Genomic DNA, 288,358 nt, shown 5'->3' with positions numbered 1-288,358 from the left:
ATCCTCTAGTACAATTATAAACCTGTGGGGACATCTGTTGTGGTGTATGAACAAAAAGGGGAGGAATGATGAAGGGATTTGGGACTCAAAGAGGGACTGTCCCTTCTAAAGAACAACCCTGTAGATATATATATATATATATATATATATATATACACATACTTTCATTATTTTATAAAATATAATGATGTGAGTGTAGTTTTGGTTAAAAGAAACTCTTTGTAGGTAGCATTTATGATAAAGCTATATGTATGATAGGTCATTGTGACTGGGCTCCTAGGGCTCTGTTTATACAACACATGCCAAAAAACTTTACTATAAAAAAACACTTTATTCTGTTTTTAACTAGATTTCCAAAAGCTGTCATCTGCTAAAAAGGAGCTATTCTTGCATCTGTAAATGCTATTTTTCTTGCTGGTTTCCCGCTAAACTGCATAGAAGAAAGAAAGACAAACAAGAGGAAACAATGTCTTTTTAAAAATGTAACTTTAGCAAACCTTTCTCGAACTCAAGTGTAATCAGGTTATATTTATGGATAGTCTGGTTACATAGTAAAATATGAAATCCAAGCTCTTAAATACATTTTACTCAGTCATAGAGTTTAAAAAGTATAATGTATGCAAAATAAATATATAGAGTGCATATGACAAAGTGGAATGAATCTAAGCTGATTAAAAAACTATTTTTTATTGTCTCCTGTGAGTGTGGGCCACTATTTAAAGTGGAGACAACTGAATGGGCAAAAAGGTTAAAAACATAGTGCAGAGGTGGAAGACTGGGAATATTTATTAATCCATATATGCATTGCCATTTTAAAGGTGGAGCTATTCAGCATACACAGTTAATTATTACACAGAGGGCAAATAAGACATATATTGTATAGATGTTCATTTAGATACCTGTCTAAATAACTGATTTATAGAAAAGTGCATCACATAAAAATGTGGATTTACAGGAGCAAAAGGTAAAAAAGATCCTCCTCAAAGAATTTTACCATCTATAATTTGTCCAGGAATAACCTTAACCTTGCATTAAAAAAACCCAAACTTTATCATCTGACTCTCGAGAAGATGTATTTACAATTATTAAGGAAAGTTACATATGTTCAGATGTAATATAATTAGCATTAACAAAGGATATATGTCACTCTTTTGGTGTTTGTTTTGGAATCAGTATTTATCACAACATTCTTCTGAATACATATTGGGCCACCCACATACACAGTAAATCTGTATTAGTATATGTGTGTATGTAGACGCCATGAGCTTGCAGATCATCTAGTGCTTCTACTTACTACCTATCCAGATACAGGTCTTTCTGAGCAGTGATGTGGACATGGTAACAAATTAGCATGTTGGTGCTGAACCCACGGCTTACCTCCTTCATCCTCATATATAAACTAGTCCATGCAGAGAGGCAGTCCTTGGTCTTTGAGGTCACACTCACGTCCATCAGTATGCTGTCTGCTCCAGATCCATACACCTCAATGGTCCAAGGTGTCCTTCTCCAAAGGAGACTCAAGCACTGATAGAAAACACACACCGCCACCACCATGAACACACAGGTCGGACTGGGGCAATAGCGACGCCTCCAACCCATGTCCACTTATCTACCTTTATCAGGCAGCAAGATGATGATCAGATGAACCTGCAAACTTGCAAGAATTTCCATCGATGCATTTCCAGCAGACTCCAGATGTGTACGTGTGATAAAAACAACCAAAAGATCGTCATATTAATGCCCGGAACCTGAAATTCCTTAAAATAAAGGGGTGCTTGCTAAAAAAGTTGTCGCTCTTCTGCAGTGGTCCGTGGGGGACTCAAGGTTCTTCTAAGCGATTTATTTCTGTATTCTGCACAGAATACCCATTCCTTGCACTGAAATCCTTCATCAGCCCACAAAGATCTTCTTAAAAATCCACCATGCCTTTCAGTAGCTGCAGTATATCCACAGGCAGAGAAGCTAGAAGTTTACTTTGCTTCTGCAGTTCAAATGAAAAGTTTGAGTTTACTTCCAAAGTCCTCTCCCTTTTTTGCTGGGACGCTTTCCTCTCACTCCCCTGATGGGTTGGTGATGTGTGCACTCTGCACAGCACTGCCTGCCTCCACAGTAACACAAATAACACATAGACACACCATCTGAAATCACTTGGACCACAGACACTGGGAAAGAGAGATTTGCTTTCTTTTTGGGTGGGGTTGTGCTTGGACAGGAACTATAATAATGCACTTTTTCATTCCATCAACCAGTGAAGAAAGCAGTTGCTAACTAGTTGCAAACGTTCAAGCTACAATTAAACTACTTGTGGCTCTGGTGATGAATGAAAAGCAGATGTCTGCACAGGGAAAATGAGTACATGCTGATTTCAAAACAAGTTTCAATGTCATATGGCGTTTATATTACTCCAAATGTGCTACATATAAACTGACAGGTCATTAGCTGCTGAAATTTCTTTTAAGAAAGTGGCCCCTGCAAGGCCACACTTTTAGCAAAGCAATCTACACAGTGCTCATGGATACCCGTCTACTTGTAGCAGCAGTAACATAACATAATGTGACCAGATGGCTCTTTTAACCAGGGTATGTGTATGTTATGTACATGTATGTATGGCTTGCATGATTTCTAATCATAATTAGGAGTTGGATTACTTTGTGGGAATGTACTCAATTGGTGGGCCAATGTCTCACAACAAAGAACCTCCAATCCAATGCTTAAGCAACTGCATAAGACCTACTGTTTTATGTTTCGCAGCCCTGTCAAACATTAACAGCAATTGAAATATATATTATATTTATATATACCAGTCTCTATACACACACATGTTTTAGTTTCTTTGTATATTAAACCAATTACTCATAGTAAATACCCTTTATCCAATATTTTGCCTAAAAAACATTGCTGCTTTGGGGTTCGGGTCCAGTGCTATCATTTATTTCCTGGATCAGCGCTATATTCAGTGATTTGGGCTGTTATAGTACAAGTTGTTAGGGAGATTAGCCAAAGGGTTTATGTGTGGGTGAACTGCTTTTATATTAGTTAATTAAATCCTCTGGCCCTGTGTTCTGTGAAATAAAACACACTTGTTTTTATTAAAGCATGTGCTTCATCTAGCAAAGCTGGTAAATAAGATAAAACATTAGAAATAATAGTATGCTATTTGACCAAGAATTAGAAAATAACAAAGATTAAAAGTATTAGACTTTTTTTTACTTTAATGACAGATAATCAAAATGTTGTATAAACCTTAGTACGCTAAAAACTATATAGTACGCTCTACTGTTATTAAAGAGGAACTTCCACAGGTTTCTATTTGTGATATAGCTGTGTGTGTAGTGTTAGGTGATGCTTACCTACCTCCAGGACAGGCCATACACACAGCAACATACTAACATACATACACAGCAACACACACACACAGTTACACTTAGACACACATTATACAAAGACAGACTTATGCACAACCTAAAAAGCATAAAAGGCCCAGATTCCCAGGTTGCTGCTAGAATAATAGTACAAACAACAACACAAGAATTTAGCGCATATCCAGCAAATTCCATTAAAAAACCCTAGCAAAAATATTGGGGATTCCATCACACTATATGGACATATATTGATCCCTCTTTTATGCATTATTATTCTTTTTATTTGCTGTGTGTATTTACAAGTTCTGACCAAACCTAAGGGTTGAGCAGACCCTTTTGCCACACAAGGGCCTCATTGACGGTGTCCAGAGAGGGCTTTAAATTCTATGAGGATCTCTGAGTTAAAATGCAAATCAGTACCGCTTATTCAGCTCCTTGGTAAGCAATACGCCCATGAAATATTAGATAGGACTCGCCAGACTTGGGGTACTTTGATGTAGTGGTGGGCTAAGCGATATACGGCTACATAGTGTGATGAAATATTTATGCCCTATATAGGTTTCTTTTTTAATGGTATTCACTGGGTACGCGCTTAACATTGACATGATATCACAGACTGAGGGAGCTCGGCCCTCCAACAGTATGCATAGCCTGCGGTGGGAAAAGGGTTGGGTGGGCCTGTGCTGGCATGGGGCTCACCGTGAACAGGGGGACCCCAGAAGTACGGAGGCTTCTGTTACCCCCGTGCTTGTACTTTGTTTGCTTGTCAACTCTGTAAAAGTGAGGTACTATTTACCTCGGCTAACCTGAGATCTAGCACATATTGCATGTAGTGTATTTATACGTAAATCCCTACGGCTATGTCACTATTATATGCTTAACCATACAATTATAATTATTTTTACCTAAAAATAAAACATTAATTTAAGGGCATTTCCAAAAAACATAATTTCTGACAAAAGATATCATTTCTTAGTATTTTTCCCAGTAATGTAGCCCATTTTGCAGAAAAAGTAAACTACTGTAAATACATCTGGAAACAACATTATGTTCTTGAAGAAAGTTGAATTGCAGATCTCCAATTCAATTGACTAGTGTAAGCTTGGTAGAGAGACAGAAATAGAAGAATATTTGGTTTTAGTGCATACTTTATGTTTTTATAGCCAGCTGGAGATTTTAGGAAATTACATCATACTGGCTGCATTAGTTTTATTCCAAAATATACTAAACACAGTTAACTACAAAAATATGAGCTGTAAAAAAACATTCTTCCTTTTAGTGACGCACTATGGAGATACTGTATATACATGCAATCTCCCAAATATTACATTTTATACATACATAAAATAAACAAATACACTGGGGTTTATCATTAAACATGACAATGTATCTGTATTAGGAAGACACATTGGGGTGGATTCATAAAGAAAAGTAATCCAGTGGTAGGCTGGATTGCCGTGAATGGTGGTTCCTGGTGAATTAACTGTCCCAGCACAAGACTTCCATTATAAATGGATGGATGCCTCCCGTTCTCTATGGAGCCTCAATAAAGTGATTTAAAAAAAAATTAAAAATAAATATATATATATATATATCCAGTGGTAGGCTAAACCGAGGAAATCCACTGGAACTGCCATTAACGCTAACCGTGCCAGATGTCTTGTGCAGACTTTATGATTGGATGCCTCCAGTTCACCAATTATTAAAAAAAAAAAAAAAATTAAGAAAAATAAAAGTTTAAAAAAGTGTGCCAATAGGTTGTCAGCTGATCTATAGTTCATCTAGATAGGCTGGCTGGCACACTGAAAAAACACATCTGTCCCTGATATCTGGAAAGTGACCTCAGTTTAACTACCTTGCAAACTCCGTGTATACTGCCTTACATCCTAAACAATAGCATAATAAAGAAAATGTTACACTTGGTTTACGCTACCAAATTTTAACAAAACATCAGAAGCTTCTTATCATGTATTCATACAGAAGAAAAACAAATCAATGTATGGTATATAAAGATTCCACAGTACAACAATATTAATAGTACTAAAGTACCAGGTGGGAAGTTCAGCATTATATACACTCATGGGTAGCTCTATATTTTTATGGGCTCCAACACTACCAATAAAAAGCAAGAATTCAGCTCATAACCAGCGAATACAATCCAAAAAGCTATCTAAGGTATAAATATTGGGGATTACGTCACGCTACATGGCCATATACTGCATTGCTTAGCCTGCCCCCACATCAAAGTACCCCAGGTCTGGCGAGTCCTATGGCTAGATTGCTTAACCCTAAGATTTGGTCTGAACCTGCAAATTTGCATAGCGAATAAAAAAGAATAATAATGCATAAAACAAGGATTCAATATATGGCCATATAGTACGATGGAATCCCCAATATCTATTTTTGAATAGTATTCGCTTGGTATGGGCTGAATTATTGCTTTATATTGTGTATGTATTGTAATTACTATTTTATTTGTAGAATGGCAATTACCGATAAATACCGAGAAAAACAAAAATGCTGTAATGTAGCCAATAAGGACTAATAAAAATGGACCAAAATTAACTCTTCTTCAGGATTTCTTCTAACATGTTTTAAAGTATGGTGGGAAAAATGAGAAAACCACAAAAACCTGCTAGAGTTAAAGGTACCAATTTTGATAGCAATCTATTAAGCCCCCTACATGATGCACACAATATAAAACCAATTTTTGAAATGATCCAGGCATTAAGAAAAGGACATTGTGCTATTTACACAGTGAAATTAAGTAGAGTTAATACATCATATACCTCTAACCCAATGGTAGAAACAGTACATTCTTACCTAGGGATTTCCTTGTCATTTCACAGTAGCAAACTGTGGAAGGAAGATACTGCTGCCTATCCAGGTAGGGCTCTCCCTTACCCTCAGTAAAATAACAAAGAGCGACTCCAAATAGACTCATCAAGAAAAAAAACTGTGCTACCAGGAAATGACAAAGAATAAGACATTTTCTGGCAAAAATGTACTGTTTTCATTTAATTTCAGCAAAGCGGGAATGTGGTAGAGCTTGGCAGGACAGTGAATTAGAGTGGCTTTCTAGGCCTACAAACTGATTTCATGAAATACTTAACCCCCAGCTGTAGAGCTAGCCCTATATTCAGGAAAGCACTCACTGTGTCAGTATAGACGTTCAAAGTTGCCATGAATTATATCTTCCCATGCTAACAGAGCCTTTCAAACTGCCGGAAGTTTCAGAAAGTTAAGAGAGGATCTTCCCACTATGAGAATCTAGTGAGAGTCTCTTTCCAAAATGCAGATGGTGTGCAAAACCCTTCTTATGCAAATCATATGCATTATTCTGGCCTCTTGGAGCACTTCTGCATCAGGGCCGAGCCTCGGTACATACCACTAGGACAACCTCTCCTCATTCCTCCAATTAGGGTAGTGGTAGTCCTTGTGGCGCATGTGAGGGTGAGTCCCGAAAACAAAATTGAAAATTCTGGACTTTAAGCTTCGTTTGTGTTTGTTTCGCTGGGGCCCTTTCTGGTTTTCAGAGATTCATACAAATTAACAAAATTAAAATTTGTACAAATCTGAATGCATAGTCCTGTATTGTGTATAGTGAAAGCAATGGGATTTCTCCAAAGTCTTCCCAGTACTTAAACTATGGATTATGTGGGGTCAGGTCATTTATTCTACAGACATTTTCAGCAGACTAGATTCTTCTGATTTCCATAGACCTTATGTCTTTACGTATGGGCATCCCATCCCAAAGAACCTGCATTTGATGTAACCATCATTTAGGACCTCACTTGCCAGGAAAACCACTTGAACAACAGACTAAAGTCTCATATTTAATTTAATAATGTGTGCCCCAATTTGCATCACACCGGTCTTCACACAGTCTAACCGGAATTGCGTTAAAAGCACACACACATCTTTGGATACTGTGCTATTCCTTTAAGAAAAAAAGATTAATTATAAAAAGTATGTAAAAGCCCTAAAAAATACAAGGAAAACCTCCCTATGTGGTGATTATAAACGTATTATATTGCACATAGTATAAAGCCAGACATGCTTGTCCCTAGCTGTGTTGTATCTTAGTTTTTGATAAAAAATGCATTCATATTCCTGTCTAGGGAAAAGCTTTGCTTATTCATTTTAATCTATGCTAGTATTTAGCTGCTGGAAATCGCCATTTAACAGTGCAGAGATAAGGTAAGCCACACAGCCAAATGCACACTAAAGGGAAAAATAAAGGCAAATGGTCATGTTGACACAATATCATCATAGGGTAACAATATTCTGCTCCTGTGTAACGTTCTGAGACACACAGAGTTTATATATAAATATATATTTATATAACAACCATAGGTCTCATAACGGCTTAGCTCATACTTCCTTTTGATACTCTTCACACCACAAGTTCACTGAGAAACATGGCCTCACCATAACATCAGTGGAATCTGCTTGGTTTTCCGCCACCTTTGGGAGTAGTTTTACATAAAATGTGATTAAAAACTAGACTTGTGCATTCATCTTCGGGCAAACATGTAAACGAGCACGAAGAGGCCGTTTTTTTGTTCGTGTCGAAGACGCGCTGAAGAGAATACAGTGCCGGCAAAACGTAGGAGAAGACGAAGACTCACAACCACGAAGAATCGTCTTCGTTTTTGCTGCGCAGCCGCCAAAATTTCAAACAGGAGTGAGCTGATCCTCATCCCTCCAATCAGCTCACTCTTGTGACGTCACGCTAAGGGTCTCGTCCAATGCCTGTGCTGCTGTTTTTTGAATTTCTGAAACCGCCTTTATAAGACCAGAGCTTGCCTGAGAGATCCATTCATTTTTCGCTGTGACTGCTTTGGCAACACTGCTGTGCTGCATCCGAGCGTTACAGAGAGAGATTGTTCTGTTCTGTGTGAGACTGGTAAGCCTCAGCCTGCCATTTCTCACAGTGTACTTCATCCTCACTTCAGTTCTACTGAATTAATATTTAATAATAATAATTTGATTCATTTAATATTTTTTTTATTTAATTTGTCATCAACTCTTTAGTGCTGTTGAGTTGACAGTGCACTCAGTGCCTCACTGGCACTGGGGTGCCCTTGCCCTGGGCTGGCACTGCTTACTGCCTGTCCTGCTTAAATAAATTAAATAATAGAATTTATAAAAAATGTAATAGAATATATTATTAATAATTGAATACATATAAAATTATATATATATTTGTCAGTTATATATACCATAGTTAATATAGTATTAGTAATAGTATACTAGTGTAGAGTGTACTGTAGACTAGTGTCTAATCTAAAATCAGTAATATTAATAATTAATAATTGAATACATTATAAAATTATATATATATTTGTCAGTTATAGTTAGTAATAGTATACTAGTGTAGAGTGTACTGTAGACATTCAAGACATCTACTAGTGTCTAATCTAAAATCATTAATATCAATAATTCTAGAATTCTTATCTTAATAGTTAATTAAATTAGCTATAAATAAAAGTAATAATATTAATTAATTACTACTAGCTTATAGTTCAGCTAATCTTATTAGTACTGGTGCTGCAGCTCTATAGTTTGTGCTTTGTTTTAGCAACAGCAAGAGACCAAGTCAATTTTTCTTAATTAATAATATTTCATTTTATTTCATTTGTTTTGCTCACCTCAGTCCATCAGTGAAGTGAACTTGTTGGGCTAGTAAGTGCAGCCGCATAAGTGCTGTGTGTTTCAGCAAGCAGTGAAGCTAACTGTTTTGCTGTGACATTTTATTTTATTTCTAATTTCTTTTCAAGAAAAATTGACTGTGTGACGACAACAACTGTACTAAGCAAAGCTTCAAGCTACTAGCTGTAGTACTAAAATAATTCTAATCTTTAATCTTCTTAATCTATAATATATTATATAATATAATATAAATTCTAATTCATAATCTATAATATATATAAGTAATTCTATCTATAATCCAAAATATAAGTAATTCTAATCTATTAATAATATAATATTATATATAACTTAACCTCACTTTAGCTTAGTGGGCTTGAGAGCGTCTGCCTAGAGATAGACTAGAATACTAATATAGCTTTAGGTTTAGCATAGTAGTAGGATAGGCTCTTAGGCCCGTGTTTTTTTATCCCCTTTTTTTTTTTTTACGTTTTTTTGAACACTACACTACACACACAAAATTTGAAATGGATCCTCCTTTTGGGACTAAGGAGGGACAAGCTCCATCTACCACCACCACCACCACCACCAGCACCACCACCAGTTCTAAGATGCAGCCTTTGTGTCAGTCTAGTCAGCCAGGTAGGCCAAGCTCTCGCTTATCATTTGGGGAAGCAGTGCTTGAAGGATCATCAAGTAAAGGAAAGGCACCAAAAGCAGGCAGTAGTAGTGCGGCTAGGCCCACAAGCTCTATGGTTTTTTACGGAAAGCCTAAAGCACCAGAAGCACGTTCAAAGTTAAAGGGTAGCACAACTAGTACTTCTACTAGCCCAGTGAGTAAAAAGAAGTGCCTTTTGCCCCAAGCAGCATCTTCCCCATCCACGAGCAGCATGCAAGGTACCAAGCAGAGCCAAATTAGCAGCAAGACTCAGAGGGGTCCCAAACCAAAGCGATCTCATTCCTTTGTAGGGAAAACCACCACCACCACCACCTCTACCGCCTCTACCACCACTAGTGCTGCGCCTACTATTCCCACCGGTACCCGCCACGCCATGTCCTCCTAGTACCTCTAGCAAGCCACCAAGTCCTTACAATATTTTTGTGAAGACAGTTAGAGAGAGGGCTACACATAGTGGAACTCCACCTAGCGAGGTAGCAGAGGAGCCTGAGACTGAGAGGCCAAGTGCAGAGTCTGTTCTTCCTGCTCGCACTACTACTAGTCACGAGTCTCACGACGATATCAGTCTTAGCTCCAGCCTAGCAGGAATTCCATTCGATCTGGCTAATGAAGAACTAGACTATGAGCCAGAGGAAGTAGAGGAGATGAGTGGTCAGGAATCAGATTACTCAGGAAACAGTGTCCAAATGACTAGTGCACAATTTTCCCCTGAGCCTCCACCTTCTCCGCAACGATCATCACCATCACCACCACCAGCAGCAGCAAAACCTAGCAAATCTAAAGTTAAAGCAATTAGCAGTCCCACTATGGCCAGTACTGTTACCACCAGTCCCACCACCACTAGTTCTGCCTCTGTTCATCCACCCCGAGCAGTAGGAGCAGCACCCAAGGCACACTCCAAGGCTATGCGCGCCCCAATTTGGGAGCACTTTGAAAATGTTGAAGGGCGCTATGGAAAGTGCAAACATTGTGGGAAGCTAATAAGCAGAGGGAAAGTGTCTGGCCATTTTACCAGTGCTAGCATGAAGCATCACCTCAGCACTCAACACAACGCTGTGCTATTGGGGAAAGATGGAGGCTAGGGCCTAGTGTCTGAGCTCTGTAAGTCCACTCCCAAACGCCTAGGACTGACAGTCTTTGGCAACACCTGCTACCTCCGCCGGTGTAGCCAGCTTACGCTAGGGCTTAGTGTCTGAGCTCTGGAAGTCCGCTGCCAAACGTCTAGGACTGACAGTTGTTAGGATGCTTTGCCCTGGGGTGAAACAGGTGAGTGGGTCGCCAATTGCCCACTCATTCGCCTTTTCCATTTTTCAATGCTGCTGGTGGTGGTGGTGCCAGCGTCTCTTCTTTGCCAGTTCGCTTCCTGGCTAGAGTCATGCCCAAAATGTCCCTAATGGTAAGGGTAGTTTCTCCCCCCTGGCTGCGTCTGTTTGCGGTGTGGCAACGCCTGCTACCTCCGCCGGAGTAGCCAGCTTACACTAGGGCCTAGTGTCTGAGCTCTGGAAGTCCGCTGCCAAACGTCTAGGACTGACAGTTGTTTGGATGTTTTGCCCTGGGGTGAAACAGGTGAGTGGGTCGCCAATTGCCCACTCATTCGCCTTTTCCATTTCCTTTTCCATTTCCATTTCATTTTTTTTTCGTCTGATACACAACCTACCAAACATAACACACACAATAACACATATAACACAGTGACATAACACATAACACACATAACACAGTGACATAACACATAACACACACGTACAATTCACAAATCACAAGGACCTTTCCTCCTGTTATTTGCCCTGGCCTTCACTTCTACACTTACTAGCATTAATGCTATAACTCACACTTTTTTTGGACATAGGTATAGCTGGGTAGGGTAGCACTACAACATTAAATATAATAAAGTAAATAATAATAAATATAACTTTAAAATAAAATTCAATAAACCCATTAAAATGTAAATTATTATTTAGACATAATACATCTTTAACCAAAACAGTGCACCGCTAATAATCTTAAAAATAACCGTACATTACCCCTAAGCTATTTTTTAGTTCTTGTCCAACATTTTTCCATTCGCATACCTGCCAACACACCCAACATTTTTGTGGACAGTCCTGCTTTTTTCCAGTCCTGTCCAGTAAAAGTTGGGCTGTTGCAAAGTATGCCATTATAAATAGGTAGCAAATGTTAGGCATGTATTACAAGTGGTCAAAAATCAATTTAAAAATGTAAAATAATCCCTATTCTTTTATTAAACCTCTATGGATGTGTGACTGTGTATGATAAAAACAAAGGAGGCCAAGTTCCTTGGAGCATTTGTCTAGGTCATTTTGTGTACAGTACACTTCGGTACGTGTGTGCAACTCTATTGGTCGTTTTGGCAAGGGGCTCGCCTGCCATCAACGAATGAGGTGCATTCTGCAGTTCTGCAATTCATTTGTTGATGCCAGACCAGCCCCCTTCCGGCGACCAATAGAGTCGCACACACGTACCTTCACGGCGTGAACGCATCTGCTGCTGCTGCTCCTCTGATGTGTTCTTAACTTCGTATTAACCCCTGCTACGCAGCCGGGAGGAAACGAAGATGAAACTAAGAATGGCCACGAATACTCGCCCGAAAAGAAGACAGGAAGGGGCGAATATTCGCGTTATACTAAGGTTTGTTTCCCTCCAAAGACGAGCACGAAGACGAACACAAAGAGCCCCCTGGGGCCCAAGTCTATTAAAAACTATGTTGCGGGTTCTCTAGAAGCACTAGCTTTTAACCCCTCTAAGGACAATGGGCGGTCCCTAAACCCATTGAAAACAATGCATTTTGAGCCCATACATGTACGGGCTGTCATTAAGGGGTTAAAATAAAAAAAAAATGCTTGAAAATTCTAGAATTCAAATAAAATGTTTTTTGACAGAGGCGTGCTGGTTATACAGAAGATTGTAAGCCGGTCCGAGGGGGGTCCTTATTACCTTTGGCTCCAGTAAGTCCAAACCATTAGACCATGCACTACGCGTTATGTTCTGTCCCGTTGTGCAGCGTTGCGCTGTTTTTACCCTAAGCCACTAGGCCAGCCGTACACAATGCAAGTCCTCGAGGGCTGCAAATAGGCCACAATGTTTGGTGTTTCTGACGTGGTTAGTGGAATGCCACCTGAATTCACTACTTGTTTTCAGGCATGGATACAGGGAATTCCTGGTCTGTTTCATGCGCTCAAGGACTGGATTAGCCCTGCCCCCTACTAGTTCAAGATGCTAAATACAGCCTTGTCATAAATTAGAATTTTGGTGGGGGTGCTGTCTGACTGTGAATATTCTATACGGGAAGTTTCACTGGATAAGCAGGACATCATTAACAGTCATATACAATGGCAATTTGAATATAAAACGTCACCAACGTGACTGGCTACAACAGAGCCATCCAGGCCTGCAGACAAATAGCCAGAACCATGGGACTTTTCTCAGAAGCTCTAGTGTCTTACCATGAACACACTACTCAATAACTATGCCTTACTCTGAATTGCACAATAAATGTCATACTCTGATGTTTTGTAGCAAGACAGTATTTCTATATACATTGGAGCATGGAGTTTATTTTTTTAAGTATAACTACTATGTAACTACCTGCAAAAAAAAAAATACACATCTGGTATAAAATTGATTACATCAATAACATACTACACCATACTTTTGTGTAGTAACATACAAATGCTAAATATGTAAATTTTATTCCTTAGATAGCAGAAGACTAAATCATGTATCCGTTTAAGCAATGGACACCAGCCCAACAGCCTAAGTACATGGCTTGTTTTCTCCAGCCAGCTGAATTTCTTGTTTCATAAGGAAACCGTTCATATAGACTTAAACTTACAAATTACTGCAAATGTATACATTGCAGTAAGTTTTCATTTTATTTACAGTCTTACATACTAGCCTGGAATATCTGGAACATTATGGTCTCAACACAGAATGTACAATTAAAATGAAGAAAAAAAAAAAAAGCCTTAATGGTCAATACAGTCAATTTATGCAAAAAACACTGAATATGTACAAATACTGCGATCGAACTGGACAAGCGTTGCAATATACAATGCAACCAGCAGAATGGAAGTTGAATAGGTGTTGGCAAGCCTTTCCTCCATGGCAAAATATTGAGTTCAAGTTTGTAAAAAGATAACATTTTGAAGGAGACAAAGCCTATTTATGTCTACTGCCTCTTCTTTTCATGGCAGCGGTGCATTGTGGGCAATACCATTTGCCTTTTGGTGCTTCTGACAATCCAACACATCCATAATGGAACCATTCAATAGGACACTGCAGAGGGGAACATAAATTAAGGAATTAAAAACATATAATAACCTAATTAGACATATGTAATAACAGGACAAGCAACGCAATTGGTTGAGAAAGTGACCCCTAATATTACTCTTACTGTAAAGGGCAGATGTTATAGCTAGACTAGAACAAGCGTAGGGTCATTGCAGCAAAGCCTTGGCTGACTACACAGCTTCCAGAACGCAGCACTCAAACGCCATACTCTGACTAGCAAACATTCAAAGGCAAATTGCAATGACGTTATATTAAAATATAGCACATTTATGTCCAGCAATGCAAAAAACATGTACAGTAAATAACTTTGTGCCTTCATTTTATAATGCAGTCAATGAACGTTATATATATATATATATAACACCGACTCTGTCTGGCATTGTTTTATTTACTAAACTTAAGTACTTACATCTTGGTTATCACATCCTACCATTTCTCCATACGATACCTAAAGTGAAAGAAATGTTCAGTAAATCATGGTATGTTTAACAAATGTTCATTGAAAACAATGTTAATCTCTAAATTGTAATGTCAAACTGCTTTGGCAATAGCTCACTATACAATAAGTCATAGATGAAACAGAAGTTAAACCAACCAGCATGGGAGAAAAAAGCTGGATGGGATATAAAATAAAGACATTTTGTGGCCTGAGATACACAAACACACAATACCGCACAAATTCTGTAATTTTACAGAGTGTGCTTTCTTTCCACAAAACCCTGCTACAACTCTGTTAAAGAGCCAAATATGAACCTAATCTTTTACTAAATGCGATTACTATAAAACTGTTCTGCTTTATAGATGGGTCTTACAAAATATAGTAAAATATTTTATTTCCAATTGCATTAAGAGTGCCAGCTATGTTCCTATTCCAGTCACTCCTGGGAGCACTGTTTATTAATCATGATCAGCACTGCCAAGGACACATACATGCAGGGTGGAGGCAGAGAAGAAAAATCCCTTTAAATACTGACCTGATTGCAAATGCAATAGCGAGGTTCATTTGGATCATAAGTCCAATCCACTTGACTATTAGAATCAGACTCTGGAACACCTGCAGTTTGCTGATGAGACAGTTCATGCGCTAAAGCAGATGACGATGAGCAGGACGATAAAGACGACGATGAAGACGACGAGGAAGATTGCTGGCTTGTAGATTTGTTGTTGTTCCTAAAAACGCATGTAATTTCCTTTAGCTCTCTGCCATGAATAAACTTAATAAATGTATATTAATCTATACCTATGCCTTTATATTTAGGTGCTTATTTACCAAAAAGCACCTTTAGGCCCCACATCAATATAAACATTTCTAAAGGACACAAAAATCATCTAGGTGACCGATGTCTAGAAATTAACCCCTTAAGGACCAGGCTGTGTTTTACCTTTTGTACCATTGGGACCGAGGCTGTTTTAACACTTTTGCGGTGTTCGTGTTTAGATGTAATTTTCTCTTCACTCATTTAGTGAACCCACACAAATTATATGTTGTTTTTTTCAGGACAAGAAGGGCTTTCTTCAGATACCATTGTTTTAATCATATTATCTAATTTCTCATAAAAAAAAAATATGATGAAAAATGTAAAAAAACCCCACATTTTCTGACTTTTACCCCAAAAATCTTTTACTCATCCAAAAAAGCTAATGAAAAAACCTACTAAATATATTCTACTATTTGTCCTGAGTTTAGAAATACCCAATGTTTTTATATTTTTTTGCTTTTTTCTGCACGTTATGGAGCATGGAGTACAGGTAGCGTTTTGCTATTTCAAAACCATTTTTTCCAAATCTGGTAATTCTTCCCCCCCATGTGCCATTTCGGGTATCTTTGAAGCCGGCCAATGCAATTTACCCCATCAAATCATATATTTTTGAAAACTAGACACCCCAAGGTATTTCAAATGCTAGTATTTTAACCCTTTCCATGCATGAGATTCTACCACCAGCCTTTGCCACACTTTGTGTTAGTATTTATTTTTTTTTTTACACAAATTGTACTTTGGGCATACATTTATAGCTCCAGGTATACGTCACTATCAAACAACACCCTAATATGTGTTCAGGAACATCTCCCGAGTTCAGTCATACCCCACATGTATGGGTTTGTCTGGTGTTTGAGGTTAAAATGCCACATTTTGGAAGTGCGCTTTTTTTTCCCCATTTCGGTCAGTCTGTGCCTATGCCCTATCTTTGAGCCCGGCCACTCCAATTTACCCCATCAAACCATTCATTTTTTTTTTAAATTAGACACCCCTTGGGTATTTGAAATGCTTTTATTTAAATTTTTCCACGTCAGGATTTTTGGAAAGATACAGCGCTAATTTTATTATTTTATTTATTTTACTCTTTTTGGACTTTATTTTTTTTTTTTTTACATTTTGCTGGAACTGGATAGTTCCTCTAAAGCATAATGATTTTTAAATGTTACCATGTTTTTTTTTTAAGCTTTTTCTTTTTTTTAATTTTTTTATATATATTTTTTTTAATATTTTACTAATCACATAGTGATTAGAAAGCTGGGCTCCATTGACTTGTATGGTTGAATGCAGTACCTGTATTCAACCTGCAAGTGGAGCCAGAGTTCTCTAGAGGGTCTGGAGACCGTCTAGCGAACTTTTTCAACTTTATTATTTTTTTCCCGGGCCGCCGCCATCTTGCGGATGGTGAAGACTGCGTGCAGCTGCGGCTGTGACCGCTCTCCGGAGCGGTCACAGTCCATCAAGAGGTAAGTGTTTGGTGTCGCTGGATGCCTCCTGATCGAGGCATTCCAGCGACACCATTGAAGTTTAGGAGGTGATCATTGATCGCCTCCTAAACGCTTTTAAAACGGGCGTCCGCCGCCATACAATGTATGGCGGCTGTTGACGCCCCGGGGAGGGGCCAGACATGGCCCATCATGCCGATCTCGGTGTTGCTGAATGCCTCGACATCGAGGCATTACAGCAACACCGTTTAAGCTTAGAAAGTGATCGTTGATCACTTTCTAAGCTTGTTTAAGTCTGATGACGTGTCAGGCACGTCATAGGTCGTTAAGTGACCATTTGCATGACGTGCCTGACCCGGCAATGGACGTTAAGGGGTTAAAGCAGGGAGGGGGGGCAATAAACAAACTAATAAAATAGTAATGAAATAAGATGCAATGTATTCCTAAACAGAACAATTACCTTGTTTGGTTTTCCTTCATGCTGTATTAACCCCTTCAGGACCGGCGTCCTCGTACTGCGTCTTCCCTTGAAGACCGCAGTTTTATTTAAATATTTTAATTCCGTGCTTGTGATTCCCTTCAAAGCGATCATGTGAACGGAATTGAGAGGGAGTGGCTGCTACAGATTGCTGGGGACACATCATCGATGGACGTACCTGGTACGTCCGGGTCTGGCGGTCACGTATGACCAGGAATTACCAGGTACGTCTTGGTCCTGAAGGGGTTAAGGCCAAGCCTAACAACAAAATGTACCAGCAGAAGAATAACATACTATACATTCGATCATGATACATTCAATGACAAAAAAAACCCAACAAAAACAAAAAACTAATCTTTGTTGTAACAGATCAATGGGACAAAAGCATAGAATTTTTTCAGATATTAAATAACTTTCAGTGTACTTTTAAATAAACACGGCTGAATAATTAAATCACATGCAGCTTTAACTTACTTGCTTTTTCGGCCACTTCTTGAGTCTGTGGTCGCTGATGATGTTAAGGTCTGAGTTAATGTAGAAGCCAAGGCTGAAGACGAGTAGGTGGATGAATCTCTAGGCAAGAAATCTCTCCCAAGTTGAAAATCATTGTTTTTAAATGCTTCATAGCTTGCTTTCAGGCTTGATGTCCTTCTCCCTTCTTTCATCTATGCAAAATTTTAATAAAACGATGTACATCAGAATAACCAGTCACTACATAGTACATAAAAATTAGCCCACTGACTTCTAGTACCTATTTTGACATTTAAGTGTTAAAATGGTATTATATATAGAACACAAAAAAATGGTGAAATCATACCTGTGCTGTTGCTTGCACTGCTTGTGCTGCAGCCATTGTGATAGCTCCTGCCCCGGCTCCAGCGCCAGATGAGAGCGTACTCAAATTATATGTTGTCAGCGGCTGAGTGGCATTCACACTGTAGACATTGTTGGTGGATGATGAAGACAAGTTATTTCTACATCCTATAAAAAGAAAATTCATATAAAAAAGGGTTGAAAACTATAGAACCTATGTTGGGATAAAGTAAATAGCAGTTGAAATACTAACCAGCAAGTGACTGTTTAGTCACTAGCGATTCTAAAATCGCACATGAAACTACACCACAACATTAAATATACCAGAAGCATTTTCCTTAGTGGCATCTGATGTAAGGGTTGACAATAAGGCTTCAGATTTGAATTTCTTTTCTGCTGTATGGTCTGTGGTAGAATGATGAGATGATGGGTTGTGCTTCCTTTCTACAAAAACATTAAGATGTTCGTTTTATACTGCAAGCATGGAAACCAATAAAAATAACGACAGGTAGTAAAACCAGCTACACTTACTTTCTCCTGAAGAATGAGAATGTGCATGGTGGTTATTGACAGGCTGAGATGGTGTATCTAACTCCAATGACCCTGCAATAAAAAATTAAAATTGCTGTAGTGGAATAATGCTTTCACTGTATCTTACCTTAAAGGCCAAAATAAAAAACATATTACATTTACAGTTAATTTCAAAGTACAATAGAGTGGAGAAATACTGGAGCACAACTTTGGCTGGGGAGGCATAAAAAGGATTTGCCCTATACGATAACACATCATTAAAGAAAAAATAAAATAAATAATCACACACACACACACAAACACCTGGTTTATTAAAACACAATATTGTGCTTACGTCTCTCCAATATTTCTGTAATCCCAGCATTGTCTGCCTCCAGTTCCATCTTAAACTTTGCCAATTCTTGGTCCAGTTTCCTCAGGTGGCGATCAACCTACAGAAAAATAAATGGCAGATTTTCTTTGAAACTAAGTGGCCTTAAAGACTCAAATTGAAAAGATGATAGAAGGCTAAAGTCATACAGTGTAACAAATCTTTATAATAACGCCACTTGTAGAATCAAATTACAATGCAGTGGAAGAAGAATTGGGATCTATCCACTAAGAACCAGAGTAATGTAAATGGCTACATGTAACCATTTCCACAGGAATTATGCTATTTGAATAGGCTTGAATAATGATTTATACCATACACCAAAATAACTTACCAAATCGTAAATTTGATTTGCTAGCTGAACTTTTTCATCCGCATCTTCCAAAGCTTTAAAGTAATCCTACGATTAACAAGTAATGATGAATTGGTTGCATTTTAATTATCGTTAGAAAAAATGCTTTTGACACATTGCCTCCAAACCGGATCCTTAAAGTCTCTAAAAAAAAATTACAAGGTGTCACTTTGCAAGGGGAACCATATCATGCAATCACTGTGCTTGCAAACTGACCAGCAAATGCATGAGTGAAAGGTTATATTTAGTAACAACATTTTCAGCAGCAAACTGTCTTTAGATTTCCATGAAATAAAGTTTTGGTTACTGTAAATAAAATATAATCAAGCCATTCCACTGATAAATCGCACGCCTCTTGCAAATCAGAGCAGCCCTTCATTGGTGTAACCCATATTAGGTGTATCCCTGGAAAATGACCCTATGCATAACGGGACCACCTCACCACCCTAAAAGGGGCAGCATTTCAAAATAGTTGAAGTACAAGTCCTGAGCAAGTGCTTATGTGCCCTTGGTAGACAAGAAAGATATTGAATTTTCAAATATAAAGCACAGAGCATTGTGTGGACCGAATTCTATTACTGGAACCCACTCACACGTTTTCTCCATGACTTACTTTTTTTATCGAGGACATTTGTTCCTCCCTCCATTCCGGTTTATTTTTCTTCGCATTCACAAAGAACTCCCCCACCCTTTGCTCCAACTGGTCCATGGCATCTACATTAAATGAAAGATCAATACAGAGCAGTGACCTACTCAAGCAACAATGGGTGTATAACCTGCAGCATACCGCGATAAAACTATTCCTATTAATTCTAAGTAAAATGTTTTTTTTCACACAAAAATAATTTGCGTGAGTGCACTAAACGTGAAACAGGGGAATAAAGGTTGAAGAAAGACAAACATTACTCTTGTCTGATAGTGTAACACGTATACTGACTCACTTTGAATGTTTTTTTTGTTTTACTATAAATTTTAATTATTGTTAATTTATATGTCTTCACTTCTATATCATTCCATATAGAAATTCTAAAGCCTGCATAATACTTTAGAATATCTAAACATGTACTGCAGATAATTAAAAGAGCGGTAACCAAAACTCAACATAAATTAGAGGAAAATACACACAAACAGAAGGAAAAGTTTCATAAAGATTCCCATCACTTTAATGCCATCCTAGTAATGAATTGAGCCGCCGATTGTTGATGTGGGTAACGCACTGCCCCCTGACGGCAAGGCCGGGTATAACACAAATGGCATCTGCGCCCTGCTACCTTATCTGTCACCCCATTTCTTTTGCTTAGAGTAGTGGTAGTAGAGAGACCAGAGGCCTCGGTCAACACAAATCTTGCCAGCCGTCATTAGTTTTATATATTTTTTTAATTAAAGAATAGGAAAGAATGGAGCTCACGTACTCTGCACCTGCAAATCCATTTCCCGCATTTCCGTGAACCTGTCGCGGAGATCCATGGGAAGCTGCTCGATCACTGTGGAGAAACAGGAGGGAGGGAGAGAGAGGGGAGGTTATTAGGCGGTGCCATTTTCCGTAGCACCTCGGACCCCTTCACCCCGTGTTCCCAGCGGCTCTCTGCACGGTTACCGTGCCTGCCTGCTCACTTACTCTCTAGGTAATCCTCAAGATACAACATCTTTGCTCCGCAAGTCGCCAGAGACTAGAATGCAGGGTCTTAGCTCTCGGAGACAATATGGCGCCGAAGCCGCAGTAACAAAACCCTGACAGAACGCTGCGGATGGCGCTGATTGGCCGCCTCATTCAGCGACATCACAATGTGGATGCTATTGCTTTGCAGCGCACTGTGGGAAATGTAGTTCCTAAATGCCGCCCTGAAATGCTCGGTCATTGGCTTATCGTTGTGTGTAAATTGTAATGGTGAACAATACACATGGATTAGTACTAACACTCTACTGAGGTTATAGGGTGCCATCCAGTGGTGTGAAAACTGGAAGAGAAGAAAGTTTTTCTTTTCTAAATAAAAATTGCATTTTAGGCTAATTAGTTGAATATTTTTTTTCTATTTATGGGTTTATTAATGTGCAAATTGCAATTATTTAAAACCTATGGATCTGGAGCTCTAGTAGAGGGGATTGGGTTTTGCAGTCATAGGATCCAGAAATAAAGCAGTCAAAAGCATATATCTAATATGACATGCCCATTTACTATGCCATTTTGTCTTAAATAGAAAGGGATGAGTCAATGAATGAGGTTTTGTTACCCTGGTGGTGTCCTATGGAATTGCAAGTAAAACATAACGCTATTATGCCTGAGAACTTCTTGGCTCCCGGCTGACATCATCAGTGGACTGGGCTGACAATGTCATTGGCGGGACCAACGGCGTTGTGGGTGGGGCCAGCCACCAACCCCTTTACATTTGTATGTGGGTAGGAGCAGCAAATAGCCATATGCGGGGAGTGCAGCATGCCTAAGCACCGCTCGAGATTTCAAGCCGTGGCCTGGAGACCAGCTATTTGGGGGATCCTCTGATCTTTCCTAACCAGCCCACGGAGCTATGAAATTGTTACTTCAATCTAAGCTCCCACATAGTCAACATGTGATATAATAAAGTTGTGCTCCAGGATGCGATGTCATATTATGGAGTTATCCTTCAGTACATCGAGAGTGGTAAGGTAGGTTGGATGCATCGACCCACCCTTGTCTCTAGCTCTGCCCCACCCTGTCTTGAGCTCCACCCACCCTGCCCCTAGCCACACCCGGTTTTGGACACCTAGAATATTGGGGATAATTCCATGGAAAACACCATAATTATTTAGGTTCAGTTTAGGGTTTGGTGTGTAGACCACTATGCCACTCCTTACATTTATTACCAATTTAATTTTATTTAAAAACATAATCTTGATTCAGATTGACATAATCAAATAAATAAATAAATAAATTTTACTTGCACAGATAAGAAATGGAATATGCAACAAAATATCTATTGCATGCGGTACAAGATGTACAATATGTTTCATGCTGAAGAATGACATCAAAGGGACACTCCAGCCATTATATCCACTTTAATTCATATGATAGCTGCGTAGTCCCCTTAAATTTTCCTGAGAACAGGGTATATATCAGGGGCGTCCAACATGCGGAACCTCGAGGTGCGGCCCGCGTGAGATCGCCAGCCAGGATCACAAGAGCCCTGCTGCTTACTTGTGGGAGGGTCTTTTCTCTGCTCCAGTCCTGCCTCCTCGTGGGGAGAACGAGGGAGGCCGCGCCCCCTGCTGAAGTCTGTGAGCGGCATCGAGAGCTGTAGAGCAGGTAAGGGGGCGGGGGAGGTTGTGTGAATGAGTATGTCTGATTGAGGGAATGATTCTGTGAATGAATGAATTTGTGTGTGTGTGATAGCATGGATGTGTAAGTGCTGGAACCTAGGCATGATGGGACTGTGATTGCTGTTAGCAATCACACTCCTATCATGCCAAGTCAGCCAGTACATGCTGAAACCTGGCTAGTTGCCCCCTTGTGTATTGATGCTGCCAGCAGTAAGGGGTCTGCACTTACAGCCACCCTGTACCAGCATATACTGGCTGATTTGGGATGATAGGCGTGTGATTGCTAACAGCTAACAGCAATCTGCTAACAGCAATCACAGTCCCATCATGCCTAGGTTCCAGCATTCACTGGTTGCCTGGGTATAAAAAGAGTGTGTTTGCTGTTAGCAATCACACTCCTATCATGCCAAGTCAGCCAGTACATGCTAAAACCTGGCTAGTTGGCCCCCTTGTGTACTGATGCTGCCAGCAGTAAGGGGTCTGCACTTACAGCCACCCTGTACCAGCATATACTGGCTGACTTGGGATGATAGGAGTGTGATTGCTAACAGCTAACAGCAATCACACTCCTATCATGCCATGTCATATTGTTGATTTTTTTTGTCCAATTGTGGTGTGTTACTTTTAATAAAAGTGTGGTTACACACTAAAATTGGACAAAAAATACAATGCCCAGCCAACCAGTACATGCTGGAATCTGGGTATGCCTGAGATTGCTGTTAACAATCATAATATATAATTTTTTTGTACAATTTTGGTGTGTAACTTACTTTTATTAAAAGTGTGGGATTTTTTTTATTATATTTAAAGGTGAGGGGGGGGTCACTTTCAGTTTCGGCTAAGTGAACCCTGAATTTTTGGTTTTGGTCCAGAATTTTCATTTTAGTGCATCCCTAAAATAAATAGAACTATTTTATTTTTACTTATCCAGAATCCTGAATTTGTAGGCCCAGAAATCCCAGAAATCAGTGAGAGGAAAAGTAAAGGTTTTGTGTCATTTACTTTATTTTAATCTGCATATTTTATTTTATTTTTTATTTTTTTTTTAAATATTAATTTTTATTTGGATTTTAACAACAAGTAGGAAATACATATATATATGTAATAGACAAAACAAAGATAATTTTGCAATTGAATAAACAGAACAAGACAAAAACATAAACAAAGACAGACACAAAAAAATCGATCATAAAATGTATAAGATATATGTATTACATTTTCTGAGATGAAATAAGGAGGGAGGAAGCCCCAAAATCACTCTTATTCAAGCTTCTAAAATATTTAGTAATTTTTCCCATTTTTTTATTTTTATAAGGTTAAATCCATTTAATTTAGTTATACCCAATTCCATTTTACAGTGATAGATTGTAGTTGATTTAATCTCTTCCCAATTAGGCAGATTTAGTGAACAATTTAAAAGAGTATCTTCAGAAGGCTTAACTTATGTTTTTCAACTTTTATTATGTAAACATGTAATTGTGTAAAAGCATTTTTTTTTTCAAAATTCTAATATCATATGAGCTAGTCTGCATTTGGAATCCCCATCTAAGTGGATGACTTTGTCATTCCTTTTCCTGTTTCAGCCAATAAGAAATCGGGGGATTGTAGGATGTCAGAACAAGCCCTTACCTATTAGATTTGGACAAGTGAAATTGTGTCTTGTATTGTCATCATCTGCATATTTTATTAAAGGCCATATTTTCTCTCAGTGAAAAATGAGTGCGGCCCGCGCACGTATACAATTCTGATGAAGTGGCCCACTGCAGAAAAAACTTGGACACCCCTGGTATATATATTTATTACACATTAAATTTGTGCTGTAATAGTTTTTCAAATGATAAGCATAGATTTTTGAAGGGACGATCCAGCCATCATATGTAGTTTAACACGTATCTTTTTTCCTATCCATGGGGTATTCCCCAATAATCATTTGCCCCTTTCCCTATCCCCCAACTATTTTCCATACGGGAGATGGGTTTGGCTGAATACATCTTCATGCACATGATATACTTACCGCTACTGCAAGTATAAGTCTATTCAGAACCCGGTGTGCATGTGGAGAAAGGGCTTCCGCTGATTTAAATGGGAGCCACTTTCCTGCCATTGATTGGCTGCTTCAACGTGTCGATCAGTGCTACATTTTTTTTCATATTAAAATATTCATTAAGAACCTTGATATGCATTCTTCTTTACTGGGGTTTAATGAAACTCATACACTATTTAGAAACTACTTTACATTTCATGAGCACTTTCCAAGGTGGGGCGATTAGACCAGTTTTGTGATAGTCTGTGCGTTCCGGAAAAGTTTTACAAGGTTTTGCAATATGTGCACACTCAAAATGTATCTAATTTACAAAACTGCATCTACTTTTGCTGTATTAATCCTCAAAGAGATTCCCAGAAGCCAGTTTTTGTGCCCTGCAGATATTTTCCACTGATATTAGTTTCCAAGCTGCTAGCGACATATTAATCAGTAAACAAGGAATGCAATTGCTTTTTTTTCTCTCTCCAAGAGAATAGATGTCTAGTACAAATAAACAATCTGGGCCTGGTAAATAATTCCATTTGTCGCCTGGATTAGAATACTTTGTATTCTGTTAGATTTTACCAAAGAGGAATATAGAGGAAATAGATCCTATTTTCCTTTTAAGACTCAAGCATATGTGTGTAATGTATATATTTTCATATTTGGATCTTTACAATATTTATGTATCATATGTAGCCCCTCAGTACTGGTTAAGGTTATTAGAAATGTCTGATTAAAGTCATCAAGTAGTAGATCCTTAGTAGATCAGGAAGTGGTGGATTCTTAGACCATTCAAAAGCTGTCTAATGTTGGTGTGACTTATCATCTTGCCCCTCTAAATTTTAAAGTGAAAATGTCATTGTATCAGAAATATATCTATTAAAATGTATAGTTAATAAAAATTGAGTTTATTATTTTACTTGTGTTGTAGAACATTTGCACACGGGGTAAACAAGGTGATTTCATATAGGAGCCAAGAGACCACCTACTTATTGGCTTATAATTGTACTGGTTATGGGTATCAGCAGGATTTTAACTAAGGGGGTGCAAAACAAAAAAAAACCCTCACTTTTATCTCCTAATCTATTTTAACAAAGTATCTCCCTTATATAATTTTATTCTTATATCGTAATATCTAAATGTCTTTAATGACCTTAAGTTGCCCTAAAATAAATTACTATTAGGACTTCTTAGTATATCCTAAGTTTTTTTTTATCTGCAATTAGTAGGCACAAAATTGTGTATTTTTTTTTTAAAGAAAAATTATATCATTAATAATTATATATAGATAATAATGGAGAGAGCGAGAGAGAGTGTTTGTGCTAGTTCACTAAACATGAAAACGGGAAATTAGGGTTATCACAAAAAAGTTCTTGTCACTAGGGTATGAAATAGCCTTGTCATAAATGGGTTCAACTTCCCACTTCCCTTTCTTATATCAATTTGTCCTTCAGCCTCATGGGGGAAAACTCTAGAGGAGCAAGTGCACCAATGTGGCCGAATGCACATTAATTTCTTCCTGATCCCGGCATTTGCCCTCTTACAGCCATAACTCCTTTCCCTTAAAAATGTCCTTTCTCTTTTTCATCTCTCTTTCCCGTCTCGCAGATTTCCTGAAACACCACAAGCCCTCTGCTAGCCACCATCTTGACACAAGACTGAAGCTTGGGCCAGGTTCTACCAGACTCCCAACACAAGTATATTACTTATTTAAGGAGAGTGGAGTGCAATTTCATGAAAAAAACACATTTGCCCTTTGCAGGTAATCCACGAGATGCAACATCAGAGTGTTTGGAACTGTACTAAAGATTCACATTAAGAACGACTCAGGGGAACCTGCCTAGCACAAGCATTTATCTTCCACAAAAACATAGCCAGTTACAAAGTCTTCAGCAACCACAGTTATGAAATCCAAATGAGTATCTCACAAAGGGAACTGAATACGTACCCATTTCCTTCTTTCGTTTTCTTTTTTGTACTATGAATCAATAACTATTAATCTACATTACTATTTAAGAGACAGCATCCCTTTTTTATTTTGGCTGTTAAAGGAATACAATCATCGGAAAATCAAAGTATTGTACATCATAAACTAGAATGTTCAAGAGTTATAAAAGAAAGCTTATCGTGCACCAAAAAAAAGGAATCAGCCCGCATCCATCTAATACCTACGGAAAATTCTTAAATGACTGTGTGACAACAACTATTCCCAGTGACTATATTGGAGATTTAGTCACGCCATATAGTCTTGTACAGTTCACTACATCATTGTACCCCAATACAGCGTCCTCCAAAAGTTTTATCTAGGAGTAACACATTGCCAAATACCACGATAATAATATTCCTGGTAATATTAAATGCAGACGTTTGAATAAGACTTGAATGTCTTCTTAAGACATTCTAAATATTTCTAAATATCCATATTTATAGAAAACATTAAAATGTAAATATTTGTATGAAATCATCTCTACTTATCTACAAAATATCACAATATATTTTAATAAATGCTCACATTTAAAAAAGGTCAATAATACATATTAATTGATGATGATCTTGTCTTTTTGAACATTAGTATACAGTTGAAGATTGCATTAGAACAACTCTGTACTTTAAAATCATTAACAAAACCAAGAGCAGTCATTTTAAACAAACTGATTAAAAAACAGCACACCCATCTGTTCTCAGTACTTCCTGCATCCGTCTGTTTCTTTGATAACGCTTATTTGGTGCGTCTGTGCCTAATAAGGTTGTGACACTTTTCCTTAGGAATTTGCGTGAATTTCCTTTGTTTCCCATGTCATCTAATATAAGGTTGATAAATTATTTGTTCAAAATAACGACTCTTGGGATTTACTGTATTTTCTCTAGAGGACGTGATTTATCTTTCTGGATTGTGGACTACATGCACTCCAATTGCTGCTAGACATTTGACTAGAAGGGAGATGGCTGTAATCACAGTTTTAAAGGGACACTCCAGCTATCATATGCACTTTAACGTATTTCATAGCTGCATGGACCCTTCATGTTTTGGTGCAAAGGCATGGGGAGAAATCTGAAAAAAAAATCCCCATGTGCATTTGTCCCTTTGTCCACCCCCAGCTATTACCACGCCGGAGATGTGTTTATCTGAACATATCTTTGCAGTAAACTGCCCCTTTAACTACACACGAGAACAGACTGAAAAGGCAGCAAGGTTAATGTACCTACTACATAGTATTTGTCTGGGACATGGGGGAGTCTATCTGCTCTAGGCATTTCGTTCAAATGCAACAGTGCTCTGTGCGAGCATTGTTACATTGTGTCTGTCAACGAGGAGCCAGTTAGTTGTCAGTATGCCGCCTATCCTCTGAAAAAACGTCTATACAGATGGTCTGGGAATCCAACAGGCAACTGGTTTCCCGGTCAAATACGCCAGTTATTGACTGAACACTGCTTCACCATTTAGCTAATAAAATCTTCGCTCGGGTTTGCCACATATAAAATCTGTATATTAATGATAAGCTGCTGTGCATATTTCATTTAAGTTTTCTTTATATTAGACATATTTCACCAGATTTATACTTATCCTATGGCATTTGTTGTTTAGCTTGTTGAGGTCAGCAGAGAATTAAGGGAGCTGTTATCCTGCTGCATCCACAGAGCTAATGGGAGGCAACATGTGGTTTACATTTTAATATTGACTTTTACAAAGCAGCATTAGACTAGCATAAAAACTTTAATTTAAATATTAGTGTAAAAGATAAAAATAATAAAATAAAGAAAATAATGTTTTTTCAAGTTTTTTGTAATAAACATTTTTATATATATATATATATATATATATATATATATATATATATATATATATATATATATATATAACAGGAAATATATAAATGCATATGTTATGCTTCAGACAGACATAAAAACACAAAATGTACAGTTCATCTGCAACACCCATTATATTTTTAACCAAATATTTGATGACTCTCAAAAGCTGGTGACTTGAATTTCCTGAAGTCATTTAACATGTATTCCAAGGAAATGAATTTCACTGTCTGCAGAAAAATTATTATATTGTAACAATTGTCACAGGATGAGGACATACAGGAAAGACAATTCTATCAAGTGGATCTCAGGAATTATAAATAGAAAATATTCAATTTGAAATTCAAATAAACAGACTCACTATCATGTGTAGATATTCCAAGACAAGACTGAGTATAAACAATGGTGGTATTAAGGAGCAGCCCTTAATAGAAAAAAATAATAAAAAGAATATATTAATTGTGCCAGTGATCATGTCATTTAATTATGTGTCTTGGTGTGGCATCCAGTATGTGGATCGCACAACCAGTCAATTCAAATTATGGAACATTGTATTAGTGGAGGATATGAGGATAAGATTGTCACTTCCCCTATAGGTAGTCTTTTTTTTTTTGCGGTATAGGAAAAATCTGCAGACATTTGAGGGGAAGTATATTGGATTTTTAATTTGTCTACACATATTCCACATGGACATAACTCACGGTTTGATGTATCTTGTTTTATAGGATGATGCTTTTTCTTATATTTTGGGTCAATATACAGTATGTTTTTGAGGTTTCATTATTTTTCAATACATTGTGCTCTTACATTTGCTTGTGTATTCTTTTTGTTTTTTGTTACTTTTTCCATCTTTCTTTTTTTTTAATGCATTTATTTCATTTTTGTGTTTACTTCAGTAATACTCATGATATTATGTTTAGTGAGGTGGATACTATTAACATTATTATAGCTCTAGTGTTGTTTATGTTATTTTTTTCCCTATGAAGTCTTATTAAAATTATGCTCATTTGTTCCATGATATCTTTATTTACTATTGCTACAAATGTAGGTAAAACATTTCCGCTATCTGGAGCAGATATTCAGGGTATGTTTTGTTTCTTTACCTTTTTGGGTGTATGGACACTACGTTTTACTTCTCCATCCATGCACAGCTGTAGCTTAATTAGTTGATCTTGTTGTTAGTTGGTGTTTTAAGCCTTTATTATTCACTTGTATAGCTTGGTGGTGGACTGAATATCATCAGTATATTCCAGTCAGCTGGCACATTCTTTAGTGTGTTGTTCAGTAATGGAGGAAAAAAGAACCATTGGTTGGAACGAGCCAAAAACATTTTACAGAGCTGAATGTAAAATATTTTTTTATGCATGAATTAATATTTTTTTTGTGCAAACCTTAAAAGTAAACATCATAACATTTTCTATAAAAGCTACCTTTCATTCTGGCCTAATAGACCTTGATTTGGAGTGAGTGCAAAGTCTCAAGCCTTTGCTATTGTTTGTATTTTACAAAGAAGGCAATAATGATTAATCAGGTTCACCAACTGCCTACAGATGTAGAGAGTACTGGAAGTACATAACACATTCACAAAAGAGAAATTCAATTCTTTTGATTAGTATTTTACAACGTAATACAAGGAAAAAGCACAGAGATGGACTAGACATTTAAGGAAAGTGTGATCGATTCATCGATTCATGAAATACACAGTCTAATGTGAACCAGGGGTCTGTAGTGGAGAGGTACCTTCTGAATGTCCCACCTAATACACCAGTTGTTAGGGCCTCCAGCACTTTTTCTGGATCAGAATATAAAAACAATTGTTATGGCTAATTGTAACAGATCTCAGTACCCAGCATGGGTATATCCGCTTTACAGTTTCCTCTGCTACCCTGACAACTGAACCTCTCACTTATTATCGGCCACACTACCGGCTTCCCCTCAAGAAACATCAGCCGACACTAGATGCTTGAGGGTAAAATCATGAACTCAAGGACACCTTGTGCCCTCCTCCCCAGAAACAGACAACTTCAAAAGACCAGAGCCCATAGTCTGAGGGGAGGAGGCTGGCCTTCAGGTCTCTCCAGGAGCCCAGGGCATGGAAGCTTCTTGGACATGAGGGCAGCCAGCACTCATTTTTCTATGTTCCTATGTTTGTTTATGTTATGTCTGTTTAGCAGAATCCTATTCTATAGAATATTTCTCATACTATTTATAGTAATTTAGTTTTTACAGCAATGTCATTAGATAAGGTTTCAGTATCTTAAATTAGATGAAAATCTTGCCACCAGGAACATGTACAATACTGTTTGTTAGGTCAAGTTCTGCTGGACCCTATATTTGCTGAATCGGGTGAGCACCAAGATGGGAGATTTTACAGATAGAGTACTTTAACAGGCTGCCAGGAAATGGCTGTGCCCATCCGGAACACATCACCAAAACCACTAGCGAGATAGAACAACCAGCGAAATCTAAAGCAGAGGTCAGAGTCAGGCCAAACTCAGAGGCCGGGTCTAGTCATCAGCCAAGGTCAAACCAGATCTGTAGAGAGGTACCAAGGGTGCAAACAGCAACAAAATCCAAAATACAGCAGAGGTCAGGACAGGTAGCGGTCAAGCAAGCTCAAACAAGCTCAAACACTAGCTGAGATCAACATTACCAAAAAAACACCAAAACAACAAATATAGCAAACAAGCTCCGCGATTGGTTGCCATAGGGTTGAAATCAGAGGTTTAAATAATCAAATTTGGAGCCAAATAAGTGTCTGTGATGCCATACAAGAACCACCAACATGGGTGGTGCCCATAGAAGGTACAAAAAAACATGGCAGTCACACGATACGTCACTTCCGGTTACGTCACACGATACGTCACTTCCTGTCTCAGCCGTGTAGTCCATTGCAAATTGTCGCACCTTGCAGTGGGCGGGACATTGGGAGGATGTGCAGCATGGGAACAGGTAGCAGGTTAGTGTATAAAAAGTTCAAGGTATGAAAAAATGCTGTAAAGTAACAATGCTTTAAAAAAGAGACATGGTAATAGTTTATTTTAATAATTTAACAAAATGTGAAGGGAGTGAACAGCAGAAAAAAATAAATCAGATCAATACTTGGTATGACCACCTTTTGTCTTCAAAACAGCAGCGATTCTTCTAGGTACACCTACCTTGCCTTTTTAAGGAATTTGGCAGGTAGATTGTTCCAAACAGAATTAATTGGAATTAACCACAGTTCTTCTGTTTTTCAGCCTCAGTTGCTTCTCTCTCTTCATGTGACCCCAGACTCGATGATGTTGAGATCAGTGCTCTGTGAGGGCCTTACTGTCACCTCCAGGAGTCCTTGTTCATATTTACACTTAAGATATTTATTCAAGACTTTGGTTGTATGTTTAGGGTTATTGTCAGTATTGAGAAGAGCATTAATTCTGACCTCATCACCATTTGCAGAAATGCAGCCCTAAAACATGCAACGAACCTCCACCATGCTTTACTGCTGCCTGCAAACACTCATTCTTGTATCACTCTTCAGCCCTTCAGCGAACAAACTGCCTTCTGCTACAACCAGATGTTTACAATTTTGACTCATCGGTCCAGAGCATTTCTCTGCACCCCAGTTCCTGATTTTTTGTGAACAGTTGAGTCGCTTGGCCTTGTTTTCACATCAGAGGTATGGCGTTTTGTCTGCAAGTCTTCCACAAAGACTGCTTCTGACCAGACTTCTACAGGCAGTAGAAGGGTGTACCAGGGACCCGCTGTTCTGCCCGTGCTGAGCTGAAGGCACCACTGGACATCCTCCAATTGTAAAGGGAATTAAGCATGATGTGTCTTTCATCTACTGCTCTTTCCTTGACCAACCACTGCGTCTACGGTCCTCAACATTGTCCGTTTCCAGGGCCAGACTGGGAATCCATGCCTGGAAGTAATTAAATACAAGCCTCATATTTCGTGTCATTTTTGGGCACACTGCACATACAATATGTTTTTGGTTTTTTTATAAGGACAACCCATGCATTCTAAAAGTATATTTGAAAAACACATTATTCATAAATAAGATACATATGAGAACACATTCCTAATATCACTATGGCCCAAGGCATCATGTAATGGGTTAGGACCATGAATAATGTGAAAATATATTTTAAACATGAAACTAATAGTTTTCAAATTCATTTAAATAAGTTACTGAAAACAAAGTTCTGTAAATTACAGAAATTACTTTGGCAGTAGATAATAAATAGCACGCATAAATGTGTAGCTCTCCTTAAGATGTTAAGAGCATGTATGTTCATATATGTGTAAGGTGTTAGAGTTTGTCTATGTACGTACAGTATGTATGTATGGCTACAGTGCCCCCCCCACCACATTCATTATCCCCAACCACCAAACTTTCCATCCCCCACTATTATCATCCCATATTGCATCACAATCATGCCCCTCCATCTTTATGCCCCTATCATACCCTCTCTTCATCTTCATATCCACCCAGCATTATTTCCCCATCATCTTCATACCCTTTCCTTTACCACACCCCCTTCATACTCATACAAACATATTTCTTTCCTTACCTCTCTGTCCTCGGTCTCTGAGTCTAGCGGTCTCCAGTGAGGTCTTGCTGTATCTGCCATGACGTCATAGTCGATGCAGGATTAACTGGCATACGTGCGGCGAGAGGAGATCTGTGCTTTAATTGGTACAGATTTCTGTTTTGCAGCGGAAATTGCATTGGCCGCTGCGGCCATACATATAACTGGATAGCAGGCCTCAAGACCAATCACGGGGGAGGTGGCCTACGAGGAAATTTCCGGTAGGCCAGTCTGGCCCTGCCCGTTTCTTTGTGCTTCCTTAAAAGAGCTTGGATAGAACATCTGGAAACCTCTGTCTGCCTTGGAATTTCTGCCTAGGAAAGACCTTGCCGATGCAGTATAACTATCCTGTGTCTTGTTGCTGTGCTCAGTCTTGGCATGGTGTATGACTTTTGATTTGGTTATGACCCTGTTTTACTTCTCCTACACAACTGTTTCTGTTTTAATTAATGACTGTATTTCAACCTACATATTAAATTGATGATCATTAGCATCTGTTTGGAGCTTAACTAGATTGGAAGCTTGCAAGAGCAGGGCCCTCTTCTCCTTTTGCACCTGTTTGTTATTGTTTTAAAATGTAAATTATTCCATTGATTGTAAGAGAGCTACGGAATCCGCTGGCACTATATAAATAAATATAATAGCGTAATTGTTTCATTATACACTAAATTATATCCCCTGAAAAATCCCTGACTCTGTGCAAGTGTACCTAGAAGAAGTGATGCTGTTTTGGAGGCAAAGGGTGGTCAAACCAAATATTGATTTGATTTAGATTCTTCTTCTGCTCTCTCACTTTGCATTTTGTTAAATGCTTAAAAAAAAAATATGAACACGTCAATATTTTAAAGCATTCTTAATTTACAGCATTTTTTCCATACATGCCTAAAACTTTTGGACAGTACTGTAAAACATTATAAAGGTTATAATTTTATGAAATGTAACCTCTTCAGGTCTTCAAAATATCTTGGCTGCACTTTAAGTTTGGCTTAACATTGAATAAGATCAATTGAGAGCGGTTAATGTCCATCTGTTTAACATCACATTTAAATGTTGGTAACAATTTAAACGTATTTTCATTTTTTTGCAGCTTACCAAACTTTCTTGATTATTTGGATTTCCAAAATAACCATTTGGTAAGTTTGGTAATAATTATCTTGTTGGTGCTCCTTTAATAAAATTAAAATGACTTTACAAAGTTTACAAGTTGAAAACAGACTGAATTAGAAGTCTTTTCTGGGAAAGCTTTCTGCAATGTTGTCAAGCACGCATTTGAAAATAGTACAAGCGGGGAATGGTTGCGTTCACTTAGTGGAATGGATCCTGGGGTGAGTTATTCCTAGCTGTGTGGTAAAGTTATCAAATGTCTTCTAAGATCCAACAATGAAGCTGAGCACTGTATTGCGCATGCGCACAGAAGTTCCTTCGCCTGCTTGCTGGGTCTTGGCAGGGTGCAGAGCAGCTGAGCTCTCTGCTACACACAGGGGGATCTGCAACAGGAAGAGCAGAGCTGGGACCCTCCGCTACACATACTGGAAATGAAATGTGCCTGTTAACACTCGCAGAATCACAGAGCAGTATCTGGCAATGTCCAAACCGATCTCCTTCTTGAGCTATGACTACAACATAAAGTAAGTGGAGTTGTCATGAAAGTTTAGATGCTTTGGGGGAAGAGAGCTTGGATAGAAAGCGATCACAGGTACATGGAGAATCAGACTGTTATCTGACTGAGAGGTTAGCTGTGCAGTACCTGACATTAAGGTGGTAATAAGGTGCTAATTTGTGTTGGAGTTTACAATGTTTCCATGTTAATATTGTGCTGGGGATCCTGCTGCTGCCTGCATTTCAGATGTTTGGGGAAAGTGTGTGTTACAGAGGACACTGTGTCTGTGCTTCCCTTCTGACACACAGCTGCGCAGACACAAATGGCTCCAGGTCATAGCCCCCAGGCTGGAGAATTCAGCATTCCAGCACTGTGTACAAGCCATCCATTCCCACATTCCTACCCAGGGGCTGAGTATCCCTCCATGCCATCAGAAGAGACAGCACACAGGGTAATGTGACAGCACCAGACTCCCTTCTTCTCTGGCAGGCACCAAGGTAAAAGACAAACCCTGTCTGCTAGCATCTATGCTGCTTTTCACTTATCTACTTAAAGTACTTTACTATACATCATTCACAGAATGCTTATGCTGTAGCTAGGTTTGCGTGGACACCTACAGAGGTTAGATCTTGTTGGTTTGCATTGGTATAATTTATAAATAATGCCTCCACAGCTATAAAGAATAAAATATGTGCCAGATTGCTGTATTTGCACTTTTAGTGGTTTGTTTAACAGTCTTAATGGAAACTTTTAATGCGTTATTTTGTTACACTTGCTCAGTTTTAAATTGTGGCAATGTTGTTGTTGTTCATATAGAAATGCTGCTAATGCTAGTGTATGTTAAACTTTTCCTCTATTAATCAAATGATTTATTTTCTAGAGAAATTCCGTGGTAATTTAGACTATTGAGGGGAACACATGGCTCATCTTGTTAATTGTGTGATGGATAATTTCTTGGAAAATGGGGAATAAGCATTGCATCCCAGAGTGAATCTCTCACAGTGCCAGGGTACAAAGAAAGAGTATTCTGTAAGGAACTGAGAGTGCTTCATAATGAATCATTACATTTACCTTAAAGTTCAATCCCTTGGTCTCTTGATTTTTCACTCTCAGTCTCTAAGACAAGAAAAAGTTTAACAAGTTCTTGTGCTAACTTATCTTACAGATACTGACACTGTCATGTTATGTCTTTATCGTGTCAAAAGTGATACATAAGGTTATGTATCAATAGAAAAAGATTACAGTGTGGTATGATCCTAATTCTAAAAGTTCTTTATAAGGCGTGAAATGCTTACTTTGTTTGTGAGCATTCTTTATGTTCTTTGTGGCTTAGTTAATCAGACATTTAAATAATTCAAGCACTTAGAATCTGAATCCTGTTTGTGTGGTATTTAGTGATACTATTGTATATATCTCTTTAATTTATTATGTTTGTTACAATACATAATACTTGGTACAAAACTCTTCAATATCTTTAATATATGATTCACATAGTGATATAATTTGTGCAGCTGCTAATTAGTACAAATTGTGTCATTAATAATAGAAAGTAGTTATTCTTGGGGAAGTTGACCCTTTCTACCTGTTAAACAGAACATTTAATTGTGTCTGTTTACTTGTGCCACATAGTAGAGGATTTGGGGCATTGTTGCCTTATACATTTAAAGCAATTTCAGTGTTTGCAATAAATATATTTACTAAGACTTGATGAACTAGTAAAGTAAGCACATTGTGGAGGTGGGAAAACAATGGTGTTTATATGTGATCCAGTTTCCACATTTAATATGATACTCCCACTTTAGAGATTAAATAATGAAGTGGTGGGAATTTGGTTTAACTTTGTTTTGGTCCTATTTGTTTGAATAACTGCACCTGCTTTTCATGTTCTACAATAATAGTTATAGCCACCGGTAAAAGGGCTCTGCTTTTATCAGAGCTACATGCAAGCTGATCTCTTCCCTCTCCTATTCCTTTTGAAGTGCTCTGAGACTGCTGTAGTCCCAAAAGAGGATGAAGCGGTGAAAGGATGGGCCATTCTTCTGCGAGATTGCACAATGGCCAGAGAGGACTCAGTGAAGTGCCTACGATGCCTGCTCTACGCCCTCAATTTGCTGTTCTGGGTGAGTTGAGAGGGCCAGACCATTCCCGTCTGTAAAGCAGGTGGCAATGTTTCGACTCAGGTTACAGCTGGCCAAGAAAAAGAGAGTATCAAACGGCACAGCTAAGCATTAATTCATTAAACAGGATTACTAGGTATTTTCCAAAGATCTAAGGGCTATATTCTCTTTGATCAATGTACACTGCTGCCGCATGTGCCAGTTCTTGTGCCAGCTTCTTCTCTTCTTTAGTTCCAGGGCACTTATTTTATCACCCTTTCTGTTTGATTAAAGAAGCAATATGTTCCCTTTCATCATACTCCTAAATTAATGCAGTCATATGCTTTATGGAGGACTGACTGATAACCCTCATGTTACAAGAGGTCTATTCAATAAACTGGGAGTTCATGCTAAAAATGAGAGAGGCAGAGAGAGGCAGCAATCACTGACAAGGTCAATGTTTAAAGGCAATTCCATTGGCATCATGCACGTAATTGGCTGTCAAGCAATCACATGCATTGAAGTGCCTCCTATTGTCTGTTACTGGTCTCCCTGGGACTTTGGGCAACCAGCAGCAATGGTCCTGCCACAGAATCCGGTTCCAATTCTACATTCTGAAGTAAAATATTTTAAAATATGAAAGGTGTTTTCAAGATACTACTCATGAAATTTTGTAATGTAAGAATGGCTGATTTGTATTATTCTATTGATTTTCCTTTCTCTGCTTTCTCATGTTCCTTATCTTTACCCACCAATATCTCATGATCTTGGCACTTTTCTTTTATAGAAGTGAATTTAAAAAATTGTTTTATGTGGGTTTCAATTTAGCTTCAGGTCTTATGTAAAAAAATCTTGACATAAATGCTAAAATTAGAGATTTTTTTATATCTGCTAAACCTAGTGAATCGATTTATATAACATTTGGCAGGTTTGTGAGATCTAGTAATTTAAATCTAACATTTCAATTATACTGTAAAATACCTACAACTGCAGAAATAACTGGAGATCATCATCTCACAGTTACTATAGCAGCACTATCGCTCATTCAAAATTGGTCAGGATTTATGGTTCCATGTACTGTTAACACCAAAGTATAATATTTAGGCAGAAGGTAATCATTGTTGCTGTAGCCTAATGGATATAATGATAATTTAAAAACTGTAATGTCTGTACTAGAGGGAAAATTGGTTGAACGAAACTTCACCTTACTAATAAGGGTACACACAGAGAAAAAAAAATCACATCCACAAAAGACCAGTTCTGAGTCAAGCTTTACAGCTTTAATGCAAAGGCTTAAGCCCTGTCTTAATATCATTGCCATGATTTATTTATATACAGACTAAAATCGATGTAGCACTTTACATATGAGATATAATGGTATACAAACTAGATTGGACAGACATATGTAAACCAGTAACAAAGGACCTGCTTACTTGTTTAGCGTCCCAAGGCTTGTGTATATTTTGGGGAACTTTTCAAGTTTCCCCAATAAGGCTCCAGGAATCAGGTGATTTTCAGACCTATGAGGCTGCTGTAACATTTTTAGGTAGAGGTGGTGATGTTGGGGCAGGTTCTGTCCAGTCCCTACTGGGGATAAGCCCTACTAAGGGCCAGACTTAAAATTTAAACCGAGCCTCCTAAATTAAGACCAGAGGCAGGTAAATGACGGATGTGTATCTGCTTTCCTAACATAAATAATGCTGCCCCTTACACTCGCACAGCATGCGGCAGCTTGTAGCCTACCCATGACTGCACATTGAAGGGACGTATCTGCCATCAAAGAAGCGGTAAACGTAAGTGATTTACATTTGCCAGGTTTGCCAGATGCCCAGTCTGCGTGTAGCTCTACTGTTATATGCACTTAGCTCCACCTCCTCATCTCAGGCAAGCCCGTCCCATGAGGAGTAGGATAGGGAGAGCTTTGCTGAACTAGTGTAATCCCTAGCTATGTCTTTATTAACATAATCTTAGCCGATGATGATGAATGGTCTTGGGGGGGGGGGTGAAATATTTAATTTAAGGAGTAAGGTGATATGTTTTGTTTATTACCTGTCATGTGATCACAATGACATTATTTTTTCTTTTTTTTTTTTTTGCTTTGTGAAAAGATCTGATTTATTTTTTTGGACAATAAGACAATATAAAAAAAGGTTAATGTCACATAAGAAAACAGCTTGACTATTGTATTTTTTTTATGATAGTCCAGTCATGTCGATCACTTATTTTATATTGACTATAGGGAGGAATAATAATATAAAGTTGGGTATTTCATGCTACATTCTCAACTCACTTGCTATAACTATAGCCTAACAAATCATGCTTTAAGGAAACAGCTGCATGATTAATAAGAAACCCTTGTATCCACACCTCGTGTTTTTTATAAGTGACATATAATTATTACCTAGGATGCCATTGAGAATATTGTAAAAACATTTTTTCTACAACATGTCTGACTACCAAAATATAATTTGATTAAATCTAGCTAGTGACCAATGAAGAAAAAATCAGAGACAAAAATTCAACACCTTGAAAAATCTGATAATATTGCATACTTGTTGTAATCTTATAAATGATCTGCCATGCATGAGAAATGGCCTTTTTTATTTTACAGCTCCTTTTCATGACAAAGGCTTAAGAAACAATTGTCATTGCATGGAGCATGAACATCCATAAATATTTTTCTGAAGCTATCTGCTATATGGAACAGGCTTATACATGCCTCACCATCTAAGGCTATGTTTAAAGATACATAGGATTATGGAAAAAGTCAAATGATAGATGATTTTCAGCAGGGAACACGATTTCAAGGTGGGAATCGAATCTGTATGGCAGATGAGAATACAATATGACCACAATAGTTACTTGAGATCAAGGTGGTTGTCTACAGAAACTGTGTACCCAAAATGAGGTGTGTTTTTTTATAAACTATTTTGTTTAAGGCTTCTATATAAAAAAGCAATTTGTATTTAAAGGACTCAAGAAAAAAGCGCAGGGATAGAAGTGCAAGCATTTTTCATATAACATTGTTTTCTTGGAGCAAATACATAAAATTTGGGATAACCTGCTAGAAACCAAAATTTAGCAACTATCTCTTTGTATAACTAATACAGTAAATTGTATAACTAAAACAGAAAATGTTGATAGGAATGTAATTTTTTTTATCCAATTTTTAACAATAAAATATGTTAAATTAACTCTAATCAATATATGACATGTCCTACACCTCTTCTGACCATCTGTGTGTTAAATGGTGGATCACTATTTTGTAGTTTATTGTCAAAAGCATGGTATAACACTTTTAGAGTCAGTGTAGTATGATTTGTGGTTGTCTTGGTTAAGGTCTGCTTTGCGTCAAAATTAACAGGAATCAGTCTAGTTTTCACTATTTACACAAGGTTCTTACAGAGCTTAGGGGAACAGCATAGACAATATTGTGTAATCCTAATTTATTGAAGATAGTTTCAACGTGATCTTATAATTCCAGTCAAAACCATAAAAACACTGATAATGTGAACTTTAGTTTTCATTGTGACTTTTAAGTAAATATCATTTATCTGGAGACATACGCAGTAACTTGCCTGCTAAAATATTTTTCATTGGTTGAGAACCATGGGTATGTTTAAACATGTACATACATTGACTTGGTTACCCATGGGACAATAGCATTTTACTTATTGAAACGAGTATACACAGGTTTAACGTAAATGAAAATCGTGGTGATGTAACTGAAAAGAATGAGAAAATAATGAACACAGTAACATTTAGCTTAACCTGGACTTTAGTTGCGGAATACACTCTTTCTTTATTTGTCCGTCTTCGTGCAGCTTGCAGCCAGGGCCAGCCTATGGTATTGTCTTGCACTTGCTCCCTAACATGGGAGGTAACAGAAACCACCTGGGTATTCTATATGATGGAACCAGCCTTTGCCCACATTATCCTTTATTTCCCTCAATCTGTTCTCTGTTTTTTTTAACAACTCTCTCATCCCTTTTCCTGGTGAGGTGCTGGTGGGAGAAATATATTGTGTTCACTAATAGTGAAGTGATAAAGAGACTTGTTCTAATGATGGATTGGCTGGTGGTGTGATGCATTTTCTCTGTACTATTTTTAGTGGAGCTTTATATTTTTCCTCTTCCACAATCACCTGCTACAATTTACTGTGAATATACTGTCAACTGATTTTTATTTTTGTTAGAATAAGAACGCTTATGGGCAGGCCCAGACCGGTCATGGAGACACTGTGCTTATGCTGCCCAATGATCATTATAGCTGCTCATGCGTACAGTACAGTCCTGTATAGTGTGCTGCTGCCAGATGTAAAAGCATGGCTGTGAACTGTAAAAGTCTAGATGGATAGAATATGTATATTTACCTTTTTATGGGTATTTACCTTTGTATTTAGGTGCCATCGCAGTAGCTCTACTGGCCATAGGCTTGTGCAGGCCTACAGGCAGTTGTTGCTTCTAGTACCCCAAGGTACCAGGACATTGATTGAGTATGAGGTCTGAGAATCTTCCATCTTAAGGAGAAAGCAGTGAGCAGCTCCAGAGTCTCCGTCCCCAGAATCTCTGTTCGCGGCCTTGTTAGGACCTCAGCGACTTCTTCACTGATAGTTGTCAACCTGAAAGCTCAGAGTGAAAGCAATCATATGAAAATTACTTTTTTGACTAAGGTGAAATCCTTGTTTATTTAAATTGAGGTGTAGATCCTCATTTCCCTTAAATTCAGAAGGAATGAATCTTAGCTTGGTGCTGTAATGTTCATCAAATCCTTATGTAAGCTTCACAACAATATACCTGCTAGCATTCTGCCCTGGAACATAGGTATTGATTGCCCTTGGGTTCTACTTCTGTCTGCCATGTGCCATAAAATGAACCTACATTTTATGTTAGAGGAATGAACAAGAGATAGAAGGACAATTCCCATAAGAGACAGGTCTGTAATCTTACAGCTGCTGACTGTTGTATGGCTGTTGCTAGGACAGTACATGATATTTATACTCCTTCTGTTTGTTCTAGCTGATGTCGATATGTGTTTTGGGAGTTTCTGCGTTGATGAGAGACTACATAAATAATGTGCTTACACTGACTGCAGAAACAAGGTAAGCAACTCCTATTAAAAGGAAACATCAAAACAGTAAAATTAGAATGCATTTCAACACTCCAGGGTCTTTTGTGCATTTGTGTACATTCTGCATATTGAATGGCTTAAACGTAGGCTATTTCTACTGAAAGAATTACATGGTTAGTGTACCGTGGTTTTTAATGTTAGTGCGAAATTCCTGCATGCTGGTCCATTCTTTTGATCTTACCCTTTCAACCATACAGTGGTAAAATTGTTTTCTGTTTATTTTTCCTACATCTGTAATATCTGGACTAATAGGGTGTATCTAATTGTAGTTTCTGAAACATACTTCTAATCTCGGGTTACTCTGTTACTTGCTTTGGGAAATAACAAATGGGTTTATATAATTACGGTCAATACGTTTCTGAGAGTTGTTTGAGAGAGACAGACTGGGGACTGAGGTAGACAGAAGAGATCATATTTGCCCATTTATAGGGCTAGTTTTATACCACAGTTCTGAGTTAGAAGGTAATTGTGATTTTCGCATTATATTATATGATGGCTGGGAACCAGTTAATTTTGGTCATCTACCAATTTACTGCTTTCGGGGCTTTTATAATAAGGGCGTGTTCAGTACTTGCGCTCTTAGCCTAAATCCAATAATCAATGATCAGTTATCCAACCAATCCAGAAGATAAAATATCGTAATCGTCCATAATTGATTAAAAAGTACTTTAAAAGTACATTAAAAGCTTGGTGAGTCTCATTAAGTATTCACCGGATTCTTTATAGAAGCAGACAATCTAAATTAAAGGCTAAAAAAATGTGATGTATTATATGTGAAGAAGAGACTTCTGAGGTCCTGGAAATGTATCTGTTTCTATATTGGTCTAATCAAAAGTATCAACTTTAACAAAAGACTCTGGTTAAAAAGACATGACATTTCATTCATGTACTCAAGGTGTTGACATTTCAGAGGAATGATTAATCCACATAGAGAATAGTACCAAAAATGTTGTCTTTGAACCAGTTTTTCCAAAACACCAAACTCAGAAACTAATCAGGCATTATTAGGCTTGTTGATCATGCATTTTATACTTTTTACGTTATATTATTAGTATCACTATCTGACGCCACTGCAATTTTAGGGTGGAAGAGGCCATTGTAATGACTTATTTCCCTGTGTTCCATCCGGTGATGATTGCTGTCTGTTGTTTTCTGATCATCGTGGGAATGATTGGCTACTGTGGAGCTGTAAAAAGCAACCTGCTTCTTCTGGCATGGGTAGGTTGATGCTTCTCAGTGCTCATGTTTACCCGGAGATGTTATCCAAAGCATGTTTTTCAGACTTTTTCTTTTTTTTGAGAAGGTTAAGGATTATATCTGTCAATAAACTGCAAGCACAAATTATTTTATTACAAATGTGTGAATATTTCAATATGGCATATATTTGCAAAATAAAATCTATATTGGAACTGGATAATTACAAGCATTTTAAAATCTCCCTTCATATTCAATACACTGTATAAAATATTTGTATATACTGATGTAGCTTGGGATAGCTGTAGTAGTCCAGTACTGCAATATAAAAGTATATATCTATTGGACTAACGTTCCACTTGATCAACCTCCAGTTATCAAGTCAAAAGCAATACTAGCCAATAAAAAGGTATTTTTTTTATATTTTATACTTTTGTACTTTGTTAGTACATACACATGTACCCATGTACCCATAATCACAATTCTACTATTGTTCAGAAAAGTTATCTACAGATGTGATAAGTAACAATAAAAGTCTAATTTTACACAGTCTTTCTCCTGGATTGTTTATTGTTTTTTGGGATCTGTTGTCTGGCATTACACAGTTAACTAATGTCAGCCTCTAGGGCAGAGATTAGGCAGATGTGTTAAAATTCCTTCTCTGGGTTTCCGTGACCTCTGACCAGACTTATCCTGAAATTAATTTATTGCGTGTAGAAAAAGACGTTTCTATCTTGTTTTATCCTGAAACTGTGCTTCTTCTCCATAGCATTAGTGAGAGTTCTGCTTTCTGTTCTACTGCAACTATACAGCACTTAGATTTAATATCATCAGATACTTGATCATCTCACTAGCTTCTGGGTAGTTTCCCAAATTCAGCCAAGAAACCCCTGTTTCCATGCTTTGTTTCTTAGACTAAAATACATATTAAGAAAATGAGGTATTCATTGTTAAACTGATTTGCATATGCGTACCCAGAATCCCGTGCACTATAAGATTTTTGAGGGAAAAGTCGGCTTCCCTGGAGGATGATGAATGCTTACTTATTACTAATATAAATGTAATATATGTTTAAAGAATACCTTTTTAAATAATTTATGAAAGTATTATGTATATTATTTTTTAACTTTGTCCCTTCAAAAAGAGGTTAGGTGCAACTACATATCTTGACCTTTTGTTTTCACTGCCTTTTTTTAGTCAGTGAACCTTATTGTAATTATTGAGTTTTTATCTCAGAAACTAAACATTCCTCAATACACAGTGTTCATTTTCCATCATTTCAACCACCAGTGACTTACACTTATCCCATTCATCTATTTTACATCTGGTCTTAAGTTAGATCATCATTTAACATTGTATTTATTGTAATTTTGATGTGAAAATTAGATTCTGTAGTTCTATTAAAGTAGAAGAGAAACAAAGTCTTAAAAACAGAAACATTAACATTGACTATACATACAATTAACAAAAACATATGTACTTTAAGACGTACCGGTACTAGCTTCTTCATCGAATTTAGTTAAAAACTCTTTGGCAGGCCTACAAGGTGCCCCACAAGATTATACCTATCTGTTGTGCCTTACTGTTTTACTTCATAAAATCAAGAGGCTATCCATCCTAGCCTATTGTTATATGCATTGGTCAGCCATAGAGTAACCAGAAACCGTAATAAAAAACACAACAAAGTAAACGTTTGCTCATCAATAGTGTAAGACATCACTTCTCAGTGTTACTTATATTGCTTATCTTTGCCAGACTAAAGTTAAAGTACTTTTTGTTTATGAATACTCATTAGTCATGGCAAAGTATATGCCACTGCTTGCTTTGTAGATTATAGCATCAAATTAAGCTATTTCATTTTTTCTTCTTGACGTCCCTTTCATTATGTTTTCAGATATATTTCTTTGCAGTTATTAATTTACTTAATAATAATATCTATTACACGCAAACTTGTCTCGGTTTCTATATTCTTCTCCTTCTAAAATTTCTTCCATGATAAGAAGCCTGCCTCGGATTAACAATCCAGAGAAAGCAGCCAGGAATGAGAAATTAATCTGTTCAACCTATATTGTTAAATTACCCTCCATTTGAATAATTAATATTATATTATATGTATGTTATGTATACATAATTAATTACTATTCATTCATGCAAGAAAAACAGTTGTTAGATAAGTATGATGATAACGTGTTTATAAAATACCAGGGCTGATTTTATTTCCCGGACAAGTCCTGATATGTATTTGTCTTGTATGAGTTTCAGTTTGTATCAAGGGGATCTGGACTCACTTTTTTGCCAGCATGCCAGCTAGCTGATCTTACAATATATCATGCAGGCAGTTTAATCCCATCCACAATCAGTTTCTACTGCCATGGTAGCAAGCAGCGATATTACGCTGTCTGCTCCATGGGCCGTTCACTGCCTAAATGAGTTCAATGCAAAATTGGAGAATGTGATTGTGGCTCTACACAAAGCTCTGATTAGTTCTCATGTAGAATATGCTGTTTAAATTTGTGATCAGCAATTTATAAGAAATGCGTTATTGTATTGGAAAATGCACAATTCAAAACTGCAGAACTAAGGGTAATCATGGTTTTTACTAAATTTGGTTTATTTACTAAGGGAAAAGTCCATTAAAAGCTCTCAGTGGGGGAAATCACCAGTAGATAACCATAGCCAGGGTTCCATCCTAAACAAAAGATGATGTGCTTCAGAGTAACAGTTGTAAAGCTTTGGAGGAAGTTATCACAAGTTCTCTTGAGGGTTTTAGCAATACACTGGATTGCTTTTTGACAAGAAAGGATATTCAGTGGTACACATAGTGAAAAAGGTTCTTTTTGAATCGGTGCTATTAGGGATATATTTCAACCTTACCAACTTGGTAACTAGGTAAGCGGCCAGCACTGCATGAGCACTTGGTTTGTTAGCAGGAAAGAGTGATGAAAAGATTGCCAAAATAAACATTTGTAACACCATCATTGTGAAGTTATCACAACTCAATCCTAAATCAGAGAAGTTATGTCAGGGTAATTCTAAATCTCGCCCTGACAGAGCATAGTGAATCATGACCCATGTATTTTATACTTATCTTTTGTAGCCTAGACACAGTCTGTTTGTGTGAGGAGAGAGAGACAGCAAGTCAATAAATGCATCATCTCATATATAATTCAGTGTCTGGCGTGTCAGTACAAAGTAATTACAGTCACCATGCATACTCACTCTCAAATACATTCAGAGTATTTATAGACATTGTAAAATGATAGGGATACAATGTAGTGAAAAGGGATTTAGGAACAAGAATAAGACAACAGATGCTTTATGTCAACAATTGGCACTTTTTTTTTGTCTCTCGAACGTCAAGAAATTATATGCCCCCAAGAAAGTGTAATTTTTAAAACAAAGAATACAAGCTGGACATGCAGTATAACAAATCTTGAAATATTCATGTAACGTTCTGTTGCCAGAGATTAAAATAGGAAAAGGCAAACATCATTTAAATATTAATTGCTGTCTTGTTGGGTATCTGTACGCTTGCCATTTGTTTCTGGATATAATTCACACTGTGCTCCAGAATTGCTGTCCTATTGAAATATTTTTATTGTAAATCCAACATCAAGTTTTTGTGTGCAAATAGCACAGCCTTGAAACACTATATTCCAGGTTTAAATTGCAAAGTGTAGAATTATATGAAGTTTATTGTTTTCACTTTAAAGATGCAGTTTAATAGCAATGTAGGGTTCATAGAGTATAAACAACTTTAGCAGCATCAAACAACAAAGGGAAGAGGCCTTTAGAAGTGTGTGTGTGATATAGTACATGGCTATAAATTCCCTCCGTCAAACCTAGTTTCACCCCTGGAACTGTTTATCTTTTTACTATTTTTGGTATGCTTACTGTTGCTTTTATGTACTATGTTGTATGACAATGCATGCTTGATTGCTGGTGCTGTGATGTCACCACTGATGTGTATGTGACTGATGTCACAGTACTGTACATACAGATGTATGATTTTTGTTTAATGTTTTACTGTTTTCATTATTGACCAGGCGAGGGCTGGCACCTTTTGGTCGGGGGGGGGGGGGGTACAGCAAAGTGGCCCCCTGTCCTCCAATGAGACTATAAATTCTATAATAAACACGCAATTATATATCAGCTTACCTCTGGTGTCAAACATGCATTCATCAAGTAGCAACTGCTGGCCTTGTACCAGGGCTGCCCCCTCAGTCTGGACCTTTTTTTAAGAAGGGAAAAAGGGAAAACTAAACAAAACGGCACCAAACACAATTTGCCCATCGCAACATTAGAGTTGTGTCCAAGCTCCTGGCAATGAATGGTGCCAAAGATGATCATTGTGTGTAAGTTGTAAATCCAGTCTTTGGTTATTAAATAGTGTTTCCAGCAAGCAATGTTCAATTACTAAAACAAGTTCATTTATGTGCCAATTACCAATCTGATTTATAACAGTATTTCTAATTGCTGTAGATGTTTTTGGCCGAGCAATACATTTTTTCATGCCAAATTTATTATTGCTTTTAATTTTTTTTTTTGATACAGCTCAAACAAAAGTAAGTGTGTGCGTTGAAAATAAAAGTTTAGATATTTCAGGAAGTTGAGCTAATAGGAGTTACGTCTACTGTGGGCTTTTAGACACCAAGAGCTATAAAGTTCAGAGGAGAATAAACTACTTTTAAGATGCTTGGCAAGAAGCCCCAACAATTTCCTTGTAGCTGAATTCTCTCTTGAGACCTGCAACACAATAGCATTCTATCTGAGATCTGATTTCAGATCTATATCAGTGAGAATTATGGGGGAATATATGTGAAAATATGTGTACGAAGAGGTAATTAATTTCATCATATGGTCTAGCATACACTGCAACATTGTTAATTTACTAGAAATTGATTATTATATGGGTTAACGTTTTTCCAGTGTAGATATGACCATTTCTTCCAACAGTTCATATGGCTAAATAGGGATACTTTACCAGGAAAATGAAATATTGGTAGCCTCTTATGAAATTGAGTAGGGTATTAGAAGATGAATAATGAGTTTTATTTACCTTATTCTATAGACATTATTGGGATTGTAAGGGTTACAGAATTTATATATATATAATCACTTTACATGTAAAATGTGATCAAATTCTTGTAGGAAATCTAGTTCCATTATAAGATTGGGTAATTACATTTATTTGCCCTTTTCGCCCATAATAATTATGGCAGTGTTACATAGATTACATATGATCTTTGTATACTAAATACTTTGCTATGTATTTGACTTTATTGTCTTGATAAATTACAATATCACCCTGAAATGCCACATAATTCTTACACAAGGGAAATAGAAAACCCAAGAGGTTTTCATCTTTGTCTTCCCTTACAAAAAAAATACTGCAGTTTTACTGAAGTAATACTGCAGTTTTTTGGACATGAAAAAACTGCAATACTGCACTTTTACTGCAGTATTACTGCACATTTACTGCAATGAAGCTGCAGTACATTGAAGTACAACTGTAGGTTTGCAATATAAAAAAAAAAGTGCAGTATATGTGCAGTAATCCCGGAATAAAACTGCAGTACAGTGAAGTACAAATGCAGTAAAACTGCAGTAAATGTGCAGTAATACTGCAGTAAAAGTGCAGTATTGCAGTTTTTTCATGTCCAAAAAACTGCAGTATTACTTCAGAAAAACTGCACTAATTTTTTGTAAGGGTTATTTGTGAGGAACAGCTGCAGCAGGAGGATCCGCAATGTGGATTCACCGTTCATCATTTGCTGAGCATATCTAATATTACAAGAGTTTCCATGAGGGTATTCCTCATTGATATCATCGTGGCTACTGGGGAACTCATGCAATGAGTATCCTGTGAGACAGTCCAGTGCAATCTGTATTGGATATATGGGGACCATGTATATAAAAGTCATGAATTGTTCTTTACAAATTTCTTTACATCATCCCATGTCATTTCTTTGGGCCCATGAGAATCCTTCTAAACAAAGTCCATGATTTATCTCAAATGGGTCCTAGAAGATCAGAACCAGTTTAAAAAAAAAAAAAAAAATTCATTGTATCTTCAGGTACACCCTAAACAATTTTGCAGGCTTTTCAGTGTGTTGTAATCCCTCTGCTATTATTTCCATGTGATCTAATGAAATGAAACCTGTCTCCCTGGGAAATAGAATCTATACAATCTGGAAATGAAAGCAACCGTAACACCTGCCTCCATCAAAAGTAATTATCCCAGACTTCTATTCAGATTGAATAGAAAAGAAAAAAACACTAGTCCATTCTAAAATACGCACTGATCAAATAGGATGGTGCCTGTTGCATGAACTAAAATAATAAAGATTAATATCATAATCCACAAAATTGGATTATGTTATATAATAGGAGCTGCACAGTGGATATCAAATGTATACAAGTCTATTGTTTTATAGCTTCTTCTGCGCACAAAGAACTTCACAAAGGACAATTTAAAAAAAAAACAACCTAACTTTGTTTCCATGGTGCTTTCCTATGGTTAAATAGAGCACTGGGTGCATGCATTTCAGGGTTAATGGGGCTGGCAGGCATTACCGATTAATATGCCATTGTCACTTCTGACCTTTCACCAATATCTTGTAAGCAGCCAATTCAGGTCTTCATGAAAATTATTCTGTTTATTCACTAAGAGCATATACAGGTTTCTATATCTACTATTCATAAATGTTACGGTTGTTGCCAGTCTTTTATTGGGCAGTTGTAAACAAAGTGCCATAATATAATTGTATTTGAATAAAAAGTGTACTCACCAGCCAAGATTGACCCCCTTTTTTTGGTGGGGGGGGTTCCTATTGGACACATTGCTTCTATATAGATGACATATTGTGAACTCTAAAAAGGGACAACAGTAAAGCAAAGAAATGTGGGCTAATAACAGGGACCCTCTCTTCTTTTGAGACACGTATGCATACAAAACATTGATGCTGTAATGTAAAAAACTACCTTGATGTATATACATTTGTTGTTTCAGGTCCTATTTACATATGGTGGTGATATAATGCTTTGCTAAATTAATAGGGTGTGTTGTATCCCACAAGGACATCTGGTTGATGTGAATGATAACAGAGCCATTCCCACTACTGTCACAGGGTATAGAAACAGTATTACCTTGGTTGTTCTACACACTTTTGAGTAGCATAGAGGTATCTGCTAAATACAGCTAGTCTGATTGTTAGAGACACACAGGCAGTGCTTCCAATTGAATTTGTTGAGATTGTCTAATGGGAGTTTTTGTATCTTTAAGAAGAGTGTATTGAAAGGTAGAGACATATCAGAATACCTCGGCTTTCTGCTAGTTATTGATTTGGTTCATTGCTGTATAGAAAGTCAAATCAAGGGCATGTTTCACTGCCTCTGCAATAATATACTGTTTTTCTAATTGAAACTTCAGACATCCCTCAATTGAAGGATCTATCTATCTATCTAATTACCATCATCCAATAATATGTCTGTTTCTCTAATGTAACATAGTTATACTGCCTCCCCCTCCTTTCCTAACTTGTCTAATATCTGTTTTGTTATTTTATTTCACAATCTTCAGAGTGTCTTTCACACATTGCATTCTCCAAATGGTTTCTGAGGTGGAAGGTGACTAATTAAAAAGATTTCAATATGTTCCTCGTAGTTTTCCATAATGTTGCTAATTTTATGAGCAGTCGCATACTGTGTGCGCCTCTGTCTGATTATGAAATATCTGGCTTAATTACGCAAAATAAAGAACAAACTAATGGTACTGTGATGGAAACCTGCAAATATACACATATTAAATAAGCTTGAGGCTTTAGTACTTTATTTTGGCCAACGCACACAATCTTACCTGCCATGTCCAAGCACCCCTTGAGAAGCAAGACAAGTAACAGCATTATTTAGTTAACATGGAATGACTGGCCTTCCAGACCAAGTTAATATAAAAAAATATAAAAAGGTGAAGGCTTTAAATGCACACAATTTACCTGTGATAGTGAGTTCAGTCCAGGGCCGAACTGAGGAGAAAATACAGTCCTGGCACTTTAAGGCCAGTGTCTGATAAGTGATGTATATGCGGCCACGGACTGGCATATCAATGTGTTGCAGCACATTATACCACTGATCTGCGAATATTCACGCGTTCCTGTCTTCTCTTCAGGCAAATATTCGTGGACATTCTTCGTGCTCGTTTGATCTTCGTTTCCCTCCCGGTTGCCTAGCAGGGGTTAATACGGGGTTAACAGATCGGAGCAGCAGCAGCTGCCGTGAAGGTACGTGTGTGCAACTCTATTGGTCGTTTAGGCAGGGGGCTGGTCTGGCATCAACGAGTGAATTGCAGAATGCACCTCATTCGTTGATGGCAGGCGAGCCCCCTGCCGAAACGACCAATAGAGTTGCACACACGTACCGAGGTGTACTGTACACAAAATGACCTAGACAAATGCTCCAAGGAACTTGGCCTCCTTTTTATCATACACAGTCACACATCCATAGATGTTTAATAAAAGAATAGGGATTATTTTACATTTTTAAATTGATTTTGGACCACTTGTAATACATGCCTAACATTTGCTACCTATTTACAATGGCATACTTTGCAACAACCCAACTTTTACTGGACAGGACTGGAAAAAAGCAGGACTGTCCACAAAAATGTTGGGTGTGCGGATGGAAAAATGAACTAAAAAATAGCTTAGGTGAATGTACGGTTATGTTTAAGATTAGTAGCAGTGCACTGGTTTGGTTAAAGATGTATTATGTCTAAATAATAATTTAATTTTAATTTGAATGGGTTTTTTAAAAAAAAAATAGGGGTTTATTTAAATGTATTTTAAAGTTAGATTTATTATTTAGTACTTTATTATATTTATTTAATGTTTATACTAGTGCTACCTACCGAGCTATAACTACCTACGTGTATTTGCATACCTAGTTTAGCTAAATTAGATGGGACAGGACTGTCCCTGAAAAAGTTGGGTCTGTTGGCAGGTATGTGGATGGAAAAATGTTATAGGATGAAGTGTGAGTTATAGCGTTAATGCTAGTGAGTGTAGAAGTGAAGGCCAGGACAAATAACAAGAGGAAAGGTCCTTGGGATTTGTGCATTGTACGTGTTATGTGTGTTATGTATTATGTCACTGTGTTATGTGTGTTATTGTGTGTGTTATGTTTGGTTGGTTGTGTATCAGAAGGAAAATAATGAAATGGAAATGGAAAAGGAAATGGAAAAGGCAAATGAGTGGGCAATTGGCAACCCAATTGGCTCACCTGTTTCACCCCAGAGCAAAGCATCCAAACACTGTCAGTCTTAGACGTTTGGCAGCAGACTTCCAGAGCTCAGACACAAGGCCCTAGCATAAGCTGGCCACTCCGGCGGAGGTAGCAGGCGTTGCCACACCGCAGAGAGAGGCAGCCAGGGGGGAGAAACTACCCTTACCATTAGGGACATTTTGGGCATGACTCTAGCCACGAAGCGAACTGGCAGAGAAGAGATGCTGGCACCACCACCACCAGCATTGAAAAATGGGAAAGGCGAATGAGTGGGCAATTGGCGACCCACTCACCTGTTTCACCCCAGGGCAAAGCACCCAAACACTGTCAGTCTTAGACGTTTGGCAGCAGACTTCCAGAGCTCAGACACTAGGCCCTAGCGTAAGCTGGCCACTCCGGCGGAGGTAGCAGGCGTTGCCACACCACAGACAGAGGCAGCCAGGGGGGAGAAACTGCCCTTACCATTAGAGACATTTGAGGCATGACACTAGCCAGGAAGTGAACTGGCAGAGAAGAGACGCTGGCACCACCACCAGCAGCAGAATTGGGAAAGGCGAATGAGTGGGCAATTGACGACCCGCTCACCTGTTTCACCCCAGGGCAAAGCATCCGAACACTGTCAGTCCTTGGCATTTGGGAGTGGACTTACAAAACTCAGACACTAGGCCCTAGCGTAAATTGGCTACACCGGCGAAGGTAGCAGGCATTGCCACACCGCAGAAAGTACAAACAGGGGGAGAAACTACCCTTTCCATTAGGGACATTTGAGGCATGATTTCAGCCAGGAAGCGAACTGGCAAAAGATGCTGGCACCACCACCAGCAACAGCGTTGGAAACGAAAAAAGGTGAATGAGTGGGCAATTGATGACCCGCTCACCTGTTTCACCCCAGGGCAAAGCATGAAAGTCTGTCAGTCCATGGCGTTTGGGAGCGGACTTCCAGAACTCAGATACTAGGCCCTAGCGTAAATTGGCTACACCGGCGGAGGTAGCAGACGTTGCCACACCACAAACATGTGCAACCAGGGGGAGAAACTACCTTAAACATTAGAGAGAAAAAAAATAAACTTTCCAAGCTAAGAGCTGGGTAACCCAACTTGGGCAGATTGAATTTAAGAAAGGCAATCTGCTCCATCAGATGAGGTGCCATGCGTGAGCGCTGTGGACTCAGTATGTTTCCAGTCATAGAAAACACGCGCTCACTTTGAACAGTTGTTGGCGGACATGATAGAAGCTGCTGCGCAACCCATGAGAGTGCAGGCCACACACTCTTCTTTTCATCCCAGTAGCTAAGAGGATCAACATTAGGCGTAGAAGGAACTTCACAGAGGTAAAGTTTGACCATTTCAGCAGCACTACCCTCCTTTCTGCTGCTAGCTCTGTCAGATGGTCCAACTATACTCCCAAGTGCCTCTTCCCAAAACGCAGCTGCTCCACTGACTGCTGCTGATGTTGCTGCTAGGAGTAGCAGACCACATCATCTCTTCCTCCTCCTGCACCTCTCCCTCCTCGGACAGCATTCCCATTTTACGCTGCCAGTCACGCACCTTGTTGACCAATTTCTCCCAGTAGCTACTGAGAACATTGAATTTAAAAGCTAGCTTTCCCTTAATTCTTGGATCGCAAAGGCACGCTAGCATCATTTCGGGACTCTCTTCCATGCGTTTGCGAAGGTGTACTTTTAGCAGATCCTTCAGCTTCCTGACTATGGCTGCTACGTCAGGATGTAGAGTGCCACCTTGAACTGCCTCACGGTTTTCAAGGAACACATCCATCTTGCTGCCTAGATGGGAGAACACTGGGATTACCTGGGCCAGACTGGCAGTGTTTGATCTTAAATTTTCTGTGGCATCCCTGAATGGTTTAAGGACTGCAACTAGCTGGGCGATCACTGTCCAATCCTCCCTATTCAATGGAGATGTAATCCCAATATTGTGCTGTGAGGCAAGTTTATGGATTGCCCTCTGCTGCTCCAAAATCCTCTCCAGCATGTCTAACATGGAGTTTCACCGTGTACTGACATCCTGACGTAGGCAGTGTACGGGAAGACCTGACCTCTCTTGCTCTTCCCTCAAAAGTTGGTTAGCCTTAACACTATGGTGAAAGTGCCCAGCGATCTTTCTGCAGCAGGACAGAACTACTGCTACCACATTAGTTCCTTCTGACATTGCTGCCTTCACTACAAGATGGATGATGTGGGCTGCACAGAGTACACCAAAAATATGACCATCTCACAGCGCTTTCACCATATTGGCACCTCCGTCAGTTACCACAAAACCAACTTCAACATTGGTGCCTGCCTCTGCTCCCACCCAAAGGCTAAACATTTTCCTCATTGCATGCAGAATATTTTGGGAAGTGTGCTTTTCATCCATCACTTCTGCATGGAGAAGGAAAGATCGGTAGCCTGCTGCAGCAGCTTCCTTAGACACACCGGGCTGCCACCAGTGTGCTGTCAAGGAAAGAAAGGCATGCTGGCCGCTAGGTGCACTCCACAAATCTGTAGTGAAATGAACACACTGACCAGCAGCCTTGGAAAGCTCCTCTTTCACTGCTGCAACACAGGACCGATACAATGAGGGGACAATGTTCCTGCTGAAAGTGGAACGTGACGGAACTGTATATTGTGGAGCCACAGCCGCCATCAATTGTTTGAAAGGGTCCCCTTCGATCATAGAGAAGGATGCCCCTCCAACAGCAATGAACTGACCAATCAGTCACGTTACTTTATTGGCCTGCTGTTTGGGCATTGACCTTTTGGATTGGAATGCCACAAATTGTTCCAGGGTGGGCTGGACATGCAGTGCTCCAACCTGCCTTGGTCTCTGGCTGCCAGCACTAGCTGCTGCTGCTGCTGCTGCTATTAGCTCAGAAGAAGCAGCTGTTGGGGTTTTTCCACGGCCTCCAGCTATGCTGCCTGCACTAAGTTTTACTTCTGCATCTTTCCCCAATAGCACAGCGTTGTGTTGAGTGCTGAGGTGATGCTTCATGCTAGCACTGGTAAAATGGCCAGACACTTTCCCTCTGCTTATTAGCTTCCCACAATGTTTGCACTTTCCATAGTGCCCTTCTTCAACATTTTCAAAGTGCTCCCAAATTGGGGCGCGCATAGCCTTGGAGTGTGCCTTGGGTGCTGCTCCTACTGCTCGGGGTGGATGAACAGAGGCAGAACTAGTGGTGGTGGGACTGGTGGTAAAAGTACTGGCCATAGTGGGACTGCTAATTGCTTTAGCTTTAGATTTGCTAGGTTTTGCTGCTGCTGGTGGTGGTGATGGTGATGATCGTAGCGGAGAAGGTGGAGGCTCAGGGGAAAATTGTGCACTAGTCATTTGGACACTGCTCCCTCAGGAATCTGATTCCTGACCACCCATCTCCTCTACTTCCTCTGGCTCATAGTCTAGTTCTTCATTAGCCAGATCGAATGGAATTCCTGCTAGGCTGGAGCTAAGACTGATATTGTCGTGAGACTCGTGACTAGTAGTAGTGCGAGCAGGAAGAACAGACTCTGCACTTGGCCTCTCAGTCTCAGGCTCCTCTGCTACCTCGCTAGGTGGAGTTCCACTATGTGTAGCCCTCTCTCTAACTGTCTTTACAAAAATTTTGTAAGGACTTGGTGGCTTGCTAGAGGTACTAGGAGGACATGGCGTGGCGGTACCGGTGGGAATAGTAGGCGCAGCACTAGTGGTGGTAGAGACGGTAGAGGTGGTGGTGGTGGTGGTGGTTTTCCCTACAAAGGAATGAGATTGCTTTGGTTTGGGACCCCTCTGAGTCTTGCTGATAATTTGGCTCTGCTTGGTACCTGGCATGCTGCTCGTGGATGGGGAAGATGCTGCTTGGGGCAAAAGGCACTTCTTTTTACTCACTGGGCTAGTAGAAGTACTAGTTGTGCTACCCTTTAACTTTGAACGTGCTTCTGGTGCTTTAGGCTTTCTGTAAAAAAACATAGAGCTCGTGGGCCTAGCCGCACTACTACTGCCTGCTTTTGGTGCCTTTCCTTTACTTGATGATCCTTCAAGCAATGCTTCCCCAAATGATAAGCGAGAGCTTGGCCTACTTGGCCGACTAGACTGACGCAAAGGCTGCATCTTAGAACTGGTGGTGGTGCTGGTTGTGGTGGTGGTGGTGGTAGATGGAGCTTGTCCCTCCTTAGTCCCAAAAGGAGGATCCATTTCAAATTTTGTAGTGTAGTGTTTAAAAAAACTTAAAAAAAAAAAGAAAAAGGGGGGGATAAAAAAAGACTTTGAATTTACACGGGCCTAAGAGCCTATCCTACTACTATGCTAAACCTAAAGCTATATTAGTATTCTAGTCTAACTCTAGGCAGATGCTCTCAAGCCCACTAAGCTAAAGTGAGGTTAAGTTATATATAATATTATATTATTAATAGATTAGAATTACTTATATTAGGGATTATAGATAGACTATAGTTTATGAATTAGAAAGAATTACTTATATATATATTATAGATTATGAATTAGAATTTATATTATATTATATAATAAATTATAGATTAAGAAGATTAAAGATTAGAATTATTTTAGTACTATAGCTATTAGTTGAAGCTTTGCTTAGTACAGTAGTTGTCGTCTCACAGTCAATTTTTCTTGAAAAGAAATTAGAAATAAAATAAAATGTCACAGCAAAACAGTTAGCTTCACTGCTTGCTGAAACACACAGCACTTATGCGGCTGCACTCACTAGCCCAACAAGTTCACTTCACTGATGGACTGAGGTGAGCAAAACAAATGAAATAAAATGAAAGATTATTAATTAAGAAAAATTGACTTGGTCTCTTGCTGTTGCTAAAACAAAGCACAAACTATAGAGCTGCAGCACCAGTACTAATAAGATTAGCTGAACTATACGCTAGTAGTAATTAATTAATATTATTACTTTTATTTATAGCTAATTTAATTAACTATTAATTAATATCAATAATTCTTATCTTAATGATTTTAGATTAGACACTAGTAGATGTCTTGAATGTCTACAGTACACTCTACACTAGTATACTATTACTAACTATAGTATATATAACTGACAAATATATATATAATTTTATAATGTATTCAATTATTAATTATTAATATTACTGATTTTAGATTAGACACTAGTAGATGTCTTGAATGTCTACAGTACACTCTACACTAGTATACTATAGTATATAATATATATATGACTGACATATATATATATAATATTATAATGTACTATTAAATTATTATTTATTCTATTAAACAGCACTATACACTACAGTTGATGACAAATTAAATAAAAAAATTATTAAATTAATCAAATTATTATTATTAAATATTAATTCAGTAGAACTGAAGTGAGGATGAAGTACACTGTGAGAAATGGCAGGCTGAGGCTTACCAGTCTCACACAGAACAGAACAATCTCTCTCTGTAACGCTCGGATGCAGCACAGCAGTGTTGCCAAAGCAGTCACAGTGAAAAATGAATGGATCTCTCAGGCAAGCTCTGGTCTTATAAAGGCGCCTTCAGAATTCAAAAAACAGCAGCACAGGCATTAGACGAGACCCTTAGCGTGACGTCACAAGAGTGAGCTGATTGGACAGACGAGGATCAGCTCACTCCTGTTTGAAATTTTGGCGGCTGCGCGGCAAAAACGAAGATTCTTCGTGGTTGTGAGTCTTCGTCTTCTCCTACGTTTTGCCGGCACTGTATTCTCTTCGGCGTGTCTTCGGAATGAACAAAAAAACGGCCTCTTCGTACTCGTTTTCATGTTCGCCCGAAGACGAATGCGCAAGTCTAGTAGTTAGTAGCCTGCACCATCTGTTATAATGAGAGGTGATTTCATTGATGATTATGGCTGTGATGGGTCAAACAATCTGTGGGAGTTTTTCCTTATTTAAGATTTGTGACAAAAGTAGTCATTGTACTGGCCTTGTGCACAGTGTGGCTGTCTTTCGGTTGTTCCAAGTTGAAAACCAGTTCCTGAGTAGTTTAAGACATGTGTCTATTTACACTACAAGCCAAACTCTAATAATATATATATTATAAAATGGGGGAAATTCAGTCTTTCTCCAAGGGGCTACATGTGCCCGTGCCTGCTTACCCAGGCCCCAGGCTTTGTTCTCATTAACCATACTGGAACTGAGTATAGACTCCACATTATGTAATTGAACATGCTCAGCTGTGCTGTGTTTGGCCCAAACATAGTATACTGAATAGATTAATTCCAAAATTAAGAAATACCTTTGCTATCAATATACCAGCAGAAAAACGTCAGCAATTTTTTTTCTTTTACACCTTAGGTTGTAGAACTTGCAACAAGTCACCAGGGGCTGATTAGAATTAGCAATCTAAACCTTAATTGGCATTAATGGTGGTTAAAAATGCATGGTTTTGTGATTACATTTTTGCGTTTGTAGAATAGAGACTGCAGCCACTATAAGAGCCACACAGAAATCAATTTGGAAACCACTTCACATAAATGATTCCATCGATGCGTAGAGTCTTACATGTATACATTTACACATACATTCTAGATGATCAAAAACTAGATTAAGAAATCTTTGGACAATCTAAACTAATCTAATACAAAATAGAAAGGTAGAACGAACATCTAGCACATGTGCAGATAAATGTAAACACAATATAACACGGACAATTTAACCCTTACGGTTGAACCAGTATTTGTCCCGATGATATTATTAAATAAAAGAGTTTGAATAGATCTCTGGAAAACAGAAAATGTGTACGTTTTCAATTAAAATAACCACCTCAAGGGTATTTAATTGAACTGCTTGCTTTCATCTGAAATATCGGGTACAGGATATAAATTTAAATAATTTGAAAATAGATTATTAAATAAAAATAATAACACGTGACAGTTTTCAATGCGTATGGTTTTCCCTTGGATGCGGTAGCTCCTCTATATATAAATAGTGATTTTTTTTGTGAGATATCTAACTGAATTTTGTTCTCTGTGGACAGGTATAATGACTAGTGTTAATCTGAATGCAAGACTCTTAAAGCTCCATCTTATTTGAAAGAGCCATACATACCGGTAGTTAGGATTTGGAGGCTGACTGTCAAAATGGGGATACAAATCATTAAAATTGTTAGGCTTATAAAGCACCAATTCCCTGTGTTTTTATGCCAGTACACATAGATAAAGGAATCTTTAGTAAATTGGATCCAAGTTTGTATCAGTTTATATAAGGTGAGCATCATTTTTAGTGTTTCTGGCTTTTTCAAGAGCACAAATTGAGCTTTTTCCTTAGAAAATTGTGATTTTCAGAGTAAATGTCTGCTACACTAAAAGCTTCTATTTATATTTTTTTTCTGTTCAATATGTAGAGTTTTCAGCTGAAAGCTACATGTCAATGTACTTTTTAGTGCATTTTATGAATTATTGCATAATATAAAATGTGCTCAGAGTATGAAACAGTTTACACAATAGTTTTCAAAACAAGGTTGAAAAGACTGAAATTGAATTTCAAATATTCCATATTCTGGCAGATTTTAAATATTTTTAAAGTATATGGTTTTTTACTATTTACTAAAAAAACAAGTGGAGTTGCTACAGAATCTGCTGGTGCTATATATGGGTTTTGTCGGGTGAGGGGTGCGGAGCGTGGCGCAGGCACCACTATACAGAGTCCAGGAGCGTAGCACAAAGAGGGGCAAATCCAGGAGAATAGTCGAGGTCACGGTCCAAAGGTCAAGGCAGGCAGCAGACAGCATAAACGGAATACGAAAGCCAAAAAGGTCAGGATACCAAGGACACGAGTACTAGAGGTCGGGATAAGCAAGCACTTGAAGCTTAACAAAGAAGCACTGGTGTAGAGGTTTGGGGAGTTTATATAGGGGCAGGTAATCAGGCTCCCACCCCCTATCACCTGTACTCCCACCTCCCAAAGTGCCTGTCTCCCTCCCCCTTGCTACACCTGAGTGTAGGGAGACAGAGCTGGGTCTATCTCCTCCCCCTCCCTCTGGTGGCTGTGGGAGAGGGAGGTTGCATAAACGGGGTTAAGCCCCGCCCCCATCCTCTCCGGGTGCGCGGCTCGTGCTCTGCACTTCGTGCCCGCAGACCGGGAGTCCGGGAGCGCGGCCTGCCACGAGGCCGTGCCGCGCCGTGATCGGGAGGTCCGCGGGCAGGATTAGACCTCCTGCCCGACGTCTCCCGAGACGCCGGACCCGATACTCTGCGTGGCGCACGGTCCGGGGACCGTGCGGCCACGTCGCGAGGAGGTCTGCCGGTGGGGATCGCGCTCCGAGGCGGCGGCCCCCGCAGCGAGGTAGGTGCTCCCGGCCGGGCCTGACATACCCCCCCTCGTACACGCGACCCCCGGGCGCGACGGGGAACAGGACGACCAGGATGGGAGCGATGGAAGGATCGGATCTTAGCAGGGGCGTGAACGTTGGCCAGGGGTTCCCATGACCGTTCCTCCGGGCCGTATCCCTTCCACAGAACCAGGTACTCAAAACGACCCCTGCGGATGCGGGAGTCAAGGATGCTCTCCACCTCGTATTCTTGGTCGTCGTCCACCAGAACCGGAGGAGGAGGAATGCTGCTTCCCCCAGCGTCCAGAGGAGGGACCCATCTCTTCACCAAGGAGACGTGGAACGTTGGGTGAATACCCCAGGAGTCAGGGAGCTTGAGCTTGACGGCAGCCGGACCGATCAAATCGGTGATGAGAAAGGGTCCTAGATAGGTGGGACCCAACTTCTTGGAGGGTGTCCGAGTGGGTATGTATTTGGAGGAGAGCCACACCTTGTCGCCCACTTGAAGAGGGGCATGCGGCCGATGGTGTTTGTCAAATTGTTTCTTGTGGTGTTCTTGGGCTTTCTGCAGTGCAGCTCTGAGGACTGGGACGGTTTGTTGTAGTAGCTGGATACGGTCCCGGGCCGGAGGGACCCCCTCGGTGGATGGAAGGTCGAAGAGGAAGGACGGGTTGTACCCGTAAACCGCTTGAAAGGGAGACATCCCTATGGACCGTTGTAGGTGGTTGTTGTATGAGAACTCCGCCAATGGTAGCAAGGCGAGCCAATCGTCTTGAAGGTGCGAGACGTAGCAGCGCAAGTATTGTTCCAGTATTTGGTTCACCCGTTCCGTTTGGCCATTGGTACGGGGGTGATATGCGGAGGACAAACAGCGATGGACTCCCAAACCCTTACAGAACGCTTTCCAGAATCGGGACGTGAACTGGGTCCCCCGGTCTGACAATACTGTGTGGGGAGTCCCATGTAGTCTGTATATGGCCTGCAAAAACAGGTCGGCCGTCTTGGCCGCCGTGGGTAATGCAGTGGTGGGGACGAAATGTGCCATCTTTGTGAGACGATCGACCACCACCATGACTGTGTTGTGGCCTTGTGAGGGTGGTAGGTCCACGATGAAATCCACGGTGATGTCTGTCCATGGTCGCTCGGGGATGGTGAGGGGTTGCAGGAGGCCTGCTGTTTTGGTGGTGGGTTTCTTGGATCGGGCGCACACTGAACATGAGTGGACGTACTGCTCGATGTCTTTTGACATAGTCGGCCACCAAAAGTATCGTCGGGCGAGGTCTCGGGTCTGACGGTGTCCTCCATGACCGGAGGAGGGAAGGTCATGGACTGCGCGGAGAACTGCGTGTCTCGCGAGGAGGGGTACATACACCAACCCGTCTTTCAGGAACAGGCCCTGAGAGGCCTTGCAAGACACTGTCTCTGGTTCGGAGTGGAGGGTTCGGCTGTGTCGACGGATGTCGTCCATGAGGGACGTCTGTATGCCCAAGAAGTGGGCTGACTGTAGGATCCCGTCTTGTGACGAGACTGGTTCCTCCACCGGGTCGTACAGTCTGGATAGGGCGTCGGCCTTGGTGTTCTTTGTCCCGGGTCTGTAGGTGATATGGAGTTGAAAGCGAGTGAAAAACAGCGCCCATCGGGCTTGCCGAGGGCAGAGTCTCTTGGCTGTACGAGGATATTCCAAGTTGCGATGGTCGGTGAACACGGTGATGGGGTATTGTGCTCCCTCCAACAGGTGCCGCCACTCCTCCAAGGCCATCTTGATGGCGAGGAGTTCCCGGTCCCCCACGTTGTAGTTGCTCTCAGCCGGGGAGAGTCGTTTGGAGAAATATGAGACCGGATGGAGAAGGTCTTGGGCTCCGTGGCGCTGTGAGAGAACGGCCCCCACAGCGGACTCCGAGGCATCCACTTCCAACCAGTAGGCCTTCAGAGGATTTGGGAGCACGAGGATGGGGGCTGTGGTGAACTGCTGTTTCAGCATGTCAAACGCCTTTTGCGCGGGTAGTGTCCACCGAAACTTGGTATGTTTCTTGGTGAGACTGGTGATGGGGAGGACCAGGCGAGAGAACCCCTTGATAAACCGCCTGTAGAAGTTGGCGAAACCGATGAATCTTTGGACGGCCTTGACCGAGTTCGGGACAGGCCATTGCTGGATCGCCATCACCTTCCTGGGGTCCATCTCTATCTTCCCCGGGGTGATTATGAACCCCAGGAACTCCACCCTGGTGGTTTCGAAGGTGCACTTGGAGAGCTTGGCATAGAGGTGGTTCTGGTGGAGCCGAGTCAGCACCAGTGCCATGTGCTTTCGGTGTTCTGCGAGTGAGGATGAGTAGACGAGGATGTCGTCCAAATAGACCACAACACATGAGTCCAGCACGTCCCTGAACAAGTCGTTGAGGAACCGCTGAAAGGTGGCTGGTGAATTACAGAGACCAAACGGCATGACCCGGTACTCGTAATGTCCGTATCTGGTACGAAAAGCTGTCTTCCATTCGTCCCCCTTCCGGATGCGAACCAGGTTATAGGCGCCCAGTAGATCAAGCTTGGAGTACACTTGCGCCTCCCGTAGGCGGTCCATGAGTTCGGGAATCAGAGGCAGGGGATACTTGTTTTTGATGGTGATGTGGTTCAATTCCCTGTAATCGACACAAGGTCGGAGTCCTCCATCTTTTTTCCCTATGAAGAAGATCCCGGCACCGGCCGGGGAAGTGGAAGGTCGGATGAAGCCTCTCCTCAGGTTGTCCTCGATGTACTCCTTGAGGATCTTGAGTTCGGGTTCCGAGAGGGGAAAGATACGACCGAACGGTATGGGAGCCCCCGGGAGGAGATCGATAGGACAGTCGTACGGTCTGTGTGGAGGAAGACGTTCAGCTTCCTTAGGGTAAAAAACAGAGGCAAAACCACGGTATGGGGCGGGTAGCATAGAAGCCCCAGCTGAAGGAGTCGACGGAGGCTCGATAAGGGAGAGCGCAGCCCTCGCGATACAATGTTGCACACAAAAGGTCGAACAAAACGTGACTTTTCCTGACGACCACTTTATTGTTGGATCGTGTTTACAGAGCCAGGGAAGACCCAGGATGAGGGGGTACATGGGAGTGTGGACAAGGTTGAGGACCACCGTCTCGTGATGTGACGTTCCGACGGTAAGGCGGAGAGGGATAGTCTCGGAGGTCACCGGCCCTGATGATATCGGTCTCCCGTCCACCAGCCGGACTTCGAGAGGTGGGTCCCTGAGACGTGTGGGGGTGTGAAGGCGATGGGCTAGGTCAGTGTCCAGAAAGCTTTCGCTGGCCCCGGAATCCAGGATGGCGCGTAGGGGTACGGACTTATCGCCCCACTGCAATAACACAGGAACGGAGAGGTGAGAGGCAGCCCCGTTGAGACATAAAGAGGTACGTAAAGACGTGGCCTTACCTCGAGGCGGTGCTAGGGGGCATACACGAACCAAGTGCCCCGGCTTCCCGCAATACATGCAGAGGTTCTCGTTCCTCCGTTTGGTTCTTTCGGCTGTCGACAGGGGTCCTCTTGCCACCCCGATTTGCATGGGTTCCACAGCATCATTGGAGGAAGGACTCGGAGTCGCAGTTGGAGGACGGTTGGGGAAGCCTGGACGAGAGAGAGGAGGAGGACCCTGCTCTATGCGACGTTCCCGGAGACGGCGGTCCAATAGGGTGACTGCGTGAATCAGGGCATCCAGGGTGGCCGGGGGATCCACCCGGGCTAATTCATCCTTGAGGGACTCCGCCAACCCGAGGCGGAACTGGTGGAGCAGAGCAGGTTCGTTCCACCGGGTCTCTGTGGCCAGGCTCCGGAACTCCGAAACGTAGTCCTCCACCGGCTTGCGACCTTGCCGGAGGTTGTGGAGGAGGTTCTCAGCAGTCCCCCTTCTGTGGGGGTCTGCATATAAACCGTCCATGGCCTGGCGGAACAGTACCCAGGTCTCCAATGCAGGGTGTTGCGTGAGCAATAGGTGATGGGCCCAGATCATGGGGCCATTGGACAGGAGGGAGATAGCCGAACGCACCTTGACATAGTCCGTAGCATAAGTGCGAGGCTTTAAGGCAAACAACAGTTCACACGAGGACACGAACGCCTGATACTTGGTGCGGTCTCCGTCGAAGACAGCAGGCAACCGAACCGGGGGTTCAGGGAAGACTCCTGCCCCTTCCGCTAATGGTTCCCCCACGGGTCCAGGGAGAACCCCTTCAGGGGGTGGTTGGGGTATGGCCCCTTGGACGACTTGGAGCTGTTGGCGGAGCAGGAGTTGATTCTCCTGTAGGTCCATCATGTTTTGGGCCATAGCTGCCATCTGTTGGGTCAAGGCGTGGAGCGCATCAGCAGCGCCTGCAGGCTCCATAATGGCTTCTTTGTTTTGTCAGGTGAGGGGTGCGGAGCGTGGCGCAGGCACCACTATACAGAGTCCAGGAGCGTAGCACAAAGAGGGGCAAATCCAGGAGAATAGTCGAGGTCACGGTCCAAAGGTCAAGGCAGGCAGCAGACAGCATAAACGGAATACGAAAGCCAAAAAGGTCAGGATACCAAGGACACGAGTACTAGAGGTCGGGATAAGCAAGCACTTGAAGCTTAACAAAGAAGCACTGGTGTAGAGGTTTGGGGAGTTTATATAGGGGCAGGTAATCAGGCTCCCACCCCCTATCACCTGTACTCCCACCTCCCAAAGTGCCTGTCTCCCTCCCCCTTGCTACACCTGAGTGTAGGGAGACAGAGCTGGGTCTATCTCCTCCCCCTCCCTCTGGTGGCTGTGGGAGAGGGAGGTTGCATAAACGGGGTTAAGCCCCGCCCCCCTCCTCTCCGGGTGCGCGGCTCGTGCTCTGCACTTCGTGCCCGCAGACCGGGAGTCCGGGAGCGCGGCCTGCCACGAGGCCGTGCCGCGCCGTGATCGGGAGGTCCTTAGACAGGATTAGGATTAGAATTCTCTTCACATACACCTCTAATGCATAATGATTGGTATGCTTCCATTTAGCACATGGGTTTGAAAAAGCACATTGACATTTAAATAATCTCTCTTACTTTCACTGAATTCAGCCCGAATATATAATAAATACATGGGAACGGAAATGAATCTTAAATCTCTAAAAAAACCGAACAGAGTTTATAAAAGCATTAGTACAAACATGTTATGAGTGTGTGCCTATCTGTCTATACCTAGATTGTAAGTTCCTGCGGGAACAGGGCCCTTCATTTCTCTTGTATCTGTATGTCAATTGCTGTATCGTACTTGTTGTTATCTGTATCATTTTCTTTGTACAGCTGCAGAATCTGTCGGCGCTTTATAAATAAAGTATAATAGTAATATTAATAGGTGTATGAAAGGAAGAATATTGTTTTTCTTCCTAACAAACCCAGGTAAAGTTTAATGTAGGAATGAAAGGTCAGCAGGTGTTGTTGGGTCAGCACCTTGTTTGGGGTTCTGAAGTTTTTCCTATCATTACGGAATGCTGTTTTTATGTTCATGTTTTATGTTGCTTTTACTGGATAAGAGAATTCTGTGATTCTGTCTGCACTTCACTGCCCTTCCTTCACACATGAGTTATGTAGTGCTCATGTAGTAATACCATTTTCTTTTCTCGATTGTTTTTTTTTTCTTACTGGACTTACTAGTCAGCTCTGGGTAAACTTAACCCTCTGGAAAAATATTTACTGGATATAAAGGGATATTTTTTTCTCTGTAAAAACATATTGTTCTTGAGGAAAAAAACTATTTACTATTATGTTTTTCGAGTTCCATTTGTTTCCATAGCCTCTCCTAGAAAGCAGAACTACGTGTGCACCTCTCATGGCATTCATGATGCATCAAAACATGCTTTGTGAACATTCAGAATGCACAATCATAGCTTGTTGTGAAACTGCAACTCCTATGTTACTCAGCCAACATCACATTTGGCCAGGTGTTCTTTTGTATTGTGTAAATACCCAAAAGGAATTTCTATGTAAATCTGTCCGAAGTGATGATGGAGGAGCAATTCCCCCAGGCTACAAAAAATTCTATTCATATTGCGTCTAATTGGTAACTCCATTTGGGCCTTGTTCTTACTGATATTAGTCTTACATCTGAGCTAAAAATTGTCCCCTTGTCACTTTGATAGCACATGTATATATTTAATAAATTTAAATTTGTTATTCTGTCCTAACTTCCTATGTTTCTGTTTCAAATGTATGTCCATAATAATAAATAAAAAATATAATAATATTAGGCAGTTTTCAGTCTTCAGTACTGCACAAAAAAAGCAACAGAACCTTGAAGTATGGCAGTAGGTGTCACTTGTGTATTTTCCATCCTTAAGCATCGTTGTCTCAGTCGCCTATAACACACATCTGAGTATTAACACAGCAGCCGAAGCAACCTTTATCTCAAGTTATGCACCGTGCATTTATTCATGAAAAATGAAAAGAAGCCTGAAAGCTTGATCTTAGAGAAGAATGCATTTTTCTCTTAACATTGGACATAACATTTTTGAATTAATTCAAGATGAATTATATATAAGCCAACAAAACGTAGAATGGCTGAGTGACCGGAGGCAGCAGTGATTACTTTTCCTTAGCGGTTGACTTCTCCCTATTGTAGATCCCTAAATGTGCACAAACTGCAAATCCTCTAGTGCCTAGACTGGATGCATTCACATACAAGCGCTCATTCATATTATATATATATATATATATATATATATATATATATATATATATATATATATGTGTGTGTTCTAAACACAAAATTCAGTTTTAAATGATGATTTTATGCATAAAAGAAAACAACAATGCAACCCTACCTGATCCTATGTGGTAAAGTAATTGACCCCGTAGTTACTAAACTAACCAAATAACGAAATTTCATTGATAATTGGGTTCCATTTCAGTGATCTCACCCAGACATGATTACTGCCAGTCCTATTGAATTGAAACATCAATTATACAGAACCTGTCTTGCAACATTAAGTAGGCTAACGATTATGCCACGATCTAAACAAATTCAAACCAAGAAACCAAGTCATTGACATCTATCAGTCTGGAAAGGGTTACAAAGCCGTTTGGAACAGTGGTGAACCTTCCCAGGAATGGCCAGCTTACCAAAATTCCTTTCAAGAGCGGATTGACGACTCATCCAGAAGGTCACAAAATAAGCCAGTCTAATATGTAAAGAGCTGCAGGCCTTGTTTGCCTCAGATAAGGTCAGTGTCTACAATTTAACAGTAAGAAAGAGACTGTACAAAAATGGTATCCATGGTGCAAAGCAAAAACAACTGGTGACCAAAAAGATTACCAAGGCTCTTCTCACATTTGCCAACAAACATCTTGGTGACCCAGAAGACTTTTGGGCAATGTTCCCTCTAATTTTTCTTGGGTGGTGTGCGCAGAAAATTTCTGTTGCGCAAAACTTTTCCCAGAGCCAAAATTTTGTGCGCACAATATGCTTCTACAATCCATATAAAGCGAAGTTGGTGGAGCTGAAAAAAATCACATTGCAAGGGGGTGAGCTATATATTTCCAACCCTTTTGACTCCATGGTCTATTTTAAAGGTGAAATTCTCACCGCAAAAGTTAATTATGAGTGAATCACGAGCGGGGGCTCCGGGCTGCATAAAGGATCAATATATATATGTATGTGTGTGTATATATATATGTGTGTGTATATATATATATATATATATATATATATATAATTATTTTTTTTATTGGGAAAAACTGCATAGCTTCTGTCGTTAGGCAACCATTGACAGGGGTACAGCATAACACCTATCACTATATACTGAGGCACACATTGACTGGGGTACAGCATAACACCTATCACTATATACTGAGGCAGACATTGACGGTGTTGCAACATAACTGCTATCATTATATACTGAGCCAAATATTGACAGTGGTGCAGCATAACTGTTATTATATACTGAGGCACTCATTGACGGTGGTACAGCATAACTGCTATCATTATATACTGAGGCAAACATTGACGATGGAGCAGCATAACACCTATCACTATATACTGAGGCACGCACTGACGGTGGTACAGCATAACACCTATCACTATATACTGAGGCACAACACAACACCTATCACTATACATTGAGCCAGACATTGCCAATAATGTAGCATAACCCCTATCACTATATACTAAGCCAAACATTGATGTGGTGTAGGCCTACCGCTTCAGTGTCTGGCTTAGTATATAGGGGTGCACCGAAATGAAAATTCTGGACTGAAAATTCAGCATCAAATGAGCCCCCCTTTTAAAAAAAACCCCACTTTATTAAAAATAACACACCAAAATTGGACAAAAAAACCCCAACAACAATATTATATATATATATATATACATATATATATAAAATTGCTAACAGCAATCACACTCCTATCATGCCCAGGCAGCCAGTACATGCTGGAACCTAATATTAATGTGATTACAGCCTCCCTATGCCATGCTACCCCCCCCGCCACTTACACATCCATGCTATCACACACACATTAATTAACAAACATTCAGCATAAACTAGAGCATAACACCCATCACTCTTACACACTTACTAATCTCACTTAATGTTTTCCTACCTTTCCTCTGTTACTTTTCCTCCTCCTCTTCGTTCTTCCTCTTGCCTCTTCTTCTTCTGTGTCCTGTCTTTCCGGTGCAGTGAAGATGGTGGGCGTGGCTTCAGTGCTGTGCGCCGGGATCTGACATCAAATCCCGACGCACAGCATCAGCAAGGGAGCAGGATCGGAGGTCTGCATTAACAGACCTCCCGCTCCCTTGATTGATTTTAAGCCAGTTGGGGTGAGATTTTTGATCTCCCCAACCGAGCTTGTTCCTCCAGCGGCGGACATTACTGTCCGTCTCTGGAGGAGTGCCAGCGTCACCCTGGACGGCACCCTGGACGGACTGCCCGCCCCCCCCCCAGTTCCCCGTTGGGTACTGTGCGCACAATGTTAGGACGTGTGCGCTCCCTCAAAAAGTTATGTGTGTGCGCACAAGCGCACAGCTTAGAGGGAACACTGCTTTTGGGATAATTTTTTGTGGACTGATGAGTCAAATGTGGAATTCTTTGGAAGGCATGGGTGTATAAGAACATCATACCAACAGTCAAGCACAGTGAGGGTAGTGTGATGGTCTTGGGCTACTTTGCTGCTTCAGGACCTGTGCAACTTGCAATAAATTATGGAACCATGAATTCTGCTCTCTACCAAAAAATCCATAAGGAGAATATCCAGCCATCAGTTGGTGACCCACAGTTTAGTTGGGTTATTTAGCAGGGCAATGATCCAAAGCATGCAAGCAAGTCCATCTCTGAATGGCTTAAAAGAAACAAAGTGAAGGTTTTGAAGTGGCCTATCTGATTGAGATGCTGTAGCATGACCTTAAAAAGCCAGTTCATGCTGACAAATAAGCAAAAATAGACAAAATCGTGAAGGGGCAACTACTTTTTCACAGCGCTATTGATTATATGTGTGTGTCACTATGGACATATTTTCTGAATTCAAAATTCTGAATTAAAATTTTCAGTGGACCTTAAGAATGTTTGGAATTCAGAGATTTTATAGTTAAAGTGTATCTGTCCTTCCTAAATACATTGTACTTTAAATTGTAAGCTTATATTTAGAGCTCTCATTTACATTTGGTAAGTTTATTCACTGTATGCACAGTCATGCAAAAAAATATATACTTTCTATAAATAAATGTTCAGAATTTAAGCATTCTAAATATCAATGTTTATAATTGATTGGTTCTATTCTTCTACCTGATGCTAACCAGTTTCCAGATTTTTCCATAGAGCACCAGACTACTTCGTCATTAGCTTTGCTTTTTTTTTTTTCAGTATTTCGGGAGCTTGTTGGTCATTTTCTGCATTGAGCTGGCATGTGGTGTCTGGACGTATGAGCAGGAAATTTCGGTATGTGAAAACAAAAAAAAGCGAAGCAAGTGGAAATGTACTGTTTCTGGTGTATTCTGGAGACCTTCCTAAAACTGTTGCTTCAAATGTAGCTATGCCAATAAACAACCAGATATATTTTCAATTAAAGTACTTTCAATTGTTTTATTTTTAATATTTTAATGTTAGTTTTATGAAAAGAATACATGTCAATGAAATTGCATTTGTTAAAAAGGGCTATGTCTCATTGCTTGTAAGTAAAGTCATCTATAGATCCACCTCCAGCATCCCAGTATCATCCTCCTGTCTCTTCTTCTTTCCCATTGCCTCCCCACATTAATCTTTTAGATTTTTTGGGGTCATAGATGACCCCCTGTGGGACCTTGAGGGTTGGATAGCATTTTTACAAGAAATCCTAATTTAAAAACTGCATTTTGTGTTTACTTGGGTTATCTTTTTGTAATATTATAATTAGCCTGATACCTCTGGCAGCAACCCGGGAATCTAAATGTGTATGCCTCTTTTTGGGTTGTGCGGTCCCCTTTCTGTATATTTTTTGTTAGGATGTTAAGACCACCTTTTCTGGATCACATTTTTATGCCTGAGTGTTAAGTGTTGCAGGACCAGTGGTTCCCACACCTCTTTCTCCTTTTGTTATAGGACTATAATAACTGACTTGTAAGTAGCAGTTAATGTTATTTATAAGAACAATCTTTCTAGTTTATATATTTTTTTTAATTTATCTAGTGTAGACCATAACATGTCTTGTACAACACAAGTCTGCTCCCAGCTTTTAAGTTGTCAGTAATACTGCCAAGTTAAACAGTTTCTGCTTGTTTTATTACTCACATTTTACTGATAGGGTAATGTCTGGAAACAGCAACAAAAACATGCTATTAAATAAGGCATACAAAGGACACAACATTGGTTTTCTCCCAATGGCTATATGTTACCCGTCACAATTATAATAGAAAACAGATGTCTGCTGTAATTTTTTGGGCAAGGTGGTATGAAACAAAATGATGCAGCAAAGTGAGGAATCATACGTAATTGGTAGAATTTGGCAGTATTTTGATAAGTGGACTGCCCAGCACTGTACATAAAGGCCGGACTGAGAATCAAAAAAGCAGCCGTGGAAATATTTGGACACCAACACATGGCCAAGCTCTTGTGCCCACACCCCTTATACATACCTATCTGAATCACACTATTTGCCATCTGAATACCTATAAATCATTATTTATTCAAATTATATTAAATTGTTCCTTAATGATAACATAATACCACATTATTATTAAAATCTCAGGAACCAAAAGTGTTAAAAGGCCCAAATAAGTACCTGGGAAACTTTTTCCCCCCGACATCACAAGAAACGTGTCTCACAGTGCCACTTTTGACCTCCCAAACAACTTGTCTGTGTCACCTTTATCCCCGAACAGCTTGTCTGTGCCATCTGTTCCCGCAAGCAGGTTGTCTGTGCCATCTTAGCCCCCAAAAAGCTTGTCAGTGCCCCAAACAGCTTGTCTGTTCCATCTTTTGTCCCCAAACAGCTTGTCTGTGCCCCCAAACAGCCTGTCTGTGCCATCTTTACCCCCAAATAGCCTGCCTCTGTGATCTGTACCTACAAACAGCCTGTATATGCCATCCCCAAACAGCCTGTCTGTCTATCCATTTTCATTTAGCACAGGACACCTTTTTTAGCACAGGCCTTGTTTTTTCCCCCAGACAGTCTTCCTGTGCCAACTTTGCCCCCAAGCAGACTGCCTATGCTATGTTTGCCCTCCAAACAGCCTGCCTGTGCCATTTCTACCCCCCAGCCTGCCTCTGTGATCTTTATCTGCAAACAGCCTTCCTGTGCCACCTTTACCGACCCAGAAAGCCTGCCTGTGTCATTTCTGCCTCCCAAAAAACCTGTCTGTGCTATCTTTGCCCCTCAAACACTTCCATGCTAACACACAAACTCACATCTACATCCATGCTGACACTTATGCATTCATTCATTCACTTATTCATACTCCCTCTTGCACCCCCTTATCTCATCTGCAGTTTTCTCTGTGGAGGTTGCACACCATGCAAGCATCTTTTCTTTTGCCACCCAGGTCACGCAATGGGACCCTGCTGAGTTACTATTACCCCAGGGTGGTAAAATAGAGGTTGCTCGCACAACATGCAAGCCCCACAGCGTTGCACCACTGGGCCCACATTAATAATATTAGGGCCATTCCTGCCCTGCATACATAGTCACTGAATCAGGGCTGAGAATAATATAAAGAATTTTCCTACACACTTAAAAATAATTTGTAGGAACAGCATATGTGGGATGGGTGGCAGTTGCTTACAGAGCTTATAAATGAGGAAGCTTGACCAGTATTCTGTTGTCAGTGCCACAATGCCAGTAACAGTATCACACACTATAGGAGTTATTCATCCAGAATAACCTACCAACAAATTGAGCGCTAAAATAGGGGACCAGGTACTTTAATAATCCCAACAGTTTGGAGGCTCAGGTAGAGCTGCAGGAACTGAGTATAGGCAACAAATCCCTTTTCACCTATAGGATGTACTATGATATCTTGATAAATTGTGGTTGCAATGAACACTGGGACATGTCCCACTGTGGATAAGTTTTGTCAACCTTTTTTATATTTTAATCCTGAGAAATATTGTATATGAGCATGATCAAAATCAATATATTGTTTTTGTCGGAACTAACATGTTGTAAAATGTCCACGAAGCCCTGGTCTTTAGTGTACAAACTACCTTTGGTTATGAAGTAAAAAACATGCTTATTTCTGATGAAAATTTGCCGATTATTGTACATTTCTTTAATCATCCCATCGGTACAATAAAATACAGTTAATCATTCCTGCTTCTTTGGTCATAATTTGGAAGAAAATAATAAAATTTTTTAAATGTCCTTGGATTTGATTTAAAAATTCTGATCATTAATTCACCACATCATATTTAGTTTAATTTACTGCTGAAGTGGTAGTAATTTTATTGTTAAAGTTGGCTTTGAAATAATGAAAACTGCAATAACTTAATAACTGCATAGAATATTATGTCTAACATTGAATTGACTAAAACCGGGACACACTTTGTCCCTTTGTACTAAAAAAAATCAAATAGAAAAAGCTTTTATCTACCCAAAAGCTGCCAATTTTCACAGGCTACAATGAAAATGCCTGTCTGCCAAAGTTTTTGTCTCAGGGAAGACAAAAGAGATAAATACATGATCTGATAACATAACTAAAAGTTTTTTGATTAGATTTAATAATTTTCTGTAAATGTAAGTTCACATGAATGGCTTTGCATATGTATCAATCCATTTACATGCATGTACCCAGCAATATCAATGGGGTTTATTCACTAAAGGGATAGTTGCCAGGAGAGTTGTGGTTTCAGCTTCATCTTGTCATTATTCATTATTAATGGCCGACAATGGCAGGTTTCTCAAGTGTGACGGGCTTAGCTGGCCCTGCATAATATATAAGCCAATGGATGAGGAGACTTTGGATAACTCTGGTCTAACTATACATTATACAAAGCCAGCCAAGTTCATACTGCAGTTAACACTCACTGGGGTTGGCCTTACATAATTCACAGTGAATTGACGGAGTTGAAACAAAAACTCTCTGTTTAGTAAATAGACCCCAGCATGTGTGTATGCAAAGTAAACAATACATTCTTCACTGATGCCTGAAAAAACAGTATTATTGTGAATATATCTATTTTTTTTTTCATCATTCCAGGCTCAAGTTCAGTGGTCAGACATGGTCAGTTTGAAGGCTAGAATGCCAAACTATGGGTTTCCCAGATACCACTGGCTAACTAATGCTTGGAATTTTTTCCAGAGAGAGGTAAGACTTTTTTTTTCAAAGGGAGGATTTATTTGTCTGATTTTGAATGCATGGGCATAAGCATACCTGGGAACTTCTGCGCTCTGACCACCTGGAGCCTTCCCTTGCGGGATGTTAAAATATGCCATACTTGTTATGATCCCTCACTATCTCTATTGCACCATATAGAACTGCATTTCCCCCCATGATTTAATAAAATAAAGTTTAGAAAATATAGGAAAGGACTAAACACCTTGTGGTAGGATGAGTAGAGCCAAAGGGAGGTCACATAGGACATATGCCCTAACAATACAACACATAATTTAACATTCTGAGGCAGCACATATTTATATATATATATATATATATATACATCCGAACCCCTCCCCTATGTTATTCCCACACATAGTAAACACCTTTAGTTCTAATTGAAAGTTTAACTCCAACCTGTTCGTGAGTAACATTTAACAGCTGCTATCTCTATAAATACGTTCATAGCGTTAGTTACATGCCCTGAAATATGTATATTTATAAGCATGTCTCAAGGATGTAGATACATTTATGTATGTGTGTGTGTGTGTGTATATATATCTATATATATATATATATACACACATTTCAAATGCTTTGCCCTAGTGCTACTCCTATCCTTCCACAGTAGACAAAAACAGAAAGTACTGGTCAGTCTCCTACCCCACAATAGTTTAGCGAGATTTGTGGTCAGGTTATCAGCATTGAGTTAACAAAAAACACAGCAGCCTCACTTCCCAATGTACTAGTCTACCAATATAGCTCCTGTGACCTTCTGTGTCAGACCATCACATACATATCCTTCAACCACCTTAAATATATTTGATTTGGATTTCTTACAAACAAGAATAACAAAGTACACTTCATACAAGACTGTTATATTAACTGATTATGTTTATAATGTGAAAATGCAAAAATCTGAATCAATCAGCAGAAACACTCCTTGGTGATCAATGAATGTTTCTGCTGTTTTTGTTTTTATTGGATGTAGCTCTTGTCCTGCCTTTGATACACATGAACCGGAATACATATTACAATGTAACAAACTGAAAAATCACTTCTGATTATTATTATTTATTGTCTGACCTAAATTAATGGTAAGAGCGTAAGAAGCATTTTAAGTAATGCTCTCTCTCTCTGCAATCCAACCATCTTTTTGTTTGAGTTGTTGTACACTATAGGGAGATCCTGGGGGGGGGGGGGCATTGCAGTGCCATTAATGTGCATGCTGAAAGTACTCAATATGAATGATTATCTGAGACAATGGCCTACATTTATCAAGTGCTTAGAATCACTGGAAATCGGAATTTTATTCTTTGGATAGATAAAGCATTGTGTGTAGAAGGACCAATCCTAGTGGTAAATGAGCCTTATAAATCCAGGGAACACACCACACACTGCTCATATATTTTTTTCGTATGTGAGAATATGTAAAATGATATTGTTCCTGTCTCTCACATTGTATGATGGTAGCGCAGTTTGGGGACTATGCATCTTCACTACTCTTGTAAGAGGAAGTGTAAAAGAGAAAAGATGACAAACTGTAGATATATGGTTAAACAAGGGAAATAAAAAAAAAACCATACAGGTCTTATCAGTCTGCGGGCCTTGTCATGGTGTTAAAGAAAACCATTGTTCCACACATTTCCTGTTAAATGAACTATTTCCTGACTGTGAATTGATTGGGCTGCTTTGGACATAACAAGGGTCACGTTAAATATTCATCCACCTGTTTTCATGAAATGTTATTATTTTTTGCTAATTGTCAAGCAAACCTTTATGTTTTATATGTTTTTTGTTCCCAAGCCCCCTCTATGTAAGGATACCCTTGCAGATTAAGGTGTTTAGTGTGATGAGAGAATTTGTACGCAATGATCCAAGAAATATATTCTATGGCCTGGTGTATTTACTCTTGGTAAAGTCCCTTTAAAAACACCTACAATTATGCATTTACCAGACTGGCACTGCCTTTATTCTTGCCATTTCCGCATTTTCTCTCCATATCATCTGTTCAGCGCTCTGTGTTTACGTGCTACATAAATTGCATTCCTACTGTGAGTAATTATAAATGCGGATTGTCTCAATTAGTTTTTTTCACACCTGAATGTATTGTCTTATTCATTCAATCTGCGTATACTTTGCAGCAACTCATTAATAAAGTAATACATCTATTTCTTCTTTTCCACTCCAATGGAGTAGACATGATTGCTCTGGAGCCTAATGAGGTGAATAATCACAGTAAGAAACAGTGACATCTGGTGGTCATACATGTTATAGCATAAGTGGTCCCTTAATATATATATACCACTCTAAAACTTACCCTTACAAAAAAATTACTGCAGTTTTTCTGAAGTAATACTGCAGTTTTTTGGACATGAAAAAACTGCAATACTGCACTTTTACTGCAGTATTACTGCACATTTACTGCATTGGTGTTTCAAAAACATAGAAAACAGTATAGAGAAAAATCTTAGTGGCAAATCACTAACAGTACAGGTTGATTGTTGCCATCCATACATTCATGGCTTGAAAAAAACAAAAATACCATAAAAAACAAATATTGATACTGCATTTCTACACATCATGCATAAGATATATTTAGCCTGTAAAGTGCATAGAATACATAGAATACATAAGGTTAATAAACTATGTAAGGCATCTATGAGCAGGTTATTCCTATAGGTGTTTGGATCCCTACCACATGTGGATCCCCACATTTAAGGGTATGGTGCTAGTACTCCCTTCTTCCCTGTCAGAACTAAAAATATAGTAGCTAAGTAACCAGAGCTGCCACAACTTTATTTTTTAAGTAGTTCAAGGTGCTGTTTTTCCCCCAACATTCCTAGATTTTTATATTTTAATGTACTAATCTTAAATACGCAAAAAAACTTTTTTTTTTTTTTAATGACATACCATTTTGCTGTATTTTCTTATTGAATTATTCAACGGGATCTCTGAATCCGGTCTATGTTTATTGCTAAGCCTGTCATCTCTGACATCATTGCAAGTTAATTAGAAGACGATTAGTTTTGCTGGGGTCGGGCAGGCTTTTTTCCAGAAAGAGAAAAGGAAAAATTCCAGGGACACTTTGCCACCAGGTAGACACATCTTTGTATAACACTGGGTACTGGAGCTAAACATACACTTTACGGCCAGGGAAAGAGATGCTATCAAACAAATGCATCATTAACAATTAACTTTTAATTCATAACTGTATTATGTTGAATTATTTAATTGTTATTCAGAATTTTTTAAACGTACATATCTTTTTCCTTTCAGTCCCATGGGTGCTGGCTTGTAGCTAGCTTTCTTCTTTCTAACTTAGATTATCCTATTTATATTTATGGAATTAATCCACTTTTTTCCTGGTATCTGGGATTGCAGCCTTTTCCTTTAAACAAAATATTCTATTCCTTTGAGTTTTCTGCATATGTGTCAATCGCAAAATATTTTTGGTAGCATGGACACTTTTTGTATATGTATAAATGATAATGTAGTTTTATAGCAGTAGGACACATTGTTTACTCTCATTTCATTTAATCATCTTGAGTTTCGAAATGTGAGATGATTTCATTTCTAGCCGTGAATCTTATCACTAAAGGAGAATGTATCCACCATTTGGAACAAACATGCCGTTACAAACAAACATACCCAACTGGATCCTGCGTGCCAAAAGCAACAGCAAACAATTTGCACCATCATTTGGGGCCAATCTTCCTAGAGGAGCAGACATTCGGAATTAAGCATGCCTTACAAACCACAGAAAAGAGACAAAAGGGTCCGCCGGGGCGTGTTTAAGTAGAACTCTACCAAGGAAATGACATCAGGAGGGGGCAGATACTTGCCATTTATCCTAATCCCTTTTAGCTGGGTGAAACTTCTAACGTGTAAAGGCTGGAAAAACTGCCTAAGGTCAAAAAAAGCAATTTCCACAGGAAGGCTAAAACGCCAGAAAAAACTCCAGAAAAAACACCAAAAGGCAGGAAAATGCAGTGGCAGTTTTCTTGGCGTTTTTCCTGGCGTTTTTTAATCAAGAAAAAAAAACGCAGGACAAAAACCCAAGTGGAAACCTAGCCTAAAGAGGAGAAATATTCTGAGGCACTTACAGGAACAATTAAAGATGAAAGCATCACAGCAAACTATTAAAGGTTTGTTCACCAGGTTGTTGACATTTACTGTTATTAGTATGGAATAATAACCAATATTTTAATTTTGTTATATTATAGTCTTCAGTAAATCGATGACCGTCAGTTAGGCTTCACCTTTTGTAAATCAATATAATACTGGTAGCAGGATATTATAAATAAACATTTATGTGTAAGGTGCTTTAAAGGTGCTGTTTCACTTAGATGAAGAATTAATTGCACGCTTTAGAATGCTAAGCAAATAAACCTTAGTAGATCTGTCATCTCATTTTTCCTCTGAAGAATTACCTAAAACTACATGAAACAGCACACAATCTTTTAAAATACTTTTTAAATTTCTCTGGCAACAGCCTATTAGTTTGTCCTTTTGTGTCACATGACACGTGTTTCGGGAAAAAATATGACTTAATTTACATGGTTTAAAAAATGTTCCTAGGAAAGGTTTAGGCATTGTTCAGTGCTAGGATTTATCTTTCTAATGATGCATTTCATTATAAAAGTGTTCAATACAGCATGTAAGTGGAACAGCACCTTTAAACTTGATGAAATTAATTACACTACGTAAGTACTTATAGGGAATAATACATATAAGGTGATTCCCCGCTGTAAGATTCTGGTTTATTTTCCGCAAAGTATAACAATGAAAATTTAAGTGTTTGCTGACACTGGCATGTACCATAAGTGAATTTTAAGGCAGACTACAGCTCGAGAGTGGGATTCTGCTAACGGTTACACTTTAGTGCCTGCTAACCTTTGACTGTGCTGGAAATTATTTGTTATGGGATGGCAACTCTCATTACTGACTTGTCATATTTTGACCTTGAGCACTGAACACTCTGTTGCAGAGGCAAACACTGGAACTCGGCATCTGATTTTAAGGGACAACTACACCTGTAAAACAGGTACTTTTTTAAAATGACAAACCACTGTTTAAAACACAGTTTACCACTATTTTACTGTCTATGATATCAAAACTTAAATAGCATATGTAAAATAATAAAAATATCCCACAGCTACTGGTGCACCACTATTCTTACGTTCTGATGCATACAGGCACTTGTCTAGACTGGTTAAATTTCAGTATAAAATGCCTTCCAGTAACTTGAACCTTAAGTGTTCAGTCCCATGTCCCAAATACTTGGATTTTTTTTTTATACTTGTGATCGTTTATGTTCTGACAGTGATTACCCTGGTTTTTGTGAGCTTGAATTTACTGTGGTGCCACTGAAACTTATTGCCATACATTTATAAAGAGGATGAATCAGGAAAAATGGACAAACTAGATGAGCTGGTTTGTTCTTAACTGCTATCAAATTCTATGTTTCCATGAGGTTAACATCTTGATAATTTAACCCTGGCTAAAAGGAATAGCATTTAAATATTTATGCTATAACAGTATAGTAAGAGAATTATATTAGGCAACTGAAGCAATAGGATCTATGTATTAGTATTATAGGAAATAGTTATTTTTATATTCAGACACGTGTCTGTTTTGCCACAGGTTGATTCCATACCAGTATGTGTATTTGTGTGGGAGAGTGTGTGTGTGTGTAATTATGTGCAACTTATTGTTTCATATTATATTTTGTATGTCTTAATAACATTTTATCATATGCACATGTAATATGTTGTGGCTGCATTGGCACCCACAAGAATAATTTCCTTGGAGAACCTGTAGAACTGAAACATAAAATCAGGTTTTTGTGAATGCTTTGCAACACAATGTATTTTATGCTCAAGGATAAAACCATTTACTTCCAGGGACTTGCCCTTTAAACATCTGAATATAGTTGTATGCCTGGCAGGTACATGTATTGCTACCCTTGATGACTGATTTAGAATCAACTTAAAATAATTGTTTTTAATGCTTAAGACCTGCACAATAAATGAAACGTACAGATCCAATGCTGGTGTCGCCTCTGATGTACACTTGCTAATCAGCTCGAATCATTAAACATTGAGATGCAGAATTTTAATTAGTTAATTGGTTGTGTGAAAATTGAAAGCTAGCAGCAGATTGATCTACTCACCTTCAAATGTTTAACATTTGGAGGTATTTCCTGTAATTGTAGTAAATTAAACATAAGATTCGGGACATTGACAAATTAAGACAGGCTATATAACTGGCATTGACAAAGATTTATGAAGCTTGCATTTAGGTAAATATAAGGTGAGCACCGTGATTAAAAACACCAGCAAGATTTATATTCTGTCTAAGTGGGATGACCTGAGCTTCCAGGAAACCTAGCTCTATTAGTGACTGGACAAGTTGAAACGCACATAATTTATTAATCAGCACCTTATCAATCATTATTCTTATCATAATACTTTATGTCTATCTGTTTTTTTCCGCAAAGCACAATATTCCTTTGCTAAAGGTATTGTAGGTGCTGCAACTTCATTTAAAAGATATAAGATCGACATATAATGTCGATATGTGGGCCCATCTAGCCGGCCTGCTGGATTTCTCATCTTGTTTTACTATTAACTACATTGTATTCACTATTCACTACGTTGGGACACTTGGTGAGTGTTCCCTGCGGGATGAGCCGAGCTGGCCCTTCAAACTTCCCAGGTGGTAGTTAATATGCAAGTATGACTTTTAAATACGCAAAAAAACCACACTATTATGGTGAATGTAGCGCTTTTGCAACTAATGGAGCGTTAAAAGCATAATTCGTATTACTGCTGAATGCTCTGTTGGAAGCCTGGTAATAATTATTTAATCATGTAAAACATTTTTTTGCCAGGAACACTTCATTTTCATGTGCCCCGAAGACAACTGTTAGGCTGTTGCCATGGAAGCGGAAAGAGTGTCTTAAAAGTTTCTGTCAGGCCTAATTTTTAGACCATTAGCTGTTGTTAAAAAGATGAAAGTTTAAAACTATTATATACATAAATAGCAAGTATCCGAACAAATAGATAAAAAATTTAATAGAGCATAAGAAAGTTTGATATTTGTTTGATCCTTGCACAAGTTTAATTGAAAAAAACAGATTTACACTCAAATTCTCCCAGTAGCATATTACTTTTAGATTCTTAAGCCAGTTTTTTGAGTCTTTCTTTGAACATGCTTGATAAATCCATCATTGAGCAGGGCACGGGGAACACATAAAATCTGCATGTCCCAGTTAAAAGTGTTTAAAAACACCCTGCAGTTAGACTTTTTTTAACCCATTTTTATAGTTAATGAATCAGGATCTAGAACTGATACTTCCCTAACACCTATGGAAATAAAGATCGTCATAAAATGAAAAAAACATGTCGATATGATATATATTTGAACTACCAGGGCCCGGGGGGGTCATGTTTATTGCTCAGACAATGAATCAGCGTTTTGTTTTCATTTGTCCAGTATAAAAAATCTGAAAAGATTTAGACTCATACAGCAGTCATTAAATAAAATAGTGGTGTTATTTATTGCAGCGTGTACAGTGCATTAGTTAAGGCTAAAATCCTTCCATTATGCAGAATGGTTTTGTCGATATGTGGCAGGCTTTGGCTTTTTAGCGGTGGATGATTGCTCGCAGTTTGTTTCATGGTCAGTAGCACAATTATGTGAACAATAAAGAATGGTGTTGTTTTTCTAAACAGTTCAAGTGTTGTGGAGTGGTATATCTAACAGACTGGCTGGAGATGACAGAGATGGACTGGCCACCGGATTCGTGCTGTGTTAAAGAGTTCCCAGGCTGCTCTAGACAAGCACATCACGGAGATCTAAGTGATCTTTATCAGGAGGTATGGAACTATAACTATTTATCTATTTCATTAAATATTGCTATTTGCCTTTTTAACCCACATGTATACAGCGACCAATTGTACTTGTATTCTGTAGAAATGAAACAAAATCAAGAAACTTTTTTGGATGTTTTTTCCCCCCAAGATATTTATTCTGGTGGTGTCACACTCTTCCCGTGAAAAAATCTAATTCTCATTTTGTCACAATTGCCCACTCACTCACAATAGAGTTTATCACTGTGGTCAAGGTAAAAACAATAAAACACTTTATTAAAATCACCAAGGAACACTTAACAACAGGAATTAACCATACACAGAAACACAGACCACTGCAACAAGTAAAATTGCTAATCAAACTTATAAAAGACTGACATGAAGGATAATATAGCTTTCATATTCAGGTGCTGGACTGAAACAACGTCAAACTAAATCTCTTTGTCCCTGTCTAAATTTTGAATGTTGGTTTAGATCAGGACCAGACTGGGAATAAAAAACAGTCCTGGAAAAACTGAATACCAGCCCCGAAAATAATTGAATGCTAGCCCCATATTTTGTGGTCCTATTATTGTGCACATGGCGTATATGTGGGGTCCCAGTCCCAATATATTTTTGTTCAGTATAGAGATAAACCATGGATTTTTAAAGGATCTTTCAAGAACACATTAGTCATAAATAAGATTATGAAATCAGACAGTTCCTAATATCATGGTGACATCATGACATCATGTAATGGGTTGGAACCAATTGAGAAAGCACCTGTATAGTCCAAACATGCAAAAAAAACCTATAGAATTAACAATTTTCAAGTTTATGTACATAAATTGCTGAAAGCAAAGTTCTTTAAAACACAGAAATCATTTTCACAGTAGATAATAAACACTGCAAATAAACATGTAGCTCTCCTTAAACAATTTACAAAAATGTAAGAGGGAGGTTGCAGGATTGTGTGAAGTACATGGATCATCAGAAAGAGTGGTGTATGTATGTATGAGTGTATGGTTCTAGAGTGGCTATGTGTCTGCATATGTATGTACTGTATGTATGTGAAAAGTGTTAGTGCACGTTGGTGCATGTGTATGTATGTGTAAGTGTAGAGCTGCCAATGTATGTTTTTTCCTTAGCAAGTTACCCTGTTTTTGAGTGACCAAACTCCATTAATTCTTTGAACTAAACAGGTTTTAAAGTACCTTTTGGGTAACGCAATGGTTCAAGTATTCATATTGGAAAACAGTGGTCTATGAAGACTTGCCAGGTCTAGCCAAACTAACAGGAAATTGTAGCTTCTGCATTTCCTCATAAATCTCTACCTAGCTGAACAAAAGTCAGTTTAGCAGAACATATAGCTAGTGGAATACTTAATTTATTCCTATTTTCTGTTTTATCTGTAGATAAACATATGTCTATAGATTAAAAGAATAGAATAAAAGATTTTTCATTTAGTAGCCCTGTTTACACTGGCATGCATTGGAAATAGGCTGTAAATTCGGTTTAAAAAATATCAGTTATTAGCCTTTTATTTGTTTAAACAGTTGGTCAAATAGTTTGCATTTCGCTTTTTTTTATGTACACCCTATAAAGAAAACCAAGGTCTAGGTTATTATTATTATAATAGCTTGGAACAGAGTGGTAGAAGGCAAAAAAAACCCCAATGTTTCCATGTCTTTTCCAGATCCATCTTAATGGAAATAAATACACACCCCAAGCAAATGTCACTGGCTATTCCATGGGCCTGTTTATTTGTTGTGCCAGGTGCCAACCAATGTTGTCACCTAAAGCTAGCCTGGCCTCTGCTCCTTGACAACATCACTGCCATATTCTGCCCCAACTTACACAGGAAGAATATTGTCAAATATGCAAACACACCATTTAATATGTATGGATTTGTTTTGTATTGACGCCTTTCAACCCCTGTTACCTCTCATGTTTTCTCTTCCCATATGCAGCCTTTTTAAGGATGTGTGTTTATTGTGTACTTGAATTTAAAACCTGCTTTATTTCACCTTGTGCTTAACATAACACAACATAAATATTCACAGGTTAGTATTTGAGCTCTGATATTTAGCTCTTCTTCAGACATAATGGTCCTCTGCTTTAACTTTCTAAGTCTTATTTTTAATAGTCTATGATTTTAAAGTCTCCTTTTTGTTACACGTGGTAAACTTGACAAATTAACCCTTTTTATGCATTGTTTTAGGGATGTGGAAGAAAAATGTACAGCTTCCTGAGAGGAACCAAACAGTTACAAGTTCTGAGATTTCTAGGGATTTCCATTGGCGTGACACAAATCCTGGCAATGATCCTCACCGTCACCTTGTTGTGGGCACTGTATTATGATAGGAAGTGCCCTACCAAAGAAGCAATACCTTTGAATCATGACACTGCTCACTACAACGGCCATACAGTGGAGCCACTGAAACCAGACCTCTCACGGACTTGTGATCAAAGAACTACAGTCAATGGGTCTGGCACCTATTTTGAAATGGGGGAATTGTAAATGGTTCTAACAGAAGTGTTTCCTAAATAGTGAGAATTTCCCGCACTCCTGGAAAAAGGGATAATTTAAATACATTGCTCATCTTTCTAGACCACCAAAGGTTAAGTATGGTAGAGTAATAGTATTATAATTTTAGTGCAAGTGCACTGGTTTCCATTACATCCAGAGAAATATATATATAGCCAAACCTGCAAATGTCATTTAATTAAAATGATACCACTGCTGTTTATAGCAATTGATCACTTTTGCCAAATGAAACTGTTGCATGGAGTACTGTGGTTGCACTTATTTCAATGTACATTTCCATCACAAATAATGCAATTTAATTATTATGAAACTGTACAGTGCAGTTTTGTGCAATTTTAGTAGAACCAGGGCTACTAATACATTGTGAGATGCATTTTCAACCGATTGAAAATAATAGATTTTTGGTCATAGTATGGATCTCAAACCTTTCATTCATTGGTCCCATTGTTTGATAAATATACAGTCTTATGTAGCACCTGCTTCTTTTTCATATAAAAAGTGAGGTATATGCTAACACATTGACACAAAACAAAACTGCTCTGCCATTGGTGACTTTAAGTGCTATTAAGTGGACCTTAGCTGTACCTTAATTGCAATCCTGAACAGGCCATCTGGCAAACCCAGCAAATACCCAGTGGCCTAGTGCCCAATGGCACCACATATGTAGATTTATTGCTGCTCATACGGCAGTCCCTGTCATTTACTATGGAGCTAATGGCTGGATACATACGCAACTTGCACACTGCAAAAGAGTAAGAGTAACAAAGAAACATAGAAAGTGATGGCAGATAAGAACAATTTGGCCTATCTAGTCTGCACAAGCTCTGACCACTTTCCTTAGTCCCTGGCCTTATCATATATCTAGCTTAGCCTTATGCCTGTCCCATGCTTGCTTAATACGCAAGTATATATCCCAACAGTCCCAACAGTCCAACCAACCTTTACTGCCAGTAAAGATAATGGCCATAGAGTTTCTACAAAGCAGTTGAGCGCTGTATCGTGGGGGAATGGCCAAACCCTGACTCAACTCACTAGTGGCCCAAACCCTGCTAGTCCCCACATCTCGCCTTCCGCAATCCCTAGACTGGCCAAGTTTAACATACCGTCTAGGTAAAAATTGTGATCCGTATCTCATTGCTAGTACACAGTTACATTTTCACAGTTCATGGTAAATTATCCCGATTCACACAATGATTTACCTTATAATTTTCTGTTACATACCTAACTGTTGTATGTGAGATAAATGACTGGGCTCTATCACAGCCTAGCAGCTTCTGAGCACAGCAATTTGGAAGCTATTAAAAATACGACATTACTGTTCACTTTTGTGACTCCCTCCATGAGATTTCTTGCCATGATCTGGAATCAAGCTATTTGAGTATACGCTTGTCGGGCAGAATTCTGCACGGAGCTGTTATCTGCTGGATACACCCTGTCTCCTACTGTATGTCATTTTCAGGGAGTACAATGGTTTCAAGCGGCGTAGAATTTTGTCCTCCACTGCAGTACAGTGCATGCGTGGAATATATATAGTATATATGAAGATTTGTATGTATATATTTAGAGTCAAGAAAATAAAGAAAAATGTCACTAGTTGTAAAGATTAGATTTGTTTAAGGGATTTTATAAAACAACAAACAGAAAAATTATTTTTTGTATTCTTTCTCTAATATATAAAGGTTTGTATTTTGGAATAATTTGGGAGTATTTTGGAGTAAAAACAAATACATTGTATGTTTGTGATTATAATATCTTGGTTTGAAGATTCAGAAATGGATTTGTATGGCATAAATTATAAAAAGCATAAAAAAAATAAATGAACCCATCCATAAAAATGTAATAGTGTTTTAATGCAATGTAATTTAGATTTTTACGCATGGGAGCCCAAATCCTAAGATTGCTCTAGCACTCTGTACAGCTGTAATGTAAGTCAGGGATATGATGATCATTCCTAACAGAAAATGTTGTTGTATTTGATGTTCCTAGCTATGGTTGTTAGTGTGTGCAACTTATTACTGCTTTCTGAGGACCTCGAAATATAACCAAGGAAGCATCACTTTATTGCAGTCTTAATGGGCAGTCAGTGAGAAAGGTACTGCCTTAGGATCTTCTTTCTATGTCAGTGAAACCAGCGGGGAGGGCAAAATCATATGACATGTTAGTATCGATAATAAAGGCTTAGTTGGGTTTTTGTTTGCAAAAAAACTTTTGAACCCCATTCTGAGACCGTAGTCGTAACCAGTTGCAATGAATGTTTCTGAACATCACTTGTGTTCATTTAGAACAGTGATTAGCAAGAACTTGATCTCATGTGAGCACACTAAACCTCAAGCACTGTCCACAAGCACTTTCCACGGTTAGGCTTAAGCCATGCTGCAGAAGCAGCATAGAATGAAACAACTTACTTTGTTCTTTATGTGTATTTAGTGGTCTGTATATGAACCGAAAAAAGATGGGAGAGAATTGGCAGTTATAATGGAGAGTTGGGTAGCTTACTTGATGCATGTATATGCAACTAGTTTAGCTGCCATATTAATATGGTCAGGTAAGCAAAGAAAGGACCTATTATTGAAAGTGTGTGTAAGTAGCGTTCATTTATATGCAGTTATAGGACAAATGTATTTTTTGTATGCTCAGTAATAAAATATCACATAAGATTTAGTACAATTTTCCATCTGGGCCATGAAGCTTTGGGGGCCCCCAAAGACCCGAAGGGAACTGTGTTACCCCCTTTCCTTCTAACGTAACCATACAAAACAAGCCATTAAATACTAGACCATTTTGATAGATACGCTTTATTCAAACTGACATACAACTAAAAAGCAACCAAGCAAGCATTATAGTTCAACAAAGTGTCAGCCATCAGAAAATTCCTGGAGATATAGTTTCATTTCTGAAAGCCTCACACGATTAGATAAACTATGTGGACTCCTCATGTTCTCAGATAATGCATGGAACGGGTTGGTGAAGATATGATGCTGTCACTTTTACTACTAAATATAATATAACACAAGGAGGCTAGATACATATGAAAAATTAACAATATGACCTATACATTTGCAAGTAGAAGGGGAATTGACTTAAGAAAGCAAAAATACATGTAGGCACTCAACATTGATAAGGGGAAACCCCCCACCACCTCCACCCAGCAGTTAAAGTGGTTAAAGGTGGAGGGTTTTAGTACAACAGGTTTGGTAAGAAAAGTAGCTAGCATGTGAACTTTACCGAACCATTTTATGTGTTTTGGGGATCTATTAATTACTGTTTATTTAACCAAGTACAGCATTTTCTGCAATTTCATTATACATCTATTTCCTGTTGCTTCTGTGTGCATTATTGTGACTTAAAGGGCTGTGGAAAACTGTGAGTGTATCAAATGTGGCAGCTACAATATAGAAAGAGCAGAGGAAGGAAAGTGGGACAGGCAAGTCCAAGTGGGATTATTCCTACTAAAGAGTAAACCTTGGAAGGTATGCAGTTTGTCAGAAGAAGCCAGTGGTTGTTGGTTATAGCATTATCATATATAATTTTTTATGTTCTATTACTAAATGTTAAAATATTGTCTATGATTTTTTTTTAAGTTTTTAGTTTGTAGTTATGTGTTTTACTGCTATGCATTTAGGAGACACTACAAGTGTTGAAAGTGTAAGCCTTCCTGTAAAGATGATAAGCACGTTCTTGTTTGTGTTTTAGCATTAATTCTAAATAGTATTTATATAGTCACTATGGTTTGTTTAACACAAAAGGTGACCCTATATATTTGGGGGAGAGATGTAAGAGATTTTTGCATAGAAATTTAATTTTTACGTCTACAAGATTTATTCATGCAAGACACAGATAATGTCATAATATTTAAAAAAACATATACTTTGAGATAACATCCCACTGCTACCCCCAAACAGTAGCATACAACAGAATCCTGGGATCCTGTTTTGGGTCTAAAAAAGCTGTCTTGAACCATGTTATTGAATGTGTGAAATTAGTGCTTACCTTTGAGGACTTACATTATGGAGCATTGTTCATAATATGATACATTATGGAGCAAATAAATGCAATAATGCTCAATAATGTTAATACGTTAATGTACGTATAAATGTGTACTTAGTAATAAAATAGTACAGCAGATTGTGAACAGATTCAAAGGCCCCAAATTGCCTTTTAGTGTACCAGAGATATGACCACAGAGGTGGAGGTGACTAGGGGTGCTTCTCTAGGTTGGAGCCTAGGGTTGGCCCAAAGGTAAATATACCACTAATTCTATTTCCTGTTTAGCAAATGGCTAGTGGTGTTTATTCTGCACCCTCTTACAGGGGCCTCCACAATGCAGGGCCTGTGTGGGGTTCCATTATGCCAGTGTGTTATATGCATTCAAGAGATTTTGGCAAATTTGAATGTATATACTGTATATAAGTAGAGGCGCCCAATTGCCCGGTAACCTGGTAACGTGCATGATGTGACTCAAAGCAATGTTTAAATGTTTACAAAAGTTTTTATTATTTGATAGACATCCACACTGAAGAAACTATTAAGAAAATGTTTTGCGTCCTAAAGGTGTTGTTCCACCTAATCTGCTGAATTTAACACTTTCATAATAATAGTCATTCATAATGACTGGCATAAACTCTTCAGGGATAAAAACACTGAGGAAAAATTGAGTATTTTCAAACAAATATTAGCAGGGTACACTTCTCAGTATGTGCCACTAGGAAACAAATATAAAAGAAACAAATTGAAACCGATGTGGCTTAGTGGGGACGTTAAGCAGAAAATTAAAAATAAGAAAATGGCTTTTAGAGCATTTAAATCAGACGAATCAGAGGCATCCTATATAAGATATAAGGAAGCCAATAAAGCATGCAAAAAGGTGATTAGATGGGCTAAACTAGAAAATGAGAGAGTGATAGCCAAAGAGAGCAAAACGAACCCCAAATTGCAGTCAAACGGTGATTGGATGGCTCAGGACAAGGTGCTGCCGCAACTAAAGAAAGTTACTGTCAACAAAGCTCCGGGGCCTGACAGTATTCACCCACATGTACTTAAGGAGCTGAGTCAGGAAATAAGTGAACCTCTGTTTCTAATCTTTCGGGATTCTTTTCTTTCAGGAATTGTACCAGAGGATTGGAGGAAGGCAGATGTGGTTCCTATATTCAAAAAGGGTTAAAACTCTGTGTCCGGAAATTATAGACCTGTGAGCTTAACTTCTGTGGATGGGAAAATATTTGAAGGCTTATTAAGGGATAATATTCAAGAATTCCTTGGGAAGAACAGTATTATTAGCAAAAATCAGCATGGTTTTATGAAACATAGGTCCTGTCAAACTAATTTAATTGCATTCTATGAAGAAGTAAGTAGAAGTGTTGATCAGGGTGTTGCAGTGGATGTAATCTACTTGGATTTTGCCAAGGCGTTTGACACGGTTCCACACAATAGGTTAGTATTCAAACTGAAGGAAATTGGTCTAGATGCAAATTCTTGTTCTTGGGTAGAACATTGGCTTAGAGATAGAGAACAAAGAGTTGTTATAAATGGTAAATTTTCAAGCTGGTCAAAAGTGGTAAGTGGTGTCCCTCAGGGTTCTGTTCTGGGACCAATTTTATTCAACATATTTATAAATGACCTGGCAGTAGGCGTTGAAAGTCATGTTTCTGTGTTTGCAGATGACACTAAACTAGGTAAAGTTATACAGGGCAAGCAGGATATTACAGTGCTGCAGAGGGATCTAGATAGACTGGGGGACTGGGCACACAAATGGCAGATAAAATTCAATGTAGATAAATGTAAAGTTATGCACTTCGGGGTAGCGAATGCACAAGCAACCTACACCCTAAACGGTAGTGAGTTAGGGGTCACGACAAATGAGAAGGATTTGGGAATTGTTATAGACAACAAACGAGGCAACAATGTGCAATGTCAGTCTGCGGTTGCTAAGGCCAGTAAGGTATTGTCATGTATAAAAAGGGGCATCAATTCGCGGGATACAAATATAATTTTGCCTCTGTATAAATCAATGGTAAGGCCACACCTTGAATATGCTGTGCAATTTTTGGCACCTATTCTAAAGAAGAATATCATAGCACTAGAAAGGGTGCAGAGGCGGGCTACAAAATTAATAAAAGGAATGGAGCACTATAGTTTGAAGAAAGGTTAACAAATTGAAATCTGTTTAGTTTAGAAAAATGGCGCCTCAGAGGGGATATGATAACATTATATAAATATATTCGGGGCCAATACAAACCATTGTGTGGAAATCTGTTCATAAACAAGACTATGCATAGGACACATGGTCATGCGTTCAGATTGGAAGAAAGGAGATTTAGACTAAAGCAGAGGAAAGGGTTTTTTTACAGTAAGGACAATAAGGATGTGGAATTCTCTGCCTGCAGAGGTAGTTTTATTGGAGTCTGTACAGATGTTTAAACAACAACTGGATGAATACTTGAAAAAACATATTAGGGATATAATCTTTAATTATGGGGAAACAGCTTATTGATCCAAGGAGAAATCTGACTGCCATTTTGGGGTCAAGAAGGACTTTTTTCTCTGGTTAGTGCCAAACTGTTTTTTTTTTGCCTTCTTTTGGATCAACAGCAACAAATAACAGATATAGGAAAGGCTGAACTTGATGGAGGCATATCTTTTTTTCAGCCTATATAACTATATAGCTATGTAATATTTTTATAGTGCAGCATTAGAAACTGTTTCTTAAATTGTGTAAATTTTGTTAGTAGGGCAGCAACATAGCCAGAGGCTGCAGTAAAGGCACATACATTAGTGTTAGCATGAGTGTGTGTGTCAGCATATGATGTTAGAGTGTGTCTTAGTTTAGTGTTAGCATGAGTGTGTTTGTGAATGTATTATTAGTATTGATTAAGTTACTTGTATTGAGTGTGTGTCAACATATGGTGTGAGAGTGTCAGGAGTGAGCCTCAAGGTTAATTGTCCAAGGGAGAGGAGGGATAGATATATAATATATATATATATATGTATATGTATTAGTATGTGCGTGTGTTTTGTTAATTACCAGGGGGTTCTGAAGAAATACTACACCGAGGCACCATTACCCCTAGACTCACCCCTGTTTTCATTCATTCATGTTTACATTTCCCATTAATGAAAATATATAAATATATGTTTAAGAAGCTTTGTATAAAAAGAGAGACATGCCTTTTGCCTTTTTTTTATTTTTATTGGAAAACTATTCTCAGATTAAAACTTGAATCATAAATGTCTCTTAACAATTGAAACATCCACATATAATTTGCTCTAAATCATACAAATGATGGTGATCCATGAGTTTTAGGCTGTAGTCGGAGCAGAAGCAGTATGTCCAGATTGCTCGTGCAGATGTTTTATAGAACCCTTTGTTTGCCGTAAAGAAGATCTAACACTTAAGGTTTATAGTCCACTCCCAATAGCTAATCATTCAGCATAATGTATATATCATGACAGCGCTATCTTTCAAAGAAAATAATCATAAAACACTAATCTTAGTTGCTTTTCATGAAACACAGAAAAATGCATATAATGTACATTCCTTTACTTTATTTTATACAATCATCACCAGTCATTCTCCACTGAAGCAACAATAAATGCAACTTTTACACGAATAATGTTTTCTGCAGTTTTGTGGAGAATAAACAAGTATCATCAGTGAAAGATAAACATCACACATTTCATGTTAACCATATCATTGACAGGTTACTAAGCAATCAAACTAAACAAAATGGCTGCAGTAAATGGGGACAACGTGACAAGGGTGGGCAAGGCCCTCCAAGTTATTCCAGAAGGTATCCTGTAAACGCAATGTGCTGTATAATAGGATAAGTGTTCACAAAATATCTTTTTATTGTTTGTGAAATCATTTCATCTCAAAGCCATAAATGTTTTCAGAAGTTTTAATTATCTGATGCACATTCACACTGAAGAAAATGTTTAGTTTGTGTGGTAAAGGTGCTGTTCCGCCTATTCTTAACACTTTCATAATGTTTTTTTTAATGCAGCATTAGGAACATTCCTAAAACTGTTCTTAAATCATAAACATTTTATCTCATTTATTTTTTTCTCATTTTTGTCAGAAATTATGTGACATAAAAGCAAGCACTCATAGGTTATTGTCAAAGAAATTTTAAAAAAAGCTTCCTAAAAATCTCTGACTTGTTTTAACGTTAAACCTTAACAGGAAAGAACATAAGAACTGTTAAGGTATATTTGCTTAATATACAAGAGAACACAATTAGTATGTTGTGGGGAACAGCACCTTTAATATATTGTGTAGCGCAAAGTAGATAAGCCCTCTCCAGTCACCTTTGGTTTCATCTGTACTACAACAACAAACTATTCGCTCCTATAATGATAAATTCAGGATATTGCCATTCTAAACTATCTCAAAATTTCATAGGGTCGGGGGGGGGGGGGTTCTCAGTGTGTACAGAAAACTTTAATGTATTAATCTATAATGCCACCTCTTTGTTTTAGTAAACGGTGAGGAGATATATAGCAACAGGGTATGGCTGGTACACTTTGGCATGGAAGGCAGGAACAGCTGAGAGGCCCCTCTGTCTTGCCCCACGGTGACTAAGCTACACACTGGCACACATATACACACACTTATACTTACACATCTTCTGTAACAGACACATGTACACAATCCCTCTCACATAGTTACATTAAAACATACTCACTCCATTTTACCCCACTCTATCTCTCACGCAACACTCTCTCACACCTCTTACATCTTACTTTGCCCCAGAAACTATTCTGACAGCTGCTGTGTGAGCGGCCGCACCTGAGCTACCACCATGGGAGCTTTCTTAACCCCTTAAGGACAATGGGCGGTCCCTAAACCCATTGAAAACAATGCATATTGAGCCTGTACATGTACGGGCTTTGTCATTAAGGGGTTAATCAGCTCACCCCAAGACTCTTGAAATATTAACCCCTTAATAGCCCATCCTGGAGATTCTAGGAAGTGACTCATCAAATGTGTTACCCAAATGGCTCCAGTATTGATCATCGGAACCCTGACTTGCCATTAATTAAAGATACACTTAATGCAGCCTCTTTGCCTGCATTCAAGCAACTATATCAACAATAACATACTGTGGGCAAAAACACCTTCTCAGAGTCTAATATATGATCACAGCAGTGTAGAATAGGAAGAAGTCAGCTCCAGACTGTGGGACCAAACCCTGAGACTCAGGGTCAACCCCTGAAATTTTACAGTTATGGCTACCACCTCCAAGACTGAGCCGGTTCAAGTAGAACCGGCCCTGTTTGAATTACATACTATTATTTTTTGTTGGGTGAAACATAAGCCTAATTTTTCAACTAAATGTATATTTATTTTATGGATATTTAGGCTCACTTTAAAAGATGGCAGCTATGACATAGAATATTTTGTCTTCTATATTATGAGAATAGTTGCACTTTGTTGTGCATTTCTTAAAAAATAGGTTACAATTTTAAGCAGCAAACCAAACATCTTCCCATGTTTATAAAAATATCATTATGATTTTACCTTTTCTCATCCTTGTGGGTTTCTAGGGACTAAGTAATAGCACTTTATTAATATCACAAATGAATTTAATGTACAAATTACAATGCAAGCGGATGTTTCAGCCCGATCCTCAAATAATTTCATAGTTTTTTACAGTAACAGGATGATGTACACCTGGGTACAATTAAAACAGAGACATGCTAATTAGCTTTGAAGTTTACAATACAATGCAGAATATGTACACAGCTTTAATGTTCATAAAATAACCTCATAGAACATAAGGCATCCCAGCTAATCAAGATGTGTTCGGTTTAAAGACCCTTTTTTCTTTCTTTTATAAGAGACAGACAATAAAGTTAACACAAGAAGACATTTCTAAACAAATCAAAACCAAGCAGTGGACTATTGATACTGTTAAATTATAATCTGATTCTGCAGGAATATACACAGAGAGACGAAAAAGACTATGCAACAGCATTTGACATTTTAAGGAAAAAAATGAAAAGAACCCCCCCCCCATAAAAGCATAAGTAGGATTCATGAATAAATGAACACTAAACCCTTAACACAATATGTGTATGTCTCGACTTTATCTAACTCTGTTTGGCGAAACACTGTTTTGTTATGGTTGTTGATTTTTTTCACACCATAACCATGAAAGTATTTGTCTTCTCCGTAATATTTATGCTTCTTCCAAAAAAAAGGATCTAAACAAAAGATGGTGGTTGATAGGTGAAACAGTCTCCCAGCAGAAGTAGCAGATTCTAATACAATGAGGGAATTTTAACATAAATAGGATAGACATAGATAGAATTTAAGACAAGACCCAGGACTGATTATGATCTGAGTCTTTATATCAGGAAAAATAGGCAGACCAGATGGACGGAATGGTTATCTGCTACCATATTCTAGGTTTCTATGTAATATATTGCACTGTTTGTAATTGTGAAAATAGGACAAATGATAACCAATTTAACACATGCCGTGATAGCTATATTTTAATATTATGTAACGATTACATGAACATATGAATGTTACATACAGCCTGTTAAAATCACCCATTGTATCAAGTGTTCTATTCAGAGTATTAAACTATTTTTTTCTGATTTTGCCTGGGCATTAAATATAATTGGCCTATGAAATATAAAAGTATATAAGCACAAGAAAACATCAAAAAACACAGAACATTAAAGCAGATTTTGTTCCCAAATAAAGTTCTGGATTTTCAGCCTTCTTTTGTTATTATTTAAATTCGTATATTTTAGTTCTTTTTAATGAAAATGGAATGCTGTGCTATTATGGGGTAGAAATAATGCAAGTTTAAAATTAGTACACAGTTTGTTTTCATACTCTTTCCTGGAGCATCAGGGTTTCATATTCTGGTTGTTCCATAAATATATGTACTTATTGCATTAGTAAATGAAGCACAGAGCTGCTTTTTCATGGATTTTTATATTAAATGTCTGACATTTTATCCTAGCCTTTTCTTCCCTTATTCAGCAAGTAGCACAAATATTGTTGAATACAATATTTATGATTATGGCAAAGTTTAACAGTTTGACAAATTTAACAATATTGGGATAAAAGTTTGTTAAACAAAACTTTTAAATGTTGGCATTTAAATGTTGGTCTGATCATTTCTAAAAGTTTTAATAAACGTCGAAGAGCTTTTGTGGTTAAAATATAAACTTGATTTCATGACAAAGAGGTCATTATGCCAAACAGCTGGTGCAATGATTTTTTCCACCTTGTTTTGCTGCCTCCTTGGCATTAACCCTTGTGTCCCACTCCCTAATTGACAGGGTCATGTGAGCAGATCATACACATGACAACCCCCCCCCCATTCCTTCACTGTTCTACACCTCTCCCCATGTAGTTAAGGTATAGATCGAATAAACACATGAAAACACATCATTGCATCGGTACAGATCAACTGAAAAATCACATGCAAACTCAGCAATGAAGGTATAGATGGAATAAGTAATGCATGGAAACCCTAAACTGCAGATATAGATCACAGGTTCCACGCCCGTAGGTCAGCCCTGGTGTTCAGATTACACATATAGGACACCAAGATTGCACAAATAGGATTTACTGCAGCACCCAGATTGCACACATATGACTTGTCTGTCACCCAGACTGCAAAAACAGGACTTGCTGGAGTACCCACATTGCACATATAGCACTTGCCGCAGCACCCAGATTGCACACATAAGGACTTGCCGCAGGACCTAGATTACACACAACCACATGGCTTGTCCATATTGCATCCACAGGATTTACCCACCACCCACATTGCACCCTCCTTTCAGAGTCTCAGGTCTCCTCTCAGTCAGGGTCATGTGCATTGTTTATTCATTCTATACCTTTTAGGCCCAAAACAGGAACAGTACTGGATAGACTGTCAGAATATACACAAATGCACTACCCTTACAAATGCCTCCCCATAAACACATGCACATTCAATCTTGCCCCTAGACAGAAACATCCTTACACTTGCGATTGCAGCCTCACACTTGTTTGCCTTTAGACAAACTTGCTCCAACATACACTGTAAAAACTCACACACTCTCTCCCCCTTTCTCATTATGTTACCCTTTTCTCATCATCTATAACCTTTCTACCCATCTTTCCCCTTTCACATTACCCTCCCTTCCTCAATACCCTCCCTTTCTCTTTATCTCTACACTTCTCTTTGTTCCTTCCCTTTCTCTTTATTTCACCTTCTCTTTCTAGTTATTGCTGCATTTGTTCCTATTGCTTCCCTTTCTCTTTATTTCCTCCTTCTATTCTCCCATTATCTCTTCTTTTTTGTTTTTTCTAAATATCCCTTCTTTTTATCTCTTTGTTTTTTATCTCCCCACCCTTTCTCTTTATTTACCTCCCTTTTCTCCTTGTTCTCCTTTTTGTCCTCCTTTATCTTTACCTCACCCTGTTTCCAAGTCTCTCCCATGTCTATCTCCCGTCTCCTTTTTGTTTATCTCTCCTTTATCTTTCTTTTTTTTTTTATATATCTCATCCCTCCTTTCACCATGTTTCTCCACCTCTCCTTATTCATTATTAATCCCCCTTTTTCAATATTGTTTCCTCCCTCTTTCTATCTCTCCCATATATATTTCTCTTTATCTCTCCTTTTTTATTAATTCTATACTATCTCTCTCCATCACTTACCTTTCACTATTCTGAAGTCCTTCTTCCTACAGACCTCCATCATGGTGTGCTCAACCTCACCGCAGAGTGACAGAATATGACATCTTATCCTGGTGCTCTCCAGTGAGGTTCGGGCGCATCATGATTTCTTGTTGGCAGCATTCCGAGGGAGCAATGAAAGGCAAAATCAAAGTCTCAACGCTGCTAGGGAGTAATGCTGAGCGCCGGGATATGACAGCAGTGAGGTTAAGCACACTGCCAGTTAGAGGGAGATAAATGATCTGCCCAGCAGGCACTGTTCTTCCAGCAGCTGGTGGACCAGCCTGCTGCAAAGGCGGCACAAGCTATCTGCACTCTAGGCTGGCATCTACCTTGCCTATAGGTAGGGTCGTACCTGATGTTAAATTGGACATTTCTTTAGTCTGCTGTTTCAAAGCACAGCATTCTTACTGATGGCAATAAATGTCACAGGACAGGGCCACAATGATTTACTTGGAAATCCATGTCTTATAACAGGGAAACAGCTTGTGGAGGGCTAGCACCTTCTGGCAAGTTAAGCCAAATATAATTGACATATCATAGATCATATTACAAAAAGTAAGGAAAATTATCAGTTTCTAATACCATACCTACAAGCACATACCTTACATAAATCTGAGACTTTAGGACTGTAGTGTAGCTAAAGAACAAAAGCTCACCTGATGTGTCACAATACCTCATAGTATGTGACGGAAAAGCAGCAGTATGACTGAACAAAAAGAACATGGTTGGGTATCTAGCCCAATTTAGCATGGTTATACTGAGGATGCAGGCTTTGTATTTATTTATTGGGACTGCTAGCACATTTGCACACCCACAATTCCTGAATCAGGCACTGCAAAAAGGGATGGAAGGGAGGAAGGAGGCCTTGCAATGCCACATGCTTGTGCATATAATATGACAGGGTGACACAAAGAAGACTAAGGAAGTTGGTAATTCAGGCCCTAGGGAAACAATGCATTGTTTTGCTCTGCAGCCCTATCTACACATTGGTTATTGATATTGTCAGTTTGAGATTTGCCCTTTTATTTGACATTTGACTTGGTGGAGTCACATATACACACATATATACACAACAAAACTGACACTATTAGCACTACAAAATAATTAACAATGAAACAAAGCATTTTTTGCAAGCATTCAGGACCAATCACAAACAATTGTCATGCAGTTTTCCAAAAAAGAAAGAAAAAACAAAGAAGACCCCGAGTAGTTTAAAATTCTTTCATGTAAAAATACCAGGCAGCTAATATAGCTCTCATCTTTGCTCAAATGACTGTTTTCCTTTTAATAAACGCAAAAGACCTGAAAAAGTAAAAAAGTAAACCCTAGGCAATTTTTCATTGCAATTTTCTGTAACGCGTGTGGAGTATATGTAAATAAATATTGAATGTCCTGATGAAGCCAACATACAATTAATTATTGCAGCTGTTACAGAAACAAGGTAGCTCAACAACAGCAACAAAAAAAAAGAAATCAATGTTATGTACAATATATAATCTAACTTACGGGTGATACACTAATAAATATTGTTCCATTCCCAAAATGATTTTTTTTTTTTGTCTTCGTTTAGCTAGTGTAAACATTATTCATCCAGTTGCTGTTAATGAGCCCGAAAAGCCTTCCTGTAAAATAATGCTTCATGGAAACAGTTTCAATTATTTCGGATGTCTGCTCCAAACAATATCTGCATGCGTTACAGCTGTCATTTAAATAAGTACAAATATACTGGCAATGCATGTACTTTCATATTCATTACTTTGTGTAATGTTCATTGTATCCTCTCGGGATATGGTAATCAAAATGTTTCCATTGCTGTAATGCTTTTTCTAATGTTCGGAAAAGTGTTCCACTTTATTTATCATTTTTTTTTGTTGATTTCCCTTTCCTTATAAAAATTTTGCATTGAAGGAAAAAAGTCATCAATGGGAGATCTTTCATTGTGCTCATGTATGTAGTCCCACAATTACCCTGTTGTATGGTTTGGAAGATCTGGTGTATCACCCCATTGTGTTGTTCCAACATGTTTATGTTATTAATATTCAAATCAGTTGCTGCTTGAAAACATCAGACGGGTAGGGAAGTTTTCATCATTTCCCTTTGAGCTATCTGCAGATGTCATGGTATTTATTTATTTAAAAAAAAAGACTTTTGTGGAGTGAGTTATAGAGCAGACACTCGTACAATGTTCCGTTGTGTGTAGTCAGGAGTTCCTGATCTTCCATCCTCCTCTCTCGTCCCTTGTGGTGTTGGGATACTTATTATTGCTGTGGTGACATAAGGCGGCTCACAGTTGAGTTTAACATTATCTTCCACTTTGGCATTTAAACTGGATCTGCTGTTCATGAAAAACAACAAGTGAAGGTTAGATGTGACTAGCAGGTATCCTGTGCAATGTGTGTAGTTGTACCGTCATAGAAAATTCATTTTTGACTAACCTTGCTCTATACCAGGAAGCTAGTACACAAATTTTGTTGTAAACTATTATTTTTTTCTACAAATGCAACTATATCCAACTTAATTTTATATGTTCCCTTTAATTCATTTTAATTTACATTAGGATCATTAGAATATTTTAATTTACATTTTAGCAGTCAATCTAACTCATCTGCTAGAGGTGTGTCAGTAAGGCAATTTTCTATGATACCAGAACTTTCTAGGTTTCTCCCTAAATGCTCTAGGTTGTGGGGCTCCCAAGCCCCTTATTCACCTGACATTTTATGAAGTATGACCTGCTCCTAGACTGAAATTCAAACCTATTCATTGCCTACTTAGCACATACACCTCTCATGTCTTATTGTAATTATGCTTTCTTAGCCTGTGTTCTACTGCATGAAGAAAAACAAGCGTGAAAGACCACTTACCAATCTACAGTAGTGAATGTTTTTAAGGGTTCCACAGGTCCACTAGTATGCTATGTTTTTTTATTTTAGTATTTTTACTTACTATTACTGTCTCAGGCTTTGTAACAGCATGCCAATATTCCACAAAAAGGGGAACATCAAAACTATATTTAACCATTCTATAATTTTATCACTAATAAAATTAAATACTGTACCTGTTCGACAAAGGGGCTCTTTCCATACATTGGATCTGTATGGCGCTGAGCTCCTGAAGACTCTCATGGTGACTGCATTTTTTAACATTTGCATTTGGGATCCTTGTGTTCTTTTTAGTCCGTCGAGAACAGCAGAAATGGCTAACACTGTGTTGTGATGACAGAGAAGGACTATGGTTTGTAGGTTTGTTTATTGTAGATACTTCCATACAGCTGTCTTCATATGTTTGTTCATCCACAAACTCATGATTCTGGGCCACAAGTGAAATTAATAAAAGACAAAAACAAACAACAATGCACAGGTTATTAGTTTGTTATCATGAATTGTGTAACAAAGTTAGATTATGTTTATAGTGAAGTCCTTTCTTCCTTCATTGGACTGTACAGCGTCAGTGACTGGGATGCACTATAGTGGGATACAGGAAGAAATCAAGCTCTTGAGCTTTCATAGTAACTGGGGATCTCTGACATGTGAATGCTAGAAAACATCACTATTTAAAGAAACCCATACCATTTGCCTACTGTTCCATACACGTAACCCCACCAACCAAGTACGGCATTATATTTACAATTCATTTACCATTAGCTACAGGACAGTCTGTAGCAAGTGATACCCAGAAGTATTTAAATTCACCCACTAGCATAAAAAAGTTAAATGTGTGTATAAATTCTACCTACCGCTGCCCTGCAGCATGCAGAACTCACAGGTGTCCAACTTTAAATGCTAATATGGCAACCCTTCTCAACTTTTCTACCTGATTTCCTCTGCTTTGTCCTATATAGTGATATAAATAGCAGTTTCTTTCTAGACTATTGCAACTAAATGACTGCAAGACAGAGATCCCGCTGGTTTAAACTTCAACATAAAGTCACTGGGCACTAAAGTTTCAATTATAAAGAACCCAGTAGACTCACAAAAAGTCAGCAGAGTTTTCTACCAAGCAATAGTATAAATAGTATAGGTTACAGCAGTATACCCAATATGAAACATCTAAATAAGGGGATGAAATAAAAAATAATACTTCCATTTGTCTGATTTCATAATAAAAATATACTATGCTATGCCTAGTCTCTTTACACTTTAAAATTATGGTTGCTTTCTTAAAGTATGTCTAGGCCAAGACATCTTCTTGTTATTTGGTTTTACTTCACATGATTTTCAATGTCTTTTTAATGGCACTTTGAAATTAGTAGTCACCTTTCTCATTTTACATCATAACCATGAGAGTTATTAATATTCTTTAATGTAGTAAGATAGTTACAAAGCTCTCAGGGACTGTTTTCTTCTAGCTTGTAATACTTACATCCTTGACATCAACATTAATCTTACAAAATAAAAAAACTGAATGTAATCTAAGAACATTCAGCTTCTTCCGAATAGAAAGCATGGGCAGAAATATATTAAGCTTGTTTAAACTCCATTTAGAGCATCATCATATACTTCTTGTCCAATTGGTTTTAAAGTACATATATAACTCATGCTGCAAATATGTTGGAAGCCAAACTACATGAGAACATTATGGCATATTGTGAAAACCTTTATCTAAATCATCAGCAGAAACCATGGCATTTGCAAGTCTTTATTTCTGAGCACATAAGTACCCACAACAAATGTAATTTCATATACAAAGTGATTTTTATCAAAGTAAAAATGATATCGACTCCATGCCCCATTAAGTGACCTTTGATGGCTGTGAGCACATTTGTCAGCAGTCCTTAAGACAGATACATCAGAATCATTATAATACTACAGTACGCTAATAAACTGGGGGTAAAACATATATAGCCTCTGGTGTGCTGTTGGGTACAACAAAAATCTACCAACAGCTGTGAATGCACTACCATCAACTGAGACAAATGCCATTAGACGTAATTACAAAACGGCGGCACGAAAAAAAAAAAGGGCAGAAAAATATGCCTGTAAAAAAGTAAATTGGTTTTAAAGCATAAGGGTGTCACACATGTGTAATGGTAATGACAGCATAAGTATGCACACAGCACACTGCAAATGTTTAGGTAGTTTTTTATTTGTTTGTGATAATTATGTTGATGATCATTTCTGTCTCAGTTTTCAAAAAAACACAGTCAATTGAAAAATTCAGCGACTACCAAGGGAATACTTTTAATTTTCTCTTTCTCAGTCTAATATTATGTAAGACTCCTAAAAATATATGCTAAAAAAAGTGTTGCGTTTCTAACAGAGACTGGTCACATTTTCATTCTACTGTATTAAAACCACATCCAGGCAATAGCACATCGTTCAGTTAAATTCATGATATATTTCAAGGGAAACTGCCAACAATATGTATGTAACTACATTAAGTAGACACAAGGCTTTAGCATTTTGACCAAATCAGAACAAATAAGAGGTGAGAAAAAAATAGTATTACTAAGTTAACATAAAATGGCTGGACTTTTTGACCAAGTGAATATGGACTACCTTGACATGGCAGGTGATGTGTGATCGCATCCTGCTTACGCCCAGATTGGCCATCTGGCACACTGGCCGGCATGCTACAAGAGCAGAAAAAAGTAGCGTGCTGCCAAGCATAACCACCTGTTGGCTGCATTTATGTCATCAGACAACCACCAGCTTAAAGCGCTAGGGTTGCCTGGCCATTGCCAGTCCTGATCTTACTTGTTTTGAATTATAAACGTAACAATCCTGTCCAATGCCAAAGAGTAGCTTGTGTCAGCTGTCTGCAACATGGAAGCTTTTCAGTCAAAACACTGCTATGGATTACATGCCATTCTGTTTTATTGTCCCTTTAAACTAATGCTTTTTATCATAACTACATTTATATATTAAATACCTATACTTTTGTTTGCCAATCAGTGTAACTGTTTAGAGATATTTAATATAAAAGTTTGCATCGTGGAAGCAGAGATTGATGTCAGGCTATGTTACAGCTAGCATTTTGTAATCAATTTCATGACATTATATTTCTTTTTATTATCCTAGCAGAGGGTGTCCAAATCAAACAATGAATCAACAACTTAATAGTGCAAAGAGTAATGTAATGGAGAAGAATAAAAAAAATAACACAGATACTGATATTAAGATGAGAGTTCAATAGTATACATGTAAGGTAGGTTTCTCATTCATATATTGTTTAGTTTAACCTATAAATACCATTACATAGGTTTAGTTAATGTCCTGAACTGTACATTCTGGGTATTGTCAGATCTATTTTAAATCCTCAGAGGTATTTGTACAGCTAGTACAGGCACTAAGAAATCTAGAGAGTTCCAAGATCTATCTATCGTAATTAGGTTTGGTTGGAGAAATAAACAATATAGGCAATGAATCAATATGCAGCTCTGTGTTAATTAAACTTTTTGTATGTATTATAAATTCATTGTAATATGACTATGTAACTGGTTCCAAACTAATTTCCTGAATTATAGAGCAGATCTGGAAACTGTAGTTAATTGAGATTGAAATTAGTTTATAAACCCATTTCCAGCCAATACTAGATAAAATGAATGATGCACTAAAAGCTGCACAATGAAGGCTGGTCTTATGCTATAGTTATAGAAAAACATGTTAAAATGCCCTTTATTGTCACTTATAATACATAAACGCATATTAACGTTCATTTTGTCTTCAGCATTCTATTTTAACGTCATTATATTTAGGGAATGAAAAAATGTGAGTGTTCTACATTTTTAGTGGTTGTCAGGGATAGAGCTAGGCTTTCGAGCTCCATAGGCAAGGATGTCTATGTTACCCTCATTGGAGCCCAAACTGCCACACCTGTGCCTCATTAATGGTGTCCAGAGAAGGCTTAAATTGCATGAGGGTCTCATTGGGTTAAAATGCAATGCAGTCCTACTAATTCAGCTCCTTTGTCAGCAATTTAGCTATTTACAAATTAGACGGGACAAAATTGGGGTACTTTGACGTAGTGGTTGGCTAAGCAATTTATGGCCACATAGTGTGACAGAATCCCCAATACTTATGCCACTTTAATGCCAATGGTCATACATTACATTTATACTCAGCCACTGGCCCACTGGGCATTTCACAGGTGTTCAAAATAGCCTGCCCAGATCATTGGTCATTCTTCCACAGTGAGTCATACACAATACACAGTATAAGTCTGTAAAGATTATGCGTTTAAAATCCGATTCTTATGCAAGGAACACGTAGTTAGCTTAAAAAAATGGTTAAGTGTAGCATTACCAAACATCTAATGGTAAATGAATGAAATGACTGACAGCTTCCCTTTAAAACTAATGAGATCTAATGACTGACTCATTTATTTAGAGTGATTAGAAATCATAAACTGATACTAATTTTTACAAGACTGATTAAAAGATCATGAACGTATGGATAATTGCAAATGGGAAAGAGATTTAGTGGTAAGTGTTAGAGTCCGTACTCCATGCATGTAATATGAATAATGTAGTTTAAAACATGTGAAAGGTTTGGTGATTTATGGAATACAGTAATAATAAAGAGGGTTGTTGCAGAGGTCCAGGACATCAAAATGTTGCTCCATTTATACCTGTATTGAACCTCTTAATCAATACTGTCCACGGAGCTGTTCTTCCCATCTACAACCCATGACTACCCATAAAATGTGAATTTATAGGGACACTCCTGCCATCATATGCAACAATGCATATGATAGCTGAGCATTATCTGTAAATTAACCGTTTCTTTCAGGCAAATGCATGGAAATAGATGTTTGGCTTACATTTAATTTAGTTTTGACATAACATTTACACCTACACATAGAGACTCTGAGAATCTAATGATGTAACTTTTTCAATTTTAACAAAAATGCCACAGATTGCAAATCATGCCATCTGTGTCATGGAAAAGCTTTTTCTAATAATTAAAATGATGCATCTCTTGTATTAGTTTATAGTTACTTCCTTGTCCTTAACCCCTGAATCCAACTTATGTGTGATCTTTTTAGCTATAATTTTTGATACGACTATTTGTCAATGATTTCCAGTCAGGCCCCGACTAGCCATAGGCACCCATGGCAAATGCCCGGTGGGCCACTGTCCGACAGTGCCGCACACTCAGCAGCAGATCAGGTGCTGCAGTGTCCAGCCACCAGCTGCATATGCCCGGCCGCATGCTTTTTACCTTTTGCAGTGCCCTAGGCCTGAACTAGCGCAGCTCCACCAACTGCCCTCTCCTCGGTCAGCGTCTGCACCGCATTTAAAAGTACGCTGTCCCTTTAAGAATGCAGCACTGCGGTAAGACGTCATTTCTCAGCACTCCATGTCTTAAAGGCACACATCTCCTTCTAACTATGGAGGCTGTACCAAGCCAGCACAGCCTCTATAGAGTAAATGGGCCAGTTGGAGACCCCTGCAACCAGCCCATTGAGCAGTAGCACATTGAGGGCGCTGCCACCCCCTGGACCTGCCATCCTAGGCAGGGTACATCACTGGCTGCCCTAAAAAAGTCAGCACTGCCTCAGTATGGCCAGTAAGGCCTTGTTTCCAGTTTAAGTTTTGGCAATGTAAATCAGGCTCTCTGGGGTCTCTGGGTTACTCTGCCCGGTGTTAATTGATCATTGATCTCCCTATTAGCTGAACCAGAGAACATTGTCACTGTTATGCAGCAGCATAACTAGGCCAGGAGCAGTAGTCTAGGGCAGAATATGCCACTGATTACAAGGATCACACAAAAAAGGCTTTTCTTTGGCCACCTAAAATGTTGAGAGTTGTGAACCTGTTATTATAAAAGTCTATTTCTCACTGTATAATGGTGCTATTTGAACGTTTTACTGACCTTCAATGCACATTAGACACCAAATGTAATATATATATATATATATATATATATAATCTGCCATGTTGACCTTTTACTGAGATCATCAAATTCATAATGAAAGTAAGTATTAATAATGAATAAAACATAACAGCAGTGATAATATGCAACTGTGATATGGAATACAATGTTATCACAAGTAAAACAAACATTTTCACATGCACACAAAATGACTGATTTTTTCAGACATAGATCACCTTCAAAATATCAGCAACTTAAACACATTTTAATGTCTTGTTCCATTAATCAGCGAGATACTTTGTTGATTACAGATATTGGGGTCACACTGAAGGAAGGTGAATCTAAATCTTCCAAAATCACAAGCAAAGTTGAAATGGTACCTTAATGATTGGTGAACTGCTTATTGGTAAGATGGGATCATCCAAAACATGAGATAACCCCTATATGGTAATGCAGTGACAAGGAAAATAAGGGAACAGGGATTATATAGATGACAGACAAAGAGAAAACAAAGACAAAAGAAAGATAATTACACACTTGAGAATAAAAGGAATTTGAGCCATCCTAAAAGTACAGTTAAAATGTACCTCCATCTCATTGATTATTCTTGGAAATAATAATTGATGAATATAAATAGAGTAACACGCACTCCTGTTTTTTTGTATTTATTTAATGTTTAACACATATTGTGCTCTATTTAAATTTATGGTAAGGACGACATCTAAAAAGGTGTCAGAGAGTCATAAATTTAGCATTTTGGGAACCACCATCGCCTGTTAACTCTGTCAGTTTATCTGGTGGTTTACTGCCTATGTTGGCATTTTGATCTACTTACGTTTGATGGCTCCTTGGGGCTGCACAGATTTATATAGACTTTAGGAGCCAAGTTCTTTTATAGAAGCCAGGAAATAATATTTTCCACAGAGAGATAATAGAACATGTAGGTGCCAGGAGTTACATTTGAGTAGCAGTGGCCAGTTTGCTCCTGGGATTTACCTAGCCCAGCTTAAAATAATTCAGGTTAGAAGTGTGCCTCATTACGCTTCTGTCTGCATTTTACTTATATAGTTTTAATGCCAATCATCAAAAAAATCTCTGGGCCCCCCGAGGACCTGGAATGTAAGAAAATTATTATGCACGTAGCTTTTTAATCACCAGTCCTTTCTTCCTGCAGTTCAGTGAATAAACACATAGAGATTTATTGTCTCAATCACTTTTGTGTATATCGATAAACAAGCATATGCTTTTTTTTTTTTTTTTTTTTTTTTAAACTAAGTGAATTTATATTTTAAGTAAAAGTATCAGAGTGCATTCTTAATACCCTAAACATGGCCTTGGAAAGATAAAAACCCCCTTCATTTCACAGTATAAGAAAATACAAACACGTGATTAGGGCATATCACAAAAACAAACACTTTAAATATCAGACAAGAATAATAAATAAAATGTGATCTCCCAGTTTGTTCTTACCGTGGTTTTTTCAAGGCAATGAAGCAAGTGATAGTGCTGTGTAGCAAATGTAGAGCCACATTTGTTAACAATTGCTTGCTCCTCTTCTCTGGAACCCTACAGATCAAAATAATGCATTATTTTCATTAAGCAGTTCGAACATATTAAAACGGATACACTAATTGCTTGCTCATTGCCCTACAAATTGGCCCTAACATTTAAAAATAACAGAATATGAGCCCTGTTTTAGCTTGACCCGGTGTATAAAAATGTTATATCCTCTGGCATGTCTTTCATATTGAATCTTATTAAAATAAATATTTTTATTTGGTTAGTGTACAGTAGTGCATTGAAAAGATACTTTCCAGAGGAATCATGGCCCATGCAATATGGCCAGACAAGAGCTTTCTGAAATGTCACTCATTTGCATATATATATATATATATATAAATATATATATACACTGCACATAGATAACTTTAAAAGGCTACTGCAACTAAAATGCTTTATTACAAGTATTATGTTAAATTGAGTTTTTTAAACCTGAAAATTGAACCAAGTTTTCATCAGTGCTAAATTTCATTACTGTATACAGCACTACATTAGAAGCTTGAACCAAAATTTTTAATCAAATTAAAGTTTTGGGTTTTTTTTATAAATAAGAAAAAAACGTACATCATTCAAATTCTGAACCACAATGTGCTTCCATATAGAAAAGTTAATTACGTTACGCTGTGTAGCCAGACAGAATAGATAGAATAGGTGTGCTATGGACAGATGTTGGCAACCTGGGATGAGGCAGTCACAGAACATACAATTCTCTTCTCGGTCTGACTGTCTGCTCCGCAGGAAAAAAACTCAAAAGCAGTGGCAGCTTTGAGTTGTCAAAAGACACTCTCCAGAGCCAAACATGCAGGTGTGATAGATATAGCATTTCAGCACACACACTTACTGTGATTTTATACTTGCAATGACAACGTCTCCTACTGTTTGAGAGGGGTATGCAACTCGAGATACTGTTTTGAGTACTTAGTGTCTTAAATGTACAGTACTCTCATATGTAAACTACAGGGAACAGTGGTAAACATTGATGAATGTTGAGAACTCCCTATTAAATTGCCTGTGTGTTGTATTAATTAATAGTAGGTTTTTTTAACTGAGTAACTTTACCTTGCATTACAAGGGGCCAAGGTTAATACATTTCACTTGCACAAAAAGCTGGGGCGGCCCATGCAAAATCCATGGTTTAATCGCGAATGTCTTTAATATTGATTGGACCCCTGTCATCACCCCCAGAGTCCCTTTGTCCAATACATGGAAACACAGCATTGTAGGTATAAATCAATTGTATAAGACATACAAACCCTGTATTTGATTCAGCACCCAGATTGCATCCATAGGACTTGCCATCTTTGCCTACAAACAGCATGTCTGTCCCATCTTTGCCCCCAAACAGCATGTATGTGCCATGCTTGCAAGCAAACAGTGCCTGATGCATTGTTGCACCCAAATAACCTGCCTGTGCCATCTTTGCACCCAAACATCCTGTCTGTGTCATTGTTGTACCTAAACAGCCTGTCTGTGCCAGTGTTGCCCCCACACAGCCTGCCCGCACCATCTTTGCACCAAAACAGTATGTCTGTGACACAACCTCTCTTTTACCGCCCAGGGGAAACAAGAACACAGCGGGGTCACATGGCATATGTGCATTTATTCTCCCCCTAGAACACTATCGAGTAAGCCCCTACTTGGCACATACAACTCTGGAAGGCCCTCACCCCCAGCACACAATACTAGCCGGCTTCAGCAAAGGTTCAAGGTACACAGGTATATACATACTCACATAATATTTTATTATTATTAAATAAAGTGGTTAGAAAAAAATGGTTTCACTAGAATTCTTCAGATATTAATAAGAAAGTTTCTTTTGATGTTCTAGAAAGCTGGCAAATGCTATACAGAATCAAAAGTATGAACACGATACTTTACCTGCACAATTTTGTTTAATAAACCATTGCGTTTACTCTGTAAAAAGGCATTTGCACTTCCACTCTTTGCCACACGAATCCTTGCAAGCCTTGATTTCTGCAAAAATAAAGAAATAACTTTGTCTTGGTGTAACACATTTATCACGCACATGTCTAAAAGGAAAATGCATGTACACGTGGGATGTTCAATAAGAAAATTCTACACTGCTCTAATATTTTATTTGGATTTTATTCTAGGGACGTGTTGTTTCTGTAAAATAAATTGTTTTTTTTTAAATTAATTATCAAGGTATTCCCATGAACATTTGAGTTAATGCAATTTCTACTTGATGTTCAATTTTTTACCTATGTCTTTAATTTAACCTGAGACTGCCTTGCTACCATTTTGACATCTGCTTTAGCAGAAAGGCAAATTGCTATGTTCGTAAATGATTCCTTTGTGGCTTATACGGCTGATGTATTAACTCAATGTTGGGCTACATAGTTAAAAATGAGAAAGTAATTGTTAATTTTATAATAGTTACAGTCAAATCTCAGCACTATATCAATACTATATGCACAAGAATCTACGTAGTTTTCGCCTAAACTATCCCATTAGTAAACTAGTTTCCACAAAATGCCAGGTGGCAATGTCCTACTGCAATTTTTGGAATACAAAATCCACCAAAATTGCACAAATAAGAGTATAAAAAAACTGTTGGTTTATATTTAGAATATAAAGGCAGACACTATTGGGGGTGGGGTACTTTTATCTCTTAAGTGGTGAATAATATATTATAGGAAATACTGTAATATGATGCTTATGTTCTAATGCGTTTTTTACCATTATTTTTTTTTTGTAGCAATCTGATTCTGTAAAAGATTACTAAATTACCGTATTAAAACTGACAGGACACAGGGATATAAATCTTTCTTACAAACTGTGGCATCAAATGTTTGTGATTAATATGTATTACCTTCTGCGCTCGTCTTTTATCTGCTCGTTGATTCTGGTGGTAAATCCGACTGAAGTTGGAAACAATTACAGGGACGGGCAAGGCAATGACCAACACTCCACTAAGGGAACATATGGAACCAAAAACCTTTCCAGCAATGGTCTTTGGAACCATATCACCATACCTGTGGGGAAAGAATGGGCACATTAAACCAATTCACCGTATACATAGGTTTAGCCACTTCATTATTTACTAACATTAAAACAAGACCCTACACATAACATAGAGAAATTGTAAACAGAAACAAATTTTCAGAAATTGATATATTTTTATTTCAAGTGAAAACTATTATAGTAGGTTTTGCAGGTGGAAAGCTTGATAGCAGGATTTTTTTACCACTACCAAACACATGAATAAATTAAAACTAAATGTTCAGTTTTAGTTATTTTTTCCCCCAAGTATAAGTCACTTTTATCTTAACTTTATATTGAATCTGTAACATTGCATTGATTATTGTGCTTTACCCCAATAACTGTGCATGATAACGTTCAGTTCTTTCCAGATAAGTACATTCAAAGCATTATCCTATATCAAATCTTCCCAGCCAATAAGGTAAAAAGCTATTTCCTTTGGACTCATTTTACTAAAAAGTAATGTAATGTCTCATATAACAAAAATGCAAGACAGCATTTTGTTAATATAATATTATATATTATAATATATATAATATATATATAATATACCGGTAATATTTCATATTGGATCATTTTTTTAAAATTTTTGTTATAAGTATGGAAAAAAATATTCAAAAAAACAAAAATCCACCAGGTGGCACAAGGCACCAATGTTTTAAGCATAAGATACCCTTAGAGTGGTAATTACTACTTTGAATTGTACTCTCTTTTATATTTAAATTATACCTACCAGTCAGACTAGGGAACCCAGATTTTAATTTCTATATTACAACGGATAAAGTATACAAGAATAATTAAATTATGAAAAATAAACAGTGTATTTGAAAAGACATTTCTACTGTTAAATTAGTATCACAATTTTAATTCACCTTAGAATTTAATTTTAACACAGCATAATGAAACAAAAAGTGCGCATTGTAATTTCTGTGGATCCTGATTCATGCATGTTCAAATTAAACACTCTTTTCCTTAGAGATAACTTTTTGTCAGTGGTGAGATTACCTAAATGATAATTCCCTTATCTCTTCAAGCAGATTGATAGCAATAATTAATGAAGTGTGCTTAAAAAGATGAACAAATTAAAGCCACTAATCTAGATTTTTTTCTTAAGGGTATAATGGGTATAACACGTGTCTTGTTTATTTTTATTTTGAATGGTATTGATAAGCTAAAACTGTTTAATAAATAGCCATAATGCGCTACAACTGTAGTAGAGGCTAAGAGGAATTCTGTATAAATATGCACCAGGGAAAAGGAAAATAAAGACGAGAAATAAATCAAAGAAACTGAATATTGTATAAGTACAATAGCTGCTACCAACTCCAAAGAGCAATTCTCGAATACTAAGAAAGAATGTGCAATATTGATGTGTTGGAGTGGTTAAACATATAAAAAAAGAACATTATATAATAAAAAAGCAAGTATATAAAATGAAAAATTGTACAATTTTGTTAAAATGTGTGACACTTTGTTTAGATCTGAATTTATGGATTATCACCAAAAAAAACCCTGCTTTTTTAGTTTTAACCCATAAATTCACTGTTGTACTGAGAAATTACCTCTTAATTAATTGAGCTCTTGGTATGCATTATTTTCTATTGGCTATTTAGAAAATTGGGGGTTGCTAACAAAAGATGGTGACTTCCAATAGCCATGGAAACTTTTCAAGGTCAGGTTGCCAATAAAATAAATGAATAATAATAAATAAAATACACTATATTTCCATGTTTCCTGTCAAGGAAACAAATTACAATCTGATATCATAGTCTTTGCTGAATCCCTGTAAGTTGTTTTGTAATGGTTAAGAAAATGAAATAATATTAACTAAGTAACTAATGAGAAATAAGGCATATATGTGATGACCTGAGTGGTGTTACATCAAATCAGCGAGAGGAAGTGACATTTAATCAACACATAGGTGTGAATAGTCTGGGAGCTATAAGATATATAAGATACAATGCCACAACTTCTTTTAACTTTGCCATGTTGTTTCATTTGCTTATCTATCCCTGAAGAGAGGACCTCCGTTTCCTAAAAGCTTGACCATTTTGCCAACCATTATGGAAATAACACACATGCTTGGTCTAACCAATGAGAAATACGTCTTTGAGGTGCAGAGTTGTACAATCATGTGCCTCCTAGGAAAGCAACATAATCATGACGATGCTCTACCTCTTATTTAGCATTAAGCTGTGTAATGCCAGGGCCAGTATTAGTCCAAATGGCACTTCAGGCAAGAATACTCTCAGGAGCCCATTTTTAGATATACAGCAATATTTTTCACATAAAAGCAAATATATTGAGAATAGACTGGTGCATGGATAAAAAAGTAACAAGATTAAATTGTCTAAAGTGCTGTAAGGGAGTAGGTTATAATTTAGGTCATGTATTGAGTGGATAGATGACAAAATCCTGAAGGTAAAATTAGTTAGGAATTAGTGGGGATCATAGAAGTGAAACGTTGGGTTAGTGTAAGGGTTAGGGTCAAATATAACACTAGATCAGTGGACATTTTTATGCCAGCACTAATATTTGCACCAATGAATTTACAAGTATATTTCATCATTAAAACCACAAAACTTATATTTTTATCAAGATGCCAGTATGAAAAACGCATGTAAAGTACAAAATAATTTAAAAATGCCTTTGGCAAACAAAGTTATAATGAAAAGTACAAAACCGTCTAATAAACAGTAAGAAAATTAGATTTTTTTTAAAGAAATCATAATAAGACATCTGCAGGCATTAATACATTTAAAGTCAAACCAAAATGAATACATAAAAAAGGCACATGTTCACATAGAAAACTGAAAAAAATAAATAAATTATAAATTGGATTAAAAAATGAAAAGATATTGCTTTGTATTATATTCCTATTTAGATCTCTATATTGAATGAACTAATTGCTTTCTAACCTACAACTTGCTTGGCAAATAATTTGGAGTTGATGGGTTTATACTCCTTTTATAATGCTGCTTCTTCCTTCAACTACAACTGGGAGTAAGGTTCTAGTGGTTTTATTTTACCATGCAGCTTCAATAAGTATATGAATTCAACAGAAATATATTAGAATGAAAGAGTACTATTATTTTCCAATCACACTACCCATGCATTGAAATATATCAAAGAAGGAAAGGCTTAAATGATATGGTATTAAATCTAAAATATAAAAATTGAATTTACATTATATATAATAATGATGATATATTTCCAGTTGATGAGCAAATATTGCCAGGTAAAATAGAAAAAGAGCTGGTTTTTAACGGGATAGCTATGCTCGACTGTTTCAGTGTCCAGTGAAGTAAAATGAACAATTATTTTACATTACTGTTTCTTTAAATAGGTGGGCAAATAGTAAATACTAGAACCTAACAAGTAACCCATGTGTGGTTTGCTATCAGTCTTTCTAGGGGCAGACTCAATCTTTTAGCACTCTTACAATCATCGGTACTGACTGACAAGCAACAGGTGGATGCCTACTGGTTGGTCAAACCTGGTATTTTGTAATGTCATTTATGTAAATGGATGCATAAACATGAAACTGTAGTTGGCATCTCAATGAAAGGCATGTAACTTGTTGCATTTAGAGAATAAGGAAAAAATCAATATAATGAGCATAATGGATATGTTGGCAGGCATTCCTGTGCATAGTTATTCCATATGCCAAGCATGGCGCTCGTATTGGAGAATCTACATGAAAGGAACAAAGTCAAAGTCACTGCAGTGTCAGCCAGAAGTCTTCTGCTGCTCCCCCAACCCCTCACCCCTACTCAGCCTTCAGTGTTCTCCATGGTTAAAAACTGCAAAATGTGTGGTTTAAGCACTACTCACCTACATATTATAGATTGTTGGCAATTCGTTTTGACAATGGGAATCTACTGCAAGATAATATTTTACAGTGACTTTTGACGGCAATGAAAATGAAATCTATGATGTTACAGAAAGCTATAGAACAATTATAACAAATTTGGTTATTATATTTAGCAGTAGGGTGAAGATCATCACACTGCTCTTCAGTTAGTGGCCTCAAAGAATTTTGTTCAGCCCCTAAGGCTACCTGGAAACCTCATGCATTCAGTAATGTTATAGAAGCCCAGCCATTCTTTATGGTATGAATGGCATATGATCATTCACAAATACTGAACACTTGATATCTTAGACATATCTATCGTCATCTCTGGTCCTAGGATATGTAGGGCCAGAGGCGTGATAATTTGCAGTAGCTAGTATTTTAAAAAAAACAACGTACTGTCTAATGTAGAATAACTTTTTTTTTGTTTTAAAAAGTTAGAAAATAAAAATACTCAAACCTCTCTGTTTGCCTTCACTTAAAGAGCACCAGAAATGTGATGTGATACCCTTACAGCGCACAGAGGTAACAAAGAGGAGTACATGGGGAGAGGCCAGTGTTGGTCAGCACAGAACTCCCAGGGGGCTAGGTGAGATCTGAACAGGTTTCTGTTGCTATGGCCCATCTAGGGGACTGAAAGGGTGATCTGCTCATATGAATGCTTTGGTGCAACAATGAAAGTTCCTTTACAGGCCTGGGCACGATGCATCTCTGACAACCTGTCTGCCCTGGTTTTCTCTGCAAAGCTACTTATGTTTTAGGTGAATGGTCAGCTGAATGGATGTTGACATCCTAAAAGCCATTAATTTGTGTACTATTTATAAGAGGTTTTCAAAATGTATTCACTTGTCATTTTTGTCATACTAAATGATGATTTAAAAAGCAACATAATGTATAATATGTGTAGATACATACGGAAATGAGCAAGAGGGAAAATGAATAACGTTGAACAAGGACATAGCAGAAATGTAGAAAATGGTGTCTTCTAAAACTATAAAAATGGCTTTGTCCTAAAGGGGTTATGTAGCCCATTCCTGTCCTATAGATCTGTGTGGTTTGTATCCATTAGCCTAGTTAGCACAATTTACATCTGTGACTAATGGTGTATACAGGTTAGGCACTGCCTTAGGCCTAAACCAGGGCGGTGGCTCGAGCCGCTCCTTAGCACATACCTAAGAAGCATCGGCCTTCTCTGCTGAGCAACAGGATATGATTTAATATCCTGCCACTTTGCCTCATAAAGTTGTAAAGAGTTCAACGTACTACGGAGGCCTAGTCAGCCAACTTTGAGGGAAGATAATCATGTTATACGACTAAAATCACTATAAAATAACAATATAACATAAAAGAAACTTGCAATATGTTAAGTGGTTAAATAATGCACATTTTTTTATTCTAAAAGGAACACAAGTATATGTAAATGATTGTCATAACTTTCCATGGTAGAATGGTAGACTACAAGTTTATATGGGAAAGTATTAGTACTACAAAATGATTAGGAAGAAATTTGAGAATGTTTAGGCTTTTCATAAATTATGATTAACATATCAGTAAAACAATTGAAAGGTTTCTAATTGGGCAATTTTCATGGTCCATTTCCATTCTACATTTAAAAATGTCATTAGTGGTAGTAACAAAAAGTTAATCCTTGTTCCTTTTTTTCCAACAATAAATGCAAGACCTGGTCTACTATGCATTCATTACACTGGCCCTAAACAAGCAAAACAAAAAAATAGAAAAACAATAAATAGGAATCCTTCATCAGTGAATAATACATTTAAATAGTTAAAATAGATACAATTATACATTAATGCCTAAAAAAGTAAAGCATTTCAAGATACATTATAAAAATGTGTGCTAGTAATTTGTACATGGCTACAGGATCGTGGACACAGATATGTTTAATTCAAGCGTGCAAACACATTTCCAGCACCAATGATTCCATGTAGGACAATAAAACCACATTCAATCCTGAGGAAGTCTTAATGGTAACAAGGGAGTTTGCTCATTGGTAAGAAACCTTTTCTTATAAAGTGATATAGCACACAATTTGATCTTCAGTCCTTGATACTTTTATTGCTAGCACATAGAAAATGCTGGTATTCTAGTCATTAAAATGGGTATTCATTGAAAAACACCCACAGATGGGTTTTCTATATATTTTATTGTTTTCTCTTATGTCAAATAAAAGAATATTCATCTTCTGACCAGTTTTATAATGTTACACGAGAGGCACTTAAACTATAAAATGACTTCCGCTTTCCCGTTATGAAACAAACTCTATAAAGGTTTCAGTCAGACGGTGATTAAGTGCCTTCAACAACATATCTAAACACTTGCAACAAGAAAGTTTCTTCTAAATCTGGTATATCACTGTGTATTACCACATATAAAAATCTTGAAGAAGTTAATATTCATTAAGAAAACTCATAAAAGGCTCTTTTACATAGAATGTCTTACTTTCCGGCATGCTATTTTATTTAGTTTTTTGTTAAAAAGTAGGCTGAATGGGATTTAATGAAAGGCTCTTTTTTGTTACTCTTTCATCAATTAATCTTGAAAGTTCAGTTGTTTTAATTAACACCATTCATTGACACAAATACATTTATGAGTGGGTGTTGTGAGCGGTACAAAACATAAAGTCCCTGCACCCATCTCTTCTAGAAGCGTTGTACCTTGACTGAAAAGAGATCATAAACAAAACGTCACATAAGGCTAATAGATGGCCCTTTTACCTAGGAAAGATACACTAACTATAATATACAGCCATAATAAAATCATCATGCAGGGCAACAATAACATCGCCTGTAAACATTTATGACTTAAGACAAGCTTATAAGGACATTTACTTGGGGTTTGTAGTTGTTTTCGCCAATTGCTACAGTAAGGTAAACTGCATGAGAAAGAAAGGATACTAATCGTAAACACGAAACCCATTTCTAACAATCATATCTATCATGGGTGTCAGAGAGATAGTAGTACACAAACTATAATATTGCCTTATTTACCCCAATGCCGAAAGCACCATTGGTAATGCTTTATACCACTCCAACAGCTCAGCTGAATCTTGTACATAGTGTTTATTCACTAGAGTTTATCAAAGAGCTATAGTTTCATCTGACTGGCTTTATTTAACATTATGAAGTAGCAACTCCAAGAATAGCTTTGGCCCTGTGCAAAGCATATTTAAATCAGCAGGATTTCTTGAAAGTCACCTCACCGACTCAACTTTGCATTGTGCAGGGATACTGTAGTTCAGTTTTTCTGCAGTGAAATTTCACAGGTTATGGTCCTTTATAATACAGAGAGCTGAAACTACAGCTCCCCTGCTAGCTCCAACTCTTCTACATTAACTGTCAAACCTAGCTGACAATATGGGTTCAAAATGTAAACTATCACATGTGCCCCTTTGCTGTAAACCAATACAAAAATAAAGAAAGAAGACTACTCAGATGCACAATTGTATATTAAAAGGGGAATTTTTACATCCATAACTACAAAGTTATATCATTTTATATGTGTTTGACACACACTTTAATAATACTCAATTGGTTTTACTTTGTGCTCTGTTTTGTAATACTGCATACTGTAATTATTCTCATCACTTAGACAAAATGATTACCCAAGTGGCATCTTGTGTGGGATTGCATAAAATGCAATAGATTAAAGGTAAATATTTAACCCATTATTAAATTCAGTGATACTGATAACTATTTAAAAAGGTACAGTAAAAGTGATATTAAAAAAGTGTTCTCATGCTACATTCTGCCTGTAGAATTATTTGTTACATACATATTTTACAAAAAGTAAAAAAAAGTGGGTTGGGTATTTTTGATGCATCAAAATATGAAGTAGACAGCAGTGTGACTCCACTTGTAGACAACAAATGCGCTTGGAAGCAACATTTAAAATCGGGCTGAGAAAGAAAGAGTCCCTATTAGATTTGGAAGCAGTGTTTCAGAGTGATGGTAGATAAACCAAATGGAGCTTGGTTTAAATGGATACCTGCTGAACAACCTGTCAGAGAGACACAGTGCTTTATACAAGCCAGGGATGTCATACATCTACCCAACTAAGTTTAATATAAGACAACATCAGTAAACACAAAAAGTAGCTTTTAAATGATCGTTTCATTTATTGAAGGTAAAGAGTTTATCAAAACCTTTATCACCCATGTGAAAAAGCTGTTGCCCCCTTAAATGTAATCACACCCTTAGCGGAACTGATTTGACCTTGGGTAACATGTTTTTACTTCACAAAAAATGAGAATATCCATTGTCTGACTTAATTTGGTTATTTACTACTAAAATTGGGTCAGCCATTCTAATGCTGGTGTTTCCTCAAGCAGTTTAACCACATGCAGCTTTGATTGAAGGCCTAGGAAGTTTAATCATATGTGTTAGAATTGGGAGAGGGGTGTTCCACGAATGTTCAATAGAGATGTATAAATAGAGTTTTGCAAATCTTTAGACAGCCTAGTCATGTAGAACATAGCCTAGGGCCTGGCTGGATCCTAACCCTATGTTCCTGGCTGGTACAAGGTGCAGTAGGCTCCCAGGTAAATCTCAATGAATTCTGTGCCACCACGAGGACAAGTAAACTTCATTTTTTGTGTTTAAGAGATCTCCTGTTGTTTAATGCTCTTTCTCCTTAAACCATCATGCATGAACATTATCTAAAACCTAGGAAGAAGCCTTTTGTTTAATGGAATCTCAGAGTGAGAGTCAAAAATCTCCCCTGGTTAGCGTAAAAAGCTGGAGCCTGATGAGGATCCATACTACCTGGCATAAATCCTGGCATAACATTGCTCTGGGGGATTAAACTGTTATACTATGCATGTGTACCCTAATTTCTTTCACATAATGAGTCATACTAGTCTCCCAACTCGGAAATGATGTGTCCCAACAATGAAGGCAAATAATTAATTTCCTAATGTTTTATTACAATTCTTAGTATAACTAAAACTAAGCATCAATTATGGAATGTTACACTTGCAGCTTCCACAACTACATGTATATGGCAATCATAAGGAAATCAGAAGAAAAGCAGCTACATTGATATCACCCTGGGTATTAGTAGTACTAAGTCATAAAATAACCTTAGTTGTATTCACATTGCGCTGGGGTTTTGTGAAACATGCAGCCCAATATGTTTTAACATTATGTGTTAACATATCATTGTGGGCAATTTTGTTAACATATCATTGTGGGCAATTTGCTTTTAAATTTGATACTCAACTAAAAAATCAGATGAGGAAAAGTCTTGTTATGACCAGTCTTCTTACCATGTAGTGCTTCTACTGAACACACTATAAAATTGCCCACATGCGTTTATAGGCAATGCGGCTTTATCTCTCAGCCAGTATTATCATGATCGGAGTAGGAATGTGAATGTGGTGGGATTAAGACTGCCCTGCAGTTCCATTTTGTTGTGGTAATTTTAATAGGGTGTCATTTCTCATTCTGTAAATACTATCATTGCTGCTGTTAATAAACCTTTAGTGTTCAGAGTTATATAGCCAAGTACCGTCTCTTTTTCCAACAGCTACAAAAAGAGAACTATCTCCGTTTCATATGTTAAACCCACTTACTGGGTGATTTATATCCTAACGTGCCAAGTGTTCTCGGAGGATAGTTGCGATTTCAACTGATCAACTTTATTATGCACCATGAAGAACCAATTTTTGATGGTTTTCTGGCAAGAAGGGGTAAGCTAGACATGCATAATAGTTAAAATAAATAAATAAAGCTTTTGGGCAAGTCAAGACTGGGATTAAAATCCATCCAGGTAACATGAGGCTCAGCGCATAACTTTGGTTTCAGATCATAAAACCAGATGGGTAAATGGTTTTAGATAAAGATGGCGGTAGTTGGATGCATTCGATTATTGCATATGGATAGTTTCATTTAAAGAATTGCTTGATATTTGTCACTGTTGCAGTCAGGCTGATGGGAGAGATATCATTTGAAGGCCAGCAACCCATAGTGTACAGCCGCCCGCTGAATACATTTGACTTTATGCAACACTTTTCACCCTAGATGTGAGGTGTACGTCACGTATCCCACATGGAGCTTACTGCTACATTATTACATGAGCCGCCTTTGAGGATCCACCTGCTTTTGGAACTCAATTCCTTACATGGCTGCCATAGTAGGGTTTCAGTGTGACTAAGTTTTATCTGTTACCGCTGTCAGGCCACATTTTAGTAAGGATTTATATGTGTCCTTGCAGTGTAACAATTTCTGAATGTTCATCTTTCTTAAACCAATTGTATAACAAGGTACAATGTTGCCATGCACCATTTAGTATTTAATTTGAGCCGCAGTGTTTTTCCAAGTCCTAAAATGCATTAACTGCTTACTTGTGTTTTGGTGGGCTTGATAAATAAGCCCTAATGACAAAGATGGAATCTAAACTGCTGACAAAAACAACAAGAATCTACAAGCAATTAAGCAAGTATTAGCTTCTGTGCTTCACATGGATGGCAGAAGTTGTGTCAACAGGCAACACATAAGCATCTACTTGCAGTTCACAATACAAACACTGTCAGACATATGCCAATCCACCCAAATGTCACTTTCATTGGAGAGACAAGCAAGGCTAGAACCCTGTGTGTTAAGGGTAGTGAAGTTGCGCACACACACACACACTACTCTCAGCCACACAAACCAAGGTCAACCACACAGATCACATTCAGCCACACACACCACTCCAACACTGTGTACTGTGTTAATGGGCAGTGAAATTACACACACACAAACCACTCTCAAGACACACAAATCACTCTCAACCACAGACACCACTTCTGCCTCTCAGCCACACAGATCACACTGTCATACACAGTCCACACAGATCACAATCTAGCTGCATGACCTTAATCCATGTACATTGCATACAAAATAACAGGGTTAACAGTATGTTTAAAATTATGTAGTATGAAAATCATCTACAGTGTCACATAAATTGGCAAATAATCTTTACCGCTGGGGAGTTACTTAAATATCAGAAAGCTTCAGGACTGAGGTAGCGCCAATGCGTCGCCCTCTTTTACCCCCCCCAAAATAAATACACAAACACAAAGTAAATAATATAATGTTTTATTATAGTCAACTATGGAAAAATAAGGCCACGGTGCAGTCCGCTTTACGCCTTCCACACCGTGACACAGGTATAAATAACTTTATTCATAGTAAAATTAACTTTATTTGTAAACACGATAGAACATAGTATATAATATAGCGATGCACGTGCCGCACCACCTGACTTACTTGTGACAAGTGCAAGCCTTAAATCTAACAATTGTAAACCAAATATAAAGGCTACAAATCGTAACCCTAAATTGTAAACAACGACTGTAAACTACCGACCCGGCTGGCACAGGCGTAAAACCGTAAAAACCGTAGAGACCACCGGCGTCCCCTGCACGGCAGCCATTGTCACGGCTAGGATTCACCAAGGCACAAGCCCAAGGAGTGTCCTGCACTTAGGCCGAGGGCCTGTGCACCACGGGTCAAACCACACCTAAGGTGGTTAACCCAGGGGCGTACCTAGAGTATTTGGCACCTGGGGTGGATCCTGTATGTGGCACCCCCCCACACACACACTTTAAAACTGCATAGCTTCTACCATTATATACCGGCGCAGACACTGAAGGTGGTACAGCATAACACTTACTGTTATCATTATATACTGAGGCAGACATTGACGGTGGTACAGCATAACGCCTATCACTATATACTGAGGCAGACATTGACGGTTGTACAGCATAACACCTACCACTATATACTGAGGCAGACAATGACGGTGGCACAACATAACGCCTATCACTATATACTAAGGCACACATTGACGGTGGTACAGCGTAATCCCTATCACTATACATTGAGCCAGACATTGACAATAGTGCAGCATAACTCCTATCACTATATACTAAGCCAAACATTGATGTGGTGTAGGCCTACCACTTCATTAGTAGTAGGGATGCACCGAAACAAATTCTGGACTGAAACCGAAAATGCAGCATTTACCTGGCCGAAACCGAATATGACCCCCCCCCACACCATAAAAAAAAAATCTAACACTTTTATTTAAAGTAAGTAACACACCAAAATAGGACAAAACAATTAAATAACAATATTAATATATATATATATGATTGTTAACAGCAATCACATTCCTGTCATGCCCAGGCATTCGCAGATTCCAGGATGTACTCGCAGACTTGGCATGATAGGAGTATGATTGCCCTATCTACCCCTTCTCACTCCCTTTTGTCCAACCTACCCCGCCTCACTCCCTTCTCCCTATCTACCCCCTCCTAACGATCTACCCTCTCCCCCTTTGAAGTTCACTTACCTTTCAGGAGTCCTGCGGTGGGGGTGCAAGGCCTCTGTCTCCCAGCTCTGCCACTGTATAGAACAGTATAGAGTGATGGGAGTTATGATGTACTAGAGCATAATTATATAATGAAAAATACATTGGAAATGGTGCAGCATAACACCCATCACTCTCACACACTTACCAATCCGCACAAATACCAATCCACACACATACCAATCCACACACACCAATCCACACACACACCAATCCACACATACACCAATCCACACATACTAATCCACACACATACCAATCCACACACATACCAATCCACACACACACCAATCCACACATATACCAATCCACACATATACTAATCCACACATATACTAATCCACACATACCAATCCACACATACCAATCCACACACATACCAATCCACACACATACCAATCCACACACATACCAATCCACACACACCAATCCACACACACCAATCCACACACATACCAATCCACACACATACCAATCCACACACATACCAATCCACACATACCAATCCACATATATACCAATCCACATATATACCAATCCACACATACCAATCCACACACACCAATCCACACATATACCAATCCACACACATACCAATCCACACATATACTAATCCACACATACCAATCCACACATACCAATCCACACACATACCAATCCACTCTCACTCACTGAATGCTTTCCTACCTTTCCTCTTTTCTCCTTACAGCTTCTTTTCCTCCTCTTCTTCAGTTCTTCTGTCTTCTTCCGGTTCAGTGGACGCAGCTTCAGTGTTGTGCGCCGGGATCTGACAACAAATCCCGGCGCAGAGCAGCTGTTGCCGCGCAGATCGGATGGGAGCGATATAGGAGGTCTTTAACAGACCTCCGGCTCCCTTGAGTGATTTTAAGCCGGGTTCAAGGGTTGAACCCGGTTTAAAATCACTCAAGGGAGCCGGAGGTCTGTTAAAGACCTCCGATACCTCTCCCTTGCGAGTCTCTGGAGGGGTGCCGGCAAGTTGGCACCACCCTGATGAGCGGCACCTGGTGCAGATCGCCCCCCCTGCCCCCCGCTAGGTACGCTACTGGGTTAACCCTTGCTCTATGCCAGCTTGATAACCAACCACCAAAGCCAGGGAGTGCGACCACCTTGCACCTTACAGGCCCCCCACCATCGACAATGCACGCTCCAAACCAGACTGGACGTTAAGGAGCCAAATGTCCAGACCAACATCAGACAAATGGGTACCATCCGACCGAAACAAACCCGCAGGGTCCCCTTCCAACTCAACATGCTTAACAATGACACCACCCCGAAAAGAAATAAAACGGGAAATAGTCTTATTGACCTGCTTGCGAGCCCTATCAATCCCCGCGTGAGAGTTAGCCCCACGCCACCGAACCCGGGGAACGATATCAGACCAAACAAAGAACGTCTGCAGATAAGCAGCCCAAAACTGCTGAAAATCAGCCTTCATGGAGGAGATGAGGGACCTGATAGGAACCTGCCCCAAATCATTCCCCCCAACATGAAGCAGCAGAATCCGGGGCACCCCATGTATCGCAACATGGCGCGACAGCTCCCTGGACACCCGGTCCCAACGCAGCCCCCCAGAAACCAAGCCATCGGACCACCACCTTAGACTGGTCGAAACCGAGCTGTTTTCCCGCGGGACGAACAGCAGCCCTCCGCGCCACCCAATAAACAAATGAGTGCCCCAGGATCCACACGAGAAACTGTCCCGAACCTAAAAGAAAACAAAAACACGTAAGATCACAAGCCGGGAACAACAAGAGAAATCACAACAAGTGAGGGCGAACATAAGACCGAAACCTAGAAGACTCCCACCGCCCAATCCACATAATGACGTCCTGGTGAAGACCCCACCGAGCCGCCTCAGTAGCAGCCCCAATGCGAAAAGAATGGGTACCATAGCCCCGAACCGAAAGTCCGACACCCGCCAAACATCGACGAAACACCGCTGTAAACTGGTACCTGGACAGAGGGGAACCATCGGCATGAGTGCACCCTCGACGTCAGGGCGGATCCCTAGAAAGGCCCGAGCCGCCGAAACAGGACAGACAGGGCTACCCGGAATAGCCTGAAGAACGACAAAACGGCCCCTACCCGACTGGTCCGTCTTGGAACGACCAATCCTAACCCGAACTACGCCCTCTCCCAACAACAGGTCCGAAAACTGAAGACCACCATGGACCCTCCGATTAGGACTAACAAGCTCACCCACACGGAAAGCACCAAAAAAGGCAAACGAAAAGGCCAAGCGGAACAAAGAAAATTCGTCCCCTGACCGACAAACAGACTCAGCAACCCTGACCAAGTCAATCAAGTGAACATATGATATAGGCCGGCGAGAGTCCCGAACCCGAGACCCCCGACGAAAACCCCGCAACGCCTGACGCACCAAGAAACCCTTGGTAAGATCCTGCTCCCCCGACGCCTTAAAATGAAAGGCTAAAGCCGCCATCCTGCGGTCCAAACCAGAAACAGAAACACCCGAAGTGAAAAGATGCCCAATAAACCACAACAAAACCTCACTCTTGGCCACGGGACCCGAAGGAGAACCCGCCAAACTATAAAATTCCCCCCAGTCAATCCTGACCTTATCATAGAAGTCCCGAGTAGAAGGAACCAGCGACCTCAACAAGAGCTGTCCAGCTCCGGCTCTCCCAGCCGCCACATCCACGAGGGAAACTGGGCGCCCACCTCGTCTGCCTCCGGAGCCAGCCGGAAAAATCGCACCCACTGCGAACGAGAAAGAGCATCGGCAACACTGTTATCAACCCCTGGAACATGAACAGCCCTGAAACACATGTTAAGCTGCAAACAACGAAGGACCAAGCGGCGCAAAAGCCGAAGCACCGGAATAGAAGAGGAAGTAAGGGAGTTCACCGCCAGAACCACAGAAAGATTATCACACCAAAAACGGACCTGCTGATTAGCCAACAGGTCCCCCCAAACCTCCACCGCCACCAAAATAGGAAAGAGCTCCAAAAAGGTCAGGTTCCTAGTGAGACCGGAGGACACCCAGCCGTCCGACCAGGACCCCACACACCAGTGCCCCCGAAAATATGCCCTGAAACCCACAGCCCCGAATGCATCGGTCCAAAGCTCCAAGTCCCTGTTAGCCACCGGGGACCCCAACCACAAAGATTTCCCATTGAAATCCCTCAAAACGAATCCCACACCCGTAAGTCCTCCTTCAAACAATGAGTTAACCGGATAAAATGATGAGGAGCACGAACACCGGCCGTGGCCAATGACAACCGGCGCGAAAAAACCCTGCCCATAGGAAGGACCCTACAGGCAAAATTGAGCTTGCCCAACAAAGACTGAACCTGGCGAAGAGTAACCTTAGCCAAACCCAAAAAACTCCCCACCAAGAAGCGTAACTCCACAATCTTGGTTTCCGGCAGCCGACACAACATCAGGTCGGAGTCCAACTCAATACCAAGGAAACTCAAAACAGTACAAGGGCCCTCCGTTTTATCAGGGGCCAGAGGCACCCCAAAATCCACAGCCACCTGCTGAACAGAACGCAACAAAAGCAAACACTGCGCAGAATCCGGAGGACCCACGCAGAGAAAATCATCCAAGTAGTGAATGATAGAGGGGAGACCCGACACCTCCTTCACCACCCATTCCAAGAACGTGCTGAAAGTTTCAAAATAGGCGCAAGAAATCGAGCAGCCCATGGGGAGACAGCGGTCAACGTAAATACCACCCTGCCAAGAACAACCCAAAAGGTGAACACAGTCAGGATGAACCGGGAGCAAACGGAACGCCGACTCAATATCGGTCTTGGCCATCAGCGCCCCTTTTCCAAACGATCGGACCCAATGAACCGCCCTATCAAAGGAGGTATAGGACACAGCACAAATATCCGGATCAATCCCATCATTAACCGAATGACCCTTTGGAAATGACAAATGATGGATCAAACGGAACTTCCCAGGTTCCTTTTTTGGAACCACCCCCAAAGGAGATATCCACAAACCTGGCAAGGGAGAAACCTCAAATGGGCCAGACATACGTCCCAAGCTGACCTCCCTACCCAGCTTATCAGAAACCACCTGCGGATTAGCCAAGGCAGACTTCAAGTTCCGGGAACAAACCACCGCATCCCCATCCCGAAAAGGAATACGGAAACCCTCACGAAAATCGTAGGCCAGCAAAGCAGCAGCAGCCCTATCAGGATACTTAGTCAGCCAGGGCAGCATCATCTCCAGCCGTATGGGAGTCTTCCCTCTTGGAACCCCCAGCGGGCTTACCCCCTTTTTGACGCTTGGAACACTTAGACAGCGGGTAGGACCCATTGCAATTGGAACACTCGAGCTTGAAGCGGCAGAGGGAGCCCCACTTGCACTGCCCCTCGTTATATTTCCAACAATAACCTTTCTGCATCTCAGCCGACGACCCCGAGGCAGCTGAGGCGGGAAAAGGGCTGAGAATGAGGAGCCATAACGCGCAACCATAACGCAATGTCCTTATGATCCCACCGAAGCCCAGGCCGACACTGTTCGTCATAACGGAGCCAAGACTGACCCCCAAAAGTACGATACGCCTCCCCAATACTGTCCAGATAACAAAAGAGACCCGAACAATGTTCAGGAGCCTTCTGACCAATAACGCTCGCCAGGATAGCATATGCCTGAAGCCAATTAGTAAACGTACGGGGAATGATACCTCCTCTTCTCCTCATCCTCCTTTTTAGTAACTTCCCCTTTAGAGTGCCGATCCAAGTTAAATTTTTCCAAAGGGAGAAGGGAGAAAATCTCTACATATTCCCCTTTCCAGATCTTTTCCCGAACCTCCTGCTTAAGGTGAGTACCTAAAGGGGCCTCAAAGCACACAAAAACTTCGCCCCTAGTGGCATCCCCCAAACGTACCGGATCAACCTCAGCAGAAACAGCCGCAGGAGGCCCAGCCACCGCCGTAGAAACTACCGGAGACTCAGAGGAACCAGTAGCCACCGGCGCACCAGGGACAGTAGGAATAGCAGAACCTGGAGCAGAGACCGCGGGCTGATACAATCCCCACGCCCCCACAGGAGCAGCCTCCGAAACCTGGCGCCTGCACTTATCCAGTAATTCCCCAAAACCCGCTAACAGCTGCGACAAAACTGGAGCCGAATCCTGAAACCCGCCAGGAGCCCCCCCAGCAGAAACCCCAGCACCCCCAACAGACTGCAGAGAACAAGGAATAGAAGAAAACAGGGAAGGGGAAACATGCTCACCTGCGGCCGGAGTGCCGTGCAAGGTAGGCGCAACAGGCCTAGCCTCAGAAACGGGCGCAGGCGAAGAACCCTGGCGCAACAGAGCAGGTGTACCCATAGCATCAAAAGCCTCAGCTCCTAGAACAGAAGTTGAGCGTTCCGCCACTAGATGGCGCTCACACGACCCTGCGCGCGTCAAGGAGGATGCAGCGTGGAACGGAAGTGCCTGTCTGGAGCTGGAAACCACGCTCCCAGCGACGGCAGACCCCGACGACGACGATGGCGCCCGGGCGCTCGCACCGGGGCGTGACTCGCTCACCTCCGGAAGAAGAACAGCAGCCGGACCTCTCCTCCCGCTGCGCCGAACAGCAGGCTCAGCAACCGGCTCAGGAACCACCGCAGCCGCACCGGAACCTCTTGGATCGCCGTCGTCATCGGAAACGGAGCTCCTGGACCGCTCCAACGGATCAGCACAGGCAGGTGAGCGTCGTGGCCTCGCAGAACGTCAAGACCTCGTAGCCCTCGGGTTCCTCCTCTTCGCCGGGCCCGGTGGGGCGCCAGGCCGGCTAACAGCCGCCCGCCCCCTCTGACTGCCGTGAGGCTCGGGACTGAGCCGCGCAGGCGGCCTGGAAACACGCGGACGGGCCGAAGAGACACCAGCCGGCGGGTCAGCAGCAGCAGCAGGATCAACTCGACCAGAAGCCTCAGCCAGGATACCGGAGAGACGCTCCCGGAGCCACTCATCGCTGGAACCCCCGGATAGGGACCGCAGGTCCTGAAGCAAGGCATCCACACTGGGAACAGCCATTGCACCAACAGGTAAGTAGAGTAAATAGATTAACAGGAATTGCAATAGGAAATGCTCCCCAGCACAAGGAAAGCTTTCGAGGTCAATTGAAAAAGTGACCTAAACGGGGTGGGCTCCCATATATATAGTGACCCCCACCGCTAAGCACAGTAGGATGATGCCCACCTATCATTGTCAGCTTTGGGCCGTCAATCAACATTGACTGACAGCCCCCCAAGCATGACTCAGCAGATATTTCAGCAAAACAGGAAAACGGGAGGGGGAGAGGGCTGCCTGACATCTCCTCAGTCATGCGCCCCTCTTGCTCCATGCTCTCGCCTGGGGCTTTCTGAAAATTTACACTGTTTTATCAAGGCGTTTCCTTCAAGGTGATACATATGCTAACAGTCACAAGTTACCAGTGATTAAAAAAATTGTGCGTTTGTTTTTTATACAGTCCATTCGTCCAACACTGATTTTATGTGCAATGTTGCCAAGTAGTTATTATTGGGAGAATAACTTTCAAAATAAAAGTGACAAAAATCATACGAGGCAGCTCATAACACTGTGGTATATTGGCAATGAGAATGACCCAAATACACAATGTATAGAAGCTGGGAAGATATAACAATCAACATGTAAGTAAAAGATACAAATTGTTTAGAATATACTTTTGAAGTAATATTTATATTGTTAGATGAATGTCCTTCACAAGCAATTATTACCACCATTCTGCAGAAAAAGGTGAGTTATTCCAGAGAATGAGAAAAAGCAACAAGCAGAGAAAAATTAGAGTGCACATTATGGCTTAATTTGTGTGGGTTAAATGCAGGCCATCATTTAAACCAGATATGGGTTGTAAAAAGTCATTTAAACAGTGGCACCCCATTCTCAATTGTCCTGGATGCATTCGACAACAGTGAGAAGAAGACATAGAGCTGCCTAAGTCTGAGACATTAGAGGTGCTGTTCTTTCCACTACACTAGGATAGGTAGGATACAAAATAAGTATGCAAAATGCCTCAGATGCTTTGAAAAGAAAGGACCTTCTGGGAAGATTCCAGAAACTTTATTGACAGGGAAGGGCTCAAGACTGCATAAAACAAGGGATTAATAGGTGACACACCTTTGCAGGTCAATAGATAAGATTAAAATAATGGTCTACAGGTTAAATCCAGATTACCATTTTCTTTCCATTTATATTACATTTTAAGTCTAATATTGCAAAAGTTAAAACTTTCACAAAAATGTTTAGTGCCATTTGGATGATTATGTAATTTTCATGCTTCTTCGGTGCTCTGTTACTATAAAAAAAAGTCATTATTTTGAGTATCGAGAGACCAAGAGGTAGATGTTCATGCATTTTGTTATATCATAGTGATTTTCTTATTTTAACAGAAGCACATATTTAAAAAAAAAACATGGGAAAAATACAGATAGCAGAAAATTACATATACAGCAATAAGTGTAAGGGATTATCACAGTCATGAATACAATCCCAATGAATACCGCACAATTACTTTAAAGGTAGATGAGGCACAATTTGCGATCATTAAAAATATTTTGTGCTGATGTTTTGGACGGCTCACTGATGTTTTGTGTTACGAACACAAGGCGGGGGGTGTATTAAAATGCCCAAGTGTTATTTGGTGCAACATTTATCAGCCAAGGGGGGCAGAGACGCCTGTAAGTCTTGGAATCTTTACAACAGCTACCTAGGAGATGGAAGTAATATGACCACCAGGAACCAATCCTTCCAACAGCGTTTGTGACACATACCAGGAGCTGTAAATGCATACCTAAAGTAGAATGTGTGTGAAAACACACAAAAAAAGACTACTGCAAATTTTGACAAAGAGTAGAGGTAAAAGTTGTGCATGAAAAGAGTTTAAATACTAGCATTTGTAATACCCCGGGGCAGGGGCGTACCTAGAGTATTTGGCACCTGGGGCGGATCCTGTATGTGGCACCCCCCCACACACACACACTTTAAAACTGCATAGCTTCTACCGTTATATACCGGCGCAGACACTGAAGGTGGTACAGCATAACACTTACAGTTATCATTATATACTGAGGCAGACATTGACGGTGGTACAGCATAACACTTATCACTATATACTGAGGCAGAAATTTACGGTGGTACAGCATAACACCTATCACTATATACTGAGGCAGACATTGACGGTTGTACAGCATAACACCTACCACTATATACTGAGGCAGACAATGACGGTGGTACAACATAACACCTATCACTATATACTGAGGCACACATTGACGGTGGTACAGCGTAATCCCTATCACTATACATTGAGCCAGACATTGACAATAGTGCAGCATAACTCCTATCACTATATACTAAGCCAAACATTGATCTGGTGTAGGCCTACCACTTCATTAGTAGTAGGGATGCACCGAAACGAATTCTGGACTGAAACCGAAAATGCAGCATTTACCTGGCCGAAACCGAATATGACCCCCCCACACCATAAAAAAAAATCTAACACTTTTATTTCAAGTAAGTAACACACCAAAACAGGACAAAACAATTAAATAACAATATTAATATATATATATATGATTGTTAACAGCAATCACATTTCTATCATGCCCAGGCATACCCAGATTCCAGGATGTACTCGCAGACTTGGCATGATAGGAGTATGATTGCCCTATCTACCCCTTCTCACTCCCTTTTGTCCAACCTACCCCGCCTCACTCCCTTCTCCCTATCTACCCCCTATCCCCCCTCTCACTCCCTTCTCCCTATCTACCCCCTCCTAACTATCTACCCTCTCCCACTTTGAAGTTCACTTACCTTTCAGGAGTCCTGCGGTGGGGGTGCAAGGCCTCTGTCTCCCAGCTCTGCCACTGTATGGAACAGTATAGAGTGATGGGAGTTATGATGTACTAGAGCATAATTATGTAATGAAAAATACATTGGAAATGGTACAGCATAACACCCATCACTCTCACACACTTACCAATCCGCACACATACCAATCCACACACACACCAATCCACATATATACCAATCCACACATACTAATCCACACATGCCAATCCACACACATACCAATCCACACACACCAACCCACACACATACCAATCCACACACATACCAATCCAGACATATACCAATCCAGACATATACCAATCCAGACATATACCAATCCACACATACCAATCCATATATACCAATCCACACATATACTAATCCACACATACACCAATCCACACATACACCAATCCACACATATACCAATCCACACATACTAATCCACACACACCAATCCACACATATACTAATCCACACATACCAATCCACACATACCAATCCACACATATACCAATCAACTCTCACTCACTGAATGCTTTCCTACCTTTCCTCTTTTCTCCTTACAGCTTCTTTTCCTCCTCTTCTCTCCTCTTCTTCAGTTCTTCCGGGTCAGAGGGCACGGACGGCAGTAGGCGCGGCTTCAGTGTTGTGCGCACTGAACAAATCCCGGCGCATAGCAGCTGTTGCCGCGCGGATCGCAAGGGAGCGATATCGGAGGTCTTTAACAGACCTCCGGCTCCCTTGAGTGGTTTTCAGCCGGGTTCAAGGGTTGAACCCGGCTTAAAATCACTCTAAAAAATCTAAAAATCACTCTCTAAAAATCACGATACCGCTCCCTTGCGAGCCTGCTCCTCCAGCGGCGGACATTACTATCCGTCTCTGGAGGGGTGCCGGGTGCCGGCCAGTTGGCACCCCCCTGATGAGCGGTACCCGGTGCGGACCGCCCCCCCCGCCCCCCGCTAGGTACGCTACTGCCCCGGGGTGTCTAGTTTTCAAACATATATGATTTGATGAGGGTAAACAGAACTGATGGGCTTCAAAGATGGCTCAAATGGGACATGTGGGCAGAATGACCAGATTTAAATTTTTTTGAAATAGTAATTTGCTATGCTTGTACTTTTTGCAGTATAACTTGCATAAAAAAAAGAAAAATTGGCAATTTTTTAAACTCAGGACAAATATTAATATTTAGCAGTTTTGAATCAGCTTTTGAAGGTGGGTAAAAAAACCTTGCTAGCTGCCCCCCTTGTGTAGTGATGCTGCCAGCAGTATGGGGTCTGCACATCACTTACAGCCACCCTGTACCAGCATGTACTGGCTGACTTGGCATGATAGGAGTGTGATTGCTAACAGCAATCACAGCGAGCACAGTCCCATCATGCCTAGGTACCAGCCTTTACTGGTTGCCTGGGTATGATATGAGTGTGATTGCTGTTAGCAATCACACTCCTATCATGCCAAGTCATATTGCTAATTTTGTCCAATTGTGTGTTACCTACTTTTATTAAACATGTGAGTTTTTATTATTATTTTTAAAGGTGGGGGTCATTTTCGGTTTTGGCTAAGTGAACCCTGAATGTTTTGGTCCAGAATTTTCATTTCAGTTCATCCCTAGAATAAATCTAGGGAATCCTGAATTTGTAGTCGCAAAACTTTCAAGGCCCAGAAATCAGTGAGAGGAAGAGTAAAGGTTTTGTGTCATTTTACTTTATTTTAATCAGCATATTTTATTAAAGGCCATATTTTTTGTCACAGTGAAAAACGAGTGCGGCCCGCGCACGTATACAATTCTGATGAAGTGGCCCACTGCAGAAAAAACTTGGACACCCCTGGATTGTGCCCTTTGTACATGCGCCCCTTTTTCTTTGATTTTTTTACAGATATGATTCAATATGTAAATTGAATTTGTTGAAAAAAAATTGTTGGGTAAAAATCATGTTTTTTGGGGGGGGGTGAGGTGGTGGGGGGGCCCTTAACAGATTCTCGCACCCGGGCCCTGAGGCGTCTAGTTACGCCCCTGGAAAAGAGGTACACACTGGGATCCTTTAGGGAATCATTATCAAAACTGAAAAAAGATATCCCTGTTATAATTTTAGTACATCTATTTCATAGCATATTTAAACAAAACCATTTCTATAATTAACACTAAATGTCACAGGATATGTACAACATATTAACTGGTACATTTCAAGACTAAATGAATTAGCCTGCAGTTTTGGGAGGGGTATTGACTTTATTACCCACGCTTCCCTCTCCAACAACATTTTTGCAGCAACTTCTTGTTAAGACTCTGACCTGGAGGTGACGTTGCGGCAAACCTCGGCTTGAAATATACAGGTAAAACTGTATCTATTCAGGAAGGGCTGGTCCTAATTACCTTGGAGGCAGGTGCTCAGTGAAGTTATAACTGCTTGAAAAGTGTGTGAGCAACTATGAGGATAGTTCACAGACAATAATAATGTGTGTGTTAGAGTGTTAGGACGTGTTGCTACTTACCCCCTGGACTAGAAGGTGCTGTCCCAGACCTGTGTCTATTTAAGTCATGCTATAACTGCACACTATACTGAATCAATTACCAGACGTTGTTTTCTGTTAAATTCAGTTTAGCTTTTTTTAGTGCCTAGAATCCACAACTGCTATTTGTGCTTTAGTGAATGAGATTGAAAACTATGCATTTTCAACCACCGTTTGTACAATTTAGGGTTAAGATGGGTCACTGAATTAAGATCATTATATTTAAAATATATGCTGTTAATTTCAACCAAACTAGCAAAATGTATGAATAATACATAAATAATTCAAAACATGCTTAGTTTACAAATTCAGCTTCCATAGCTTTATCTTGCAGAATTAGAATAAAGAATTAAGAGAAACAGGTTACTATGCAGGTGATTTATTGCATACAGAGGAATGTTTACCAAAATCGTGTTATGATGCTGCATGATATAATATACCTTAAGTAGGGTAAAAATTTTAGAAATAGAATAAAGTGGATCAGAGACATTTTGGATTTAACTCCTGCTAAGCCCAAAGGTACTTTAGATACAGTTGAAGTAGTGAATCCTGCAGAGATATGGATAATTATTGTTTTGTATGATAGGATCGCTCTGAGCTTTTATTTAGCAGGTTTTCCCCCTTTCTTGGCGAGTGATCGGGTAACAGTGTGTGTTTTAGCTGCAGCTGGATTAATGATACAGAAGCTTACTTGCCCTGAAAGGAGATTGCTGGTGTCACAACGATTATGTTCAAGGAGAATTCTCCAGTACAATAAAAGGAAAAAACACTATTGGCAAATAGATTTTATAGATAGATCTGCTATAAAGTACAGTGTACATAGAAAACCAATGCATTCGTGCTCACTTTGAATAAAGAAGTTGACACCATAAAATCTATTTAGATATGAAATCTAGATAACCAACTTACAGCTTTTAGAAATAGCCCAGATTTATACTACTATATAGTTTTTGCTTCCATGCCATTTTTAACTTTACTACTTCTTCTTGTCTCTTAATGGATTTGCACATCTTCTTCTTACTCATCTAACAAACTTTCTTCCTACATGCAATGAGATGTTTCCCTTACAATCATAGTAAATACCTAAAACCCCTTTGCCTTCCATGACTTCTCCATACTTTATTCTCATTCTTCACTCAATGCACCTCTCCTCACTTCAGCTCTTCTACTATATATATATATATATATATATATATATATATATATATACACACATTATTTCAGACTATAAGCTATATGGAGCAAGGACCTCCTCTCCTACTGTATTCATACCTATTATGCCCCAATCAAAATGTCTGTATATCTCTGTACTTATATTCTGAACTTATTGTACCACCATTTTATTACACAGTCTACTGTTAAGTGTTAAGAACATTTGTTAGAGCTTAATAAATAAAAAAAAATCACATACCCATATGCCCTACTGTGCATAAGGTTTCACTTTCTCATCTCCCCATATCATTATTTGCCTTGTCACTTAGACATATATTTGCTCCTCATTCCTCAATAACCATTACTGGTCTTCCAATTTCCATCTTTTTCATTTTATAATTATTATTACCATTATCATCATGCTATTCTGTGGCATCAGAAGGCGAAATGCAACCTGATTGTCCAACTAGATATCTAAACTAAGAGTATATCAATTCAGAGGCGTACCTAGAGTATTTGGCACCTGGGGCGGATCCTGTATGTGGCACCCCCCCCCCACACACACACTTTAAAACTGCATAGCTGCTATCGTTATATACTGGCACAGACATTGAAGGTGGTACGGCATAACAAACACCTATCATTATATACTGAGGCAGACATTGACGAGGGTACAGCATAACCCCTATCACTATATACTGAGGCAGACATTGACGGGTACAGCATTACACCTATCACTATATACTGAGGCCGACGTTCACGGGGTAGAGCATAACACCTATCACTAAATACTGAGGCAGACAATGACAGTGGTACAGCATATCACCTATCACTATATACTGAGGCAGACATTGACAGTGGTACAGCGTAATCCCTATCACTATACACTGAGCCAGACATTGACAATAGTGCAGCAAATTGCAGGCGTCCACATTGCCCACATAGAACCTGACCAGCACCCAAATTACACACACACATAGGACGTGCCATCTTTGCCCCCAAACAGCCCAGCATGAGTCTGCATTGTTCCCAAACAGCCGAGTGTATGCCATCTTTGTCCCATAAACACGCTACCTGTGCCATCTTTGTCCCATAAACACCCTGCTTATACCATCTTTGCCTTTTTGACAAATCAACTATACACCTATGATTAACACAAACACTTTTACAGTCACTCACTAATTCACTTTCATTCACACAATTCATTCACACAATCATTTATTCTTTCACACAAATTATTTACACATATTCATTGATGCATTCTCACAAATTCATTAATTCTCTCACTCATTCACACAATTCATCCACACATTAATCCATTCATTTTCTCTCTCTCATTCTGACTCTTTATTTCAATATTCTTGCTACCCTCCTTTCTCCCTATCTACACATTCTCACCCCCTTCTGCCCTATCTACCCCTTCTCACTCAATTCTCCCCACTATCCCCCCATCTCACTCCCTTCTCCCTATCTACCCCCTCCTATCTACCCTTTCCCCCCTTTGAAGTTCACTTACCTTTCAGGAGTTCAGGAGTGGGGGTGCAAGGCCTCTGTCGCCCAGTTCTGCCACTGTATGGAACAGTATAGAGTGATGGGCGTTATGATGTACTTTAGAGCATAATTATATAATGAAAAAGACATTGGAAATGGTACACCATAACACCCATCACTCTCACACATTTACCAATCCACACATTCCACACATACCAATCCACACATACCAATCCACAGATTCCACATTTACCAATCCACACTTACCAATCCACAGATTCCACACATACCAATCCACACATACCAATCCACAGATTCCACACATACCAATCCACACATACCAATCCACTCTCACTGAATGATTTCCTACCTTTCCTCTTTTCTTCTTACAGCAGTCAGCTGTCAGTTCCTCTTCGCTCCACTTCTTCCGGGTTCAGAGGGCACGGACATCGGTGGGCGCGGCTTCAGTGTTGTGCGCCGGGATCTGACAACAAACCCCGGCGCACAGCAGCAGTTGCCGCGCGGATCGCAAGGGAGCAGTATCGGAGGTCTTTAACAGACCTCCGGCTCCCTTGAGTGATTTTAAGCCGGTTCAAGGGAGCCGGCTTAAAATCACTCAAGGGAGCCGGAGGTCTGTTAAAGACCTCCGATACCGCTCCCTCGCGAGCCTGCTCCTCCAGCGGCGGACATTACTGTCCGTCTCTGGAGGGGTGCCGGATGCTGGCAAGTTGGCACCCCCCTGATGAGCGGCACCCGGTGCGGACCGCCTCCCGCTAGGTACGCTACTGTATCAATTACATATTGTACAATATGTACTTTTCATTATCCTTTCCTTTTCTCTTTACCTCTCCTGCTCCTGTTCTTTATCTCTGCATTTTCTCCCCATCTCTCCCTTTACTCATTGTTTCTCTTCTGTTTCATTATCTATACCAATTCTCTTTATCTCTCCTCTTTATTGTGTTGCTCGCTTTCTCACTCCCTCTTTTCTTTTTCTTTGTCTCTCCTTTCCATCTCTCTTCCTTCTCATTATCTCTTCCAATGTCTTCCTCTCCCTCCTTATTTCCCCCTTTTTTTCACTATTTCTCCTTATCTCTACCCTTTCACTTTATCTCTACACTTTCTCACTATTCTTCCCTCTCTCACTCTTTCTTTATCTCCATCTCTACCCTTTCTCAGTCTCAATCTCTCCCCATATCTTACCATTGTCCCTCTCCTTTTCTTTCTTCTAAATGTAGCAGTCCTTTGGTGGAAGTGCTAAGGTCTGTTCCTACAGATCTCTGTTTTAGTGCTACTTTGTAGTGTGCACAGCTTCGGTGCTGACATCATGTCCCGTAGGTCAGCATTAATTGGTAGCAGGCATTGCTTGAACATTGCTTGGTAGCATGAAATAGAGGTCTGTAGGAACAGACTTCATGTTCACTTTATTTTGGGCCAGTTAGAGGGAGATCCATGATCTCCCCAACCCGCCCTGCTGCTCCAGTGTTGGGATGTCCAGTCTGCCTCTGGAGAGAGCCAGCAGGGTGGTGGACACCACAAATTGTGGCGGCAGACACTGGGTTGGCTTACTGACACCTTGCCAACATCTGTATTGAAGTTATATATCCACGTAATTAAAGTCATGTAATATAATTCTACCAACTGAAAAACTATTTCAATCCACATTATCTCCATGTGCACCTGTACTTGCTGATATCAGTGAGTTTATCTACAAAGTACTCAAAGAATTGAGTCCTGCATTAGGTTAATAAAAAGCTCTAAATATTGTTTTTATGCTGCTTACATTAGTAGTGTAAAAACAAGTAAAGTACCTAACATAACTCATTAAAGATACCATTCAGGCATTATTCATTACACTTAAATGCATCCAATTGAAGCCTGACATTCACATTTTCAGAAGCCTAGAGAATAAGTGGCTGAAATAGATTGATGTAGCTGTTTGATACATATTCACTTGCTTTTAGCTTGCATTGTTCATTGTTGACACAACACATTTAAGTGCACTTTTTATATAATGATGTGAAATATTTTGAAAATTTGTTCTTCTGCACAAAATGACCCCAAAGTGTTGGTATCATATTAGAGACACAGAGTGTAAATAATGCGTATAGATGGTATATATTATACATAGTGCACTTTTGTTCTGCCACTAAATGATTTTATCAAAAATATTTTCTCATCTCCATCTAGCTATATTTATGCCAGTTGATACGACAGAGGGAAATCAATGCCTCATCAGCAACAAATCTTCAATATGAGTTAGTACATCTCAAACCCAGGGAAGGAATGTAATTGCTACAATGAAGTATAACTAAAACGAGAAAATGGTAAATATGGCTTACGTGCTCAGGGGAGTGATGGGCCCTCAAGGAGATGACATTCTAGACATCTACTTGAAGGCAGCTCCAGGTAGTGATTGGCCCTCAAGAAGGTGCTTGGGTACATCAACCCCCTGAGCTGCTGTCACCCCCTGTAGATTTACCCCTTCACTGCAGACTGAGTCCCCAAGGGGGTGATGGCAGCTTAGGGCAGGGATGGGCCTTTAAGGGGGTGTCTGGATTGAAAACTGCTGGAGCTGAGACTGCTTGTTCACTGTCTTATGTTCAATTTTCTCAGTCCTGAGTCCAGGGCCTTCATCCAGATGAGTTTGCCTTACCACTGCTTCCCTGCTTGTCACAAGTAGGAGGAGATTGTGTGAGGGAACTGCCTAGTAGCAGAAAGCCCACGTGACTGTTGACTGAGCGAGGCACTGATGGTGGTACACCATAACGCAAATGATACTCACACTCTTTCACACACTTACTCATGCTTTCTCACATTCTCACAATGTCTCCCTGTGACATCATATCCCAGCACTCAGCATCAGTAGCCAGTGTGCATCGCAAGACCTCCTACTTCTTTGATTTTGGGCTGGTTAGAAGGAAGATGTTCTCTGGCCCTCAGTCAGTGCCTTAGTGCCTATCAGACTACAGGACATTCCAAACAATAATGTAATCTGAAGGAACTCTAACATCCAGAATGTAACATATCTGATGAAGTTGTTTACTGATGATCATGTAGCGCCTCTACAAACTTCCCAAAGAAGTCTAAGTTGTGGCTGCCCAAGAAGGACAAATTGCTTTTGTTTAATGAGCTTTGAGACCTCCTGGAAATGGAATAGCTATGGGCTGATACACTTTAGAGATGTCAGTTAAAATCTATTTATTAAAAGTCAGTACAACTGTAGCCTGACTTTTACAAGATCCTGTAAAAGCACAAGTATCTTATAGGAAGGCCACAAGATTGCCATAGAGATAAACAATGAAAAGCACTGACTAACGTCTACATTGTGCTAATGCGTGTATTTCTCTGAAAGGAAAAATAAATGCCCCACCAACTCCCAATTCCAATTAAAAGCTATTTTAGGAAACCACTTATGGACTGATCAAAGCATAATTTTTGTATAATAAATCTTTTAGCCATCTGAAGTTAAGGCCAACCAAAGCTAAGTTCTACAACATAAGAGAAGCTCAGATATTTCATCAAAGGGCACAAACGGAGATGTCCTACAAAAGTGCAAATGACTTAACCCTCCTAACTTCTAACAAAAACATGCCAGGTTCATTGGATCCAAGAACCACCAACCTCCTGTGAAAGACTAACAGGCCGAAATGTGAACTTCCAGACTGCACAGTGTCTCAAATCCTAGTGAGAGTCTCTGTGACCAATCCTAAGGCTGCAACAACAAAGAGTTACCAAGGCATTAAGTTCTTCTTTTGTCTAATTCAGAGTGCATGTGACAGTAGAAACCTTTAGAGACTAGAGATTGGTACTCATTTTGCATCAAACAGAGCCAATGAGGACCTAGGTGACACATTGGGCCTTGATAACTAAAAGATGAGACTTAAGGCAACTCCTAAGGGGGCTCCTTGAAGTGGACAAGAAGCAGAGCAAAACATTATCTCTTGCCCCAGGATGGAAGGATGGCAATTACCTCTACTGTTTCCTTCCATATCTTATTTAATTCTGCCACTATGAATGTAATTGGGGGAATATGTAGATCAGGAAAACATTCCATAGGCTAGACAGAGCATTTAAGGTCAGAACACGTGAACAGAATGTAGCTATCCTCTTAATAGATCTAACACACCAAAGTAAGTTGTCAACATGATTAAAGAAAAGTATAGTAAATCTTGACAAAATATTATTATGAATAAACATTTCAGCTACTTGCTTACAAGTAATGTACTGAAGCTACTTTTTCTCAGTAAATGTTATCTATTTCACCAACTCCAAACCCTGGGGTGTCAAGGCAGGCCAGATCTTAAGTGCATCACTGCATGAGCCCAATTCAAATACACTCAAAGTCTAATTATGTTTAAACTGAAGTAATTTGATTTGGTTGTCCTGAAATCTGTCCTGTAGGGAGGCCGTGAGGACATGAGTTTAAAATGCTGTTCTAAATAGAAGGAGAAGGTAATGATTTTAGATTTTTGATTTAATGGATCATTAGAAGAGTTCAAAGAAAAGTTGATATGCAGATTAAGCATTAAAGGATTACTTTTTTAGGTTAACTCCAAAGTATAGGTGATAAGACAAGAATATTTAATTGTTTCCAACCTTTAATAATAACTGGAAGCAAAATGTATTTAAAATGGTAATTTCTTGTAGGACCTGTGCAGAAAGGGCACAGACAAACTGTATGTAGTACAGAGTCAAAACATAAGAAAGAAAAGCCTCATTTGCCTTATGCAAATCCATTAATTAAACTACCACCACCACAAAAATGTAAAGTACTTTACAAAATGCGCTAGTTTTGCATTAAAATTTATATCAAGATTTACATATATAAACATTTTAGGAGCTGATTTCTATGTTTTAGTCTGCGGTTATGCTCTTTCATTTTTGGAGAGAATCCTGTTCATTCTCGTAAAACGAAATGATGTATTTTAAGAGCACAAATGTGCAAGTAATGATGCATTCCTTGTCTCTTAACATGAAGTAATGTGAAAGCAGCCTCAACCTCCATATTTCTTTAGTGCAACATTCTAGCTCATTATGATTTTTATTGGTACTGTCTTAAATTGTTGCATTTGCTACAATATTTTATTAATTACTTAGGCTCTCGGAATAAAACACGAGAGTAGAATTAGGAATGATAGAAATATCAATATGTCAAGATGTAATCATTATAAAACATATTATTTAGAAATACATGCACAAGCAATAAACAACCGGTGTACAGCTCTCTACCATTAAAACATGCACACTAAAATATTATATGAAATTAAAGATTGTTAAGATATCAGTGAGTCAAATTTTAATAAATCTAGAGTAATATTTGTAGAATGTGGACTGAGATAGAGTATAAGGAAATAAGACTGCAAGAGTCAGAAAGCAGAGAAGAAAAGAGAAAAAGACCTTGATAAAGGCAGGAAATCCAGAGAAGTGGTCCTTCCTGTATAATTTCTCAATCTAGCCTTGGCAATTAAAATCAGGGCCGTAGCTAGCTCCTTTTGCGCCTGAGGCAAGAATGGAAAATTGTGCCCCCAGCTATTGCATTTTTACACACTTGTCCATAAACACACATACACACTGCCTTTACACACATCTGCCCATTTACACACGTATACACATACACTGCCCTTACACCCTGCCTTTACACACATATACACACACCAGTTTACAAACATACAAATACCTACACTGCTCTTTCACACACACTGCCCATACACACACCAGTTTACACACATGTATACAAATACACTGCCCTTACACACACCTGCCCATGCATACTGTCTTTACACAAGCCTTTCCATACACATGTGCATACACACACTGCCCTCACACTCCCCTGCCTTTACACACATATACACACACACCAGCTTACAACAGCCAAATACCTACACTGTTCTCACACACACACACTGCCCTTACACAAGCCTGTCCATACATAACCTGGAGGCATTTTGTCATGAAAAATGGGCAGCTATACCACCTGCAAGAATTAGACACTTATTACAAAGGAGTGCATGCTGTAATTGATGCTAAAGGGGGAAATACATAGTATTAAGAACTAATGGTATGCAGCCTTTTGAACAGGGGTCATTTAATTTTTTTCTTTGCCATTTTTTTTTAATGATTTTGTCATTATAACCTACAGTTCAATGTGAATCCCATAAGAAATAAAAGAAATGTGTTTTGCCTGCTCACTCATGTTTTCTTTAAAAAGGGTACATATATTACCAATTCTCCAAGGGTATGCAAACTTTTCAGCACAACTGTATAATAAAAGCTTAACATACTTTTTTAATGAAAAAGGACCCCACAGACACTTTATTTTAAATTGCTGCATTGCAAAACTCTCTAAAAATATTTATTTATTTATTTGAATTTTGTCAAGTACATCTCGGTTATTCCGTTTATGGGAACAGATTAAGTATGGTCCTCATGGTAAAAACTGAAAATCTAAAGTATTTAAGTCATTTTAAAATTAAAAGTTATTATTTCCAGCTACAATTTTAAGTTAAATATGGCAATTGTCATTCTAAGCATTATTTCCTCAGCTAACATCAATACCAATAAACCTTTCTTGCTTGGATTGCAATTTTGTACACCGTCTCCTTCTGGCACTGCATTGGATGCGCTCTCAAAGTCTAATCTCCAAAACAGCAGACAGAGAAAAAAGGCCACAATTTGCTTCTAATTAGTTACTTCTTAGAAGGTCTCCAGGCATTTTGTGCTGGGAACACGCATACATAATTACCACAAGTTTTTCACCCATATTCAGTTGTTTCTTAGTTAAAAAAGAAACTAAATCAATGTACAGTACACTAATCAATGGGGCAAACATTTTTTTTTATATACAAGTTCACTGCAATGTTCACCTTTTAATTCAGCTTTTCTGAAAAAGCATGTTTGACCAAATATACAGTATTTCTCAAGCAAAAATACATAATTTTTACTAGTGGCATCTGAGTGGAGTACTTCTTAGGCAACCGCAGGGGAGGGCTGGTACCTTCTGGCTCAAGGGGCAGGTAAAGCCAAGTGGTCCCATCGGCCTCACCCAGGTAACTAACATACACAATGGAACACATATTAACACATTCACACGTGTACACAATCATACTACACACACTAATGAACTCACGGGCAAGTGGTCCCAGGGCCACCCAGGCCCCTTAGAGTGGCGGCCCCGGTCGCACCTAGCTGCAGGTCTGTGCCAGTGTGGAATCCACCTAAAAAGTGGCAACCAAGGTGGACCTTCCGCTTTAAGTACACCACTGTGCGGAAGGCGTTTTTCCATCCTTAACTACCGGCATTCAAGACCAGACTGGGGATAAAAAGTGGCCCTATCACCGTATGTACGGGAGGATGGATACACACAGCCACACATTGTTTGTATGTTTTCACAGTGTTTGTCTGTGTGTATCGAGCCAGTAGCTACACACTGTAGGACCTGATCTGCTGCTGGAATAGCAGTAAAGGTATGTATGGGGTAATATAAATAACTGGTCTGTTTTATTATCCTTTTCATCAGAATTTTTGCAAATAACCAGTAGCACTAAAGTTCTATGCTAAAATATAAATGTCAGTTTGAAGAGGGATGTTTTGTAGTCAACAAAAAAAATCATCCATCTACTCCAGTTAAACAATATTACAGCCATTAGTCAATATCTCTAATTTTTCTTTCATTATTTTTATTGATTTTTCATAGTATCTCTGTCAGTAATATTCATCGTACTGCAGATTCACATAATTTATTGAGCATTTTGGCCATTATCGAGAAAAAAGAAGGAAATCAAAGGAACATTTATTCAGAAAAAGTAAAACTGTGTATGTTAAATGTGCAGACAGCATGGAGGCTAGTTTCATAAAGAATAATGCCCTTTCCTTTTCTAATCAACAATTTAATATTTAAAAGAATTTGTGGTTTTTCATCAACAAATGGTTGAGAAGCCCAATGACTAATCACTGTCAATAGCTCCAACAAAAACTCTACTGGTCGATAAATATTCATGTTATTTCAATGTTTTTCTACGATAATCAATTTTTCCACTTAAGATGCAAAAATTATATTTTTTTCTTTGTTTTTGTATTGAAGAAAAAAAAAATACCACTTCAGTAATCCTGAAATATTATTATTCTATATGATAAAAAAAAAACTTATCCTTGTTTTTTCTTACCTGCTAAGTATTTATAACCAAATTGTAATCATAACCTTTTCTTTTTTTAATTAAATGTGATTGTCTTCCGATAAATAAAAGCCTGTCAACTTATCACGGTTAATATAATAAAACATAAGAAAATTAAAGTGAAAATCTAGCTTCTGTTTCATGTATCTTTTTTGAACTGTGCTGTTTAGTTAATAGTTTGAAGATTAATAGTTGAAGGTAAACTATCCATTGTCACAGACCCATATCTCTCAACATTTCTATGAACCAATTAATGCCTAGTTATGTACTTGAGTAAGTAATTTAGAAAAATTAGTGTAGTTTATTTACACGTAATGCTGCTATTTAAATATTCATCAATATGACTTAGGGCTGTAGTACACTGATACACTCATTAACAGGTAGTAGAAGTATTATTAAACACTCATCTACAGACACCAGACAAGCCAGAAGGCTTGCTTTTCCCTCAGAAATCTCATGGTGCTTTCACAACCACAAGGGATTCTGGGTAGGCACATGCAAATAAGGTTAACAATTATCACCTTTGCCTCTATATCCACTTTATACATGGATTCCTTGAAAGTAACTGCCTGCTGTACAAGACAGCCTTTAGACAAAACTCAGGAAGAGGTACAATAGCCAGATCACCACTCATGGACAGCTGTTTCGTCCTTCATGGGACTCGTCAGCATGAGGTTGTGATACTGGCTTAAAAGTTGAGGCTTGGGGTAACTAAGAAATATCATTACATAAGTTATGGTGGGTAAAAGGTGATGGAAACCCTTCCACTAAAATTTAAGGGGTAGTAGAAGTATTATTAAACACTCATCTACAGACACCAGACAAGCCAGAAGGCTTGCTTTTCCCTCAGAAATCTCATGGTGCTTTCACAACCACAAGGGATTCTGGGTAGGCACATGCAAATAAGGTTAACAATTATCACCTTTGCAGTCTTGTACAGCGGGCAGTTACTTTCAAGGAATCCATGTATAAAGTGGATATAGAGGCAAAGGTGATAATTGTTAACCTTATTTGCATGTGCCTACCCAGAATCCCTTGTGGTTGTGAAAGCACCATGAGATTTCTGAGGGAAAAGCAAGCCTTCTGGCTTGTCTGGTGTCTGTAGATGAGTGTTTAATAATACTTCTACTACCCCTTAAATTTTAGTGGAAGGGTTTCCATCACCTTTTACCCACCATAACTTATGTAATGATACTCATTAACAGCAAACATTTTGAGCTCCTACAAAAGAGGAATGGGAGCAGTGGCGTCTCCAGGTTTCATATTTAGGGGGGGCACATGGGGGGCCAGGGACCAAAGTAGGGGGGCCAATTATAAAACGGTACATATACACTATATATATATATATATATATATATATACACACACACACACACACGTTAGACGTGCATTTTTAACTACATAATATGCACTTATCTCTTTGAAGTAAAGACTGTGATTAAAATATGATTTCAAAATAACAGCTTAAGTGACAGTTATTTTTCATTCTTTAATATTAGCCCCTGCTGACAATATATATAAATATTAGACCCTGCTTCCGATATATATTAATATTAACCCCTGCTGCGGATATATATTAATATTAGCCCCTGCTGCGGATACATACTTATATTATACCCTGCTGCCGATATACATAGAAATTATACCCTGCTGCCAACATATATTAATATTAGCCCCTACTGCCGATATATAGTATTAGTCCCTGCAGCCAATATATATAAATATTAGCCCCTGCAGCCAATATTTATTGATAATAGGCCCTGCAGACAATATATATTAATATTAGCCCCTGCTGCTGATATATATAAACATTAGTCCCAGCTTCCGATATATATTAATATTAGCCCCTGCAGCCAATATATATTAATATTAGACCCTGCTGCCAATATATTTGCCACACTGACTGCAGATCAGGGGAAGACAGTGAGAGTCAGTGCAGTGCTCCCTCCGTCTGACTGCACCGTGACATTGAGAGGTCCTCTCCCCTGTAATCATCCCCAGAGTCCCTTTGTCCCCTCATTCACTAAACCATAGCGCTCTTTTACTTACACCCTGTAGTTCAGGTATAGATCAAATAAACAACACATGGAAACAGCACATGCAACTGAATGAGATTAAAAAAAACCTTGTATTTGCAGGTATACATAAATAATGTATGGAAACATAGCATTGCAGGTATAAACCAACAGAACACACAAACCCAGCATTGCAGGTATATATCAACTGGAAATCACATGTACACTCAGCACTGAAGGTTTAGATCAAATAATCAACACATGGAAACAGCACTCCAGGTATTGATCAACTGAATAAGACATGCAAATCCTATATTTGCAGGTAAACATTAATAATGTATGGAAATATAGCCGATACAGATGAACAGAATGACACAAAACCCAGCTTTGCAGATATAAATCAATTGGAAATTACATATAAACTCTGCATTAAAGGTATAGATAAACCCCCCTAAATTACAGGCATAGATCACTGGTCACACACCCCAAAGCCAGCCCTGGTGTCCACGCTGCCCACATAGAACCTGACCAGCACCTAAGTTACACATTATGTCAACTTTGTCCCCAAACAGCTGAACGTACGCCGTTTTTGTCCCATAAAGACCTCTCCCTCCCAATCTATCCTATCTACCCCCTCTCCCTCCCAATCTATCCTATCTACCCCCTTTCCCTCCCAATCTATCCTATCTACCCCCTCTCCCTCCCAATCTATCCTATCTACCACATCTCCCTCCCTATCTACCACATCTGCCTCTCTATCTACCACATCTGCCTCCCAATCTATCCTATGTACCCCCCTCTCCCTCCCAATGTATCCCATCCACCCCCATCTCCCTCCCAATCTACCCCCTCTCCCTCCCAATCTATCCTTATCTACCCCTTCTCACTTCCTATCTACCTCTTCTGACTCTCTAACCCCCTCCTAACTTTCTAACCCCCCCTTTGAAGTTCACTTACCTTGGGCTTGTCCAGCGGTGAGATCGCGAGGTCTCTGTATCCCTGGTTCTGCCGGCTTCACTGCTGGGCGCCGGATATGACGACATATATCGGCGCTCGGCTTGAAATGCCGGCACTGCGAACCAGGAAGAGGCCTCGCGGTCGCGGAGAAGAGTGAGAGGCGCCGAACGGTTGCTGAGAACTTATTCCTCAGCAACCGCTCGGCGCCTCTCACTCTCTCCTCCGGGTCTATTAAAAAAAAAAAAAAAAAAGACGGCGTTTCAATTGGGGGGGCACACCGGGGGGCACAGCATGATGTAGGGGGGGCCATGGCCCCCTCTGGCCCCCCCCTGCCGACGCCACTGAATGGGAGGAAAGAGATACAGAGGGATTTGGGCCCAAAAGAGTTACTGTCCTGCAAAAAAGGGACACTTGGGATATTTACAGATCAAATGCCCATCGCTCTCTCCTGAGACCATATTTAATGACCTTAGTAAAACAATGAACAGTTGATGATGATTTTTAACCTTTTAAACTTTAACCAGATACTCAATGGCTGCCAGTTGGAAGAGTTACCATGTGGGAAGTAAACTTTCTTCACTAAAGAGGGAATCTGGAGGACAATTGCCATTTTATCACACTTACTTCCCCTTACATTATGAGAGACCAACCCCAGTGAACTTCTGCTCCAATAGTAGCCATCCAAGGATGGTCCTGTACAATGTATAGCTAAACTACATAGTTTATAAGGTTGAAAAAAGTCCTAAGTCCAACAAGTTCAACCTTTCTACCTAACCTTCCTATTCTTGATCAAAAAGAAGGCAAAAAAACCCTAATTAAGCTACTTCAAATTCTGCCATCACGGAGAAAAAAAATCCTTCTTGCCTCCAAGAGGCCTTGGAATAAGAAGCTCTAAAATATTAATGTTATTCTATTTATAGCCCTGTATGTCATGCCTTTCTAAAAAAAACAAATATCCAGACCCCTTTTGAAGGGATCTAGTGTATTGGATAACACTACATCCCTTGGCAGTGAATTCCATGCCTTTATTGTCCTCACTGTAAAGAATTCCTTCCTTTGTCATCTATGAAACCTGCGCTCTTCCTCAGAGGGTGACCTCTTGTTCTTTGTATATTTCTGTTAATGAACAGGTCACTGAAGAGCTCTTTATATTGGCCCTGTATATATTTATATAATGTTATCATATCCCCTCTGAGACAATGTTTTTCTAGCGTATATACCGTATTTGCTCGATTAAAAGACAAGGTTTTTTTCAGAGCAAATGCTCTGAAAAATACCCCTCGTCTTGTAATCGGGGTCGTCTTCTAATCAGACCTCAAATGAGGTCTGACTATTAGACTAAGATCCAGATCCCCCGCATCGCTGCAGGGGACCTGGATCCTCCTGTATGGTAACCTCAGCTGCTGCTGGCGTCTATCACCGAGCGCCGGCGAAAGTGCCGGCAGCAGCCGAGGTTGCATACGCGCGTACCTTCCTGCTCCTGGGATAGCCTGCCCACTGCGGGGAAGCAGAGCCGGTTGGGGAGATTGCTGCACGACCGGGACCCGGCGGCACTGTGCCGTCCCAAAGCAGATCCGGTAGACCTCTTCAATTTTCTGGAGGAGGCGGGGCCTAGCGGGGTCACACAGCGTCATGCTGAAATCCCGTGGGAGCTGCAGCAAGCGCCTCCTGAGGCATCGCGGTGAGTGAAGTGCCTGAGTATATTAGCGTCAGAGTGGGTAGGTAAGTGTCAGAGTGGGTAGGTAAGTGTAAGTGTCTGGGTGGGTATATTAGTGTCTGGGTATGTAAGTGTCCCCCTATATGCCACTCTGTCCCATGATATGTCTTTTAACCCCTTATATGCCAGAGTGGCATATAGGGGGTTAAAAGGCATAACATGGGGCAGAGTGGCATATAGGAGGGTATAAGGCATGCCTGGGGGCAGATGTGCATAACTGGCGGCAGATGAGCATAACTGGGGGCAGATGAGCATAACTGGGGGCAGGTTGGTAAATAAAAGGAAATTAAAAACAAAAACAAAAAAATAGACATGAATTATTATTTACTAGTAAAACTTTTTTCCTATAGGGTCGTCTTATAATCAGACCTTTTCTTTTTTCCCTAAATTAATATTCAGATTTTGGGGGGTCGTCTTATAATCAGGGTCGTCTTATAATCGAGCAAATACGGTAATTTTAACTTTTTTAGTCTCTCTTCATAACTAGTATCTCCCAATCCCCTTATTAATTTTGTAGCCCTGCTTTGCCCTTTTTCTAATTCTAGTACAAGTTGCCTCAGTGAATGAACTATGCATTAGTGGAGGGCCAGTTCAGCCCTTTCTGCAAACTCTCTTGCCGATGCCTACTTTAGTGAATAAACCCAAGGGAACGTGCAAATCATTAATGGAGGATTCACTCCTCTGGAAGAGAATCCTTCAACCCTATATTTCTCTATTAAAATCAACACAACTCCTAACATAGTGTACTCTTTATGCATTTGCAAGCTACCTAAATACATGATGTCCAGTGCACTGGGACAGCAACGTAAGACATATGGGGGTGCAATGTTGATGGTGGCATAATACTCAGGGGGATCTTGTCTACCCATACAAAAAAAGCAAACTGTGCAGTTACTTTCTACACCTAAGATATCGCTTGCAAACATATAAAGGTAATTAAAGCATTAATATCTTCTGCTTTGTCAATGCAGCAATGTAATGTAATAGATACTTGACATACGACATAAGTGACATACAATTGTGTATGTCATAATTTACCGGAACACCAGGGGTGCATATCTGGTTGCAAAGTGTTCCAGCCCAAAAAAGGAGCTGTTCTATTCATGTACCACAAGGCAGTTAAATAAAACTAAGTGAGTTAAACTGAAGTGATTTTGATTCTAATATGTGTGAATCATTATAAAATATACAGTAAAATGCATTACACACATACTTTGCACATCAATTGTTTTATGAAGAGTCTAATTATTTTGACAAGTGATTCTATCTTTGAAACATATATTCATTTTTCATAAAAGTAATTTGCCATCATTACCTTCATTTTCTGCCTAATTTGTTTTATAGTGATTTACAACATTGATACAAGATTCTGGCAGTTTTTTACTTAATACATTCACAACAGCTCACATAGATTAGTTTGTAGACCCTAACTACAATGTGAATATATATAGAGATACAGTAAAATAATTTTAAATTGTGTGGGATAGAAATATTCCTATCCTGAATTTAATGTAAGACCAAAGACTGATTAAGTTTTTAGTCTTTGCCACAGGACAAACATGGGAAAACTAGATGGGTTGAATGGTTCTTATCTGTCATCACATTCTATGTTTCTACACTGATCTCATCACAGAGATATATTTATTTAGGAATACATATTTCCTAAGTGTCCTGTTTTTCTCAGGACAGTCCAGTTTCTCAGACACTGTCCAAAAGAGTTGACTCGCTGCCCACAAGGCAGTGTGGACCAAAGGCTGGTCCAAAGAGCTATAAAATCAGAAACATCTGCAAATTCTGCAGTGCTATCAAGAAATCACAATGAATACTGTCCAGACCTAATGGTACCATTCAAGACATCCACCTACAACACAGAGCTGTTAGTAGCACAGTTTTGGGTATTTCACCCCTGACTTTTATTGAGCTGACATAAACATTCCACTTTGCTTGTTTCAAGCCAACAGGGATCTCCACAGGCATGTCCACCCATTCCATGCTGGTGCATCCCTACCTTCTCACCTGGTCAGCCCCCCTTGATTAACAGGAGGTCTGTACCATCTGTGAGATGTTATAAACACAGCAGCATCAATTAAGAAAGAACACAATCCATTGTGTCTATAGGAGTCTTTAAATACAACTCCTGATAACATCTAAATGTGAATACATTAGTAAAACATTACTCATCGTGGTTATTACATCAACTGCAAGTTTGATATTAAAATAAATTAAGTTGTTTTATTGCTGTTACCTGGTGTCCAGAAAAAAAGGAAATGCTTAGAATACTAGAAAAGAATTCTGAAGATGTGCCATCTCACAAGCATTTACAGCCCAATTAGACTCCATTATATTCTATAAAATATAAACCAACATAAAAAGGTATATTCATTATTACTGTGTTTATTTGTATTAAAAGTTGAATTTCAAATTAGTTTCTGGCATTTTCAAAAAAAGATAAGGCTGGTGTAAGAAACAGGAAAAATGTGTAAAAAATATTTATAAGTTAGCTATGATTATAAGCATGGTAGCTGCGACTGTGAAGAATGATGCATCCATACTTTTGATCACGTTTAGGGTTAGCAGGTTGCATAATGGAAGCTAGCATAAATGTATCCTTGGTAACAGTTTCTATTCTCACATAGATGGCAAAACAAAAAAATAGTGATAAACTTTTATAAAGTTTGTCAGGAATTAGACTGAAAGCCAAGGATGCAGCTTTTTGGGGCGTTGAAGGAAGTAATAATTATTACAATGTAATAGTAGCAAGATCTACCATCCCTATTGACTATATTTTCCACAGTTTTGTCTACTCACCTTTTAGTTTCCACCGTACTTGGGAACTTTCCAGGATAGGCTACCCTGAGCTCTCCTTCTTCTGAGGGAATGGCATCTAGAGGGGAGGATGCTAGCCATGAAATGGCTGGGGGTGGAAGAGGATTTGAGCAGTGAGTGGGAATGGCCACAGAACCCCCTGCCCCACAGAAAGAGGAGAGTGACCCAAAGACACAGACAAGAAGCATTTCAGTTGGAGACTTTGGGTCAGACCAAGAGAGTTGCCAGGTAAACACACACACCCTGCCTACAGGTGTTTGTGATGGAAGGTGCCTGTGGATCCCTGTAAATGAACTGTTACTTGATAAATCCAAAACCACCAACATCCAAACAAATCACAATATTGATCCAACTATTAGAGACCAACAGAAAATAGTATGACACTCCTCAGGCAAAATAGATATAAAATAAAAGAGTTGTATTTAAAAGGGTTTCCAAAATAATAAGAACAATTATTAGGGTGATATGGTTACCCTACAATATGTCAAGCTGATGATGCAAGTATACCTAGAAGAATCTTAAATTAGTAGCTGAGTTTAAAATATTAACTTTTTCATAGACCACCACAATTATTTTACTGACGTGTCTCACTACTAATAATGGTCCTTATGACAACCAGTACTTCTTAGTTTGTAATAATGTTTTGAATTATGTTGCATGCATTCAGGGTAGAGTTTCAATTGTAATATATCAATAATGAAGGCACCAACTATGTTTCTCAGATATCATTATATGAAATAATACGAAATAATTTCATCCAGATTATGATAATTATGGTATATTACGCTGTATGTATCAATAATAAACGGGATATTGTGTACAACCACAGCAACACTTGGACATATTGATGCATTCTTAACATTTGAACCACTGGAAGATGAGCTAACTCACTCTCCTACTAAACTTGTTGTAAAGGAACAATAGTAAATTAGGTACATCTGTATGTTGCCTGTTTATCTAAAACCCAACCTCTGAGGCAAGCGACAAAACTTTGAACCCATCAAGACAACATACAATATACAAACCATTGGCATGGTTTAAATAGTTTGAAGTCAAACCAAGCTATAAGGTGCAGTAAATATTTTTTTAGCTGTTAGAAGTAGGGCTTAGATCTAACTTTACAGAAAAACAATATGCATACATATTCAAATATAATAAAACATCTGGCAACATATAGCATTCTCTTTATTCCCACATATAATTTAAGGAAAGAAGTAATATTATATGTTTAACTAAAAAATTCTAAGCACAACCAGATTAGCCTTTGTGGGAAAAAATGCTAACTTGAAAGTTTTTACCATGTAACCTTAAATGATAGTGTCTGACAGCCAGTTATGATGTATTCTGAAAGCACTTCATGAAAAGCATTATACAGAATTGAGGGCCACTACCTGGAATAAAACACTATAAACAACTTGTACTCAAGCAATTGGTTGTGATATGTGATTTCTTGGTTTTGAAGAAGTAAGAAGAGTAGCTGAGAACCAAGTGTTATATATTGCTTACGATAAAAGATAAAAACAACTTAACCAATAAAACATAGACACTATGTAGGTCTTAAATCATTTGGAACAAAGCAATAAAGGTGATGGAAGTGTGCACACGAAATCTAAGATTCAAAAAAAGAGAACTAAATGCATCAACAAAGTATATACTAAACTAAGTAGAAAAGAAAAATATCCTGGTACTATTTGAAATATAGCTGATAAAAGATTTATATCCAATGTTATTTAGTTTTCTTTTTTAATAATTCTTTATCAATGTATGGAGAACATAGAATGTAAACTATACTACTAACAACTACATGTGAATTTCTCTGTGCTGGTTTGTTTTTCATTTATTGGCATAATAGATGAAGAACACAAAAGACAATTTGTTCAAGCAAAATAAAAAAAAAAACAGCAATGGTGCCCTAGTTATGGAGACCAGGGGATCTCCTATGATTGGTCCATATATATGTGTAGGGTTTTAATAAGTCAAGGCAATCATGCTTGTATTTTGGGTTATGTTGAAGTAACATTTACTTTAGATTTCTGAAACAGAAAACCGTTCTCATGTGAACAAATCTTGATATATAAATGACTGGGATGGTTGGTAATGCCATTATGTATCCTGATTCTGATTAGTGGCTTCATTACATGAAGTTGAATTTAATATTATTTAAATTTATTATTAAACATATTATTTCATTAGATAGTTTTAATACTTAATGAATGTTGGTACTTTCTTGGATTTATTGTTTTTACAAAATTGTGTTTAGAAGGATTTTAGGATTTTAGTGATGGTTCTATGTAGCACCTAGCCTAATTTGACCATTATGGCTCTCCATAACTCTAAGGATCTATACATATATCATATCCATATCATATGAGTAAGTGGGTGATACTCATACGGACATGCAAGTGCCTCCATATTTTTGTTAGTGCTTTGCCGATATAAACCACTAGCTTATTTCTTATGAAAGATGTATACTAATTTAGATTTTGAATCTTTGGATTCTTTTGTGAAGCCTACTACTTTGTTCATGGTGTCTCCAAAATAGCAAAATTCTTAAAAAAACATTTGACATTTTTCTATGTTTTCAACATTAATACACATGGCTCCATTTATTAAACACATTCAACACAACCTATAACATTTCATATGTTCATTTTTACAGTGAACTAAAACCTTTTACATTTTTAAAGGAAACTGTCAAACAAAACATTACCTAGATAACACTTGCAAGCATTTGTCATAATAGCTTATTCATCCGGTTTGTGTCACTATTAAAAAAGTTCACCCTACATTTAATTTCTTTTTCAATTATATTTCTGTGTGACTTATGGAAGTAAAATGTCACTTTTAAGTAGAAGATAGGGGTTATAATTTTCTAAAACATTAATGTGGTCATAAAAACCTAACTTGCTGTTCCAACATATATTACGATGAATACGCTGATGGCAAGAACACTTTGCATGTTAACATGCCACAAGATTAAAATATCATTTAAAGGCTGCATTAAAATTAATTCTCCTTTATCATTGTAAGTTGTTACTTGACATTTATTACTTGAAAGTTTGAAAACAGGATTTCCAGGGTGAGGTTCCATCAGCCTCATAACACCCTCTTTTACCATTCACCATCCTATCCTTCCATCGTCCCACCTTCTCCCCAGAACACACCAGACAAGTCCATCTTTGGACAGAACGGCCACAACTTTATTCAGGATCTGTAAAGTAAGCGGCCTAACCTGCAAGCTTACGCACCCAGCCACTAGCCGCAAAACACCAGCTCAGTGGCCACACGCTGTGGCCAAGCAATCAATCCTTTTGAGCAGAACACTAACCAGTCATCACTGTTATAGCTTTATTTTATTAACCTTAACTACCACTACTTAATTGTCATGGCTGCCATGACCTAGGAGTGCTCACCGCAGGATTTCTTCACCCTGAAACGCCTAGCAAAGGGTTGAGTCCAAGATACAGGGACTCCGATGATCCCAACTGTAAAGAGGCTCAGTTAAAGACAGGTATAAATAGGCACAAAGTATGGGTAGCAAAGCACTGCTGGAATTGCCAGATATCTGTACTGGTAATGTAGCAGGTAGATGTCGAGACAGATACTACGTGATACCAGATCAGGTAGTAGCCAATGTCTTGTTCGGTTCACCAAAGTGGTCATTTTCGAACAATAAAGAGCTAACCTCAATGGCATTTTGTCCACAAAAATATGGTTTAATCACTAGAATAATATATAGCGACTTTATAGTGTCCCAGAATTTGTGACCAAGTTTTGTTGACAGGATGGTGGAGTAGGCAAAATATGCAGAACATACAGTATATTTGTTGCCCATAATTCTCTCTAAAAAGATCATTAAAAAAAACTTTGTGGAGAAAGAAATTAAGCAGAGTGATGAGGTAAATTATGAAAAAAAATATATATTTAGGAAAAATACTTTCATATTAAAGAAAGTGCTAAGCAGAGACATTCTAACTTTCCCCCTAAGCACTACTGCGTTCCATAGAGGATTGTAAACATGATGTGCTTGGCATCAATCAGGAAACAGCTTAGTATTTTCATAGGCTTTATGACAGGAAAAGAACCAAAGCTAGGAGAGCAGAGCAGGTGCAGGGAAGGGATGGCTGAGCAACTATTGCCGACTTAGGAAAGAGTTAATATATTTATTAAATTCATGCAACACTACAGTTTGCCTTGCTTAACCCATGTTGGCACAATTAGGTCTTTCTAAATATCTTAGAATTTCATTGTTCTGGCTACTTTTGACATATTTCATCATAAAATATACAAAAACATAGGTGCAAAAGTTGCATTTTTTAGTGGAGTTTTCACTTTATTTTTTCCAAAGCCATTCTACTATTTTCCTTAAGCCTTTTGTTGCAATAGATTTCACCAACCTACGTTATTACTGGAGTGTCACCTGTCCTGACAGATAACCCTGAAATAATACTGAAATCAAAGGCTTTTGATCCAAATCACATTTCAGATTTTGCGGGGTCTTATTAGGAATCGTAAAATAAAGTGATGGGACTGATGTCCTATTACTTCAAGAAGATGAAATGACAGTCATTTTCAAAGTGGTAAATGCTACTCAATTTACAAGCCCATATCACAGGACTGAAAATAGAAGGTAAAGAATCATATTTTAACTTTAACATTATAGTCTTCTGACAAGGTTTCAAAAATAAATAGGGAAAAAGTAATTTGAAATCTTTCATTATCTATGTGAATGTAATGCATAACAACAATTAAATAAATCAAACCTGCATAAAATACAAGATAGCATATTCAAACAAAATCTACCTCTGGAACAACAGTCAGTCTATGTTCTGTTCACAACATCAGCCAGTAATGGTATAAAAATGTATGATGTAGACCGAGGTCAGCAGATAGAGTTGTTAAGGATCCACTATCTTGTTGAATCTATAATTGAGGCCATCTGCTAGTCAGCAACATTGATCAATGGTTGGAGACTTTCATTGCTGCGGAACAGTAGCTGAGCCTTAACCATTTCAGCAACTGGGGAAAGCGACGGTTTGCAGTATTTAAAAACAGATTAGTGAAAAGGAAGTAAAAGCGTTCTCAAATTATATATATATATAAATATATATATATATATTACACATACACTTTTTATGTTTTATATATATATATATATATATACATACACTTTTTATGTTATTGATCTGATGGCTGTACAGATCCATACCAGATGAGATTATATTATTTCTCAGAAAATGATCATAAAATAGTGTTTGGTTTTTTGAAAAAAAAAAAAAAGCTACCTTGTTTGTTAAGGTGACTGCTATTCACCTTTAAGCACATTGGATTTCATGAATCTTCATGAGATTAAATGTAAAACCCTTTAGTGTCAATGGGGTAAAGTGTATTCCACGAGCATATATCACCCAGTAAAACACATTAACAGTAACTGAGGTTGCCTTGTGAGCTCTGGATGATGCATAAGCATGGTTTTCCACTTTTTCAAATAACTCACGTAGTGATCTAACAGCAGGCAAGCCCTTTATCCATTGAAGGAAAGTCAGCACAAGATAAAAACTCACTTAACCCAGTTCTTAGCAAGTGGAGTGTTGATCTTATTAACTATATTTTTATTTTGTTTTATATTTTTGTGTTTTTTTTACTGTACCTTTATATTATGAATTTAAAGCAGCATACACATATTACCAATGTGTCTTCAGTGTTCTAGTGCCAAATGATAGCACAAAAAGCGAGTCTGCAATATACAATATGCTAATTTGTATATTGCTTATGTTAAAAGTATGCTTAATTTTGTATTCTCCTTTCATTGGAATAGAGCTACGGAATCTGCTGGCACTCTATAGTATAAGTGTAATAATGGTAAAAATAAAATGCGTTAATAACTGCATCCAGTGTTCACTGTCTAGAACTAATTGTTGGGTGTGATATGTCGGGCTATTGCTTCTATGTACAGATATTATTATTTATTGTTTTATATAGCGCCAAATTCCGTAGCGCTGTACAATGGGTGGACAGGACACAACAAGTAGTATGTAACATAACAATTTGACTTACAGATACAACAGGTGAGGAGGGCCCTGCTCAAACAAGCTTATAAACCAAATGATGTATGTTTCTTTAAAATATGTCAGTCTCCTGGCATCTAGCAATTAAGATTTGGGAGTACACAGTGAGGGGAAAAATTATACTTGGGTCCCATAAATGTCCCAGGCTGTATCACTAAAGAAGAATGCACTTCGTAAGTACTTTGTATTTTACAAATGATACGGCAGATCCTTTTCACTTATATGTTTTAAATGCATCTTATCTATTTCCTATCCAAATGTTTATTATTGTATTTGATCTCTGTTTTTCGACTGGGAACAGCTCATCACACTCAATGAGCTCCAGGGTTATCATAAACATGGTGAAGTTGGGCTTCCTTAGACTCTGCAAGCTGGTAGAGCCTTTACTAATTTGCTTTTGTAAGTTAATCTCATATGTCACCATGCTGTGGTCAATATCCTCTAAATACTCTATTACTTGAATATTTGGCAAACTACTACATGTTTTTTATTACCTGATCCAGAGAGGTAGCTTTACTTGTTGGTGCCTCTACTAATTGAGACATGATGTGGCCATTTAGCAGGTTCAAAACATGCCCCTTTGCTGAACTACTTGTGCTATTTCAATCAATTTGTGTAATTAAGATCCCCCATGATCACGACCCGACTGAGCTTTATCAGTTTATGTTAAAAGCTATTCTTTTGTAGGTTTGCATCATATGCCTACAATTAATGTACTGACCATCTTAGCACCTTTCACATTATCACCAGTATTAGCATGTACTATGTCTCTTATACCAGGCCTTTGAGGTTTAACATGAGACATATTTTCCTTTTTCCTATTTGCTCCTTTTCTGAAAAAGTATATAATCATTTAAATTTGCTGGTGAGCTATCATTAAGCCAAGTTTCCCCAATACCAATTAGGACGTGCTGTCCATCACTTGCCAGTAACTCTAGTGCTTTCATTTTTACAAGCTACGTGCATTTTCTAGCACACACGTCAGCATACTACCGGTCTTTGGTAATTCATCTTGTGTTAACTAAGTTTTAATGCAGCTACCTCTCTATTTGTGCTGATCCCACCACTCCCTGATCTAACTTTACCGTCTTTCACGACTCAATCCTAGCTGAAAATCTAGTTCAAATAAGTGAGAATTAATTTTTAGAGCACAAATATTAATAATAAATGTAAATAAAAAATAGATGTGACGTGGCAGGAAAATGTAATTCATTTAACCCCTTAACGACAAAGCCCATACATGTACGGGCTCAAAGTGCATTGTTTTCAATAGGTTTAGGGACCCCCCATTGTCCTTAAGGGGTTAATGATCATTTTCTTACTTTACCTTGAAAAATAAACCTTTTTAAAGGTTTGACACAGCTGAAGGATGTTTTTTTAGAGATGTGGGCACACAGTCCCTGCGCTCCCTGTGGCAGACCTGCAGACACATTTTCTGGGCATCTGCAAAGGCTATTCGAACCTACATTGTTTAAAAACAAAAATATGTAACCATCCCACAGAGGCAGATAAGACAACAGAAGACAGAGCAAACCAGAGTCAGGCTTAAATACAAAGTTATGCATATTTAAAGTGACCACATTAACAGGTAAGTGGGTAATGCATTGTGGGTTAGCCATTGCAAAGGGGATTTCTAAATTACACTGTATATGTAATTAGGATTTCTATGTACTTCATGAGAAACTGCATTTAGTTACATGCATACATAAATATACATCTTTTAGGGGTCAATATTTTATATATACATATATATATATATATATATATATATATATATATATATATATATATATATATATATATATATATATATATATGTATATATATAATGGACACAAGTATTGGGACACCTGACCATTACACCAACAGGGAATTTGATGAAATTGCATTCTAACTAGATAGACATTAATATGAAGCTATTACAGCTTTCACTCATCTGGGAAGGCTTCCCACAAGATTTTGGATTGTTTCTGAATGGGAATGTTTGCCCATTAATCCAGTAGAGCATTTGTCAGACACTGATGTTGTATGAGAAGGCCTGGCTTGCAATCTCTGTTCCAGTTATTCACAAAGATGTTTGATGGCATTGAGGTAAGGGCTCTGTTTGGGCCGGTCAAGTCCTTTCATACCAAACTCATCCGACCATGTCTTTATGGACCTTGCTTTGTGCACAACTATATGAAAAAAAGTATTGGGAAACCTCTTAATCATTGAAATCATGGTTTGGGCTAGGTCCAGTGAAGGGAACTCATAATGGTTTAGCATACCAAGACATTTTGGACAATGCTATGCTTTCAACGTTGTGGGAACAGTTTGGGGAAGGCCCTTTTCTATTTCAGCATATCTGTGCCCCAGTACACAAAGCAAGGTCCAAAAAGGTGGCAAAAGTATTGGGACACCTAGCCATTACAACAACAGGGACTTTGATGACATCGCCTTCTAAATACATTTGCTTGCAATCTTAGTTCCAGTTCATCCCATAACAAGGTCTATAAAGACATGGTTGGATGAGTTTGGTAAGGAAGAACTTGACTGGCCCGCACATTGAACACCTTTTCGATGAACTGGAACAGAGATATATATAATTCCACTAGGCCATATCCATCTGTGTTAACCCAGAATCCACCTTTTTATATCTGCTTATCAACTACATTGTGCCTTTTAATTTACTTTAGACTTGGACATTAGATGAGTGACTTGGTAACCATATATAGTCTGTATAGTCCCTAGCAATACATTTGTATCAGTCATACATTATCCTCTTTACTATAAATATGGCAAGTTACTACCTCCATCTACCTATTTTTAAATAAAATTAGATTTAACAATATGTCGTAGCAATGCACTCACCTGTAGGTTTTTGAATACATAAAATTTTATAAAGGATATGCATAATGGCAAAACATAAAAGCAGATCAATAAGGAATTTTGTACATAAAAATTTGGTATGTTCAAAATTGTTTCCAAGTCTGTCTATATCCTGTTACACATTTTAATAACCCACATACACAATATATGACAGACATGTACCGTATTTGCTCGATTATAAGACGACCCTGATTATAAGACGACCCCCCAAAATCTGAATATTAACTTAGGAAAAAAAGAAAAAGCCTGAATATAAGACGACCCTAAAGGAAAAAAGTTTTACCAGTAAATGTTAATTCATGTAAACTATTTTTTTAAATAAAAGCTATGATTGAGAAAAATATTTTTTTTGTTTTTATTTCCTTGTATTTTCCAACCTGTCCCCCAGTTACGCACATCTGCCCCCAGGCTTGCCACACCAATATGGCACTGTGGCCCATGATATGCCTTTTAACCCTCTATATGCCACTGTGCCCCATGGTATGCCTTTTGACCCCCTATGTGCCACTCTGCCTCCAGAAATGCCTTATACCCCTATATCCCATTCTGGCATTTAGGGGGTTAAAATGCATATTATGGGGCAGAGTGGCATATAGGGAGGTATAAGGCATTCCAGGAGGCAGAGTGGCATTAAGGGAGTTAAAAGGCATTGTATAGAGCACTCTGCCTCCAGAAATGCCTTATACCCCTATATGCCACTCTGGCATTTAGGGGGTTAAAAGGCATATTATGGGGCAGAGTGGCATATAGGGAGGTATAAGGCATTTCAGGAGGCAGAGTGCTCTATTAAATGCCCCCTTAACGCCACTCCAGAAATGCCCTATGCCCCCATTTAACACACACACACACACACCCTATACCCCCATTTAACTAACACACACACACACACACTCTCTCCCCCCCCCTCTCACCCCTCTCACCCCTCTATCCCCTCTCAGCCCTCTCTTACCGGTGCTTCCAGCCGGGGCAGCAGGTTGACGTCGCCTTCCGCTGCAGCCGGAAGGAGGTGGAGTTGGCAGGGGGGGTTTGTATGCGTCCGTCGCGTATACTTTCCCCGGCTGTCAGAGATCAGAGTTCCCCGCACCGGTGCGGTTCCGGTGCGGGGAACTCTGATCTCTGACAGTCGGGGAAGGTCTACGCGACGGACGCAGACAACCCCCGCTGCTAGCCACACCTCCTTCCGGCTGCAGCGGACGTTGTCTACGCGGATCGCGTAGACGTCAACCCGCTGCCCCGGCAGTACAGCAGGAAGCACCGGTAAGTGTGTGTATGATGGGGGGGGGTGAGACAGGAGGATCCAGGTCCCCTGCAGCGGTGGGGGGATCTGGATCTTAGTCTCCTAATCAGACCTCTATTTGAGGTCTGATTAGAAGACGACCCCGATTAGAAGACGAGGGGTATTTTTCAGAGCATTTGCTCTGAAAAAACCCTCGTCTTATAATCGAGCAAATACAGTAGTTATTCCTCTCAAACTTTGTTACAAAGCATTTTTGCATTTTTTCCACTACATTAAAAAATCACTTTGTTACTTTCTTTGAGTAATTATACCTTGGCCATTTCTTTTATCTAAATGTGTTGACATAAATCCGAAGTATGATGGAATAAACAGACAAAAGACAATGTAGTCTAAACATCACAAGAGCTTAGGTTACTATGGAAGCATAATATATTAACAATAACTTATGTCAGTGTGGAATTTCTTCCAAAGGCATTAACAATAAAGTGTGACAACATACAATGCGTCTAGCATTTTCAAACAAATTCACTTTTAGTGAAACTGGCATCTGTAGTAGATAAAATAATGGAGGTTCTGCCAAGCAAAAGATTTGTCATCCATTAAAAATTCATACAATTAAGACAGATTCTGAAAAAAATCCGAAAGAGGTTTATCTGACTTCGTGTTCTAGGTTCACTAAAGTATTAGAACAAGAAGTATTCTGGATAGGCCAAGGAAGTGCATAGAAGGCATAGTGTGCTGGATTCGCAATGGCAGAACATATGGAGGTTGAGAGGGGGATTAGTATATGTGTGTGTATACTATAGTGTCAGTCAGTTTGTATGTGTGTGTGTATATGTTTAGTGCTGGGGTTTGTGTGTAGGTATAGTGCTGGAGTCTGTGTGTATACTGTAGTGTCAGAGGTAGTGTGTATGTGTGTAAATGTATAGTGCTGGAGTCTGTGAGTGTGTATACTGTGCACGTGTGCTATACATATAGTGCTAGAGTTAGCATGTTTGTATGTATGTTTCCATAGTATTAGAGTGTATATTTTTATATTTGTATAGTATTAACCAGTGTGCGTGTGTGTGTATGTATAACAGTTTGGTGCTAGAGTTTTGTTTATGTTACAGTATAACATTAGCATGGGTGTATATGTCAGCATAAGATGTTAGCCTGTGTCTGTTATTGTATGGCAAGGCTCGACAAACCTCGGGTGGCAGGTTGGGCAATATATAAAAACCTGGCTCGCAACTTTCTTGGCTGGCTCCTAGATAGAAACCAGTATATATATATATATATATATATAACAAATACTTTTTATGTAAATAGGTACTGTGAGTTTTGGGTCACTGAGACATTGAGTGATTGATCAAACTACACTGAGATTGCATGTGCTTGCATGCTAATACTTGCAAAGTAACTGGCTGAACCATTAATATGCACTTGCAGTTTCTTACCTCAAAAAAGAAGCAGGATACCCTCTATGAACCAAGGGGAGGCAAGGTTGACACCCCCACCCTATGCATGGTTGGGTGAGGGATAATAAAAGAAACCTTGGGCATATATTGCAATATATACTGCCCTCTCACTCATCTCATGCTTAAGGATTCCAAGCTCCTCACACCACATTCGATTCCCAGTGGGACTGATGGTTTAAAATAATGAAATATCCTTGGGTACTGGTTAGCATAGTCCACCATAGTCAGCATCTGGTGGAACGCAAAGTATAGTTCATACAGATTTCTCTGACTACAACATTGCTTTTCTGACCAGTATTATTTGTCCACTTGTTGCAAACTCCTGAGTGTAGGGTAGTGGGGTAATATAGGGTAGTGGGGTAATGTAGGGTAGTGGTCATTCCTTGCAAAAGCTCTTTACCAGTCTTTAGCTACCCTCGGGTAATGATAAGACCCCAGTACAAGATAAAAAAGCAACTTTGTATGCTTCGTGGACTGCAGACCGATCAACCAGCAACAGGAAACTTAGGAGAAAAAAAACAAGACACTTCACTTTTATATATGAACTAATGTTTCTAAGCATTATTTCCTGACAATGCATTGATTTGGTAACCTCCATGATTTAAGTGCATGTCGTACCATGATATGGTTTCCAGTTTGTTTTCTGGAATTGAGAATTAAGATTGAATACAGGCTGTTATTTTGTGCTACAGTCATAATAACATTATCAATAAAGACAAAGGAAATTCAAGGGAGATGAACACTCTGCGTGAATGGATACCTCAAATCTCTTTTATTTCTGGCATTGACCTCGGAGTGACCTCAAATGAAAAAGCAGATACCTTCAATCATCAGAATACAGCTATTCTGCAGTACAAGAAGAATAGCCTACCAAGATCAAGTAAAAATATCTTAACATTATGAAAAGCGTCAACAAGTCCGCAAAAACATAACAGAGAGACTAGATTAATCTAATACATTTTACTTTATATTTTTAGGAAAAGCGCTGGTGCAAATCTGCCCATATCAATTGTTATAAGGTCAATCTGTTTCTCCACTTTACAGGTGAACAGGTACATTCCATAATACACCCAATCCCATTTCTAAAAGTTATATACAACATATAAATCATTTTTTAATTTCCATTTAAAAGGCTACAATGTTGCCGCTGTATCACATAGAAACATAGAATTTGACAGGAGATAAGAACCATTCAGCCTGTTTTTCCTGCTGTAAAAAACTCAAACCTTAACCCCTTCAGTTTTTGGTAATTTATACCCCAGAGCTGTTGTGCCATTTTTCCTCTTTTCTGTGTTTGATGTACCCACATACATTATATATCCTTTATTTTCAGAACAAATAGGGCTTTAATTTCAAACCTTAGAAACATGCAAAAAATAATAATTGTAAGTGCTAGTATATATAAAAAACAAAGTGCTAGTATATATATATATATATATATATATATATATATATATATATAAATAAAAATACATTTTCTTAGAATTTCTTCTACAGTTTTGGTGCCCCTATAGGGTGTATTTTTAATAATTATGGCTTAACCGATTTGGGATTAGTGAACCAGGGCAGGGAGTTATACAAGATGAAGTATCTTGGTGTACGGCTTACATTGGATCCTGCACAACTGAATTTTGCCCCAGTGTTAAACAGACTTACATCTGATCTGTGCAATGCCATACATCATTTGGCTTGGGCACATAAATGTAATGAAAAATGAATGAGTACCTGAGGGTACTATACCTGCTCCAGACTCTCCCAATCCACATTCCCAAGGGGTTCTTAGCAACTGTGAATACAGTAATTGCCAGCTTTGTTTAGGGCAATAAGCATCCATGCCAATGCTATGCCTAACTCGCCTTGCCCAAGTCTCAGGGGGGCCGGGCTCTCCCTGACATTCTAAAATTTTACCAGACAATGCTCCTCCTAAGGATAGTGGAGTGGTTACTGAACATTGGCAATAAAACCTGGTTGGTGGTAAAAAATATTCACTTCTCTCTAAACACCCCCGATGCTAGAAAGGTTCTCCTACCACCATATATCCCATTTCATCTCCTATATCGTACAACATAATATACATCGAGAACTGATGGACTTTGTACTTATCTGCTTGGACCCTAACTAACTCAAAAAGTTTATCTCCATGCTATACACTTATTGAGAGGTTAATGAGATATGCTTGAGTGCCGCCAGCTCCACTCTCCACATCTGGTGGGATTGCCATTACAAAGCTACTGGTGCAATATCCATCATACTATATCCCAACTCAGACAAGCCACCACCCTTTCTACATGCTTCTCCACCATACTACACATTTCATCTCCTCTTGCAAGAAATCAATACTTAATGGAACACAGAGCCTTATCTCTGTCCACTGGGACCAAATTTCGGTCCTGACAGTGAGGCACTGGCTCTCCAAGGTGTAAGAAATTAGACAATTAGAGGATTTATCATCCACTTCATCAAAGGGCAAGGAGAGATATACAAACCCATCGTACCACTGACTAGAGTTCACGACTAAACATACCCCATAAGGACCTACTAAATACCTTGACATGATTTACAGAAAGGCACTTACAACCCTCTTTACTTTGTGCCCCATGCACACCTACTTTGAGATGCCCAGTCTCTTTGATCTACCGTTATATATCTAATTTATGTACTAATGCTTTATGAAAGTGATGTCTTTCTTTTAGAAATGCAGATATGTGTTGATATTCCCTCAGGTTTCGCATTCCGAACCTTTTCTGTACGCTAAGACTATATAAATTTGGAGTCCTTGACCGGTTGTTACAGCAAATTACCATAATGTCTGTAATGATTACAGTTGTCCTTCCCTCTTCTTTTTTTCATGCCTTTCCCCACTTTAATATGCCTTAAATAAAAATCTTTGATTCTGAAAAAAGAAACATGAGCTCACCAAAAACATTTTGCCATATTGTCTAAAATTAAAACAGCTAATAATGTTCACGGGCCATAAAGAAATTATGCCTTATGTTTATCACCCCATTTTCCCTCTAGATTGTAAGCTTGCGAGCAGGGCTCTCTCCACCAAATGTATCGGTTTGTCTTAGTCTGTCAATTCTTGTCTTGTCATATCCCTTGAATTTATGTATTGTATTAAGCGCTGCGTAAACTGTTGGCGCTATATAAATAAAAGATAATAATAATAATAATAATAATAATTGTGTTAAATGCTTTATAACAATATTTATAAAGTGATTTTTTTTGCTCTATTGATTTTTTTCTTCTAGAACATTCGCTGCTTAGCTATAACTGATCCCACACTAATTAACTAAGAAAACTGCCTTTTAACTTCTCTGCTAATCTTAGGGGGAAAAAAAACACAATTGGCAAATTACTACCACACAGTCTTTTAGTTTTGTTTGAGTGTACATTTATGGGATTATCTAAAATTAAAACAGCTAATAATGTTCACGGGCCATAAAGAAATTACTAACGTTCAAACGGTAGATGTTTGGTTACTAATGTGAAAATGTTCCAGATGAAAGAGAATTTACAATTAAATTGCAACTCGTTTTCTTAGGTCGTGTAGCAGCCCCAGATTAGAGATCTATCATTTACACAGCTGCCAGAGAATTATGTACATTACTCTAAGGAAAAGCCATGCTGTGTTCTGTGTGGATCAGGTGAATGCTTAGAAGAAGAAATAAATCAAGTTAACATTATAACTCTTTCTGATAAGGTTAAGAATTTCCTGGAAATACATGGATTTCTGTGTTTGTTCAGTTAAGAAATAATCATTAAATGATTGATATGACTGCTGCATAAACCATTTATGTATTTTTTTCTCTTTTGGATCTCCCTCTTCCAAAAAAGATTATAATACCCACAGGACAATTTGGAATCACCCATCCAGGGCTGGACTGGCCCACGGAGACACCGGGAGATTTTCAGGTGGGCTGGTCGGTCCAAGGGCCGGCACATCGAGTTTTAAAGTGGCCGTAAGACCGCCTCCGCCGGTATATATATATATACACACACACACACACATATACATATATACACCGTATATATGTTTTTTTCAGTGGTATGATTTAATGGTGGAAATTATTAATGCTCCCCCAGTTTTGACTGTGGTATCTAATGTGCCCCCCTATATATTGTTTCTAGAGTCGCCACTGCTTGGGCATCCTTTCCACATGACATGGGCTAATTCTCAGTCCATGATCTATAGAAGACCATTGACTATATTAAAAGCAAATACTAATATAAATCTACTGTGTATTTTTTATGGATAGAGTTATGGTAAATATTTACAAATAATAATAATAATTTATAGTAACAATACTAATGTTAGCTTGTTAATTTGTAGACACTATTTGTAGTTTTACATACACAATATAGTGTATATAATGACTAAATACACCTTTAGGGGGCAGAAATGCCTAGTACTATTAAAAATAGAAAGACACTCACGATGAAGTAAATTATTCTCAAAGAGTATTGATCCTTTGACCCCCGCAGAGACACAAGTACGTTTCTACTTGTTATTTCTTTCTTGCTTCCTTTCTACAAATGAAAGCACCAAATGTTATTGATTGATGTACAAAGCAGTCACTGGAATATTTTAAATTACACTGTCTAATTTGATGTCCGATGGAATTCTGCAAGCGCTAGACAATGTCACCTCTTAGCCAACACTTCAGCTCTAGTAACATGCATTGAATACATCTGAAATGTAGGGATGGCTGAATGTTTACTACAGCTGATTAATTTATGTTCAATTAAACCAATCTTTCAGTATATTTGTCTGTGCATGGAGCAATATCTCACTGGAAAACTTGAAATGTGAATTATTTATGAAAGGCTTCTTGGCTGTTAATAAATTCCAACCAACATCTTATTTTGTTTTTAATGTAAGGCTCTTTAACAATGAAAAAACACATTTTCATTATTTTTTTAATATTCAATGTAACTTACTGAAGTAGGAGGCCATGATTTGAAGTTTGATAGACACTCATTGTTGATTTTATTTTTTTACTGTGCAAAAGGAACAAAATGTTTTTTTTTGCCATTTAGCAGAAGATATTCTGCTACCATACCAACTAAATTGGAAGAAACAATGATGAATAGGTTGTAGGCTCACAAAAGCAGGTCCCTCTTTTCCTTCTGTACAATTATGTCTTAATGTGTGTTAATTATTACGGGCAATTTTAATGTTATTGTAAAATTTTACTCTCCCCTATTGTAACAGATCTTCACAATCAGCTGGTGCTATTTAAGTATAATGTAATGCCCAAATAATAATAGCTGAGTTCTGCTATTCTGCTAACTATGACTGTTTGTGCACTTAAAGTTTATCACCATGAGAAAAAAGCCTTTGTTTCACCTCTATAATTGTTAACAGAATTCTTTGTTAAATGTTCATAACTGGGTCAAACACTTCCTCAGGTAAGGAGTTTAAAGTAATACTATACATATTTTTAGAAATGAATAGGCACAGTAAATAAATATATATTTTTCTTGTCTTGTATACATGTTGTTTCTCTTGGGCAAGGGAAATATTAAAATTAGCTTACAACTTTTTAGGGACATTTGTTATAATGATAAATGCTAGAAAGCTTTCAAAAACTAAAAAGCTATTCCAAGTGTTTAGAACAGCTACAGGGGAAACATTGGAGAGATTTATGGTGCTAGTTACAAAAGATGAGCAGGTATATCTAACCATATATTTTCCATTATGTATAACTGCTGCTAGCTTTGCAGCATATGGCTACGATATGTCTGTCTACACAGTCCTAACTCTGCTGAGAGACTGGCTTTGCTAATTGTAAAAGCCAGAGGTTCTCAAAACTGTGGTCAATGAACCACATGTCACAGATGACAATTCAATACTATTCAAATGAGTCCTTGGAATAATACCACAATTTGGATAGAAGGTATACATCTTTAAAAAACAAAAACAAAACTTGCACCCTCGGGAATGACATTGGGAGCTGAAGAAACTGATTGGAATCTAGAACTTTATTACTTTATAGTTCTGTTCTTCTTCAGATAAAGGAAATATTTGCATATCCATCTATAAAGGTTTATGGTATATGTCATGATCAACTAGATATAGTCTAACTAAAATGACAGTAGATGTACATTTTACAATTCTATTCGCTAAGTAAAGATACTAGTTTTATGCAATTATACGTTTACAGACATACACATTGAACGATACACCTTCTCAAGCACGCACTCATGTGAAGGAGCAGACCTCGGTTGGTTCTGAGAGTCGAACAAAGAGATGCAATCCTAGATAAGCTAAAAAAAACTAGCATAAGGTACAGTGCTGCCTAGTATTACAAAGATCAAGTTATATGGGAAATGTAGGTAGCATTAATTCTCCAAATCAAATATATTCTTTTAAAACTGAATCGTAGATGTGGCAAAAAAATCCAATATCTTGCAAAGAGCTGTAAATTTAAAATTCAAAAATGTCAACTGTAGACAGAATAACACTGCATGGCTGAAGGATTGTATGCACATATGTTAGAAAGCTTTGCAGAAAATGTATTTCAATAGATACATATTTTCCCTAAACAAAAGGAGACTTAAATAAAGCCATAAAGTAAATCCACCAAAAACCACAAAGAACACAATAACCATTTATCCACAAATCCTATGAGATTTTACATTGTGACTGCATCCTGGTTTTTAAACACCTCTGGGAATTCCTATAATTATTCCAAGGATTTAGCTCTTTGCCAAGGGAAAAAGTAAGAATCAATAAAACCTTAGCTATGGAATGTTCAGTCAGCTTAACCTAATGATTGGAAGTACTGCACTGGAAGTTTATGTGCACACACTTGATTATTTACTTACTGAACCAAATCAGATTGGGCGAGTGGAGGTAACTGTAGATAATTTAGAGGTATTAGGTATGATTTACTGAACAGGGAGTTCTAGGTAATAATTATATATAATATCTCATAAAAAGACAGCCTGGCTCTTATTGTTTCTTCTTCATACTTTATTTGATACTTTTTCAGCTTCAGTTAAATTATTAGTATTACTTATCCACTTGAAAACGAGGTAATATCCTGCAAAGATTTAACTTCTTAAACCTCAAAGCAAAACTGTCACCTTCAAAGCTTTTATCAAGGAAAATGATTTTAGTAAAAGTAGCTGTAGCTTATAACTTTTGTATTGTGAAAAAAGTAATAGTTTCGTAGGTATTTTGTTTAAAAAAACTGAGATTATTTTATTTTATAAAAACTGAGATCTATGGCAAAAGGAAACAACCTTAATTTATTAATTGGCTTCTTGTTCTGAAATACTCTCTTTACCCCACCTACCTCTTGGAAAGACTCTTGAACCAGCCACCACCAGCAGTTTACTTTACAACTGGAATAACTTAATGGGAAAAAATCATGTAGATTCTGCTGCCATGGCTTACACTTATAGTGAGCTTTAAATACATATATACTTCTTATTTAATCTGAGAAAAAAATATTGAACTATAATATGTAGGATTTATCCAGGACAAACATTTCAGTTATTTCAGTTAACACAATAACACACAGTTTCAAAACATGTATTAAAAGAGGCCAGATACAAATTATAAAATAGGCAAACCACGCATTTTAAACCATCACCGTGTCCAAAGAAGATATCTGAAAAAGACAAAATAATTTTGCTCTGTATCAGGAAGACGTCCATCAACTAAAGCTTAAGTCTAACTGGGTCATGCAGCAAGACAATGATCCAAAATATGCAAGCCATTCTGCATCAGAAGAGGTAAAGATGTTGCATACCTCAAACTGGTTTATATCATTATATATGCATTGGGTTCTGTAATAAATCCTGTCCAATAATATGTCATCATGCATCACTTATATTTAATAATCCATACTCTGGGTGAATTCAACACATTTCAGACTACTTCCATTGATTATACTGTAGTAACAAAAGCACATATATCTTTTCAGCATTTGCATCAATACCCTAAGTGTATGGACAGTTGCTGTTGACCTAAAATTCAGAAAGCATGTTTCAAGGTGCTGTACATGAAGAATACAACTAACGTGTAGTAACAATGTTACACGGATCACTCGTACAGCCGCAATATCTGAATTATTTATGCTCTAGGGGGACACTGGTCGATATGAAAGAATAAGCTAGTTCAAACCTTTAGATGGAAAGGTTGTTTGATAATTTTAAAAGAATACCATGGCAACCATAGACCAAATTTTCTATCAAACCTTATGAATGGTACACATTTATATTTCATAGTAATGACTTTTTTACTTTAATCTGCCCTTTTACTGGGCAGAAATACTCATAAAGGTGTCGAATGGTTGTAAGGAGTCAAGACACCAGAAGTTCCACCTTCTTCTGTAATATTGTAGACGGTTTAGCATTTCCCAGCTATTTATCACTTCTATGCATGTATTTTTACGTAGCTACAACCACTTTATAATAGCAAGTCAAATCCTTAAGAGATATTTAAATAATGTTGGCATAGTTCATGCTGCCGAAAAAGCTTTTTGTATGACCTTTAAAAATTAATGTAAGGTGAAATTTAATCCTCTTCTGCTGAATTTATACGGAATCCGAAATCATTTATTTTTTTCTGATACATTCAACCTATAAAGTGCACTTCAAATATGAATGCTTTCCTTAGAACATAATCCTGCCATTGTTGAAGATCAAAGGCTTGTCATTTACAAACACAAACAGCATCAATTCTAAAGCACCTTGTGTTTCTGTGATACATATGGGAGGCCCGGAAGATTCCAACATTTTGTGCTAAAATGTCACCATTTCATATTTTGTCAGTAACCTTTTATGCCGACTGCAGATTGTATTTAAATGACCAGATATTGATTGTACCATGAAGAAAGGTTACTCGCGTATTCCAAGTTTCATAATTCAAAATGCACCGTATGTAGATAAAAGCTGAATATAAGAAACAAATTGAATTTTACCAGTGACTCATTGGGCTTAATGATCCTGAATGTTACCATGCATAAATCCCTGTTAAAGTGTAAAAGAAATGTTATATATATATATGGAAAGGTCATGATCAAAATAATGATCTGATGGAAACTACAATTTAAAGGTATACTCACACAAGACAAAGGTTGACTCATTAAAGCAGTCCTGTTACTAAAGGGATCAGTCTTGATCTAAGACTGAAGGCACCTCACAGTTACTATTTCAGAGAAGGAAAATAATGTCACATACTATTTATGAACGAGCTAAAGTTTCATGAGTGTTCATGTTAATGCTGAGAACCTACAGCATGACTTGCATTAGAGCTATGCTAATTTGTTGATCTACTGTCAAACCTCAAATTTTATTTGATCCGTGTCCTTGTTTTATGTTTAGAATAGCCTTATGTCTATCTCTTGCACATATGCATAAATACTAATCTAAAAGTGGGGCAATTAAAACACAGAACACACTTTTGAGAAGTCAGTATTGTGGAAGGGCTTGTAACATGACAGGAAACAGAATGAAACTGCAGATGTCATGGACACCCTCAAAAAACCAACACAGGCAGGTGATCTGTGTCTTTGATCATAGTGACCTTGCACCCTAAGTGTAGGTTTCAAATTATAAGAAAATGGAGAAACAACGCGTCTGTATCTTATATACTGAATAATCAGCATGCTGTAAGGAGCTGTGTAAATCCCAACAATATGCTGGTGGAATGTAAGGACATTTAATGGATGACTTGTTATATAAACATTTGAATTGATTCACTAAAGTGGGAGCTGGTAGAAAAATCTGCTGGAAAGTGGTGGTCCCCGCATTCACTTTGTATTATAGAGGACAAACCCAGCTAATTTCTTTCCTAAAGCTGAGCCTGCATAATAATGCATAATTTGATCTTTGGCGTGCTTTCAGGAATTCTCACTTATTTTATTATGCTGGATACTTGGTGCAGCGACTGAATGAAGTTGGCCCTTCATACTGTAAAGTGAAGCCAGTGAGATGAAACTGCAATGATTATGTCCCTTTTTTTAGAGAAACTTCACTGAACTGGTAGTTTTGATAGCAGACATTTATACAAATCATATTTTACTATGGTTTGGAGCTGATGGTGAAGGTACAACAAAATATGGCTGCCATCAGGGGCTTTAGGCAGCCAATCATGTACCAAGCAAGCGCAAAGGGCAAATTTGCAGAAGTCTCTGATGCATTTGCAAGGGGGACACCCTTAAAATTTAAAGGGACCATTTTAATGCATGTGATCGCTGGATTATCCCTTTAAATTACAGATGAAGCCAAATTATGGTGTACTTTTTATTATTTATTGACATGCTGTAAAAGGTGGCTGAAGACAGAATATGTAAGATAGAGGCAGATATGCTTTAACTACTTGTTTGTTTGATTATATTTATTATGTATAATCAGATTGAGTGGCCATTGGGATGCTCCACAGATGTCTTAAAGTGCCAAGGTCACCTTTTTTTTCAAGGCCAACCCTGTGTTTTTTCCAGTGAATTGTATATTCTAAACAATCGGATACCTGAGCATATGGATGAGATGAGAAGGAAAAACAGAGTATAAAAGGACACACACGGTAAAGAATAGGCAACGAATGAATGATTCACCCAGAAATAACATCTAAAAGCCAATGTAGTAATTTTCCCATCACTCTCTTGGACATCACCCACCGTGAGTTTAATGGAAAAATGTCAAAGAATGAGCACAAGAGAGTAATAAAGTGCAGTTACAGAGAGTCACTTTCCAAAAGCCGCTGACACCGATATAGTGATGTACTGCTCTTAAGTTTAGTAAACTTTAGCGCTGTAGAAAACACAGTATAAAAGATTATTCCTCTAGAAATATAGTGATAAGCTGGTGGTGTTATTAATGCTTACAGTTGCTTTGAGTATAGTTTTTATGGTACTCAGATGGATAAAATTAGCACCTACGGGTTTGTCAGTGCCTAGTAAAGCCACTGTTTTTAACGCTGCCTGGACTGGTGTGTAATGAGGCTAGCATAAGGAACGGGAGGAGGAATTATATGTTATCAATATAAGGCATCAAAGAGAACCATTTAATCTGTCTCTACAGATGCTTGTATGTAGAGAACGTATTAAATAACCAAAAAGAAAACCTACCAGCATGATACCAAACCTACAGATTAATAAATATGAGGTTTTAATATTGTATTACACTACAAAGTATACAAAACTAAAAACTATAGCTTTGAGCCCTCATAGTATAGTAGCTTATGCACAAAATTAAAATGTATCAACAGAAGGAGGCATCCTTTCATTCTAAATGGGCTCAAAATAAATAACCAATCCACAGTATTTAGGGCTTTTTGTACTGCTCACTAGCAGATGTGAGCATAATGCAGTCCTGGCTAATACATTAATATATACAATAAAAAAGATACAGGTATGATATGAAACTAGTTGCTTTTTTATACTTTCAATTGTAGCTAATCTGTATATATAATTTGGTTTAAGTATACTATAATATAATATGTAATTGATATAACATTAAATGCATGTATGTGCACACAAATGCACCTTAACAAGTATACAAGTGATTATCTTTATGAATATTATAGTGAAAGTCTGATTTAGCAGGAGAATGTTACTAGACGTGTTAAAACAACTGGTATTTACCGAATTACCGTATTTGCTTGATTATAAGACGAGGCTTTGTTCAGAGTAAATATTCTGAAAAATACCCATTGTTTTATATTTGAGGCCGTCTTATAATCGGACCTCAAATAGAGTTCTGACTATAAGACTAAGATCCAGATCCCCCGCAGCACAGCAAGGGACCTGGAACCTCCTCTCTGGCAACGTCCGCTGCTGTCGGCACTTCATCTGGGGCTTTTAAGACAGAGCGCTAGCATCGCATGACCTCCCAGTGCTCCATCATAGAAGCCCTGGCGGAAGTGCCAACAGCAGCGTAGGTTGTCTGCACACATTGTGCAGGCGTTCACCGGCTGGCTGCCAGAGAGGGGGATCCCCCGCACCGCTGCAGAGAACCTGGATCCTTCTCCCTGGCAGCCGGGGAACGACAACCTCCGCTGCTTCCGGCTTCTATGATGGAGCCCTGGCGTGACATGACCTTACTGTGCTCAGTCATAGAAGCCCCGGTGGAACTAATGGGCAGCAGAGGTTTTCTACGCACATCGTGCAGACGTCCACCGGCTGCCCCCACTAGACACCAAGGAGTCTGAAGCACGGAGGACAAGTCTAGGGATGCACTGGTAAGTCGGGGGGGGGCAAAGTGGCATATGTGGGGGTATAAGGCATATCTGGGGGCAGAGTGGCATATAGGGGTATAAGGCATATCTGGGGCATAGTGGCATATAGGGGGTATAAGGTATTTCTGGGGGGCAGAGTGGCATATAGGGGGGTATAAGGCATATCTGGGGGTCAGAGTGAAATATAGGGGGCAGAGTGGCATATCAGGGAGGCAGAGTGGCATATAGCGGGGAATAAGGCATTTCTGGGGGCAGAGTGGCATATAATGGGGTATAAGGCATATCTGGGGGGTAGAGTGGCAAGCCTAGGGGCAGATGTGCATAACTGGGGGCAGGTTGGCAAATAAAAGAAAATAAAAACAAAAAAAATCATTTTTCTCAATCGTCATTTTTAATAAATATGAAAAAATTATTTAAAAAAGCCCTTATTAGTCGTTTTTGCTGACTGACTATATTAGTATACAGTATATAAATGATTATGAAACTCCCCTTTCTGAGTATGACGATAATGTGTGATGTACAAGCACCAGTGTGTTTTACATTGATAATATACACAGATAATACCCTAAAGCACATGCATAGCATTAGATTTTTTGTTTAGAAATTGCATTTTTCTTTTAGACCACAGCTAGAATGCTAAGGAAAGGGATGTCTAGCCATGTGACAGCAGCTGCTTGCAGGGGCACTATCTCACAGGGTTAATGCACTTATCTAGATACTGGCAGAATTTAGCTTAAAGCTTCAAGCTCCTTGGTGAACACTTTTCACTTAATTCTGTATTCCCCTGCAAAGGAAACCAACTTATTTTTTTTTACTTAAACTTTTGCACAGCTTCTTCACTGCTCAGTCCTCTGCTCCCTGCAGCCCACTCTCCTCACCACCTTCCTGGCTCGCACAAACACACTCTAACACCACACTAAAACCCACACAATAGCACCCCTTCAGTCTAACACCATACGGTAATACACACTCAATCTAATATTTACTTGTAAAACTTTTTTTCCTATAGGGTAGTCTTATATTCAGGCTTTTTCTTTTTTTCCTAAATTAATATTCACATTTTGGGGGGTCGTCTTATACAGCACTACGGAATTTGATGGCGCTATATAAAACAATAAATAATAATAAAATAATCAGGGTTGTCTTATAATTGAGCAAATACAGTACTTAGCTGTGGGGGGGGGGAAATCTAACAATACCAGGATATATAGTATCTCTAGAAAGTAGGGAACGTTTCAGATGTGTAAAGTATGAAGCCACATTCTATGTCCTTACCTATTTAAAATTATTGTTAGAATCACCCTATTTTTAATTGCAGTAGTATCAAATGTACTTTGGTGTGGCACGATGCCTGGAAACTGTTTCAGTAAATTACACAACAAGATGATCCAATCTCTGGAACTTCTCCAGAACAAAGGCTGTGATGTATAATTAAAACCAACCAACAATTAATTCCAATCAAAGTGTAACATGATAAACAAGCACTGTAAATTCCTTAATCTACATTGACCCTTCCAAATGAAATTTAAATAACGTTTACTATATTTTATATAGGTATAGACATAATGCATAATTTGTATAATAGTCACAAGAAACACAATTACTACTAATAAAAGAAACTTCCCTATTTCTCTGTAGCTATGTCAGCATGTGAAATGAATTTCTAAATTATGCTCCTCATTTTATAGGTTTACTGTAGACAGTTCATTTTAAATGCTCAATCCTAGATAATATTAATATTTGAACACACATTTAAAATGTATACAAGGGCAATCTTTATTTATAGTACTATACATATTTAAACATACTTATAATGAGATTCATATCATAGCATCACAACAGCAAACACAAAATATAAATATTCATTGAAAAACAAACACAGATTATTCAAAATCCAGAATATGAAATTGAAGAAAAAAATAATTCCATTCATGATGTAAATTAGTAGCAACAAAATGTACGTAATCAATTATGCAAGTGTTATAATAACACAAATCTTCAGATCCTAGGAAAAGATGAGTTTTATAACTGTTTATTTTATTATGGAAACATATTATTTATATTAAGGTACCTCATGTAGCTGAATTAATTTTTACCTTTGGTTGTTTTGTTAGAATTCTTTATGAAGTTGTGTTGGTTTATGAAGAGGGGGAGCAAAATACTAGCCAAGTTCAAGGGGTAGAGCACAAGCAGAAAGCAGAACCTGATATAATACCCAACACATTATATAGGAAATACATGCCAAAGCAGTTTTTTGTTTTCATCAAAAAATCAAATAGCGGCTACACATTAAGTCACTACAGCTGGCAAAACAAAATCCACGTGAGAATAATCTAATGGCAATGCTTGCTACCCAAGCTCCATTACATTTGCAAGTATGCATACACACATGTACACACACATATATCATACATCAAAACACTCATTGTTAACATTTGCGGTATAACCATAGTCCATGACATGTACAGGTTCCAACCATACATTAAATCGGGGCAGGACAGCATCCAAGTCCAGAATAAGGCAGGTGCCCCTTTAGGTGCAGGGTCATGTGGCTCCATGCCACTAACATCAGTGAGAACGCCCCCAGCCCCAGCCGCCTACCGTCAGCAGGGGCACCCACTGATGTCAGTGGACAGTCCTGTCCACGTCCCGCAGGGGTAGGCTCAGGTAACATATGGCATTAGATTGAGTGTGTATTGTGTAGGTTTTAGTGTGGTGTTAGAGTGTGTTTGTGCGAGTCAGGAAAGTGGTGAGGAGAGTGGGCTGCAGGGAGCAGAGGACTGAGCAGTGAAGAAGCTGTGCAATAGTTTGTTAAGTAAAAAATAAGTTGTTTTCCTTTGCAGGGGAATACAGAATCAAGTGAAAAGTATTCACCAAGGAGCTTGAAGCTTTAAGCTAAATACTGCCAGTATCTAGATAAGTGCATTAACCCTGTGAGATAGTGCCCCTGCAAGCAGCTGCTGCCATGAGGCTAGACATCCCTTAGCATTCTAGCTGTGGTCTAAAAGAAAAATGCATTTGCTAAACAAAAAATCTCATGCTATGCATGTGCTTTAGGGTATTGTCTGTGTATATTATCAATGTAAAACAGACTGGTGCTTGTACATCACACATTATCTTCATACTCAGAAAGGGGAGTTTCATAATCAATTATATACTGTATCCTTCTATAGTCAGTCAGCAAAAACGACTAATAAGAGCTTTTTCAGAACTTCCGTTGTAAGGTCACAGTGAATAAGATGAATAGTACCTCAGCATCCCATGCTCCTAAGAATTTCCACATTTACTAACTACTTTAAGAACACACAATGACAAGGCACAAGGGGGGTGGGATATAATTCTACAGATGCATAACCTAGACCCCAGAAATAAATGGAACTTAGTCATAATTTTAGGATAAACTCGTCAGTGTTGGCCCTGCCTAACACAATTCACTGTTTAGTAAAACACTCAATACCCTTTTTATTTGCACTATTACTTTGTATTGCTTAAGAAAAGCTATTCAAAATAAAGATGTAAAGTGTTGAATTGTTGAGTTTAATGTTTAAAATTACGCAAATATTATTTATGGATACAATGTTTGTTATCTTCCCTAAAGCCATCTTCTCACTTCCCCTAATTCCAATCTATTTGCATACACACCATATGCTGTGTGGTATATATTTCTATGGTTACATTTGCTTTTGTCAAAGTAAGATATAATGTATACATAGTGTGTATATATATATATATATATATATATATATATATATATATATATATATATATATATATATATATATAGAATCTATTATCTTGAGTTTGATTTCTGTTTCCCTATAACTATGCAGAAACAACAAAAAAAACAGTTCTATGCAATATTACAGATTTATATAGACTTGCAAAAAATATTAATAGTATCATATGAAGCCGTCAGGAGTGAGATAATAGCTGGAAGGAAAAATTCATGAACAGGTGTTTGAAGTCTGTTAAATTAATACAACATATGCGTCTGGTTGCCAATAGAAATGTATAATTGGAAATTGTGTTCTATTTCCATAATCCTATTTTCTCACCTTCTTTTATGGTTATATTTCTGCAAAAAAAATGCCAGAAGTAAAACAGAAAGAAATGCTAATAATGCAGTTTCTACAACTAGCACTATTAAAACGACAGTAACCGTGCGCAGAAGGTATCCATTAAGAAAGCAATGACAAAATATATTGTAAAGCAATTTTATATTTTCGCAGCTTAGTATCTTATGGTTTCTTAGCACTGCAGCTACCAAGAATATATTGTACAGTGCAGGCCTACGCTGGTCTTCAAGCACATACCCAGTGGGCCAGAGCCTCACATCACAAACTTTTGAGGACTCACGAACAGCTGATAAAATACTGTTACCTGCTAATGTTACCTCCTATTACGAATTAAATGTCTGATGACTGCCCACTTTCTTATAACAAATATCTGGTGGAGAAGCCTATCCATTTTGGCGTTTATTTGCTAAAGGAAAAGGTGGAAGGAAAGTTGTTGTTTTCACCACCTGACATAAACCTGACATAAGCCTGACACCTGACATAAACCTAGTGTTGGTGAAGAGCCAACACTAATGGTTCCTCCGAGCAGGAATAGCTGAGCTGGTCCTGCATAATTCAATAAGTGCGCAGACTTAGAAGAAATCTCCCTGATTGAACCATATACTGTATTATACAGGGCCAGCAAAGCTCTTCCTACAACAGGAGCTCCCAATGGTAAACCCATAACGCTTAGTGAAACACGACTCTCCCTATAACTCTCCTGTCAACTCTCCTTTTAGGGAATAAACCCTGTTGTGTTTGTTTAGTAGAACTCACCTGCCATAGGGTGCCTTGATGTCACAGCTGAGCTTATGTACTTTGGCCAAAATGCAGTTCCAAAGCCTCATGTTTATTGAATCTATTTTGTAAGTTTGGTTTTTAGCAATTTGTTATTCTTTGGTCATAAAAACTGGCCTGTCAGAGTACATATTAGTTATGATGAAAAGTGAGTAAATGTGATGCCTAGACACAAAAGCCAATAAAACCAGAGCAGGCCAGCTGCATCACTTCAAATTGGTTTGTTAATTAAAGAAGTGCCCCTAACTGCGTACATCTTACTACTGCCTAAAAGTAGAAATTGCTTCTCCAGCCAACCAGAAAACAGCACATTCCACATAAAATACCACAATATCCTGTTACTTTATCTGTAATATGAAAATTATTTAAAAAAAGAATTTATGCATTTCAGTCTCCATGTTGTGCATAAGCATGTTTAAGCTTGTTACAGACCTTGGTATCTTCTACAAAGAGTTAGACCTTCCTTTTAAAGGCATTTAGTAATACAATTATTAAAAATAATGGTTCCCAGTACAGTTTGAAGGTACACTAGAAACAAAATTCCTCTGACTATTCCACACTAACTGCAGTCTTCTGTCTCTTTTCATTGTCTCGTCTATTTTCTTAAAAGCAGTTCTCAATGGCGTTTACTCACTAAAGGGTTTTACATGTAGCAAGTAGTTATAGATTTTAGTTCTAAATGGCCAAGTAATTTTTTTCCGCCACACTGTTAATCCAGACACATAATAATTGGAGGGAAATAGTTAATAAAATAATGTATGCCTATTTTCAGTACACAGAGACAATTCTTTCTATAATTCCCCACTCCTACATGCAATAAAAAAAATCTCACCAGTTTGGCACCCTAGGCAGCTGCATAGATCATCAATATCGTAACCCTGATCCGATACTAATACTATGCTATCCAATTTTGTTTTTATTAAACTTTATCAGGTTCCCTTTTCTTTGTCTAAAGAAAATTTGCTGTTGTGGATGCTGTAACCAAATTCACTGCTTCTAGCTTATTAAACGTCCCACACTTTTTTGCATTACACAGAAGAGAAACGTTTAAATTTGATTAACATTTACTAGCGGGTAGAAGTATTTACAATATACACAGTGCCAACAGTAAACGATAATACACATTTGGAAAACATTCAGCCTATGAATGGTATATTGCAGGGCTATCTGACTCAGTGTTCTAGAGTCATTATCCTGCAGGAGTTTAAGAATTCCTCTAATTACCACGTAATTGACCAATTAACTTTAAGCGTCAATAAGCACCGTGTCAAGTGTTTTAATGCATCCTGCTTAATAGGAAATCAGGCCACTACTGTAACCAGGTCCAAATTTTCCACTTAGTATTGTAGGAATTTAGCCATATGGCTTATACTGCCTGCAGCCAAACTTTAGTAACGCATCATTATTATTCAAACTTGCTTAAATACATATTTGCTGGTTTTAATTCCATAAATAATAAGGATTTTACTTAGCTTAGTATGTTTTACTTCAATGCACAAAGCACTGACAATGGATAAGAAGACGTAGTATAAGATGGAAGTTTCCTGGAACCATGCTCATTGAGGTACATTTAATGTCCATACTGCAACTCTAAATACATTTATGGAAGCTGGGACAGTCAATCTACAAGTGGTTCTTCAATTGCCCAACTGGATCAGTCTCTTTCGCCACTCACCTGCAGATAGACCGACCATTGACTCCTACATTTGAGACCCATACTACTAACTAAAATATACAGTATAACTCAGTTTTGTGCTCTAGGGCATTTACAATTTAGTAAAAGTGTGTGAACAATTGATGTAATAATCAATCACATTTAAAAAAATTAAACATCACCACCAAAACATTTTGTAGATTTTTCTTTAAATTTTATAATACTCTCCTGCTTATGCTTTTCAAATCCATGTTTAAATTCCCTAACTGTATTAACCTCTACCACTGATGTAAGGCTATTCCATTTATACAGTATACTACCGTCTCACTTTGAGACTATGACACAGTCCCCATAAAATATACCTCCTTTTGTAATTTGCTCAACCCCTGTGTGTATTCTATCCTATCTCTTCTCTCTTTAATCTCCTCCAAGCTATTCATGTTGAGATCCTTTAGCCTTTCCCAATAAACTTAATCCTGCAAAGTATTCACTATTTTAGTAGACCTTCTATGAATTCTCTACAGAATATCTCTATCCTTGACAGTCCCTTACAACTAGGGTTGCAGCATTTCCTACTTTGGTCAAATCATCCTATTAAGCAATCGGACTTCCTAGATAATAGTAGATCTTAACCGGTCAGTTAATGGGAATGTCTATCTCTTTCCTCATCGCATAAATCTTTCACTGGAGGATGAAGTCAGGAACACATGGGGAGTGGGACAGCAAGGTGGGTCTTAAGGGTGCTGCCCTGCGTCAGGTATAGGGTAACTTCCCATTTTTAATACACTTCTCTCGTATATGGGGATTCCAGATTTGACCATCTCCAAATACTTCCAAATTCCTAACTTGTTGCAGACCTCGGTATTGTCTACAAAAAGCTACACCTTCCTTTTGAGACATTTAGTAATACAATTATTAAAAATAATAGTTCCCATAACATTTTGTAAGGTACAAAAATTCACTCAACAAAATTTCCTTACTCTGTGTAACGTACCTGGCTGCCGGTTCCTCCGGGTCCGCGGATCTTCAGCCGCCGCGGAGAAGAGGGAGACCGCCGGCTTCATCACAGCGGCATCAGCCGCCACGGAAGAGGGGGAGACCCCCCACCTTGCCACAGCAGTCTCTACTGCCGCGGAGAAGGAGGAGTCCCCCCGCCTTACCACAACAGCCACAGCCGCCGCGGAGAAGGGGGAGACCCCCCGCCCTGCCACAGCAGCTTCAACTGCCGCGGAGGAGAGGAAGACCTCCCTCCTCCGCAAGACAGCTTCTGCCACCACGAGGACGGGGAAGACCCCGCAACTCCACACGGCAGCCGTCACCTTCTGGAACCTGGTCCGGACCTGCCGCGTGTACACGCTCTTCCGCACGGCATTTTGAATTTGTGGCGGGAAAATGCTAATTGAAGTCTGCACTTCCTCTTCCTATTTAAGAGCCTCAGAAACCTTCCAGCCTTGCCTTCTGATGGTTGTACCTATCTTGCATAGTGTCTTCTCAGTACGCATTCCTGTTGATTTCCCGTTACCGACCCGGCTTGTTCCTGTTACCGATTTCCTGGCGTTTGACTCTGGCTTCCCTCACGACGATTCTGACCTCTGGCTTCCTGACCTCGGCTTACCCTGCAACGATCCTGACTTCTGGCTTCCTGACCTTGGCTTGCTCATTGGCTATTCTATACTGGACTCTGGTGTTCTGTCTATTGGACTTGCACACGCTGTTCTACCTGATTACAGGTTCTACCATACGCTGTGCGTGACACTCTGTAAAAATTTTGCGTGGTACCTTTAAAGTTATTTGGGTATATACGTACAAGATGAGTATTTCAAACTTCATCTAATGCATTTTGCTGTACCACAATCTGTTTTATCAATTGAACTCTTCTAAGTTATCATATACATGTAAATTAAAAGATTTGGTGTTAACTTTTGTCCTAAAACAGTAAATATTAAATGTTAAATATTAACAGAAACTATTGTGGAAAAAATGAATAAAAAGGAGTAGGGACTTAAACATGCAAATAAGTATAAAATGCTAAGTGCCACTGGTAAAATCACTGTTAAAGTGCAGAAAGCCTATAGTCCATATAGCCAAACATTTCATTTCCCATTTGAATTCTCCTCTTTGAGGAATATTGATTTTTTTTTAAAATACTTAACTCTATCTCTGTGTTATGGAGATTTCAACAGTATTCAACACCAAACACCTAGTTATCTAATCTAATACATGTTCTATTGCTTTGTATTTCAAACCGACATGTTTGATAATGTTTCTTGTACACAGTTTCCTAAAGGCATTATTCTACATGCACAATATTAAATAAGCAGCAAGATATAAAAAAGATAAAAATGTATTTGTGTTCTTGTGGGTTACAAAAGTAATTTATAGTAATCCTTCCAAGTGCAGGTTGTTAAAATAATATATTACTAAAATAAAAGTAAGCTTAATAGAAAGTTCTTTGATTAACATAACTGCACTGATCATCAAAATGCTGAAATATGGTTTATGTTTCAAGAGGGATGGCTTATTTTCTCTAAATCCATCACAGATATTTCTGATGATGGATTAAAAAAAATGAGAATAATGAGAAAAAAGCACGTGAAACACTTGCTTTTTTGTGTGTGCAGTATTTACAAATGAATGGAACATGATATTGGTTTAGTATGTGTTACTGCCTTTATAAACCATTTTTGGAAATTCCTCTAGTTCAAGAAAAAGGAATGCAGAGCTAATCCCATTCAAATTAGTATGATAAGTAAAGAACTCCAGTGAGGTTTCACTATAAGAAGAGATTGAGTGGACATACATAATGCAGAGCTTAACAAGAGATTCTTTTTTTAAGATTTCAATCTCACTAATTTAATTATGCTTTATGTAGGGCCACTTTGGTTCTTTTTTGCAGGAAAAACTAGTCAATCATGAATTCAGTGTGTGTGGACCACAACTTGTCTGACAACTCTTGCTTTAGTGACCAAACCCTAGTGGAACTCAAGATACATATGGCCATAAGCACTAAGACTGGGCATAAATGTGTTGACCTGCTACCTGTGTAAATGGCATGGTTACTTCATGGGAATTACATTTGACCTGTACACATGTTTCCAAAAATGTTAACAAAACAAATATAATATCCTTATCTTATATTGTCTTCCTAAACTTGTGTGTGAAATATACTCTAATTCATTTCCTCCCCTACAATGTTCTGATGGCTAGAGGTGGGCAAGCTAATCAGCATACAGCACAAGCAAGTCAAGAAAGCAAAACCATGCATTTTAAGTAAATAACTTTGAGTGAATAAACACCCACAATTTAGAATTTGTGTTTTTTTCTAACTCATATATTTTACAGTTCTGTACACTAAATGCATGCACATAATGTGTTCACAAAGTAAAATCAGCCATATATAGGTATAATCAAGCAAATGTATACTAGGGGATTAGCCAACTTAATCTCATATTCTTATTGAAAAAATATTGCCACTTAGGGATAGCTAAATGAATTTATTACAACTACCTATAGCAAATGTATAGCATGTTGTCTCACAATCTCTATATTTATTTGGAAATGATTAGTTTACATGTTATTATGGATGCTGACAATTGCAGCAGGGCCAGCATTTTCTAATCAATATCCTATCCTTATGTTTCCCCCTTCTTCGGCCTTCACTTTTACAAAGGCTGGCCTAAGCAAATGAACCTTAATCAGCAACCTTACAATATAGAGAGATAAGATTAGATGAAAATATAATTGGGTGGAATAATGGTATACACATTTGGGTACACTTTCTCCAAATTAAAACTGTATCTTAATTTTAAACAAAAAAATGCCAAAATAATTACATTGATTGACAAACAAAAAGAAAACTCTATGAGTAATGTTAGTAAATGATTTTAGGTATACTAAAACCTATAAAGCTAACAGTTTCATCTAAAATAAAGCGTTACATATGCTGTAATATGTATATTTGAGTGGTATTGAAACCTCATTGGAGTTGTTTTTTCACAAATATGGTTCAGAGTATAAATGTAATATAAATGATTATTATTTACAAATAGTAACAGTATTCATATTTTAAGTATTATATAGATCTATATTGTATTCTCTATAAAAGCACTGGGAACTTTTGTACATGCAATCTATTTTACACTTCAAGAAAAGTCATAGGATGTGCAATGAAACAATAACTCTATAAAATAAGATACTCATTAGATATTATTATGCATTTCATAGTGTATACTTTTGTCTCTACTGCAGCAATCACACAAATTCTGTTTTTAATGGTCAAACTATAAACTTTTATTATTTTTTCCAAGTAATACAAGACCCACATTTTGCCTAAACACAATCCATTTGATTAGAATGAAAAGTCTATTACTAATGGCTTGTTTTATAATCAGATCCCATTCAAATTCATTAACTCAAAATTTTGCTAAGTACATTACATGCAATATAAAAAACTTTGGTATATTCTATGATGCTTTTTAAAGGCATTGTAGAGTTATATTTTATTAAACAAGATGCAACCTTTCAAGGACTATACATGTTATACATGTTATTATTAGCCTTAAACTGAATATTTAAAAGAGGATAAAGAACAGAATAAAACAGAAAGATATTTACCGTATTGGCTCAGATATAGGCTGCACCCTAAAAGTTTGGTGCTTTTAAAAAAAAAAAAAGTTTTTTAATAGATATGCTGCCACTCTGCCCCCCCCGATATGCTGCCACTCTGCCCCCCCCGAGATATGCTGCCACTCTGTCCTCCCCCCCTCGAGATATGCTGCCACTCTGCCCCCCCGACTTACCAGAGCAGACTCCCGGGTGTCTTGCAGGGCCGGAGGGGGACATCTACGCAATACGCGTATACAACTCCCGGTGCTGGCACTCAGCACAAGTGCCGGCACCGGAAGTTGTATACGCGTATTGCGTAGATGTTCATCCGGGAGTCTGCTCTGGTAAGTCTTGGGGGCAGAGGTAAAATGCATCGTGCGGACGTTCACCGGTTGCGGCGATGCGCATAAACAACCTCCGCTGTTGGCACGTCTGCACGATGTGCTTTAACAATCTCCCTTGCCAGGACTCCCCTCGTGGGAATTCTCGGCAAGGGAGATTGTTAAAGAACATCATGCAGACGTGCCGGCAGCAAAGGTTGTTTACGCGCGCATCGCTGCAGCCGGTGAACGTCTGCGCGATGCGCTTAGAAAATCTCCCGTGCCGGCACTCCCCCCGTGGAAGGTGCTGGCAGGGGAGGCTGTCTGAGCGTATTAGAGAGTAGGATACGGGCCCCCTGCACCGCTGCGGGAGATCTGTATCCTAACCCTGCTGCCTGCCCGGCGCCCGGAACTGCATGTCCCGGGCGTCGGGCGCTAGACCCCGAATATAGGCCGCACCTTTAAAGACTTAAAGTGGGGGGGGAAAGTGCGGCCTATATTCGGGCCAATACTGTATATATGTATATTTGAATAGGGGTGATACAAATAAAATGTGCTATCCATTATTATGGTATTTCACAGAGGGTTCTGAAGTGCAGGGGAAAGGTAGTACAAGTAGATTTAGCAATGCTAAGGTTGGCAAAGGACTATAGCCACATGACTATTGGTCAGAAAAAAATAGAAGTCTGAAATATATGTTATGAAATGTAAATACACTATATGGACAAAAGTATTGGGATACCTGACCATTACACCAACCGGGACTTTTATGACATAGCATTCTAAATTCATAAACATTGATATCTAGTTGGTCCCCCCTTCGCAGCTATAACACACTCCCACTTTTCTGGGAAGGCTTTCTCTAAGATTTTGGAGTATTTCTGTGGGATTTTTTGCCCATTCATCCAGTAGCACATTTGTGAGGTCAGGCACGGATGTTGGACCAGAAGGGCTGGCCCACAATCTCCGTTCCAGTTCATCTCAAAGGTGTTCGATGGGGTTGAGGTCAGGACTTGGTGTCCCAATACTTTTGTCACTATAATCTAATTTTTATGGATCTACTAGACAGGTTGTTAAAGTTTATTTTACTTGGTAATACAGTACATTTGTGCTCTTGCCTCTGTACTCTGTGTATACTGTTAACTGGCAGTTTATAATATGCTTTCATATCTGCAGGGTTCTCCTCTAGAATGGGCTCAGATTGAGAATGCTCATTTAGGTCTATATTATTTCACCCAGTTGTTGTGGCTTCTTAAAAGTTCCACTAAAGATTCATTGTATTTATTAGAGTCTTACTTGATACCAATTTTTATGTTTAACAGTTCCCAGAATTGCTGAGTTCTTGAAGCCTTCAAGTGTCTGATATTTTTAGTTAAGAGTAAAGCATGTTCTATAATCCTTTTTATCTGAGATATCCTCCAATGAGCAATGCAATCCATTACTGTGCTGATATCAGGCATTGGTATCCACCAAAGGATTGATGTCTAAAACGTTTAAGCTATTATTACAAAGTGAAGACAACTCTCCAAATTATTCTATATGTTACAACAGCAAATGGATTTACTAGCTACTTTTAGCGAGAATAACTATCGGAAAGCCAATATATTTGGTGTACCTCTATGCACTAACAACCTTTAGAAGGACAGAAAGGTGCTCTGGAGATTGAACATAGCATCTTTTAAACCGCAGTTGCAGGTGTTTTACCACAGCCCCACTGGTAGACTACAGTAATCATATTACACTTAACGGATCCTAGATGGCATAATTTTGCGTAAAACGTCAGTAGGAACTTTCACAAGATTTGTGAAAGATGGGAAATGCAACATTAGTCTGGCAGATTGTAATGTTCTCCTGGTAACTATGTTAATTTAATTTTTAGACAGGTTGGCTGACACTTTCTCTACTCAGAATTCACAGCCATCTTCTAATCATTCATGCTGATTTCTATTGAAATAAATAGGACAATTAGCCTGTTTTCATTTGGTGCTAATGAAACGTGATTATGTTTTGTAATTTGATTGTGAATTTGGAAATTAATACGAAATAGCAGCCAATTTCCGTTTTCATTTGAGAGGAACGAAACAGCTAAAATATGGCTGCCAGCACGTTTTTAATGAGTGGTCCTCAATTTATCCAAAGAGTTCTTCTGCTTTAAGTAGTTTCCAGCCAACATGATAAATGGAGATCAGTGGATCTCATAATTCATGGTTCATTACTCCCTTTACCCATACAACTCACATTAAGATTTTGCATTGGTGCAGGCAACAGTTTCCAATGTGCCTTTATTTCAATGAAACAATGAAACTTTGCACTACCTACAAATCATAGGCTAAGCAATTAGATCATAGAAGGAATCATGCAAAATGGACAGTGTTTTCACAGCTCTTCCTCTGTGACTTAAAATATTGTGACATACATTTAATGATTTGGTAACATTTCATATAATGCCTGTCACGATGCTCTTTTCTGTGTAACAAATGGGAATGATAATGAAAAATGAGTCAATTTATTGCTTTGTGGCTTCCGAGATGTTTTAGATTTACTGTTGGACATCATGGCACAAAAACAGGAAGCTGGCAGTTTCTAGTACTCTATTCCACAAGTATACATTAGTGGGAGAGATAGACATTTATTATATATCACACAACCTTCATTCATCTTCTATAGTCAAATGCATTTATATTTGCAAAGTAAATATTAGCTGTTAATAAAGCACTTAAAGCAAAATATAAGATTTTGTCCCATTTCCCATTCCTTTAGGAACATTACAAAAATTGTATTTATGCAATACTGTGTATATACATATTATTTTTTCTCTTCATAAAGAAGGAGCTGATATATCCTGTACCACTTCAGCAGGAGAGTGGAGATAGGTGTAGTGCTATAAGAGGCTGTGCTAAAGGAGACTATATAGGATGTCTGCATAGCACTCACTGGCACAACCGTACCCAGTACTTTGAAATTATCTCCTTTAGTGAATTTCCACCCCAATTAACATTAAATGTGGAAAATTACACGTAAAGCTTTCTTCTTGTTTTTCTTGCATGGTTTTGGTTTTTTTTTTTTTTTTTTACATTTGCAGATATTTTAAGCTTATTACATGAATTCTATTAACATTCAAGTTACATCAGCCATAAATTCAAAAGGAATTCAAATTTATTTAATGTAATAAATGGCTATAAATATAAATATGTCATATACAGTAGAAGTGACATATATGTAACTCCAATTTTAAGAAATTTCTCAGAAGAAAAAACTGTACATGGCGCAAAGGTATTTTTACTGGTGACCTTGTTGGTTTAGTGAAGATCCTAATAACTAATTACAGCAAATTTTATGTTTGTATGATTTAAAAACATATTTACAACACCATTATCATTCATTGTTACCAGTAAGTGAAATATTCACAGCCTAACTATGAGAATCTTCATCTGCATGGAGGTGTTCTATATTAGAATACTTTGCCTGAGACATACATAGTAGGAATGGATTGAGCTCATCCTGAAACCATTATATTTGAGCAGATACATGCTATTATACATGAACATGTGTTATTATGTTGATAAAAAGCCTATAACATTCAAAATGAACATGGATCTGTATAACATATACAGAACGTAAGTGAAAATGGAACACAAAATGTACTTCTGAGATCATAGTTTTTTGCCTGCACTACAGGCAGGTTCCTACTCTTGCTGGTCTTGGTTTATTTGTTGTTTGAGCCCCAGGGGCACTATTAGGCAAATACACAGGATGCACCATGCCAGATGTTAAAGCATCCTTATTATGTCTTAAAGACTACTAATGGTATAACTTGCTCTGCTACCAGCAGTGGCGGAACTACCAGGGTCGCAGGGGTCGCGACTGCGACCGAGTCCTGGAGTTCTGCCAGTCAGGGAGGCCCAAGGGATGCCGAGTGGTCGTTTTCAGCAACCGCTCTGCGCCCTTCTGTCTCCTCTGCCGCCGCCTGCCTCAGCACTGCCCCGACTGCAGTGTTGGGAGCGTGAGGCGTCTGTCTCGGGTGCCTGCGCTTCACACTGAGTGCGGGCATATGACGCGGCAGAGCAGCGAGACAGAGGCCTCGCGCCCCCACCACAGGACTGCAAGGTAAGTGACCTACAAAGAGGGGAAGGGAGAGGGTAGATAGTGAGAAGGGGGGTAGGGAGGGGTAGATAGTGAGACGGAGGGAGAGGGTAGATTGTGAGAAGGGGGGTAGGGAGGGGTTAGATAGTGAGAAGGGGGTAGGGAGAGGGTAGAAAGTGAGAATGGGGGTAGGGAGAGGGTAGATGGTGTGAGAAGGGGGTAGATTGGGTTGGGGTGGGGGGGGCCTTAACAGATTCTCGCACCGGGGCCCTGAGGCTTCTAGTTATGCCCCCGGCTACCAGGTTCTATGGTAACCTACTCTGGTTCATGGCATTACAACTAGAAACACATTGTTTGCTCAGCTATGAACCTCATTCAAATACATAATTTAATTATATTAGCCTGGAAACAAATTTACGTAGATTTAATCCAAACAAGCACTGAATCCTTTCATCCATAAAGTAAAGAAAATGTGATCAATATATCATTAATTATGTCAACTGATCATTCTTTTGGAAACACTGTACTGAGTTTCTATCTTTCCTGCCATCATGTCACACATCCCACCAAGCCCTACTTTGTTATTTTCATTTTATGTTTATTTAGAAACTGTTAAATGTTTTATTAGTTGTCAAAGCTACTGGAATAAAAAAAGCAGGCTATATATTCCCTGGTGTTACAGACCTGTCACAATATCCTCTACACAGCATAGGACCGATTTATTAATGGAGAATAACAAGGCAGGTGTTCAAAGTATTCTTATGTTTAAAAAAAACAAACAACTATGCTGTTTAACCCCTTCGAGACAAAGGCTGATTTTACTTTTTGTACCCTTTGTGACAATGGCCTTTTTAACATTTCTGCGCTGCTTGTGTTTAGCTGTAATTTTCTTCTTTCCCGTTTACTGAACCCACACACATTAGATATTGTTTTTTTCAGGACAAGAAGGGCTTTCTTTAGATGACATTGTTTTGATTGTATCATATTATTTACTATTAAAAAAATTATAAAATATGGTGAAAAATTTTGAAAAAAATGACTGTTTCTAACTTTTAGTTGAAAAATCTTTTACTCATCTATAAAAGGTAATGAAAAAACCTGCTAAATAGATTCTACTATTTGTCCTGAGTTTAGAAATACCCAATGTTTTTATGTTTTTTTGCTTTTTTCTACCCATTATGGGGCAATAAGTACAGGTAGCGTTTTGCTATTTCAAAGCCATTTTTTCCAAATCTGGTAATTCTTCCCCCCATGTGCCATTTCGGGTATCTTTGAACCCGGCCAATGCAATTTACCCCATCAAGTCATATATTTTTGAAAACTAGACAGCCCAGGGTATTCCAAATGCTAGTATTTTAACTCTTTCCATGCACCATATCTACCACCAGTCTTTGTCAAACTTTATGGTAGTCATTTTTTTGCATTTGTTTTGTCATACACATTTTACTTCAGGTATGAATTAAAATGTTCTAGTTTATGTCACTATCACAAAACACCCCAATATGTGTTCAGCAACATCTCCTGAGCGCAGCGATACCCCACATGAATGATTTTGCCTGGCTGTTTGGGGGCAAAAGGGCCACATTTGGGGCATGCGCATTTTTCAATGTTGAACTTTGGCATTTGGGGATCCACTGCCCATGCCCTATTTGGTACATCTTTGAGCCGGGCCATTTCAGTGTGCCCAATAAACCCATATATTTTTGAAAACTAGACACCCCAGGGTATTTCAAATGCTAGTATTTTAACTCTTTCCATGCACCATATCTACCACCAGTCTTTGTCAAACTTTGTGGTAGTCATTTTTTTGCATTTGGTTTTCCACACACATTTTAATTCAGGTATGAATTAAAATGTTCTCGTATATGTCACTATCACAAAACACCCCAATATGTGTTCAGCAACATCTCCTGAGTACAGCGATACCTCACATGAATGATTTTGCCTGGCTGTTTTGGGGCAAAAGGGCCACATTTGGGGCATGCGCTTTTTTCAATGTTGAACTTTGGCATTTGGGATCCACTGCCCATGCCCTATTTGGTACATCTTTGAGCCAGGCCATTTCAGTGTGCCCAACAAAACCATATATTTTTCAAAACTAGACACCACAGGGTATTTTAAATGCTGGTATTTTAACTCTTTGCATGCACATATTTTACCACCAGCATTTTTTCAAAGTTTGCAGTAATATTTTTGTGTGTGTATTTTTCCCACACACACCTACTTTATGTATGAATTTACAGCTCCTGGTATATGCCGCTGTCACACGACACCCCATAATGTGTTCAGCAACATCTCCTGAGTGCAGTGATACCCCACATGCATGGGTGTGTCATTTTTTGGGGGAACTAAAAGGCCACATTTGGTACGTGTGCATTTTTCTAATTGGAAATTAGATGTGTGGCCATCCTTCCCCCCGTGTTAATTGGGACGTTGTTGAACCTGGCCCATTCAATTTACCCCATCAAATCATACATTTTTTAAAAGTAGACACCCCACGGGCATTTAATATGCCAGTATTTTAACTCTTTCCATGCGAGAATTGTTTTAAGCTAATATGCTAATTTTAGGACTTGCTCACAAAAATATATTTTTTATATATATATATATATTTTTTTTATTTTTTTAAAAAAAAAATGTAACATTTTTTTTCAACTTGGAGGTTCCCCTGATAGTGACATCAGTGGGAAATGATTTTTACATTTTACTGTTTTTTTACTATTTTTTTCTAATTATTATTAATTTTATTTTATTTTTTAATTTATTTTTACTAATCACACTGTGATTAGAAAGCTGGGCTCCATTGACTTGCATGGTGAATGCAGTACCTGTATTCAACCTGCAAGTGGAGCCAAAGTTCTCTAGATGGTCTGGACTATCTAGCGAACTTTTAAAATTTGTGGTTCCTGTTACAGGACGGCGGCCATCTTCCTTGATGGCGAAGATTGCCGGCAGCTGCGGCTGTGACCGCTCTCCGGAGCGGTCACAGCCCATCAAAAGGTTAGTGTTTGGTGTCGCTGGATGCCTCCTGATCGAGGCATTCCAGCGACACCATTTAAGTTTAGGAGGCGATCGTCGATCGCCTCCTAAACGCTTTTAAAACGGGCGTCCGCCGCCATACAAAGTATGGCGGATGTTGACGCCCCGTGGAGGGGCCAGAGATGGCCCCTTCGTGCCGATCGCGGCGTTGCTGAATGCCTCGAGGTCGAGGCATTCAGCAACGCTTTTTGGGTGCAGAAAGCGATAGTAGATCGCTTTCTGCACCCGTTTTAAAGACGTCAATGGCACGTCAATTGTCGTAAAGCACATGCTTTTCCGTGCCGTGCCAGGACCGGCAATTGTCATTAAGGGGTTAAAGACAATTCATTTCTTTTACAAAACTGAAACTAAAACAGTACAAACAATACAGTAATCTGTTTGTAACACAGTTTTACCCTTTGCATATTTTCAGCTTTTGGATATCTGAATGACTTACTGTTGTGCTATGAATACCAAGCAGCATATAACCTTCTCATAGACCAAAGAAGATTCCCATACTGGACAGATCTATGCACAATGTAATTAGGACATGTGGCCCTATGTCAAATCGTTTGTTCTTTAGTTTTGTACTTGGCAAGAAATTATTGATATATAAATTCAACTGTTGAAATGTCACTATATGCAAGAATAAAATCAAATCTAAGTAGGAAATAAGGCATTTTCCCAAACCAATTAAAATAGAATACCCAGTTTTAATAGTAATTTCAAGTATATAGATGTATATTCAGGGGTCATACATTAACACATTTTACATTGTATCAACTATGCTACTTTTCCTTTTCAAAGATGACATATGCATTGGCGTATTTAATTTGAAGTGTTGTAAAAAGAGATTAAACTTCTACTGTTAATAACATTTTCTGCAGTATTACCTAAATGACCATCCTGGGAATAATGAACATGACATGTTAATCAGACCATCTCGTTCATGCATTAGATATAATGTCAAGGTTCTAGGGCAAAGTAATGACCAGTGGCACAGGTAAAATTCTATCACCATAATTCCTCACACATTAGTTTAGCTAATCTAAATGTAGAAGAGTAAAAGGTATTATTTAAAACTGACAAGTTAATTTTTGTAACTCAAGTTATTTTTTGTAACCCAAAGTGCATGCGACATATACACTATACGGACAAAAGTATTGAGACACCTGACCATTACACCAACAGGCATATTTATGACATTGCATTCTCATGACATTAATATGAAGTTGGTCTCCCTTATGCAGCTATAAGCTTCAAGGCTTCTGGGCAGGTTTTTCCCAAGATTTTGGAGTGTTTATGGGTGAAGTTTGTCCATTCATCCAGAAGAGCATTTGTGAGGTTAGGCACTTACCGTATTTGCTCGATTATAAGACGACCCCCCAAAATCTGAATATTAACTTAGGAAAAAAAGAAAAAGCCTGAATATAAGACGACCCTAAAGGAAAAAAGTTTTACCAGTAAATGTTAATTCATGTAAACTATTTTTTTTAATAAAAGCTATGATTGAGAAAAATATTTTTTTTGTTTTTATTTCTTGTATTTTCCAACCTGTCCCCCAGTTACGCACATCTGCCCCCAGGCTTGCCACTCCAATATGGCACTGTGGCCCATGATATGCCTTTTAACCCTCTATATGCCACTGTGCCCCATGGTATGCCTTTTGACCCCCTATGTGCCACTCTGCCTCCAGAAATGCCTTATACCCCTATATGCCACTCTGCCTCCAGAAATGCCTTATACCCCTATATCCCATTCTGGCATTTAGGGGGTTAAAATGCATATTATGGGGCAGAGTGGCATATAGGGAGGTATAAGGCATTTCAGGAGGCAGAGTGGCATTAAGGGAGTTAAAAGGCATTGTATAGAGCACTCTGCCTCCAGAAATGCCTTATACCCCTATATGCCACTCTGGCATTTAGGGGGTTAAAATGCATATTATGGGGCAGAGTGGCATATAGGTGTATAAGGCATTTCAGGAGGCAGAGTGCTCTATTAAATGCCCCCTTAACGCCACTCCAGAAATGCCCTATGCCCCCATTTAACACACACACACACACACACACACACACCCTATACCCCCATTTAACTAACACACACACACACACACTCTCCCCTCCCCTCTCAGCCCTCTCTTACCGGTGCTTCCAGCCGGGGCAGCGGGTTGACGTCGCCTTCTGCTGCAGCCGGAAGGAGGTGGAGTTGGCAGCGGGGGTTTGTATCCGTCCGTCGCGTATACTTTCCCCGGCTGTCAGAGATCAGAGTTCCCCGCACCGGTGCGGGGAACTCTGATCTCTGACAGTCGGGGAAGGTTTGCGCGACGGACGCAGACAACCCCCGCTGCTAGCCACACCTCCTTCCGGCTGCAGCGGACGTTGTCTACGCGGATCGCGTAGACGTCAACCCGCTGCCCCGGCAATACAGCAGGAAGCACCGGTAAGTGTGTGTATGATGGGGGGGGGGGTGAGACAGGAGGATCCAGGTCCCCTGCAGCGGTGCGGGGGATCTGGATCTTAGTCTCCTAATCAGACTCTATTTGAGGTCTGATTAGAAGACGACCCCGATTAGAGCATTTGCTCTGAAAAAAACCTCGTCTTATAATCGAGCAAATACGGTATGTTGAACCAGAAGGTGTGGCTTGCAATCTCCATTCCAGTTCCTCCCAAAGGTGTTTGATGGGGTTGAAGTCAGGGCTCTGTGCGGACCAGTCAAGTTCTTCCAACCAAACTCATCCGACAATGTCTTTATGGACCTTGTTTTGTGCACCACTATATGGACAAAAGTATTGGGACACACTTCTTAATTATTGGGCAAGGCTCAGTGAAGGAAAATCTTCAGCATACCAAGACATTTTGGACAATACTATGCTTCCAACTTTGTGGGAAGAGTTTCAGGAAGACCCTTTTCTATTCCTGCATGACTGCGCTGGATGAATGGGCAACATTTTCCACAGAAACACCCCAAAATCTTGTGGGGGAAAAAAATAAAGCTATATACCTGCAAAGGGGGGATGGGCAACTTCATATTAATGTCTGTCTATTTAGAATGCAATGTCATCAAATTCTCTGTTGGTGTAATGGTTATGTTTCACAATACTTTTGTCCATACAGTATATCTATTTAACAAGTAAACAAAAAAAGATCTATGCTGTATGTGTGCTGGTTGGATTTACCTCATCCCTCTCTACAAGGGGCACTTGTGAGATGAGACACGTGTGAAAGTTAAAATGACACTCTGATCAGCATTTGTGATTCCACAACTAGATTAAGTGTGAGTGTAACACCTAATGGATAAAGAGGCATTGACAATATTACACATATATGTTTTTCTTATTTTCTTTATTGTCACAAGCACTGAAATATTACAAAAACTTAATAATCACAATTCTCTTATTTATTATACATTTACAAATGCCTTAAATAACTTGATTTGGTTCATAAGTTCATGTATAAAAATAAAGCATTTAGGTAACATTTCTATGCTGATGAAATGGCACACTCTGCATGAAACCTAGTTCACTCATTTTAATTACAAATTTATTGGATGAAGAGGCAACAATGCCTTTTTTCAGCAAAGCTGGCATGCTTCTGTACATGCATTGCAATCACAGGACACAAAGTCCTTAATTGTAACATTTAACATGCCAATTGATTTGCATTCTTCAGAAGACTCATGGTATCAATCGCGAATGTTATTTTCACTATAAATAAATATAAAAAAAAATAGTACGCAGTCGACAGTTATCAATTCAGAATTTTATTTTGTTTAATGGCTGGTAAAGTTATACATTTGAAAATTCATAAAATCATATTTATTTATTATTTGTGCCATGGATGTAAACTTACATACAGAATATCAGGGGAGTCCAACCTGCGGCCCTCTAGCTGCTGCAGGACTACATCTCCCATAATGCTCTTTCAGCTAAGGTGTTGACTGAGGAGGATGGAAGATATAGTCCTGCAGCAGCTGGATGGCCGCAGGTTGGACTCCCCTTATATATATATATTGTGAGCGAAAGCAGGGGATTGTTATTGATGATGATATATTTCACCAAAAGTGCTGCAGTGCCATTTATGGTGTGATGGCCCCAGGGAGAATGTTTTGTTTCAGGCAAACCAAAGTAAATTCTGTAATTTAATTTGGGTCCCTGGGCTGGAGCATTTGGAGAGAAGGGAGGAGGATCACTCAGGTTTCTCACCTGTTAGCAATGAGCAGCATGTGGCTTTTTCTAAATTTCCCTGTGAGAGGACCACAAGCAGTGAATGAGACTGCTGAGAAGAAAAGGGACTGCGCTTTTGTTTGTTTTGGTTTTGTTTGCACCGGATATGCCGAACTCAAGTTATTGCTCAAAACTAGCAAGATTTTTTTCTTTATTTAAAGTGCTTTGTTTGCCAGACCTATTAATAAAAGATGAGTTCATCAGCAATACAAACTTGTGTGGTGTTTCAAACATAAGATTATGGGGTTATATAGCCCCAGATCACAATATATAATAGAATTTAAACAACCTGCTATCCAGCCAGCTATTAATCTAACAGCATATGTCGTATTCCATGGTGAAGAACACACTCCATGGAATTGCTCAAACAAAAATGAATAACAAATCAGCAGGCATGACAATTTAGACTATAGAATACATTCTGTAGACAAAGTATTCCCAGCACAGGGAACAAGGTGATATTACAATTCTAATTATGTAATTTGTAAGTTTATAGTCTCATGTACAATTTCTTATGACCCTGTTTACTCGTATATAGGGATAATGAAACAGGGTAGCGCATATGTTAGGAGCCTTCTCATGTGACAATACAAATAATGTAATCAAGTATTTTGAAAAATGTGAATTTCCTGAAACCAATGCAAGTTTTGCTAGACTTAAACAGTGGTAAATGTATGAAGAAATATTCCTAGTGGATGTAATATATCCAGTGGCGACTCTAGAAACAATATATAGGGGGGGCACACAAGATACTGGTCAAACTGTCAAACTGGGGGGGCATTAATAATTTCCACCATTAAATCATACCACTGAAAAAACACACACACACATATATATATATATATATATATATATATATATATAGATAGATATATTGCCAAAAGTAATGTGCTATGGAATGATACTTTTGTTATTGGACAATACAATACTTGATCATTCAACATGGGAAGCCTGAAGCCACAATTTAGTACGACTAATACTTGAAATCCTTTAAACAACACAATACCTTAACTTTTCCACTAAATGATTTCAGGGCCTAATATTAGTCCCTGCTGCCGATATATATATAAATATATATAGAAATATTAGACCCTGCTGCCGATAGCAGGTATAGATCAACACATTAACACACAAACCCAGCTTTGCATGTATAGATCAATTGAAATTCACTTGTGATCTCAGCACTGAAGGTATATATCAAATAAACAGAATCAGACATACAAATCCTGTATTTGCAGGTATACAATAATAATATATGAAATGTAGCATGGCAGGTATAGATCAAATCAATACATGGAAACAGCATTGCAGGTATTAATCAACTGAACAAGACATACAAACCCTGTATTTGCAGGTATACATAAATAATGTATGGAAACATAGCATAGCAGATATGGATCTACAGAAGAACACACAAACCAAGCTTTGCAGGTCAATTGGAATTCACATAAAAAAAACGGCATTAAAGGTATATTTAAAACCCCCTAAATTACAGGGATAGATCACAGGTTGCACACCCCAACCACGCTGCCCACATAGAACCTGGCCAGCACCCAGATAACACACATAAGATTTGCCATCTTTGTCCCATATACACCCTGCCTGTGCCATCTTGTTCCCCAAGGCTCAAACATCCTGCTAGTGCCATCTTTGCCCTTCCACAATTATACATCTATGATACACACAATCACATTTACTCATGCTCTCCCTCATTCAGACAAATCATCAACATATTAACTCATGCTCTCCCTCATTCAGACAATTCATCCATTTTAAGAAACCACACCCCTTGGAGCTTCAAATGAGGGGCTACATGTATTTCTAGGACAAAAGTTGAGTGCACAAATAATGATGGAATATGTCGTTCATTTGTGTCTTGCGCACTCCAGGTTTGTACTAGAAACACATGCAGCCCCTCATTTGATGCGCCAAGGGATGTCATTTTTGCAAATGTGTACTTTTTGTGCCATAATTTAACTTCCTACGTGAGCAGTAATGCCACGTCAAGGCTTCAACCCTAATTACTGATCATTCACACGCCTTTCATATCTCCATTCACTCACAGAAGTACACGCCATTCTTTCCATACATTTACTCACAGTAGAACACACCATTCTTTCCAATTACAATCCCAAAGAAATGATGGTAAAGGGAGAAAAAAAAAAATCACTTTTACAGCAAAAATAAGTTTTGCCGTAAAAATGCAAGGCGCTCCAGGGATGATATGGTTACTCACGTACCGCACAGACTAAATGGCTGATTTTAATAATATTTGCAGTTCATCAGGATTTCAAAAATTGCCTCCCTCTACCGTTGGCTAAATTTAACCCCATGATCAAAGGGATCATAGGATTAAAAATTAGTATCGGACATTTTTAAAAAGGGAATGTGACTTTTTATAGCTATATGATCGCTGTGGTAACATTGGCTACCACAGTGATCATTTAGCTAGAATACTTAAACTTTTTTATTTTTTTTTAAAGTTAAACTACTTTATGATTAAATAATTTAATTTGGGGGTCTCTAGGCAATTTTGATCTTTTTTTATCTGCCTTAAGAGACCCCCAAATCATTTTTTTTACATTTTTAATTTTTTTTACTTAATATTTTTTATTCCTTTTACAATCTATATTACCTTTCCAATGGTATATGTTGGGGGTATGTAGCTGCTTGGATGCCTGAGATACAGGCATCTAAGCAGAATGCCCCCATACCTCTTTAACTGACAATTGTCAGTTGTTAATAAAGTTGCGCGGTGACGTCATCGTGTCATTGCGCGAGACGTCACCGGGCGGATCGGGTGGCCCCGGTGATGCCCTTCAGTGTGAGGGGCAGATTGCCGGGGTAGGTGGTGATGGAGGTCCACAGACCTCCATCAAGGTAAGATAGTGCTAGTGACGGCATGGTGCCGTCGTTAGCACCTGACTGGGACTGCTAGCGACGGCACCATGCCGTCATTAGCAGTCAAGGACTGTCCTGGCTGGTTACAAATTCGGCGGGGGGGCAACAGGGGGGGCAAGGAATAACCTAGGGGGGGCAATTTCCCCCCCTTGCCCCCCTGTAGCGACGCCACTGAATATATCTGATAACTAAGACAATCTGTGGCTTGACACTTGGGAAGCACAACCATGCTTAAAATGTAAATGATCATGACTGATTTCTGTTTGCTGTTCTTTTGTAAGAGGAAATTTAATTCTGGTAAATCATTTAGTGGTGTCTTGTGCTGTAACCAGCATTCCAGAAAATAAAAAATGTCAATTATTGTATTAAATAATGTCCAAATATAAAACCTCCAGCTCATGCTTGGAGCAACTGGAAATCATTACTATTTTGCATAGAAAACATTCTTGCAATCCACCCAAGCAAAAATACATAAATAAAAATAGAAAATTCTTTTTTTTTAAGACAACTCTGACATTATCCTCAATATTTAAGAAACGTTAATACACCTTTACGGTGGAGAGGGTCTGCCAATAATTCGGGGGGCATTTCACTCTTACTAACTCTCTCACACTGTCATTCTTGTTCACTCTCACGCTCCCTAAATGTTTCCCTACCTTCTCTGCCGACGACTTCCGCTTCTGCATCTTCTTCATCTTCCTTCTTCTATCTTTTCCCTTCTATTCTTCTATTTTATCTTCTTTTTTCGTCTGCATCTCCGCAAACATAGCCCGGTAACTTTCGCCAAACTGGTAGTTCTTTCGGTGACGTCTTCTTCCCCAATTGCAGGCAACACCATATTGCCCTCAGTTGACCTGAGGCCCAAATGATGGTGCTTGAAGTGACATCCTCTTCCCCGGAAAAATGTAAAAAAAATATAGTAAATTTGCAGTTTGTACGAATCATAATCAAATCCTGCTTGCTCAAGCACTCTCTTGCCTTCTGCCTCATTCCCACTCAATCTCCTAATAAGTTGTAAGTTCACAAAAGCAAGGTCCTCTTTTATATCGATATGTCTCATTTTTTTATATCTTCTGTTTTTATGGTAAGTTTTACTATTCCCTATTGTAATACCGCTGAGGAATCGTTTGGCTCTCCATCCATAAAATGTAATATAATTTCCTACTGGATGATTTGTCCATGTGTACCTTTCAAAGTGTATCATGCAATATAATGAATACTTTGTTTAGTTTCTAAATCTTGTGAAATGCTTTAATTTGTAAAAAAAACTTTATATTGGTAGTTAGCCTAGGGCCACCATTGGAACAAGCTTCCAAGGAGGCCCACAAAGAAGAAATGTAAAGCAGATGGTTTATCAAAAATGATACCCAGTATTCTCATATTAGCCATTTTTACCCATTGTTATATATATTATACGTTTTGAGCAGAAAATCAGAAAATGGTGACCTTACAGCCCAGAACATGGTTACTAACTAAACCTACCAGATTTTTAAACCAAATCTGGCAGGCGTTTTTCAGACAATTACTTGTTGCACGATTGCCGATGTTCTGTCCATGACTGTTGGGCAGAATGTGGTCTGATGTAAGCATGATATTAAGTAAACATTTGCTCCCTAAATTAATAAATCATTATAATGTTGAGTACAGTAGTATTTTACTGCATTTAAAGACATCCTTAAATTTCATTTTTAACAGTATTTAAGGGACATGTCTGGTGACAAATAAGAAGGGGGCCCCTGAAAACAAGAGCATCAAGACAGTTACCGTGTTACTAACTTTTACATTCAAATTCTCTGTCAAAAAAGTTGTTTTGCAGAATGACACGTTTTTGTTTTTTTTATAAAGTTTACCTCTGTGCAGCATTACCAAATATTTGTTAAAAAACACAGAAATCAAAGAAAAAAATCTAAAACTGTAATGTGAAATTATCAATAGATTAATTATTCATCTATAACTATAATTAGTCATGTTAAATTATGTTTTAGAATATTAAATGTAGTTATCAAAAATTAGAGGATTTTAATTTGCATTGTAGTTCAGTAACATCAACCAAGATATGTAAAATGCAGGATGAATTCCATATTACCGGTAAGTATATCTAAATGAAAGGTATTTATCCAAGATTTTAAAAGAACAGTCAAAATAATGAAGTATTGACTTGTAAGCACCTTGATATCAACAGATTGGAAATACACCTGTATTACTAGAGTACTTTTAAGAGCCCTGACCCCAAACCAAAAAATTATAGACTTGTAAACCACTTTACTTAACAAACCTCTAAACAAGTAAAATATACCTGTGAATAAAACTGATCAGATTTAGCAAATTAACTTTTCAGAATCTGCATGTCATATGTATTAAATTAGCAAACCTCATATTTTATCATTGAGTAGCCATTTTGATCATTTTAATAATTAAGAATATTGTTTTGATTAATGATGAGTAAGAAGGGGCAGACAAAGAGATTTTCCAACATATTTTGCATGTCGCTGCTAAAAGAGAAAACCATTAGAAATTAGCTGTAAAAGGCAGTTAGATTATTCAAGGTTGCACATTGCAGCCTATGAAATGTTGGAAACAGTGCATGAGGTCAATGAGGAGGTATGCACATACTGTACATATACACAAACAATCAGTAACTTTCTGACAAACGCAGCACTACAATCAAAATGCTAACAGGATATTCGAGGTTATGATATACCCTATTTGCTCGATTATAAGACGACCCCCCAAAATCTGAATATTAATTTAGGAAAAAAAAAGAAAAAGTCTGATTATAAGACGACCCTATAGGAAAAAAGTTTTACTAGTAAATAATAATTCATGTCTATTTTTTTTTGTTTTTAATTTCCTTTAATTTACCAACCTGCCCTCAGTTATGCTCATCTGCCGCCAGTTATGCACATCTGCCCCCAGGCATTGCCTTATACCCTCCTATATGCCACTCTGCCCCATGTTGTGCCTTTTAACCCCCTATATGCCACTCTGGCATACCCAGACACTAATATACCCACCCAGACACTTACCTACCCACTGAGACACTTACCTACCCACTGAGACACTTACCTACCCACTGAGACACTTCCCACCCAGACACTTACCGGGCCACTCTGACACTTACCTACCCACCGAGACACTTACCTACCTACCCAGACAATAATATACCCACTCACCGCGATGCCTCAGCAGGCGCTTGCTGCAGCTCCCACGGGATTTCAGCATGACGCTGTGTGATCCCGCTAGACCCCGCCTCCTCCAGAAAATTTAAGAGGTCTACCGGATCTGCTTTGGGACGGCACAGTGCCGCCGGGTCCCGGTCCTGCAGCAATCTCCCCAACCGGCTCTGCTTCCCTCGCAGTGGGCGGGCTATCCCGGGAGCAGGAAGGTACGCGCGTATGCAACCTCGGCTGCTGCCAGCACTTTCGCTGGCGCTCGGTGATAGACGCCGGCAGCAGCTGAGGTTACCGCACAGGAGGATCCAGGTCCCCTGCAGCGATGCGGGGGATCTGGATCTTAGTCTAATAGTCAGACCTCATTTGAGGTCTGATTAGAAGATGACCCCGATTACAAGACGAGGGGTATTTTTCAGAGCATTTGCTCTGAAAAAAACCTTGTCTTATAATCGAGCAAATACGGTACTTCTGCATATTGATCTTTACTGGTTATGTATATTAGCTGGATTTCCTGGCTACATCTCTGCTTTTTAATTCTATGCAGAAGAAAAATAGTCTTCAGATCAGCCTCAGCTGTGTATTTTGGCCAAAGCCAACTAGGGACGGGTGCAGGGTGGCAGTCTCTCTGTTTCAAATTGCGGGGGAGATCCCTCTTAACAACTAATTTACACTATGGAGGACTGTTGAGCTGGTACAGGTTACGTAATATGCAGCTGGGACAGCTCCTCTGAGCTAGGTCTGGTGCAGCAAATATATGATTGATTAGCCCAGCAAGATTTGCTTTTCCTGTGTCACCATGATAATTTTTAATCACGTGTAAACAATTTCACCTGATTTGTCTGTTGTTTATGCAATTGTTTATACCATGGGAATTGCACTCATTATATCTATACATAGGTAATAATCATGCCTGTGAACTTGTGGGTTCCACCTACTTGGAGCCTACCCTTGCGGGAAGCAGCCAGGACTGATGTTGATGGGTGGTCCACTGATGGCAGTCCTGCCAACAATGCTGGAAACACCTCCATTTAAAGGGGAAATTGGTGGGGAGTGTCTAGACCCCGCTTCTGCAACCTGGAGGATTCAAGTGTTGACCAGCGGAGCGATGCTCCACAGGTATGGCAATAATGAACAGAAAATGTGGCTATAGATTAAACCAGATAATATACAAAAGTGCTTTTATAATTGCCAAGTGGCCTCTCTGTTTGTATACATAATCAGTGCACACTTATTGTACATACTGCAAATCCCAAGGTGGTTTTTATTTGTCTTCTGGCTATACCTGAAGGCATAGACATGTGGGATAAAGCTTTCCAGGTAAAATAACGGTCACCTATACACTGTATATGGTCAGCAAATAAAACAAATATATACAAAAGGGAGCACACAACCTAAAAAGCATAAAAGGCATTCCTCATTCAGATTCATGGGTTGCTAGAATAATAATGACAAAAACATTTGTAAACAAAGCAAGAATTCAGCGTATACCCAGCAAGTAATATTAAAAACACCTATCAAAGATTCTGGTCTAATATTGCTTAGCCCTCCATTATCTCAAAATGCCTCTTGTTGGGTTAGCCCTATCCAATATTTCATGACTGTATTGCTTCACAATAAGCAGAATCAGTTGGACTGCACTGCATTTTAACCCAAATCTGGTACACTACAAAAATGACCTACCCAGTGTGTGGCAAGCAAGGCTTCTGGTCAAGGCATACTCAGATCTGTTTGTTATTCTCATTCCTGTCTCCCCGTGTCCGTTCGAAATTGTTCAAAAGGCCCTTCCAACCAGGAACAGGTCAGTCCAGGTCGGAACAGCCCTCTAAACAATTTTGAACCAGGTGTAAGAGGAAGGCGGTAAGTATATCTGAATGCATGTATGTAATCATGAATGTCTTTGTATACATGTGTGTAAGCATAAATGTCTCTGTATAAGTGCGTAGGAGCATGAATGTCTCTGTGTAAATGTGTGTGAGCATGAATGTCTCTGTGTAAGTGCGTGTGAGTGTTATTGTCGGAGGAGGCAAACAAGACAAGAATTAAAGGTGGAGGAAGAAGGGCTGCAGGGGAGGAGACAGAGAGACAGGAAAAGTAAGGAACCATTGTGAGAGTGTTAGAAAGCATGAAGCATGTGCATGATGGCCCTCTAATGGTGGTACACAATAATTCCCATCACTGATGGAAGCTATTTTGTACCATCATCAGTGCCTGGTTCAGCATAAAGTGTTGGGAGTACAACTTAATTCTTATCGCTGTATACTGAGCCAGGCACTGATTGTGGTACCACTGTCAGTGCCTGGCACAGTATATAGTGATGGAAGCTAATCTGTACCACAATCAATATCTAACAGTTGTAAATAGTGAAGACAGTTATGCCGTACCACCATCAATGTTTGACACAGCATATAGTGATGGCAGTAATGCTGGACCCCGTTAATGTCATAGTAAATATATTTACTTGTATATTTTTCATATTTATTTTCTGTATTTATATATTTATGAATTCATTTTAATAATTAATATTAATTATATTTATATTAAAATTAGTTTACTAAAAAAAAAAAATTAGTTTACACTGTTTAAAAGTTATCTTTTTTTAATTTTTACAAATACTGAAAAATAGATATGAGGGTGTGTAACCACAATGTAGGGGCTTAACCAAGAAGAGGTGTAGTAGTGATAGGGTGTGGCTAAAGAAGGGGCATCACCACAGGGGACCCATGACTTTTTGTTGCCCGGGGTCCTGGATGGTCCCTGTCCGCCCCTGGACCCAGAAGACCATACTGGCAGTAGCACAGACTGCAATTGTTTGCAGATCATACTGATGGTCTGAAGCAGGAAGACTTTAGATCTCCTCAAAGGGGTCTAGTCACTAAAAGCAGAGATGGCAGGAGAGTTTGCATTTCAACGCTCTCAACTAGACAAATAAGGCATACATCTAGAAACACCATTATTTTTCCATGTTGCTGTGCCATGTAAGGCAAAATGTGTGGCTTAATAGTAGCCATACATATCTAATCCAAGCCCCACCTCTTTAGCAAAACACTTCTATCTACATTCCCCCCCTCAACAGGATTAATAGATTGTTAGTAGGGCTCTGAATCTCACACCATGTGCATTTCTTTGAAAACTTAGTTTGTATGCTTTTATTGGTATGTACTTTTTATCTTCAATTCTGAAACTGCATTATGCACAATATTCACTTTTCAGCATGAAAGAACAAGTGTATGTTTCACCACTATACAGAATCCAGATCATTGCAGGGCATAAGTAATTAATTGACTGGAACAATTTATTTTAAGAGCACTCAGAGAGGTATCTGAAAATTCATTTTGAATATAGAAAGAATATAAAATACACAAGTAAAAGAAAAAAGTAACAAGAAGAACTCCCACTCACTGTTAAGACCAGTGGCGACTCTAGAAACAATATATAGGGGCGGCACACAAGATACCACAGTCAAAATGGGGGGCATTGATAATTTCCAAAAGTAATGTGCTATGGAATTATACCTTTGTTAAAATAATACTTGATCATTCAACATGGGAAGCCTGAAGCCACAATTGAGTGCGACTAATCCTTGAAATAAATATTATAACGCAATAAATAACTTTTCCACTAAATGATTTCAGGGCCTTGAACGTTTTGTCCCCTGAAGTCACTACAACTTCAGGAGGGCATTTTATCTCTGGATAAATATAAATTAAATAATTCCTACTGTAAGTTAAGTGCCAGGAAACAGATGACCAAACACACACACACCAACACAGGCTCTGTCACACCGACACCCAGACACACACCAGGACAGGCTCTGCCACACTGACAACTGAACACACACACCAGGACAGGCTCTGCCACACAGACACACACACACACCAGGACAGGCTCTGTCACACCGACACCCAGACACACACACCAGGACAGGCTATGCCACACTGACAACTGAACACTGTCAGATATTTTATGATAGAAAACATGTATTCCATATATTCTATACTTTACATGAACACAAAATGGAGTCAGAGCCATTTTATTTTACTTAATCATGTAGTGATGATTTCTTTTTGTCTTTGTTCCCTCTATAATAGAGAACAAAGGAGTATTCATGTATATAGATGTTTCAGCGTATATATGATACAATTAATGTTATCTTCCATGAGAAAGTTAAGGAGTAGACGCTGCATATCTTTAGAAATTTAACTTGGAATGGGGGATACATGGTAAGACTACCAAGGCCTGAGTTACTATCTAGGAGGTAACACCTGGCGATTAGGGTGACCAAGGATAAATTCCAAACACATATGTAATGGTTTTAAATTAATTCTTAGACCAGAGCGTCTCTCACAGGTAAATTAAGAAATTACAACGGTGTAAATATGAGTAGAAATCCTAATTATAATGGGTAAAACCCACCGTTATGATTGGAGAATTCCAATCAAGAGGTGGAGGCTTTGATAATAAGCCCTGTCTTTAAAAGCTTATGTCTTGAATAAAAAAAGAACGGACCTTAAAAAAATCGCACCCTGAAATAGACAGACCCGGACGGACTTATTCACCAAATTTACCCCAGAGAATTGGAATCTTAAGATTCTGGCACCATATTTCACTCTTGGAGTTACTTTGAGTTCTAACCTATATAACTGGTAGAAAGTTATATTCTTTTCCACTTAATTTCTTGCCAATGAACCTGGATTAATTTCTACAAGGACCGGTGGGACAACAGCAACAAGTGGTGGTAATTATAATTGTTTTATTATTCTGAATAGAGATGAATTTTGTCTTCTTCGTATAGAATTCCCTGTTTCTGGGAAATAATATATTGCATTATTGTATATGACGGCTTGTGAGACTGCAGCTTATAACCCGTGATAAACAAACCAAAAAATGTATGGGGCGCAGGAACATATATAGGAAAAAATCAAAATGGAAAACAACACAATATAGTGTAGATTGTACTTCCAATATTAATGATTAAGTGATATATTGCACTCACAGGAAAAAGAGGCAAATCCAACCCTTCAATATGGACTGTAAAAAGGCTTTAATATTCTTCAATGAAAATCTAAAAAACAAATTTAAAATAGTGCAGTATCTTAGGTAAAAAGTATATACCAAATAGAAATGCACTCACAATTTCTTCATGCATAAAATGTATATACAGGCATAGGTTAAAGTCCAATTGAGTCTTTTTCTACGCGTTTCGCCCTTAGGCTTCTTCAGGAAATCAACTGGTAAGGTCTCTGCGTGTATCAGCAAAGTCTGTAGTCTGTAAGTATTTCTGTTCGTTATGTCTGTTCTTTTATAGTGATTTGTATGTTTATTTCCGGGTATGTCACCGCGTATTTGACCTTTGTTCTCTGTTGTCATCACGTTTTGTTCGTCTTTTTCTGTTTTTTTCTGCTGTTGAAGTTGATCATTCTCTCGTATGTTAATAAAGTTTGTCGGCGAACTCGTTGGGAGGAACAGAAACCGCGTCATCTCCTACATGTAGGCGTCTCTGTTTGTCACTCGAAAGACAAACAAGAGACATTAATCCGTTCGTACAACCCACAGCGGACGATCGCGGCTAATACCCTTCAAGAGTGCACATAATTTTATTTTTATCCATTTATATATAATTTATATATAAAACATTTTAATTTTCATTTAATTCAATTCATTAAATTCAATAAATCATTTCATTATTCAACACATATAATCAACTTTTTATCTATACATGATTCATTCCTTTCCAATTAATATAAGGATAATCAATTTAAATACACACACATCGATTACTTAATTATTTTTCCTTTTATTCATTTTCCGTGATTCATTTGAATTATAGCTCATCTTGAAGATATTGAGTTATATAAGTTTCTGATAGACATGTACATTTGATGTACTTTGGGAGCCATGTATAACTTCGTCCACAACAATTTTTGATTCTTTATACATTTTACATGATTCTAAATATTTTATTTTTATAATATATATTGAATACCATATCATTTATCCCTGAGTGCACAGATCGGTTTTTTATTCTCCGTCTTCTCTTTTTTCTAATCTTCTGGTGTGGGTCTCCGCGTGTCCTGTTCACTCTATTTTTGAGGTGTAGACACCGTATTCTATTCAGTTGTACTTTATTCACGCGTCTTCTGTTGCCGGTGCACTCTTGAAGGGTATTAGCCGCGATCGTCCGCTGTGGGTTGTACGAACGGATTAATGTCTCTTCTTTGTCTTTCGAGTGACAAACAGAGACGCCTACATGTAGGAGATGACGCGGTTTCTGTTCCTCCCAACGAGTTCGCCGACAAACTTTATTAACATACGAGAGAATGATCAACTTCAACAGCAGAAAAAAACAGAAAAAGACGAACAAAACGTGATGACAACAGAGAACAAAGGTCAAATACGCGGTGACATACCCGGAAATAAACATACAAATCACTATAAAAGAACAGACATACGAACAGAAATACTTACAGACTACAGACTTTGCTGATACACGCAGAGACCTTACCAGTTGATTTCCTGAAGAAGCCTAAGGGCGAAACGCGTAGAAAAAGACTCAATTGGACTTTAACCTATGCCTGTATATGCATTTTATGCATGAAGAAATTGTGAGTGCATTTCTATTTGGTATATACTTTTTACCTAAGATACTGCACTATTTTAAATTTGTTTTTTAGATTTTCATTGAAGAATATTAAAGCCTTTTTACAGTCCATATTGAAGGGTTGGATTTGCCTCTTTTTCCTGTGAGTGCAATATATCACTTAATCATTAATATTGGAAGTACAATCTACACTATATTGTGTTGTTTTCCATTTTGTTTTTTTCCTATATATGTTCCTGCGCCCCATACATTTTTTGGTTTGTTTGCATTTTACACTTTGAGGAGAGTGTTGTTTGGGAGCTGCGGTCCAATTAGGGAAGTATTATTATTATTTAATTTTTTATTACACCCTACCTGAGTGACACGTGTTTTTTTGTTTTTTTTCGGTTCACGATAACCCGTGATAATAACAATAATGAAAAGGTATTTTTACCTATAGATGAAGTTTGACATTATTTGCCTCTATTAGGAATTTCACTAATACTCTTAGACACAATTAAATTATTTTTAATTTGTTATATTAGTTGAACTAATATTAGAGAGATAGTGATATTTTTATTACTGCCCTGATTATTATAAATTTTTGGTTGCTGAGTGGACTGGAAATTAATTGTGTGTTAGACTCATATAGTACTAATTCATATTGATAACTATCGATAATATATTGTATTTGAATTGATTCATTTTTGACATGTTTTAAGAACGTTGTGTTTTATATTATGCACTGTGTGACTCATACATAGATTTTATAAATTGTATTCACAATAAATAAATATTTTTGATTGACTATCGTGGCGATATATTTCTGATTTGAATTATAATTTTCGGCGATCTGAAAGAATTTAGGATCGGAGATAAAATATAGGGTATCTCCTTAAATTCATATTGTGGATGTGGTACTACAATATTTGATAGCGTCGTTATTTTGCGTATGTGATAAAATATTGGTTTTGCCTATTTTGTCTCATTAATATCCCTAACAACACACACACCAGGACAGGCTCTGTCACACCGACACCCAGACACACACACCAGGACAGGCTCTGTGACACAGACACACACACCAGGACAGGCTCTGCCACACAGACACACACACAACAGGACAGGCTCTGTCACACCGACACCCAGACACACACACCAGGACAGGCTCTGTCACACCGACACCCAGACACACACACCAGGACAGGCTCTGCCACACCAACAACCAAACACACACACATACCAGGACAGGCTCTGCCACACCCACATCCAAACACACACACACACTAGGACAGGCTCTGACACACTGACAACCGAACACACACAGCAGGACAGGCTCTGCCACACCAACACCTATACACACACACCGAGGACAGGCTCTGCTACACTGATAACCAAAAACACACAAACAGCAGGACACAATCTACGTCACAGACGTCTACATCAGGATGGATTTTTCACACTGCATTGTCGTTTCTACCCCCCTTAGTGTTTTTGCCCCTTGTGTATTGGTGCCCCTGCTGCCCATATATATTAACATTAGCCCCAGTTGCCGATAGCAGGTATTGATCAACACATTAACACACAAACCAAGCTTTGCATGTATAGATCAACTGAAATTCACTTGTGATCTCAAATAAACAGAATCAGACATACAAATCCTGTATTTGCAGGTATACAATAGTATATGAAACGTAGCATTGCAGGTATAGATCAAATAAATACATGGAAACAGCATTGCAAGGTATTAATCAACTGAATAAGACATATTAACCCTGTATTTGCAGGTATACATAAATAATGTATGGAAACATAGCATAGCAGATATGGATCTACAGAATAACGCACAACCCCAGCTTTGCAGGTATAGATCAATTGGAATTCACAAAAAAAACACGTCATTAAAAGGTATATTTAAAACCCCCTAAATTACACGCATAGATCTCAGGTTGCATACCCCAAAGCCAGCCCTGGCGTCCACACTGCAATCACACTCCTATCATACCCAGGCAACAAGTAAATGCTGGTACCTAGGCATGATGGGACTGTGCTTGCTGTGGTTGCTGTTAGCAATCACACTCCTATCATGCCAAGTCAGCCAGTACATGCTGGTACAGGGTGGCTGTAAGTGATGTGTAGACCCCATACTGCTGGCAGCATCAATACACAAGGGGGGCAAGCTAGCTAGGTTTCAGCATGTACTGGCTGACTTGGCATGATAGGAGTGTGATTGCTGTTAGCAATCAAAGTCCCATCATGCCTAGGTTCCAGCACTTACACATCCAACCAGTAAATGCTGGAACCTAGGCATGATGGGACTGTGATTGCTGTTAGCAATCACACTCCTATCATGCCAAGTCAGCCAGTACATGCTCGAGGTGCGCCCGCGTAAGATCGGTTGCACTGGCTGGCGATCTTACGCGGGCCGCACCTCGAGGTCTCCTCTGCCTTATTACTTTCTAACCCCCTCTCCCTCCCTTATCACTTTCTAACCTCTCTCCCTACTCACTATCTACCCTCCCCCTTTGTAGTTCTCTCATCTTTAGGTCCAGCGACGGGAGCACGAGGCTTCTGTCTTCGTTCTCTGCTGCGGTGGCCACTGCTTCACTGCTGAGCGCCGAAATATGACTTCATATTTCGGCGCTCAGGATGAAATGCCGGCACCGCGACGGAGGTAGAGGCCTCGTGGAGGAGAATGGGGGCGCCGAGCGGTTGCTAGGTGCCCCTCTCTCTCCTCCGCATTAAAAATAAATAAATAAAAAGACGGGATTTAAAGTCGCATTGCGACTTTTTTCCAAATTCGGCAGGGGGGCAACAGGGGGGGGCAAGGATTAACCTAGGGGGGGCAATTGCCCCCCCTTGCCCCCCTGTAGCGACGCCACTGGTTAAGACTGCAACACTTTAGCGTGTGTCTATTGCTGAATACACATGGCTGCAAGCTACACTTCTACATCTAGTAAAGCTGGTAGACGCGAAAGGTTAGAATGCAACTCTATGTTACAAGTAGGTATTCAAACACCTGTGATAATTTGGCCATCAGCTTTGAACCAGTCTTGTCCTGAAATATATTTTTTATATTGTAATTTTGTAAAATGTTCATTAATATTTGGAAATTGATTGTAAGCAAGATTATGCAGACCTGGGTTCCTGATCACAGTATGTTTGATCAGCTAGCAGTGGGGTCATCAGAGTTTCCAGCATGGTGTACAAATTGTCACAGGAGTCCCTACTCCAGGCACCAATGTTTCCACCACGGTCAGCACTAACACCTCCAGAAGGGAATGCCCAAACCTCTCTTTGGGCATTCAAACACTTTAAGAGTACTGCTGCTGTAATCTAGCAATGTTACATTTAATCAGTTATCCCAGAACTAGTGATTATGACATGGTAAGACTCAATGGTATCATTTGACTGCCTGATCTCCTGTGTGTTGGCAGTATCATTATGTTTTAATGGTCATTTATTCATTAACTTTTTATGGGTAGTAATAGGCCACCCTATATGCCTCAAAAGGTTTAAATAGTCTCTTAGTGACTAAATACTTTTTGATATTTCACCTAAGCCTCTAACACACCATTGTTGGAGGGGAAGTGCCGCTCCCACAACCCAGAGTTTACCCGTACTGATTTGGAGAAGCGGGGCTTAAAAGGTGAAACCTGGAGAGTTCTGAGGTATGGTTTGGATCCATATTCCTTTTTCTCATCTTTCTTCCAATGTGTCCAGTCACTTAACTAACATAATTTAGGAAAACAATTCCTATCTTGTGCCTTTTCGTTTTCAGTATAAATCTGTTTATTTTATTGTGGTTTCAAAATAAACTGTCAACTGTCTCTGCAGATGTTGGTTTTGTGGTATTTCTGAAAAACATATGCAGAACTTCTTCCCTGTTCTGAACTCTGATACCTTGACATACAGCTCCCACCAAAAGGGAGGTATAATTGTTCAAACAGAGAAACACATAGATGGCTGGTAACACAGGAATACACAAAAACAGTGTGTATAGCAACTACTATTGCTTTTATTGAAGTATATAAGGGATTAAAGCACCTTTACAAACGAACAACAATGTAAAAAACATTTTGTTATTATATTTTGTTTGCAGTTTTTAGTAGATTGAAAACAATATTCCCTTTCTTTACCTTCGCTTAAGGTTCTGAAGGAAGCCAGGGAAGAAAAGTGTAACCTTTAGGTGCTTGTTTCTGAATAACATTCACAGAAGTGTATTTTCCTCCTAAATGTCCTATGTTTCATAGCTGCAAAATTACAAAAATAATACACCTCTACGCAAGGTTACACACCTATCGTCATACTGATTTACTGCCAAATGCAAATCATTAATTTAACATTTCTTGGATCTAGAGGCAGATAGCCAAATGATAAGCACCCCTACACAAAACTGTTTGCAAGGGGTGGTGAAAATGTAACAGTTCACATACAATCGCCAAACACACCTACTTAAGCTTGTGTTTAATGATAAATAGCTTTATACATTTTTAATGATAGATTCTCATCAATATTTAAGTATTGTTTATGTGTGCCGTGAACGGAGTATGTATCTAATATTTTCACATACAAAGCAGTCAAACTAAAAAATTTGTCTTCAACCATTTCAAATAATGCGTTTCTTCTGACCATCTTTACAATTAAATCTAGCATTTTTTTTTACTGAATAGGGGTTCTGCTTGAAAACTGCTTGTCATCTTTTTGTAATACAGATATGATTAAAAGTCAATTTCATGGTAATTCATTTGTTTTTCAATTGCCTGCCACCTTACACCGTTAGCGTCAATTTTTTGGTGCAGTGGTATGAAAAAAACTATTATTTACATTAAACCATTTCAAGACTAAATGTCTGGTCTGCAATAATATATACTGTATATATATATATATATATATATATATATATATATATATATATATATATATATAATATAATGTGTGTGTGATATATATATACACACACATTATATTAAAATACATAAAAAATTATATGTGACCAAGTACCAGACCTCTATGGGTTAAAAAATGTACGACAGCACCTGTCAACTAAGCATATTCTGTGGAAACATGGCATTGTACTATTCATAAAAGCTGATCCTCTGCTGAACTTATTTTACGTTTCATATTCTATTCTTCTATTCCAGCATATATACTAGATTATTTTTAATTGTTTCTTTTTGTTTGCTTTTTTCATAGGACTGAGCAATATATTTTCCAATAAGCATATTTGTCTCTGTATTTTGTTGCACCTGTCCATTGCTTCTTATGAGAAATATCATGAGATTCTTTTAAGTTCACATTTTCAAAGATAAACTACCTTTGTCCTTTTAATGAGAAGGTAGGGAGAGGAAGGGTAGATAATGAGTGGGGGGGCGGCATTTCAAACTTCGTCCCAGGCTGCATTATGTCTTGGGCCGGCCCTGGCTGTTGAGGGTAACAATCAGGTAAGTTCACAGTTGGCACTCTATGGGGACAATTATTACTGAAGACAAGCTGAATTTACATTCCAGATATGTGTAAACCAGTGGACATAACAGTGGACATAGACATAAAATAGGTGGGACAAAGGTAGAAAATGGGTAGGAGTTTGGTGAAGTGAGCAGAGTGTCAGTACAGCAATAAACCCAACTGCTTTTGTTCCAGCAGAGGCCCTAATGCAACATTGGAAACTTAGGCTCAGTGGGAAATCCAGCACTGAATGGAGGAGTCATATGCCACTATAACTATAGAATATGTTGCTTTTCATCAAATGAGGCCAAATAAGGATTTTGTTTTCATTTAACATAAAAACATATTTTTAAGAAAAAGAAAGCCTTGGCATCCATAACATTGGCAGAAATCTTTCACTGCAAGGTTATTTCCGTCTCTCTCTCTCTCTTCTAGTTATAGTATGATGATAGACGAAAGTGAAAACAAATAGTTATATGCTATGCTATCTTTTGGTAGTTTTCAATTCAGGAATAAGAGTTGTTATCAAGAATAAACAAGCCCAATACAAAAGAGCTACCTTCACAGAGGCAAATCTGTTTTGGTTTTTTTAAACGTTCAGCCTGATCAGTCTCCATAGGGGTTTCTTCTTTCATTTCCCCACTTGGTAAAACTATTGATTTTCCAATCATCTCTTTTTGGAATATTTTTTCACGAGACTTCAAATTCTGTATCGCTTTTAGAAACCAGTTACGGTGACTGCCCTAGTTTTACACCAAAGAGACATTGTGAGCACACATCTGGGTTCTTTTCAAATGCAAATAAATGCAGATTAATATGTTATAGATAGTGTATTTTCTAAAGTTGAAAAGAAAAAAAAATTATACAATGCCTGAAATAATGAATACTTCTAACAGCGCTAGAGGTCGTGTAGGAACCATGAATAGAGGCTTAAACAATCACAGAAAATAAAGAAGTATTTCAAAGTAATTAACGACTAGGAAGTTTCAATTTCTTCTTTAGGTTAAAATAATGAATTTTTTAATTGAATATCTTTTCAGGGATGCCGAGATTAAACTCATTTGATGGATTCACATGTTTATTAACTATAGGGACAGGGAAAACAGACATAGGGAGACCTTTATAAAATTTGATGTGTAGGTGAAAGTGACATCTGGGTTTAATTGTGGTTTGTTAGGTACATTGGAGTATGGCTGCTGTACGTTGGAGGAACGTATATACGTTTCATATGTTGCTCACCAGCACATATTAAGTGCTGACCTTCAATATGTTGGATGTATAAACACACTGAAAAGATCAGTGATTGGGTTTTTGGGGGGTTTTTTTGACAGGGAACGCTTGAAGGCTGAAAGTGAGATGGAGGATTATGTAAATTACAGTTGGGTTGTGCGAACCCTAGTACTAGCAGGGCTATGTATGAGAGGGGTATGGGGGACATAATATGCTTTGGTTACCCGGGTGGTGTATGTCTAACTCTTTATAGCAGATCCTTTGCGCCATGCCTAGTGTGATGCATTGTGGCATAACAAAGCCAGGATCTGTGATAGATAGGGTCATATTTAGGAGGCCTCTTTAGTTCTGCTGCTTAACACTCTTGGACCCTATAGTTTTGAGTGATGCACAGTGCTATGTGGTATTGTATCCTAGCATGCCCTAGCATACTCCTTCCTAAGGGAAAACGGGCCACCAAATCCCAAAGCGGAAGCTTTGGAGGGAGCTGTTATGTGGATGGTTGTCCTAGCAGAAGCATAGCCAATCATTGGATCAGCAACTCATGGAAACAGAGTTAAGCACTTTAGCCTTAAAATGTGAGGGTAATTATATCTGAGGGGTATTTTTCCAGTAAATATAAAAGACTAAGCAATAACTATTTAAGGTTACCAGAAGCACATAACCTTCGGTGCTTGTTTGTTTCACTTATCTCTGAACTGAAAATGATGGGTATGACTACCTCTTTCATGTTAAATACAACACTAAATATCAGTTTTATTTTTCACAATTTACCACTCTTTAAATAATAACATTCAATAATACAATTGCATGTTTACCTAACAATTACTTATACCACCCATATTTAGTGGATCTTCATCTGCACATAATTTCACATCACTAACAATATAGGATGAATGATGTTGGAGGACCCAGGATTAACAGCTTTGAACAACTAATCAGATAGTGTTTACCAGCCTTAGTGCTGCCATTAAAGTGCTGACATGCACTTGCACTCAATAGTAGATCAGTTCTTTAAAGGAAATAATAAAATGATGATAGTCACTCATGCTGGGACCATTATATGTCCTGGGATGAAATTGGGCTAAAACAAGCTCCACAGCTTGTGTGGGGTATAAGTGTCAGGGTAGAGCTAACAGGCTGTGAAATAAGTTGATAATTACAGTGACCACTTCTGTCAGGGCCAGCACTTTAATAAATTGGTGAACTGCTACAAAGAGATAGCAACCATCTTAGAGTCTCCAGGAGTGGAGCCGCCATTTAAATATATGGGGAAGGGAGGCACAATTTTGTGGGCTGATGTGAGAGTAATACCATTACACATCTTGCTTCACACAACTCAGCTTTTCTTCTCTGTACATTCTTCGAAAATGCCTCCCCCTCTATATCCCACACAAAATTACAATGCTGAGCTAGAGCTCATCTCGCTTTTTTAGAGCAGGTTTTTAGAGTCTGTCACTGCCCAGTCAGCTTCAGTTTGGGGAATAGTCAATAAATCCATTTAAACTAACATAAATAAACTCACATGCTTCAAGCTCTCAGTTTAATACAGTACTGAGCCACCTGCTTCTCCATATGCTGGATATTTATAAGAGCCAGCTGAGAACTAATATTGTTAAATAGGGTGCTGGAATTAATGGCCATAACAGTACATCCTAAAGACCCCTTTGAATCTCCCCTGTCAACAGGAGCCAGAATCACTGGCTCCATGCAAACCGATTAGGTGCAATGGCTAGATGAGTGTAACAGTTACACTGAATTAACAATTGGAAACAATTTTGTGAGTGAAAGAGTTCCCGTATGGTTTATCCAGAACCTTCTAGGTCCTCTGATGGCCCGAACAGACTGATCACCGGGGTGGGGGGGTGACTGGTCACTGTGGAAGCTGGCTGCTTGAAAGCTGAGCTCCTTCACCTTCCCTTTCAATCTACAGCAATCCTGCACAATTGCTCACCATGGGCAGAAATAAAAGAACAGCTGATTCCCCAACTCCAGGAAGCAAGAGAACACTAATCTTGTCCTACCTACAAGAGTTTTTTGAAACTCCAGTGGACCTGGCATCACAGCCGGAGAAAAATCACAAGGCCTATTGCCAGCTAGCTCCCAATCAGCAGATATCAATCCTGAGACAACGCAATCACAGCACCTTTCCAGGCCTTACAATAAATATTCTCGTCGACCCCGATGGCATAAAGTCCTTGGTAAACATATCACAAGCTGAGGCTAATGGTACACAAAGAGATAGCTACACTAAGGTCAGATGTAGCAAAATTGGAGCACTGCGTAGTTGTAAATATCTTGCCACATGCCCTGTACCTGGCCAATTACAGCTGCCATCTGGAGGCTCTGGAGAGAGGGGACTCTCGGAGCCTCAACCACCAGCAGGTGATACCAGAATATCTATGGATACAGCACATCACACTTTGCGCCCTATGGGTCCCACACTGGCCACCTACAGACATCATATGTTGTATCACAGACTTCCTGCTCATGGAAGAAATTATGAAACAAAAGTCGGCCCTCAAGCTCTCAACTATTCAAATTCAATACTCCGTGGGTCTCCCTAAGCAACGCCGGGCAGGGAATCAGGCAGCTTCACCCCAACGCTCTACGTCTATACCTGGCTTGCACAAGTGCATGGGTCACTCCTTGCCAACAGAGCATTTAACACAAGACAGAATTCATCGTCGAGGTGGATAAATAACTCTCACTACAAAGTGTGGTCACTTTGTGTAGCCCCCTCTCTGGGGCTATTAAAATCACACTGTACCATAACAGTGTTTGCCATGACTGAAAGGCCGCATCAACTGTTCCTACTCATGTGGCAACAGGAGAAGATTCCCCAGTTCATGCCTCCAGCGTACACTTGAGCAAGAGAAAAGGGAATCGGAAGGCCTGAGACAACCACAGAGGTATGTCCATACTCCATCACAGGAAAGATATTTGCTAGGATCCTGCTGAACTACTTAATAGCACACCTTGAGCAGGGACTTACAAAGAATGTAGGACCATTGACATGGTGTTTGCTGTAAGACAACTGCAAGAGAAGTGTCAGAAGCGGAACTCTGACCCGTTTTCCATCTTTGTTGACCCAACCAAAATAGGTATTGGATGTGATCTATCATACCCTGTTGTGTAAGACTTTACCGTCTTTTGCCTTCTGCCCCCTCCAATTACTTTGTACTCAAAAATTTAATAACTGATTTAAGGAAAACAAATACATGTAGCACAGAACATTTTCGTCTCCAAAGAAATTAAAACAAAATGTAAGTAAATGTCAATAATATTAAAAATAATAAAACAGATGCTAGGGATTTGTCTATAAAGGCCCAAAATGGATCTCCACGGTATAAAGGGTAAAATAATAATAATAACAAGGTGAAGAAAGGTTAGAAATCATAAGAAAATGTAACGATATATACAGAAACACATCTTACCATTCATATTAAAATAGTTAAAAAAAAAAGCCTTCATGGTGCCCCAACCCAAATAACAAAAAATAGTGGATTATGTAGGGAAGCATTTTGCAGCACATAATTCAGTGGGGTTTTTTGCAACTAACTTGTGGAGCAAAAATTAAATTCCATTTTTTTTCTCCTATTTTAAACAGGGCCTCTCTGGGATTAAGGCCAGAATTCAATGAATAACATAAGATATAATTCTACCTCTGTACAGGAACAGCAAAGAAAGCAGAACTGTTCATGTGGGAGGTTCCTTATATGGTCTATTCTGAGTTTGAAACATCAACCCTCTGTTTATATAATAAGGGCATGGAATAACAAAGAATCATAAAATGAATCATTGAGTACATAATAAACAACAAGAATAGCTGTAATCTATTAACACATAAGAATGTGCGTCCTACACCTACATTGTTTTAATCTGTTTTATAAATGTTGTGCTGTATATAGTGTGACAAAGATCCATATTCCAGCTGTATAGCTCCGCCGTAGAGATCTACCTCTTTGGTTATTTTGGGCCACTACAAAAAAATGATTTTGTATTTGCAATTTAAAAATTACTAAGTTTGATATCTAATATAACTAAGTTTAAACAGCATTTACACCATGACTGGATTTTTTTGGTGTATTTCTTCTCATGAAGATGTGACAATTAATATTTTGTCTACCAAATCTGCCTGGCCCACATGGATGATTTGCCACCCAGGCTAAATTTTGCCAACCCTCCCCAAATAAAGAAGTGCAATGGTTAAGGGAAAAAAAGTAAATGTATTCAAAACTGGCACTAATATGAGACAGAAAATGTTATTACTCTACTTAACGGTTTGTTAAAACATATCCATGGTTATAGAAAATGGTGATGATAGATTCCTTTCCACACATAATAAGTGGATGGGGCTAAGTGGGATACTACTACCAATATTGCTGAGAGACAACATACTAGCAAACAGCTGGTAAATTCAATTTGATTCATCTTCAATGAAAGGATGGATGCTATGATTTCAAATGACAACAAAGGTTGATATAGCAACATCTTATGTAGCATAATGAATTCAAGGAATGGAAAATTAAAATGTAACATTGCTGACATAATAGATTTGCTTTTTTCCATATAATACTGTAGTATAAACAAAAGGCAATAGATTGATAGCAGGACACTGCAAAATATGACTGACTTTATTTAAATATAACATGGAGTAATAATATTTACTTAAATGGATGTAGATAAATAGAATGACATATAAACACAAAATACACACCCATTTTTTATAATATTAAATATAATAATAAAATTGTAGAAAAGCAACAGTAACAATATTATTATTACTATTGTTGTTATTGTTCTAATAACAATTATATAGTGGATCTGAATACCAAAGAAGTGAACTACAAAGCAGTATGTAAAGTTAGGGTGTCTGTCTTAGTGGCTTTGGCTAACAAAAGAGGTCCACAGCTCACAAACAGTACTACTATATGGCAGTATATGAACATTATTATTATGAACAGTTTTGTGCTTTACAAAGTAGAAAACATCTAACAAAGAAAACAAAAATGGAAAACCTCCATGTCGCACAGTGCTGCTTTAAATCTTTATTTGGAAGTGATGATGTCTAATAAAATGACTTGGTCCTTGGATCAGATGGCCGGGAGTATCACATGCTTTATATGTAGCATTAACATTACCTTTCACTGGAACTGTCACCAGTTTGTTGAAGGCACATTCTTGTTCCATCATGACTATGCTATGCACAAAGCAAGGTCAATAATGACATGGTGTGACTGGTTTGGAGGAACTTGAGCAGCCTGTATAGAGGTCTCATCTAACCCCACATTTGGGATCAATTAGAATGTTTTTCATCCAACATAAGTACCTGACTTTACAAATCCTCTTTTGGCTGAATGGGCACAAATGAACACTGTTGCGATTAACTAAAATGCTTCTTGTCCAATGTCAGTTCCTGAACTCAGTTGACTGAATGGGCACAAAGTACCAAACTCACACTTTAAAAATATTGTAGAAAGCCTTCCCAGAGAGGTGGAGGCTGTTGTAGCCACAAGGTGGGGGACTCCATATGAATTCCCATGGTTTTAGAATGGGATGTCCAACAAGCTCATGGTCAGGTGATGGTCAGGTGTTCACATATGTTTGGTCATAGAGTGTAAGTGCACATGGGTCTACATCCACTGTGGCTTAGTAGACAAAATATATGCAAAAGAAAGATAGAAGCACTTTGTGAGCTAAATATATCACTGTCTATAAAACATTTTTTGTGATGCACACTAAAACATTTTGCCTAATTTTCTCAAAATGTATTGTAATGGTCACATCTGCTGACAAGCACTAATTGCAGAAGTTCTTTAGCCCTAAAACAACTAACAAGGGTTTGAGCTCAGGTGTAGGGAGGTAAAGTTTGGCACCGAGTGTAGTCAAAGCACATACGGAGAAGGATACCTATACATGTAAACTGCAGGAGTTCCTAAGTAGGTGACACAGGATGTTAGGTCTTAATGCAGGATGGATGGTCAGACACAACCAGCTATAGTTCATGGAGCAGGTAGTCAGACAAGCCAGGCACCTTACACAGATAGGGCAATACAGAAAAAGAATCACTAGGCAGAAGAGTAGTCAGGCAAACCAATGGTCCATGACAGCAAAACACAATCTGCAACTCAGAAAACGCGATAACAGGGCCACAACAGGGTAACACGAATAGGAATTTCCAGGTTTTTAAATGTGGCGCTGCCAGCCCTGCATCTAACTGCACGTCATGGGTCTTGCTGTGCATCATAGGCGGGCCCCCAGTGTTCCCTTGATGACGGGATCACACAGCTGACAGGGAACGGGTAAGTATCCTCATTTATACAAATAGTGTGATATTTCTATAACTGTAATGATTATTGTTTTAAAAATAGGACTTATTATGGCACTATTTTCAATACTGTTTATACTGTAAATGGATGATATAATTTTGTAAATACACTGTGGCCCAGTAGACTGCATATGTCTTAAGAAGTATGGCGTGTCTTGAATTCCTCATTTACAAGAACTGCCTTGACTCTGTGATATACGTATCTCCCTCCCGTATCCTAATTCCACTGGCCACTCCAATTGATTATGTCTCTTATTTTATATTGGCTATGCTGGGAAATATTTAAGCATTCTCTTTTATGTTTATGATTATATAGCCAATCTGGCCTTTACACACATTAGCTTTTTTGGAAATGTGATCACATTTTATTTGACCTTCACAAAGCTAATGCGGTTTTATCAAAGCTTAAGGTGATTGTCATTATTCTAATTTATAATTAAGTCTTCACACTAATTTGTCTTCTTCTAATACATTTATTCAGAGGAAAATATATTATTTGAACTGCAATTATTTAAACCTGTAGAAAATATATAATAGGTTTGCTTCCCAGGCACTGTGGGTACATTAGTTTCCCTTTGTAGGAGTTGTGATGTTCCAGGTACAATGTTCACAAATGTCCCTTCATATGGGCAAGCCAGGGACACTAACAAAAAATACCACTGTTTTTATGACACTTTAACTGCAGATTTATGTTAACTAAACAGAAAGCAGAATTACGAGTCATTTTATAGTTTTAATTTTTTACTGAATGGAAATATTCTACTGGTCAATAATGAAACTCTATGAAAAGTGGGGGAAATTTGCTGAACATTTCCTGTTTAACCGAATGGCCATTCCTAGATTTACAGCATTGACACTTAATGTTGATGACTCATTTTTTGTCTCATTTGTATAGTTTTTATGTTGCTCCACTGAAAGCACAGAAAGGGAATGGCTGTCTCACACGGAGAACAGACAAATTTAATTGTCTCTATGCTATCAGTCCTTTTGGGAGGAAAGGTGTAAATATAAATATATGGGTCACGCATTATTATATGGCCTGCCTTTTACATTACATTTATTTATACAGATTATACAGATTTTAGCAGATTACAAACTATTTGGGCGATGAGGGGGTAGTGAAACTGTAGGAGAGGACTGCTTGGATAGGGATGAGTTGATTGAGTCAGGATGATTTGTAGAGGTTGTTGATCATTCAGATGAGTTTCCAAAGAGCTTTTCAGGAGGGAGGGAGAAAGTCTGATGGAAGAGGGTAGGGAATTACAGAGGAGTACAGCACCTGTGAAATCCTAAATATGGGAGTGGGAAGAGGTAATGACAGTAGAGGAGAGAAGCAAGAGGGCAGTTCGGGGTTATGTGGATAAGAGGGTAAAGATGCAGGGGGTACAGAGTTATTAAAAGCTCTGTAGGACAGGGTCAGAAGTTTGCATTTGCCACAGTGTTGATGATGATGGATTGAAGTGGGGGAAGATGGGTTAAGGGGAGACCAATAAGTAGGATATCTCAAGAGAGTGAATTAACATTTGGGTTGTGTCTTGTGGGAGGAATGGACAGATATGTTGGGATATGTTTTTCAGGCGAAGGCAACTTGGTGAGTAACTGTGGCAGATGAAAGAAAGCAGAGTCAAGTTACCAAACAAAGATTCCAACGTGAATCAATTGTGAAATATGTGAAACAATATTTTTAGTAGTTTGAAATCTAAGCTATTAGTACATTTAGTGATGATTTGGGGTTATAAGTCCTATGCTAATTGAACTCCACATCAAGTTCTTTGTTGTAAAAACAAGGGTTACATACTTTATAATAATGACAAATAAACATTGCTTTACTATTCTTTCAGTTGGAAACAAGCATTTTTTGAAAGCACGGTTGGATGTAAAATTCAATTTTTGTACTTTTGTATTCGTATGCTTTGTATTTCATAGCTTTTCCCTGCTGCTTAAGTGGAACCTTTTCTGAAAGTGTAAAACCAATGAAAAGGTTTTATTTGTCATTTCTAGCAGGATACAGTACTTAAGATAGATTTCATTTTTTCTTTTTTTAGTCACACTACCAAAAATAAATTGGTCAGGAAAAGCAGTCATTTAAAAATCTATTGTAGATGGAAAAAGTTAAATTCTATTTTTATGCAGGGTTGTTTTCACATATGTAAGCATTTTTCTTTCTACTTTTATTAGTAATGCTAATCCATGCAACAGATGTACATTTAAAATGTGTGTTTATATACATTATATGGACAAAAGTATTGTGGCACCTCATAATTACATAAACAGGGACTTGCTGACATCACATTCTAAATATATAGACATTAATACATAGTTGCTCTCCCTTTTGCAGCTTCCACTCTTCTGAGAAGCCTTTCCACAAAATTGTGGAGTGTATCTGTGGGAATTTTCACCAATTCATCCAGTAGAGCATTTGTGAGGTCAGGCACTGATGTTGGATAAGAAGGCCTGGCTCCCAACCTTCATTCCAGTTCATCTCAAAGGTGTTCGATGGGGTTGAGGACAGGGCTCTGTGCGGGCCAGTCAAGTTCTTTCACACCAAGCTCACCCAACCATGTCTTTATGGACCTTGCTTTGTGTGCAGGGGCACAGTCATGCTGGAATAGAAACGGGCCTTCCCCAAACAGTTACAACAAAGTTAGAAGATTTTTGTTCACCGGAATTAACGCGGCCTAGCCCAATCCCCGAAAAGCAGCCCTATACCATTATTCCTCCTCCACCAAACCTTACAGTTGGCACAATGCAGTCAATCAGATAACGCTTGCCCATTAGATTTGTCACTCCACAGGACATGTTTTCACTGCTCCTTGCATGTGAGACTTATTTGCAGCTGCTTGGCCATGAAAACCCATTCCATTAAGCTCCCACTGTACAGTTTTTGTGCTGATATTAATGCTAGTTTGGAACCTTTTAGCTTTGGAATCAGCAGAGCGCTGGTGAGTTTTGCGCACCATGCGTTTCAGCATTCGTTGACCCCGCTCTGTGAGTTTATGTGGTCTTAAGCTACATGGCTGAGTTACTGCTGTTCATAAACGCTTCAGTATTCCAATAGTACGACTTACATGAACTGACATATTACAAAGGTGTCATCCCATCACAGTACCACACTCACTTTCACTGAGCTCTTCAGAATGACCCATTTTTTCACAAATGTTTGTAAATATAACACACATTAAGCTTAATAAAGGGTGAAAGAGTACAATAACCTAATTTTTTTATTATTAATTATGCATTTTTTCCTTTTAAACAAATTTAGATTTACAAATGTATATACTGAAATACATTTGACCCCAGTCTGATCCCTTTTATTATAAAAATATTATAAATATATATTTTTAAGAATTAATAAGTACACTATATATGCACAGTAGCAGGAAGCTATAACTCTTTAAAGACTTAATCAGCATATGAACTTTTGTCTTATATGTGACACACTGTTTTTTAGCAACATTAATGGCAACAAATTAAATAATGTCATTAAATGTTATGTTTGTCAAAGCAGAATAAAGTGCCCATGCATGAAAAATGAAAGTTTAAACTAGAATAGTCCATTTGAAACAATCTACACTGAATATGGGTTTTGGGAGTATTGATTTGTAGTGCAACATGAACAATGCCAAAATGTTAACAAGGTCTTGAAGATGGGTGCCATATCAGACAGTGTCATAATTTCCTTCTGCGTCAAGATTGTTTTTTAATTAAGCAGGCAATCTTCTCCTCAGTTTTGTACCACGGGTGCTGCAACCCCCCTTGGCCTGTCAACCTAGGCCTAGTTGGCCTAGACCAAGATAAGTCACAGGTTCTTGTGCTATTTCCCTCACATTAAACAGACATGCAAAATGTAATAATTGAATTTGATTCATTTTATTTTTGTTTTGTACCTTTACCTTTTTTACTGGCAACTTAGTGCACATAACTGAGTTTGCAACTCTAAATACATCACATGAATAATAGAATAGAATAGACATTCATCCTATGTTTCATATTTGCAATACTTCAAGTAAATGTTATTTTAATTAATAAAAGCATCTAAAGTGTCTCACTGTTCAGTGACATTGCTCTGATATTGTCTCTCAAGTGAGACAAACATGGGCCGTTGAATAGACCCCATCTAATGGTTGTTTTGTAATAGATTATATGTAATTGTTACAATATTGAGAGCTGAATGATATGTTAAAATCTGTTTGAGGAAGTGGAGTGGAGTGATATAATATATTCTGTTCGCTTGCTTCAATTATCCCACAATGAAAGCAAATAATTGTGCTTGCAGAACAATTTGTCTTTATATAGAATGTTCTGAACCACATATGGGAAGGTTGTGCCGAATAATATTCCCTGTTACCAAGGTAACAGGGAATAGTGTACACACTTGGAGATCTTTCTTGTGGATGGTTCATATCAATTTATTAAATGCTAAGACACTTAAAATAAATATCTATTTTATAAAAGTAACAAAGAAAACCATCTCAATTTCCTTAAAGATTTATCAATAGTATGAAGAGCCAATATAATCCCTTGTCATAATATGTTTCATTTGATATATATCATAATGGACCTATCAGTATTAGTAGATATTATGTATGGGAAAATGACGCATAGATATTATATAAACATTTGTAAACAATTCTATATACATCAAGACTTATACTCCAACTTTATAGTTACATGTAAAAACATGTATATCAAGTTCAGCCTTTCCTACATCTGTTAATTGCTGTTGACCCCAAAGGCGGCAAAAACAACTCCAGTTTGTAGGTCTTTCAAATTTTGCAACAAACTAGGAAAAAAATTCCTTCTTGACCCCAGAATGGCAGTCAGATCTCTCCTTGGATCATAATTTAACAATTATATCCCTGAATCAGTGGTGGAACTACCGCTTGGCGCCCTTCTGCCTCCTCTGCTCCCTGCCGCCGCCTGCCTCAGCGCTGCCCCAACTGCAGTGGTGGGATCATGAGGCGTCTGTCTCGGGTGCCGGCGCTTTACGCTGAGTGCCGGCATATGACGTCATATGCCGGCGCTCAGCAGTGAAGCCGTGCACACCGCAGCAGAGCAGCGAGACAGAGGCCTCGCGCCCCCACCACAGGACAGCATGGTAAGTGACCTACAAAGGGGGTCAGAGAGAGGGTAGATAGTGAGAAGGGGGGTAGGGAGAGGGTAGATAGTGAGAAGGGGGTAGGGAGAGGGTTGATAGTGAGAAGGGGGGAGAGGGTAGATAGTGAGAATGGGGGGGGAGAGGGTAGATAGCCTGAGAAGGGGGTAGATAGTGTAAGAAGGGGGTAGATTGGGTTGGGGTGGGGGGGTGCCTTAACCTATTCTCGCACCGGGGAATATTATGGTTTTGCAAGTACTATGCTACGAAACATGCAACCAGTATCATTTTAAATATTTTTACATTTGGCCCAGTTAAAAAGCAGCCCACGACATATTTTTCAGACTACACACTAAATATATACATACCTGCAGTGGTTATTCTAGGAACAATATAAAGGGGGGCACATACGATACCACAGTCAAAACTGGGGGGCACTAATAAGTTCCACCACAAAATCATGCCACTGAAAAAAATAAATAAATAAATATAAATAAGATGCCAACATGCCAGAGTATTGCAGTATGCAATGATACATTTTTATGGGATTAACATAAAAAAAAGACAAGCTTTCCAAAGTTTCCCTCTCTTCCTCAGGTATTGCTTCAGACCAAAGAAAGAGAGGAAAACTCTCAAAAGCTTTTCTTTATAGTTTACAAATAAGTGCACTCGCGCTGCCTAATTGTTGTGAGGAGAACTGTAGCTCTTTTTATGCCCGAGGCAAGAATGGAATATTGTGCCTCAGCTATTGTGTTATAGAGGTTATTTTATTGACACTTCCCACATATACTGTCCTTTCACGCAACTGTCCTTTCCATACATGCTGCTTTTACACATACATATACACTGGCCTCACACACACACACACTACCTTTACACACACATGCCCATAAACACACATATACACATACTCTTCCCTTACACGCACCTGTCCACACACACATATACACAACCACTGTCCTTATACAAGCCTGTCCATACACACACATGTATACACATACAATGCCCACACACACCCCTGCCTTACACACAGACACACCATCTCTTACTTTTTTCATCTTCCATCATATTTCATCTTCTGTCTTCTATCCAGTTGTGGGAGCATGAGGTCTGTCACTCCAGGCCTCTGCTTTAGTGCTCCCTAATCATTACAAGCCGGCTATTGATGCAGAGCACCGAAATTAGACATCATATCCCGACGCTCGGCATCAATTGTCATCGCGTAGTGATTTGGGAGCATGGAAGCCAAGGTCTGGAGTGACAGGCCTTGCTCTCCATAATGTTGGGCCTGTTAGAGTGGGGATCGGACACCCGCTGAGCAGGGCTGGTTAGGGAGATCACACTCTTGCATCTGCCTCGGCGCGGCCCTGAAGACCGGCCCAGGGGAGGCAGCCTCTCCCCCTATTTTAGAGGCTTCATGGTGAATCACTTTGCTGGCAGCAATGTGATGTGCCCATAAGTTTAGATGGCACTGTACCATTTGGTGCTGCAGCTGAAGGGGGAGGGGTTTCCAAATTCGGGGGGGGCAAGGAATAATCTAGGGGGGGGGGCCCTGTAGCGAAACCTATGCATACCAGGCACGCCACGCCCCGCCCACTTCCCCATTTACAATAACGTGTCCCGCAACGTCAGCAGAACCGCCTACTGATGTCTGTGGAGCCGCCCGCAACGTTAGCAGGATCAGGGCTCTGGGTAGCAGGAGCCAGAAAGCTCTCAGATATGCATGTGTGTGTGTATGTGTAAACTACACCCTCTGTGAATTCTATGTTTTTACATCAAGACATAATAACAGTCATCTGTTCCTTAGCAGGTCTAAAATTACAAATAACATATTACATTGTCTCATTGTTTATCCAACAAAAATAAATCCAACAGCGCTCTGCCTCGATGCCAGCAGTTCAGCTGGAGGATATCTGTGCCATATTGCAGGGAATAGGGCAAAGTGTCTGGGGTGAGGGAAGGGAGCAGGCAGAGGCCAGCTGCGCTCTGTCTGGCTCTTTGTGCTACTTGTGGGGGCACAATACTCACAGGATCCACTTCCTCTGGAGCACACTGCTGAGCATAGTGAAAGAGTTCTCATTAGGCCTGCTCCCCAAGATCCATTCTTGGTAAACCAAATAATCCAAATCAGCCCACAGATCGGACAGGTAACAGGGTACATATGCAAGAATCCCTTCCCTGAACTCCCGGATCTCCTCGCACTGAAACTTCCATGGGCTCCCAAATTCTCGGTCCTCCTGTAGGCTTTCCATTATTAATCCCATAGCGCCCATAGAGAGTGAATGAGCGTTTTAGACAGAACATGGGAGTAAAAAAAACAACAAAATGAAGAGCTCTTCGCTTTGTTTTCAGTTGTTTCTGTGGAGGTCCCTCCTTTTCAAAGATTTGTGCAAATTGTCAAATTTTGTTAAAACTGAGAATGCACAAGTTTAATGGTTAGTTCTCCAAGATTTTTGGTACAACCTACCTGCTGAGTTCTTTAAAAAAAAACAAACTGTGTGCATGTGTACCTGTAAGAATTGATGCTGTTTTGGAGCCAAAGAGTGGTCACAACAAGTATCATTTTGATTTAGATTTTCCTTCTTTTCACCCACGTTTGTAAAATGATAAAAATTAAACTATTAAAAACATGAAATATATTTATATTTCAACACTCATTTTAAGATACAGATGCATTTGAATGGTTTTGTGTTTTTTACACAACTGACTAAATATAGATGTCAATAAAAAGTAAAATTATTTTTATATAATAAGGCCAGGTATGTACAAAATTAAGCAAAAGCAATTCCACAAATCCATAGCACATTGTCAAAGTCCATTAGCTCGGTAATTACGTACTGAAATTTTGCAGACATTGAGATCACACCAGTTGGCCTTAGAGCTACCAGATAATATATACATCACAGAAAATACAGATTTAGTGTTCCCAGTGTAATTCTCTTGACAATGTTTATTACAAATTGTTTATAAATGTATACATTGTTTATAAATTTGAAGTCCATTAAAAATTATAAGAAAACTATGGTGAAGTGTCATACCATTTATAAGGTCAAATGCAGTCTCTACCTGCAAGATACAAGGACCATTGCTGAATCATTTTTTAAATGTACATTATTTAAAGAAGCACTCATGATCTCATTTGAACTTTATACATTATTATATATAGAAAGCTGTGACTATTCTTATTCTTATTACATTCTTCTTATTGATACATCATTGTGTTTGGTGTGCTGTCTTTTCTCTTGTTTTTGATGGTATTAAGCATGACAGCTGTGTCATGTGCTAGAGGTCTTCTGCCTGGAGATATTATGTACAATTGAGTTTCAACTCATGTATACGATCATGTTTACAGGTCATAAAACATCTTTGAATTTTTGCCAAAGAGTATTAACCCATTACTATGAGGCAGATGCAGAAAAATGTATATGAATTGCAATATAACATTTTAGGAGAAACTGAGATTAAATAATGGCACACAAACTTCTAAAATATACAGGAATATCGTTTTTGTTACTAGATTTCTCCAATAATCCTATTTTAAAATTGATTATTTGCTATTACTACAATGTATCTTTCAGTGACTTATATTACCATATGCCCATGGTCTAAGAATGAAGAAATGGCATTGAATAGTAGCCAGTTGGAATAACAGATATTGGATCACTGACATCTGCATGTCACAGCTAGAAGAGAAAAACATACGAGATTGACAAATGAAGCTTCACATCTTTCAGCTCATCTTTGCCTCAACAAGATATCTAAGCTGCGACTAAGGAATAAAAAAATCTTATTACTCTTAGCATAACGTTGCTGTTATTCAGTCAGTGCAATATTTGCTAATCTAGCCTTTGGAAAGATGCTTTGACTGGAAGTACGTTTAATTCATTGGCACTTAAGCAGAGCACTGTTATGCATATATGATCAGGAATTTTTAATCAAACAAGTGTCTTCTGCAACCTAGATAATGTATTCATTGTATAATTCTGGTAGTGAAAGAAAATCATATTTATTTTCTGTAATATGAGGATGGGAAAATGACAATATATTGAAAATGTAGAAGAAAAAAAAAAGAAGATAGGCCTACTGTCTTAAGAATCACTATAAATAATAACTCCCCATACTCCCTGGCAGCATAGATGGATGGACAAGGCTTGCTTGCTTGCTTGCTTGCACATGGTATGTGACTGATCACCCAAGCGTGTGCCACTTGCTCAACCAAACTTCTGAAGGCAAGTATTTATGTAATATTAAAACATTATGAGGCTGGGAGCACTGTATGTATGACGGGGGCGCACATTACATTACCTACATGCCTCTAAAAATGTAAGTTGTATAGTTTTCATGTGAATAGGGTACATTGACAATAGGTAGTGCACATAGTAGTATGCTCATATATAAGGTAGGGTCATTTTGTATTGCTTAGTATGCTTGTGCCTACAGTAGTGTGATTGCATTGTGTAGTTTTCATATGAAAATGAATGTGCATAGGGTAGGGTAATTTAATATTGTTTAGAATGCATTTGCACAAGGTATTGTGACTTTGTATTGCATAATATGTATGTGTATAGCGTGCTGTGATTTTATACTGTGTAGCATGCATAGAGTCACTGTGAATTGTTTGTGATGCATATGTAAGGTAGTGTGACTGTATATATAACATAATATACATGTGTATAAGGTAGGGTAGGGTCATTGTATTGTTAAGTATGCATGTGTATGAGATAGAGAGACATGAATCTCTTTTTGAAACCTTTCCAATTTTAACCTCTTAAGGACCAGGCTGTTATTTTTCTAATTTTGTGTACCCTTTGTGATGAAGGCTGTTCTAACACTAAACACAAGTGCTTGTGTTTAGCTGTAATTTTCTTCTCTCCCATTTAGTACCCACACGCTATATATATTGTTTTTTTCAATATACCACTTTTGACCATATCATCTAATCTCCTATAAAAAAAGAACAAAATCATAAAAAGTACTCTCACTTTTTTTCAAAAATCTTTTACTCACCTAAAAAAGGTAAAAAAAACAACTGCTAAATAGAACCTACTATTTGCCCTGAGTTTAGAAATACCCAATGTTTTTATTGTAAGTTATAGGGCAATAAGTACAAGTCACTTTTTGCTATTTTAAAACCTTTTTGTTCCCAAATCTGACCGTTCTGCCCCTCTTTAGGACATCTTTAAAGCCAACCAATGCAATTTACTCCCATCAAATCACATATTTTAGAAAATTAGACACACCAATTTATTTCAAATGCTGGTATTTTAACCTTTTCCACTACTACCCTTTGTCAAACATAGTGGTAGATATTTTATTTTGTGTTTTTTTTAATCACACATATTTTACTTCAGGTATGAATTGACAGCTCCTGGTATATGACACTGCCAAACAACACTCCAATATACTTTCAGCAACATCTCCTGAGTAGAGTGATACCCCATAAGCATGGGTTTGTCGGGTTTTTTGGGAGGTAAAATGCCACATTTGGGAAGTGCACATTTTTCAACTTGGAACTTTAACATCTGGTCCTACTGCCCCAAATCCTAATTGGGCCATCTTTAAAGCCGGCTAATTCAATTTACCCCATAAAACCATATATTTTAAAAACTAGACACCCCAAGTTATTTCAAATGCTGCAATTTTAACCCTGCACGAGATTCTGGCACAGTCGAAAGTTTGTGGTAGTAGCTTGTTTTGTATTTTTTATGAATTTATGGCTCCTGGCATACATCATTGTCAAACAACACCCGGCATCTCTTGCGTACAGTGATACCGCCCATGCATGGGTTTGTCAGGTTGTTTGGGAGGTAAAACGCCACATTTGGGAAGTGTGCATTTTTTAACTTGGAACTGGTCCCTCTGCCACCATATCCTATTTGGGACATCTTTGAAGCTAGTCAGTTCAAGTTAGCCCATCAAATCATATATTTTCGAAAACTAGACACCCCAGGGTATTTCAAATGTCTGTATTTTAACCCTTTCCATGCACAAGATTCTACCATCAGCCTTTGCCAAAGTTTGTGGTAGTAATTGTTTTTACACACATATGTAACAGTCAAACAGCACCCCAATAGTGTTCAACAACATCTCTATGTTGTATCTCTCAGTGATACCACCGATGCATGGGGGCTAAAAGGCCACATTTCTGTAGTGCACTTTTTCCCCCATTCTGGTCAGTCTGTGCCTATGCCCTATTTGGGATATCTTTGAACCCGGCCACTCCAATTCACGCCATCAAATTATTATTATTTTTTTTTAAGTAGTAGTAGTAGTAGTATTTAAACCTTTTCCATGTCAGGATGTTTGTGAAGATACAGCACTAATTTTAGCACTTGCTCATAAATGATATTTTTTATATTTGTTTACATTTTGTTAGAACTGGATGGTTCTCCTGATGGTGATGACATCATTGCATAATTATTTTTAAATTTTACCATATTTTTATTTTATTTTTGTAGCTATTTTTAGTTTTTCCGGGTTTTTAATACTGTATTTGCTCGATTATAAGACGAGGTTTTTTCCAGAGCAAATGCTCTGAAAAATATCCCTCGTCTTATAATCAGGGTCGTCTTATAATCAGACCTCAAATAGGTCTGATTATGAGACTAAGATCCAGATCCCCCGCAGCGATGCAGGGGACCTGGATCCTCCTGTGTTATGCCCCCAACTTACTGGTGCTTCTGAGTCCCCGGTGCTTAGTCCGGGCTGCGTGTAGAGCTCTATAGTGTTCTATGAGGGAACATTATATGCCTTACTAACATCTAGATATGCTAGATCAACTGCTCCTCTCTTGTCTATTTGTTACCCAGTGACAAAAAACGTTAGTTTGACATGATTTCTCTGCAGGAAACCTGTGCTGAGTCTGTCTGATCTTCCAAACCATTTACATCCAGATATTTAACAATCATTTTCTTTAGCAAGGATTCATTTGATTTTCCAACTACTGGCTTAAGGCTCCGTAGTTTTTCCTGCTACTCTTCTTTGTAATTATTAGCCAAAATAATATAATCGTGATTCACATACCATATAAGCACAACTGTGAATATTTTATTTTGCAAAGATGAGACAAATATGTTGTTTGAAAAGTAACTAGGATTGTCATATTATTGGTTGATTCATTCATTTTTATTGCTTATTTCAAATAAACCATTTTTATTATTGGTTTTGCAAGCAGGAAGGTCAACTGTTAGCTTTCCTATTTACCAAGTGGATAAATGGTGCTGGCTCCGGTAAACATCTCAGTCCAATGCATTATAAATGATCGCATTTAAAAAAAAAATAAAAAAAAAATCACACTTATTTAACAAAAGCAACTCAAAGCAACTCAATGATGCTTTTAATCAGCTTGAGCTTTCATTTTATGACATTAGCTTTAAGTATAGGGTTGCAGTAGTTAAATTAAAACTCTGTTTTTGAAAAAGACAGTTCTACCTTTGAAAATCCCCAGAGTATTATGCGTTCAAGGCTTCAGAAAAAGAGATACACATTGCCTTTTTTTCCTCACAAGTTTAATTGTATATTTCTACTGACAACTCTCCAATACTGTTTATTAGTTTAAAGATCAGAACAACGCTCATAAAAGTGCGATTAAATTAAAGTTCCAACTGAAGAGCTTGAATTTAAAGACCAAGTGAATAAAAGTCTTCATTTTCCATGAAGGTTGAATTAATATGATGTCTAACAGCATCAATGTGCAATGATGTGCCAGGTGTCTTTTTTACTGTGACATAAGCCAATGAAACATTAATTAATGATACTGCATTTCAAAGGCCATATTCAATTTGGAAGAGTGCTCTTTTCAGGTATCAGGTGAGGAAGCCTAAGTGACACCTGGGAGCAGGTGCTGCAGTCAAAACAAACTGCAGTTTCAAGTGGAAACTTTGCACCACGGAATATGCAGACAGATGAAGCAACATTCATTATGTCAAATGTTACTGTTTGACAAATCTGTAATATATTTGCAACATTTCTAGGAATACTAAAGATCTCTGTTCAACACAAACTTATATTTTGTATAACATCAATTTATTATGAATATTTGGCTGTTACCTTGTTCAAACATTTTTAGATGTAAAATAAATTTAGGTACCTACACTCCTGACATTACTTAGCACCAAAATAAATGGTAATCTATAAAGGGGAAAACAAAATGGCATGAAACTTCATTGTTGGAGGGTGATCACTTATGCTCATTTAGTTACAGCGCCAGACAATGACATTATAGGAGAAATCAGAGTATTACTAAATTTGAATATTTATAGTTCTTCCACAGGTGGTGAAAAACCAAAGATCCCCGATTTGAGTGAATGTATCTAGGGGAGCGCGCATTCATCTGTTGATGTGAGTATTTCCATTTCAACAGTTAAAAATGAGGATTATCCTGATTTGTAGCATGCTGCAATGCTGTATCGAGCTGAAGCACAGATGTGCTAAGCTTCCAGTGCCCCACTGCAACCATAGAACTATACATTAGAAGTGCCAAAGTAAAGAGACAGCCTGTGATTTTTTTTCATAGAATTAATTTAGACAATTCTTTTTAGTATAAATAATCTTTAGCATTACAATTATTTGAATTCAAACAAATGATATATACATTACATATACTTGTTAATCATAATTACTGCACTTTAAGGTTAAAGGGACATCCTATTCCCAAAATTTATTTTTTAAGGGAACATTTGTTTGGACTTAACTTTTCATTATCTCCAAAATTCTTTCAGTCCTGCTATAATTACTAGACTTAGAAAATGTCACTCACTGACTCATTTAACTCCTCCATCAGCTCTCTCTACTAGGACCACGGACCATACCTTAGTATCCTTCTTGCTAAATCTGTGAAGAAGTCATGTTGTAGTCAACAGGAGTCCTCCAGTGGTAGTGAAAATGCAGCCTATCAGTTTCAGATCAATCAATCAGTGGTTTATAAACTAAATCAAACTAATAATGTAAAATTATGTCCATGGAGCAGGCAGCCTAATATGGAGACACTAAACAGAAATTGGAGGGGTGGAGGAAATTAGCTGGCTGGTATGGTTTTATAAAAGGTGATCCCTGCTACATGGTAAAATAAAAACTCAAAAGCTTAAAATGTTTTAATAAAAAAGGGATCAATGACCACTTTTACTACAACTCACATTACTCTCAGCCAGAGTTATCATGAAGATGATGCACACAAAAGTAGGCGCACCAACCACAAAAACAGTGCCATACCAATGGACATAGGTATTGGTATTTATCATACTTGTCATTTAACCTCTTGTAATGTCTTTACCCTGCAAAATACTGTTGCAATATCATATGCATTGGCTCCATGTGTAATCTACATGTATGCACTACTAGCCAATCGGGGGAGAGGACATCACTGGACATGCCGGCATATTGCCCTCAGTTCATGTTAGGGCAAAATGACGGCGCTTTAGGTGATGTCCTCTTCCCGATTGGAGGGTTGGGGAGAGGATGTCACCGCAAGCTCTGCTATTTTGGTGGAAGTTCCTGACTATTTATTTCCACAGAGATGCAGATGAAGATAGAAGATTGAGGAGAGAAGAGAAGTGAGAAGATGAAGAAGATGCAGAGAAGGTAGGAAAACATTTAGAGAGCGTGAGCGAATGAAAGTGTGAGAGAGTGTGAGTAAATATGGGATCACAAATTTCAGATGAGAATTCTGAACTATTTGCTTTATCATCCAAAATTAGGTAAATTTGCAATTTATACAATTAATTTTTACACACCTATATATCATGCAATTGTATATGTGTTTGCCTAGGTATAGCTTAACTTTTAACTTCTCTTACATTATAAAAAATATTTAGATTTTCCTTGGTGAAGTATAACCTGTTTATATTGCTGCCACTAAAATCTATATATAATAAAACTATACCAAAATTAAGTAAAATGGACCAGTCTCCTACAAGTAAAATTGTGCCTTGACCCTCAAAGGGTTTGCATGGGCCCAAATTAATTTTACTGCATGCAAACGGATGCATACATTTTTCAGTTATTGGCGTTAGAAAATGACTCTTCTGTCCTCCCCTAGCTGCCTCTACCGAAGCCAGGAAGCATTATTATGTAAACTTCTTATATATGTCCACTAACACTCCACTGAAGTAAGTAAAACAACAATTAATTGTATGTACGGTACTAAACATCAGTATTGAGATAACATACATGCGATTAGTATACCTGGGAACATCCTAGTCCTGGCTAATCAAAACCCTTCATCAGAATCCGAGAAGACAGTCCCACTGACATTGGTGGGCGGTCGGCTGACGACAGTCCCACTGAAAGCTGCCTGTTTTTGGAGAAGTGTGGGGGACAGTCGGGTGTGCCACAACACTGCTCCTGCAACCCTGAGGTTCTCTGTGGTGATTCAAAGAAACCTGGTGTGGTGATTAACTGCTGCAACTTCCATTGATTTCAGTGGAAATTTGACTAGAATGGGAGTTGTAATGAGCATGTCCATGAAACTTACTATAGTATACTCCCTGCGATCAGCATAGACAGCCAGGGGAAGAATTACATGAGACAGAGGTAAATAACTAAAGACTGCTGTGACAGTGAACCGGGCATGGTGGTGGATAACATATATATTTCTCAGAAAATACTGCAGTGCAATGTATTTGATAACCCCAGGGAGAATGGTTTGTTACCAACAAAATAATGGTAATGTTGTAGTTATGTTTGGGTCCCTGGGGTGGAGCATTTGGAGAGAAGGGAGGGCCAGTGCTCCACTCCACAGTTTACTTGCAGCAGGTGATGAAGCCAGTCCAGGAGTTCTGGTTCTCTCAGATTGTTACTCACCTGTTACCAATGAGCAGCAGGGGGCTGCTACAAAAAGGAGCCCTGTGAGTTATTCAGCTGAGAAACATACAAGTGGTGAGTGAGACTGCATTTTCTCCTAACAAATCTGCTGAACAGTTCCTAAAGCAAAAAGGTCTGTACTAAATGTTTTTGTTGGTAGCGGGTAAGCCATCCAACGAGAGTTAGATGTTGTTTGTCAGTAAGTGCTCAGAGAGCAAGGTTTTTCTTTTTGTTTGTTTTATTTATGTTTGTTTAAAGACCTTTTAATAAAAGGACTACAAGAATTCAGCCTTATGTGGTATTTCAAACCTTAAGACTGTGTGGTTACATGATCCCAGCTCACACTGCTTAAAAACTTAAAATGCAGGATTACATGGGAAAAAGTGTACACAATGTGAATATCTCAATTCACACTCGCCGGAATACAGTGACATTCAGTTTCTTTTAAAATGGAACTTTATTTTCTCTAATCATAACCTGCTTTCTCTAAATTTGCAATTACAGATCAGACAGTGAGCATGTAAAACAAACACCTGAGGCTAAGCGCATCATAACGTTTCACTACTCTCATCTCTAATGGATAATGGCTTGGAAACAACATTTGCCAAAACATATTTCTGTAATGTAACGCATTACATGTAGACCACAGACACTTACATTTTCTTTATCTCTGTATGCACAAGTGATGGGAGAAGTGATGGGAAACCCCACAAATCTAAAAAACCCCCCACAAATCTCATAATTACAGATTACAGGAATAGGAATCAACGCCAATGGGTTCTAGTGTAATACCAAAAAGGCAGAATGGCACATAACAATTTAGGCTTGCAGAAAGCCATCTTATCTCAGGCCTTTTTACAAAAAAAACCCTCTAGGTTCAGTCAATTATGATAAATAACTTGTTTAATTTAATTAAATAATTGACCTTCAAACCAAACTCCATGGCATTAAATGTTGTGTATCTAGTTTTGATCATTGTACATCATAAACTCAGCCTTCATTTGACGTTGTGCAACTTGTGACCAGGGCCGGCCCTACAATGGGGCCGACTGGGGCAATTGCCCCAGGCGGCACTTCAGAAGGGGCGGCACTTTGCCGCCCCAAGCGTTTTTTTTTTGTTTTTTTTTGAAGCGGAGGAGAGAGAGAGGGGCACCGAGTGATTTTCGCTTACCCGCTCGGCGCCCCTCTCTCTCTCCTCTGCGGCGAGTTTACCTGTTCGGTCTCGGTGCCGGCTTGTAATGCAGAGCGCTGGAAGTGACGTGAATTTCCGGCGCTCAGCATTACAAGCCGGCACCGTGGCAGCACAGGGAGACTCGCCGCAGGACTGTTTAAGGGTAAGTACCGGGGGGTAGATAATGCCGCCCCCCCCCGGCGTCGGCGGGGAGCGGCATTTTAAACTTCGCCCCAGGCGGCGTTAAGTCTTCGGCCGGCCCTGCTTGTGACGCTTGTTCAAGTTAGACCATTTAAAATAGCCATTGCCAAATTGCCACCTCACAATGCTAGTGTCACAATGAAGCTTCGTGAAACCTACAATGGTGGTCTTTAATCACAAAGTCACAAAAAAAGTATCTTAGACACATGTCCTGCTCCCTGCCCATTGCTTTTTTTAAATGGGGGTGTTTCCTGCATCAGCAGGAATGCCCCCAACATCAGGGGCCAGTCTTGGCTGCATCCCGCAAGGCAAGGCTCCAGGTAGCAGGAGCTCAGAAGTTCCCAGGTATGGGCCTATGTTTCATTTGGCCCTGTTTAGTTTTTTTGTTTTTTTTATTACCAAACGTTCCGTGTTTCTAAGATTGTTTGCATATGCAAGTGCCGAGAAATACACAAAAATGTATTCAACTGCATCATGGTTATGGAAATACCGCACATGCAAAAAAAATTTCATATAGAATTTTTGGAAGTTACCGGGCTCAAAATGGAATATCACGTACCCTTTTCTGTTAATTTTTAAAATTTTATTTTGTGAGGCATATGTCTCTTTTGGAGCTGTTTAACAGCCCACCAGCTCAAAATATCCCCACAAGTATATATTTTTGGATAGAAGATTGTCCAGGGCATTTCACTAGTAGCATTTGGACACTTTGGCAACCATTTGGTCACAATCCCTGGGAGCCGTAATGTTAAATTCATTGCTTTTTTTCTCCAACCTTTTTGTGTTTCTTAGGGTTGTTTGCACAGATTACATGAAACTGCAGATAAACACACTAAAATGTATTTAGTTGCATCTTCAGATAACAGAAATCCCCACTTGCATATTTTTTTGCATTACTTCTAAAATCGACAGAGCACTCTCATTTCACTGCACAGAATAGGCCAGGATAGGCACACAGAAAATAAAGAGCTAAATGACAATACACATTTACAAAACATATTTAGATAAAAATGACTCCTTGGATGTGTGTGATAGGAGTTGTATTGTAGAAATCAGCCCATTTCTAAGAAATTAAACTATTTATAAAATGTGAGTGTAGGGTGTTGTGATCTATTATATTGGGTTTTTTTGCAGGTCGGTTGTGTGGCTTAATGTCTGCTCCCCTGCTGCATGACAGTGGGGATCAGATTATTTCTCCTGTGTATCAGCTATCTGATCAATCTATAGAATCTATATATATATATAATCAACTGGAATCAACTGGCAATCTGTTGTTTTAACGTTTTATTATTTCTTTTTTACTTTTTTATGGCAGGTACTTTATTCAAGATGTTATATGTCTTCAATATAGTTGGGTTAAATATTACAGCGTATGATCATATGTTTTGTATATATGTAATTTGGGTGGCAACACTACAGCCAGAAATTTCACTTTATGGACACAAGGGGAGAAAACAGTTCCACTGGGTCCTAAAACTACCTACAAATGCTTTCATGTGTTAGCGTTATACTGTGCAACCCAGTATAATATTTTGTTTATAGTAACTAGGCACCCTCATATAACATCATATGTCAGCGCTCCATACTAGTAGATGATGTGAGCACAAGGAAATATGCATCTGTACCAGTAATCTATGGGAAAATATAGTCCAACCACAAAAGTTATGTATATATATATATATATATATTGTGACAGAAAGCAGGGGATGATAATGGAGGGAGTGTATATATCCCCTTATATTTTGCAGGGTGGTTACCCACAATAGGTTTTCTAGCCCCAGGGAGATGTACTGTTAATATTGGACTTATTAACGTCTGTTGTTATTTGTGTGTTTTGGGTCCCTGGGGTGGAGCATTTGGAGAGTAGGGTGGGCCAGTGCTCCACTCCACAGTTTATGAGCAGCCGAAGACCAGCAGGTGGGAATCCAGTCCGGAGATTATCGGATACTCTCCTAGTACTCACCTGGTTCCACTAATTAATGGGAGAGGCAGTTAAGTAGCCTCCTGGTCTCAGTGCAAGGGAGATCATTTGGCTCCCTGAGAGAGAGCTGCCAAAAACACTGACTGCTGCAATTATTGCATATATTGTGTTATTTTGTTTTGTTGGAACGGATAAGCCGTCCAACTGCAGTTAGGTTGGAGTAACTTGTATTAGTTAGTGCTCACAAGAGCGAGGCTTTTTTGTTTGATTTATTTATTTTCTGTTATGCCTGTGACGAAAAATAAAAACAGGCCCAGCCTTTTATTTTACCCTCCTCGTGTCTGAGCCGTCTCTGCAGCCTTGAAGACTGTGTGTAAGTAAAGATTCCCGGACAGAGTACCAAAGTGAAGGGGTATTCTGTCACAATATATACACACACAAAGAGTCAACACCATGTGTTGCTAACAATATTATTTGCATTTCAGTCTCCCATGCTTGAAGGAGGCTGAATCAGTAAGAATACTAATTATGCACAGCTGTGCATTACATGGTAAACTACAAAGCCAAAAATAAATTTTGGTGCAATTAATGTTTTACTTTAACATAATTAGTTCATATATTTAGTATGTATTAAAACAACTTTGGAGAGATAAACACAAACATGCTAATTTGATCAAGCTAGAATTAAATTGTAATTTCCGTATATGATTCATTCAGGACCAGGGTTTTTTTTTTATACCTTAAACCCAAGAGTCTTTTTGTGATTTTTAATGTATGTTTGTTAAATCACGATTCTCCTTTTAAAAATGTGATGTACCAAAACAAATTATTTAGCGTTTTGCTCAGGACAGGTAGAGTCTTCTTTTAGAATAAAAATACATAAATGTAGTTATTACATTTTTTATATGTTCAACAGGGCCACCCCCATACTTTACATTGTACCCCATAATATACATTCATTAATCACTCCTGTGTTGCAATGGCACGGTGTTGGCTAATCCAAGTTTACATTTAAAACTCTTTTGCAGTTATGTAAGCACATCTAGAAATGTCCTTGATTTCCATGAAAACAGCTAAATGACCCCAAACTGTTGAACGGTAGTAAATATATTATCTTGATAAAGGACTATGGTATCATCTGTATCATACCGTATTTGCTCTGAAAAATACCCCTCGTCTTTTAATCGGGGTCGTCTTATAATCAGACCTCAACTAGGTCTGACTATGAGACTAAGATTCAGATCCCCCACAGTGATGCAGGGGACCTGGATCCTCCTGCCCCCCCTCTCCTAACTAACTTCTGAGTCCCCGGTGCTTAGTCCGGGCAGCGTGTAGAGCTCTTCTCGATTCGCGATCAGCCAGCAGGGGGAATTTCTCATGTAGCAGAAGGGAGATGTCCCTGCCGCTAACAAATTCAGGGGATTCAAAGATATGCTAATATGGCACAAAAGCTCATGCCACTTAGGGGGTAAACCCCCTTTCAATAAGGGGTTAATATACAGGGGCTGTATGGGACATTAGGTTGCCCCTTTAACTTAAAGAGATTACACTTTTCATCACACAGTTTAGTAAATTTACTGGGAATCAAGCTGTAAAACAAGGCAATTGTACTCAACTATATAGCTACAATTTCCCTACAGTACTAATAAAACAATTAGTAGAAACACTGGATGAAAGCATAGGTTAACTAAATAACTTAAGGAAAAAAAACAGAACCCCAAAAGCATAATTAAAATCGTATTTGTACTGCTCATTTGATTATTTTGTATACCGATTTATTTCTGGTTCATTTTTCTAAACAGCATATTTTTAGTGGATGATGTATCATAGGGTAATACTTATAATGCCTCATTTGCTGAATGATATCAATAAACCAATCTTCCCTCTGCAAACATTTTCACTAACCCTAGCCATGTCTACAAAATCCTGCATTCACATACATTTACATGTAAGCATTTCACGAAGAATAAAAATTTCAATCATGAAGCACCAAACCCCATAAGTTTTAACTTTTCTTTCACATCTCAGTAGATTTAATATCCTCTTGTCCTATTATTTATGAGTTCACAAAGAAACCTGTTATTTCCTGTTATCTCCTCAATAAATAAGTGAAGCAGTGCATGATGCAAAGCTACGAGTCATTAATGAAATGGCCTACGAAATGGTCACAGTGTCTAGTCCTTGGAGCTTGCACAGCAGCTATTTGATGGAAGCTGCATCAGCACAGAAGAGTAATTGCATTCTGCATATTGATATATCCCACTTTCCTACACACACTACATGGTTTTTGAAGTGGTTTACATAAAACATGAGTAATCATGAAGAAAGCAGAAACACATATAAAAAAAAAAATGGAAAAAAAAGCCAACAAAGTAAATACCCAAGATTGATATTTTTATTAGCGGAAATAATGCAGCTTCTTCCAGATGGATACAAATTTAATTATTTAAAGAATATTATGCCTTCTATTGGCTACTTACTAAAGCAGACGTGTTGCCACTTTTTATTTTATACATATTGAGAAGAAGTACAAAAGGCTAAGCATGGTTAGGTTTGCAGGTGAATTGAAGTTTTCAACCAGTATAAACCTCTCATGCAAGCAGAGGTAAGTTTAACCCTTACATTGGCCCTTTATAGTGAAACGATCAAAAGTCACCTACAAACTTCTTTTTTTGGCAAATGCATCTGAAAGAAACAGATACCACAGACCCCAATCTAAAACCAGGAAAAAACAAGGTCTTAACATTTTTTCATAATTTAACTTAATGCTTGGATTCTTACAGACATCCAAACCATGCAAGCACAAAAAATGTTAACATGGCATTTTTTTTTATTTTTTTTTAATTGAGATACAGTGCCATGAAAACAATCTAAGTTAATTATGGCTAAAATATTAGCAGAAATTAAGTTTACTAACATGACTTTTCTAAAGCTATATTATTGTATACACTCCTGAAAAGCTATTTTCTAACCTGAATTGAAAGGAGAAAAAAAAAACGAGCTAAATATGTTAGTATATATCAAAGCTTTAATAAATTAGACATCACTGACAAGAACATGTCAATTTCACATCTGTTTTTAACGCAAGTAGTTAATTAGTATACAGTGAAACTGCTACACTAGGCTAAAAAAAATTACTCACGGCAGCTCAATTTATGGAAGCACAATTCTAGTGAATTTGATCTTAACTCAGCAGATATAACTCTGATAGTTTATTATACGCCAAGCTGCTCAAAGCTCCCATGATTTCTTGCCGACTTCAGTGAACTTGGTGTTAAATTGCTGCAAACTGATTCACGGCTATGTGTGATAAAAGCCCTTAACCTTACAACAACCAAAACGTGAAAATAAAAGATGAACCTTTGTAATATTAGACTTTCGTTCTACGTTTATGAATATACATTATCATCCACACTAGCAGAGATTGTTTGAAAATTTTCAGAACAATTAATTAAACAGTCATATCTTGGGAGCCATAATTAACATGAATACTGTTCAGCAGTGATTAATATCTGCATAAATAGGACCTCTTTATATATATATATATATTTTTTAGATATATACATACATACAGACACACACTAGATGGGCAAAATTATTGGGATACCTGTCCATTACACCAACAGGGACTTTTATGACACCACAGTCTAAAACCACATACATAATATATAGCAGGTTTCCCTGTTGCAGCTATAACAGCTTCCACTCTTCTGGAAAGGTTTTTCACAAGATTTCTGTGTTTCTGTGGGAATTCTGACCAATTCATCCAGTAGAATTAAGCATATGTGAGGTAAGGCATTGATGTTGGACAAGAAGCTGGAAGCATAGCATTGTCCAAAATATTGGTATGCTCGTATGGGGACATTTTGCACAATGCTATGCTTCCAACTTTGTGGGAACCGTTTGGGGAAGTCCCTTTTCTATTCCAGCATCACTGCGCTCCAGTCCACAAAGCAAGGTCCATAAAGCCATGGTTGGATGAGTTTGTTGTTGAAGATCTTGACTGGCCCACAGAGAGCCCTAACCTCAACCCCATCAAACACCTTTGGGATGAACTGAAGCAGAAATTGTGAGCCAAACCTTCTCATCCAACATCAGTGCCTGACCTCATAAATGCTGTACTGGATGAATGGGCAAAAAAGTCAACAGAAATTCACCAAAATCTTCCCAGAAGAGTCAAAGCTGTTCTAAGGTGGGGGGCAACTTCATATTAATGTCTATGTATTTAGAATGCTATGTCTTTAAAGTCCCTGTTGGTATAATGGTCAGGTGTCTGAACACTTTTGTCCATATAGTGTATATAATATTGAGGACTTATGAGTTAAATGTAACACATTAGTCTGTATACCAATTTATTTCTTCCGGTACTGGAACTTATTTTTAGCTCTAGTTTATAATAATATGAACATTTTCAGTAAAGTGAAAGTTTAAAGTTTGTTTTTTTATAGTGTCAAGTGTTGGAGTCCTGCCAAGAATCTTGGTCATGACAAACTGTCACCACATACACAGTAATACGTCAGTAAAAGTGTTTGCAGACAGATGCTGACTTGCATTGTGAGAAATATCATTTTCTTCAACGGATTTTTCTAATATGGGATATAATTGGCTCTTAAGATGATACATGTGCAAAGCGTGTGGTTTTGTTTTTAGGGTTTTAGATCCTAAAAATTGAGAAAATGCCAGAAAGGACTAGAGAAAATGCCTAAAGATTAATACTGCATAATAGACCTCTGTTTTTTTTAAAAAAAACCCAATACTTATGAGTTAAGTATTCAATAAAATCATGTAAATGTATTATTTTAACTACCTAAAATACTTTTTCAGACACTTGGGGCTAAATGTAGGTTTAGAGATTTCTATCCCAATATATGCAATGTTGAAACATGTCTCAAAAATAATTAATCATATAAAAACCTTGTAATGTTTCAGGAATTGAATTGCCCAGTGACACAAAAGTAGACACTAATTGGCTGTTGCCATAGAAATTAAAAAATCTTCTCTTTTGTCTTTATGTCTGTAAACATTCACAGAAAAGAATACAATGACAAGGGCTTACTTGTTTAATATGCTGCAGAAGGAAAGTAATGTTTTTCTTAATGGAACAGCACCTTTAATGTGGAACTCTATGGATGTACCTCTTCTGTGAATATTAGAAAGTCTGATTGCTGGCTGGATAAATCTGTACTGAACCTAAATGATTAAAGAACGTTCATACCTAGGAATTAAGTATTGGTTGCTCAAAGTTCATTCTTTTCTATTCCTCAAAGGAGGTGAAAAGGTTGTGAGGTTATCACAAAGGAGCAGGGATAGCCATGGATATTGGTGGGACTATCTCTGGTTAGACCATAAAGGAGTAGGAAATGAGGGGACAGTAATGACGACAGGGTAAAAGGGCTCATTGCCCAGGTGGCACTAGGAAAATGGATGGGCACAGCCAATCAGCCTTTTCCTGCCTCAAGATTGAAGACGTTAAGCTAGGCCCTCATGGAAGCAGTGTTTCACCAACTGCAGTTTTCATCCCTTGTCAACTGAATGGTTATGTAGAGCCTTGATATAAGCCTAGGTTACAAAGAAAAAGATTCCCTAAACTGGACTGTCATAAGAGACAAGTGTGTGAGCTATAAACAATAATATATAATACATCAGTAAAATTCAAAAATAGGAAATTATCTGTACTAAATCATAAAATCAAACAATATATTTAGACATAGTAAAACTATGTGTTTTAAGTCAACACTCCACAACTGCTAAGATCACCACTGGCAATGTCAGAGGGAGAATAAAGCATTACATGGTATTTGCATGTGCCAAACATCATTTAAGGTACTTAATTTAAGTACTATAATACTCATTCTTCCAGAATGAAAATAGATAAATAAATAAAGCCCCTATGTGACATAAAAGCTGCAATTCCTCATCTGTGATCCAGATATACTTGCCTTCGATTGGCTACTTAGTGTCAATGTGATATTGTCCATGCTTGTGCACAAGGGTCTAAACAGCGCTGGAGCTGACTGGCGGTAAGTATATCACACGCACAGAGATGTATTCAGCTGAACACTTCTCATACACCGAAACTAGCTGGGAGGTAGGCGAAGGGGCAAATACATTTGGAGGGGTTCTATAGAACCCCCCCCCCCATACATATGAAAGGGGGGGAAACCACATATAACATAGAGGGACCATGCAGCTATTGTAGTAAAGTGTATATGATGGCAGGAGTGTCAAGTTGATCTGTTACTTTTATCTATTACCTATGTGTTGACTAGTATTCCTTACACTAACACCTAAATACTATTATTTTTTTTCTTACCATAAGCAGGTGTTAATCACAATTATTATGAACAGGCCAGTCAATTACACATTAAAACAAAAGAAATTCAGAGCTGTACCTCTCATAAGACAGTTTCTTTTGATTAACAGTAATCAATGTATGGATTGGCTTGAGTTGCTGTAGATTGGACACATCTAAGCACTTCTTGTTATAAGCTTGCACATTAATTGTCAGATACAGTGAGCCAAAAGAACAAGAGTATGCATTTTGGAAATAATGTCAAACACTGTATAAAATATTTTTATATCCACCCAAAGTCTTTTATTCTCTAGATTTAATTACATATTAAGCATTACTGATAATTTACAATATTTTTGATTAGGGCTGTCATTTATTTCTACTGGGCTCCTACATAACACAAGACACGTTATTTCTAGCAGTTTAAGTTAAATTGGAATAATTACTGTCAATAGATACTCAAGCATATAGGTACCCCTTGCAGCCTGAAGCCCTGATAGGGGCTGCTACAAAAATTCCTGGAGCCATATTGTCATTTTGTCTGCGCAAGTCACGGAGTTAATTTTCACTTGTGTCAGAGGATATTGATGCTGGGAATAACTATTGGTCCCTTAGTAGTAGTTCCTGGACAGCTGACTTGAATGATGCTTGAAGGTTTGCTGAACCTAGGCACTTTTAAGGGAAAAAAAAACTGAACAACATTTACACGTGCTATCTTTAAAAATAAAATCTAACAACTTTGATCAACTAACTTTTTACATACAAAAGTAACATTTAAAAATAGGAAAAATTAATACCCCCACTGCAAAGGCAAGTAACGTTTTTATATACTTACCTTTCAAACCATAAGTTGTGTTCAGTAACAAAAAACACACAGGGCTCACAAACTTTTTACCCATAGATGTATTTCATACTATAGGCTTGTCTAAACACTCCTATATAGTCTTACACATGCTCTAAATTAATCTATTAAAGCACTTACAATTTCATATTACTCTTTAAATTAAAGCACCATCAAGCACCTACTCTGTCAACATACAAAAAATATGTATATCTGAATCAAGGTCTTGGAACCATTAATACCATTACAAGCCTATTTTCTTGTGAAACCTTCATGAACATTGCATGTGTGTTAGTGTCACTGGTCACCACTTGGGAATTAATTTTGAGCAGAATGTAATACAGACAAGGTAGCAGTTGGCTTCAATGACACAGAAGCCAACAATAAATAAATACCTGATCGCGGCTTCCTCATCCCAACAGTGCGTGACTGTTCTGGCATGTATCCTCTGAGGGATAAACTAGCTCTATAGGTGATAAACTGAGATAAGTAACTTTAAAATTCTTTTTGCAGAAGCTTTATTGCACTAAATCTGTATGCTAGTAAAAAAAAATCAGAGAAATGTGATTGTGGGTTCTGTTCATCCTAAATAGATTAATTTACCCAATATCTACTCTCTATCCTATAACTTTATTTTCTTAAAGCATGGCCTAAGTGCATTGCTATTTTCACAACAATTGCATTATTTAAGTGTACATCATATAAATTTTGAGCCCAACAAACAACTGTGTTTATGTAAAAGGATCAATTAAAAAACATAACAGTATTACTTTATAATCAAAAACCAGAAACAACAGTAAACCATGTTTTGTCTTTTTTTTAAGATTCAGCACCATGGATAGAGCCTATGTACATTAAAACAAAAAAGCGTATGACCTGTGAAACCAACATGATTGTTACGGTAACCACAAAGGTTTGTAACTTATCCGACTTAGTTGTGTATAATGCATAACATGACATTTGAGAAACAGGAGAATTAGTGACCCATCTCTTACTTAATTTTCATCAGCTTCTATGCTTTGGCTTCAAGTTCATGATGACACAATGAGATACCTTTCTTCTGGAATGTGGTAAATGCTTAAAGCTGTTACTACTAGAATACTAATGAATAGAAGATATAAATAACATTAATGGCACATATATCATTAAAGTTCAATTACTTTAAAATATAAACTTTTAATCTCAATACAAAAAACACATCTAAAAAAAAATAAATATAAAAACTAAAGCTACATCTAGTCTCTTAAAATATTATTTGTAAACTATTTCAGTGGGAATCGAAACACAAATTGGCAAAAAATAAAATAAAGAAATAATAAAGAAGGCTGCTGCATTTATTTTTTAAGACTTTTAAAGGGCTGCAGACTGTCTGGATATAATAAATGCCTATTGGGTTCAACTCGGTATTTAGCCTTATCTAATCGATCTCTCCAACCGGGTCTGTTACTGTTACCTTAACAAGGAATATGGTTTGCATCTTCAGCTATATTTAAACACACTCATATGATTCACATAATCTGATTTCCTTATTTAAGGTTTGAATTCTGAAGCTAACTGGATCAGTTGCAAAAGGACTCCTTGGAAATTAGAGCTGTAAAACCATTCCCCCAATCACAAAACAACATTCTGGTTTACTATTAATATATCTTTGACAGTGGAACACCAAATAGCAGAGATGCAATGCAGCCCAGTGGAATAAAATTGTGGAGATTACAGTCATAGATCTGAAAAATTCCCAATGTGTGCTGCAAAATTAAAGCGGATTTTCTAATCATGGAAAATATATGTTTGGTGCACACATTGCATTCAATACCTTCATCATAAGTCACTGAAAAATCACACAAACGAATACAAGGATCAATATTGTGCTCTATAAAATGGAACTACATGTTTTAATTATTATGAATATTGTTGTTTAAACAGGAACAGGTATAAATCATTTATTTTCATGGCACTTAAAGGTTAAAATATAATGCATACTGTAGTATCATATATTAAATAAATAAGCCAGCTAAAAATCACCAGGAGAGTTTGGTAACTGCTCTGCAATGAGGACGGGCATCCATGAAGCAATGAACTCAGTCAACCTTTGCCTCTGGACCACTATTGCAAAGAACAAAGCAACAGAGGTGACAATCTTATAACGCATAAGCTCTGATTTGGAGACAAACCCTCATGCAAAATTCTCATATCACATATTCACATATCCTTATCAATAACCACAATGTAAAAGATAAAAATATTTAAATTGTAGATTTAACTTACTTTCAGAATTGTGCAAATATTTGATGAGTTACTTGAAAGGCAACCTGTCAACAATCTGAACTAACGCTGTATCGGAACTCTCCTACAACCAACACCATCATTGAAGCGTAAATTGATTGCCCAATATTGTACACATAGTTTGAATAAATGTTGATTGACAGATGCCTAAAAACCCCTCTTCAATTGGCATTAGACCTTCCCAATTAAAGTGCCACTTACCGTGCCACCAAATTTCAAAACTGATACTTCACAATGACGTTTAACCAATATATTGAAAAAGAGACATCTTCCATAGCATCATTGTTTCACAACTAATACTAACTAGCTGTTATACGTTGTATGTAAGGATTCTGGTTTTGTTTTTTTTTGTTCTCTCAATAACATTCAAACAATCAATGTTGTACATCACTGAACACAAGTGTGTCTCTCTTCCAACTGGTAGATCAGATAGAAGATTAATTAAGACAAAGTCTCTCTATGTGCATAAGAGCAAAGAACACAGCAATTAGACCTAACTCAGTTCACAAGTTTTGCAACCATTATAAAAACTAATCAAAACTAAAGTTTCACTTGAAAACTGCTTTTAAGTTATTTAAGGAGATTTTGTTCCAGGATACTACACAAGCACTTGCCACTGGAAATCTAATGTTTATGTGTCACACTTCAATCAAGCTTGAAGGACACACAGTATTGATAGTCATCAGCTAAGGACTGTTGCATATTATTTTCAACTGTCTCCTCGTAGCCATTTTTCACTTACTACACAGACATGACTTACCCCAGGGTTGTCATGGTAACTATGGTGTACCAGAATGCGGCGGGAATGCTAGTGAACTTGCTGTTCATTGATCCTTTTTCTGCGTAAAACATGACGGTGGCAAAGATGATGATGGCCATGGTTAGAGAGAAAAGCAGAAAGCCCAGCTCAGAAGCACAGCTCTTTAGGGTGTAACCTAAAATCCGAAGGCCCTGGGAGTGGCGAGAGAACTTAAAGATCCGGAAAACTCTGAATACCCTCAATGTGACGAATGCGCCACTAACGTCCTCGTTGTTTGTCATCACCAGGGCAATGTAATATGGCATAATGGCCACCACATCAATGATACTCATCACACTTCGGACAAAGCGATATCGGCTCGGAGCTGCCACTAAACGTAACAGGTACTCTACGGTAAAGATCATTACGCATGCTGTATCCAAGCAGAAGAAGGCCATGACATAACGCTCCCCACAGGGCAATTCACGCATGGAACCAGGCATTGTGCCACATGGTACTGTCTCCACTACGTTGGCGATAACAGAGACTGCAATAAAGAATCCAGTTACGTAGTAAAAGACCAAGGCTAATGTACTTGTGTGTGGATTCTCAAAGGCTCGCCACATTTTCTGGCGAACTGACATTGGGGGTAGTGGTCCCTCTGCCTTATTGTCATTTTCTGCATCATCTAATATTCTCTCTGCATTTTCCCTCCGGCGGTCCTTATACTCCTCATAGCAGCAGTCACCAACAATCTCAGGTATAATGCCAAAAAAGGCAAGTTCCTCATCATATGCTGCAATGCATTCATGGCGTGGATAATGCAATCGACCTGTGCGATAAAAGTTAAGAATGTGGCGAAAAATGTCTGGGTCCCTATCAAAGAAATATTCTCCCGTATCCTGATTGAAAAAGAAATCACGCTCAGTGCTGCCGAGCAAAGTGTCCGGGTAACGCTCTAGTGTGTTTCGCCACGTCTGAAAGCGGGTGCCGCTCACGTTTAGCACAATCAAGGTGTCCTGGGACCTCTTTCTCTCCCCATGGGGAGGAGGTGGCATAGGACCTGTGGCCACCGGCATCCAACCAATGGCAGCTGCCCTGGCGAAGGGAAGCCATGCTGCTACTCCAGCTGCCATACTCACAGTCCTTAGTTGTATTCCTTTGTCTGGAAAGTAGCAGAATAAACCACCCTAGCGAACAGGTCCTGGTTTGGAATTTCAGCTTTACTATTACAAAAATATATGTATCATTGAAAAAGACAGAATCAAAAAACAAGCAGCTCTTGCAGATGCTCCCAGTTGAGTGGTGTTGTGTCTCCAGGTCACAAATCCACATGTCCCAACCAGGAGCTGTCCATAGCAGTGTTCACTCTGGGTAGTTCATGGAGGATCCCATGTGTTGCCGGTTTACTTGTAGCCCGTTTGGAGCTTTCTCAGCAGCAGGGAAATATCAGCTCTATCTCTTTCCCGTTTTCATTCCTCTGTCTCCTGTCTCCCCGTCTGACACCGTCAGTCACACCAGATGCCTTTTTTCTTTGCTGTACTACAGCTGATCTATGAAATCCTTGCATGTCTCGCGGAATCACCACCGGCTTTTTCCCTTTCGCACAATGTTAATGAATTAAAACAAAATCCTGACTTTGTCAGGAGCCATATGCGCGTTACACACAGGCACCAGATCCATCCCCTACCTCCGTGTTCCTTTCGGAGCGTCCTTACATACCTTTTTAGCGTGGCTGCGGTGGGCTGTCGGTGTCACGGAGCCGGGGCAGAGAATCGCTGCTCCGATAAAAACCCTCCGCAACCCGTGCAAGCGGCATACGGGCGCAGCAACAAGTCCGAATAATCCGCAGCAGGTGCACAGCTCAGAGCAAGTTAGCAGCAGCGCCTCTTTCTAAGAAGAGACAGCGCGGGGAGGCGCTCTGCTCCGGGGATAAGCAGTTTAGTGCACTAGGAAGGGATCAGCTCCTGGAAGTGGCTGCGGGCGCAGACGGACTTCTCGCTCCTTCCACTTTACCATAAGGAGCAGGGAGAGCTGGGGGAGTCCGCCTCCCGGCACCCGTAACAGAATACAGCGTTAGGTTATTCACTAATAGAGTGAGCATTCTGCGAACGCAACGCGTGAAGTATTAAAGCCCGTTGTTTTAGCGCGTGCAGGTTACTTTCACTCCAGCATGACTATCACAAAGTTGGTTCAACAAGTCCAATAAAAAAAAAAAAAGCTACAAGCAGGACAGAACAAAGGTCTGGGTTTCCCGTAGCAGACCGTATTGTTTATGCTGCCTATGCGGGTTCAAGCGTTGCGTTTCCCACCAAATCGTGTCTCAAAACACAGAATGCTAACGCGGAATCCGTGCGCTGGGAAAACCCGCCGCTAGATGGCGCAAGGAGGCAAAAAACGAAGACTACAGCAATCGACTGCTTTCCATTGACACCCCCCGCCGCCTCTGTAGTAACTGGTGGTGAATGAGAGAAGGGGCTATAACTATTGTATTAATATTCTGCGCTGCAGGGCCTTAATTCTATTCATTTATTGCATGTGAATGATCAATAATCTTATCAATTTGTCAACCACACTAAGTCAAAATAAATTATCAATTAATCATTATGTTGTGTGTCAACTCATATTTTAATGATATTTATGCAAGGCATTAGATGTAAACAATTATTTACACATTCCTGCTTGATATGACAATGTGACGAGTACCCCATTCTCTGTGCAACGCACTCATGTATTTCTATAGGGATCATTTTATTTTATGGTAATTGTATATGAGTTCTACCACTGTATAATTTATAAATATAAAAACAAATTATGGTGAAGTAAACCAAAGACAACTTTTAGAGTAAACTCACGCAATTTACATTTTATATTATTCATCGTTGCCCTATTAGAAATCATTTACAGTACTATCTTAAATTCAAAAGGCAACTACTGAAAGATAAAAAAGGGTAATTGACCATTTAAATTGGCTGAAAATAATACCCTAAACTTGATGAATACCTAAAAATGAACTTTACTACAGTCAATAATTTTTGAAATTTTTGGAGACTTTAAATGAGTTTAGTAAACTTTTCAAGCAAAGATCATTTAGATGTCCCCATCTGGAACTAGATTTGTACAGCATTTATGTGATAACTGTTCTTGTACCAGATCCATCTTGGGTAGATGTGCCATATGACATATAATGCAGAGAATGTTAGTGCTAATAGAATAGAACACAACAATAAAACACAAAGGTATTGAAAATATATGTACATATAGAAAATGACCAGATAAGACATTAAAATGTGTCCACTTATTGGCAATCCAGATGTTTAATATTTGAACATAGACAAACAAATGTACCTTGGTAGATGAGCATCAGATATTGTTTTTTTAAATAAACCCCGATTCAGCGGGGGCTCCAGCAAAAAAACAAACAAACATGCAGTACTTTAAAGAGAAGGTACCATGAAAAAGAAATATTTTTCTCTTTGATCATAAAATGCAGTGCTGTATACAGTAATGTAGGTTAACATTAACAAAAACATCTCATTTTGTTCTAATAAACATCCTTTAACTGCACACCTGGAGGCTGTCATTGCTGTCATAGTAACATAGTAACATAGTTCATAAGGTTGAAAAAAGACCAAAGTCCATCAAGTTCAACCTATATACATATTGTGTCCCTACTGTGTTGATCCAGAGGAAGGCAAAAAACCCTTATGAAGCAGATGCTAATTGCCCCATACCAGGGGGAAAATTCCTTCCCGACTCAGAATAAATCCCTGGATCAACGTTCTGTCCCTAATATCCATAACTTGTAATATTATTGCTTTCAAGAAACACGTCCAGGCTCCTTTTGAACTCTTTTATTGAGTTTACCATTACCACTTCCTCTGGCAGAGAGTTCCATAATCTCACTGCTCTTACTGAAAAGAACCCCCGTCTGTGCTGGTGTAGAAACCTTCTTTCCTCCAGCCGTAGAGGATGTCCCCTTGTTATAGATACAGTCCTGGGTATAATAGGTCCTGGGAGTGATCTCTGTACTGCCCCCTTATATATTTATACATAGTTATTAAGTCTCCCCTAAGCCATCTTTTTTCCAAACTAAATAACCCTAATTCTGATAATCTTTCTGGGTACTGTAGTCCTCCCATTCCCCTTATTACTCTGGTTGCCCGTCTTTGAACCCTCTTCAGCTCCACTATATCTTTCTTGTACACTGGTGCCCAGTACTGTACACAGTATTCCATGTGTGGTCTGACTAGTGACTTGTACAGTGGTAGAATTATTTCCTTGTCGTGGGCATCTATGCCCCTTTTGATGCACCCCATGATTTTATTTGCCTTAGCAGCAGCTCCCTGACACTGGTCGCTACAGGTAAATTTACTGTTAACTAAAACTCCTTTTCCATGTCAGTCGTCCCCAGTGTTTTCCCATTTAATACATATTCCCAGCCTGGATTTTTCTTCCCCATGTGCATAACCTTACATTTATCTGTGTTGAACCTCATCTGCCACATCCCAGCCCAAGCCTCCAACCTATGCAGATCCATTTGTTATCGTGCACTGTCCTCTATTGTGTTAACCACGTTACAGAGCTTAGTATCGTCTGCAAAGATTGATACTTTACTATACAATCCCTCTACAAGGTCATTAATAAATATATTAAAAAGAATAGGACCCAAAACTGACCCCTGTGGTACCCCACTAGCAACAGTCACCCACTCAGAGTATGTACCATTAATAACCACCCTATGTTTCCTATCACTGAGCCAGTAATATGATATTTTTGATGACTCCTCCTACTGAAACATCAAACTAAGCTTTATGGCCAGGTTAATGAAGTCCACTTCTCCATAGTCTTTCTGTGTCCAGTTGGATGAGCCACTGTAACAGTATGATAAAGAGCCTGGATGTTTGTCTAGTAGATTGAACACATACTATAACAAAGCTAGAACACAAATGGCTAATATACAGGTGCCTGAAAAGATTATATTATGCAAAAACTGGGAGTGTTTTAAAAAAAGAGAGAGAACAGCACAATATTCTTGAAACCATATTGTATGCTGACACTAGTAATAAGGAAAACGATGGTAGTTCCCCTAGTATTACTATAAGAAGTAGTAAAAAATGCCATTACTCAATGTTTTAATCAATGTAAATGTGTAATCTGCATTTTATTTTTGGAGGACTTGTATCAAGGCATGTACCCTTTCGTATAAGTACAGATTTTCCAAGTAAATAAAAAACAGCAGTGTTAAAACAAACATGAAAATGAATTACTGGTATGAAATAATCAACATATACAGCAGATTTACTTTACTATGTTAAAGGAAGGGTATACTGATATAAAGTCCTTCCTTTGTACACTTCTTCAAGTATTTACTTTTATTGAAATAAAATATGTACTATTAAAATAGTAAAAAAAATTAGACACAGAGGGATCCTTGGTGATCTGCCATCTTGTGAAATACAAAGATTCTTTACAACAGGGCAGCGAAAAGCCTATTAGGGCAAACTGGAACAAATTCAAGCCTGTGCAAAAGAACTAATGAGCTTTGGTTGTTCGCAGATTGGAGTGTCACTCTCAGCTGAATCATGGTGAGCCCTGGAAAGCTTCCAGGCAAGCACGATGGGGTTGTTATGAGTAAACTTTAATTAAGTCATTTGCTGTTTTGAAATATTTTGTTTGTTCAGATTAAATATGTCACTCGGTTCCCAATAAGAGTGTATGAGTTGGTCGCATGCCACCTGATTATATAATTTGGTACTTCAGACCAGATGTCATTAAAGATGCTGAGCCCCCTATTACTAATAAAAGAGTTTCATAAGTATATGTAGCTTTAGGAACATCATTCCAATTAGGGCCGAATATAGCCACTGCTTATCATGTTAGTTTATGTACTTAAGTGTAGGTACTTAAGTTGTGCACAGCAGTATCTAGAAAGGGACACTTCCACTAATTTAATTCCAAGGAGTAATAAAGCAAATAGAATTTACGTTTCTCTGTCTTTCAACTAAATAAGCGGTTAATTTATTTTACAGGAGGCTGCACAGGTATTAGAAACAACCCTTTGAGTATCAGGAGTCCTGGGACATTTTCCCCTTGTTTGCAGTTTTGTGCTTCAAATAATAAAACTATAAAAGAATAAACTAAATCTTTCTCTGGAAAACCCTGACCTTCTTTAGTAAATTTATCAAATAGACGTGGCTCTGCACGCGGATTGCTTACAAAGTCCATGTAGGTGACAATGCACAACATATTGCACTGTAGTACATACATAATAGGGGTTATTAACCATTGTTTTATGAATCCTTTCATCACTGAGGGTTTTTCTACTCAAAAGGGTTTTTTTCCCATTTTTTCCATATGTTTGCTATACCACGATGTTTGAAGTACTCACACAAGTGATAAATAGTATTTTTTAGGGCAAATATGTTTTGTGTTTTGGAGGGCCATTTGGATCCCTTACATATATTCTATCTTTTTATACTAATGTGTTTGAGGGTAGCCAATTCGGTTACTACCTCTAGTACAGGATATTGTGGCAAATTTGTATTGATTTCCTAAACCTTCAAGGACTAGCCTTCAACCTTTTTCTTTCTGTGTCTGTGTTTAAACATGCAAGATTTTAGAATGATGTAAGGGTGATCAGCTTAGAAGTCAGTTGGGATCCCTACCACATACAAAACGCCTTAAAAGCAATAGTGGATTGGGTCCTTAGACTGGTACTATGTATGGTACGGTATATGTGACCAACTTGACCAACCATGTATCCCATACATTGATGGCATTTAAATGGTTAATATTTTTTAATAAAATAATGTATTCACATTCAAATCTGAATCTTGAGAAACGTACGTTTAATTTAAGTGATGGCAGAGATATAGTCCATGTGTCAGACAAATGCTACACTAGCCTCGAGCACTAAATGAATCGTGATATGCCCATCATAAAAAATGCAAAACAAAGATACAATGCACTAAAAATATACAGTAAGCTACTTATAATGCTTCTGTTTTAGATTGCTAGTTAGCGAGGATACCAGGTGCAGCTTTCAAGTTGTATGTTCCATTGTGTGCATGGAAAACGTAATATAAATGAAGATTGTAACAATGAAATTAATGGTTTTATCTACTGCTACACATACACATATTTCACGTTATATGGCCCGGTTTTTCAATTTCCAGAACACAGAATAGGCCATATTGCATATTAGAGTATACCGAAATGTAGTTGGTTGTTAAAAGAACATATACCTTGTATACAATATTTGTTTTTATTCAGTGTAGAGGTGGAAGTGAAGGATGTCTTGATTATGTTTCTGACATAGCTATGGTGGCTTGCATGTAGCAGGAGTACCGATTTAATTTACCTTGGAAAAATACAGCTTTCATCCAGGGAAGACAGAAATCCCAGCCAAGAAGAGTGGGTTTAATCCTACCAACAGCTGCTCCTCTCTTAAAGGGGCGCCCCAGCTATTATTCACTTAAATGCTTTTGACAGCTTGGAGGTCCTTTACATTTACATGTTACCCCTCGCAAGTGCATTGGGAGATTCTGCAGAATTCCCCTACATACATTTTCATCTTTCTCTGCCCTACTATTTTCTGCCAGACACATCTTGCTGCACATGACATATTTCAATTCCAAAATAATGCCCCAGCGGGGACAAGGGTAAGTTACAACTACAAATAAACCAATCCCGTTCCTGGGATCCAAAAATACCCTTATTATAACCCCACCCTAAAACATGACTTTTATTAATATGTTTATTAAAAGGTATAACCAAAAAAAGATTTTTAAAAACACCAGTGTCACCAGTCCTACCATAAAAGGTATACGTCACAGTAACATAAGCTGTGTAACACTAATATTATGGTAGGACTGGTGACACTGGTGTTTTTAAAAATCTTTTTTTGGTTATACCTTTTAATAAACATATTAATAAAAGTCATGTTTTAGGGTGGGGTTATAATAAGGGTATTTTTTGATCCCGGGAACGGGATTGGTTTATTTGTAGACATGACATATTTACCTCCAGTCGGCTCCAGCACTGACTCAGTGAACGCTGCAAGTGAGGATCTGTACACTTCTCCTTACGCATGTGTGGAAATCACTACCATTGTTTTCAGTGGGAGAATTTTCTTGCCACTGATTGGCTGCCTCAAGAAACCAATCAGTGGTCATAACGGCCGCACCAAGGGGAAGGCAGGGAGCTGCAGCTACAGAGTGTCTTCTTTTATTTCTTTAACCTTACCAAACTTACAAAGTACTTTAATATGCATTTTTGGGGAGGATGTCAAGTACAGAAAACTGTCCCTTTCGGTCTACTGGGGCTTACCCTGGCTTTTAAATTGGTCACAGACCTTCTTCCCTATCGCTAATATCATATGGCTGAGATAAGACATGGTTCTGGGTATCCAATGAATGCAGCACCATAGAAACATAGTGTGGCATTTCCATGCTAGATAGAAAAACGTACTTTCAAAGTCAAAAATAGTTTATTAGATGCTTTTGACATTAGATGCAAAGACATTCTTTTTACTACTATACAAACCTGTTCACTTCAGATGCTGTGGATAATACTAAGCCATACTGGTAGTTCCCGAGTCTGGCATGATAGAGGTATTTTGTCTGTAGATAAGACTGTGTGAAATGTTTAAAGAAACATGACAAATATGAAAGTTGAAGTATAACAGTGTGCATAGTTATTACTATACTTTATTACTGGGAGTGGATTTTGTCCTCTGTGCTCTACTATAAAGGTTATTGGCAATAGTGATCTCAACAGAATTTATTCTCTCTGATTTATGCATTTTCTTTTAATATATTTCTTATTATAGTTTTATTTTGACACATATAGGATACATTTCCCTTTTTATCTGCACAAAATGAAATCATCTGGTATTATAAATTATACCAAATGGTCCCAGAATGACTTTTGCTCAAGTAAAACCCAGTTATGATCATTACTTTGGAAGACGTGTAGGGAAATATCATCATAGCTACTAGATTAATTATATTTATAAGTGACTTTAAGTCAGTTTTTTGTAGAGTGTCTGAATTGTTGGAGAATAAATCCCTAAAACTTTAAAATCTTAAATGAAGAAGATCGGGTAGCATAAGTGGATCAGCAATGCATCTCCATAGCAACGTACTGTATTCCTATAAATAAGTCTGAAGGGGGTGTCAGAGAGCGCAGTCCATCCTTATCCCTGCAAAAGGGAAATGCTAACTTACTTTCTTAAAGTTCTCCATCCCTTTTGGATAATTATATATGTCCAACAAGCATGCAGAACAGAGCTTTATCTACCTAAAATAATATAGGGCTAGAAAGAGAAAATGAACAACTGAATGACTTATATGTTGTTATTTCCACTAGTACTCAGTGGGTTAAAATACTAGTATTGTGGTTGTGAATGTAGTTTAAGAGAAATTGCATCAGTCTAAAAGTATTAAAATATTCTGGATTATGCTGAGCTTTTTGACAGGCTTCAGTTTAAAACCGCAATGCATATAGTCTACTGATGAGCTAGAAGCAGACACTGAATGGTCTTTTGATGCTGCAATAGGTATAGAAGTGTTTATCACTGAATTCTTAGATCAGCATTGTATTCTATTATGTGCAATACAGGCTAAAAAATATTAGGAATATTAAAATTCAAGGATTTGAGGTACAAAATTCACTGACATAGTAAAGTGAGTTTTATTATGAGTGGGCACAAGGAGAAATCCAGCATAGGTCTCTGAGGTGGGGGTGTCCCACACTTGATATGTTTCTTAGTCCTATAAACTAACATATTTCTCAGGGGTGTAGACATTTTTACAAAATCTACTTGTCCAAGGAACTAAAATGGTAACCCAATCTACGTGTCCCTCATGACAATCTATTTGTCCTGAGCCAGAAACAAACAAACAGACCTAAAATGACATTGTCTCCGGCGCAGCCATAACACAGCGTGGGGGAAGAGGCTTTAGTGGCAACTTGACACAAATTGGAGGATATCCGTAGGGCTGCCACTAACGATTATTTTCATAATCGATTAGTTGGACAATAGTTTTTTTTTTATTAATCGATTAATTAGAAAATATCATGAAAATGATTTGTTTATTTAATGAACAAACTGGTTAAAAACAAACAGCAGAATAAAAAACTTTAAATTTACATTAACACGTGCCATTGTACTCTGTCCACACAGCACTTTTATCTCTTTATCGCAATAGTATTACTGTAATTGCCTTCTTATTTTACTATGAAATAACAATAAAAGCTATATTTTAAAAGTACAAGAACCCAAACACAATATTTCTCAAACTAGGTTTTAATACCTAAAAAAGTTTCACTAGTAAATATTAATTCACATGTAAACTATTTTTTCATATTTAATAAAAACCATGATTGAGAAAAATGCATTTCTTGTTTTTATTTCCTTTTATTTGCCAACCTGCCCCCCAGTTATGTACATCTGCCTCCAGGCTTGCCACTCTGCTCACAGAAATGCCTTATACCCCCCTAGATGCCATTCTGCCCTCCAAATATGCCTTATACCCACCCATTGGCTCCAGGCAACATATAAAATGCAATTGTGAATGCTTAATTTAAGGTTGTCATCACTATAGTTAGAATTTACCAGATCTTTGTACATTTTGTGTCTAATAATTACCTAGATTCTTTATTGTACTAGATAATTTGCCAACTGGCATACAGATCTAAATATTAGAAGCATGCTATATGCCAAAATGCTGAATCAAAACTGATTCACGAAGGAAAAGAACAAAATGCAATAACATAATTTAACGTAGGTGTTTGCTATTTTTAATATGATTTTAGCCCTAGGCAATGCACTAATGTCCTGCTGTTTTCTCTGTAGTATAATAGCCTTAGAATTAACCTATTGTCTGAATGAAACAACCGTGAAATACAGTTCTGTCTAACTTGCTCAAGAAATCTGAAACATTGAGATTGACATTTGAGCTCATCAAATCATTTTAAAACTGAATCATCTCACGGTGCATACACACACACACACTGCCCTCACACACACACACACACACACCTGTCCATACACATATAAACATACACTGTCCTTACACATGCCTGCCTGTACACACACATATATACTGCCCTTACACATACCTGCCCATACACACACATAGACACTATATACTGTCCTTACAAATGCCTGTCCATACACACACATATACACTGCCCTTACACAGGCCTGCCCATACACATACATATACACTTTTAAACATACACTGCCTTAACAAACGCCTGCCCATACACACATCTGCCCATGCACACAAACATACTGGGTCACACTTACCCTTACAGCACCCCTTTCTCCCCATCTCCTAGTCCCCTTTTGCCCCTATCTCTATCTTTTCTCCTCCCCTCTTTCATTTTCTATCTTCCATCTTCTGTCTTCCATCCTACGATAAGGATTGTGAGATCTGTCACTCCAGACCACTGCTTTAGTGCTCCCTAATCACTATGCCCTGGCAATTGATGCAAAGTGCCAGGATACAATGTCATATGCCAGCACTCTACGTCAATTGCCGGCACATAGTGATAAGGGCGTACGGAAGCCGAGGTCCGAAGTGACAGACCTCGCGCTACCTTAACGTTGGGCTGGTTAAAAGTAGGCAGGTGCCCACGGGGGGTTCCACTAAAGACTGGCTCAGGGGAGGCGGGATGCCGGGAAATCTACGAGTATCCCTGTAGGCCAGTCAGGCACTGGGGCCCCTGCTTTGTCGGGGCAGCCCCATCGCTCGCCCCCCCATATATATATGCTACTGCTCCATGGGGAATTACATTACTGGCCAATTCAATGGGGATACTCAATATCTGAGACCCTATGATGGTTCTGAACCTATTGTGCACTTGTGTCAGACTCCATTTCATTAACAGTGAATTCAACAAGCATGCTGATCTGTGTTGAATCTGGGTATACTTAGCAGTGCTCTTGGCTTCCACCATATTTACAATACGTAACCTTAAAAGTTGAGCCTACAAATAGAAATTGGCCCTCCCCTGCATATACACGGCCACACAATGCTTATGAAGCCAGTATGTAATTTGATGGCCACTGGTCGAAAAGTGCATTATTTATATTGGAAATATAAATGTTGTAAAGGCAATCTTTAAAATAAATTGTAGAAGCATTATTAAACACTCATCTACAGATACCAGACAAGCCAGAAGGCTTGTTTTCCCCTCAGAAATCTCATGGTGCTGCCACAACCACGAGGGATTCTGGGTAGGCACATGCAAATTAATTTTAAGTGAAAAATTATGGATGAGAAATACATAACTGTTTATTAACCTGCTATAGCAACTATATATATATATATATATATATATATATATATATATATAAGTAACCAGTCAATATTGATCTTAAATTACAACATTGGTTTGATGAGATTTATGGGTGAACATTACTGTTCAGCACTGCCCTGAGGAGTTAGCTCTATAAAAGTAAAAGTTTATTTGAACAACAATAATTTTGGTATATGCCTTACTAGTGAACAAATTAAAAAAGAGAATTATTTTTCAAATCTTGAAATTTATATACAGATAAGACTATACAGACCAAAACACATTTAAAAGTGTGGATTTTAAAAAGTACGTACACGTTAAGAGTGAACACTTTAGCCCCTGGCTAAATAACATCCTGTATGGACAATTCCTTAACACAATTGTACACATTTTTAGGAATATAAGGAACAAGGAGAAAAGCAAGTAAAAGATTTAAAGCAAAAGGAATATCCTGTCGATAGAGTAAAGGAGTCACCAAATAGGACATGAATGGTTGAAAGAGAGATATTGTTAAATCCCAGAGAAGGAGAATGGTGATAAGATGATGCCTTTTATACCCAACTACAGAAATAGTGTAGGTAAACATTGGTCACTATTACGGAAAGAGCCCCTCAACTGAGTGAGGTTCTCTTTAGGGTAGCACCAAACTTAAAATGTCAAGAAAATCAGAAGCCACTAAACATTTTAAAATCAATGCAAAGGTTTCTATAAATGTAATCGTTGCCCAGCCTGCAAAAACAGTGCTTAGGAATTGGGGTGTGTCCCACTGCCATAAGTGGGAACGCCCCCGACATCAGCGGGAATGCCCCCTGGCATCAGAGGGAATGTCTCCTTACATCGGCGAGAACGCCCACCGACGTCAGAGGGAATGCCCACCGACTTCAGGGGACCACCCACTGATGTCATAGGGCAGTCCTGGCCGCGTCCCACAAGGGAAGGCTCCGGGTACCCGGAGCCCAGAAGTTCCCAGGTTTGGCGATCGGTATTCGCTTCCAAAGCATAATCAGTGTTGCTGACATGACTCGATATCAAGGCATGTCAGCAACACAACCCCCTACCCCGATTGCCTTGGTCCGAACACCAACCACAACGGACATCAGTGAATAGCATTGCTGCTATTCACAATATGGCGGTGCCAGCTGTCACTTCAATGAGTTCAGAGGGTCTTGTGAATGTCGGCAAGAAATCTGACGACACCAGTTCAATGAGTTGAGTAAGCAAGAGCTTCTTTATTCAAGTGCGCACAGGGGAGAGTCCAGTTCACAGACTTCTCTCTCCCTCCTTAATTTTCTTACAATATGTAACCCCTCAAGGGGTTTTAGTGATTGCTGCTGTGTCACTGACTCACCTGCAGTTCTTATGGAGTGACCAGCAGATGGCGAACTGCAAAGCACATGGGTGAGGTACAAAAGGGGCCATTGGAGTTTGGAGAGGGGAGTTGAGAGTTGGATGCCAGAGGTGAAGGACCCTTGCTGAGAGAGAGAAGGAGAGTGAGAGAGGCCTAGGACCAGAGGCCTGCTTGAAATCCATGCTCAGAGGAGAGTTGCAGCATCCTGGCAGAATCTTCCAGCAGACAGAGATACAGAGCTGTTTGCAGCAGAGTTGGCAGTGAAGAAGTTAAAGGCTGAACTGCCCTGATTGCAGGTGGTAGAGTGGTAAGCCTAAAACCTCTCCCCCTGTCTCCACAACAGGGCACCCTGAATTCAGCCACACACCAATAAAAGCTTTTGATCTCCAGTCCCACTGACATACTGCAGTTTCCAATACAATTCAACCTATACTGTGGAGTAAGTTACTCATGGGCCCCAACTGTGTTATGTGCACCAACTAAAGGTACCCAGCGGCCACTAGGGTGAAGATTAGGGTGGGCCGCAGTGATTGTTGTGGGTGGCTGAACCTTGTATTGTATATTTCATTTCTGTATATTTTATTCTACTATATTTTATGTTTTTTCTGTTGCATTTATGCATAGTGTTTTGCTGTGCAATACAAAGTTAATTTTAAGTTAGCCCTGTGTCAGTTTTATTAATCACTCGGCTATGTTCCCAGCGGGAGCTCATATCCATACCCTGGATGCTCCGTTGGGTGGAGGCACTGCCACAGTTATGTATCCCAACTCCCAGGTAGCGGAGGATCAGGATTGGCCTGCAGAGCACAAAGAGGTAACTGGGATAAATGACCACAGAGATATTGGTGGGTCTACCCAAAAACCCGTTACAGATGGAGGCACTGCTGAGATCGATTGGGGTACAATAATTGAAGATATGCTACGTCCCCGGCCCACACGTCCATTTGCAATGCAGTGGGCCCAACAACAGAAATTACCGTTACATCATGCTGTGATGATATGCCAAGTACCTTCTGGTAGTGAGATTAAGCACGTCACTAAGTGCCTAGAGATTGTTTTGGGAATAGAGATGGCGACTATCAGAGATGTCCTGCAGGATTCAGACAGTCAAACCTACATGTTAGCGTATTCCCATACAGATCTGAGAGGCCAACAGAGGCCTAAAGCCCTACACCTTCTGGGAGCAACACTTAAAGGATGCCCTTTAGTGTACACTCTTCCTGACAAGGAGGAAGTTATTACACCACAGAAACCCTCCAGTTTAGGCCTAAGAGACTTCGACACATCACGTTATTCACAGTTTTTGACTTCTGTGTCAGAGAACCCCACCTGGAGATTACCGTTAACACCATTAGAGACTGGGGCCATTCCCAAACAAACTAATCGTTCTTTCAGAGAGCAAGGGACAACTATGCTCAAGACCCCAGGTCCCGTAGTTCCCTCAACCTTACTGCAGCCAGGTGACCCTACATTGAGTACCACAAGTTCAAGTGGCCTACCTGAAATACTGGAAAAACTCTCAGAGGCCATAGTAACAGCAACCCACACCCACAGTTACCGTAAGCTAAAGGTGTTTTCTGGTAATCAGCCTGTTCCAGCGGGAGAGGAAACTTTTGAGGCCTGGAAAGATAATGCCGTACAGTTGTTAGAAGAATGGTCCTGTACGGATACCATAAAGAAACAACGGTTAGTAGAGAGTCTTCGTTTTCCAGCTACAGATATGATAAGACTGTTCAGGGGAGTTAATGGACAAGCTACAGCCCATGATTATCTGCAGGTCTTGGAGGACGCTTATGGAAGATCAGAGGACACTGATGATCTATTAGTTAAGTTCCTAGCCACCAAGCAGAAGGAGCATGAGAAAGCTTCTGACTATATCAATCGATTACAGTTATCACTAGGGAAACCCCAGGGAGGTTGTCCCATGAGGATTCATTTGACAAAAGGATTTGCTTTAAGTGTGGAAAATCAGGGCATTTCAAGCGGGAGTGTCCCACTAATTCCACTGATGTTGATGTGCTAGCTATTGAGCTGGAGGAGGCCCAAATTACCAGTTCTTCCAAGAAAAGAAAGAAAAGACACACACAAAGTTTACCTGTGGGAGCTAAGATTGGGCCTAAATCCTTGATACACTTACAAGTGGAGGGAATTGATGCTTCAGCCTTGCTAGATACCGGTTCCCAAGTCACCATCATTTATAGAGACTTCTATGATCGTCACCTAAAACATATCCCTATGGAACCTGCAGGGGAGTTGCAGTTATGGGGAGTGGGAGCTCAGGCCCAGCCTGTGGAGGGATGCATACGAGTGACTATAACCATCCCCCAGCTAAACACAGGAATGATCTGCCCTATGGAATTGGAAGCTCTCATATGTCCTGCGGCTAAGAAAGTATGTGCCCCAATAATCTTGGGCACCAATGCAAGGATGGTACAGGATGTATTTAGAGCCTACCTTACCGAAGTGGGTGATGTATCTCTAGCCCGACTGATGGAGGTCAACCCTGTTCTAGGGAAGGAGTGCCATCGACTAGCCCTAGAATCTAAACCAGGGTCTTGCCACTATGCGGGGAGAGACACTGTATTCATTAAGCCTGGTGAGACCAGGACTTTACGAGCCATAGCCTCCATGCACCGTGAAATGTTGGGAGGAACCGGACAATACCTTGTTGAATCCTTACCTGAAGAGGATAAAAAGAAGGGGTGGACTCTAATACCTGAGGTGAAAGACTGGCGGACCCACTGGTGTAAAAATTTTCCTGTAATGATACAGAATCTAACACCTACAGAGGTCAGAATCGATCGTCACCAGGAAATCGGTGTGATTTATTTGTTAGATCAAGTCTTTTCCGTCATGTCTGTAAAGACAGAACAGGGGGGTGATCTTGAAGCTCCTATAGCTTTTGACTTGGAAGATTCTCCCCTACCACAGAAGTGGAAAGATAGCCTTCGAGCTAAACTAGCTATTCGAGAGAAAGTCTTCTCCAGGGAAGAAATGGACGTGGGATGTGCAAAGAGTGCCACACATGCTATCAGACTTTCTGACCCAGCCCCTTTCCGAGAGAGGTCAAGGAGGATTCCCCCTCGAGACGTGGAGGATGTCCGAAATATACTCCAACAGATGGAAGGAGCTGGCATTATTAAAGAGTCCAGAAGCCCATACGCTTCGCCTATAGTGGTAGTAAGGAAAAAGAATGGCACAGTCCGGCTATGCATAGACTACCGCACTCTGAACAAAAGGACTGTGCCAGATCAGTACACACTACCACGGATAGAGGATCTGCTAAATGCCCTTTCTGGAAGCCGATGGTTTAGCGTACTTGACCTGAGGTCTGGGTATTATCAGGTACCCATGAAGAAGGAAGATCAGGAGAAGACAGCCTTCATCTGTCCCTTGGGATTCTACCAGTTCACCAGGATGCCCCAAGGGGTAACAGGAGCTCCTGCCACTTTTCAGAGGTTGATGGAGAAGACTGTGGGGGATATGAATCCCAAAGAGTGCCTGGTGTACCTAGATGACCTCATTGTGTTCGGGAGGACACCCGAAGAACATGAACAGCGACTGCTGAAGGTATTGGACCGACTCCAAGCAGAGGGGCTGAAATTGTCGATAGACAAATGTCGGTTTGCCCGGAACTCTGTCACATATGTAGGGCATATTGTCTCTGCAGAGGGAATAGCCACTGACCCAGACAAAATTGAAGCGGTGTTGAACTGGCCTAGACCGAATAATATCAGTGAATTGCGGTCATTCCTTGGGTTCTGTGGCTACTATCGAAGGTTTGTGAAAGACTACTCGAAGATTGCTCGAGAGCTGCATAACCTGTTAAAGACAACTTCTGACATAGAGGGTGCTAAGGCACCACGTCTTAAAGATTTCTTTGGAGAGAAATGGACTTCAGGATGTGGAGAAGCCTTCTTAGCCTTGAAGAAAAGACTTACAGAGGCCCCAGTATTGGCGTATGCAGACCCTGAAAAACCATATGTTCTCCATGTAGATGCCAGTATGGAAGGCCTAGGGGGCGTACTACATCAAAGTTATCCAGAAGGATTAAGACCAGTGGCCTACATAAGTAGAAGTCTGACTGGTGCAGAGAAGAATTACCCGGTCCACAAACTAGAATTCCTGGCACTTAAGTGGGCCATCGTGGACAAGTTACATGACTATTTATACGGAGCAAAATTTGAAGTAAGAACGGATAACAATCCACTTACCTACATTCAAACCACGGCTAAGCTCGATGCCACAGGGCATAGGTGGCTGGCTGCATTGTCAAACTACAGTTTCAGCCTGAAATATAAGCCAGGTCCAAAGAATGTCAGTGCGGATGCCCTGTCCCGCAGACCCGGACTCCCGCCTCACCAAGAAAAGGAGGAATGGGAAGAAATCCCTGGACCTGGGGTAGGAGCTCTCTGTCAGACATATGTAGTGGCCCAGAGGCAAGATGAGTTCTCTGACCTTAGAGGGATAGACTCCATCAGTCACTCTCCAGAAGCAGTGCCAGAGATCTTCTGCACTCCAGTCATCCTCCAACAGTGGTCTAGCATAACCACTGAAGACAAGAGGAAAGCCCAGTCACAGGACTGGTATATAGGGACTGTCCTCAAGGCAATGAGAGCAAAGAACCCTAAATTATTGACTTCCCTCCCCATCGGTCAAAGAGACTTATACCGGCGAGAGTGGAATAAGCTATGTCTGGAGGATGGAATCCTGTACAGAATTATAAAATACCATGACCACCCTGGTCGAAAGCAGCTGGTACTACCCCATAGATACAGAGGAATGGTTATGAGAGCCCTCCATGACCAACATGGACATCTTGGGATAGACAAGACCTACGGTCTAGTACAAGACCGGTTCTATTGGCCTCGCATGAGGGAGCATGTTGAACAACATGTAAAGACCTGCAGGAGGTGTATTCAGAGAAAGACTTTGCCTGTGAGAGCTGCCCCCATGGGTCACCTGAGAAGTACAGGACCCCTGGATCTTGTGTGCATGGACTATCTATGTATTGAAAATGATACCGCTGGGATCGGAAATGTTCTGGTTGTAACAGATCATTTTACCAGATATGCTCAGGCATTTCCTACTAAAGACCAGAAGGCTGTAACTGTCGCAAAGGTTCTCTGGCAGAAGTATTTCATGCACTACGGTCTACCCAATCGAATACACTCTGATCAAGGCAGAGACTTTGAGAGTAAGTTAATCAAAGAACTGATGGATATGCTGCAAATTCAAAAGACCCGAACGACACCCTACCACCCAGAGGGTGATGCTCAGCCCGAGCGTTTCAATAGGACCCTCTTAGATATGCTTGGGACTTTGAAGCAAATGGAGAAGCGGTCCTGGAGTAAACATGTGGAAGCCATGGTCCACGCATATAACTGCACAAGGCATGAGTCTACAGGATTCTCACCCTACTTTCTGATGTTTGGAAGAGAAGCCAGACTACCAATAGATGTTCGGTTGGGAGTGTCCCCAGATGGGACAAATTCAGGCTCTCACTTCCAGTATGTGAGGACCCTCAAACAAAATCTTCACAAGGCCTATGAGTTGGCCACCCAAGCTACAGCAAAACTAGAGGAACGGAACAAAAGAAGGTATGATACCAAAGTGAAATATCGGGAAATCCAAGCAGGAGATAAAGTTCTTCTCCAGAATCTAGGAGTACCTGGAAAACATAAACTGGCTGACAGATGGAAAGATACCCTATTCGAAGTCGTGTCTAAGCTAAAGGGGCTGCCAGTGTATAACATCAAAGGACCAGAGGGCCGAATAAAGGCTTGGCATAGGAACCATCTACTACCAGTAGCGTATACTGATGAAGAGGAAGGGAGTAGTGAGGAACTAGAGGAAAGCATTACAGAAAGCCCTCAAAGTGGGACAGAAGAGACCCCAGAAGCTCCAAGTGCTGAGGATCAGTGGTGGTCTTCTCCTGCGGAGGAAATGCAGCAATTGCCTCCTTCTATCCCTGTGGTTCCTCAAAGTGTTAGAACCCCTCCTGTGTCACACAGTTCTCCAAATTTGAATCCAGAAAGCCCGTGTTTCATGCCTGGGACTACCTTTAGGGACTCTAGTTCTATGGGAGAGCATGGGCCTCAAGCCACTGGTGACCTCCCCAACCGCCGGGCAGGAGCCGAAGATTCCCAGGCACGGTCAGAAGATCCCCTTCGTCAACGAGGACCCAGACACAGCACCAGGGTACGGCAGCCTCCTAGAGCCTTGGTTTACGATAGTGTAGGAGATCCCAGTTACGCGCCACTGACACAGGTAGCATCTAAAATGACCACTTTCCTACATGCTCTAGCGGATGTAGTAGATGTTAATCCTTCCTTGATTTAGAGCAGTTTTCTAGATAGAATGTAATTTGTATTAGCTAGCACTGTTATTGTAGGATGGTATATGTTATGCTGCAAAATCTCAATTTCCTTTTAGCAAAGACTTGCCGGTGGAAGGCAAGTATTTTTCAAGGGGGAGCATGTAACCCCTCAAGGGGTTTTAGTGATTGCTGCTGTGTCACTGACTCACCTGCAGTTCTTATGGAGTGACCAGCAGATGGCGAACTGCAAAGCACATGGGTGAGGTACAAAAGGGGCCATTGGAGTTTGGAGAGGGGAGTTGAGAGTTGGATGCCAGAGGTGAAGGACCCTTGCTGAGAGAGAGAAGGAGAGTGAGAGAGGCCTAGGACCAGAGGCCTGCTTGAAATCCATGCTCAGAGGAGAGTTGCAGCATCCTGGCAGAATCTTCCAGCAGACAGAGATACAGAGCTGTTTGCAGCAGAGTTGGCAGTGAAGAAGTTAAAGGCTGAACTGCCCTGATTGCAGGTGGTAGAGTGGTAAGCCTAAAACCTCTCCCCCTGTCTCCACAACAGGGCACCCTGAATTCAGCCACACACCAATAAAAGCTTTTGATCTCCAGTCCCACTGACATACTGCAGTTTCCAATACAATTCAACCTATACTGTGGAGTAAGTTACTCATGGGCCCCAACTGTGTTATGTGCACCAACTAAAGGTACCCAGCGGCCACTAGGGTGAAGATTAGGGTGGGCCGCAGTGATTGTTGTGGGTGGCTGAACCTTGTATTGTATATTTCATTTCTGTATATTTTATTCTACTATATTTTATGTTTTTTCTGTTGCATTTATGCATAGTGTTTTGCTGTGCAATACAAAGTTAATTTTAAGTTAGCCCTGTGTCAGTTTTATTAATCACTCGGCTATGTTCCCAGCGGGAGCTCATATCCATACCCTGGATGCTCCGTTGGGTGGAGGCACTGCCACAGTTATGTATCCCAACTCCCAGGTAGCGGAGGCTCAGGATTGGCCTGCAGAGCACAAAGAGGTAACTGGGATAAATGACCACAGAGATATTGGTGGGTCTACCCAAAAACCCGTTACAAATATATAGGCAAAGAAGCGCAAACAGTTTTAGCATATTGCCTAGCTATCTGTTGGTATATTTACTTTGATTTGCTGACACACACTGTTTAAAAAGGTCAAGAAAAAATAGCCCCCCCTAGACATGTGAAATCTTTACTTACAAAAGGTCAAGAAAGGGACAACTTGTCCTTTGTCGTGGTGGACTCTGATTCTTTTGCAACAAGGCACTTAGAGCAAAGAAAACACACGAAAACATACCATACGTACACATTCTTCCAAGACACAAACAAGACATAAGTAAACTAAGAAATGAGGTAGACAGGTGATTGTAGTGTTGTCTTATCTGCTATCAGCAGAATAAGCAATGAGGTAAAGATCATTGTGCTGACATCCAGAATCAGCAAAATTCTTCAACTTCCACAGTCTATCCAGACCCTTCTGAGAACTCTCGAGCTCCCCCTGCAGGTAACATGTCCAAATAATCCCCCACTGTCACAAAAAGTCCAACTTGTTGCATGGAAGAGTTAAAAATTGGCATTTTAAATGCCCATAGGGTGCCTAGTTTAAAAGAAAATAGGATTTGGCTTCAAAATCGCCCTAAATATGGGACGTGGGCACAGACTGTCCAAATGCCAAAACATGCACACCTCACAAAGGTGGCCCTTTAGCTCCCAAATAACCCAACAAACCCATGCATGAGTATCACTGTACTCAGGAGATGTTGCTGAACACATATTGGGGTGTTGCATGACAGATACATATACCAGGGGCAGTAAATTCACACCTGAAAAAAAATACTAACAGAAAGTTTGACAAAGGCTGATGGTAGAAGAAGTTTGTTAAAAGTATTCACACTATTAAATACATTGTATATTTTTTGGTAGGGGTACACTGACATACATTAAAGCCCTGTTGTGAGCATATATAATAATAATGAGTGTTGCTTTTGCAAAGACACTTCTTTGGCTTTTTTTGTATGTGTCAAATTAATCACTTAGATTTTTATACTTTATTTATTTTGATTTTTTTATGTAATATAAATAACCAGGAAATCATATCATAGCAGACAACATGTAATAAATGTAATAAATACAAGGTAATCTATTAAGGCATCCAAGGCAACTAGTACAACTAGATATTAAACTATAGCATAGTGGATAAAAATGACATACAGAGTAAGAAATAAAAGTCAAGGTTGTGTCCCAACATGCATGTCATCATCCAGATAGGTCAAGGGAAGCAAGAAGCAAATGAAGAACCATTCCATTTTTATGGATGGATACACTATGGAGAATAAACAGATTATTTTTGGCATACAATAAAGAGTAAACAAGTGATACAAGTATGGGCTATAAATAAACTATGGCGAGAAGTTTCTATAGCCTAAGGGCTTATTTTTTCTTCTAAGACAGTGCTTTATTTGCATTTAGATAAAATCATCTAGAATACCAGAAGCAGCAGAAAAAGAAAACAAATAATGGAAACTTTATATATAGTTTCTTTTTTTTCCTTATGATAAGGTTATGATTTAATTTAAAATTGCAATGATTTTGAAACTATACGATTGTATTTCATTTTCTTCCAATAATTTACCTTTTGCAAGCACCCATTTTACTATATATTAAATCACCCCTTTTCTTTTCCTAGTATTGAGATTTTGGGGTATGGTTAACAAGCATTTCCTGGAAAAAATAAGCAATCTGGGGAGCATATCATTGATTTCTATGGTGATTCCAGCATATGTCAGGTGGGCCACTGGCTGACAGCACCCCTTTCTTACCAGATCTGTTGCTCCAGTGTTAAATCTGGTGCTACAGTGTATGACCACTGGATGGATATGCATGGTGGCACACTAATTTACATTGACTGGACGTACTTAGCCTTGAAAAGTTTAAGGCATATGATTAAAACTGGTACGTTGCTGTCTTTACAGTATTTTCAAAAATTAAATCTACAAAAGAACAAGGCAAATAAAATAAATCCCGCATGCTTTGGTTTTAATAATTACTTCAATTTGCTCTGGGTATCAGATTGATTCTCTTCATAGCCCTTTTGTAAACTCGATAAGTCACTTTGAATTTCCTAATTAAAATTGAAATTGGTAATTCTTATGCACAGAAGGGACATATCCAATATACAAAATATATTTGATTTCTCCTTTGCTGTTCCTCATCTGAAATATTTAACAGGTTTTGCCTAATTTAATAAAAAAAAAATTAGCTGCGTGTGCAGTTCACTCAAAGTAACTCAAAAGTAACTTGTTAAACTCAAAAGATAAAAAAAGAAGAACTCAATACTGGGGGATTCAAAGGTAAATAGAACTTCAAATGTTACACAGTACTACACACTCAACAACATTATATACATGTGTATGGCTGTACATACACAGACTCAGAATGCTCATGGTGCAAAGAAATTGACAAAAACTCTAATAACAAGTGCAGCTGATTAAAATACGCTAATGTCAATATGGACATGTATAAAAACAGCCCTACATGGAACTGTAGGTAGTAGTTCAACTAGCGACATACCTTGTCTCATTATTATTTGTATATTTTATTTATAGACTGGCAGCCAATATTATACACCTATTGCAAGGCAAAATACAAAATTAAAGCATAAGGCATTCTAGTACAAATGTGGGAAAATTTTGGATTCAGAACAGAATTGTTTTAAAATATGTTTATATTGGCATGTATGTATTTCACTTTGCTGGTTACGCATACACATATATACATGCTTAAGAGCGTCCCAGAGGTGGCTTTGTGAGGGAGTGGCCAAGCTTGGGATAGTGCTAGTCTATCGTAGCATAGCTTAAATGTAACACAATAACTTGGAAACTTATATAACCTAAATACCTCGGCTTTTGAGTAGCTTAATTGTGCCACACATATATTTCAATTTGTTTTGGATACACCTGTGTCGTGTTTGCAATTGTTTGATATCCATGAGAGCAGAGTATTTCTGTATATTTTTTCAAGAAAATATAAACGGGTTAAACAGTAAAGATAATATTTCACAGTCTGCTTTGCTCATATTTATCAAGAGTGCCAATATTAGCGGAGGGCACTGTAACAATATGTACAAAATGTCATACATATTGGTGAACATATGTATGTTTTTTATTTCTTTGCTGAAGTACCTGTCTTTTTTAACTGATATATACTTTTTTAACCATTTTAAACTAATATATGGCCTTGTTAACCTTAAGCAGACTTTGAGGAATTTCTCCTTAAGTGCTGTGCTTTGCATGTCAGAGTAAGGGATTTTATCTTGCAATCATGATCACACTGACTGGACCAAGACTGCTGACATATAAGCAAGTCATTGTTCATTCCACAAGAAGTTCTATGGTAACATCTGCCTACTCTGTAATGAAAATACAGTGTCACTGGCTGTTTGTTTATCTGCACAGACATCATTTGGAATGATTGATGAAACATGACAGGAATGCTAACTTACCAAAGGCTATACCCAATCAAGTTCCCATAAATACTTTAGCACTTCATTATATACATTAAATACACTTAACTCTTTTTTTTAAATCAAATTATGAATCAATACATCAATATTTAATAAAGAAAAAGCTGAAATAAAAAACAATAATGAAAGTAATTATTCCATAGGAACTGGCATTTCATTTACCATCAGGAGTATTTTATCTAACCAAATAAATCTAGGAATCAAGGGACTTGATTCTGTGAATCATTTATACCTTAATTAATGCTATGTTTTCTACTAGACTTGTGCACGGCGAGCAAGTTTGATGTGGCCGAATATTTCATTTCGTTTTTGGTACAGTTTTTGGAAAACAAAATCTGTTGCCTGTCCTTTCAGTTCAGACAAAATTCTGTTTTTTTTCCCATTTTTCAGTTTAAAACCAAATAAATGGATAACAAATATTCCAAGGTTTCGCTTCATTTTTGTTGTCCATCCCTCAATGTTTTCAGACATTCCTATGACTGCAAGAATTATGCAAACTCCATAAAAGGAGTGTCTACATTAACCACAACCTCTAAAAGCAAGCTAATTTTTTAATAAAAAAAGTAATTCAGTGGTGTGCTAACAGTATTAACATTCCTTAAACTGATACATATTTTGCATGTACATTCCAGATCTTATGAATATGACACATGCCACCTCAGGGGTAACTATGATATGGTTTTCCACCTGACCATGAGCTACAAAACAATATACTGGTATGTCCATTCTTGCTTACTTGAGCAGGCTATGTCAATGTGGTGGGCATCTACATTGTAAGTAGTGGTTTAGATATCTGATGTTAGGTGGTATGGCCAGAGCCGGCCTTAAGTGTTCTGGCGCCCTATGCGGACTACTCCTCTGGCGCTCCCCATCCCCCAAAAAAGAAAGCAAGTGCAAACAAGTACAGTAATATATAACTGGAAACAATGGAAACAATAATATACATTAAATACAAGGAAACAACAGCTAATCTGCTGTAACAAAAACATTATTTTTAAATGTTGAAAACATTGGACCCCAGAAAGCATTTCCTTGGCCCCCGCTCCACGCTCCCTAGCATGCAATCACTCCCTCCACTACCACACCAAAAAGAAATTGCCACACTGACTGCAGATTAGGGGAAGACTGTGAGAGTCAGTGCAGTCTTCCCCCTTCTCACCCTGACCATGATTTTGAGAGGTTCTCTCCCCTGAAATCATTCCCAGTCCCTTTGTCCCTCATTCACTAAGCCATACCTTTCCTTCCTCCCTGTGAACTATAGATCAACACATATAAACAGCACTTGCATGTATAAATCAAATACAAACTCTATATTTGCAGGTATGCATAAATGATGTATGGAAACATAGCATATCAGGTATAGCTCAACAGAATCAACACAAAAAACAAGCTTTGCAGGTATAGATCAATTGAAAAATCACAGAGTTACCGAGCGTTGAAGGTATAGATCAAAAACACTGAATCAGACATACAAACCCTCTATTTGTAGGTATACAATAATAATGTATGGAAACAGAGCGTACCAGATACAGATCAACAGAATAACACACACCCAGCTTTGCAGCTATAAGATTGGAATTCACATATAAATTCAGCAGGTATAGATAACCCCCTAAATTACAGGCATAGATCACAGGTGGCACACCCCAAAGCCAGCCCTGGTGTCCACATTGCTCACATAGAACCTGATCAGCACCCAAATTACACACATATTACAGCCAGCCTGACCCAACTTTGTCCCTTATCAGCCCAGTGTAAGACATCTTTGTCGGCAAACAGCCCACCCTTCATGTGCCATCTTTGCATTTCTCCAAATCACTTAAAGATCCATGATAGACACAAACACTTACACATTTACTCACTCATTCACACAAATCATTTACATATATTCATTAATGCAGTCTCACAAATCATTCAAACAATTCATCCACACATTAATTCATTCATACTTATACACATTCACACAATTCATCCACACACAATTCCCCTTCTTATTATCTGCCCCTTCTCACTATGTACCCCCTCTCCCCTTCTCACTGCCTTCTCCCCTTTCTCACTATGTACCCCCTCTCCCCCTTTCTCACTATCTATCCCCTTCCCCCCTTTCTCACTATCTAACCCCTCTCCCCCTTCTCATGGCCTTCCCCCTCTGCCCCTTCTCACTGCCTTCCCCATCTACCCCTTCTCACTATCTACCACCTCTGCCTTTTCTCACTGCCCCCCTCTGCCTCTTCTCACTGCCTCCCCCCTCTGCCCCTTCTCACTGCCTTCCACCCTCTGCTCCGTCTCACTGCCCCCTTTGCCCCTTCTCATTGCCCCGCCTTTTCCCCTTCTCACTGCCTCCCCCCCTCTTCCCCCTCTCACTGCCCCCCTTCTGCCCCTTCTCACTATCTACCCCCTCTCCCTACTTACTTACCTTGTTGCCAGAGTCCTCTGGTGGGAGCGGGAGGCGTCCGTCTTCCCGCTCTGCCACGGTGCGCACTTCACTTCCTGATTTTTTGTAAAAAAATTTTAAATATAGCTCAAAGACAAAAATAAGTGGCTCTCCATTAGTGTAAAATTACGTATTTTGTCAAAACAGATTTTTTTATGTATAGAGCTACTTAATAACACATAAACCCAGCCTTGCAGGTATAGATCAACTGTAGAATTGCATGTAAACTCAGCATTGAAAGTATAGATCAAATAAATAATGCATGGAAACCCTAAATTTCAGACAAAGATCACATGCCCCAAAGGCCAGCCCATGTACCCAGATTGCACCCACAGGATTTGCCTCAGCACCCAGACTGCATTCATAGGATTTAACCCAGCACCCAGATCGCACCAACAGGACTTTCCCCCAACACCCAGATTGCACCAACAAGACTTTCCCCAGCACCCACAGGGCTTGCCCCAGCACTGGGATTGCAATCATAGTGGACTTCTCTTAGAGTGTCTGGTCTCCTCTTAGTCTAGACTAGGCACACCCTAGACCCTAAATGCCAGGGTCTAATTTATTTTCCCTCCTCTTTCTCTTTCCTCCTAACCCTACCCGTTCTCGTTTATCTCTTCTCCTCATTATCTTTCTTATTTAACTTTTTCTCATCTCTCCAATTTCTCTTTATCCATCCTCTTATTTCACTCTTATATCTCTTTAGCTCTCCCTTTTCTCCCTACTGCTCATTACATTACATACATTATAAAGCGCCGGCCGATTCCACAGCGCTGTTACATTAATTGGAACAACTTATAAACACATACAATGACAAACTGGTGCAAAGAGGAGAAGAGGGCCCTGCTCTTGCAAGCTTACAATCTAAGTGGCTGAGGGGAGACAATAGGAGTGGACTGCTTGGATGGGGATGAGTTGTGATGATGTGTTGAAGCTGTTTGTTCCAATGGCTTTGATTAGGATGATGGTTGGGAGCACTGTAAAGAAATGTTGTACGCTTCCCTGAACAAGTGGGTTTTCAGAGAGGTTTTGAAACTCGCGTACGAGGCAGAAAGCCTGACGGAACGGGGAAGGGAATTCCACAGCAGGGGAGCGGCGTGGGTGAAATCCTGAAAACGGGAGTGGGAAGAGGTAGAAGAAAGCTGCAGGTCGTGAGAGGAGCGAAGAGGGGTGCATTTGCATAGGAGGATAGAGATGTAAGGTGGTGCCGAGTTGTTGAGGGCTCTATAGGTCAGGGTCAGAAGTTTAAATTTGATTCTGAAGAGTATGAGGAGCCAATGAAATGATTGGCATAGTGGAGCAGTGGATGAGTAGCGGCGGCAGAGAAAAATGAATCTAGCTGCAGTGTTATGGATGGATTGAAGCGGTGAAAGGCGGGAGAGGGGGAGACCGGTTAGTAGGGAGTTGCAATAATCCAGACGGGATATCACAAGGGAGTGGATTAAAGCCGCTCCCAATTATCCTATATCTCTCCTCTACAGTTTGACCCCCCCTTTCTCATTATCTCTCCCATTTCTTTTTATCTCATATCTCTCGTTTTTTTATCCCTCCTCCTCTTTGTCTTAATCTCTCCCATTGCTCTTTATCTTTCCCTTTTCTCTATATTTCTCAATTCCTCCCCACCACTCCCATTTTTCTTGTATCTCTCCGATTTATCATTACCTCTCTCTTTTCTCATTATCCCCTTCTTATATCTATAATTTTCTCTCCCCCCTCATTATCTCAGTTCTGTGTGTTTCTCTCTCTATTCCATACTATCCATCTCTCTACTTTCTCCCAATCTCTTACCTTGGTCTAGTGGTGGGAGCCAAATGTCAGTTCTCCTCCTTCCGCCGCTGGAGGAGGAACAGGGCCAGTTGAAGATATCATGGATCTCCCTACAACAGGCCCCCCAAAAAGGGAGTACAAGGTCTGTTTATACTTTTCACTTGTCTCTCTCAATGCTGCCAGCAAATGATGCTCAGCACTGGATATGACATCATATCCCAGCATTCAGCATCAATTGCCAGCTGCATCAAAAGTAAGTAGTGAAATGTGAGGTGTGTATGGACAGAACTTGTGCTCCCTTAGTTAGAGAGAGATCCATGATCTCCCCAACCGGCCCTGCTCTTCCATTTTAAACTTTAAAAATGTTTCTTAAAACTGTTTAGATATCATGGGCTTCTCATACTGATGTTTCTGTGCTATTCTAAAAGCTTGTATAATTTCAAACATATTTATCCTACATTATGGATGAATCCCAAATGAACTGAGTTAAGTTGTCTAAGAAGAAATCAAATACTTTTGAGAGTACAAGAGTTGTAGTATAAGTGTCAACTTTCAAAGGAATTTAATCACTGATTTGGTGAAATAAAGTGACAATCTAATTAGATCTTTTGCACTTTAGTATTTTTGTAAAGGAACATGGATTATAATTTATAGCAATGATTCACACGCTGTTGAGTGATTCATAGACCAAATTAAAAATCTAGAAATGAGTACTGAACTGTAAAAGAAAACTAACATTATAATTAGAATCAAGTACCATATTATTGACTATAGCCTTATAATTATGAGACTCAGCACAGCTTGAAGTAGACATATTTAGTAAGCACATGGGAATCATTAATACTTACAAGGTTATGTGACGATTCATTCAATTAATTTACAGGTCGACTTTAATTTGTATTTTAATAATTGACATACAGCATTGCATTAATAAAGCAACAAATGCAATTTTTGTTCATTGGTTGAACTGAGGGTTCACATTAGTTTGATCAGTGTCTCTTCAAGGGTCAATGCTATGCATATGCACAATCTAATGTAAACATAGTATACCTATGGCTAGGAAAAAAAATGAAGATATTGTTTCTGTGAGAGCTACCATGAATATCAATTTAGCCACAGCATAAACTCTGGCTTCTCAATGAAGAATATATGGGAACAAATGTTTCATGAAAACTTTTGCTGAATTATTTGCTGGGACCTACAGACTTTCTACACTAAAGCAAAACATTTATGGGCAGTTTCATCTGAGAATATGCAAGTTCACTTTAAACCAGTGGTTCTTAACCTGGGTTCGATCGAACACCAGGGGTTCGGTGAGTCAGTCTTGTGGGTTCGGCGGAGGTCAAGACACACACCCGACTCATCTGATTCGTGATGACACGCCCCGCTTGTCCATCATTGGCTGCAGGTGATAACGCCACATCGCTTGGCGGCCTATCTGTGCTGCAGGGAATTTGGTGCACCCAGTAGTCGAATTGTAACTGTCGTGATGGTACGTCGTGTGATTTCTTTCTTAATATTTTAATCCCTTCATACTAACTATGTCAAGCAAAAAAAGAAAGTGGTTGGACGAATATGTACAATATGGATTCACATGTATAACGGAACGTGATGGGAGTCAGCGTCCTAACTGCATGATTTGCAATGCCAAGTTGAGCAATTCTAGTCTAGCACCGGCAAAACTAAGAGAACACTTCCTTAAGCTGCATGGAAAACACAAGAACACAACGCTCGCTGAATTCAAGGTGAAGAGAGCTAGATTTGATGAAAAGGCTACTCTACCTGTTTTCGGCTTTGTACCCATCAACAAACCGATCCTCACAGCATCGTACGAAGTTGCTTACCTGATCGCAAAGCAGGGCAAACCACACACCATTGCTGAAACACTCATAAAACCAGCTGTGTTGACGATGGCGAATATCATGCTGGGAAAAGCGTCTGAAGTTAAGTTATCCCAAATTCCTCTTTCAAATGACACCATCAGCGACAGAATAGAGGACATGAGCAAAGACATCTTGGCTCAAGTAGTTGCAGATCTGATTTCAAGCCCGGCAAAATTCAGCCTTCAACTCGACGAGAGCACAGACGTTTCCAATCTAAGCCAGCTTGCAGTATTCGTGTCCTATGTGAAAGACGATGTGATAAAGGAAGATTTTTTATTTTGTAAGCCTCTTACAACAACAACTAAGGCAGCCGCTGTGAAGAAACTTGTGGATGACTTCTTCAAAGACAACAATCTTTGGTGGGATATGGTTTCTGCAGTTTGTTCGGACGGAGCTCCAGCCATGCTGGGAAGAAAGTCTGGTTTTGGTGCGCTAGTGAAAGCCGATGCACCACACATCATTGTTACGCATTGTATTCTGCACAGGCATGCGTTGGCAACAAAAACCTTGCCTCCAAAACTGGCAGAAGTATTAAAAATTGTAGTGGAATGCGTGAACTATGTGAGAAATAGTGCTCTGAGGCACCGCATCTTCAGGGAGCTGTGTAAAGAAATGGGATCTGAATTCGAGGTACTTCTGTACCATTCTAACGTTCGGTGGTTATCCCAGGGACAGGTGCTGAATCGTGTTTTTGCCGTGCGTGTGGAATTAGCCCTGTTTTTGCAAGAGCACCAACATTGTCATGCAGATTGCTTCAAAAATTCTGAGTTCATTCTCATTTTAGCGTACATGGCTGATATCTTCGCAGCTCTCAATCATCTCAATCAACAGATGCAGGGCAGTGGAGTCAACATCATCGAAGCAGAAGAAAACCTGAAGGCTTTTCAAAAAAAGCTACCGTTATGGAAACGACGAATAGAGAACGATAACTTTGCAAACTTTCCCCTGCTAGACGACTGTGTAAGTAAGATCGAAGATGTATCTGGAATCGGAGACATTTCTGTACACGCGGAACTGAAGCAAGCAATTGCCACGCACTTAGATTTGCTTGCAAAGTCTCTCGACGGATACTTCCCTACAAGAGAGTCATATCCAGCATGGGTGAGACAGCCGTTAACGTTTAGTGTTGAGACAACAGATGTCAATGATGAATACCTCGATGAAATCATTGAAATTCAACAGAGCCAGGTTCAACAGCAACTCTTCAGAACAACAACGCTCTCAACGTTTTGGTGTCAACAAATGGTAACGTACCCTGTTATTTCTAAGAAAGCTCTTGAGATTTTCATACCGTTTGTTACAACATATCTTTGCGAGCAATCCTTTTCGAGGATGCTGGACATAAAAACGAAGAAAAGGAACAGACTTTGTTGCGAAAATGACATTAGAGTGGCACTTGCCAAGGTAAAGCCGCGCATTTCTGAACTGGTCTCTGAAAGGCAACAGCAGAAGTCGCACTGATTTGCAGTAAATATTCATTATTACGGTTTTGTTTTTGTGTGAAAATCATGTTTTAATATTTTAATGATTTTGTTCTTTGTTCTTAATGGTTTTGTTCTTTAATGGTTTTGTTCATTTTGTGCACCTATGTATAAAAATATACCTATGTATAAATATATACCTAAATATATAGCTATGTTTTGAATTTGAATAAATCATATTTTATTTTTCAAATTAAGAAGGGTTCAGTGAATGCGCATATGAAACTGGTGGGGGTCAGTACCTCCAACAAGGTTAAGAACCACTGCTTTAAACTCTCATGCCCTTGTCTGTAAGTTGACTAACCACTTGAATTTTTGAATAGACTCCAGGGCGAAGTTGTTATTTTTGTGACTTGGAATTCAGGGGTATGTAACATTTGCATTTATAAAGAGTAGGACAACTACTTTCTGATGTATTATCGATGTGCCTTCATCCCCTGAACCTTAAGAGTTTGAGAACAGATCATCCATCTGTTATGGACATGAAAAATGAGGTACATTTGTTGGTGCTATTTGTGCTTTTGCGCCCATACCTCCCTAAGTTATAAACTCTGAGATTCCCCATTTAGTAGATATTCCCTGGGTAAGTGGCAGTCTCCAGCACTGGAAGGGTTAATTTCAAACAAAAGAAGTGGCCTTTACTGTCCCGGAAACCGGTAGTGACCAGTTCTATCTGGTCACTACTGTAAGCATGGCCAAAACCAGTTTTCCTAGTTTTTTAGGGAATGCTTGTTCGGAGGCAGGGAATGGGAGGAGAGTAGGGGGAGAATGGGCAAGGCAAAAGGGGATTTTAATCCCATGCCTTAAGTGGAAAAGAGGAATTGCATCTTGGAGAGGAGGGAGAGAGGAAGACCCATATTAGAGCTGCAGGAAGTATAAAAGGCTTTTCCCTCCTGTTTCTCACGTGTTCCAGCATCATCACCGTAAAATAACCTGGGATTGGATAAGTATTAAAATCGTATCGATTTTCATATTTTTATACTTTAATTTTAAATCACTTGGGTAGATCCATGCTAGTCTGCTAAACATAGCGCATGTACTACGGTATTGATGTTTGTAGGTATGTTTTTTAACATTTCTTATTAAACATTATTAACTGTGTCGGTTCCCGAGTGATTGTTAAATTGTGATCAACTGCTAGTACAAGACATTTGCTGCCAAAATACCTGGTACATCTTATATTATAGTTGTACAAAACTTATCAGTGTTTCGGGGTGTTTACAAAAGTATTTGGGTACTATTAACTTAGCTTGTGCCTTCTGCCTGAGTTTCACGTGCTCGGCAGCCATTTTGTGACTTTGAACAAAAGAGCACATGGTCGGTGGCCATCTTTGTTTGCACCAAATATTGCACAGTTTCATCTCCAACCACAACACCATCCAAAACCAAAATCCACAGAGATCATGTTTCTCTAAGACCTTACTATTTTTAAGACCTAGGAGGGATCGTTTTTCCATTACCATTTGCAATATGTCAAATTATTATTATTATTAATATATGAGTGAACATTTAGTAAACAGTTCATTCAGGACTTCATGGACCTGGAGTGGAGAAGCATCTACCTAAAAACAAGATACTTTCACCATTAGATTAATTTATTCATTTATGAACTTGTACTTCTGTGTGTGTGCGTGTGAGTACGCATGTGTAATTGTGTGTGTGTGAGCACGCATGGGTAATTGTGTGTGTGTGTGAGAATGCATGTTTAATCATGTGTGTGAGCATGCATATGTAATTGTGTGTGTATGAACATGGATGTATAATGTGTGTGTAAGAATGAATGTGTACGTGTGTGTTAGTGAGTAAGTGTGTATAATTTGTGTAGGTGTGTTTACATATGTGTGCCAGAGTGTTGGAAGGAGGGGAGGACAAGGGGCAAAGAAGGTACACACAAGTTGTTTAGAGGCATCGATGGCACAGGCCAGCTGTAAAGTTGAGAGCCCTGGGGTAATTTTCACACCAGGGTCCTGTGGTTTCTAGTTATGCCCCTGGTAATTAGTATTTGTACTGGGTTCCCTAAAGCTCAATGTTGCCCTCAGTAAGGCCGTTACACATTTT

The 288,358-nt window shown here is 38.8% G+C and overlaps 4 protein-coding genes across 6 annotated transcripts; 2 read left to right on the top strand and 2 right to left on the bottom strand.

The window, feature by feature from the left end:
* Positions 1 to 13,872: 13,872 nt before the first annotated feature.
* LOC149302811 (inhibitor of growth protein 3) lies at positions 13,873 to 20,895 on the bottom strand. Its single transcript, XM_089482169.1, has 12 exons — positions 20,868 to 20,895; positions 20,662 to 20,733; positions 19,863 to 19,963; positions 19,232 to 19,297; positions 18,862 to 18,958; positions 18,528 to 18,599; positions 18,321 to 18,440; positions 18,001 to 18,164; positions 17,658 to 17,848; positions 14,979 to 15,174; positions 14,414 to 14,452; positions 13,873 to 13,989 (listed from the first exon to the last, which is right to left on the bottom strand). Exons 1-12 carry the CDS (start codon positions 20,893 to 20,895, stop codon positions 13,873 to 13,875), a joined length of 1,263 nt encoding a protein of 420 aa, XP_089338295.1.
* Positions 20,896 to 36,604: 15,709 nt separating this feature from the next.
* Positions 36,605 to 84,628, top strand: LOC149302810 (tetraspanin-12-like). The gene is made up of 7 exons (XM_089481996.1): positions 36,605 to 36,670; positions 41,665 to 41,747; positions 42,859 to 42,994; positions 70,329 to 70,403; positions 74,135 to 74,242; positions 81,991 to 82,134; positions 84,329 to 84,628. The coding sequence occupies exons 1-7, from the start codon at positions 36,605 to 36,607 to the stop codon at positions 84,626 to 84,628; spliced, it is 912 nt and encodes a 303-aa protein (XP_089338122.1).
* A 14,875-nt stretch (positions 84,629 to 99,503) lies between these two features.
* On the bottom strand, positions 99,504 to 255,348 carry LOC149302809 (A-type voltage-gated potassium channel KCND2-like). Of its 3 annotated transcripts, none has more exons than XM_089482069.1 (6): positions 254,234 to 255,348; positions 110,550 to 110,712; positions 109,585 to 109,690; positions 107,627 to 107,712; positions 100,399 to 100,649; positions 99,504 to 99,678 (listed from the first exon to the last, which is right to left on the bottom strand). In XM_089482069.1, the coding sequence occupies exons 1-6, from the start codon at positions 255,346 to 255,348 to the stop codon at positions 99,504 to 99,506; spliced, it is 1,896 nt and encodes a 631-aa protein (XP_089338195.1). The 3 variants fall into 3 exon arrangements, with proteins under 3 accessions (XP_089338195.1, XP_089338196.1, XP_089338194.1); XM_089482070.1 differs by having other exon boundaries at positions 107,627 to 107,714; positions 109,590 to 109,690; XM_089482068.1 differs by having other exon boundaries at positions 107,627 to 107,722; positions 109,595 to 109,690.
* Positions 255,349 to 284,477: 29,129 nt separating this feature from the next.
* LOC149302808 (protein ZBED8-like) lies at positions 284,478 to 286,280 on the top strand. The gene has a single exon (XM_089481995.1). The coding sequence runs from the start codon at positions 284,478 to 284,480 to the stop codon at positions 286,278 to 286,280; it is 1,803 nt and encodes a 600-aa protein (XP_089338121.1).
* The last annotated feature ends 2,078 nt before the right edge of the window (positions 286,281 to 288,358 follow it).

The sequence above is a fragment of the Sceloporus occidentalis genome, unplaced genomic scaffold (genome assembly GCF_023333645.1).
Source record: "Sceloporus occidentalis isolate IW3139 unplaced genomic scaffold, rSceOcc1.0.p SCAF_17, whole genome shotgun sequence".
NCBI lineage: Eukaryota > Metazoa > Chordata > Lepidosauria > Squamata > Phrynosomatidae > Sceloporus > Sceloporus occidentalis.
Note: the sequence above shows the minus strand (reverse complement) of the source record. Positions and strands in the feature narration are given on the sequence as shown.

Coding starts and splice junctions, on each gene's coding strand:
- LOC149302811 (XM_089482169.1), bottom strand. CDS start 20,895: ATGTTGTATCTTGAGGATTACCTAGAGA. Junction 20,734..20,867: donor TCTTGAGGATTACCTAGAGA/GTAAGTGAGCAG, acceptor GTTTCTCCACAG/TGATCGAGCAGCTTCCCATG. Junction 19,964..20,661: donor AATGGATTTGCAGGTGCAGA/GTACGTGAGCTC, acceptor CATTTAATGTAG/ATGCCATGGACCAGTTGGAG.
- LOC149302810 (XM_089481996.1), top strand. CDS start 36,605: ATGGCCAGAGAGGACTCAGTGAAGTGCCTACGATGCCTGCTCTACGCC. Junction 42,995..70,328: donor ACCTGCTTCTTCTGGCATGG/GTAGGTTGATGC, acceptor TTTTTTTTTCAG/TATTTCGGGAGCTTGTTGGT. Junction 70,404..74,134: donor CGTATGAGCAGGAAATTTCG/GTATGTGAAAAC, acceptor TCATCATTCCAG/GCTCAAGTTCAGTGGTCAGA.
- LOC149302809 (XM_089482069.1), bottom strand. CDS start 255,348: ATGGCAGCTGGAGTAGCAGCATGGCTTCCCTTCGCCAGGGCAGCTGCC. Junction 110,713..254,233: donor GTTACCATGACAACCCTGGG/GTAAGTCATGTC, acceptor CTTTCCCCACAG/GTATGGTGATATGGTTCCAA. Junction 109,691..110,549: donor ATAAAAGACGAGCGCAGAAG/GTAATACATATT, acceptor TTATTTTTGCAG/AAATCAAGGCTTGCAAGGAT.
- LOC149302808 (XM_089481995.1), top strand. CDS start 284,478: ATGTCAAGCAAAAAAAGAAAGTGGTTGGACGAATATGTACAATATGGA.